The following is a 241,209-nucleotide window of genomic DNA, read 5'->3' as shown; positions in this document are numbered from 1 at the left end:
ACTAACTGACATCTTTGCGATTTACAATTAAAACACAATTTAGATATTTCTAAGTTTTGGAAAAAAGTTGAATATTTCATGATATAGGAAATGTTGATAGTTCTGCTAAGAAATCTAAGCGTTGAGAATCTTTTACAATGGAAAAACGGCAGCGGGCACGTATCCCTGTTTCAGTACCTCAGGGCTCAGGTGAGTTTTTAAATGTATATAGAACGTGTTGATGTTTCTCTGGTTTTTCTTGTCCTTTTAATATTATTTTGACAACCTGAGGTACCTTCGGGGATTAGCAACTAAGATGCGATGACCACTTGATATTTGTCGGCCCGTAAATAATATATACAGTTTTTCAATACAATAATAGAACAAAATACAGTTAGAATTAATTATAACATCATTTTGTATGAAACCGGATTTTTTCTTTTATATTTATAAGCCGGCTCAACATTATACTCATCCACGTTTTTTCACTTAAAAACCAATTATGATTATTTTATATATATATATATATATATATATATATAATCAAGTGTACAGTTGTTTTTACGTTGTTAAAAGTGTTCCCTCGATTTTTTACATCATTTAACATTTATAATAACCAGGGTTTACAGGTTATTTCAACCTTTCAACCTTCTTCTTCCTATTTAGAGATGTATTCAGATCCTGGTATGTATATTTTGCCTCAATAAAATTCATTATTTTTTCTGATAATAATCAATGTTTATTTGACATTGAGAGCAAGTTGAGCGAAAGTTGTCCCGAATTTCAACACTAGAAAATGCAGAAAGAACAGTGCAAAAGTTCAGATATATTTTATTGATATTATTTACCGTTGGGCCGGGGCGCGTAAAGCGGATTTGGCCTTTCCAGTCCCGGATCCGGCCAATAAATCTCACCATATCATTTTAACCGTACTCATAGACACATTGAAACGGATGAAAAGTGCGTTCAGAATTCCAGCCTTGTGAGCTCACTTGGACCCGAATTTCACAACGAGTTGCCACACTTGCAATCAGAGCGGCGACCTTGCGGATCGCGCCCTACGCCCTCTTTTCTTGATTGATTATTCCTGATAGCCACACGACAATCCAAGAGAGCGGTGAACCTTTCGAAACCGTTTAGACGTTTCTGCATGGAGTTGCGTTCACTTTCCTCTCGGTACTTCCGACCTCTCGCCTCTCAGCCGTTTCGAAAAAAAACCGGTAAAATAAAGCCTCCATGACCGCATTTTCATAAAGGAAAATGTTAGCGAGGAACTGAAATGAAAAATAAATGACAATTTGAGCGGGAAAAGTAACATATTCAAAAATTCACATATACGTCCTTTTCTACTCTTACTATTACTACTACTACTAACCAAAAATACCCAGACCAAATGATCATAAACGGTCCCGGTTCAAACCTCACCCTGAATTTGAGCCAAATAAGCAAAATTTCATGGAAAAACATTGGACTCCGTGAGTTGATATGACCTCAGCTTTTACGACCCCCTAAAGAAAATTAAAATCTAGGCATGTAAAAACGCCTAGTTACAAGCATAATGAACTTAAGAATTGAAATCTAAGTCAACGAAACAGAAATGTAACTTCCATCCTGTTATTCTATACAGTACTGCCAGTAAATCCATCGATTTATATACTCGCTTCTTAGTTTCATCGTCATCATCATCATCGATTTATCCTAAATTTACCATAATAACGTCAGAAACTTTGAGTATTTATTTATTTTAAGCATTAAAACTTAATTATCATTGCATTTACAAATAGTAACAACAACTTTTGGCAAAAAGGAGGGAAAATTCAAAAGGTGGGGTTGAGAAGGGAAGCTCAAGTGGTAGGGCAGCGGCGTATCTAGCCGAAGATCTTGGGTTCGAATCCCGCTCGTGATGGATTTTTTTATCTCAACTAACCTTAATTAATTGAAAAATAGTAACAACCTTTATTTATTGTAATATATTGCACTTATTTATTTTATCGAATAATTTACTTTTGCTTTGTAAGATATTCATTTTCATATTTTTTCATAATTATCTGTATTTAATTAGTAATTAATTTAATTTTTAACTTTTGTCCAAACGTTCAAAAATCAGAACAATTTGAGATATAGCCCTACTGGTAGAATGAACCACGATCTAAAATATAAATTATCACTTTTGCACATAATCAAAATAAAAATAAAATCGTTTTTATTTGTAAAATTATTTATTTATAAACAAAGCTTGGCCAATTGTGCAAAAGAGAAAAACCATTCGTTGATAAAATACAAGCGTTTTATTTGTCTAATTCTCACATAATCCATAAATTTTATTGAAATTACATCTGCTTTAAATGACTATAAATTTATTTGACCACCAGAGTTTCAGTTACAATGAGCAGTGAACCAAAAAAAATGTAAGTTTGTTGTAAATTCGAAATAGACATAAATACAAATACTAGACAGAAAATTGTATACTTAAGTTTTAAAATGTTTACTTTTGTTTAGGAGCAAATCTTTCTAAACTGTGCAAAAAAAATTAATTTTTTGGTGCTAAAAGTCAGGATATTTGTTTATCCAAAAAGCTTGAACTTTTTTTTATATCCTTCTGTGTGTTTAAATAGGTTCCAAATGTTAAAAATTAATTAACACCGTTAAATACAGGTAATTTAAAAGTATACGTAAGTAAAAATGCTAGAAATGTAAAAAACTATGAAAGTCAAAAATGCTCTGAGGTTAATTTGTCAAAAAGTTCATACTGATGAAAAATGATTTACATTTTATCGAATTATTATTCGGAGATCCTGAGATGCGGTCTGGTGCGACGTTGGTTTTAGAAAAATATTTTCTTTATCGTGCCAACGTTTCGATCTTTATTGAGATCATCTTCAGGGCTCAAAGTGTTTGTTCCCGTGTAGATGTGTCATTCTTGTAAGTCGTGTTGAGAGCTGAAACGTGAGAGAAAATGAGAATGAAAAATGCAAGGAGTTATGTTAGTTCAAATTTTGTTTAAAATTTTAACAAAAAATAATGATTTTATCGTTAAAGGTGATTTAACATATATAGAATTAGTTCAATATGAGATGAAATAGGTTGAAAATTTTAATTATAAGGGAAAATGTAAGAGAAAATCTGAGAGAAAAATACTAGAAGTTTGGTTTGTTCAAAATTTAGTAAAGTCCGTTAAAAAAATGATTTTACAGTTAAAGGTGGTTTAACTTTTGTAAAATTAGTTCAATATGAGCTGAAATAGAATGAAAAATTTTAAAAATGAAGACAAGGTAAGAGAACTATTCAGGTTAAATTTTTAACCATTCAGAATGAAAAATACTAGGAGGTTCCTTTGCCCAAAACTTAGTAAAGTCCGTTAAAAAAAAATACTGTTAAAGGTGGTTTAACTTTTAAGAAAATCTTAGAGAAAAATGTTAGAAGTTTGTCTAAAACATAGTCAAGTCCGTTAAAAAAAATTATTTTACTGTTAAAGGTGGTTTAAGTTTTATACAGTTAGTTCAATATGAAATTAAATAGGTTGAAAATTTTAATAATATGGGCAATATAAGAAAAGATCTGAGAGAAAAATGCTAGAAGTTTGGTTTGTTCAAAATTGAGCAAAGTCCGTTAAAAAAATGATTTTTTTTACAGATAAAGGTAGTTTAACTTTTATAGAATTAGTTCAATATGAGATGAAATAGATTAAAATTATTATTATTTAAATTATTAAAAAAAGGTATTAACAATTTAAATAATATGGATCATATAAGAAAAAATCAGAATGAAAAATTCTAGAAGGTTCGTTTGACCAAAACTTAGTAAAGTCTGTTTAAAAATAAAAATAAATTATTTTACAATTAATTAAGGCTTTTAGTTGAGATAAATTACCTTAATTAATTGTAATATATTAATTGGTCAAGCGGACCACGAAATTAGTGAATGGAATAAATTATTTTATTGTTAAAGGTGGTTTAACTTTTAAGATAATCTGAGGGGGGAAAATGTTAAAAGTTTATCCAAAATTTAGTCAAGTCCGTTAAAAAAATAATTTTACTGTTAAATGTGGTTTAATTTTTATACAATTAATTCACTATGAGATTAAATAGGTTGAAAATTAAAATGCTAGAAGTTTTGTTTAATCGTGGTTTAACGTTTATAGAATTAGTTCAATAAGAGATGAAATAGGTTGAAAATTTAAATAATATGGATCATATGAGAAAAATCAGAGTGAAAAATGCTAGGAGGTTCGTTTCACTAAAACTTAGTAAAGTCCGTTTTAAAAAAAAATTATTATACTGTTAAAGACGGTTTAAGTTTTATAAAATTACGTCAACATGAGGTGAAATATGGTGAAAATTTTAATAATGTGGACAATATAAGTGAAAATCAGAGCGGAAATGCTAGGAGGCCCTTCAAACATTCAAGTAGTTCATTGTCAAATAAACTGAACAACGGACTTAATCGACGTGTTTCACTCCCAATTCGGATGTTATGTCCTCTGTACTTTATCCCACACTTTAGCTTGGATAGTAGTGTACAGACGTGTTAGATTATCGTTATTAAGTTTTTAGTCACCCCTGCAGCCCAACTTTAATGAGGTAACCAGATCGATGCTACTAAACACGGCTTTATGGTCTACAAAGAAACAATATACGTCTTATTTAGTTCGTTTAAAAGTTTGTTTAAAAAGGTTTTTTCGCTAATTTATCTCATAAAATTAAAGTTTGTTAATTGTACGGAAGCTGGGTGATGAGCTACGGGCGGGAATGAATAGACTTGAGAAAATTGGATGTTTTTTGTTTATCCCAGTTAATCCATCAGATGACATTCTACGAGAAAATGAGAAGCTGAAATCATTTCTGAAAACGGGAAATGAAACGATAAAACATTTTAAAAGACTAATATAAATCTAAAACAGGAAATAGTCAAACCGCATTCCAAGTATTCAATGGATGCATTATTTTAATTGGTGATTCACGAGGATCTTTTTCTTCCATTAAAATTTAAAGGATATTTTAAATTTTTTGTCCTAAAGCGCCGCGACTGGAATGTCTGAAATCCCATTGTCGCAACTGGGTCTATTTGATAGATTCGCTTTTGCCCTGGATCCTATTATTTGTACAAAAAAATCGTTAAGAAAACCATCCTTTTGAAATATACATCCTTGACATTTCCTCTACACTTATTGGAATGTGTGCGAACAATGAAAAAAGGAAGAATAAATTTTTTTAATTATACCAAGCACGCAAATGTGCCGTTCGTGCAATAACGGAGAGAGAAACACTAACTAGTTTTCAAAACGGTTCTCCTCGCGGCATGTTTTTTTTTTCTATTTCAGGATGCAGATTTGTCGGTTGTGGAACTGTACATCTGGATCTTGCAGGTGAAAATTTTATAATACTAATAATATACAGAGTCCGGCCGATTTTCTCTTGAACCAATGCGGCTACAAAAAAAAATACGTACTTAATATTTTTTAGAAATGATGAATGATGGAGTGAGTGCGGTGTTCAATTCTTTTTTAAAAAAAGGATTTAATATATTTTAGTCTAGTTTCAAATTGTTACATTTTTTGGAGAAAAATTATACGGCGTACCTTATGCTCAGTTCAAATTCAAAATTATTCTTTAAATTCACTAATTTCGTGGTCCGCTTGACCAATTAATATATTACAATTAATTAAAGTTTTTAGTTGAGATAAAAATTCGAATCCGGCTAGTGCCATTGACTTTTTTATTTCAACTAAAAACTTTAACTAATTGTAATTCAAAATTATGTTTTTTTCCTATTTCAGGATGCAGATTTGTCGGTTGTGGAACTGTACATCTGGATCTTGAAGTCGAAAATTTTATTAATATTAATAATATACAAGGTCCGGCCGAATTTCTCTTGAACTAATGACTATAAAAAATACGTGTTTAACATTTTTTAGTCTAGTTTCAAATTGTTACATTTCTTTGTAGAAAAATTATACAGGGTTCCTTAGACAGTTCAAATTCAAAATTATGTTGTTGTTGTTTTTCTATTTCAGGATGCAGATTTGTCAGCTATGGAACCGTACATCTGGATCTTGCAGATGAAAATTTTATAATATTAATAATATACAAGGTCCTGCCGTATTTCTCTTGAACCAATGACGCTACAAAAAAAATACGTACTTAACATTTTTTAGCCTAGTTTCAAATTGTTACGTTTTTTTGTAGAAAAATTATACAGGATACCTTAAGCTCAGTTCAAATTCAAAATTATGTTGTTGTTGTTTTTTCTATTTCAGGATGCAGATTTGTCGGTTGTGGAACTGTACATCTGGATCTTGCAGGTGAAAATTTTATAATACTAATTATATACAGAGTCCGGCCGATTTTCTCTTGAACCAATGCGGCTACAAAAAAATACGTACTTAATATTTTTTAGAAATGAAGAATGATGGAGTGAGTGCGGTGTTCAATCCTTTTTTAAAAAAAGGACTTAATATATTTTAGTATAGTTTCAAATTGTTACATTTTTTGGAGAAAAAATATACAGCGTACCTTATGCTCAGTTCAAATTCAAAATTATTCTTTAAATTCACTAATTTCGTGGTCCGCTTGACCAATTAATATATTACAATTAATTAAAGATTTTAGTTGAGATAAAAATTCGAATCCGGCTAGTGCCATTGACTTTTTTATTTCAACTAAAAACTTTAACTAATTGTAATTCAAAATTATGTTTTTTTCCTATTTCAGGATGCAGATTTGTCGGTTGTGGAACTGTACATCTGGATCTTGAAGTCGAAAATTTTATTAATATTAATAATATACAAGGTCCGGCCGAATTTCTCTTGAACTAATGACTATAAAAAATACGTGTTTAACATTTTTTAGTCTAGTTTCAAATTGTTACATTTCTTTGTAGAAAAATTATACAGGGTTCCTTAGACAGTTCAAATTCAAAATTATGTTGTTGTTGTTTTTCTATTTCAGGATGCAGATTTGTCAGCTATGGAACCGTACATCTGGATCTTGCAGATGAAAATTTTATAATATTAATAATATACAAGGTCCTGCCGTATTTCTCTTGAACCAATGACGCTACAAAAAAAATACGTACTTAACATTTTTTAGCCTAGTTTCAAATTGTTACGTTTTTTTGTAGAAAAATTATACAGGATACCTTAAGCTCAGTTCAAATTCAAAATTATGTTGTTGTTGTTTTTTCTATTTCAGGATGCAGATTTGTCGGTTGTGGAACTGTACATCTGGATCTTGCAGGTGAAAATTTTATAATACTAATTATATACAGAGTCCGGCCGATTTTCTCTTGAACCAATGCGGCTACAAAAAAATACGTACTTAATATTTTTTAGAAATGAAGAATGATGGAGTGAGTGCGGTGTTCAATCCTTTTTTAAAAAAAGGATTTAATATATTTTAGTCTAGTTTCAAATTGTTACATTTTTTGGAGAAAAATTATACGGCGTACCTTATGCTCAGTTCAAATTCAAAATTATTCTTTAAATTCACTAATTTCGTGGTCCGCTTGACCAATTAATATATTACAATTAATTAAAGTTTTTAGTTGAGATAAAAATTCGAATCCCGCTCGTGCCATTGACTTTTTTTATCTCAACTAAAAACTTTAATTAATTGTAATTCAAAATTATGTTGTTGTTTTTTCTATTTCAGAGTGCAGATTTGTAAGTTGTGGAACTGTACATCTGGATCTTTGCAGGTGAAAATTTTATAATATTAATAATATACAAGGTCCGGCCGAATTTCTCTTGAACCAATGACTCTATAAAAAATAGGTATTTAATATTTTTTAGTCTAGTTTCAAATCATTACATTTTTTGTAGAAAAATTATACAGGGTACCTTATGCTCAGTTCAAATTCAAAATTATGTTGTTGTTTTTTTCTCTTGAACCAATGACGCTATAAAAAAATAAGTATTTAATATTTTTTAGTCTAGTTTCAAATTGTTACATTTTTTGTCGAAAAATTATACAGGGTACCTTAGGCTCAGTTCAAATTCAAAATTATGTTTTGTTTTTTTGTTGTTGTTTTTTTTTCTATTTCAGGATGCAGATTTGTCGGTTGTGGAACTGTACATCTGGATCTTGCAGGTGAAAATTTTATAATATTAATAATATAGAAGGTCGGGCCGAATTTCTCTTGAACCAATGACGCTATAAAAAAATATGTATTTAATATTTTTTAGTAGATACATTTTTTTAGAAAAATTATATAGGGACGTTAGGCTCAGTTCAAATCCAAAATCATGTTGGTTTTTTGTTTTTTGGGCTTTATTTCTTTAATATCTTGCCATTGTACAAGATGTACCTCACCACTGACAACTAAGCTATAGTTACCGAAAACTTTTTATATTTAAATTACATTTTTTTTATTAATGTAAATATCAATTTGAAAATCAATACGTTTTCTTAAGAATTGTTTGAATGTTGCTGCTAGGAAAGTTTCTGATTTCGTGTTAATCCGAAAAGTAAATGCTTAAAATCATCGGGTACATCGCAAGTGGAACCATTGCGGGATTGTCTGTTTTATTTTGTAAAGGTTATTCCGTGATTTGTTCGGATTCTGTCAAAACGGAAAGCATCCCTTGAACATTTGGGAATAAGGTCTTGGAAAAAGGCCCCTTTTGTGCTGTACCATAAATAGATTGTCACTTTTTGATCCATAGTTTATTGAATAACTTTAACGCATCGAGTTTCGGAAGCTTCAAATCTTGAATGCTGCCGAATTGGATAGCATGCTTGGCCAATTTGTCCACTGTGTCATTACTCTTTATTCAACTATGTCCTCTACCCAACAGAAAACCACGTTTTGTTTTGTCTGCTGAGATAGAAAGTTCTTTTGATGATTTCGCAAAGCAAAAAGTTCAAGTTGTTGCTTTTTGAATATGTATCGCACTTTTGCTGTCTGACATACCTTGGTGACTGTTAACGCTGATATATATTTAAGGGCTTTTACGATGGCAAAAATTTCTGCTGTAAAGATGGATACAGCGTGGAAGCGAAAGACCTCAGAGTGACCATTTTTCGGATCCAGAAGGGCACATCCCGCTTTACTTTCTAGCAGTCAATCATCAGTAAAGATATAGCATTGATTCGGAAAGAGTTCTTCGAGGTAGGAACATTGTGTTTGATATTTGGGATGAAATAAGGAATAATCTTTTAAAAACCTCGTCGTTAAATTATGTTAAATCCCCTTAGCAGTAGACGATACATGTTTCAGATGATATTGGACATAGAGGCGAGGTGGAAGAACAACTCCAAGATATTTCTATTGACTTAAAATTTCAGGTAAACTTTTATATTTATTTTGTAAATTTTTATATTTCAATCACCCTTCACGTTATATAAGTTTTGGACAGTTTTCTTCCTTTTTGAAATACGAGGATTTTCAAATCGATTTTACATTTATAGTCTGTTCAAATGGAATTTTCAATTACGACAGGATAACCATGGATGAATAAAAAGGATAAATCAAATTTATCTAAAAACCATTTGACAATCAACCTTCCTATTAAGAATCTTATGAAGAACCGAAAGAAGACAAACGATCTGAGGTGACGGCATTCTGTTGAATCACCTTATAAATATAAAACGTGCTGATAATTGACATTGTTTTATTGTAAGTCCTTTGCATAACTCATGGACTCTTACACGGAGGAGTTTATGAAAATGTAAACATGTGTTCGTTTTAACCCTGTAATCTATTTTCGTCCTTTTAATAACGGACGTGTGTGACATTTGTTACAACTTTAATTTGAGGACGTGACGCAATTAAATACCGAAAACACGGCTCCATTATTGCTTGAGTCGGACAAGTAGTGGATTGAAGATGAATACATCCTCATCCTCCTATCTGAGTATTAAAGGATGTAACGAGACAGCCGCATGATTGATAAAGCCTGACAGTCAAAAATAACACGGCCGAGTATCACAGTGAAATAAAAGCTATGCCGCTCATAAATCATAACTCCCGGTATGGAACGGATTTAAATTTTCAACTCTGTATGATCGTCAATCAACACGACTTCAATAAATTAATAATGATTAATGCAACGAGCATAGATTAGGGTGACAATTAGCCAAATCCCATTTTGGAAAGTTTTTATGAAAATTTGTATACTCACTGGAAGTCAGTAATTTGCCGGATAATATACAGGGTGTTCCTAAACAGATTTAAATACTTCAGGAGGTAATCCTACACATTAAATTGGACTAAAAACGTCCCTATTGTACAACGTCTGATTCTCAATTGTGTTTGAGATATTTCATTTTACAGGTTACTTCAACCGTTCACAACTTTATTTCATAATGTATTTACTAAAAAATAGTAGAAGTAACTTTTCTGTAATCGCGAATCTATCAGTATTTACAGAACCAATAAAATCTTTGAGGTTAGGCAAGAACTCAGAGTCTTGAGGATTAAAACCGAAAATGGTCTATTGGCTATACACGGCAGTAATAAGACCTAGAATAGCCTATGGATCACGCATCTGGTGGAACAAAGCTCAACAAAAAGTAGCTACCCAAACATTAGGCAGCATACAAAGACTAGCAAACCTATGTATCACAGGGGCAATGAGAACAACTCATACAAATGCATTAGAAACTCTGCTAAACCTACCTCCAATGGAAATATTCGACAAGAAGAGGCTAGGAAAAGCTCACATAGGCTCCAGAAACAATTAAATTGGTAAGGAACTAAAAAATTCGGGCAAACAACCATAATCAACAAAATCAGACACCCATTATTAGAAATGGGGACTAACTACATGACCGCGGAAACAAGGTTCACAACCTATAAAGTCTCATCGGCCTACAAAGGAGAGGAAGAACACAGGAGAGCATCAAATACAATGATATGGTACACAGATGGCTCCAAAACAAACAAAGGAACCGGATCAGGCGTTTTCTGTCCAAGCCCAAAACATGAGCAATCAAACTCATTAGGGAAGTACACTTCGGTCCTTCTAGCAGAAATACAAGCCAACAATGTTTGTGCCCTGGAAAATCTTAAAAAAGGTTACACTGACAAAAAACTCCTCATAAGATCAGATAGCCAAGTAGCCATGAAAGCATTATCATGTAAAAGAATCACATCAAAATTAGTCAGTAAATGCATCCAAAATCTCCAAAACCTGGGGAACACAACAACCTGATGATATTTTGGGTCCCCAGGGCACAGGGGAATTTTGGGTAACGAGAAAGCAGACAGTCTGGCCAGAGGAGGATCTGCAAGACCATACATAGGCCCCGAACCTACTCTTGGGATAACAAAAACAAATATAGAATCCTCCATCGCAGAATGGATCCAACAAAACAAAAGGAGAAGTGGCGGTGCTAGATATAGTAAACTTATGATGAAACAACCCTCACCAAGACTGGCAAAAGCACTGCTGCAATTGGAGAGGGCCTAAGTCAGAGGAGTGGTAGGACTACTAACCGGTCACTGGCATCTGAGAAAACATCTACACGATATGGGTATATACAACGATGATCCCATTTGCAGAGAGGAAACAGCTACTCATATCATCTTCGAATGCGAAGCAACAGCTCAATGGAGATTTAACTTTATGTAGTGAAAAAACTTAGGGAATCATATTGCAGCAGCGACAGTCAATGACCTGATACTTCTAAGGAGAAGGATTGACTCTATTGAACTGAACTAAGGAACTAGGAAAGTACAATAAGCCAGTAGGCTGCAGTGCCTGGGGAGTGCAAACCCCGCTTCCTAGTATCCTTTTTTCACCATACCATACCATAGAGTCAAATTTACAGTAGAGCTGATATTTTATGAGATTCTTGAAACTTTATTGAATAATATATACAACTACATTTTTCTGAAAAAAATAATTCAATAACGACCCTAAACTAGATCAGAAACCAAAGTAATGACATTAGACACAAGATAGAAGCAAAAACGGAACAAGCAAAGCTGTACAAAATGGAGTAAGAAAATAATTAAATTCACTAATTTCGTGGTCCGCTTGACCAATTAAATCATTACAATTAATTAAGGTTTTTAGTTGAGATGAAAAAAAGTTAATGGCACGAGAGGGATTCGAACCCACGACCTTCGGCTAGATACGCCGCTGCTCTACCACCTAAGATATCGTGACCTCGATCCACTCGGACATCGGACCATTGAAAAATGGCAGAAGGAGGGAAAACTCATAAGGTGGGGTTGAGATGGGGAGTTGATGTCCGAGTGGATCGAGGTCACGATAGCTCAGGTGGTAGAGCAGCGGCGTATCTAGCCGAAGGTCGTGGGTTCGAATCCCTCTCGTGCCATTAACTTTTTTTCATCTCAACTAAAAACCTTAATTAATTGTAAAAAAATAATATTAACTCACGTTTAGGAATGAATTTCACCTGTCAGTACAAAGCAAAACATTTATCTATAACCAGATTTGTCTTGATTCACAGTACACACAGCTATGCGTATGCTAAAAACACCATATATTAAAATAGCAAAGATTTCCGAAAAATACCTTCAAAACTATTTTTAAAAAAACCCCATCACTACCATTTTCTTTCTTCAGATGTTCATTTCCATGAAACGGTACTTTCCCATTCATTTCTCTTATGTGAAAAGAAATTTCTTTGTTCTTAAATGAAAAATTAGAACGTGAGACCGTTTGTAGGAGGAAAGTGCAAAATTTATTTTGAACATCCTGTAAACAAAACAAATTTTTCGTAAACCTAGATTAAATCTGAGCTGTCTAATTTCATCCTTTTCTCCCTAGACTGTAGGAAAGAAAAATCATATCTGTGGCGTGTAGAGAGAAGAAAGTGAACAGGACACATAAAGTTGTCTAACACATTTCACAGTTCGTGTACTTCTCTCAGTCAGAAGAACAAAAAGGACTTCACACAGTTCTCAACATAACTTGCCTCCGACCTCAGCATATCCAAGCCGATTCTTTCTTTTAATTAAGAAAAATACGGAAGACCTTATAGTTTTTATCTAAAACTAACACCATAAAAAATTATTTCTGTGGGATGATTTTTTTAATATAAAACACATTTCTTTTAATTAAATAATTGTTTTAATTTTATTTATTTATTTTGTGAGCTAAAAATTTGAAAAATATACCTTTTTGTCATACAAATCGTAAAATTGAGAAGGAAATAAAACAGGCAATCAATTTTCCATAATATGCGCCTAGATAGTTTCCCCCCCCCCAGAAAATGTGCTTTATGTGGCATGTCCTTTCTCAATTGACCGGTCCGATTGAGTGTTGATGGCATGCTATAGTGGTGTTTGTTATCAAAAGAAGATAAAGCAAGGTCGGGCAGTTTTTTATTTTCGAAACCGTTTTTTGAGAAATGTCAATGGGGCGGAGAAATAAGAAGGCCGTCTTCTCGAGACCGCGTCAAAATTCCGCTCTATCAGCTACACTACGCGGTTACGTTTTAGCACTCCTTGAAGTCCGATAGTAAACAATTTAAAAAAATATATTCACCAGAAATTGAATGCCATTTGTCCTTGGAATGGTAAATTCCTGAAATTTTCTCGTTGGGCTGGAATTTGAAAACGGATTTTGTCAACTTTCACTTTCGTTGTGTGACTTAGATTTCAAAAAATTAGGTTATGGCAACGCAATATGTTCTTTTAAAGTGGGGAGACTATAGCTAATTTTTAATTATTTATAATGTTACTGCTTAGTTTAAACAGATCACACCTAAGTATATAAAGAATTATATTTTTACCCCAACTGCAATTTTAGGTCAATTCGAAACCTTTTTCGAAAAAGAAAATTTATGAATAAATCAGGACTTTCACTAAAGATCCTCTTGTAAGAACGGGTTTTGTCATTGAATGCAGATTTTTGACCGAAATACTGACAGAATAAGCGGGTCGAGCTGACAGAAAGCAATAGGAAACAATTCGTCTTTCGAATGTGATCCAGCGTACGGCAAGGGAACATGCTTGGTCCCTTACTGTACACCATTTATACTCCTTACATGCCAATCTGGCGATACTGCAAGAATACATATAAAAAACAGAATCCCATAATAAACTCCGCCAACATCCAGGAACACCTCGAAAGTTCGAAGGTTGATTCAAAAACTAGATGAAACAGTTCTAGGACAATTCCACCCAAATTATGTTTAAAAAAAACAGCCTTGCTCTAGACTAAACTCCAATTACAAATAATTGCCATAGAGAGACTGAAGCGACATAAACTGAACAGAAGACCTCGACAATCACACCAAAATCAGACATAGCTGTGATAAACACATAGTTCGACCTATTTGGACCTACGGAGCACAGCTGTTGGGTACCAAGAAGCCATTCAATATCCAACCCATTGGCTATAGTCCTCAGAAGATTGCGACACATTCCCTACTACGTCTCTAACATCACCGAACACAATAGCCTCAACGAGCCCATTATTTCCAAAAGAACCTCAAATAATATTCTAACAGCTTATGCCCTGGCTTCGAATCCAGAAACTCCAGTGTGGCAAGTACGAGTCGGACGTTCTGACTAAATGGCCGCCGCGCCAGCCAGACAGAATGCAGGATTAGTGGAATAAAGGGTTCTATTAAGCTTAAATTAAGCCATTTTACTTGCACTAAATATACAAATATACAAATTCTTTTTTNATTGCGATAACCTAGCTGATTGTACGTACTCAGATTCTAGTATTAAATTAAGGCATAAACCAATAGGATGCTGGAAAGTGTAGAATTTGTTGATTTATCGTCCAGAATTGAAAACATAAGAGAGTAAGAGTTGAACTTTTTTTTTAAAGGAATTTCATAATTGTTGATGTAAAAAGATTGAATAGCAACTAGATGTTTGAAGATGCAGAATTCAGAAGGAGAAATTCCTAAAACATCTTATAATTAGGTAGGAGAGAAAAAGCCTAGATTCGAACCCAGAACCATTGCTGTAGCAAAAAGGAATCGGATAACATACTCGGCCGCCGAGATACCCTAATTTTACGAGTACTGTGAGCAATCTAATCTGACCTATCTAATAAGACTTTAGTGAAACGTGATGCTAATCATCATAGAAAGCAGTTTCTAGAACTTGTAATTTTTGCAATGTTAGACATTTAGCACACCATCGTATCACTATATGATAAATCAAGCTGGAGATGGTATATTAGTTGAAATTTTGGGTTCTCTTGAGCTTAAATGACAATCGTGTTAAACTTACTTAAAAATATTACAATTAATTAAGGTTTTTAGTTGAGATAAAAAAGTCAATAGCACGAGCGGGATTGAGATGAGGTGAGGTTGAGATGGGAAGTTAGTGTCCGAGTGGATCGAGGTCACGATAGCTCAAGTGGTAGAGCAGCGGCGTATCTAGCCGAAGATCGTGGGTTCGAATCCCGTGCCATTGACTTTTTTTATCTCAACTAAAAACCTTAATTAATTTTAATATATTAATTAGTCAAACGGACCACGAAATTAGTGAATTTACTTAAAAATGTGCCACCGTAGCATTCTTCTGACTTCAAGAGATGTAGCGGGGGAACCGATGACACTGATGTGCAGTGCCGTTTCCATTACTTGGAATCTTTGTAATGTTGAACCTTTGTCGCACCATTATAGATATAATAATTTTGGTAATTTCTTCCTAAAAGTCAGTAAAATTAACTGTTTTTAGTAGGTTACGAAAACCCAAGCAGATGGTATGGTTTTACTGGCTGAGATTCTAATTTTGGGTGAAGTTAATTATATCAAGTTAGGGGTTTGCTTGATTTCATGGTCGAGAATTTCCACAGGTCTGATCCCAAAGCATCTAGAAGAATAAGTTGAAAATTAAATGAGAAGAACTTTTGGAAAGAGATTTGAGAATTGTTGAAGTAAGATGTGCAATAAGCAAGAAGATGCACTGAATACATCACAAGGATTAAAATTATGAAATATCCATTATGTTTAGTGGTTGACCAAATACTTCTTTCATTTAGTTATTTTTTTTAAGTAAGATCTTGGTTGAGATGAAAAAGTTAGTGTCATGAGCGGGATTCGAACCCACGACCTCGTCACGATAGCTCAAGTGGTTAGAGCAGCATCGTATTGAGATGGGTTCGAATTCCGCTCGTGAGCACTAACTTTTTCATCTCAGCCAAGACCTTATATAAAAAGCATTAGGACGGAGCAAAAGAGGAAGAAGTTCGATTTTTCTCCAACAACCAGGTCAGCAGGTTGTTCGGTGAATAATTTGATGAGGTATTCAGCTTTGTCTCATCGAAGGACACTCGTTGAAGTGTTTCATAGTGACATGTCATCTGAAGCCAATATGGTTGGCATTCTGTGAACCATGTCATTCTTCAGTATTTAGATTTTTGCATATGCATTTGTCTGACGGATAAAGCCATTGTGTTCGTGCTCTCCTTTGCCTATAATTCGCTTCCGTATTTTCCCAGATTTGAATAATTTATTAAGATGGCAGAGGAAAAAATATCACATTATTTCATCACAGTTTTATGTCAATACGTCTCGACGGCGTTGACGGAATGGTTGAAAAGCCTTGAAATGTGTTTGTGTGTATAAGTGTCAAACATCTTTCTGAAAGTTATTGAGTCAAATGAACCGTAATAATCTTCCTTGTTGATAGATGATATTTATAGGAAAGTGTAACTTGTCTGGAGTTTAAATTTGCCTTTTTCCTCAGGGTTTGAAGTTTATTGATAAACTATTCATATGAGAAAAGGTCTGAAGCAAGGTTACGCCACATACTTCTTAAGAATAGGGCAGACCAGAAGCTGAGATATTCATAACTATGAAATACACAATAGTATAAAAAAAACTTTTGTTAGTTTTTATGATTGAAATTGCAAATAGGTTTGACCTCTGTTTCCCCGGCTTTCACTACAATTTTCTGTTGAAACAATATCATTTTAAAACATCACGTTTATATTTTTGCGCAATTTTTTTGTTCAATATCAATTTATGTCAAAAAATCGCTGGAACGTTCTAGTTTTGGTGAAGGGATTTTTATTTAAATGGAACGTCGAAATTGAAAAAAATGGAGTTTCTAGATTTGAGAATTTTTCTGTACTTGTTCTCTATTTGGGAAATTTCTTCGATTTGGGTGAAGGACGATGCCCAGGATCCTCCATGTCCAATCGCAAATTTCTGTTCACCACTGGCGAAACTGCCGGTTCTGTTTGACTTTTTTTCAATTTCCAACTCTGTATTATATTAATCCATCCTCAAAATCCCAACCTTGATCCTTGATGAGAAAAGTGAGGGTGCATATATCCTTGTTTCATCGTCGTAACAAGGTCATATTCAAAAATCATTTCCCCCTCACTTAATGACTTGATACATTTTTTGAATTTTGAGAAATTACCATGATTTTTATTACATCTACTGTGTTTCTGATTTAAAACAGAAATATTCAAAGTACATTGGATTTCTATTAAAAGACAAGTTCAAGTGCTTGTTTATTTTTTGTTTTGTGCACATTTCAAACGACTGGAAGAATAATGGGCCAGATAATATTACAAAATGTTATGATAGCCTTAACCTTTTCTTATTATTTGTCAAGTTGGTCTTGTATCTTAAATCAGGGTGGTTACGTTCAAAAAATTCCTCCAATATCTGAAATTTTAAAGAAATGAAAGGTTCCTTTTTTAATCGTGCAAATCCTTTGTTTCGTTTCGATCCCACGGTTTGAAAAATAAAGCCCGCCCTCAATTATAAAATCGAAAAGTTACTTTATCGCTGAAAATAAAATATAAAAGTCAGAACTCAGCTCCACGCCTGATTGGAACGGGAATAAAAATAGATAAAGACGTATCATTAATTTTAAAAGACTTTTTTTGTTTGATCCAAAGGAATCTGAAGCGGTTCGCCTTTGACCCTGCACCAAGGACTTTGTGAATAGCTTCATTTCAAACCCGTACGTCATGTAAAGGTTAGACGCTGGACTTAATTATTAAAAATGAAGAGCTTAAGCCACACTTTTACTTCCTGGGTCGGTTTTTGTTGATATTGCGTTTCAATAAAGCGGAAAAATGGACAAAAAGATGGAAAATTCCCCTTCTGTAAAAATCCGGAGCGTTCAACAAGGAAGAGAAAACTGTCATCCCCTTTTCCACGACCGTTTCTTGCATTGTTGTTTCAAATCGAGTCATGCTGGAAATAAACTGGTCGGCCTCGATCTTGTCAGAGATCCCAGCTTCGCTCCCGGGTATTTAAATTGTTAAAGAAAAAGAAGTATGGGTTGGTGACTTAATGGCCGGTTAATGGGCGGGGTCACGGAGAGTGGTCGATCTGTCTTAATGGCCAGTCCCTGACTCCTGGGTTAAGGACAATCATTTCGGATTAACGGCGCCTCCAGCTGGACTTTCGGGTAATCCGATGGGATAAGTTGCAGGGGAGATGGGCTGGTGACAACGCTTCAACCGTTTTGAACTTTCAAAAGTAACATTCTTCTAATTATGTGTATAATGTGCTGTTTTTATTTATTTATTTTTTTGGATTGCAGTATCGTGACTGCAGACAGTTTCCTTATTGCCTATTTCTTTTACGAGGACGTTGAAAGGCCCTAGTATATATTAAAGTAGTTCCCAAATTACAAATATTCTTTTTTTCAATTTAAACAATTACATTTATACTATACACAGGGTGTTCGGCTACTCGTCTTACAAACTTTGTCAGTAGATTCTACATTCAAAATGGAACCAAAAAGTCTTAATTAACTATGGTCCGAATCTCAGCAGTTTCGGAGTTATCCCACTTTTTCTTATTTTTTTAAATTTCACGACTTTTCTTCAAATAAACAATGAGAACTCCAGAACGAAAAGGTTTTGGACAAATCCATTGATACCATTGAAAAGTACGTTAAATTTCCAATAAGATGTGATCAATACTAAGCCTGTAAACGTTAGTGAAATAAGCGTTTTAGTAGCGAGAACTTTGAAAAAAAAAAATTTCAAAGTTGAAAAACTACTATGGTGATTCTAAACTACTATTCCAAACCTAGAGAACCCAAATTTAAAAAAAGTTCAGAAAACGTACTCCATTTTATATCCTTTATAGTGGATAATTTATTTTTTAATTACTTTTGTCAAAGATGAAGAAATTGATGGAGGAAAGGAAAAAAACCGTGGCTGATGGATAGGTAAGGTGGAAAATTAAAAAAGAACTTAAGGAAATTTTGAATGGATTTATGAAACTTTTTTTAATTTGAGTTCTCTAGGTTTGGAAATAGTAGTTTGGAATGGTTTTTGCCTCTGTCGAGGAGCTGAGAGTTTGGCCCCGTGGGTATTGTCACGTGTTTTAATATTTTTTTTCTTAAAAAGTAGATATTTCAATTAATCAGCTGGCACAGATCATAGACGTGTCTAAAAATTTATTATTCGGAGATCTTGAGATGCGGTCTTGTGTGAAGTAGGTTTTAGAAAAACTGTTTCTTTATCGTGCCAACGTTTCGATCTTTATTGAGATCATCTTCAGGGCCTGGGATTTATAAACATTTTTTAAATTATTTTATTTATTTATTTTTTTACTTAATAAACAATGTTCAAAACTAACCCCCCATCCTAAAAAGGCACAAGTTTTAAGTAACTTGTAATTTTCAGATTTACCCCTTTAATTACAATTTAAGGCCTGCCTTTGAACTAAATTTCAAGATTCTATCTACACGAGAAACCCTCCCTTCTAAAGTGGCACTAATTTTGAGAAAATTGCAATTTTCAGATTCTTACCTTTACTTATAAGACCTAAATTTGTATTAAATAACACATTTCTACTTATAAGGGAAGTGCCTTATAATTTTGGAAGAAACTACCCCCTCCTCCCATAAGCGGCATTAATTTTGGAAAAATTTCAATTTTCACAATCTTACTTTTTTTTTTACAATACAAGACCTATACCTTTGTTCCAAATTTCATGTTTCTACCTATACGGGAAGTTTCTGATCATTTTGATTGTGAGACTACACTCTCCCTCACTAATACAATCGTGACAATCATGCATAACCGCTTCTGTACCTCCCGAAAAAAACAAGACGACGTCCACGATGCTGAAGCGACCAAAAAAAGTATGATATCCCGACAAAAATCTAGCCGTGAAAGAAGGGCCAAGTTCCAGACCCCCTCCAAAAAATTAGCCTATCAATGCAATGATATCTACACTGAGACCAAATCCGTTCATTTTTAGTCCATAACCTACAAGAACTAAAAAAAGATAAAGTTCCAGACTCCCTCCCAAAAAAGCAAAAAAGTCAGCGAATTAAAGTAGTGGTATCTACATTGTAGCCAACCTCACTTCACTACTACTTTTATGAGCAATATCTTTTAGTTTTATTGGTTAACACTTTGCCAATTTCTGAATGAGCAGTGAGTAATAAATAACTCTTTTCTATTTTTTTGAGTCCTCTACATTCCCTTTATATCTTTTGTTGAGCAAACATGGTCCTGATATTTCAGAAACTGGCCAATTGTTAACCAATGAAAATAAATGAACTGTGTTGGTCATAAAAAAGGAGTGAAATGAAAACAAATTGTTTCGCAGTTCGCAGCTTTCTGCTTCTAGTGGATGCGAGGACCAAATTCGTAGTGGTGGTAGAGTGGTAGTTGTAGTAATCAGCGAGAATATACGGATCAATGGGCTGAAAACCATGGTTCTACTCACAGACAGTTTTTCCACTGTAATCCGGATTTCTTCCTATTTGTGGATTTTAGTTTGACGATGAGCATTTAGCGGTTGAAATCAGGATTAGTACGAAAATCTCTTTGCAAAATAAAAAACAGATTATAACTATTTCTATACGGATCAATTTTTAAAGTTGTAAGAAGAAAGGGAAGACCTTTAAATATGTAGTTATCGTCTATTAAAACATTTTATCTAATAAATAGCGTTCTTGACATTTGAAGATATTGGATTTTAGTTTTGAAACGAAAGATGATAAAGAATCTAAAAAGACAAAATTTATAATCGCCCCAAGTAATCTATGTTCTTCAATATGGTTCAGTCACGTCTCGCTGTTTGCCGCTTACGGACAAATTTCACATCGTTCACGTCCGAGATAACAGGACGAATTCAATCAAAGATAAATTAGAGCTGGCACGAGGATAAAAAGATAAAAATAATATATTAGTAAAAAAAACTAAAAATGATTAGAAATATTAGGGGTCCTAAAAAATTGTACCATCTAAAACATAATATCATTCTTAAATTTAAAACGTCCGAGAAGACAGGACGAATTCAATCAAAGATAAATTAGAGCTGGCGCGAGGAAAAAAAGGTAAAAAAATAATATATTAGTAAAAAAACTAAAAATGATTAGAAATATTTAATTAGGGGTCCTAAAAAATTGTACCTTCTAAAACATAATATCATTCTTAAATTTAAAACGTCCTAGAAGACAGGACGAATTCAATCAAAGATAAATTAGAGCTGGCACGAGAATAAAAAGATAAAAAATAATATATTAGTAAAAAAACTAAAAATGATTAGAAATATCTAATTAGGGGTCCTAAAAAATTGTACCTTCTAAAACATAATATCATTCTTAAAATTAAAACGTCCGAGAAGACAGGACGAATTCAATCAAAGATAAATTAGAGCTGGCACGAGGATAAAAAGATAAAAATAATATATTAGTAAAAAAAAACTAAAAATGATTAGAAATATTTAATTAGGTGTCCTAAAAAATTGTACCTTGTAAAACATAATCTGATTGTTAAATTTAAAACATCCGAGATAACAGGACGAATTCAATCAAAGATAAATTAGAGCTGGCGCGAGGGAAAAAAGGTAAAAATAATATATTAGTAAAAAAAAACTAAAAATGATTAGAAATATTTAATTAGGTGTCCTAAAAAATTGTACCTTCTAAAACTTATGTTCTCATTGTTAAATTTAAAGCGTCGGAGATAACAGGACGAATTCAATCAAAGATAAATTAGAGCTGGCGCGAGGAAAAAATGTAAAAAATACTATATTACTAAAAAAAACTAAAAGTGATTAGAAATATCTAATGAGGGATCCTAAAAAATTTTATCTTCTAAAACATAATCTCATTGTTAAATTTAACCCTTTATTAACAATTAAGGATATTGGATTTTTGTTTTTGGTGAGTGATGATAAATAACCAGAAGAGTTTGTGTTGCTTTGAGCTTGGTTCAGTCACGTCTCGCTACGTCGCTTTTGAGGTGATTTTAACTTAACATCCACCATTCTTGTATACGATAACAAAACGAAATAATTTTGTGCATTGAAAAAATTGTAGCAGGTACACCAATATTTAAAAATCTTCAAAATCTTAACTCGTTTTTGTCATAATTATCAAATTTTGATTAAATTGAAAATAAATAAAAATAATATATTTATTTTTAATTTATTTACATTTTATAATATTTACAGTGTTTATTTTAAACGAAAATCAAAGTCAGAGTCTGCCTAGCGCTCACACAAAGTGGCCGAATTGATGTTAAGGTTATAAGCAGGGAGAGGCAAGACAATCATTTTGTAAATGTTTATTTTTTAAAAGCCTTTTACCAATATTCATCACTCGTAATGGCTCTTTTCGGGCCTCAAAAATTGGCCCGCTTTTCTTGGATTATAATAAGCTCAACGATTTTTATTATCGTAAGATCCCGGGCCTCTACAGCCAAAAAATTACGTAGGATTATATCACAGGATCTTTATCTTGTTTTCTTTGTTGCAGCACTATTTCCAATTCCCAACTTCCCAATGAATTTGATGGATTTAAAAAGGAAAAATACATATAAGGTAGTTTAAGGATTTGATTGACAGGGTCATGAATATGTAATTTGACCTTCTGTCCAACCTCGACAGGATGGTCTGTCAGACTTTGCCATCTACAGTGTGTCTTTGTAATTCTTTAATTCAAATCTCTTTTATGAGTTCGTTTGTTAGTGGTTGAATTTTCTTTTTTAGTTTTGAAATAGTTTTCAGTGAGTGACGGCGAGAGTTAGAACGAGTGAACTTTACTATCGCTCACGATGATCTCTATTCTTTGATTTCAGGATCAGACTCGTCCTGCTATGTTCCCTTCCGGATGGATTTCATCTTCAGAATTAAACTTTTAAAAATGATAATAACTTTTAATTATTTTTATCAGCTTATTCTTAATTATATAATTACTCAATTAATTATACACAATTTTTTCGAAATGAAAAATTTGGGTCAGGCGGGATTCGAACCCACGACTTTCGGCTAAATACGCCCCTGCGTGACTTCGATCGTCCATGCTACAAATTTCTCATTTCGACTCCCCGTTTATTCCAATTTTAAGTCACGGTAGCTCAAGTGATAGAGCAGCGGCGTATTTAGCCGAAAGTCGTGGGTTCGAATCCCGCCTGTGACACAAATTTTTCATTTCGAAAAAATTGTTTATAATTAATTGAGTAATTTAAAAATGACTTCATGATTAGGGTTCAAAATGTTTTTAAAAATAAGGAAAGTTTGATATATAAAGTGATTTCATGGTAATTAATATTTGGGAAACATATCTAAACTATATTTTTACCATCTCCTGTGATTTTCAGCCAAAACCCGTTTGTTTTTAATATGCAATAGATCTTGAAAACAATAATTTTATAGGTTTTTTATTTCGACATTACACCTTAAATATTGGCCGGTACTTATTCTCCCACTAAGTAGAGTATGTGGAAACTTAGAAGCGTTTTATAAAATCCTTGTGAAACCGAAGTGGGCTGCGGTTTGCAGATCTTAGGTATTTAATTGGAAATTGGTAAAAGGGCATGAACCGTTGCTTCGATGGGCCCAAAGGTCGAACCCGTCACGATTCTCACAAGTCGCCAACACCTTGATATTTCGTACGTTTGGGGCCAGAATTTTCCCTCCTTGTCTCAAATTTCGTACAGTAAACAATTTTAGAATTGTTCGGGGGAAAAAAGGATCTCGGCTGGTGCTTTAATTAATCTAACTTTGATGAATGATGAAGGCTCTTCCCGTTAATGGTCTGTTTTCATCTTTAACGGGCTATTTCTTCTTCACTTTTGACAACTTAAAAGCAACTTCATGTCTTAATATCGAAGGTGCAAATTGTTACACATAACAAAATTCAAAGATAAAAAAACAGTAATTCGTATAATCTCGGTGTTTATTTAGGAATCTTGGCAATAGTTTTCTTAATCGTTTAATTTGTTTATTTTTCAATATAAACAAAAGATACCATTGACTTTCTAATAAGGTACATTATCTCCCTTGGGTCCAATCTCAAATTTAATCACATTCCCAAAAATCGTTCGAAAATTCATTTATGGACGTGCTTCCATTCTTTCAACACAGCGGTCTTTAAATCGGCGAAGTTCGTAGGTGGAAAATTACAGACTCAACTCCATAGGCTATCTCACATTTGCACATTGCAAGCATCCTTGCAATTGTCCTGAATTAATAAAGAAAAGTTGAATGGCGACATCCTTGAAAATCACCATTCATCACAACACAAGCTGAGACCAAATACACACAATACATGGCAAAAAATTCCACCAAATTGATTTTTTTCATTTTCTCTATTAAAAACATTTTTCCCTTAATTTGTCCAATTGTTTTTACCAATAATATTTGTTTATACTGTGTTTCAAATTGGGAATATAAATTAGAGGTAAACACACTTTATCTTTAATCCAAAACCAAGATAAAGGATTTTTTCAATGTTTACTTTTTAAGGAATTTAAAATGTTTATTCAGTCTAATTTGAATTCTCAAGCAATAACTTGTTAGTTTTAATCTTTGTTTTCTTAATTTCAATTTTTAAATTTAAAAATGCCACTTAGTGCTAAGGATGTTGCGCATGGTATGGAACTTATTGACGAAGGACATTCCATCAGGTATGCGGCTATTGCCATCAATGTCTCCTACGAAACTCTGCGAAAGGCTGTTAGACGTTTTCGAAAAACTGGGTCCTACCATAGAAGGTCCGGTTCAGGAGCCCTAAGGTAACAGAACCGCAGGATGACCTTTTTTTGACTGAGAATTTTGCAAAAACGGCAACTTGTTGTTCAATCGATTCATCAGCTCCAGGAAGTTCGACGTGTCCAAATTTCTGAACGCTTTGCTCGAAGAAGTGTGGACTGATGGTTTTTCGCCCCGTAAGAGGACCAGAATTGACCAGAATACACCGAGTTGTACGGCTCGCATTTGCTCGAGAACAGCCATTAATCTTTGGACGATTGGTCGGCTTTACTTTTTACAGATGAGTATATTTGCTCTACGATCTCCAGATGGGCGAAAGAGTGTGGAGAAGGCGAAATGAAAGGTACGAATCCTATAATTTTTCTCAGAGCTAACCTTTCCAATATAGCTCAGTGATGGTGTGGGCGAGAATTTCAATGGAGAGACGCATAGAGTTGGTTGTTGTTCGTGGAGGGTCTTTGACGTCCACTCGCTATGTGGATGAAATTTTGGAACAACTTGCGTTGCCTATCCTCGATGAAATCAACGACAATCCTATTATAGTCGCACAAACGTACCTTCGACAGGATAACATCAGGGTCTTAACCTGTCCAGCTTGTTCTCCAGACTTGAATCCCATCGAACATTTATGGGTTAACCTCAAAAGACGAATAAGAGTCCGTCGCTTCCTGATGCACTCCACTATCTTGAAAGGACTCTTCGTGAAGAATGGGCTAACCTCCAGCAAAGAGATATTTCCAGACTGGTTAGAAAGTATTCCGAAGCGTCTTCGAGGTGTAATTAAGGCTAGAGGACGAAATACGCGATACTGAAATGTCAATTAAAAATCTAATTAAAACAAATTTTATCTGTCCGTCTTTTTGTTCATTTTCCTTAGCAATTTATTTATTTGTTATTTATTTTTTATTTTTTTACTTTTTTAGACAAAGACTCACTTATTAAACGTTAAAAAATGTGAAACTTTGATTAATATATAAAAATTAATACAAATCAAGTTATATATACATAACAATATAAAAGCAAAAATAAGAAAACAAGGAAAAAATTATTTAAATATTAAACAACATGTAAAGAAATAAAATACCTTAAAAGGAAGTAAAAAGACAGGGAGAAATGACATGATTTATTGCAAATAGAGATCAAACAGGAAGAAAAAAGAGAGGAAAAGATAAACAGAAAAAGATTATAGATAGAAAGAAAAAGAGAACAAAAGTAGCCGAATAAGAAGAAAGAAATAGAGAGATTCAATGAGGCTAACGAGAGATTTTGAGAGACGGTGATAGAAAAGAAATCGAGATATTGAAATGTTAATTAAAAATCTAATTTAAAAAATATCTGTCCGTCTTTTTGTTCATTTTCCTTAGCAATTTTTTTTCTTTTACTTTTTTAGACAAAGACTCAATTATTAAACGTTAAAAAATGTGAAACTTTGATTAATATATAAAAATTAATAAGAAAAAAAGAAAAAAAAGAGGAAAAAATAAACAGAAAAAGATTATAGATAGCAAGAAAAAGAGAACAAGAAGTAGCCGAATAAGAAGAAAGAAATAGAGAGATTCAATGAGGCTAACGAGAGATTTTGAGAGACGGTGATAGAAAAGAAATCGAGATATTGAAATGTTAATTAAAAATCTAAAACAAATTTTATCTGTCCGTCTTTTTTTTTACACAATGTCTCAATTATTAAACGTTAAAAAAACGTGAAACTTTTATTGATATACATTAAAGTTAGCTAGTTAACTTGATTTGAACGAAACCGTTTTGAACATAAACACAATTTCGACTTCAACAATCCAAAAATATTACACATAGAACAACACAAACATGAACTTAACTTTTTAGAACTGGTTTACATCAACAGAGATAAACACAGCATCAATTACAGAACAGACACGTGTAAACTCAGTCGCAGCTACGCCAATATCATTAATCAAATTCAATATTGATAACATACATATATCCTCATCACATCACACAAAACATATAATATAACATATAAAACAATCATCACATTCCACACATCAAACATATCGACATAGTCTAATTCTTCAACAATTTGGCTTTCCTTTCCCTAATTATCCCCGTCTATATAATCCTGAAAGGATAATCAGGCCGAACCATTACCCACATTTTTCCCATTGTCGGGTCCTTTCACCTCAAAGAAGCCGACTCCTCATATAAAAATGTCTTTCTATCCCTACTTCCTTCCTCATCCCTTCAAAATCCAACGTATATAAACATAAAACATCAACATCTCACTGGCACTCTCAGCATAGCACACAATAATGATACATCTACACAGAAAACAAACACCTTCAGTGAGTAGAATATACTTTGATTGAATATAAAAAATTTGTTTTTCTTGCATTGTATAAACTCCCTTTTTTCCATATTCTACATGAATTTGTATCATTTAAACAATGTTTAAAATCACAGGCCCTGAAGATGATCTCAATAAAGATCGAAACGTTCGCACAATAAAGAAAATGTTTTTCTAAAACCTACGTCACACCAGACCGCATCTCACGATCTCCGAATAATCATTGACTAACGGTCACTAACCACACATTATATTTTTTATATAATTTAATAATATTAAGTATTTACTAGTGTAATATTTATTTGTGTTATAATTTCCGCGTTTCGCACGTTCAAATTGAGCGCCATTAAAAAATCAGCTGCTAATTGGAACGTCGCGTTGGCGGAGGTATCAGCGGGTTCACATTGGCAATTCATGTCGAGAGACGGGGTTGTAGAAGTCCTTCAACCTGATGATGAGCTAAAAGGCTCGAAATCCGGATCGTTGCAAAACAACTTTCTGTGAGTAGGAACTATCTTTTTAAAAAAGGATTGATCACCATTTATCATTTCTACACATTATATATTAATATACTCAGTTCCTTCTGACGAAACTCGGGGAATCGATTTTACTCTTCGTTTGGAGCAAAAAATATGCCCAGGAGAAAATTTTCGGAAAGTTCTCTATTTTGAAGATATTCGTCAATTTAGGTTTTTTCAACTTTTCGCTACCTTGCCACATAAAAACGCTTACAACATCCAAAATGTTGAGACTACAACAAATCCAATTACACCATTTGAAAGAACGCTAAATTTTCTGTAAGATACTTTTTTGTAATAATCTGAATGACATAAAATGTTAGCCAATATCAGTTGGAACATGTCAAAATTACAAAATTTAGAATTTTGGTCATGATTGCACGTTCTACTGGGGTTATAAAAAATACCTACAACTTGTCAAATTTCACAAAACTTCATCTAATATGCTTTACATTGATAAATCCAGGTTTTTAAATAATGTTTTAGTAGAGTTGAAAAATAACAATTGAATGTTCGAAAACGTGAGCTAAGGTCAATTTGAAGGGGGGTAGAAATAAATCAATTAGAACTCGCTTTGTAAAATAAAAATGACACATCTGTAATCTCACAAAAACCATACCAGAAAGCTTCATACAATAAAATGCAATGGTTCTTCTCGTAGCAAGCACCTAACAACAAAGGAGGAACTTTTCAGAGGAAATGCTCAAAGTGTTTTCCCTCTTCTCGAATGCATAACTAACTTTCTGAATTTCTAACCCCCCCCCCTTAAAATTTACCTTTGCTCACGTTTTCGAACATTCAATTGTTATATTTCAACTCTACTGGAACGTTATTTAAAACTTTCCGAAAATTTTCTCCTGGGCATTTTTTGCTCCAAACGAAGAGTAGAATTTAGAAGATTCCCTGAGTTTCGTCAGAAGGAACTGGGACCCAGTATAGATATAAAGTAGAGGTTCTGAGAGACGGTGATAGAAAAGGAATCGGCTAAACGATGTGATTTAAATAAAAATGTAATTTTAAAGAAAGAATGAAATAAAAGAAGCAAAATCAATTTCATTAACGTATTCGGTGTTATGTCCTTTTTATTAAATGGCGTTACAACATAAATATTTACATCAAACAGGTCAACGACATTGGGTTTAGGCATTATCAATCGTCAGTCATCCGGTCCAGGTGATGTTCCCTGATATCCGAATTCAAAAAACAAGGTGAAAATGAAACTATTCGAATAACTGCCTTGGTGGCAAATTTATTCAAAGGAGACCCGCGTGAGAGTGCTAATTAGGATCAATTAAATAATATGTAATATATTAAATAATAGATAATTAAGGCGACGTTCGAACTGGCGACGGGGAAATGGGACACAACGAGCCTGCAGAAATGTGCACAGACCAAAAACAACAAAAACCAACTAGGAAGAGATCGCAGAACACCGGCCTTCCTCCTGAGTTTTGTTTGTTTTCTATGTTTTTTTGACTCAAACTGGTGGCCTAAATAAAAACCGTTCACGGACACTTGCTTTACAAATTTGGATCACGATCCGGCCGTTGTTTCGTCAATTAGAAACCCACCGGCCGATTATTAATCGCCGATTAATCGTGTGAAGTCAAGCGTGACAGTCTTCGTTCTTAAGATATTTCGATCGTCACGGAGGCGAATGACTTTTCGAATATAATCAGTGGAGTGAATAACGTCGATATGAGTTGTTTGATATTGAATTGTCATGACTTTTTATCTACACGAGAATATTTAAAATATGCGAAGAGCAGGATCGAGGGTGGTGCAAAATCTCCGACATTCACTCGGCATAAAGCGCCAGTTGCTGAATCGACATGCTATAACATGAATTTGAATGGGTTTTCGTTTCGAAACCGGGACAAAAGCAGTTTTACCATCATCCATAATTCGAGAGACGTGGGCTCCGAGGAAAATTAGGACAATGGGCGACACCTATGAGGGAAAGGTGTTCGGACACAAGTCGAAAATGCCCAACCTTGGATATGTTGCAAAGGAGGCTGAGGGTGGTAGGCCTTCTCGGCTTTTGAAGAATATCCACACGATTCGAACAGTTCGTGACTTATACTTGGACTTTTACTAATGCAATTTCAAACTTAAAAAATTCAACGGCCCCCTGGGCGGTCTCAAGATCTTTAAATGGCATGCAGTAACATTTATGTTCTTTATGTCCTTTCCACCTGTCTGAAGAGTTCAATTAAAACCGAACTGTAGAGATAGCGCTAATTATCTAACATATTTATGAACAATGGAATATAATAACGACAGAACAGTAAGATTGATTTGTCTAGGCCTAATCCTGTATATACATAATCATACAAAATTTAGGCTCCAAGCATTGCTAGGTCACGTCAGCCTCCAACGCATGCAGTTTTTAGCTCAGACTCATTCATTCTTAAATATATTCTTTCTTATTTACATACCATTTAATTATAGGGTGGTGGAGTGCGATTATTCCTGCATCATTGCGTTTCTCACACATTCACTATAAAAAATGCATTCACTTACAATATACACGAACGGAAACACAAAACGAGATATCTACCAATTATTAATTGGCCATCTACAAAATATTGAACCATGTACTCAAATGCTGTAGGTTCAAGGAAAATTCTCATATCGGGTGGCAACCTACTCGCTCTCTACACAGAGCCAAGGAATTGCGGTTTTCAATTAAGTAACTTTTTCGCTGGATTTGGCCAAAAGTAAGTGTTCGCCTGTCAACCGTATATGCCGCCTATCGATCGTGCTCTTATCATATATGCATGCAATACGGTCTAAAATATTATTTATTTATCAATTAATTAATATTTATGAAAGATATTGGTTGAGGTAAAAAGTCACGGTAGCTCAAGTGGTAGAGTAGCGGCGTATCTAGCCGAAGGTCGTGAGTTCGAATCCCACTCGTGATACTGACATTTTTATCTCAACCAATACCTTTCATAAATTCACTAATTTCGTGGTCCGCTTGACCAATTAATACATTACAATTAATTAAGGTTTTTTGTTGAGATGAAAAAAAGTTAATGGCACGAGCGGGAAACATTGAAAAATGGCAAAAAGGAGGGAAAACTCATAAGGTGGGGTTGAGATAGGAAGTTGATGTCCGAGTGGATCAAAGTCACGATAGCTCAAGTGGTAGAGCAGCGGCGTATCTAGCCGAAGATCGTGGGTTCGAATCCCGCTCGTGCTATTAACTTTTTTTCATCTCAACTAAAAACCTTAATTAATTGTAACCTTTCATAAATATTAATTAATTGAAAAATGTTAATTGGTCAATCGGACCACGAACTGTAATGGATTTAATAATTAAACTGAAGTATATCTTCACGAAAGCTCTCCGTGGCCATTTCATTTGTCGCCGAGAATCAAATAGATTACACGACATTTGAAAAATGGCAAAAAGGAGGGAAAATTCGAGAGGTGAGGTTGAGATGGGAAGTTAGTGTCCGAGAGGATCGAAATCAAGATAGCTCAAGTGGTAGAGAGGGTCGTCCTGCTCTGCAGACCTCTGTGTACCCTGTTGGAAGTGTTATTAGCATTTTTCTACGGTATCCGTGCTATCGGGCACTTTTTGTTTTGTTTATTTTAATTTGCCACTAAGGACAATCGACCGGAAACAGGGCCGTGAGAGTGCGGGCTTCTATTTATCGAAGACACGTGAAATTGCGTCTCTTGGGAGGGAGGAGAAAATACGAATCGAAGATATCCACCAGTACGAAGAGGACATCTCGAGCTACTGCAGTTTGAGCGGCGAGGGATCCGAATCGCCGGTGAGCGCGAGAGTCCACCACAACGGAAGTTCCGCGGCCGGGGCGGGGATGGAGCAGGAGAAGAGGATCCGGAGGGAAATCGCCAACTCCAACGAGAGGCGGAGGATGCAGAGCATCAACGCCGGCTTCCAATCCCTGAGGACGCTCCTGCCGCATCACGAAGGAGAGAAGTTAAGTAAGGCTGCAATCTTAAACTGCGGAGTACATATACCAACTAGAACAAGAAAAGACAAGACTTCTGTCGCAGTACTGCCACCTCAAGAAACTACTTAACTAATACGAAGGCGAAGCATCTGCAAATAAAAAGAGAAAAACTGATTCAGATCTTGAAATCGATACCAATGTCGTCTCTGGGGCATCAGAAGATTTGATCGATGTCAGGGTGCTTCTGGACGGAGAGAGGCGACTGCGGATGATCCTCGAAGAAGTGGTAGAGCAGCGGCGTATCTAGCCGAAGGTCGTGGGTTCGAATCCCGCTGGTGACAATGACTTTTTTTTATCTCAACCAATACCTTTCATAAATATTAATTGAAAAATGTTAATTGGTCAATCGGACCACCAACTGTAATGGATTTAATTATTTATTTAGATGATATTGATAATAATGTGAGTTTTTTTCAGTGTCTCAGTTTCAGTCAGTGTTTCCCACATAAGCTTTCACTCTTATAAATACAATCACCAAACTTGTCATACAAAATAATATTACCTTTAATAAAAAAAATTATATATAAAGAAATACCTCAGTGGTCTAACTGAGGGCTGATGAGGTACATGATATTCCAAAATCGAGGCTCTTCTACTACACATTCACGCTTATAGATACAATCACAAACATTTTTATACTAACGAACAAGATTACCTTCGATATAATATATACATACATAGGGTGACTGGCCATAAAAATTTCAGATGTTTCTACTCACCATATGGAACAAAACACTTCCTATAAACTCCTGTCCAAATCTCAACGGTAAAGAAGTAATTTAAGGTTTTTGGGTTTTTTTTCGACTTAGGTCCATTAAATTGGTTATAAATTTCAGACTTACTGACTGTAGAAAAATCTGGTTTGTGCCACCTGAATGAAAGTTAATTTTGCTGTAAGGAAATCTATTTAAATTGCAGAATTGATGAAAAAAATTCTACACGAAAAATTCAGAAAAAATATAAATGTTGGAATTTGGAATTTTTTTAAAATGTTGGATTGGTAAATGTACAAACACCTGGAGGTTTGCAAATTCCCCCAAAAGTTCTCCATTCAATTAGCTTCCAGCTTGGTATATCCATCTTTTTGGATTGCACTTCTGTAAGGCCCAAAAATTTTGCATTCTGTTGAAAAAACTGGTGTCGATGAAGGTGCGGCATGCTCAATTTTTCCAGGAAATCCGCCTGGCTCTTGAGTTTCGTGTCAGTTCTTTATTGTTCAGTTCAATCAGTTTGTTTTATGTTATCAGCCGACAGCTTCCTCAGGTGATTTAAATCATGTCCTTGTTTCCTAATGCACATCTTGCTGATATACATTTCATTTACAGTTACTGCAACCGAATTTTGAGAATACCAAGCTCGTTTTCCACATTGAGACGTTCTAGCAGATTCCAACGGGTTCATCAGAGGCTCATGGAAACTGGTCTTCCCTACTCGAAGAACGAGGGAAGACAATTAATGAATTGATGTAGATGAGAAAATTTTGCATTCTGTCAATCGTGATTCCGAAACCAGTACACCTGCGTTATATATGGGCCTTGGTGTTTCACAATGAAGGAGTTGAGGTACCTTCCGTCGGGCACCCGTACCATTTTACGATGGTGCAAAGTTTGGAACCAAATGACTAACAGAGTGAGTTGGTTTTTTCCTCATCTACGTACGGAAGGTATTTCAAGACCTTGGTATGCTCCCCTTGCAGCAGTAGCATTACCGTTGCAGTAACCGTAAATGAAATGCATATACACTCAACCAGCTCTTTATAATATATATTAAATATTAAGTTTAGCTGCAATAAAAAAAATTGATATGCAGAAATACTTCAATCTTCTACAAAAATTGGAATAGGGGATCTAGAGATTCGCTGCTGTATATAAGTACAATTCTCGTATAGGTAGCATCCCTACTCGCTCTCTAGGGACACCTCAGCCAAGGAATGACCCCCTTCATTTAAGTGGGACACATAACTAATCTAATTGGGGGTCGGTGGGGTCCTCAATATTCCACCGTCAGATCTCTCACACTGCAAATTAACTCTAATAAATAAGTGTGTGGTGGTTAGTGACCGTTAATCGATAATTATTCAGAAATCGTGAGATGCGGTCTGGTGTGATGTAGGTTTCAGAAAAACGTTTTCTTTATCGTGCCAACGTTTCGATCTTTATTGAGATCATCTTCAGGGCCGGGATTTACAAACATTGTTTATATTAAACAAATACATGTAGGATGTGGAAAAAAAAGTGAATTTATACAATGCAAAATATATACTTTCAATCAAAGTATTTCTACTAACTCAAAGTGTTTGTCTTCTGTGTAATTGTGCCATTCTTGTGTCGTGTTGAGAGTGCCATTGAGATATTGCTGTTTTGTGTTAATATTTGTTGGATTTTGAAGGGGTGGAGAAGGATGTCGGGGAAAAAGACGTTGGTAATGGTTCGGCTAGATTATCCTTTCAGGATTGTATAGAAGGGGTATAGGAAGAGGAAAGCTAAATTGTTGAAAAATTAGACTATGTGAAAAATGTTTGATGTATGGAATGTGATGAGATGATATATGTATGTTATCTTTATTAAATTTGATTAATGATATTGGCGTACCTGCGACTAAGTTTACATGTATCTGTTCTGTAATTGATGCTGTGTTTATCTCTGTTGATATAAACCATTTCTAAAAAATTACGTTTATGTTTGTTTTTTTCTGTGTGTAATACTTTTGGATTTTCGAAGTCGAAATTGTGTTGGTGTTCAAAATGGTGGGTAGCGAGTGCTGTAGGATTTTGCTTGGGTTTTTTGCAATTATAGATATGTTGCTTTACTCTCTTGTCCAGATATTGGGATGTAAGACCGATGTAAGTTGCCGGGCAGTTCTTCTATTTTCATTTTACTGTCGAGCGTGATCGGCCGACCAGGGCCAGGTCCCCGCCGCGCGCCCGCACCACTCATTCAGCTCCATCATCTTCTCATCTTCTAAATTTTCATGCTTGAAGATAATCAAAAAGAAACGTTTATCGACTTTAGNACCAGACCGCATCTCACGATTTCTAAATAAAGATCGAAACGTTGGCACGATAAAGAAAATGTTTTTCTGAAACCTACATCACACCAGACCGCATCTCACGATTTCTGAATAATTATCTATTAAATAAATTCAGTCTCTGTAAAAACAGAAAGAAATGAATCTACCAAATATTTTACACAATGAAACCGCCAGATATGGGAAGATACTGATACACACACGTTCACGCTTATAAATACAATCACACAACTGGTTTCTACTCTAGTAATAAGTGAAGCTCATTGAGCCACCTTACTCTTCGTGCCTAACAAATAATAAATTTAGTTTCTTACAGCCTTGTTTTGATAAACAGGTCAGCTGACACTGTAACCTTTTCTTTGAGTTTGTTTATCGTCATTTGGCCAATTATTGCGGGTCTCTCGGCACGTACAACAGAAAAGCATTCTAGAGCGAGATCGACAGTGGCTAAAAACCGCTGATATAGAAATAATTTTTGGGTTCACCAAATATTATCCCATATGATAGTTTACAAAATATTGAAACAAATATAAGCTTTGCACAATTTATTTTAAACTGTAAAATTCAACATGTCATAGTTGGTCAGTTCTTTGGAAAGAGATTATTTGTTGAAAGGATTATCTGGAGATGTTTGCCAGTTTTTTTTAAGCATTTCTCTAAGCTGGGACAACCGAAGAGTCGGATTCTGCGCCTTGAGCAACGGCAGATTCGCCTCGACGTAGGTCAAATAAGCAGATTTCATCCTTCTTTCTGGGTGGAGATCGACGTTAGCCTCTTCACTCCTGAAGGCCCGGATCGCATCGGAAATGGTGTGCGCCTCGACGACGTCGATGTTCAGCCTGTTGAGGTTCTCGACGAGCGGAGGCAGCGTTTCCAGTCTACTGTGATTACGGTCTTTCTTCCCCGGCGGGCTTTCGAGTTGGGCGATTATGCTATCCCTGGTCACTTTGCTGTTGACAGCCTTCGTCTTTATGCAGCCTACCTCCTCTTGGAGAAGGGCGTCGTTTTCCGCCTTTTTATTCGCCTGGTCTTGCTTCTTCTGGGCTTTCTTCTTCCTCTCGGCATCCCTCTGCGACTTCTTCAGCACGGTCTTGTCGTCGTCTTTCCAGTAGGCGTCTTCCACCTCCTGCTGCTTTCTTTCCAACTCCTGCTCCTGCATCAAGGCTTTCCTCGCCTTGGCAGCGACTGCCTTCGTGTTTTGAGATGTAAACTTTTTAGGCATGGCTCACTATTTCGCTCTAAATGTCAGAAGAATGAGGTTATGAAATTGTCCAGACAATATGATTCAAATAGTAAATACATTCTTTTCCAACTCGCATTTTATTATTATTATTATTAGTTAGGAAAGACTATAATTTTCCATTACCACCATTGTTTGTATTTTTAGAGAGTATATAAAATTTTTAAACTTTCATAATCTCACTGGCTTGCTTAAAGGTTCCACATAACAAACGTGCAAAACAATTTTTAATAATTTAGTAAGCACTGGATGTTTAGACATATTTTCTACCAACAAAAACTTATTTATTAAATAAATAAAATTTTATCATTCATACAAATAGGATGTTCCAAACACAAACATTTAATTTTTAAGACGGGCATAATTCATTTCAAGTTGTGAATCTATATAATAAAGTTGTATAATAAAACACCTTTTGAAAAAGAAGTGTGTAAAAATAGTAAAAAGTACGTACATGGTCACAGTGCTTTTATGGACAAAGAGTTGCTGGATTGATCGAACCTTTTGCGGTGATACTCATCAAATATGACGGCTACAGTCTTTATGCAACAATTATATCTGTACATCTGTATATAAAAACGTCCTTCGTCTTTACCCATAAAAGGATAAACTGGAACGAAAAATACTAAGTCGACTATGCTCTACAAGCAGTAGAAATCAATCTCATTAGGAAAGTACACCAGTCTTCATGCTGAAATATAGCCATGGAATATCATAAAAGAGATTACACTAAAAAAAATCGTCATGGGATTAGCCAAAAAACCTAAAAATATTAGCATGTAAAAAGTTCATATGCAAAATAATCAGTGAACGCATTTAAAATCTGACAATATCTTGGATACTAGGGCACAAAGGAATTCTGGGTAATAAAAAGCAGACTCTGGCCAAAGGAGGTCTGCAAGGTTATATATAGGACCTATACTTAGAATAACAAGATCAAGCATCTTCTCTTAGAACTCTAATCCACAAAATACCAATGGCAAAGTGGACGACAGTAAACCAATGATTAGTGAACCCTTGGAAGCCTCTTAGAAAGAAGGGCACAATGGAATTAAAAACAAGCAGACCCTGGCCAGAGAAGGATCCATATATAGGAACGTATATAACAAGATCAACCATTTTCTCTGTTATCCACAAAATACAAATGGAGAAGTGGACGACCCATGATGAACCCTCACCCAAAATGGCTAGCACATTGGTGCAGTTAGTTAGATAGTGATAGGGCTATAAATCGGCCAATGGAATCTGAGAAAGTACTACACAAGGGTATATCCAACGATGAACCCCACTTGTAGGTTATACAATGAGGAAAAAATTTCCTTAATATTCTCGAATGCGAAGTAACCAATTGAAACATAACCTAGTGTACTAAGAAGACACGAGAAAAAGAATTACAACAATGACCTAACTACTTTTTAAATTGAAAGATCGAGCCAAGTGAACTGAACTAGGAACCAGGAAAAGTACAATTGTCCAAAAGGTTGCAGTGCTTGAGGAATACCAAATACAACGTCATGTATAATTTCCAAATTTCTAAACCTCTGCCAAGTTTCAAAATCAAAAAATTCGTTTTTCCCCTTATACTTTCACTTTAAAAAAGTATTTCTCGAAAATCATAAACATTATAAGACTGAAACATCGGTCAGTCGTCAGGATTTGCCTTTCTTTCAAATTCTTTATTGGATCTGGCGATGAAAGAGTAATCCAGGTTTTTACATTTCGAAACAATGTTTATTCCCTGCTTAAACCCTTCACAAAGGAGGTAACTAGACGTTCATATAGACACTCCTCTTTCAAAGCTCGCTCAATCCATAAAAACCTAAAGGTCTAGCCCACATCTACATTTTTGCAAACAACTGTCGCATTCAAAATCTAACTGGGCACTGACCAGTGACTAACTCCAAATTCCAAACTGTAACTGGCTCGTGACCAGCTGACTAGCAGCCACTACCCTCTGGCTGCACCATTTCGCATTTCTTGAGCTTTTCTTTTCAAGTGTCCAGACAAGACACGAAATGTTTTGCTTCGACTTTTACATGTCCTCATTCTCATTGTATTCTTACAAGAAATATTAGTATTCTCCCGACATATTTTATAAAGGCTCGCCCTCAGCGGGCCCAAAATGTCATTCCTTCTGAGTCTCCGTATCCATGCCGCATGTAAGGAATATCTGAATAATAGATTTTGGCCCATCTTCAAGCAGCGGGTACTGCACAGAGGTAAAATCGATGAAGCATCTATTTATGAATTGTGTAAAGTAGAGAAAAAAAGAAAAGAATTTTGATGTTCCAGGACAATACTGGGGGAGAGGCGGTGCTCTGGGTTTTACCCTGAATGGGAAAGCGTATTAATGGCACGGTACACATGGGCACCCTTCAAAGTCATTCACCCCATCATCAGTGCAGAAACAATATTTGAAGAAAAGTCAGGAGAAGCGCTAGCCTTCATGGGGGTGCCGTGCCTGGGGTGAGTAGGTTCTCCCCCTTTCTGGTGGTTCGTAGGACGTTCCCAGGTAAAACTATCGAGTAACTGTCACTCCAAGGTCAAATGGTAAATGGGCGTAAAGGCAAACCAAAGATTCCGTACAATAGACGATTTGACATACACTACAATTATGAGATTTAATAGTCCGGTTAAGCAAGTGGTGCATTGTCTATGACTGCGTCGAAAAATGCAGCGCCCTGTTTGTATTAATTGCTCAATGTATTTATACTATTGTCCAGATGGCAATAGCTCAACATTTTATAATCTCTCTTAGTTTCAGATCAATCCAGCTAAATGCAATCTTCATGTACTTCACGTAGAAGTATTATTCAAATGGATCCCAGGCCACGCTGGAATAACTGAAAATGAGAAGGTATGGCGAGAGAGGCAGCCTTGAATGGTATTCCTTACGGAGGGGTCCCCTTCAGTGACCTCTGCTGTCACTTTAGGCGGCTCATCTGGGGGGCATGGAAGTGTGAATGGGGTGCCTGCACAGGAAACAAGCTCCTCGCAATAAAGAAAGATGTAAAGAAATGGGAATCCTCTTCTAGACCCTCCCGAAAAGAAGAAACCCTCCTAACCCGGCTTCGAATTGGCCACTCCCGACTCACCCATAGATTCATCCTTGAAAGAACTCCTAAACCTATATTTCCACTCTGTAAAACTACCATCACAATATCCCACATCCTTTATACACCTCTGAAAGAACCCTCCATCAGATTCCCAAAGACCTCCAGTCCATACTAAGCAACAACTCAACATCAATAAACAAAATTTTTAACTTCTTAACAACATCCAACTAATTGATAAAATCTAATATCCCATCCCCTCAACTCTTGTTTCCTTTGCTGGTTCCCCATGTTGGCGGCGTGGTGCGGCTGACTTCTGGCGACGCCCGTGCGGGGCCTCGGGTGCTGGTCGGTCTAGGGCTGGATTGAGGGGTGCCTCCCCGGACTCTGAGGTCAAGGAATCTCCAACGAGCTTGGAGGAGGTGTCGATGGTGACTAGACACCGACCCCTCCTCGATAAAGTCCTGCGCGCAATATTAAGACTAAAAGCATCAGTTGCGATAGATCCGAGGGGTTCCGTCTTTCCAGGCCTGGGGCTGCCACTGCGCCGTGGTCTGCGGGGGCCTCGCTCTGAGGGGGCCGGGCTGCGCCGTTGACTTGCAAAGACTCAAGGCTTAATGATCAATAAGGTTGCAGCCTTTAAATTATTTTTAAAAAAATCTGCACGTTTAAAATCATATGGTAGAAATTATAGTAGTTTAAATTACTTTATTTTAGTAATGAATTAAAACCTGTAAAAAGTCTAAGAATGAAGATGTATTTAGTACTTTTTTTATTGGGTAATTTAGTTAGTTTGAATATCAGTCTTAGATTTATCCAAATAACCGAAGATATCGGGATGCGCGTTAGGCTTGAAGATTACCCGTTCTTACTCGGCTTGCAGCGTATCGACGGAGCTCTGGTCTGTGCGGCTGTTCTAATATCTAGCCGGTATTCGATGACAGCTGGTAAATGCGTAGCGAAGCCAGGCGACTTGTTTCTTCCTGCTCCGAGCGGATTTCGTTTGATCGGCGGGATCAGCAGAACCGACAGGCACGGTGTGAGCGAAAATTTCGAAGTCCGCGTCCCCGAAATGTTTTACGTCCATCCCAACTTTTCACAGGGGCTTTTCACCTACGGGATCTACCACAACGACATTATCGTCATCGAAGTTAAAAAGCCTTTTCAAACATCCCTCTTGAAGCCCGTATCACGGTATTTACCCGCTGGCAATCCGAATAGTATGATGTTCGCCGTCGAATTACAAAAAGCTATGAGATACCTGTGCATGGTCGTCGGTTGGCAAAAGGACTCGGTGTTCTCAAAATACGAGTCGATGAAGCTCGTCGGCCACGTGGTAACACTTATTAAAAACACCGACTGTCTCGACTCATTCTGCAAATCTGGAAGCGAATTGTGCAACGAGAATCTGAAGAGTGAAGAAAGCCTGATATGCGGATTGGCTGGTAGCAAAGCGGCTTCGTGCAACATCGACTCAGCTGGGGTGTTGATCTGCGAAGGGTCCTTCACAGGTTTTCTCTCCTGGAAGCCTAAATGCGGCTTCTCACGCACCAAAGTGCCAAATATCTTCAACGCTTTTTGGCCTTCTGTGGACTTCTTTAAAAACTTCACGACCAACATGGCGACCGTTCCGACACCAAGTTCATTCCTTCCATCAGCTGTCGCCTTATTTGCGCTCCGATCATTTTCAAAATTAAAAATCTTGTAAAACATTTTAACGTTTAAAAATTAAAAACGACAAAAGAAAAATCCCAGTTACTCGAAATGTTCCATTTTAAACTGCTGACCATCAACATATTATGGTACACAACACAATCGCCCATTGTTGATAGATGTTTAAACAAAAAATATCTGAATTGACTTTTTTATAGCACATTCGTAAGATCCTATTTGCGAAATAAGACTCATAAAATTAACGATTTTGCAAGAATCAGACCGAAAGGTAGAATAAATAATCCAAACGGTCCCACACGTGTGAAACTTTTTGCCACAGGTGATTATCCAATCTTGCGGCCGATTAGAGAGGATTAGCAATTATTACTAATAATAAGGTTACGCAGTTGTTTATCTCGATCCACAATGAGATCGATGAAACTCCTTTCTATTACGGTCTATAAATCCTATTTCTAATACTATGATAAATGAAAGGAAGAGGCCGAATTGTCTATACTACACTGGCTAGCAAAAAAATTGCCACCCTCGTTTTGCAATGGTTATATATTTTATTCTTTATTGTTCACTGGATATTTGTATAGAAAAATATATAGCTAAATAAAAAACAGAATAAAACAATTTTGCCAAAAATGTTTCTGTGGAAACAAGGAAGAAAATATTAAATTCAGTACGTAGTATTTCCTCTTTTTTTCATTCATCATCGCTTGCATTCGACGTGGTATCGATTTTATGATGTTTTGAATGGAGTTTTGTTTATTTATTATATATTTTCATATTCCTCGAACAGGGCCAGTCTTTCTTGCAAATTCTCGGGCATAACTTGGCGACTTTTTTACACTCTTTGATAATTGGTCCCAAAGGTATTCCACAGGGTTTAAGTCGGGACTGCTTGCAGCCACTCCGAACGTGGAAATGAAGCCAGATGCAAGTAGTCACCAACGACCCTAGATGTCATTCATAAAAATAAAACCGTCGCCAATTGATGGCATATAAGGAACAACTTATTCTGATAACACATTTTTAATCTATCTTTCAGTTATTAGGGAACCCACGATGAAGATCAAGGTTGGGCGACCTTCATTCATTCCGATGACCTTCGGCATTCCATGAGCATTTGCCTGCCCAAACCATAACACCACCACCTCCATAGCCTGAGGAGTGAAAATGTTGCGGGGATGTATCGCTCTCCTTGTCTTTTCCAAAACTTCTCTCGGCCGTCAGAAGACCTCAAACAAAACCTTGACTCATCCGAAAACTAGATTTTAGTTCAATCTTGCTCAGACTAGTTCTTGCGAAACTTAATCGAGCTGTTCCGTGCCTTGAGAAAAGTTCTGGACACGGTGGCAGGCTTTCTCGCACGTAATCCACCTTCTGATGGTCTTCGCCTTACTTTGGGTAAACTATTTCTAACTTTTTGAAGTCGTTGCTTGATCGCAACAGATCGAATTACGAAGTGTATTCGAAACAATCATCTTTCCGAACGATGGCGACGTGATCCATGCCGTCTTGAATAACCTCCAGTACATTGGTAGCGATGGACCTTCGGACCTAGGAATATTAAGCCCCCTAGCCACATACGCTCGACTTCTTCCATCTTCCAACAATGCAATGTTTCTAGCCGAATTTGTACAGCTCAAAACCATCACTCAAACAAATTTGAAAATGATTCACCTTAAAAAAATCAAACCACCAGGACAAGTGGTTGAGGCGACGATGGCGGCAACGGTTTAGGCGTTGACACAGCGCTCATCATTATAAGGTGAAGGTCCCAGGTTCGAATACAGGGCCGCTGGATTTCACTAACATACTTCCAAATGGGCTTTTTTCAAAAACACCGACACCCAAAGGTTCATATAACCTTATAGTTGAAATACCCTTGTTAAAAAAAAATGTTTTATTTAGCCCTAACCTATTAAAGGTGGATACTATTTTCACCTCTTAGTGTATATTTTATCGTCCTATATTACTAGTTTATAATTTATTAATATTGTAAAATCACATGTAATAAAGTTATACAAAACCAATGTGTTTAACACATATTATTTTTCATGTTTAAAACGACCCATCGTGGTTTCGCATTGTGAACCGCATATCCTCATGTCTCAATCACAAAATGTACTGTGTCCTTTCTTGACTTGTCATAAGCGTTTGATCGAGTGTAGCATGAATGAAACCTTTACAAACTAAAGCGCATCCACACACCCTCCGCCTAATCCTTCGGTCCTACCTAACCGGAGGCTACGAAGGATCGTCCTACTCCGACTATTGTCCTCTGGGACCGGTATTACCTCAGGGCGGCGTACTTGCGCTATCCCAACTTCACCATCCACTATTCTTGCACCCTTTGCGGACGACTCAGCTGTTATATCATCTGATCCCGATCCGACGATTGCTTCGGAGGAGCTCCAGGCACATGTTCTGCAAATACCCGAGTGGAGCAAACATTGACGTATGAAGCTTAATGAAAGCAAAAGCACCCTTCGAAGCAAAACCCGTCCTACAATATTCCTCAATAATACTCCCATCCCAACTGGGTCCTACCTTGGGTTCCATCAAGATGCTAAACTCAATGCTCAATGCTAAACTGGAAACAATAGGAAAGGAAACAATGACTAAAACGACAGTCATTAAACAAACGGTACAGACTACTGTCACACATATCACCCTACGAGATCCCTTTTGCCGCTTCTGCGAAATAAAAGAAGAAACGGCAAAGCACTACCTCGCAGAGGGTGATAGGTATGCTAGGTCTAGATTTGAAATCTTTGAAGGAGAGGACATCACCAAATCACTCCCCGAGATAAAATGGTCCAAAATTTTGGGGTTTGTGAACAAGTCCAAGAGGTTTATGCAGGACACGTGAGCCGACGAAGACCCGGATCTTTTAGGGATGTTGTACGAGTCTACCCAGGCATTTAACCCCTCAGGTCTTGGTCGCCCACCCTGCATAATATATATATATAAAACTAAACGGGACAGTGGCCTAACTGTGGGGCACCGCAAAACCTTCCAACATTCAAATAATATAGACTTACCAATCCGAATTCATCAGAACCATTGACAGATCAATGACCTCACAATCCCTTTCGTACAAAACATATTTCTCCAAAACGTTGTCCACTTTCTACAATAAACTCTCCTTTCATCCCAATCCAATAGAAATAAAAAAGGTCAATCCTTATCCAATAGAAACTACCCTTATAATCCCACTAGACGACTGAAGACGAGTTGGGCTCGCGACCTAAGAGGATTAGTCCTTGCGTCTAATTGGGTTACAACAATGGTTCTTCAGTTAAATGATATAAAATGTATGATATCTGCCAATATCTATTTTTATATTACAATACATGTGTGTGATGTTTATAGAGACATCAGGTCATCAAAATTCACACAATACCAGAATAATAATGATGAAATTGTACTGTTGAGAAATCTGTCGAACAGAAGTATATCTGGACAATCTATTTCAAACCGCTGCACTATTCTTTCTGCTTTTTTGGACCCCGCGCTTTCACGATGCCATCATAAACATCACGTTCTTCCTAGAGCAGTATTGTAAATACTCCCTTTCGAATAATTTCACGTGTGAAGGAGGTTGGTTTAAACCTAAAACGTGTCTTTATCGGGCAGACAAGCTCGTAAATATAATATAACTTTCAACAGCTCAACAACTCAGAGCAGTAGGCCTAATTTTGAAAGTCGCCTCGACATGAAAGGAAGGCCCAGGGCCAATATGCATAATAGAGAGAAAGAAGGCCCAAGGATATGGAGGCGTATCATAGAAAAAAAGACCATCGACCCGACGATTTCGCCGATTAAGTCGCAACCACTTATTTTTTAAAGAAAACTGGAAAGTTTGATACAGAGAATAAGGTTTATTTCAAAGTATTTTCTATTTCTTAATAGCTTCCCATAGCAATATCAATTACATGATGTCCTAGTTAGACCTAACAACAAAGTTCATAAGAAAGAGACAAAGTATAAACTAAAAGGTGTCTTTCCAAATTCCTCGTACATAATCTTACGCCCCTACAGAACGGAACAATTCTTGTTTTCAGTATTATGTGTCGGGGCTTAAAAGAAATTTGAGATCCCCTGTAGAAACATAAATATGTCAATCTATATTTAAGGTAGTTTTGCCCTTATGATGACCTTAAAATACGTCACAAGAGTAGTAACTGAATTTGCTTTCTTTTTTCAAGCCATTCCTTGATTCAGGGTTCAGAATGATTGTTACGAGTACAACGAATATTGCCCCATGGGAGCAGGAGTGGCTCAGAGCAGTATGCTCGGACCAAACCTGTTCCTCATCTACATCCTCTACCCTCCGATACACGGCTATTCTCTCCGTATTTTCCGCCACTCTCCTGCTACTTGAACGACGAGATCCGAAACATGAGGGTTAGCGTTAGAGACGACGTACGTTAGGGTAGATGAGTTAACCTTTCAACAACTATCATAACCTTAACCCTAACATTATCAAGCATAGTGCCAATACTTTTCATATCTATTCACAAATCCTGGCTTGCCTAAACAAACTTATATTTGGACCGATCCTGTATCCCATCTACACCAACCCTCCACCTACTTCTCCGACATAGTTGTGCTATCCTCCCCCATATTTTCCGCCACCCTCTTGCCTCTTGAGTAACGAGATCCGCGAGTTTAGGACTAGTGTTAGAGCCGATTTAGGTTAGGTTAAGGTTAGGGTTGGGTTGTGTAAAGTTAGGGTTGGGTTAGTTAACCCTAACCCTTCCAAATGCCAAACCCCGCCATTATGCATTTCAAGATTTCTTCACTCTTCAGATTTTAGTTTACATCTTATTTTCACATTCTGGGCTGCCTAACAAACTTTTTATTTCATACATTCCTCCACAGCATTTTTTTTACCCTAGATATAAAAAGAAACATAATACTTATATATAATATGCATGAAATACATGCACAGAAAAGGGAGAGAAAAATATTATTTAAAAAAAAAATTTTAATTTCTTCAAATATTTCTTCAGCTTCAAAGGCCCATTGTTAAGAATTTTCGGACAAGTGTAATTTTTTCGACCTAGTATACCAAAATTTTATTAAAATTTCCTGGTGGGTTAGAAGAGTTTGGAAGAGTACTTCATATATCAACACTGATCGCAAAACCTCTTTTTGAACGGAAAATGGAAAATCAATTAGACACGGCAAATTTTTATGGTAATAATAATAAAATGCACAATGAAAACAATGACTTTCAGAAATGGGAATATACAATGCAGTATCTTAAGGTTCACCAAAAAAAATGCTTTTAGTGGCAACCCTTTTCCATAGACTCCTTCTGAATGGTCATGAAAAAAGATATCACAAATTAAAGACGATGAAAAGTGTTGTACATATGCTGGAAGTAAAATGTCTGGAGGTTGCTATATTAAAAACCTTGAGATTGGCAAGTAATTAGTAGAACTGACAAATTAACTGAAAATTAGCAATAAGTATCGGTAAATCATGACTTAAAAATGTAATTAAATAAATGATCCTCACTGAATCCCTACGTTAAATTAATTAAGATACATCGTACAACACCGGCTCAATTGACTCAAAGGTCAGCTTAGGAGANGGCAGTTAGAAAGGGTAAAACTCAAAGAAGTGATAGGACTAAAAGAGTTGTAAATATGCTGGGAGTAAAATGTCTGGAGGTTGCTATATTAAAAACCTTGAGATTGGCAAGTAATTAGTAGAACTGACAAATTAACTGAAAATTAGCAATAAGTATCGGTAAATCATGACTTAAAAATATAATTAAATAAATGATCCTCACTGAATCCCTACGTTAAATTAATTAAGATACATCGTACAACACCGGCTCAATTGACTCAAAGGTCAGCTTAGGAGATGAGTCAGCTGAGAAGAAATTTAAATTTCCGCGGAGGTAGAAACAGATAAGCCCGAAACTTGTGTTCGGACGAGCATCTCGGAATCTTAAAATCCCCTATTTCGAAATATGCTAGAACAAAGTCACGTCGGATTTATTAATAAGTGTAAAAAACCTGTCATTTGTTAGAGTTGAGGACGTGAAGCTCGGACTTGACCCGTGACGACCTTTTTTTTCAAGGCGTTTTTCATCTCCTAGACCCGGTTAAGACCCGCCGAGGATGAATATGGCATTCTTGGCTCGTCTTCGACACAATTGTAAACATATGAACACAAATCATTGTGTTTTGAACACAACAATTTGCACATTTTCCAATTTAGTAATTGTTTTGACTTAAAGCCGAAAGCAACCTTGGCCCAACTGCTTCCTGGGTTCTTGTTAGCACAGCCTACACTTAAGCATGACTTCACATACAGTATTGTAAAGTTTATTAGGTCAGCTTTTCTGCTTGGAAATCCAGCATAGATTTGACATCAAAGGCTCTCTCAACTTTGAACATGCCAATCATAGAATAATTTCATTTGCCAAAAGATAAATACTTTGTTCTAACCTTTATTTTTATTTATTTTTTGTTTTTTTTACGAGGGTTCGCAACAGCAGAGGTTATATCAACCCTCGGGGTGCCGGTGTTTTTGAAAAAAAGCCCATTTGTAAGTATGTCGAGTTCGAATGCAGGGCCGCTGGATTCGAACCCGGGACCTTTACCTTACAGTGATAAGCGCCGTGTCAACGCCTATACCGTTGCGGCCACCGACGCCCCCTTTATGATTATTATTTTATAATTAGAATTTTTTGGAATTGTTTTACCCTAAATCATACCATTTTTGCTGTTATGTCATATTTTTCATTTTATGGTGCAATGGTATGTGCTCCGAAAACGTTTACGTATCATTTAATAGCAAGGCTGTGTTCTAAGTCCCCTGTTGTTTTACTTTTTCTTGACAGAGTAGAATTTTGTCCATTTTATTTATATTGTTGATGAAATATTCCAATCGCTGGGACTTACAATCAATCATGAAAAATCAAAGGTTACAGCATTCTGAAAACAGGTTAAATCGGGGTTGAGACCATCTACTTGAGAAGAAAACAATCACTCTTCGAGTTAAATAGCAGATTTGATGATGTTTCATGGAGCTTTTAATGCTTTGAGTGTCAGATTTTGAGGAGAGGCAGATTTTTCAAAAGTAGAGCCAGCGACATTTTTTTTAAATATTTTCCCTACCAAAACAGTCACAAAACTATATCTTTTATCTGGAAACAGGAAGAAGACACGATCCGGGAACGATTCCTTAAAATATTGTTGGAAGAAACTTCGGAAAAGATAATGGAACTAAAATAATAAATTTTAGTAGTTGTAACTTCCTGGTAGAACAAATCATTTTTCCTTTCTACCATTAAATATTTGATGGTTTTATTTGTCAAAAAAAACTTGGAATACCAAAACAGATAACTTAGTCAAGGAGGCCACCCGTGAAACAGCCGGACTCCAGCGACATAAGGATCAATTTGATCCTTGCTCTTACGATCCTTCAACCACGTGTTCACACCTCAGTTTATCTCAAAGCATGGGCAGTCAAACTCTTTAAGGAAGTACAACTCGGTCTTTCAAGTCGAAATACGTGTTATTCTCATAAGATCAAACAGCCAAGCAGCCATAAAAAAACTAGTACATAAAGAAGTCACATCCAAAATCTCTAAAACCTTGCCAAACACAATAATTTGAAAATATCTTGGGTGCCAGGACACTTACGATTAAAAAAATCTTCTCAAAACAGCGGGTAAAACTCAGTGGAGTGACAGGACTATATACTAGTCACTGACATTTGAGAAAACACCTCTGATATTTGAATACAAACCTCCTTGGTTTTTATCTGTAAAAAGATAATATGGAACGAAAAATACTGACTATGCCCTATGAGCAGTACAAACCAATCTCATTAGCAAAATACACCTAGCTCTATCAAGGTGAAATATAACCACAGAATATTTTAATACGGTTACACTGACAAAAAAAAACCCTCATACGATCAGCCAAGAAGTTCTCAAAACTTTAGTATGTAAAAAGGTCATACCCAAAATAATCAGTGAATGCATCCAAAACCTGACAGTCTTGGGTGCCAGAGCACAAAAGAATTCTGGGTAATAATCAAGCCGGCACAGGCCAGAGGAGGGTCTATAAGGCCGTATATCGGCACAGAACCAAGAAGTGGACGACGCAATAAACCCATGAGAACCTTCACCAAAACTGACTAGCTAATTAGAAAAGGGGTTGTAGTGATAGAGCTATAATCGGTCACTGGCATCTGAGAAAACACCAACAATAATGATCCAACTTATAACTTATGCGATGAAGAGAAAGAAACTTCCAGAACAAATTATCCACGAATCAATTGAGACTTAACCTAGAATATTAAGAAGACTCGAGAAAAAAAATTGCACCAATAAAAGTCAATGACCTACTACGTCTTAAATTGAAGGATCGAGTCAATTGAACTGAACTGTGGACTAGGAAAAGTGCATCCAAAAGGCAGGAGGAGGAATCCACAAACGTTTTCAAAACATGCTATCGATGATTACGCCTAGAATATCCTAAAAGGTAAAAAAATCCTCATACGATCAGACAGCCTATCAGTCCTAAAAGTGATCGCACCCAAAATAGTCGGTGAACGCATACACTCTCCAAAACAGATGGACTTCAAGGCCATGCCATAACGTATACTTGTGATAAAAAGGACAAATAGTAAATCCTCCATCTCAGTATGGGCCCACCGAAGAAATAAATAAATATAAGAAGTGGATAAACGCCAAAGGTGCCAGACGTGATAAACCTACGATTAAAGAACCCTGATCAAATCTGGCAATAACATAGCTGCAGTTAGAAAGGGTAAAACTCAAAGAAGTGATAGGACTATATATGCTCAATAGAGACATAACCTAAGATATCAAGATCGAGGAATAAAATTGAAGCAATGACAGACACTGACTACTATTCCATAAAAGAAATATCGAGTCAATTGAACTGTACTTGGTACAATAAGCTGTGCTGGGAAATACCCCGCTAGAACATGCTTTCTCTGAACAAATAATGGTCTAAAGGAATATTTTTATAGGTTAGAAAAGCTATAAATCATGAATTCTAGAGAACGTGAGGGTAATTAGCAAATTTATTCCTGAGCTTTTTTATAATTAACCTCTGTCTGTTTCTTTACAAAATGGCTGAGGATTTCTCATTATTATATATAAAAGGCTTGTTCACGGACGTTGTTAAAAATTATGGCTTCCAAGATAGCAAGAAAGATCCGATAGGTTGTACAGACGTGACTCAACTATTATGCTATGATGTACGTCGTATACGTGACACCTTGGGCTCACGACGTAGTAATTTCCCTTTGTCGAATTTTCCATTCGTGAAAACTTCACGAAGAGACTCGAGTGCGCAACTGATCGTCTTATTCGTTCCACACCAGGAAACTCAGCGCGTGCAACCTCTCGAAACACAAGTAGTTTAAAAAAACTAAGCATTCACGACAGTTCCAAACAGTAATTACGCTATATTCCAATGAGGATTTGAAGAAATTCCCAACCGCATTTTAATTATGCCTCGTGGCTTTCCTCAGTGATTATACAATGGTCAAGCAAGTAGTTATTCGGTAAAGGTTGCGACTGACTTCTCATCTCTGGGTCTGACCCAACTCACGAAATAGTAAATCACCTTGGCACTAGTCACTACTGCGGCACGACTACCAGTTTTGCACGGTTTCACGCCAAATCATGGTACATCTGTGATTCATTCTTCCCAACGGACTGCATAGTTGGGTAATGAGACACTGTTTCAAACCGAAGCAAGTCCTGGTCTGTTTTTGCAATAAAAATGCCAAAAGTTTTAGTTTGATCGTAAAGTTCATTCTTTACTATTTCATCCAATTGGCCTGTTGACGCTCACGAGGCTTCATTTTATTTTGTTGTTTTCGGCTGACCGGGGTTCGCCGCGGGAGGCCCTGTTTCGGTTGCTAAGGGCCCTATTGTTTTTTTTATTTTTGGCAAGCTATAGTTATAATTATAATTATTCGGAAATCGTGAGATGCGGTCTGGTGTGATGTAGGTTTCAGAAAAACATTTTCTTTATCGTGCCAACGTTTCGATCTTTATTGNTTTTCTTTCTTTGAAATTCGCCTTATAACTCATATATCAACTCTAGTTATAATTATTCAGAAATCGTGAGATGCGGTCTGGTGAGATGTAGGTTTCAGAAAAACATTTTCTTTATCGTGCCAACGTTTCGATCTTTATTAAGATCATCTTCAGGGCCTGGGATTTACAAACATTGTTTAAATTTAACAAATACATGTAGGATGTGGAAAAAATTTAAACAATGTTTGTACATCCCAGGCCCTGAAGATGACCTCAATAAAGATCGAAACGTTGGCACGATAAATAAAATGTTTTTCTGAAACCTACATCACACCAGACCGCATCTCACGATTTCCGAATAATCATCGACTAACGGTCACTAATCACCACACGTTATAACTATAATTGAAGATGTAGTACAATGGAGTAGACCACTAAATTGTACCGCATTGTAGATATTTGTGGCATTAATAAATCATTATACTATATCTATAAAAAAGAGGGAAAAAATCTTTTGTATATGGATATATATAATGCTTAAATACAATAAAATGACAAAACTTACTAAACATTATTTTTTTATATATTTTATAATTATTACTATTATTTTACTATGTTTATAAAACTAAGTTTATTTCTAAGACATGAACTTGTAAGGGGGCTTTAAGCCCATTTGTAACTTTAAAATACATAAAATAAAATAAAAATCTATACTTTGTAAAACTCATTAACAGTTAAATTTTCAACTTTGAGGCATTTTATGTGTTTCTATTATTTAATAGTACGTATCACAGTTGTGTGTGCTTCAGTTTCTTGTGTTTTTTATTTGACTATGTATTTTTTGTAGTTTATTTGAACTTTTGGTTTGTGTTTGGGTGACGCACGTGGTCGTTAAACGTCACACTGAATTTATTTCTTATCCCTTGGAATTTTTTCAAAAACCTGGATTGTAATTTTTGAAATAATTAATATTTAATCGTTTTTTGCCAGAAAGCATGTTGATTTCGTGGAAATAAAGAGAAAAAAACTTCTGTTTTGAAAATGGATTAGGTGGTGGATTGTCTTATAACCAGAAGCAGGGAGATTAACCTCCTTTTGGTCAAGTTCCCAGTCGAACAATAACTTCTCGATTTCCTACCTCTTAAGTTATTTTTTCCTGCTGAACCATGGAAGGTGGAAAAGGAGAAACCGCTCAGAAAAAACGCAAACACGCAGGAGACGGTGAAAAACCCAGGAGAAAGAGGAAACTCAACAAAATGCTCGATAAGGAAAAAGAAAGGTTAGTCTCTTGTTTTTCCTTCTGTATACGTTTAATTTCTGTTGTTTTATAATATTCTGGTTTATTCAGATTGGAGAAATTAGTCCTGGGCGATGCATCTTTCATGCTGCGTAACCTGGGTCGGACTGACTGCGACTCCGGTGTGGAAGATGACGGCACAGCTGATTCTGACTTCTCGGATACTCTCGCCTCACCTAGACCTCCTGCATGGCAAGACGAGGATGATTTGCTGCCTCTCACGTAAGGCTGATTTTTTTTTTTTTTTTTTTGTAATATAACATGCAAGCAAAAACAATATTGTAAAATTTCTCTGTGAGATCTGCAGTGATGAACCTGTAATTTCTTCAATATCGATGCCTGATCACGCTATCAGCCAAAATTTGTCACTGTTTGGTCCGTTTATTTGGCTATTGAAATTATGCAGGATGAAACCAAATAAACCTTTCGTATGGGTATTTCACCAGATAAATTCTAATTGCATTTCGGTTAGTCTTTTGCGAGAAAAGTATCTATCGGGAGTTTTTTCTTGGAGTTAGCTCTTGTCAGGCTGGTCTCATACTTGAACTGACATACTGGGCAGTAGACAAGGTTTACGTTTCGGCTTTTTTTCCTTCTTTGTTGATTAATGATGCTTTGTTATTTCTTGCTATTAAGGCTACAGTTCATATGGATGTGAATTCTGATGAGTAAATCCGAAATCTTCAACAAGGTGATTACATTGAGCGCATTCTCTGATAGTACGTTTCTGCCTCCCAGCAAAATGGATGAACTTAATGAGTTTTATTTTCTTGAAAGTCTGTTGATTAAACTATTGTTGATAGGTGGTGGGAAAACAGAGCATGTTAATCTCTTCCACAAGAGACAAGAAGGGAGAGTTTCAAACTTATTGCAAGTCCCTTAAAAAAATGCATATTAATCCATGAATAGCTGTCATAATTGACCGTATTAATTAAAATGAAATTTGAAAAATGGCAAAAAGAGGGAAAATTCGAATGGTTGTAGGTTGAGATGAGTCAAGGGTCGTGGGTTTAAATCTCGTTCGTGACACTAACTTTTTGTCTCAACCAAAAAACTTAGACAAAAAAAATTATTCATTACAATAATTAATATGGTTAATTATGACCACTAACCAAATATGACTTATTGCTAGTGTTGATTTCTTGAGAGACTTTCTCTCACTTTGGCTGAGAAATATCTCTGTTGTGATATTTTTTGTCATTCATGTTCCACAGACACCGATTCTCAAAAACAAGACTAATCAGTTTATCTATATACATGGTGACCAAAACTGTCTAAATTGAACATCAGAACGCCCAAAAAAATCAAACTGGTTTGAACGCTCGAATGGTTCCGACAACATAAACACTCTCATTGGAAAACAAATATTCCAAAACAACCATAGCCTAACTTGCCCGGACTCGCAACTAGTTAACTGTCGTATAAATATTCTTTCTTTAATAGTTTCCCACCAGACAACTTCTGGAATCAACCTCTCTTCCCAGCGGGAGGTCAGTAAGATGTTAGAACCCGAGGAAGCAGGAGCACTTCTCATGCTTGCTCTTCTGAAAAAAGAGAAGCAAAAAAGGAAGAAACCCAGTAAAGAAAAGTGTGGGTTTACCCGTTGTTATCAAATTAGGAAATGGGCGCTTTCTCACAAATACTGTTGTGCTACTTCCCTCCAAGCTTCACTTCTTTTAATTTTGTCACTATACTCTTCACACCTCATGTTCCATATGCATAAGAATTCTTCAATGAATTGCTCCACATTGAAACTTGCCATTGCAACGCTTGACTCAACTAGGCGACTGGTGTGAAGGAGAAATGCGAGCAGTGTCTTTTATGTTGAGTCAACCAGTGGTGACGAGAACATGAGCGGCACTTGTGTCTGCTGGCCACCCGCCTGGGCAGACGAGTTGACTGAAGGGGTTGGGGTGGTTCCATCATTTGCTACTTGGGCTACACTCCTTGACAACTGTCCATTGTTTGTCAAAAATAATCCACACTCAACGACATAAGACGTCGCTGAGACTTAACCTATCACATATGATCGTTTCAAAGCATGTAAGATTCACTGGAAATATTTGTCATTTCAGAATTTATTGACCCGCATATCTACAATTCCCTCCTAAAACAACGTAAATGACCCATGTGAAAAATACTGTTAACTGGATGAAAAGTGAATCCTTTACAATGTTCATATAGGAAAATTATGAGTAAATTTCAGTGACCCACCGTTAACAACTAAAAACTCTGGAATACATCCAAAGAATTTGGTCTCTATACTGCATAAATTCAGCTTGATTAAACTCACAAGGGAGTTGTTTTCCACCAGGATAACACTCCCAGAAACACTTTTAAAGCTTGGTTGGATACGCTACCCCACCCACTGTTTTCACCTGACATTCCTTAGATTTCCACCAGGCTCTTCAAATCTCTATGAACTTGAGGGCTTAAGAAAAAACATCAAAATGTTCTGGGAGGATGAAATTACATTGGTGGGGGCGACAGGTAGTAGAACAAAATGGTTTATATTGTTGATTAAATTTGTATTACAAATACCTGAAAGGTTCATCAATTTGGCCATTAAAAAACATCACAGACCTATTTTATGACTGGATACAATAAACCTTATTTTATTTCTATTGATATCAAGTTGTTATTTCAATGTTTTCTTTAGTGTAGAAGATGTTCTGCGTACTCAAGGAACAAATGACACCCTACTTGGTTACAAACCAAGCGATGATTATCATAAGGTACTCCGTAGAAAGTTTCAGGCTGTGTTTGGAGAGCCTTCTTGGGCAAAATTAGACCACAAGACACCACAGGATCAAGATGAAGACCTGGCGATTCTCAGAGTGAGTTGTTAATGAATTTTTTTTTTTTTTTTTTTTTTTTTTTAATTTAACAAACAATCATTTTTAGACTTGTGGTAATATGCTGGAAAAACCGACTTACCTGATGAAAGGTATCTTAGAAGCGAAGCGGTTGGCTAGTTTAAACTCTGAAACGAGGAATGAAGGGCCAATAATCAAGGCTGTGGAGTTCCATCCAACTTCGAATGTCGCCCTCGTTGCCGGGCTTTCAGGAGTTGCTTCCATATTTCAAGTAAGTCAGATAATGAATTTTATACTAAACTGGTAAAATAAAACTATAAAATTGAAGGTCGATGGACGAGGCAACAGTAAACTGGCTTCTGTGCAATTCGACAAGTTTCCAGTGCGATGCGCACGGTTTTCAACAGATGGCAATCAATTCATTGTCGGCTCTCAGCACCATTCCCATTTTTACTGTTACGATATGTTACAAGGCACAAGCATAAAAATTCCAACACATCATAACATGGGCATGTCAAATATGAAGGTTCGTAAAATAAAAAAAAAATAAAAAATACCTTTGTTAAAACTGTGTTGAAAATGTTTTCCATGTCTTAGATATTTGAGGTATCTCCAGATGGACGATTGATCGCAGTAGCCGGGAGGTTTGGACAAATACACCTGCTTACAGCGGACTCCAAAGAATGGATCAGTACGCTTTCAATGAACGGAAATGTCGAAGCTATCACTTTCAATTCTGACGGTTCTAAACTTTATTCACATGGAGGTTAGTTCTGGTTGTTTTATGTCGCACTCACTCACTATAATATATCTTGGGGTTTTTTTTAGAGCTCGGTGAAATATACATCTGGGATATGGCACGTAGATCATTCCATGGGAAATTTTTTGATGAAGGCTGCCTCAATGGTACAGCTATTGCGCTGTCCCCTTGTGGAAAATACTTAGCGACTGGATCTTCGTCCGGTATAGTCAATCTTTATGAAACCAATTCAATCGGTCAAAATGAGAGTCCTAAAGCGATCAAAGTGGTTGAAAATTTAGTGACTCCTGTATCGACTGTTCGTTTCAATCCAACTTCTCAGATTCTCGGGATTGCATCTGACAAAAAAGGAAATGCGATCAAAATGGTTGGTCGAACTGTTTAAAAAATATATGATGTACATAATAAAAAAATTTATTTTATAGATCCATTTACCATCTGCGACAGCATTTAACAATTTTCCTTCCCTCAATGCCCAACTTGGGAAAATCCAAGCCTTTGCTTTCTCACCTTCTAGTGGTTACCTTTCATGTGCAAATAATAACAGCACTGCTTTCCTATTCAGGTAATCAGTTGTTCAAATCAGTTTTAGTTTATTATTATTAATTTATATCTGTTGATGTTTCAGGTTGAGACATTTTGGCAATTATTGAGATTAGAATTCGTTCCTAAGTAAAATAAAGCAGCCAATCTTTTAAAACCTTAATTATAATATAAAATGTATTATACCAATAAACTTGTATCTTTATGTTTATTATTTTGTATTGTAATTCATTCAAATAAAGAACTACTAAGTTGTAATATTAATGTTTACAGTTTGGGGTTAAAGAATCTCCATATCACTTAGCAAAACCTCTAGTTAACACACCATCAACTTTCCATGAAATCCATGAAAACTCGGTGTACAAGAAATCTCAAAAAAAAAAAAAAATTAAAAATTGCACAGGTTTATATATTCTCAGACAGCTAAATAGCATTGAAGGCTTTAGGCCACCTTCAACTAAAAATTGGTCTGGGAATGCGTAACATCGAACTTCTCAGGTAAGCGTAATCAGGTGACACGGATGCAGATGCCAGGATATAAATGGATTGAAAGCAACGAACAGGCTAAGCTAGAAAAAAAAAAGAAAGAGCAGCCCTCCCCTTTAGACAAAAAAAAAAAATTACAATCCAATTTGGTATGCCATAAAAGGGTTTAGGGCTAATAGAGGTGTCCTTATCGAACTTTCCTTGATAAATGTATTGGTCTCTTTATGTGCCTTGGTACCCAGACAAGATTAATTTTGTTTTGTAGGTGGCTTCTGTGAGAACTCTTTTTACAAAAAGTGAATTGCCATACTCACCCAACCTCAAATCATTGCTGTTAGGGTAACTTTATTGTTTTCCTCAATGTCTGACAGGGCCCAAATGACTGGAATTAACTACCGATGCGGTCACTGCCCTCAGTGCTGGATGTCTGAACGGCTATTTTGTTAATGATACTACTTTTAATCCCCTTGGTGCAGTGTACAATAGTCATTGTCAACACTTGAAAGACAGTGGCATATTGCCCAAAACGTTTAAATTCTAATCCTTGGTTTCTTTCCGTAAATACCAGCTCGAGCCACCATTTGAAGCCAAGGTAAGCATTAACTGGGATATTTTTATCTCAGTCTGCTCTACCAGTTATTTTAATTTGAATTTTTTTGTCAAATCTGAATATAGCGGTGATGGCATCAACAAGTATCTGTTGAGGACAACATAACGTTGGGAGCCATGTTGTAAATAATATTGTGAAGAATGAATTAAAAAAGAAAAAAAACGATCTGCATATTCCTAGCCTTTTTTTCTTTGCAAATGGCACAAGTTTTAAGTAATAAGTTTAGTTTGTCATAAGTTTTAAGTTTTGCACCCTCATTGGTTTGATTCAGGTCCATGTCATCTGAGTTTTTCAACGACATGATTCATCTTTTCTTCTTCTCTCTTCCTTTTCTTTTTTCTTTTCCTTTTTTCTCTTTCTGCTTTTCTTTAGTCATGTAGTTTCATCATTCAAATATAAATAATTAATATTTTAAAGGATATATTATTATCATTATTGTTTTTATCGTTGAGTATAGTATCAGCCTTCATGATAAATACTGAAGTAAAGGGATCAGATATGCAGCTGAAGATTTTTTTTTACCACATTTCCGAACTGATTGTAAAGTTTTTTGTTTTTTTTAATAGTTTTTCAAAGTCCTGAGGAATGCGTCAAATACAGCCAAAAGCTCGACAGCAGAAAAACAAGTTGGTTTTTTTCACCTGCATGGCTTCATCCCTGATTACTTTACGCCAATATTATTGTTTTTAATATTTGATTGTTTTATTATTATTTTACTATATTTATAAAAGTAAATTTATTTCTAATTTATGTTCGTGGAAGGGGTCTTAAATTCCTATTTGTACCTTTAAAATAAAGAATAAAATCAATATTTTGAAAAGTAGAGGACTTAGAACTAGTCTTATTTGGCAAATCTTCTATTCTAAAGTTAATAAATTGTGAATTTCCTATTAAATAATATGAATTTAAATTTCATGGTTTTACATGAAAAATTTCATGCAAATTCAAATTGTTCATGTATTTTTTTCAGTCTTTATGCTATATGAATTTTCTCTATTCTGCAGCCAACTTGTGCCTAAGGAAATGAATGCCAGAACAAAAACTTTGCATGTATTAATGAGAAATGGTATTTTTATGTATTTGTATTTGAGAAGGATTGAATATATCCATTTTGTCTTGATTTATCTTTTTATTGTACGTTTTGACAGTTGACCAAGCCCACGTGGTTAGATAAGAGCCAAAAGTGGGTTGTAAACAAGTTCATCACCTTCTCAACTGTTGATTAGAATGTAAACAAATAAGAAAAAGAAGCCGGCAAACATCACATTTTACTCGTATTTATTTAAATATTAATATTAAATTAATTTAACTTCAAAGAGTAGGGTTGGTGTATATGAACCATGAAGTTCAGGGCAAGGATGATCGAAGCTCTGAGCATGAAAAATCTAGCTGGTGAGAATCGTCCACCTTCGTTTAATTTTTCAATTTAAAATATTTGCAGTTTAGTTATAGCCTCGACAATATCGAAACTGGCGAAAAGATGCGTCCTCAGGATGAACACGGTGCACTTCAGCCTGATGGTCTGCGATGAGAACTCGTCTCCGAAGCAGATCCTATTCTGGTGCATTTTGAAAACGGCTCAGTTTTTCAGCGACTTCATCATCAAAGGGATATCGGATGAAAATGAAATATTCTTGGAGCTTCCTCCTGGTAATTAAAATATATATTTACAAAAGTATGTACATATAATGTAACAATGTTCTATGGAAATTAAATTAGTGCGAGAAATAATCAAAGAAATGGGGCTCGGTGGATAGTGGGGGGATAATTCCATAGGTTGGAGGCACAGATGAGGTAGGAACGACGGAATGCAATAGTTTTACGTTTATGAGAATAGAGGTCAGAAGTGTGGGAGTGAGTTTGATGGGAATGTACTGAGGATCTCAAGGTAAAGAGATCATATAAGTCAGGAAAATAAAAATATCTGATAGAGGAAGAAGCCATGGAAGTATTTCTTTCAGTAGGAAGGGTATAACCACTTGATGTACAGATCAGTCATGTGGGACCTGCTCGGGAAGCCAAAGATAAAATGTGCAGAGCAATTCATTAGATGCTTAAACTTATCTTCGAGATCCCAGTGAATCCCTCGTACCCAACACATCCATAATCAAAGTGTGGGAGAATAAGAGAGGAAACTAGGAGTTTGCACGCACAAAATGGAAGGTTATCACATGCCAGTGCATGATGGAACTGATTGAGCATGGAAAAGCTGCTGGGAGAAATGGTGCTTCCAAGTCATGGTCTGATGTAGGACAATCCCAAGGCTCATGATGGTCGGACAGAAGGAAATAGGGTCTTAAGCTTATCTTCAAATTCCACAGTGAATCCCCTGTACCCAACACATACACTCATACTAAGCAGGAAGTGGTTGGCTTCGCAAGCACTATTGAGCTTGGAAAAGCTGCTGGGAGATATGATGCTTCCAGGTCAAGGTCTGATGTAGGACAATCCCAAGGCTCTTGATGGTGGACAGAAGGAAATAGGGTGACCTTATTGGAAGGTCATGACCTCAAAATGGAAGGTCATCACATTCCAGCACATGATGGAACTGATTGAGCATGGAAAAGCTGCTGGGAGAAATGGTGCTTCCAAGTCAAGGTCTGATGAAGGACAATCCCAAGGCTCTTGATGGTGGGACAGTAGGAAATAGGGTGACTCTTAAGCTTATCTTCAAACTCCCCAATGGATCCCCCATACCCAACATCCATAATCAAAGTGGGGGAAAATAAGGGAGGAAACTAGGTGTTCACTCATACTAAGCAGGAATCGGTTGGCATAATGGAACTGATTGAGCATGGAAAAGCTGCTGGGAGATATGGGGCTTCCAGGTCAAGGTCTCAATTCCAAGGCTCTTGACAGTGGACTTAAGAAAATAGGATGTCTCTTAAGCTTATCTTCTACTAGTATACAAGTATTATTCTTTCAATATCGATGATAGCCTTGGATGGTAGGATTGATAAAAGAGAACTGGAGATCCCAACGCATTAGCCTGGGACAACTACAATCCTGCGAGCTGTTTCACCTCAAAACAAATTCTTTTCTTTATATTGTAAAATTTTAACCAGTCAACAAATTATATGTTATTGTGACCAAGGTGACAAATTCTCATCAAATTTCATTCCAGTTTTTATCCAACGCTAGTCCTGCAATACATATGTTGTGATGTTTCACTCTAGCCATCAGTCCTAATCATGCTAATTCTATCACATACAATTTTTCAATAGCCTATAAATGGCTAAATCTGGGAAATTTATCAAGCATTTTATAATGTAGCACGATAATCTCAATCATATTCATCTGTCTGATTGGTTTTTGTCTGTTTGACACTTTTTGTTGTTTTGTTTTCATCACGATTTTCCTGTATAAGGACAGAATTGATAAAATAACCAGGGCCTTGGTGATCCATACTATCAATCTGTCCTATCTTAAGGCATTATGATTATTATGATTGTGAGCAGAATTATTCTGTCCCTTGTTCACAAACTTTAATGTTTTGTTTCATCCCGCTGCCTTTTTCATGGTGCATAATTTATTTATATCTTAATAGTATTCTATATGTTTTTATGTATTGGATCAATGTAGAAAAACATTCTACTGTTTCTTTCGAGGGTGTACTCATGTTTAGCTAATTTGTCAAGCAGTTTTTTTTTAATTTGAAACTAACAATGATCAGAGATGGCAAATTTTCAATGAATTCCATCGTATAATTTTCTTTTATACTTCCAGTTCTTCTTTACTAAATTCCCCATAAGTATCGCCTTTTCAAAAGGGCCATTTCGAGGCTAATGTTTTGGAGTCACAAAGGATTTGGCCAATTTCTGCCTCAGCATTTCCCATTTTTTAAAAGCAGTTATTAAATTGTCAATGGCCAGAATAGAAGAATGAAGAAAATTGCTGCCTGCAGGGAGAGAGGTAGAATTTTCCTGGTTGAGGTGTTGTGAAACTTCATCTAGTTTTGCATCTGATAAATTCATCCAGTATAGTCAATTCTTTCTCTATTTGTTCAGTTCCGCCTTAAGTACACTTTGGACAGCTTGATTTGCGGTTCTAGTCCAAATGGTGTGAGTGCTGCTTGTGGGTTTTTTTTCCCTAGTCTGTCCATTGTCTTCAATCCCATCATGTCCAAGTTCTCCCAGAGTTGCCTAATATTGTTTTCTTTCACCAGGATAACAAAATTTACTAACAAAAAATCAACTGGAAGGATTAAACTATATTTTTTTAAAGTTAACACTAGATGCTAGATTTGTTCTTATTCATGNGGTTGAAAAGTAAGCCAAAAATGAAAAAGATGTTTTTCTAAACTACCTCATTCTTGACTGCTACTCACGAATCCAACAAGCTGTGAAAAATGTTTTATTGTTAAATAATCATTGAATTGTGAGATTATCTCAGGTCTGCAGGGTGGGGTGATGAACCTGTAGTTTGATCGTTTTGGTCCGTCGTACCTACCAATGTAGTCAGAGGCCAAAACAGCGAGTATAGGCAGGCCTAAATGATCTGAAATGACCAAATTATAATTTCATCACCTCACATAATGCATGGAAAAATCGCAACAATTTCGATCAATCTTATTTATGTTATACATTTATTTTCCAATTTTGAAGATATGCTTGCCACTTCGTTGAGTGCACTGAAGAGCACTAACAGCAACGTCAGATGTGTTAAAATAAGACTGACAGACAAAACAACGCCTTGTATGACGATAGAGATTGAATTAGTAAGTATCCATTATATGAATTACACTTTTAACAAACTAAAAATATCAAAAAATTTACAGACGACAGAGTACGGAATGAAAAGAAGCTACGTGCATGACATTCCTGTCAATTTGATCCCTGTTACATCTTGGTCTGATTATTCAGATCCCCCTGTTAAAGATTACAGTGTAAGTGTTGTATGTATAAATTAATTTGCAACTGGGTAATATTTATGTGTAAATCACATCTAGGTTAGTGTTGAGCTTTGTCAATTTAAAAAAATCAAAATGGTACTTGAGAGGTTCAAGAAGCTCGGGCCGTATGTCAGTATATCTATAACTCCTGATGACCTGCTCTGCACAACGATTTCAGCAAGCACTGTGACTGTCACGACAATTTTTCAAAACTCAAGAGTTTGCTATAAAAAAGGTAACAAATCTTAACTGTTTTGATTTATTTTATTTTTTTTTTTTTAAATCTTTTTTTAGAAAACGAAGGGGAACAGAAAGTAAGAGTGGATGTTAAAAGGCTGTGCCAGTTGCTCTCCTGTGAACAACTTATGCCGAGGCAAACTACATTACACTTTTTCGAAAATAAAATGATTCATTTTGACCTGAACTGTGATAATTTCAACTTGCATTTTTACCTACTAACTGTAGAAGAGTAAATTATTCTATATCTACATCACAAAATGTTTTATAAAACTGTGGAAACAATTTTGGTCTGAAGAACCAAAATTCATTACCGAAATTGTGGTTATTGTGTATACATTTTTGTTATTATTTATTTCTTAGTTAAAATATTTTTACTGTTAATAAATATTTTTGATATTGGCATAGTTTTAATCACTTAAATTATGTATCACAAAATTAAACAACTTGCACCATACAAAATGCTATCATTGAAATCACATCAATGAAAAGTAAAGTAAATCCTGTCATAAAAATGGGACTATTAACAGGCGACCATTGTTGATTATGGCTAAAAGAGACAGAGTCAGAGCAAGAAAAAGAATTCTGTACACCAAAAAAACTAACATTTTCCAGAGAAAATTAAATACGTGAAAAGGAACCTCAGAATGTGCTCTATGCTTTAAGGGTAGTGTAGAAGCAGTGCAGGGGAATTGATACACAGCAACCATGGAGTAGGAAGGCAGAGGAAGAGTGTCATTAACACTTTTTGGTTGCAGTGGAAGAAAGAGAGACTCAGTTGTCATCAGCGATTCACATGAAACGCAAAAAGCAGGTTCATCATGCAGACCTTAAGTAATAAATCGCAATAAAAGGCTAGGTCTCGTTTTCTTCATGCACTAGTCCCTTATTTTTTCCTTAACCCAGCTTAGCTCTATCAGATTGAAAGTTCTCAATACTCATCATCGTATGGTGTTTCAAAAACAGCTATCATTCTTCACACTGTACATGTATGCTAATAAATACCTTCTCTCACATAAACAATGAAAAAATCGGTGCTATACACAAAAAGCATATATTTCCCACACAAAAATAGAAAAGTTAGGAATAGCCGTGCATGTGATATACTTGCTTGCTCTCTATAAGGAGCCAAAGCATGAAACCTTTCTTTTAAGGGGGACCTTTTTTCTCCTATTGGTTTGAACTATACCGTCAGTGGAAGTCATCAGTGATCCCCAGGAAACGAAAAAAGCAGGTTCATCATGCAGACCTTAAGTAGAAATCGCAATAAAAGGCTGTCTCGTTTTCTTCATGCACTAGTCCCTTTTTTTCCTTAACCCTGCTAGCTCCCTAGTCCTCAATCCGTCCAAATCCACCGCCATAATTATCGGGTCCAGGCAACTCCTCAATTCCCTCCCCAGCATCCCACCTCTCATGCTAAATAACCATCCCATGCCCTTCTGCTCTTCAGTTAAAAACCTAGGAGTAGTCTTTGACCAAAACCTTTCCTGACATTCTCACATTTCCCGTCATTCCATTGCCTCCCTCAGCGTTTCATCAGTCCTGGCTTCTCTTACCTTTCTCCACCCGCAAACTCCTTGTATCTTCCCTTATACTTCCCTTCTTCGATTATAGCTGTGTGGCACACAGTGGTCTCTTGGAGGAGGAGAACGCATAATTGAAGCATATTATGAATTGTTGCATAAGATTTGTGTACGACACCCCACAGGGATCCCGGGTGTCGGGGTTGTATTCCCCTCCTTCCGTGCACAGTATTTCCTTGGTTGCTTTCTTCTCCAGTACATCCACACTCGTCGTCCTCCTTACATCATCCAATCCCTCCAATTCAACTCCTCACATCTCACTCGTAAGACCCGTTCATACCCAATTGATCTTATCCTTCCGCAACATACAACCCATACCTTTGAAAGATCCTTTCCAATCCGAGCCCATAAACTATGTAACCCCCTTCCCCTTTCTATTCATCACGTTGCCTCCTTTTCCTCCTTTAAATCCCACCATATAATCACCTCCTCTCCCTCCAAGCAGAGACCTCACATTAACATTTGTTATTTTTGTTTAATATTCTCCTAATTTTCCCTTCTGGCCTGCCTTACTGGTATACATTGTGCCAAGATTTATATCTTTTTTTACTTTTAAATTCATAAAAGGAACTTCCATTGTTTATTTCATGTAAATGATTTGGGTCACATTATGACACCAGTCCCAGAATAAATTTATTTTTCTTCTTGTTTAGAAATCAAATAATAAAACGCTAGGTCTCGTTTTCTTCATGCATCAGTTGCTTATGTGTTTCCTTAACCCTGCTTACCTCTGTCAGATTGAAAGTTATCAATACTGATCATCTTATGGTGTTTCAAAAACAGCCATCATTCCTAACCATTTACATTCATGCTAATAAAGACATTCACATAAACAAGGAAAAACATGTGACTATGGAAAAGTCAGGAACTGTCATGTTGCGTGTCATATATACTTTCTCTCTATAAGGAGCCAAAGCATGAAACCCTTCTACTAAAAGGGACATTTTTTTTTCTTTTGCCTTCTTGTGGATGCACATAAGTCAGAAAGGGATGCAAAGTTGCACATAGACCCATCGAGAAACAGCCATCACACCGAGGACAGCGATTGCATAGCAGGATGCGTATTTACAAAAAACCTAAAAAAGTCCAAATCTCATAGTGCTTGAGGTTAAAAATTGCCCAGGAAGCTGAAGACTCCCTTCCCTAACCCCACAGCGCCTAGTCCCGCCATGTCCCAACATAACAAACAGTTTCAATTAATTAACTTTTTATGTAAGATTTTGGTTGAAATGAAAAAGTTAATGCCATGAGTGGGTTTCGAACCCACGACCTCTGGCTCAATACACTGCTGCTCTAATATTTGAGGTATCATGACAACAGCAGCATATTGAGCCGAAGGTCATGGGTTCGAATCTCGCTCGTGACACTTTTTTATTTCAACCAAAACTTTACATAAAAAATTAATTAATTGAAATAAATAATTTAATCAATCAGACCACTAAATATAATGGATGTAACAAACTTTGTTTAGCTAATAATCGAACGAACAGCTTGGATTTTAATCTTGAAACCAATGTTACAAAAAAATATATTATTTGGAAAGATTATGCACAGTCTAATTAGTAAGCAACATCAGACCAAAATCCTAAAAACCTCGATTCATGATTTTTGCAACAGTCTCATTACAATTTGCAAAAGAAAAATGCAAAAAAGTGTAGTTAAATAATGAAATAGTATTCTAGTTTTCATTTTTACGGAGGTTCACAACAGCAGAGGTCATATCAACCTGATTTGCCAATGTTGTTTGAAAAAGCCCATTTCTAAGCATGTTGGGTTTGAACCTTGTACCTTTATCTTACAGTGATGAGCACCGTGTCAACACCACTGCAGCCACCAACATAACCTTAGTTAGAGTCAAATAAAGAATGTTTTTTGTCACAAATACTTTTAAGAACTTACATTTTATTTAATTAATTATTCGTACAGTAGGAGAATTAACAGAAATGTTACTAGATAGTAGTTGGACAGTTCTTTATAAATTAGAAAAACATTAATTTTACTTTCAAAGATGGCAGCTTAACTTTTAATTTTTTTACGGTGCCTATGGAAAGAAGAAATATACTGATGTTAAGCTTTCAGTAAAGAAAAACTGGGTGATAAAAAAAATTAATGTTGATTGAAATTTTAAAGTTGTAGTGTGTGACAGGAATAATAATTAAATCCATGCAAAAACGCATTTTTTTTTTTTTTAATAAATTATAAGATCAACATATACAAAAAAATGTACCATGCTTTACAACACTAAACTTATTTTATATAAAATAATATAATTTCTATATCACAATAGTGTACAAATTAAAATTGATTGAGTTTCATTTGTATTTATGTACAGCAAATTCGTTTTTTCGCTAGTTGCTTTTATATTGTTTTCAATTCAATAAATAATATTTCTTGTTTAAAACAAAACAAAAAATTGTATGTTGACTTCATTTCATTTTTTTTCTTTTAAAAAAAGTGTAATTAATTTATTTTTAAAGCAAATAGTTAATAATAAAAACTAAGTAATGAATCAAAATATGTTTCAATATCAACTGACAAGCAGAAATCACAATTTGAGTTAACGGTTAATCATCGTGCAGTAGCGACTCCAAGGGATTCGGTCCTCTTCTTTTCTGGCTTGTTGTAGAAACCACCGTTTCTGAAAAAACAGGCACAATTTAAAAAAAATAAGGGTAAAAGGATTTTTAATTAAGCTGAAATTAATAAATTTTGATAGTAAATTCATACTTGAAGTTTCTTCGTGAATACTTAAACAGTTGAACCATTCGGTAATGCTTATCTTCCTGTCATGATTGACATCGCAATATCTCGGTAATTTTTTCCCACAATGTCTTAGTCGATTGTGCTGTGCGATTGTCGACCTAAATGTTTTCCATTCCTTCCTGTCAAGCACCTAAAATGGAAACAACAATCATAAAGGAGAATTTTTTATAGATATAGTGAATCTTTGGATTGTAAATATTTAAGAGAAAACCTAGTAAAGAATTAGTATGTAAAAAAGGTTAATTTTAAAGCTAAAAGATGGTATCTTTACGACCTTATGCTAAAATTTTTTGCATGCCTCTGTCTTGAAGGTCCTGTTGAACCAAGGACTTATTTTTAACCGACTGTCTGATGGATCTACATTTTTGGTAATTCGGTATGCTATTAGTTCCTGTGATCGTCCTTTAATAAACTTTTTTGCTTGCTTCTGTCCTGAAGATTCTGTTAAACCAAGGACTTTTTTTTAACCCATTGTCCGATGGATCTACATTTTTGGTAATTCGGTAGGCTTTTAGTTTCTGAGATGGTCCTTTAATCAACTTTTCTTATGTAAATTTTTGGTAATGTGGTATGTCGTAAAAGGGTTCAGGACGGTTTGTCAGATTTGCCCTCATAATTTGATTCATAATATTGTATCAAATGTAAATTAAAAAATAACTATGTAGTACCATAATTAAAAATTAGAAAATGCATAAAATATCACAATGTGTGGTGATTAGTGACCGTTAATCGATAATTATTAGAAAATGTTTTTCTGAAACCTACATCACACCAGACCGCATCTGATGATTTCTGAATAAATATCACAATGTTAACTAAAAAAATAAAATAAAATAAAATAAATAAATAAAAAGCCAAATTTGACCCTTACTTTGTTTTTATTTATGTCCAATTGGTAAAAATACCACTGAGCGATTGACTCCTTCTCTGCAGTGGATTGATCCTCTTTCAAAATGGCTGTTTTGTCAGCACTGCAAAAAATATTAATACAATAATTCAATTCTAAGTAAAATACAAGCATATTTTAAATTATTATTATTTTATTGTTTAAATCAATCCACAGAAGCCATGATTGTTATGATATATGATTCTCATACTCTCGGACCCTTTGTCCAGGTAGGACATAATGCCTGTCATCCCTGATTAGGTCGAGTAGGACAAGAATTGCTCTACGGCTTTGTTTTATTAAAGTTTCTTAGATGTCGAACCTTTTATCAATTTGTAGGGTTTTAAAATATTTTTGATGACGTTTTTATTGATTTGCGATATTGTTCATGGAATTATCTTTGAAACTACTATCAGGCAAATAAGTGCAACACAATACAAGTAGTTTATGCTGAACTGATTGACATTGATTACTTTACTAGGTCATGGACCAGGTAAAATTATCCCTGAGATTTCCTCTTGGAGTCTGCACAGTGATGACACTGTAGGTTGGTCTCTTCTAGTCATTTCTGCCCGCCTAACACCAGCATTTCAGCATCTCATCTTAAGATCCAGTACTAAATATGACAATTAGTCAAAATGCATCTGATAGGCCGAAATGGTAAGCCGTAACTAAAAGGATAAGCCGACCAAAATAATCAAAATTCATTGATGCGTGTTCATCAACACATAAATTCATCCCTTCTGGTACTCCAAACCCCCACCAACTTTAATTATACAATTAATTAAGGTTTTTAGTTGAGATAAAAAAGTCAATGGCATGAGCAGGATTCGAACCCACGATCTTCGGCTAGATACGCCGCTGCTCTACCACTTTAAATTTAATTATACATAAAAGTTTTTTGTATGACAGAATTACTCAACTTTTATTTAAGCTATAAGAGATTCCTAAGATAAAGGAAATAAATTTTGTGTGGTTCATTGGTCTGTAAGTAGTTCAAATTTTGTTAGAATCATTTTTACTTATCGCCTCTCTGGACATCCTGATGTGATTTGGAAACAGAATTACCAGTCAGAAAATTAATCACAAATTTTAGTGTTTAATTGAAAATTAATTGTTACAACTAGAATTAAGAAAAATTAAAATTCATATTATTGGCTGGCAATGGAAGTTAGTGGAGTATATTATAGAAAATGAAATTTAATTATTTGTTTTTACTTACCTTGTCGTACCCTGTATTACTTTCATGTGCTTGAAAAATGCAAGGAGGTCATTCAAAAAGACTCGTTTTGTATTTTCCGAACAACCTAAATGTCATACATTTCGTTAATAATAAATAATAATTTCTTAATAATATGCAAGGTTTTTACAAGCAATAATGCGGGGGGAAAGTTTTAAAAAAGCTTAGTATTTGTTTTTAAAAAATTTATTGTTGTAGCGTACCCTTCATTGGACGAGGTGGAGGTTGGACTGCATCACATTTTGGGTACGGCTCCCTCGTCGAAGTACCGGGTATAGGTTTACCCGTATCTTCATGAACGCACCAACAGTACCCTAAATTTAATCAAAATTTCCATTATTCAATTATTTTAAAACACAAAACTGAAATTAAGCATAGATATTTTAAAACAATTACCTGTTGACGTGTAGCACTGGATTTTTTTGTATCGTCCGTCATTAGTGCATTCCGGAATGTATAGTTTGGCTAATCCGCCTTGTTGCTCTTCTAAGACTGAATTTCGATCACTCCAACAATCGTTGACTGAAATATTGAAGGACCTTTAAAATGGTGACTTTAGAATTGTGAAATGAGGATAGACTTAGACTTATTTTCAGATGGTTCAATCTAAAATAGTTTACGGATGTTATGAAGTGTACATGTGTAAAAATAATTATAATAATGGCTATTTATCATTATAAATATCTAGATCAGGCATGGTGTCAGGCCTACTTCTGAAGATGGCAAAAAGCCATATCTGACATGCCATGAGAATAAGTAAGCCAGAATGAACACAAGAGACCCAAATACAAGTTCATCGTCCAGCAAACTACAAGGGAAAAGCACAAAAAGCACAAATTTTACCAAGAAATTTGAAGTGAAAAATAGTTAAAACAATAGCTAATTATCATTGTAAATATTTAACAAACCACCACAAACATCAGACCCAATCCTGAAGATGACAACCAAACAACAGGATCATCAACTTGCAAATCACAATGAAAAATTTAGAAATTAAAAAAAAAGACAGCTAATTTTCATTAAGGCGCAGATAGTCAGACCCACTACTGAATGGTAAAAAGTTTCTACATGTCTGACAGACACATGCAGTGAGAATAAGCAGACCAAAACGATCATAAACGACCAAACTACAAGTTTATCACTCTGTGAATTACAAGCATTCATTTAAGCCCCAAAATATTTAAACTTATTAATGAATAAATTCGAGTTTGAAAAATAATCTCTTCAATTCATTTCCTTTCTTTCAATTTTACAGATTTCACTAATTAGTTTTTGACTAATTTAAACATTAAAGAGATATTTATGTGTTTAAGCGTAAATAATTATTTAACCAATTGTCACTGCATAAACTTCAGGTGGAAAGTTCAATACTTACTTTCTGGTTCATCTTTTCTTTCCGACTGTTCTTCAACGCCCAAACCTGAAAAGTTGGCGCTCAGCAAAGATACGCTGTCTTGCACTACTAAACAGAAATATTTTTGTAATGTAACAAAATTAATTTGTTCCTGTTGTTATTGAATATTATTTATTACTGTTGTGTGAAAATTGTTTTTTAAAACAATTGATATTTGATATTAAAAAATGTGTACGCTCACCTCCGAAATCCCTTTCTTTATTTTTCGTCAATTTATTTTTTTTCCTCCTAACTATAAACAGAATTTTAATTATAAAATTTATAATTTAATTTATGATGATAACTAGACTCACCCGTGGGTTTTTGCAGGCAATTTTCCCACTCCTGTAAAGTAAGGATACTGTCTCTGTTCAAATCGCAGTATCTAATAAACGAATGGGCGCACTTTTTGGGCCTAACAACTTTCCTTATAATTTTTTTCAGATCTATGTATTCATCTCTGGTCAATGTCTTGTTCTCGTCTCCGTCCAAAGTGTCAAATTTCCATCGAACAGCCAATTGAACCATTTCATCATGGGTAGCTGTGAGAAAAAAGGTTAAAAAAATGTATAATTGAAGTAATAAGACTTCTTATTACTACATATTAAAATGTATGAACTATGACTGATTACCGTTCATTGGTTCTTCGTTTATTCTTCCATATTCGGTTTTAAATATTCTGATTAAGTTAGTTATAAAATTAGCCCTTTCCAATCGCCCACAGCCTGGAATAAAGACATAAATTATTATAAACATAAAATCAAGTAAGTAAGAGAAAATTTAATTATTAAACAGATAAATTCACCTTTCTTTTGTTTAAGACCTCTTGTAGATCCAATTCTCTGTTTTCCTCTTCGGTTGCATTTGGGTTTGGTGTTTCTGACGGATGTATTGCTTATGGGTTTACCATGTTCCGTAACGCACCAGCAGTAGCCAGTACTTTCGTGGCATTGGACAGGAGCGTATCTTCCATCCGAAAGACATTTAGGCCTAAATGTCAGCCCTTCTTCGTCTGCTCTTGTATCTTCATTGGCCCAACAGGGTTGTTTAGCTAGAAAATCGTCAGTTAAATTTTGAAAATTGATCAACAATAATAAACAAACAATAAACTATTCAATTATAAAAATTGACTAACAAGTACAAGGCCCTTTGTGTGCCACACGAAGACCAGGCTTCCCTGCGCACATGGCTTTTAGAAGATGGCATCTGGTGGTGTATGTTATACCGTTTGAGCCACAAACCAGCCTAGGGGGATTTCGTCCCTCACATGTTGCTATTTTACCCTCGCACGAACCCTAAAAATAAACAAAACAAGCTCAGGTTTAATACCTAATAAGGGAAAAATAATGTAACAATTATTAAAAACTAATCCTTACATACCAAAACAAAAATGATACAGTGTAAAAACATTGAAAAGCTGATTATTAGTGATATATTAAGTTTGGACAAGACAAATAAAGTAATCTTATTAATTAATAAAGTTAATCAACGGGTTGTACATGAGAAGTGTGAACTTTTTCTTTCACTTCGTATATTTCATCTATTTATTAACCTTATTTAATTTTATACTTTAGGCAAATTTTTTCTTATAAAACACGAGAATAATCTGAAATAAAATGGCCGATAGGTCTTCCAAAATTTAATTTCTAATTCAAATCAAATACAACTTAGTTGATAGTTTATAAAATAATTCTTGTCATACAGCAAAGGTGACAAAATAAAACAACAACCTACTAAATTCCCTCTCAGATCACTATTTTATAAGATAAAAAAGGGTAAACTATGGAATATACTCAGACTAGCCCCTGGAATGAATACAACCAAAACGACAATCATAGCTGGACTGTGATGATCAGAAATGATCAGTGTATTCAAATTTTCTACCAGACCTAAAAAAAGACTACACTACAAGTTTTACCTGTTTTATTATTTTTATGGAGCTACATAGCTCAGAACCCAAGGAATTGCCAGCTACAGGCCTGGGGTATAAGTGCTCACCTGCAGCTTATAAACAGCCGTTTCATTCAAGGCTCATGGGATGAGGTGATATACACAATCTCTTGCAAGGACCTGGGATCGACACCCTCTGAGGTCTTGCCAACCAAGGTTCACGATCTGAAGCCGCTCCTGGCAGTGCCAGGTTTAAGACAGAGNTTTGTTTAAATGAAAAAGTTAGTGCCACAAGCGGGATTCGAACCCACGACCTTCGGCTCAATACGCCGCTGCTCTAACACTTGAGCTATCGTTCGATCCGCTCAGACACCAACTCCCCATCTCAACCTACAACCTTTCAAATTTTCCCTCCTTTTTGCCTTGTTTATTATGTTTCATTTTCTTTTTCTTAAATGGTATCAACATATATATTTAAGAACATTACAAAAAAATTTTGAACGTTTCAACCTTGGCCAAAGCCTTAATCTGTACATCTCCATCAGAACAAAGCCCAGCAGACCACACCGAAGTGGCAGCCCCAGACTGGGAAAGAATGGAACCCCGCAGATCTCTTGCAGCTGATGCTTTTAAATTTTTTTTTTTCCTTTCCGAAAGGCAGATCAGGGATGAGGCCAGGAAAACAGAAACAACATTTATTTTCTTGTCGAGTTTTCAGTAGAATATATCGCCTTCATCAGGACTTCGAAAAAAATCGTTATACTATATGAACAGGTACACGTGTGGATAACTGGATACCTTCTCAAAAAAAAAAAAAAATTAAACTGAGAAGGCTGATCAATCACCAAAGAAAATATTGATGCTTTTAAACTTAACATTGTGCGCAGGGCTTTATCGAAGAGGGTCGATGTCTAGTCACGATCAACACTACCTCACAGCTTATTGGAGATTCGTTGGTCAATTCAAGGAGGCATTCCTCAATCTAGCCCAACATAGGCCAGCACCAGTGAGCAACAAGAAAATATACATTTTATATATTAATTAGATATTTGTTGTTACAAACCTGGATCATGGTATAGTCTTGAAATAGCAATTTCAACGGTTGATAAGTTTTCAGCCTATTTTCAGGTCATCATCAGAGCAAAACAATAGGGGCAAACCCTGCTGATCACCTTTTTTAATAGGTCGAAAACCTAGCAGTAAAACCGAAATTGCTTTTTATCAAGTTCATACCATGATCCAGATTATCCTTGAGTAAAAAACTGGTTGATACATCTAATACTTAAAACAAGAAGTTACAAATTTTCTTTAAAGATGTTCAAAGCCATGATTTCAAGAACAAATTTTTTACTGTTAGCATGGCTCTGATGAACTTTAAAAGATGAAATTAAGTCCTTGATTCATGCAAAATTTGGCAGACAAAGTGGAAAAAGTTGACATATTAATTGCTAAGTAGGGTGCCAGGAGGGATTTCAAAAATCGTCATTGAGGGTGTATATCTAAATCTACACTTCACATATAATATTTTCCTGTACAGCTATGTTTTATTATTTATATAAAAATTTTGTAGATGATAAAAAACCCAGGAAAAGGACGAAAGTAGAGGCACCATGACTTCCCTTAGCAAGAAATGTACACTGTATTAAGATTCAGCACCTGGTTAAGCATTTGAATAAAAAAGTGTAGACTTTAATAAAACCTTAATTTAAAGAAAAATTTAAGCCACTTCTTTTCAAGCTTTTTCCTTTCAAGTTAGTTTTGAAACGGAAAAAAGTTTCTTAAGTTTTACCACTTGATTTCTTATATTATTTATTTAACCATCCCTAAAATTAAAATAAAACAATTGAAGAGTGTGTTTTATTTTAAGAATCATTAATCTTGATCTAGAAAATTTAATTCAAAGATTCTCTATTTAATTTATTAGACATTTGCAAGGTTTTGTGTTATTTTCAATCAAAACAAAAATAGAAAGTAGGTTTTGAAATAGAACCGCCTTTATTTATTTTTGTAATAGTATTTTTATGTTTATTAAACAATTTCACAAGGCACAACAGAGAAAAATACCTTCTGGCCCTTTTTTTTTCTCAAGAAGCTCCCAATTTCCTTTAACACAATTTAAAGCAATATTCACCCTTTGACATTTTGTGATTTTTGTATAAAAATGAAATGCGATCGCATCTAGACTATCAGGTTGACCAAATATCTCGCTTTTCAGATAAGAAAAAAGAAAATTTATCTTTGAAGATGTGATCCTGGTTATTACGTAAGTGTTCGAACCGGCTTGTTTCTGCGATGGAAAGATGTGTGTCAATTTTAATTACATCCAGAATGGTAATTATGGTATTTGTAGTAAAATCTGTAATTCTTAAAATCTTTTATCTTATATGATAATTTATAACAAAAATATACAAGGGGCATGTAATTTTTTTTTTTTTTTTTTAATTCCTATCAGAGTTTGGACATTTGATCACACCAGAAAATATAGTGAAATTTTTAAGTTATACTACTACTCATGTAATCCTGCTATGGAAAATTTCAAAACATCTTTCAATGGTTTCTTCGCCATTCAATTAATCTATCTAATTGCACCTGAGCTTCACAAAATTCCAAAAAAAAGAAAAAAGTTCACACAGCAAGAAAATAAAAGCCTAGCTGTCGTGGAATATATATAATAAATCAAATCCATATTTCAAACCCTGATTAATTAAGCATAGGCCTAAATAAAGGATTTGTTATTAGAATGTCATGAAATCAAATTTTTCGAATTATTTCAAAAGAAAAGTTCAAAGACTTTGTCCACTGAAAAAATTCTCTTATCTCATCAAGGGTTACAAATTTTGGTGTTTGTGAGTGCTTTTGTACAATGCTTAAGTTTTAAGTTTTAGTCTTTTACTTTCTTAAGTCATTTTTCCAGCTCTATGTTTAGGATATTTTCTGGAGTGCATTGTTGTTGTTCCAATGCTTTGGGCGAGAGGGGATTCTTTGACTGGTGTATTTCCTGCTACATCATCTCCCGAAACCCACCTCACCATGCTTAGTGCCTTATGTCTGTCCGAATTTGAGTTACTTCTGGACATGGCTTGTTTGTTGATTTTTTTCCGGTTTCTAGAAAAATAAAGGTTTCTCAGTGTCCTAGTTTCATTAAATTTATTAGGAAGAGCACTTATAAAAATAATTTTGCATCTTTTAAACATAAGCCAAGTTGAAGAATATCAAAAGTTAAATAATTCACCCATTATTATTTTTATTCCACTCACAGCAGATGTGCTGGACTACTAAATAAAATTGATTAAGTCTGAATCTTCCAGTAATTTAAGCTGGGCNGAAAGTAGAATGAGAATGCAGAGAGTTCTAAATGAGTTTTCAGCCACAGATTTTCAAATTTGAAAAATTTAAATTTTTAAACCAAAATATCATGTCATCTTTTTACATTATACCACTGTAGTGCAGTGAAATACGGAGTGTTAAATATAGTTAAGAGTTTAGTTGAATATTTAAAAGGGAAACGTCGAGCCAGAGAGATACAAGAATGATGACTGGGCGTCTGGCCAGGATATAGAGAGATAGAGCTCAGTAGGAGATTGACCGAGTTGGAAACAAGACGTCTGGTTAGAGTGGAATCAGTAAAATAATGTGGATGACTTTACTCTCTATACTGGCCCTGGGTGAGTGTCATAACATCACCTCTCCCAGACTAATCCTAATATCCTGGCTTCCACGGATTCTCAAACTATCACCCGTGACTCCGGATGTGTTCATGGTGGTTCTTGAGGTAGGCACCGGTTGTTTAAGGATCGATACCCCGGCCCCTCAACCAACAATGTTGAGTTTATCTTATCTAGGCCTATGGTAATCATAATCCCGGTCTTTTTCCCATTCTGGACGTTCGTAATTTGGTAGTGACCCCTGTTCAATTGTTGAGGCCTAACCCCGGGGTCCCGGTCAGGTCTTTGGCGGGGACTGATCCTCTTCATCTTCTTTACACCAGCGGCTACTCCTTCCGGGCTAATTCCCCAGCGCAGTCTACACTCGAAAGCCTGATGTCCAAAGGCGCCGCAGATGTAACAGTCTCCACCTCCTCTCGACGGTCTCCATCCACACCCTCGGCTGACCGACAACCCCCGGAAATTTTCCTTTCCACTCGGCTTGGCCTCCTCGCCCTCCACAGTTATAGCAGGTTCTGGGAGCTACCCTCGAGACCGCTCAGACCGGGAGCAGATGATCATCTTCATGATCCGTCTTGCGTTTCACTGCCTGTTCTATTACACTGGCTTGCTTTTCAGCTTTGGCCATACTGCTAGGAGGGCAGCGTTGCATCCGGTAATCCAGAGAATCCGCGGAAGCCAGGATCTTAGGATTAGTCTGGGAGATGTGATGTTAAGACACTCACCCAGGACCAGTATAGAGAGTAAAGTCATCCACATTATTTTACTGATTCACACTCTAACCAAAGATGTCTTGTTTCCAACTCGGTCAATCTCCTACTGAGCTCTCTCTCTCCTGGCCCCGCGTATGCCAGACACCCAGTCATCATTCTTGTATATCTCTGGCTTGACACTTCCCTTTTAAATATTTAAATATTGAACTAAACTCTTAACTATATTTAACACTCCGTATTTCACTGCACTACAAACACAATAACTAATTCAACAAAATATCTTCGGAAAATGATAATGAATGTGGTAACAACAAAAACTACAACAAATGCATCCTTGTGAACAAAATGTTCAGCCAATTGTATTTTTTCTAGTTCTCTTTTAATTCTTTACTTGTCAGAAACATTCCTATTTCTTTTGTTAATTGTTGCATTAAATGTGTGAAATTTCCTTAGCAGAATAAATGACAATCGTTCATCCTTAAATTTTTTTTTCATTGCGTTTCGCACTCCTCCCGGGTGTGAAGCTTTCATTAATTTCATTCTTGATAAAACTATAGTCATGCTTAAAAAAATTAAAGCTAGTTGAGTTTAAAAAAAATTAAAATTACATAATTTAATTTTAATCTGTCAGTGGTCAAGACTTTTCCTTTGTGCACACTTTTGCATCTTGATTTAAAATACAATATTTGTTATTATATAACTGGATTAATCACTCTATAATGTTTACTGAAGTTTTTTAATAGAAAGTGTTTACATTCGTCCAGAAAAGCTTCTTACTTCCTGATGAGTCATAGTGATCACATGCATCGAATGAGTTCAGAAGTATGACTAATCAATTCATCCTCTACCGTTTGTCAGATAGACAAAATATGTAGAGGAAAAGGGAAAATGTTTTTCATTGAATCTGCATCCTTTTCTTTTAATGGCTATAATTGTCTCGCTACGTCTTCATCATGAAAAATTGAAACTGTATACATTTCAAGTAGGTTTTGTTGGTGGGAAGAAATTTTCAGCTTAAGAAATAGAGTGAAGGTTTGAAGAAGGAAATAAACCAAAATTTTGACCAAAAAAGCAAATTTCTCCAGGCTTGAACAATGGCATTTTAAACAGGCGAGGAAAAAGTATCGTACAAGGATTAAAATGCACATACACAATGATATAATAATTAGAAAAGATCCGTAAAACAATTAAACGTTCAAAACAAGTCACTCCCAGAGGAAGCTATTTTTAAAATAAAATAAATATTTTAAGTCTTCCAACATTTCTTAAAACTTAAAACAAGCAATGAATTTTAAATTTTTGTTAAATCATGAATTGGCTATTAATGATTAGAGATTATTAATAGGAATGTGTTATTTTACAATAATGTACTTCTTAAGTTTATACTGCTTTGTAGTGCGTTTAATGTTACTTTTTACAAACATCGTTGAGCCTGGAACAACATACTTTACAACACATATGACCATAACTAATTAAGATTTTACTATCGTCTGCAAGCTCTCATTTTACTCAACCATCTTTTTAAACAAAAGAACATGAAATTTTATAAAATTCTACTTCTACCTTTTTTTATTCTTTTTTTTTATTCTTTTTTTTTTTATTTTATTATTTATTTATTACTGAAAAAATGCAAGAACTTTAATAAATTCATTAAATTGGAGATTTGTTTTCAGTTGAGATTTACGTTCAATTGGGAAACGATTTCGTAACCGTCAAACAAGAAAGTAGTTGGATAATCAAATGAAGTAAAAACAAGCGTCTCTAAATAAAATGCCGGCCGCCCTTTTCATAATTCAGTATGGTAAACAATCCGACAAACTTTCTGCCAGGTATAAATGAACCCAAAGGGGGGGGGGGATGTATAGAATGGGTAAAAAAGAGAAGAATTACTTTACTGGTCTCACAAAAGACGGATAATCTAAAATCCAAAAATAAACAAACTGTACCAGGTATCTCTTTTGCTGGAATGTACTGGGGATCGATTGTTCAGTACCCGTTTTTAATGTTGCCCGGGCGAGAAAGAAATGGGTTGGCAGAGGAAGAGAGAAAGAGAAGGAAAGGGGCTGAGGAAGAGGGAGAGGGAGGGAGAGAGAGAGAGAAAATAACGGGGAATAACAGGGAATGAGAGGGAGAGGAATAGAGGGAGAGGAATAGAGGGAGAAAAAGAGAATAACGTGATTAGCAAGGAGATAGGAATAGAGGTATAGAGAGAGGGGGAGAGAGAGAGAGCGAGAAAGAGAGAGGGATAGAGAGAGAGAGAGAGATAGAGAGAGAGAGAGAGAGAGAGAAGAATAGAGAGAGAAAGAGAAAAAAGAGAATAGCAAGAAGGGAAGAAGAGGGAGGTGGTGAGAGAGATTGGATTAGAAAAAGGGAAAGAAAGGGTGAGAAAAATAAAAGTAGGGATTTGCACAAAGAGATAGAAAGATAGACAGACAGACAGATAGATAGATGGAGTGAGAGAGATTGGAATAGAAAAAGAGAAAGAAAGTGATTGACAGAGATGAAGAGAGGGAGGGAGAAAGAGACCGGGTAAGAAAAATAGAAAGTAGAGGTTTGCAGAAAGAGGTAGATAAATAGATAGGTAGGTCGATAGAGGTAGACAGACAGACAGGAAGCTAGACAGATAGAGATAGAAACAGACAGACAGATAGTTAGATATATAGAGATGGAAAGAGAGAGAGAGAGAGAGTGAGAGAGAGAGAGAGAGAGAGAGAGATTGAATAGAAAAAGAGAAAGGAAGTGATTGGCAGAGAAGCAGAGAGAGGGAGGAAGAAAGAGATCGGGTAAGAAAAATAAAAAGTAGGGATTTGCACAAAGAGATAGATAGGTAGATATACAGACTTACAGATAGGTAGGAAGATAGAGATAGACATACAGAAAGCTAGATAGAGATAGATACGACAGATAGATAGATAGATAGAAAGAGAGAGAGTGAGAGAGAGACTGATTAGAAGAAGAGAAAGGAAGTGATTGGCAGAGAAGGAGAGAGAGAGAGAGAGAGAGCGTGAGGGAGAGTGATAGAAAGGGAGAAGGAGATCGGGTCAGAAAAAAAGAAAGTAGAGGTTTGCAGAAAGAGATAGATAAACGGACAGATAGATAGATAGTGTGTGAGTGTGGGAGAGAGTGTGTGTGCGGGGGGGCAAAGAGAAAGATAGACAGACAGACAGATAGAGATAGATGGATAGAGAACGAGAGGGAGGGAGAGAGTGAGAGGGAACTAAATCTAAAAGTCTATAATTTTTTAGACCATAACTTTTGGTGATTTTTCTTGACGTTTATTGGTAGATTTCCTGTAGCTTTTTCCTTGGCCAACACGTCAGCCTTTTTCATACCCTTGCCAGCATGCGGTTTTACTAACTTACGTTTTATATTCCATAACCAAGGACCAGGTTGGTGTGTCACGGATCTGGACCAAAATTTTTTTGGTGATTCTACACTCCAGAATATCGGACACGTACTGCCACTTCTTGTAAATCGGCCCCACGGGGGATGACAGTTTGCATGGTCAGTTGGTGTCTGCCTGGCAAAAATTAAAAGGAGGTGGGAGGATATGTACGAGAATGCTAACGGTTTCATATAATTCCAAGCATTACATAATAAATAAAACATATTGATATAATTTGTTGATTATGATGGGGGAAGTGGTTTTTTTTTGTTCCCTAAGCAATGCAGCTTTTTGCCTTATTGTGTTTTCCTTGTTCTTTAGTTCAGTTCAACTGACTCGACCTTCTGTGATCCTAAGGTAACTAGGTCACTGTCGTTGCTACAATTATTTTTCCTGGGTTTTCTTTATATCCCAGGTGACGTCTTCATTGAGCAGTTGCTTCGCATTAGAAGATGATATGGATGGAAATAAGGGGGGGGGGGCATTGAATATTCCAATGTTATGTAGATGTTTTCTGAGATGCCAGTGACCGAGATATAGTCCTATAACTCTGAGTTTAGCCCTCCTCAACTTTAGCAATGAGTTTGTCAGTCTTGGTGAGGATTGTATTAGCATAATCTTGCATCTATAGTTTATACCTCTCCTACCTACCACCTCCTCATTCCATCTCTCCTTTTGCCCTTTTTCTTTTTCTTTTTTTTAGAGTATTTCAACTAAGAGGTTATATGAACCCTTGGGGTGCCGATGTTTTTGAAAAAAGCCCATTTGTAAGTACATATGTCGGATTCGAATACAGGGCCGCTGGATTCGAACCCGGGACCTTTACCTTACAGTGATGAGCACTGTGTCAACGCCTAAACCGTTGCAGCCACCGACGCCCCTTAAAAGTGTCTTTTTTGGATCCATTCTGTGACGGAGGATTTAATTTGTTTGTAATACGCCTAAGAAAAGAAGTTTAAAAAAAATACGAAAACCAAAATGATCTTGATATCTATACCCGTTTCTTCTGAAACTATGAAAGCTAAGATTAATATTTTTTTAAAATACTTAGTGATTAGACTAGAATACTTATATACTTCTAGAGATTCTTTGTTTAAAAACATCGTTAATGCAAAAAAGATTGAATTTTGTAAGCAAATGTTTGTTGCAAAAGTGCCTTAATGAAAAGAAGCCAATTTGTGAGCGCGTGTAAGAAAGTGTGATGGTTTATTTAACATTAGATTTAATGGACCTCAACGCCTACGTTTAATGTGCTTAAATGATGAATTACAGAGGCTGATCTAAGTGAAAACAATACCAAGAGACCGGAACAGCACAGCTGACAGCACTTAGCAGTCGACCGTTCTGCTTATTTTACAAATGTCAACTAAGGCGTGATGGCTATCGCTTTCAGGGCTATTTTTAAACAAATGCAAAGGAGGTTCGTTTTTCGAATCGCTGGAATTGAAAAGTGCCAAGCTAAATAAAATATAAAACAGGTATTCAATTCGCACTATACATTTATTTTCTCGACGACATAAATAACCGTTAAGATTTTCTTCTTTTTGTTTTTTAATTATCCGTCTAATTAATTCAGCTTTCGCAATTGGTAAATGGAAACTTTTCCCTCTAAAGAGTAACCATTTTATTCAAGCAGCTTTAAGTACGGTGCAATTAGCTCAAATCTCTTTAGATCTGGAAGATTACTTTCGACCCCTTGGCCAGAGTGGATTTTATTGATTAATTCTAATTATCGGGAGTGCTCGGCTTGCAACATAGAAAGCCCAGATGAACGAAGCAAATAAGTACAAAACACATTTTGACATAAAAGACTAAGAATAAATAACCGAAAGGCAAATTATAATTAACTTCAACTTGTTTTTCAATGAAATAGGATAAACGAGCTTTTGGTACTTTTGTAAGTTAAAAAAAGTACACTTTCTTTCTTAAAACCCAGCTGTTTGTTTCCTTCGATTGTTTATGTTGTTACGAATTACTTTTTTAAAGGGTCAGCAAATCGCCAACGCTCAAGAACAGAGGTTCTTTACAGTTCAGCTTTTGAATGAGGGCTCCAATTCAAGATCTTTCCAAACAAATTTATTATTAAATGTCTTTCTTTATAACGTTCTCATTATTTATGTTTATACACTTGTTTAATTGAAAATTGTTGTCAAATTGCAGCTATCTATATTAACTAGGGGATTGAAATCTATCTAACATTGTGAATAAATGTATATTTATACCTTATGGTTTTTCTTTGAGTCGATTTTTCCTTTCAAATGTTATCTACCTTGTTCTCTTTTTATATTTACTTCGTTGTTGTTTTATTATATTAATTCCTTACAAATTTATTTATTGCCAGAGGACCTTGGGAATTGAATTCAGTCCAATGCTGTAAACGAATGCTCTCACATTCACAATCACTCTCTCTCTCCCCTCTCTCTTTCTGTTCCAGCATCTTTCTTTCTCTTAAAATTTCCCTCTACCCTCTCTCCCTTTCAATTTCTATCTTTATTTCGCTTTTAATCTTTCTCTCCCTCTCTTTCAATATCTTTCTTTCTAATCTCTCTCCCTCTTTCTCTNTTCACTTCCAACCTCTTTCTTTCTTCCTCTTAAAATTTCTCTCTCCGAACTCCTCTCACTCTTTAAATTTCTACCTTTCTTTCTCTTTCAATATTTTTCTTTATTTCTCTTACAATCTCTTTCTTTCTCTTCCAATTTCTCTTTCCATCACTTCCTCCATTTCTCTCTCTCTCTCTCTCTCTCTCTCTCTCTCTCTCTCTCTCTCTCTCTCTCTCTCCCTCCCCCTCTCTCTCTCCCATTCTTTCTATCTCACTCTTTTTCTAACAAACTCTCTTTCCTTCTCAGTCAATTCAATTCTATCTCTTCACATTCTTTTAATTGCTTGAGGACTATTATACATTTCCTTTGGAACTGAATACGGTTACGAACGAATATTTTTGTTTTTCTCTTTTTTCTTAATTTACATTGTCCTTTAAATTTTTTCCTGCTCTTTTTCTTCAAATTTATTGCCGGAGGATTATTGTACACTGGGAATTGAATGAAGTCTAACTTTGTGAATGAATTGTTTTTGCTTTCTTCTTCTCTTTTTCTGTTTTACTTTATAGATTTTTTTCGCTTTTCTATCTTTCCATTGAACGTCGTCATACATTTACTTTGGAATTGAATGCACTCAAGGTCAAAGAATTTTTTTTTTACTCTCTTCTCGTTTTGTATAGTACGTTATAGCTTTTCTGCCGATCCTATCAAATTCATCATCGCAACCAGTAACAACGGCCATTTATTTGATGATCGATCTGATAAATGAAAAAAAATCAACATATATTTTCCTTGTATCGTTCTGTACATTGAATCACATTATCGTTACGTTATCAAATCTATTTTATAACAGAAACTGTTAAATTATGCTTAATAAATTCAGTAATCTCGTGGTCCGCTTGACCAATTAATGTATTACAATTAATGAAGGTTTTTTAGATGAGATAAAAAAGTCAATTGCACGAGCGGGATTCGAACCCACGATCTTCGACTAGAAACGCCGCTGCTCTACCACTTGAGCTAACGTGACCTCGATACACTCGGACACTAACTTGAAAAATGGCAAAAAGGAGGTAAAATTCAAAAGGTGGGGTTGAGATGGGAAATTAGTGTCCGAGTGTATCGAGGTCACGATAGCTCAAGTGGTAGAGCAGCGGCGTATCTAGCCGAAGATCGTGGGTTCGAATCCCGCTCGTGCCATTGACTTTTTTATCTCAACTAAAAAACCTTAACTAATTAAATTATACTTTTTCTCAAGTTAAATCAAGCCCAACCTATTGAAGAGTTCTTTCTTATTTTCTTTTTATAATTTTTGCCTACATTGTTCTCTAGATCTGATTTACCATGGAATATTTATAATATCAGCTTTTAAAGCTTATTAAACCAATATTTGTTGAGTTTTCGGTGTCTTTGAATAGCATAGATAAGTGGTTTTTTTTTGGTTTTTTTTTAGACAATTCACATTACCAGGATGAAAATGGTCTGGAGAAAATGGAAGTTTCCATTATTATTATTATTATCATCGTTATTGCCAATTAATTAGGACATTTTTGGCTATAACATTTGGTTCCGCTGGAACTAACTCTATTAACTTTTGTATTAATTGTAAATAAATACAAGTCGAACTTTTTCTCGTTCAGAATTTATTTTTTTGTTTGTATTGGACAATGTCGAATTCTTGCCAAGCAATCCCCTATGAATCACGCCAATGAGTCTTCTTTCATGCATACACAGTCGACTTTGAAGGGCACTATGATCATTATAGAGTCGTGAAAGATGAAAAGAAGAAAAAAATGAGGGGCAGCTTTCAAAGGGTTCTTTTCACATCTTCCAGCCAACCGATCTTAATTTTCTCCAATTAATTGCAAGTCGACATTCCTTCTGAACTGGGCGTATTTCGAGGCTTTAAAAAAAAAACGAACATAGATTCGGCCGTTTATATGAAGTTCGGGAACTTACAATTCCAGATTTTATTTTTTTTTTCTTTAGAAAGGATTTAAATTTTTCCATAGTTTAACAAACAAAACCGTTGAATACGATTTGATCAATGGTTAAATTGTCCGATTCGGGAGTAATTGATCAATTACTTGTTATTAGACGCTTGTTATTAGAACTACGAGCTTAATTCTCCCCTTGGGAGTGGGAAAAAAAAAGCTTCGAAGATCGACACGACGATAACCTTTATTTTACAGATACGATTTGGTCTCTTAGCACTTGTTAACAGGAAACCCCCTTAATTGACTGTTTCCTACTGATGAATTTCCAACAACAATTGGGTGCAAGAGAACAACAATTTCTGAGCTGATGGACCATTTTTTTTTCCTTTCGAAAGCATATTGCCCTTATAAACAGAAAGCATTTAGTCATTCTTTATTCACTAATTATTGAATATCAATGTTAAAATAAAACTTTTAAGCTTAATGCCCATTAAATAAATATTTATAAAACAAAATAGAATAAACAGGGGTCACTTTATTTTAAACGTTAAATATTGAATTCACTATTTTTCGTGGTCCGCTTGACCAATTAATATCTTTCAATTAATTAAGGTTTTTAGTTGAGATAAAAATGTCAATGTCACCAGCGGGATTCGAACCCACGACCTTCGGCTAGATACGCCGCTACTCTACCTCCTGAGCTATCGTGACTTCGATCCACACGGACGAAACTCGTTAAATATTGATAAATCAAGTTTTTTTTTAAGAGGGCCTTTATAATTATTGTCAGGAAGTGTAACTGGAGATTTTGGAGAGCTTTATATCTAGATGTCTTTGTGATATTTAAGTTAATATGTATAGTACTGTTGGAAACAAAATGGACTAAAATGGTTATTCATCTGGTGGTGATGGCAAGGTCTGGATTCGAGTGAGGTTGGAAGTTTTGGTTGAACTTCATTGCGTTCGTCGAAGTTCAAGGCAGTTAAGTCCATAGATGGTACTATACAAGAGTCAAATTGGACGGGAACTAAACACTTCGGGCACACCACAATATTTAATCAAATAAACATTCTTAGAACTACATGAACCCGGAAACACTCCTGAAAGACTCAACGGTCTAAGGAGAAGGAGAATTCAGGAGGAAATCAGACACAATCCAAAATAAATTAAGGAACCGGATCAGGCGGTTGCTGTTCACTCCCAAAATATGAGCAGTCAAAGTCATTAGGGAATTACATTTCGGTCTTTTAAGCTGAAGTACATGCCATCAACGCTTATGCTTTAGAAAATTTTAAAAAAAACACTGAGCCAAAATTCCTTATAAGATCAGACAGCTAGCCCGATTTTTGGGTGATGAAAATGCAGACACAAAGGCCAGAGTAGAATCTGCAGGACCATATATATGCCCTGAACCTATCCTCAAGAAAAAAAAAACGCGGAATCCTCCATCACAGGATCCAAAAGGACAAAAGGAGCAGTCCTGCTAAAAACAATAAGCTTATGCTAAAACAACCCAAGAATCGTAACATCACTGCTATAGTTAGAAAGGGCTAAACTCAGAGTTATAGGACCATATCTTGGTCACTGGCATATGAGAAAACATCTACATATTCAATCGTGACCCTCAATTTCCACCCATATTCTAATGCGAAGCAACTGCTCATTGGAGACGTCACCTGGGATATAAAGAAAACTCAGGAAAAAGAATTGTAGCAACGACCTTAGGAGCACAGAAGGTCGAGTCAGTTGAACTAAACTAAGGAAAAACAAGGCAAAAGGCTGCAGTGCTTAGGGAACAAAAAAACCACTTCCTCCATCATAACCAACAAATTAAATCAATTTTTTTTATTTATTATTTATTATGTAACCCTAGGAACTATATGAAACTTTTTGCTTTCTCGTACTTATCCTCCCATTTCCTTGTGATGTTGTGCTTGGTTTTCGTGATTTTTTGGCATCCTTTGGCTAAGAATTTCTGCATTTCTTATTCATTCCAAGCTTCTGAACAGAATTTAGCCAGTTCGCGAATTAAGACTTTTTCATGTCGTTTTTCTTTCTGTTGATTCTTCTTTTATTAGATGTAGGATGGTATTGTTTTATCTTGTATTTTACGCAACTTATTTGATTAAAATTCTTTATTTAAAAGAGGACTGCATTTCGGGGTACATTTTCTCTGGAAGAGCTTTTCTCTTACTCCAAGTTCCATCTACATCTACATCTTTTCTAAGCTTGAGGAGAACGGAAAGAGCACCTAAATGCATTGCAGTATTTTTTTTTTTTTTTTAATAAAGAAATTGTACGGTTAATTGTAAAAAAGAAAAAAACCGTTATACTGATCACTGGCATGTGAGAAATAATCTACATAACTTTGGTGTATTCAATGATGGTCTCATTTGTAGGTTATACAAAGTGGAGGAAGAAACAGCTGCCCATTATCATCCAATGGAGATATAACCTGGGATACAAAGAAAACCCAGGGAAAGAAAAGAAAATCTAAACATACAAAGAAAACTAACGAAAATCAATGACCTAGGGAGATCAAGCCGATTGCAATGAAGTCAGGAACTAGAAAATAAGCCAGAAGGCTGAAGTGCTTCGGGAACAAAACTCACGACTATTGTTTATTCCATCATCATCAAGAGCAAATTGAATTTGTATTATTTATTGTTCATAAACAATCAACCTTCCAGAGATATATGAACACTCACTGTCAACTTCTCGTACATATCCGCCGACTTCCGTTTGAGTTTGATTTTCGTGCTTTTTTCGCAGCTTTTTGGCTAAGAATTTCTGTATCTCTTATTCACAAGCTCAATTTTTTGAGAGCTTCGGAACAGAATTTAACCGGTCCGCGAATTAAGACTTTTCATGTTTTTCTTGCTGTTGTTGTTGTTCTTCTGTTTCTTATTGTTCTTGATATAGGCGTTATTTATCTTGCATTTTATGCAACTTATTTGATTAAAATTCTTTATTTAAAAGAGGTCTGCATTTCACGGTAGATTTTCTCTCCAAAAGCTTTTCTGTAACTCCAAGTTCTATAAGTTACTTCTAGGTTCTACTTCTAAGTTCTAAATTTCTCTAAGCTTGAGGAGGATGGAAAGAGCACCGAAACGCATTGCAGGCTTTTTTTTAAATAAAGAATTTGAATAAAATATAAGAAAGGTAAATAAAACCACCCTACATCTAGGACTTTTCCAGCTTTTTTGGTATCTTCTGAAACACGTTTAAAATTTTAGTTTCCTCTAAATATCATCTACCGATTTTATAATAGATTTTTATAATCATTACGTAAATGATTTGGAATATTTATGGCAAGAGAGCTTTGAAAAACAAATATAGCGTTAAATAATTGACAATAGACTTAAGGGGACGTCGGTGGCCGCAACGGTTTACGCTCATCACTGAGGTCGAGGTCCTGGGTTCGAATCCAGCGGCCCTGCATTCGAACCCGACGTACTTACAAATGGGCTTTTTTTCAAAAACACCGGCACCCCGAGGATTGATATAACCTCTGCTGTTGCGACCTCTTGTAAAAAAAAAAAAAAAAAGACAAGAAAAAATCCTGCTAAGGAAGAAGAAAGGACACCGTATCATACAGTACAACGTGCGTCCTGGCAAGCAGACACCAACTGACCAAGCGTAGTGTCATCCCCAGAAAAGCATAGAACGTACTTAATCGTCTTATGCCACCCCCATTTGGTGAACTATATAAGTACAAATCAGATTGAAACGGAAAACAAAAACAACAGATTATTGCAGATAAGCACCGACGGAAGTGACAGTGAAATTTGTAAAATTCATCGTAAATATTAATTATTAATAATTAATTAAAAGTTTGAAGAGAGAGAACTTGATTCATGTAAAAAAGGATCTTTGTACCAGAACAAGTCTAGGTGTTTTTACAATGCCAACAAGACCAGAAAGACTAGATTATCCATTAAACGCTGAGCAATTAACAAAATTAATTAATAATTACACAAATTTTGAAAGAAAGGGTACTTTATTTAAGGAAAAAATGAGTCAATGTATCAATATTTAATAATATAGAATGATGTTGTTTTTTTAATTGTCGTGTAGGACCAGAAATGGAAAACTATAACAGCTTCACATCTTTGTCATAATAAAATATATTCTCTCTCTAAACATCTTTCGCAAAGGAAAAATTATAAATACAATTTTAAATATTGCACCGTCGATAGGGAAAATTAAGTGTCTTGTTTTCCATGAGGACGTTCCATCCGAGACGTAGCGGCAGTTCAGTTAGGCGCGGCGGGGGGGAGGTCTTAGGTATCGGCAGACCTTCCGAAGAAAGAAAAGATGGGTGTAGAAGATTGACCATTGACAGGTAGGAAGATTTGTCCATTTTCGTTTTTATAACCGCGAACCCCTGGGGCCGGGTGAAATATTCCACATATTTCCCTGAAAATTTACACTCGCAGACGAGATGGTAACAAAGACTTTTCTTTTCTATTTTTTACACGTCCTTGTCTCTATTAATAGTTTAGCAATGAAATACTAACGGTTGGGTTTGGAATAAGAAAAAGGCGAGTAGTAATCACTATGCAAAACAAAAAAATGCTTTTAGTGTCTTGTGTGTAAATACACAATTTTTTGCATGAGAAAATGGGACTGAATGAGAAGGAAAGAGAGATTATTAGAGAAATAGAGAGTTAGACAGAAAGGCAAAGATATGGATAGATAGGTAGAGATAGAGGGAAAGAGAAAGAGGTAGAGAGAGAGAGAGCTTGGCAAAGAAAAAGAAAGAGAGAAAAAGTAAATGAAAGAGAGAAAGATAGAAAGAATGGCAGTGAATTGAACATTTTATTTATAAAATCATGCAAAATTAGGCCTCATGGACCTTTCTTACATTTAACGAGCATTCATGCATGCAAATAAAGTTTACATAATTCGAAATACAAAATTCGTATAATACAAATATATTTTTTCTACAGTCTACATATATTTGTAAATATTAAATTCGCTAGTTTCGTGGTCCGCTTGACCAATTAATATCATACAATTAAAGGTTTTCAGTTGAGATAAAAAAGTCAATGGGACGAGCGGGATTCGAACCCACGAACTTCGGCTTCATACGCCGCTGTTCTAGCACTTGAGCTATCGTGACCTCGATCCACTCGGACACCAACCTTTCCATCTCAACCACGGCGTATCAAGCCGAAGATCGTGGGTTCGAATCCCGTTCGTGCCATTGACGTTTTTATCTCAACTGAAAACCTTAATTATTTGTAAATATTATTGATGTTGTACAGAGTATGATTTAACATAATCTAATGAGAAAAGCTTTTCCATGTTTCTTCTGAGAGAGAGAGAGAGAGAGAGAGAGAGAGAGAGAAAGAAATAGAATGAGTTTGACTGAGAGGCTGAGATGTAAAAAAGCAAACGAGAGAAAGATGGACAGAAAAAGAGAGAGATAGAATGGGATTGACTGAGAAGGAAAACGAGATTGTTAGAGAAAGATAGAGATAGAAAGAATGGTATAGGCTGAGAGGGTGAGAGAGAAAGGAGAGAAAGAATGGAATTGACAGAGAGGGAAAGAAATATTGTTAGAGAGAGAGGGGGGATGAAGGGGAGGGAGAGTAGGGATGGAAATGAACAGAGAAAGAGAAATAGATAGAGATTGTTACAAAAAGAAAGAGAAGAGGTTTAGGGAGAAAAAAATAAACGGGAGAAAGAAAAAAGATTGGCAGAGAAAGAGAGAGAGAGAGATAGAGAGAGAGAGAATGGTATTGACTGAGAAGGAAAGAGCGATTGTTAGAGAAAGATAGATATAGAAAGAACGGGATTGACTGAGATGGTGAGACAGAGGGAAAGTGAAAACCATAACAATTTTCCGGATAATTAATGTTTTGTATATATTTTTTTATAGTTCTATAAATTCAATTTTTATACTTAAAAATCCTGTGAGACCTCCCGTTCGTCTAGTTCAATTTTAATGGGTGATCTCACTTCTTCAATTTTTCGGACAATTTTTCTTCTTTATTGCTTTATTTATCTTTCCTAATATATTTTCTTATTGCAGAAAGAATATGTATATTAGTAATTAGTTGTACCTAGAAACCTAGTAGATCTAATATTTCCTAGATCTTCTGTTCAATCTTGCTAATGATTTTCTTTTCATTTTTATTTCCTTCTTACCTTTCCTAGCCTTCCTGTTGGGAATTATTAATGTAAACAAAACAGTTCCATTTGTATTTGGAACCTTTTCATCCTGGAAACGAAATATGCCCAGCCTTTATTCCTTTTATAATTTCCTTTTTACCATCTTTTCTATTGCTGGATGAATTATTTATGTTATTAATTTGAAGAAAAAAATTCAATCCTTTTTGCGCTTAGAAACGGAGTGGGAGCTCTTTTTCCAGGAAATTAATTCTATCAACCTTGTGAATAATTTTTTTCTTGTGTTTTAATTTTCTTTCTTGCTATCCTTGCTTGATGAATATTAATATTGCTAATAAGTTTTCCCCTTTTCTTGTCCTTATTCTTTTTTCCAAATCAATAACAGAGCATTGTTTACATTTAGTTGGAAAAGCTTTGAGTTTTCTCTTTCTTCTTGGAATTGTGACAGACCTAGGGAAAAAATTTGTTTATTTTATTATATTCCAATACGTTTCTTGTATGGGTAAATCTTTTATTATTAATAATACAAACAACAGCTGTTTTGATTTTGACATCCTAAATTCCTGTCTCTTAGGGACAACAACAAACTGGATATATGTTAGTATAATAATACTATAAATTTTCAACTTTTGTCGGGCCCTCTTATCCTAATCCCGTAGGCAAACAATGCAACAACATTTCTACCTGGCCGAAAACAAACACAACCCAACAGAAAAAAAAACATGGATAACAAGGTCAAGAATATTACTTCACTACTTTACCGATCCTCCGGAATAATTTCCGTTTAATTCCCATTGCGGGTGGAATGTTTAATTAAGTCGAGATCTTTTGATATTAATAAATTTATATGTTATTACTAGGGCTGTGAAATATATGCATTTGCATATTTTTTCTGGTTAACTAAAACATACAGTTTTAACAAACTGTATATGTTTTGAAGCATTTGGAATCAATTTAAGCTATATTTATTTTCCATATTTGTGCATATATTGCCATCAATGCATATTTTTGCATAAACGGGTTGTAATTGCATATTTTTTTACATATCCGGCACATCGGTATTTGGCACGTCAAATTTTACTGCTTCTGAATAGGCAAAAAATATCCGAAAAAGTGCTACGGGTTCCCAGTCTTCCGTTTCCACATAATGAACGAGTTTGTGCTTGTACAGTTGCTGCTCCTCCGCGAACTTTCGGTCGCCTTTGCTTCTCTTGGAATAGATGTAGAAAGGAATAGTGTTGTACCAATGTAAATGTTCTCTTGCAATAGTTCAATTGGATTCATGGAAATATTACGACCTCAGTTCTCTTCTTTACCTACCAACATACGAACATAGCTGTACCCAGTCTCTCATGTGTTCACGTTACATCGTGAAGCAGTATTCGTGTGTTGTGAATTGACTAGTCCTAAAATGCCGAAAGCCACCGCAAAGACGAATGATTTTTTTTCAAAAGTATGTGCGTGAATTTTCCAGTGAGACTTTTAAGGGCGATGCAGACGTTTTACACAGGTTTATTGGGATAAACCTGTATCATCAGCTACACGTTTTTTGGTAACAGAGCACATGAAAACAGTAAAACACAAGGGAAATAAAAGTTGGAAGTCTTAAGTTTCCACAAACTTTTGTGACACAACTGGTCTGGAAAGTCTGGTCTCGATACCGATTTATGTCGTGCTTTAGTTAGAGCTGACCATTTATAAACTAAGCCACCCAGAATTCAAGGGTATTTTGGAAAAATGCAAATGGAAAACCATTCCCCACGAAAGTACCCTCAGGAAATCTCACCTGGATCTTAAATACAATGAAACACTTCATAAAATCAGAGACGTCATCGAAAATAGACCGATCTGGGTCTCGATGTATGAGACGGAGGATTTTTTAAATTTATTTTTTTTTTAAATGCGCTTTTCTTTTTTAATAATAGCCATTCCTCTTGCCACTGTTTCTCTATTCAATACTTCAAAACTTTGAGGTTTCCTTATTTTTTCTCATGGTAGTTTCGCATATTTTCATTTTTAAATTGCAATTTTTACCAAATATGTTTACATATATATGTGCATATTTGACTGTTTTTATCGCATATAAATCACAGCCCTAGTTATTACTGATCAGCTTGTACATCAATTACCCTGAACACTCTCCAACTTTCACTCTCTCACTTGCTGCCAATCTCACTTCCCTCCAAAACGCTTTCTTTCTTTTTCGTTTAATTTTCTCTAGCAAATCTATCTCTCTCTGCCATTCTTTCTATATCTCTCTTTATTTAACCATCTCCCTTTCCCTCTTAGTCACTCATATTCTCTCTCTCCTCTCTCTCTTTCTCTCTCCTCTCTCTCTTTCTCTAGCAATATTTATTTCTCTGTCTGTAAATTCCATTCTTTCCCTCCTCTCCACTCCTCACCTCCCTCTCTCTCTTTCTATCTCTCTTTTTCACCCTCACCTCTTTCTCACTCTTACTTCAAATATTATAAGTGAGATATATATATATATTCTTTTTACTTACAATTAGTCTTGTTCATCATTTTTTTACAGCAGTCTCTTCATTTATTTTAATTGTAATTTTTTTTTCTTAAATATGTTTTATTTTATTTTAACACATTCCGATTTTAAATAATAATTTTAATTATTACGGTGTAATTTACATTACAGGATAGGTTTTATTGTTACCAGCAGATTGTTTAATTAATCCTTCGACCATGCTTAGCGGTCATAATTGACCAATATTGATTATTTTCAATCGAACAATTAATTGAAAAGATCATTTAGTGGTTTTTTTTCATATTATCACTTTTTTATGTAAATTATAACCCACGTTGGATGTAAGAGAGGTCCGAGAGACCTAATTATGCGTGGCTAAATAAAACGCTATCAATCAATCTCCGGATCATTTGCCTCGCTCTCTAACAATCTCTCTTTCTCTCTCAGTCAATCCCATTCTTCTCTCTTTCTCTCTCTATCTTTTTCTTTCACTACCTCTTTCTCTAATCTCTGCCAAGTACTCACTATTTTTCCCCCCAGCCATTTTCTTTCTCTATTAATCTCCATTTATATTATCTCCCTGCGAATCTCTTCTCTCACTCTCTCTCTCTTCTCTCTCTCTCTCTCCGTCTATCTCTCTCTCTATCTATCTACCTCTATCTTTTTATCTATCTATCTATTTTTTTAAATGGGTTTTGATATATCAATATATCATGATGTAGGTAAATAACTATCTTCTTCTCTGGTTCTCACACAACCTCCTTTTTTTACTCTTCCTATCTCAATCCTCTCTCCTCTCCACTTTCTCTTACCCTCTTTCTTTCTTTTTTCCTCAATAAGTGGTAGAGAGGTTCATGAGACCTAACTTTGCGTGGTGAAAAAAAAACATTATCAATCAATCTTTTTCACTCCTTCATTTCTCTTTCTCTCTCTCTCTCTCTCTCTCTCATTCTCTTTCTCTCAAATGCGTTCTATCTTTCTTAAACTGTGTTTTATATAACAATTTATATATCAGTCTATCATGATCTCAGGTAAATAACTATCTTATTCTCTGGCTGTCACACATCTTTCTTTTCTTACTCTTCCTATCTCAATCCTCTCTCCACTCCACTCTCTCTCACCCTCTCTCTCTCTCTCTTTTTTCCTCATTAAATAGTAGGGAGGTTGAAGAGACCTAACTTTGCGTTGTAAAATAAAACATTGTCAATTAATCAATCAATATCTTTCACTCTTTCCTTTCTCTTTCTCTCTCTCTCTCTCTCTCTCTCTCTCTCTCTCTCTCTCTCTCTCTTTTCACTTCTCACTCTCTCTCGTATGCTTTCTATCTCTTTCACACTGTGTTTTACTATAAAAATTTACAATTTGTTTTCTGGTTCTCTACACATCCACTTTTTCTTAATCTCTCCTTTTACCATTCTTTTCCTCACCACTTCTTCTCTCATTCGCTCTATTCGCTCTCTCTCCATTAATTTACATGCTTTCTATCTCTCTCTTTCGTTAACCTCTTTCTGACTCTTTGTCACACTCTTTCTCTTTTTTTCCATTCTCTTGAATGCTTTCTATCGCTCTCTCTCTCTCTCTCGCTCTCTCACCATTATCTTATATTCACTAATTTCGTGGTCCGCTTGACCAAATTGAAAAATGGCGAAAGGAGGGAAAACTCATAAGGTGCGGTTGAGATGGGGAGTTGATGTCCGAGTGGATTGAGGTCACGATAGCTCAGGTGGTAGAGCAGCGGCGTATCTAGCCGAAGGTCGTGGGTTCGAATCCCTCTCGTGCCATTAGCTTTTTTTCATCTCAACTAAAAACCTTAATTAATTATCTTATATGTTTTATACTTTTTTCTCCATTATCTTATATTCTTTCTATCTCTTTGTTTTTCTCTCTCTCCCTATCTATGTAGCTATCTCTATCTTTCTCTATCTATCTATCTCTCGCATCATCCCTCCTTCCTCATTTCTATTTTCCTAATTATCTATCACTAACTTCTGAGAACTTGACCCTCAGAATTTTCAAAATAAAAGTCAATTTTTCGTTAGCCGTTGTTGTGAAATTTTGTTAATCCCATTTTGTAATCCCATAAATGGTATCCCATATTTGTAGGTCAAAAGAAAGTTAAAGTGCCGTATGGTAATTTTCCGTGTATGGTCGGACGATTCCAGACTATTATTAACTGATCAATTGCTGGATCTGCAATTGTTGGCCGCTGATGCCATCTACGAGATGTACGCATCCGCAAGAACACAACTAATAATCCCAGGAGATAAGGTTTACTGCATTGGACCTTCTCTTGTCCTAATTATCTCGTAACGAGGTTTAACTACAGATCGGATGGTTTTTAAAGCTCTATCATCCTGTAAATTAAATAATATAGACGAAGCACATGGGAAGAGTTTTAATGCTTTATTTAAGTTCTACTCGAAAAGGTAAATCATATTTGTGTTTCCCTTATAACAACGTTATCAGTTATTGTTTAAGTTTGTTCTCGTAAATCATTTCACGAAATGTGACTGAGATAACATCTCTGTATAAATAATTAAAAATCTTCGCACAATATTCGTTAAAATTCATACATACCTGGGCCAAGGGGGACAAAAATAAACTTGCACACCAAGCACAAATCCTCCGGTTTAATTTTCCAGGCAAAGAAAAATTGGTTTTTAAAGGGTGGTTTTTAAACTTTTCCCCGCCTATTAGGCTGATCCTTCGCAGGCAATGACAAAAAGAGGATAATCGAAAAGGGTTTTTCCCCCCAATTTAGAAAGTATTTTTACAAAGTTTCTTATCCTGGAAAACCCGCAGTTTCAATAATTTGAAAATCTTCACATTCGTACCAAGCGTCATGATGACTCACTGTCAATGTCAGATATTGTGTACATTATTGTATAAATTCATTTTCACATCTTACATGTATTTTTATAATTTAAACAATGTTTATAAACCCTAGGCGCTGAAGATGATCTCAATAAAGACCGATACGTTGGCATCACACCAGACCGCACCTCAAGATCTCTAAATAAAGCAATAAATTTTGGTTTCATTTCCAGTATCCAATAATTTTACAAGAGGACAAGATTTTTCTACCATTTTTTAATACAATTTACTAAAACTAATAACAAAGAAATCCCACAATTCTGCGGGGCTAAATAAAACGCTATCAATTAATCAATCCCCCAATCCTCTGCTTTTCTATCTCTTTCAATTCTATTCTCTATCAATCTCCCTTTCTCTCTGTTAATCTTTTTCTTTCACTCCCTCTTTCTCTACTTTCTGCCAATTACGTATTCTTTTTCCCCTGTCCCATTTTCTTTCTCTATCAGTCTCTATTTTTATTTTTCTCCCTGCCTATCTCTCTTCCCTTCTACCTTTTTCTCTGTCTCTGCCCCCCTCTCTCTCTCTATCTCCTTTCTTTCTTTTGCTCTTTTACTGTCTCTCTTTCTCTCGCTCTTTTATTGTCTCTCTTTCTGTCTTTCCCCCTCTTTCTCTCTATCAATCTTTTTCTTTCACTCCCTCTTTCTCTGCTTTCTGCCAATTACCTATTCTTTTCCCCCATCCCATTTTCTTTCTCTATCAGTCTCTATTTTTATTTTTCTCTCTGCCTATCTCTCACCCCTTCTCCCTTTTTCTCTGTCTCTGCCCCCTCTCTTTCTCTCTTTCTTTCTTTGCTCTTTTACTGTCTCTCTTTCTCCTCATCTTTCTCTCAGTCAATCTATTACTTTCACTACCTCTTTCTGTGCTTTCAGCCAATTACTTATTATTTTTTTCCCCATCCCATTTTCTTTCTCTATCAGTCTCTATTTTTATTTTTCTCCCTGCCTATCTCTCTCCCCTTCTCTCTCTTTTTCTCTTTCTCTCTCTCTCTTTCTCTCTGACAATCTCTTTCTTTCTCTTTCTCCCTGTCAAACCCATTCTATCTATCTCTCTTTCCCTGTCCTTATTTCTTTCTTTCTCTCGTTTACTTTTTTTCTATCTAAAGCTTTTCTCTTTCTTTCTGTAACATTCTCTCTTTACATCTCAGCCTCTCAGTCAATCCCTTTCGGGTCGATCTCTAAATAAGGCAATAAATTTTGATTTCATTGCCAGTAATTTTACAAGAGAACAAGATTTTTCTTGCATGGTGTTTTTGTTTTTTAAATAAAATTTACTAAAGCTAATAACAAACAAATCCCATAATCTTCTTTTCTAAAAGATTAAGGAAAACATGAGCTTTTTTGTAATTATTGGTCCTTAAAACTTAAAAATCTGTTGTTAAAACATTGCCACATTCTTACAATCAGATATAACTGTTGTAATAAAGTAATAAAATAATAAAAACAAGCAAGTGGCCAAAGTGTTGAGTTCGCTCGTGACCTCTAGGATCAACGAGCTTTGGCGTACTCGATTTTTTTTGTTAAATCACAGTGTATTCTTAATAGACTTTATCCGGAAGATTCTGTTTATGCAAATTTGCCTTAGGTTGTTTAAGGAGAAGAAAAATTGGGCAATTTTGCAGACCCTTGAAACAGACGCCTGAAGACAAATCGCCATAGTTAACGCTCAAGTAAACTTATTAACTTACAAAATAAAAAGACTTATCTAATATTCTTATTATTAAATGTTTTAACATTAATAAACCGACAAGGATAATTGGTAAAAGAAAATGGCAAATTCGTGCAAAACTAGACATAATTCAAATTCCGTATGAGTTACAATTTAAACTAGGATCTTTTCGTCACTTACCTTTACGAGTGAAGGCAAGAAGAATATGAAGATAATCGTTTGAATCATATTTACCCTAACACCACATGGCCACAAATAAGACTGGCCTCTGGATTCTGGTTTGCATTGTAGAGTCGCGCCTTGCCCCACTACGCAGGCAGGTCTGTCATGTGCCCCGAGTGGGGGCCCGACTCGCCGCTCTTCTTTTTCTCATTCCATCTTCAATTCTTCATTCTTCACTTGTTCTTTACCGACACGTATCCGCCGGCCGTGAATCGACTTCATTGTTCCGATTTTACCCTTTCTGCCGGGGCAGAAAAAATTGTATGAAAAACAAAAACATCTTAAGTCTTCAGGTGGAAGAAATTTCAACAAATAATTAATCAACATGAAAAAAAAAACAATTGAGTATAAGATAAAGTTTATACTTCATTCAATTTAATAACTTTACTGTATTTTTCTGAGTGTTAGTTACTAAATTGGTTATTCTTGCCACAAAAATGCCCAGATCATATTAAATTATTCATTGAAAATATCTGAACATCAACCCATCAGAAGTATGAAAATACGCTGATAACTCATGTTTAACTTAAATGAAGATTCTTACTCCAATGCATATAAAAATATTCAATTTTTCATTATTCATAGTAAGAATCTGACTTAAGAAGAATAACTAATATTATCAAAGAATGAAGTTTCTAATCTTAACTAGAAGATTTTGATCTCAAATATACAGGCACATTATGTGAAGATTCCATTATTTCATTAATCTGGCGGATTCAATAAAAACTGAAGATTCTACATTATTAGTTTTTTTTTTACAACCTTTCAAAATGAACTTCATATTGACCACAATGTACGATTCTTACTCTAGATCTTCGAAATAATGCTGAAATCGAAATAAGTTCTTCGTGTTGAACATAATCGAAGATTTGTCCTTTAAATAAAAAAAAGTTTCTTCATTCAAAATAGTGACTGCAATCATTAAGTTCTTCATGTCGAACTTTATCGAAGATTTATCATTTGAATCAAACAGATAGAAATAAGTCATGCTTTCTTTCTTCAAAGTAGTAATGACCCGGAATAATCGAATCCCATATGTTGAACTAAATTGACGATTCTTATTGCAAAATAGTGACAGCCTTATTAAGTACTTATGTCGAACTCTTATCGAAGTACATTAAAATAAGAAGAAATAAATTGTCCTTTTTTCAAAATGGCAACGACCCTAAATATTTGCGTCCTACATACCGCACTCAATTGAAGATTCTTATTGCAAAAAAGTGACAACTCTCATTAAGTTCTTCATGTCGAACTCTTATGGTAGTATTTTAAAATAGGAAGAAATAAACTGTCCTTTCTTCAAAGTGGTAGTGTTCCTAAATATTTCCGTCCTACATACCACAGTAAATTGAAGATTCTTATTCCAAAATAGTGACAACTCTCATTAAGTTCTTCATATCGAACTCTATAGAAGATCTATCTGTTTGAAACAAACAGATAGAAATAGGTTATGCATCCTTCTTCAAACTTCAAAGTAGTAATGACCCGGAATAATCGAATCCCATTTGTTGAACTAAATTGAAGATTCTTATTGCAAAATAGTGACAGCCTTATCACTATAGCCTAACTTATGTCGANAAGTACATATGTCGAACTCAGTTGAAGATTCTTATTACAAAATAGTGACAGCACTCATTAAGTACTTATGTCGAACTCAATTGAAGATTCTTATTACAAAATAGTGATAGTAATCATTAAGTCCTTATGTTCAACTCATATCGAAGTACTTTAAAATAGGAAGAAGTAAATTGTCGTCCTTTCTTCAAAGTGGTAACGACCCTAACGATTTGCGTCCTACATACCGCACTCAATTGAGACAGAAATCATTAAGTTCTTCATTTTGAACGATATCAAAATCCGTCAAAATAGACATAAATGTTATTTGTTCTTCAAAATAGTAACGACCCTATATATTAATTACTACGTGCGGAATTGAATTAGAGGTTCTTATTCAAAAATAGTGACAGAAATGAGGTTCTTCAGGTTCAACTCTAACAAAGTCCTTTAAAATAGGTAGAGAGAAATAAGTTATCATCTCGTGAAAGTAGTAACCGACCGTACTTAATGTGCCATGTGCTGAAATGAACTGAAGATTCTTATTCCAAAATGGTGACAACTTCTCAATTCTTCATGTTGAACTCTTTCGTAGATTCTTCCTTTAAAATAAACAGATAGAAATGAGTTTTTCACCCTTTCTTCAAATTAGTAACGAACCTGAATAATTGAGTCGAATGTTAAACCCTATCAACAACATGTCTATCAACATTTTACAGATATAATTAAGTTATTCATTTTAATTGGTAGAAAACATGGAACAAAAATTATAGGAAAGAATGAAGTTCTTGAGTAAAGAAGAATAACTAGCTATAGCGAAGAATGAAGTCTGCCTCATAATTAAAATGAAATTCAACAATCTAAAAAAATACCAACATACAATAGCATGAAGATTTCAAATTTTGACTCAATCAATTTTTGAACTCGATAATGGAGGACAAGTCATAATTGATTTGTCCATTTTTATACTAACCCGGCAATCGATACCAAAATATACATAAAAAGCAATTAGTCTTCAGTTCATTATATTAAAATGAAGAAAGGTAGAGATGCTTAGACATAATGAAATTCTTCCCGTTCAAACTCAATTGAAGATTTTGCACTTCAACCCGTCTACTCTGAAAAAAAAAATCAAATTTGTCTAATCCATTGGAATTACAAGAAACTGACCGATGACGAAAAGTGATGACAAACGCTCTTGTAGACATCACCCTGCCATTAAAACAAATAAATTTTTTGATACTTCAACCGAATTGAGTAAATGTAATTATAATTAGAAAACAATGACAATTTGATTTGGAGTTTAATTAATTCGAGATCTATTGAAAATTCCTATTCAAAATTGGTGTGAAGTTGAGATTGATTGGAATATTTGATTAAAAAATTGAACTCAATGAAATTTTTCACTTCCTGTACTTTACCCATGTTAATTTAACTAAACAAACCTCATGTACTTCGAGACCTCGTAGTCGATGTCGTCGGGGTTTTTTTCGTAATCCTGCAATATGAGAAATAGGATGCTGCCCTGATGATGGACTTTAGGCCGAAAGCTTGGCAAGTGGTCACACATCTACTTCTTTCTCTACCTGATCAGAAACCAGATCCCAAACACATTAAAAATTAAATTTTTCATATTGACCTGAAAAGACGATTCTCATTCGAAAATAAAATCACTCAATGAAAGGTTCAGAACACCTTCTAAATTGTTAGCTTAACTCCGAAATAATAAGTTCTTCGTGTGGAACTCAAACACAGATTCGTCCTTTATTATAACAGATTATTCGTTCTTTCTGCAAAATAGAATAATTATTATATGCTGAATTAAAATTTAAATTCTTATTCCAAAATTTTATCAGGAAACCTTAAGTTCTACATGTTGAACTCTATCGAAGATTCGTCCTTTATTATAGACAAATAGAAATAGGTTATTTGTCCTTTCTTCACACTAATGACAACCCTGAATAATTGAGTACTACATGCTGAACTCAATTTAAGAAACTATTCTAAAATAGTGACAGCAATCATTAAATTCATGCTGAACTCATCGAAGATGCGTCTTTTAAAATAGACAATATAAATATAACATACCTACCCACATAAAAAATCTTCAACTGTAACTAAACTAAAGATTCAAGTTGAAACAAATTTTCAATTGTCCAAAATGAAGAGTTATACTTTAAAATAAATAATCTTCGAAATTTAAAATGCTTCATATCGAACTAAACTGAAGATTATTCCTTTTAAGTTAAAAAAACACTGCATATTCAAAATTATGTTCTTCATATTGACCTCAATAGGTGATTTTTATTCCAAAATAAAATTACAGAATCGCTTAAAATAATATAAATGGTGAATGATGGAGTGTGCAGTGTTCAATCCTTTTTTTTACACTTTAAGGGTATGTATGTGAGTAAGAACTATCTTTTTTTAAAAAGGATCGCTTAAAATAGGCAGATAGAAATAAGTTATTCGTCCTTTCTTCAGAGTAGTAATGACACTGAATAATTGAGTCCCAGATCCTCCAAAATAGTGACAACAAACATTAAGTTCATGTTGAATTTTATCGCAGATTCATCCTTTAAAATAAACAGATAGAAATAAATTAATCATCCTGTCTTCAAAGCAACAACCCTAAATAAATGAGTTCACATGCTGAACTCAATTGAAGATGCTCACTCCAAAATGTGACAACAAACATTAATTCAGTTGTACATGAACTCAATTCCTATTCCCAAAAAAGTGACAGAAATCATTAAGTTCTTCATGTTATACCAAGTTGAATACCCTTACTGCAGCCTATTCAAACTGTTCATACTCACCTAAAACATAGACTCCAGGAAGTAATTAAGTTCTTAATGTTATCAGTTGAAGATGCTACCTCCAACAACTGTTCGGAATTAAGTTCTTATATTGCTCGTGAGTTCAATTAGGTGAACTAATTTTTTTTTTCATTTAAGCATATACAATTTAAATTTTATCTTTGAAATATGAAGAATCATCCAGTATTGAGTACTAGAGTGAAATTGCTTACCGACAAACCCTAGATTTTTTCCCCGTGAACCTGCCCGCAAGCCGATGAGTTTGAAGTTGAACAAATCAATGTTTAAACCGAGAATGGCCACACTCTGTCAATTTTTTGGAAATTCTTGGCGAGTAGGTGGATACTGATCAAATCAATTGAGAGAATAATTCAAATTTTGCGATTATGATCATTTTTTGTTTGAATTTTATGTTCATTTTTCAGACAAGGCAATTATAAGAGTGACAGTGTTCATGATTCATGGGTTGAAAGTTGACATGATTAAAGAAATAAACTGAAGTTCGGAATGAATAAAATATATCATTTGTGCGAATTTTTAAAAATGGCTAGGTTAATAATCTAGGCATTCCAATCTTTCTGACCTATGTTTTGCGCCTTCTATATACTGCATATAATTATTGTTTATCAACATGTACAATAGTTTTTGCATAAAATACATTTAATTTATTAATGTGTGTAAACATAATTTGTAAAAAGTTAAAAAATTCTTGATACATGAAGGCTTAGTGTCGAACTAATAGTGTCCATGAGTGTAAAGGAGTCAGAACCATTTTACAATACTTTTTTATCCAAACTATCACCAATTAAATTCCAGGGGATTTGGACCCAGAACTGCCAGCATGATAAATCCAAATCAGACGACCTAACGACTCAGCCAGGTTCTATATTTATTAAAAGAAAAAACTAAAACACATGAAACAGGTAAGGTAAAGCTTTTAACATAAAAATGAAAATTACTGGACAAAAATTGTAAAAAAGATTTGTATTTATTGCAACAGTATTTATACTAAACTTGTTATTTTCCATTATTGTTTAGTATACACTTAAATAATAAAATATATAAATCTTGAAAACAATAATTGTGTTATAAACATAAACAAAAATCCATTTGTTATATTGAGTTTCCCAAGCTGACTGGGATCGAAATCGTGTGAATCTTGCATCGCAAGAAGCAATCTCAGGTGTGAGATAGAAAAAAAATTCCTTATCCCTGAGTGTTTTTTTTTTGTTCTAAAACATCCTACAAAAATACATCAATTTGTATGCAGAAATGAAATACAAAATGGTTATATGCATAATAAATAATAAGTTTCTACATATTGTTTCTTTTTTTTTTTAAGTTGAGATTGTTTTCATGTCAGGATTCTATTTCCATTCGCCATGGAAGAATTGACAGACTTCCATGATCGTAAGGAAAATCTTGTTAGCTAATTCCATTGGAATTACATTTTACAGATCTCTTATTTTTTTACTTTTTTTTTAATCCGAACCTTTATTTAAAAGCATAAACAAAATAATCAAACTGATTTAGTTAATTTAAAACCGATTTTTAACATTTCTTCACTTCAGCCATCAATGTGCCCCCCCCCCAAAAAAAAGCACTACATTTCCTTTATGAGAGGTACGACATAATATTTTCCAGTTGTTACAAAGATAGGTGATTATTATTTTCCCTAAAATTATGAGCTCATACGTAAATATTTATTGTTTAATATATTTTTTTTCTCAAAGCAAAACATTTACACCAATCAAAACTGATGTTTTTTGTTTATTTTACACTGTGATTATTAATAATAAAATACAAAACGTCCCGAGAATTTGTCGATACTCAGGGAATAAAATTAACCAACTTAAAACTCAAATGCATGGCATTTAAAGAAAATTAATTTATAAACATAAATTAACAATTTAATAAGAGGACAAAGTTCTTTTAATTCATTGAACTTAATAATAAACTGAATTGCAACAGCTAAATAAATTATCGAGGGTTTATTTTCTATTAAAATTCATTTTATTCTATATTTTGTGAATCAGACATCAAATTATTAGTAAACAACAAACCAAGCTCTTCTTCGATTCAATTTATTTTTCAACCTTGTCCTTTCCAGTTTTTGTTTCAAAATAATTTAAAAAAAAGAAGCAAAAATAAAAATTAAAAGTTTTTCATTTAATTCAAAAATTTACAGTATTAACATGTTATTTCTGGGAGAAAAAAAGATCTACAACGTACTATTTGCACAATCGATAAACATAACTTACTGTACAATATACATACAATATATGTAAGTAGATATACGTGTGGGCATGTATAATACATATACACACACCCCTTATAACTGGAACAATATATTGTGTAAATATAATATATATACATATTTTATATATATAATTATTGATATAATTAAATATTTAAAAAAAGAAACCCTATACAATTTTATATCTATTAGTGTTTTTGTACATGTGGAGTGTTTGGTCCATTATTGTAAACCATCTTTGGTTGCAATTCTTATTTACATTGTTACTTATTTTATTTTGAAAGGAACAACATTTGATGTCCACTATCACAATATCCAATTGCATTTAATAAGGCAAACGATGGATCTTCCTTATAAAGTTGTTAAAAGTTTAAAAAAAATTCCCTTACTTTTTAATGACCAGTCAATATTATAAAAATGAACTTAGAAAGAATACAAAAACTTAGGATTGAGTTTTGAAGGTCAATTTGTGTAATTGTTATATAAATATGATATTAATTATATCATAATTTATAACAATCCCTGATCATCATTGCTTATCTGCTGCTCTCAAAGACCAGGGTGATAAGGGAGGATCAAGAGCCACTTACAACCTTTAATCTTTAAAAAAAATAATGTTCTTAAGGCAAAAAAAAAAAACAATTTTTTGTAATTTCAAAACTTTTAACAACTTCAATTTAGGCGATTATTGTAATAAAACTGTAGTTTAAGATAGAAGCTACAATGCTCATAACCAAGAGTGCCTGTTTATAGTATCATGCATTATATAACCTGGCGGATAGCCGGCCGGTGGCGGGATAAGCCCTTGGTGAAGTACCATTGGTCTTAAAAGTTCTTCGGGGTGCCTGTGTAACAACTGGGGATACTGGGTGTTCATAAAAGGATGAGGATAGCTGGCGCGACTAGGAGGATGGCCTAGAAAGTATGGGGCGGTTGTATGTGGCGCTGTTTTCGTTGTGCCTCCTTCCGTGGAAGGTGTGAAATAAGGTGACCTAATGTCGTCTAAATAAGACCCATAGCTTTCTTTCAAAGGCGGGCCGAAATTGAAGGCACTGCCCGGGACGCTACTCGTCTTTAAGGATATAGGCTCTGCGGATGAAGGAGCAACATACTGGTGAAAGCCTGAAACTGTTTCAGATTTTTTCTTCCTACTTTTCTTCGATTTGACTGTTTCGGGTTTATTCACGGGTATGTTCCGAGGGGAGTAGACTACTTCTCGTGGGGGTATTTCAGAAGTGACTTTGCCCTGCATAATCTCAGGTATAGACCTGTTGTAACTAGTAAGGTTTGTCGGTATCATATTAGAGTACGCAGAGCCCTTTGCATTGATGAATTCTTGCATCGCGGTATGGCTGTAAACCGATTTACCTTGCATTATCTCAGGATAGTTGTATCTCGAGGTCTGCATCAATTCTGCCATTTGATGATGGTTGTAATTCATTTTTGCCGCAAGAAGCTCAGACTGGTTGCTGTATCCCAGACTGATCTTGCTTAAATCTTGTCCGCTGTTGTAATTTATACCATGCGGTAAATCGGTAATAGCACGATTATACGGCGAGCTGACTTTCGGAGGAATCATTTCATTCAATCGATTCGTGGTGTAAGAAATCGGAGAAGAAGGACTTCTTTTACTTTGGAGAATTTCTCCTGAAGTTACTTTACTATACGATAAACCCGACATTTCTTCAACTCGCGAATCTGTCAGTTTAGATGAACTTACACTAGTCTTACTTAAATTATCACAATTTGAGAAATTGAGAGGTAGTGGAGAACTAGGCGAAGGAGGTTTTAACGGTGATATACTTCTACTAGTGTAATTGAGCACTGGAGGCGATTGGTTATAAGTCTCTGATGTATGTGGTGATTTACTCCTTTCCCTCATCACCCTATTCATCACTTCATCTTTCTTATTCCTTTCTAAATTATGCGGAACATCGTGATTAAGGCTAAAATTAGTTGGCTGAGGATACAACGGATGTGGAGAACGCCCTTGCACTTTAGCATAGTTATCACTGGAGAAATATGGCGATGAAAGATGCCTTTCTTCAGCATACGTATCTAAAAGATGATGTTGTAACGGATGATGAATGCTCATTGTCGGGATGGAATCTGATACTCGGAGAGGCTGTGAAGGCCCGGGAATCCTTCCTGGTGTCGGCGTAAATGTCCTTTCTTGTTCCATGGCTTCCCTCGTAGGAGTAAAAGATCCTCCACTACTCTTGTATACAGGCAACTGTTCAGAAGATTTAGAATTGTCAATTTCACTATACGCTCTCTTTTTAACAGGATAAATCGGTACTGATGACTTCTCTGCATTGCGGAAATTTTCAGTCGTTTTATTCGTGTCGTAATAACTCAAATGGGATGGAATCGATGGAACTCCGCCGTACACATGAGCCGAAGTATGAGGAGCTGAATTGTAAGGTGGATATTCATTTTTAGGAGGAATCTCTTCCCTGCATCTCTGACTCGATTCGCGATATTTATATTCTCTTTGAAGATGATTGACAATATGCTCTTGAGGATTGTTAAGGTCTTGATGATAATGATGGGGGCTTGCGTTTAACACCTCTCGTGGGCTGTTTTCATAATCGTTGGGCGAAATAGGTTGACTTCTGGGACTGTACGGCCTATGGGGGCTCGAATTACGATAATCTCTAGGACTGATATTCGCACTTCTTGGGCTGTGATATGAAGGATGTGGACTAGCACCAGAAAGCTCTTTTGGAGAACAATTCGGCATATCTCGAGGCGATCCACTTTTCTCTGAAGAACCCCTTGGAAAACAAGTATCTTGGTAAAATCCTACTTTTATCGTACCATTGATTGGGGAAGGGTGATATGTTTTACTTATATCTTGCTGTGGAGATAAGTACGGTTCATCTAAACTAGGTCTGGGTGAATGGTCTGCCGGCTCCTGGCTAAATGAAGAACGTTCAGAAACACTACTTCCTGTACTGGCTTTCCTCTGCCTTCTAGCTGGAAGTTCCATATCGAAGCCATGCGATTTCTTATCATCTTCGCCTAAATCATCATCTTTAGATTTCCTTTCATTTAATTTTGATTCTTCTTGTTCAACTTTCTTTTTGTTCACTGGCGCCTTAGGTGCTCCAAAAGCTTTAAACCAAGCACTCAAGTTTGGAGTAGGTTTTTCCTTTTTCTGCTCTTGCGGTTCTGGTTCTGTTTTTTTCTCTTCGAGCACCACTTCACTCTCTGGTTTTGATTCTTCCTCCTCTTTAGACATTTTTTCATCAATGAAGTCTCCATCTTCTTCTATAATTAGCTTATCTTGTGTACAGTCATCATCAGAATCTTTTTTCACAACAGTAGGAGATTCGCCTATTCCTAAACCTAAAACGTCAGTTTCTAATACTTTCCCTAGACTTATCTTAGGAGTGCTATCGTTAAAGATGTTGACTTGAAACTTGGGCTCATTGTTCGAATTATCCTGTAAATTCTCTTTAGAAAGGAGATTCCCCTTGCTTTTTCCTGGCTGCAGTCTGTCAATCGTCCTTTGGATCTCTCTTCTCCTCTTTAGACCCATCTGCTCTTTAAAAAGACGCCTTCTATGCAAATCCTGAAAAAAAAAAGTAACACAAATATAAAAATCAGTTATGTGCAGTACAATAAAAGTGTCGCCCAAAAATATTTTCTATTAAAAAAAAAAAATAATAACTTACATTAGAAAACCTATCCCTTGGCCGAATCGGTCTGTCCATATGTAACCGCCTTCTGTATTCTCCTTCCAAGCTAGCCATTTCTTCAGGAAAGGGTGTATGAAGAGGTGAATTTGAATTTGACGAAAAATCGGAAAATTTAGGTGTCTCATCTAACCATTTGTTAATATCCTACAATAACAAATTATTCAATACAATTTATTTATCATTTGTTTAGTGGTCTAATTGAACAAATTACTAATTTCAATTAATTATTCTTTTTATGTAAGGTCTTAGTTGAAATGAAAAAGTCAGCTCAAATAGTTAAATCAGTGTTGTATTGAGCCAAAGGTCATGGGTTCGAATCCCACTCATGGCGCTAACTTTTTCATCTCAACCAAAACATTACATAAAAAGAATTATTTATTTATTTTCTTAATCACAAGTTTATAATAAACTACCTTGAGTGTTTGTTCAGTAGCTACTTCCAGAGCTTCAAGAGCCTCTAAATTTTTAATAACCCCAGCTCTTTTAACTGGTTTCTTGTTGGCATGTTTATTTTTTAATTTATCTGTAAAACTATCGTCAGATTGTGAGCTATCGCTAACGAGATCACTTTGGCTAGAATACTGTTCGTTATAGTTTATTTTAGGCCTTGTCCGTTCTAAGCTTGTTTCACTTCTTTCTTTGCTTCTATCCTCGACGCTCGTGTCCCTACTGCTGTTTAACCTGCTGCTTATGTCTTTGCTCTCGGAATCTCTAGTTTCGGCTGATTTTTTGTTCTGCTGTTGTTTTTTCATGCCCTTGTCCAGAATCCGTTTGGGCTTTTTCTTTTGCATTATAGGGCTTTGGCTCGTATCCATGCTGTCCTCGTCTAAACTGCTTATGTAATCTGGATATAATTTTTTCTTCCGTTTGACTTTTCTCTTGTTTCTACCTAGCTTCAACGAATCTTTTTCCCTTGGGTCAGAATATTGTAAATCCTGGTCAGATATTGTACCATTGCTAATGCTACTGAGACTTCTACTCCTGTCACTCCTACAAAAAGAAAAGTTACATTAAAATGTCAATTATTCTTTTAAAATTAATGATTAATTTCATATCAATTACTAAAAGGAAATATACCTCATTGGCCCGTTCATTAAGGGGGTTAAAGAACTTCCAAGACTATCGTCATCCATATCTTCTTCTTCTTCTAAATAATTTCGATTAAATGTTGACAGTTCATCATCTGAACTTGCATCTAAGTCTAAATATCTTTCAATTGATGCTTCAAACAGTTGCTGCATGTTGACAGCCATTTCAGTGTATTCTAACAAAAAGAAAAAATTAAATTATCGACTACGTTCATATTTACAATGTAAATAAAAAGACATTTACCGTTAGATGAACCGTTATACTGTCGACAGTTGTCAACTATGAGTTGAAAATCGGCTCTGAACTCTTGTAAAGACCCATATTCTCCATTGTCCAGTTTGTCTTCCATCGTCTGAAGGTCCATCGGCCTTGCGATCACTGCATAATATTTCGGGGCGTATGCTTCATCTACTGGGTCCCGAAAAGGCCAAGAGTCGCTATCAGCTTTCACTCTATCCAGTATTTTATACATGCCCGTCATTAAATCTTCACGAGTTCTTCTAAACCTTTATTTTACAAAAATACAGATATAAGATTTTTTTTAAATCTATTTGTTAACGAAAATTTTATGCATTTCAAGTCAAATAAATTAAGTCATAATTATGATTTCGCCATATGATGAGTGTGTAATTTGGTCATTAGGATTCTCACTGGATTGGTTAAATCATTTAGTTTAAGCAGGGCCAAAATGACCAAACTACAGTCAAAATTCGCTATGCAGTCTGCTACATGATGAGCCTGTAATTTGGCCATTTTGCCTTACTGGTTTATTTAAGATAAGCAAGATCGAAAGATCGGTTATGACCAAACTATTGGGCTGGTGCAAAAATAATGCAGGTTTTGAAAAGGCAGTCAAAACTATTTTTAATTTTTATAAACTAAAGAAAATTTATTCGAAATATTTTCCAACACAATCTATAAATCTTTGCCAACTTGTAATAAGCGCTTTTATTCTGCTAACATAAAAATCTTTATTTCGATTGACAATAAAGTCTTGGAAGGCATTTTCAGCTTATCCGCGTACTCCCAAAATTGTATACCTCAAGAAGGGATGAAAATGTCTAAAAAGGTGGAAGTGGAGGTGTGAAGTTGGGCGAACATAGAGGGTGTGGTAAGGTTTCAAATCCTAAGTCCTTAAGCTTCCACAGGGTTACAACATGGCGTTGTCGTGAAGAAGAGCCAGCCCCTCTCTGTTTAGCAATGCTGGACAGACATTGCAGTTTCTCGTGCATTTTGCCAGTGTTGTGGCAATATTGCTTCAATAGTTTCACCATAATTCAGCAAATTATAGCTTACAACCTCAGTAGTACACCAGCAAACAGTTTTTAAGTGCAGATTTGGTTTCGGGAAGTATTTTGGTGCTTCGTCCTTGTACAAAACTGACCTCCTGTTATCATACAGAATCCATTTCACATCGCACATTACGATTCGATTGAGAATTGGATCATTTTGGTGTCGCAACTGAAGAAACGTGCAAATTTCAAAGCATGAATTTCTATGGCTTTTGGTTAGTTCGGGAGGAATCCAAATGTCGAGCTTATTTTCTTTACCAATTTCTCCAGATGCTGAACAACGCTTGAGTGGTCAACACTAAGCTTTTCCGCAATTTTACATATTGTCTTATATAAATTTTCTTCAGTCAACATTTTAAGCTGGTCGCCCACAACAGAAGGCATACTGTGATGTTCCCTGTCTTCAAGATCAAAATCTACAAGACAAAATCTCTGAAACCATTGCTTCACCATGCATTTCCTAATGCTTCCCTTCCCCCAAACATATTGATGACTTTGCCCAAGTTTAAATTCGTGCAAATAATTTGATGAAAATCTAGTTTGAACATATTTAATTTCATAGGTTATCACTCTTATAAAATTTAATATAAACTAAAATGCTTTGTATAAAAGTTAACAGTTAAAATTATTTATAATAATCCATAAATTAGATTTGAGGATTTAGCTTTGTTTACATTTCAAATACCTGTGGAAATAAAACAAATTTTCAATACTTGCATTAATTTTGCACCAACCCAATACAAAGTCAAAATGGTAAAAGAATAACCACAAGAGACTTTAGTGGGTAATTAGCCAAGGGATAACCTCATTTACTGGATTGGTGACTTAATGATTATATATATTCATCAAATTACATATTGTAATAAATTATAGATTGTAATAAAAAAATATTGGAAAAAAATATTATCAAGTAGAGTGCCAGGATAAAGATTAAGTTGATTGTTGAGGTTTGAGGATCTTGTAGAATGATTTGGATTGTTAGAATGAAAAAGGTGAGATGCTCCAAAGTTTACAGCGGAGAACACACCCAAGCTGACCAACATGACCCGAAGCCACCTGATGCAAGTCCAATGTCCAATTTTCCATAAGATTATATTACCCCCGTGCACATCTGCCTGATGCCACGCAACACTACCCTACTCTAGGCTATGCGAAGCCCATTGCCCAGATTTATGTCGAGTATCATCGAGTACAAAGATAAAAGAACCAGGCAGTCATATTTTTATTTCAAACTATATGTATTATTGTCGTTACATTAATTACAACATACTTATTTTAATATAAACCAAATTAAGCAAGGTCAAAAATTCGTGTTTTTTTTGTTTTTTAAATTAATTTTAATGGTTTGGTAGAAAATTTATCAAAACACTGGAATACCATTTATTGATAGAATGAATTTAAATAACAATTTATTACATGGTTTTGCTCATAAAATTAACCAAAAATTTATTATGTGGTTTTTCACATAAAATTTCACTGACAATTTATTTCACGTCTTTGTTCATAAAATTTATTACATGGTCTTGTTCATAAAATTTAACTAATAATTTATTACATAGTTTTGTTCATAAAATTTTACTAACAATTTATTACATGATTTTGCTCATAAAATTACACCATTTTCATCAAGTAGCATCAGAAGAACCAGACACTCATATTTTTTGTAGTTTATTTAAAACTATATATATGTAATTTTGTCATTATATTAATTACAATATGCAATGTAAACCAAATTAAATGAGATCAAAAATTCATGAGTTTTTACCAAAATTATTTAATTATGATGGTTAAGCAGAAAATTTATCAAAACACCGGAATAACTTTATTTAAAACAGTTAAATTTAACTAACAATTTATAACATGGCTGTGCTCAAAAATGTAACTAACAATTACATGGTCAAAACATGCTCAAAATAATCCATTAAGAACAAAAGAGGGTTTGCAATTGTGATACTAATTTGTGATACTGTATGACTACATTGCGTGCGCTGGACGTCGAATCGATGTGCACACCCTACCAAATTGAGACCAGACGGGTGGCTTTAGGTCATGTCACGTCGCGTTGCATTGGGTGTGTTCCCCCCTTACACCTGGTAATACAGAGCTTTCTTTCATCTTGTAATTTGTAAGTGGTTAGAAACTGTCTTCTGGGTGTACAGTAAGCATTCAGTTCCACATACAACTGTACAACAGATACTGAAGTTGATGGCGTCAGTTGGTCTATGAGCGGATGAACTCTGTTCATTGTGTTGAACTACTAATCACTTTTCGACTTCATGTCGATGTGTTCAATTTGAATTTTTGTTTTTGACCACTTTTTCACTCATGAACACTCTTGGATCAAGGTATGGTCTTGAAGAAAAAAGCAAATTCAGTTTAATTTTTGTCGTAACAACAGATGAATTGTGGGATTAACTCATCGACAAAAGTAATGGGCCAAGGAGGGAAATTGTCGCATAATTTAAATCAATCATTCAAAAATACGCTAATTTGTCCAAATAATACTAAAAATTTGTAACTTCAATTTTTTTTTTTTTTTTTTTAAGTGGGTTGACTTACAGTTGTGATGCTTGAAACTTCTGCTTGGAGGGTTTTATTATAATGGCACCAGTTGCTGACGAGAGGGAATTGTTTGTCTGGCGACCAGCTGGAAGCACGGATGAACTGCCCTCCCTGCATGCGCTATCGTCGTCAGATCTTGATTTTGATCTTCCCAAAGCCCTTTTCTGACGCTCTTCTCGACTGCGGACAAAAATTTTATAGTAGTGATTTATAAAAACAAAAACATAAATAATAATCTAATTAATAGTTTTTATGATCATTATATGGATGTTCATAAGAATGGCCTAAATAAAGTTTAACTGGAAAAATCCAAAAGATGGTAAATTCCACTAAGGTCAATCCACCTTAAAACATTTCCATATAGCCTATAAGCAGATCTGGGATAATGGCCCATTACTGTTTAATTGCTGGATACAACAATATTTTATTGGATATTAGATTACTGGATCAGATCTTCAAGTCTAATCCATGCTCAGAGTTTCCAATAGTCAACTTAAAAATGAAACGTTCTATCCAGCAAATCATTACATCCAAAAATCGTTTTACACAGTTGACTTCGACCTCTTTGCAGGCTTAGAAATGCTGCCAGATCGATAATAATAAAGTCATAAGTATAATGCTGGCCATATAACTATTACAATTATTATAAAAATTTATTATAACTAACAAAATATTGGGCGTGTGCGTGTTCTTTCGTATTTCGACTTTCACCCTTATAAAGACGATAAAGGTGTAGTTGATTCCGAAAGTCAGTATAGATTTTGTGATGCATGACATAGAAGCAAATTTGAGGCATAGCGCCACCACCCACAGTTTATCTCCATCATCATAACCGAACTCACAGCCATCTAAACACTAGTCACAATCCGGCAGTGAGATTTTGTCCCTGCTGAGGACACTCTTACTGCTAGCAAGTTCAGAGATAACATAATAACTAAACATATGAATCAACAGTGGTTCATACGTTTGAGACGAATCAAAGACCAGCCTCATTGTGGAGAGCCTAACAAGCTGATTTAATGATGCATTAGAGGCATTGGAGGATGAGGATTTTGTATTGTTGTGAGGATTGTATGTTTGCAAAAATTGGGAGGACGCTTATCACTTATCAGATAAAACGGCGGAAGGTTAAGTTGCTGAAGGTGAAGAAGTTACAGAAGAGGTTAGAAAAAAAAAACCGAAACAAGAAAAAGAAAGCAAAGAAGGCTAAAGTAACGGCTGAAACATCTGGTTTCCAATCCTTCTTTGACAAAATTTGGAAACCAGATGTTTCAGCCGTTATTTTAGCCTTCTTTGCTTTAGGGGGAAAAGAAAGGAGTATAATGGGGATATGATTTTTATCATTTTGCATAGCAGTATTGGGTTGATGTGAAAAAAATCTGGAAAAACAAAAAAATCCACCAAAAATTTTTTTCTTTCTTTTATCATGACAGTATTTTTTTACTTATAAAGTCACTGTATCCTACACAACTGAACATAATATTGTTCATTTAAAAAAAAAGACATAATACGATCCTAAATACTAAACATACGATCCTCACACTGTGTTAGCGCAAAATTAAGGCAGGTTTTAAAAATTTGTTTTATTTTTGCAGGTGTTTGTTCTGTAAATAAGGCTAAATCCTCCAATTTAATTTATGAATTAAAATAAATACTTTTATCTTTTAGACAAAACATTTTAGTTGATACCAAATTTTATAAGAGTGAGGACCTGCCAAATTAAATATGTCCAAACTAGATTTTCGTCAAATTTATTTGTACAAATTTAAACTTGGGTGAAGTGCGGCCCAAACCGCATCAATACAGTATGGGGTGAGGGAAGCATGATGCAGAGATTTCGATCTTGAATACAGGGAAGGTCACGATAGGCCTTTCTGTCATAGTTGATTGTGTAATTTCCGAACAGCTTATTGTTGACCACTCAACCGTTGTTTGCCATCTGGGTACCGCACAAGCTAACCAAAACCCAAAGAAATTGACGCTTTGAAATTTGCACGTCTCTTCTGTTGCGCCACCAAAATTACCCATCTCTCAGACGAATCATCACGTGTGATGAGAAATTAATTCTGTACGATAATAGGCCATAGATGACGTGCCAAAATACTTCCCGAAACCAAATTCTGGGGTTATTACTATAATTTCCTGAATTATGGTGAACATGTCACAGCAGAGAAATATTGTCACGACACTGACAAACTGCTCAGGAAACTGCAACGTCTTTACCCAGTATTGGTAAACTGTAAGGGGCTGGTTCTTCTTCAAGATAATGCCATGCCACATGTCGTAATGTCAACCCTGTGGAAGCTTAAGTACTTGGGATATGAAGCCTTACTTCACCCTCCATATTCAACCGACATGTCTACAGTCTTCCACTTTTTTAGGCATTTTGATCAATTCTTGAGGGATAAAATTTTTAGAAAACCCGGTGAAGCCAAAAACGGCTTCCAAGTTGTTATTGGGAATCAAATAAAGATTTTTATGTCAGCGTAATAAAAGCACTTAGTACACGTTAGCAGAAATGTATAGACTGTGATGGAAAATATTTTGAATAAATTTTCTTTATTTTATAAATATTAAAAATAGTTTTCACTCCTTTTCAAAACCTGCATTATATTTGCACCAGCAAACCAAGTAGCAGAGCTATCAGAGAAATTTCAGGTATATTGCATAACAATAAAAAGAAGAATCCAATTGGTTAAACTCGATTCATAGGTGATATATGAATTATCCCTCAGGATCAAGGAAGATAACACCGTATAGCTTGTTGCATTTCACACCTGAATAAGAATAAATCGGAAGGGTTTATTTCTATTTGGTCACCTGAGTTGAGAACTGGAATTGCAAGAACGAAACTTGACGTCAAGAGCAGGATTGCACCCTCATTCTATTGTCTGTTTGGTGGAATATTTGAGGAATAATTTATTAGGAACTGTTACCACACAACCAAACCTTTACGGCAGGTATCATGTGCCCGGCTAGAGCATCTTTGTCATTGTTGAAGGCAGTTAGGCTTGCCCCTAGTAAGTCATCCCACCCACCATCACTCCAGGCCTTGCCTCTTCCGATTTTTATTTGTTTTGCTCCCTAAACAACTATTTAAAAATTTAAGGAATTTTTGAAAATTGGACTTACAGATTTCTTTTCCTCTTAGTCACTGGACTTTTACAAAAAGGAGATACAACAAAAAAATTATGTTTTGGATTAAAAATAAAATAAATTTATGTTTTGAAAGTTTGACTTTTTTTCAGAAAACCGAAAAACCTTATGCACACTCAATAATATAGTGCATTAAATTATGTATTTTTTTTATACAACTTACCATTTTTTGACTCTCTGAAGATATTTCTCCCTATTTACAACTTCCCTATCGTAATATCTATCTTTTTTATTTTTTGTGTCTTGCTCTGTTTTTTGGAACTTGAGTTTCTCTAATCGTCTCGACTGTCGTCTAGGCTGATTTTCCAACAGTCGCTTCCTTTGAAGCCTTTCCTTCTCTTCGAAAAGCCTCGGAATCTCTGGCAAAAAATCTTCGGACAGAACGGAATAGAGGATTCGCTCTTCCTTGCAAGTCGAACCGGCCATCGAATCGGCTAGTTTCTGCCAGTCTTCCTCGGTGTAGCACATGACTTTCCACGTTCCCATACCCATCGAACTTCCAACCTCTTCCGTCTCGTCATCGCTAGACGATTCGTCAGCCCGTTTCCTCTTTGACCTTTTATCGTGATCTCTCTTTCTTCGTCGCTTCTAACATAAATAAAAAAAATTATAAGCATACATGAAAATAATTTATATAATGTGAATGTATATCCATAAAAATTAAGTAAATAAATATAGCGGAGAATGTAAAATTACTGTTTTTAAATGAAGCATCATTGTTAGTCTAAAAGCATTGAATTTTTTTTTTAATTATATTGATTCTTCAAATTTCATTTTATAGTTAGTTAAATAAGTTACTTAAGTCTGGACAGTTTTTTAAGTGTTTATCCTTTAAGTAGATTCTGTAAAAGTCAGTTTTGTTGAAGAGATGAAGGCGGTAGATTATTCAGTGTGGTGTCTTCATCTTAAGTATTTTATTTGGAAGTTTTCAAAGCATTCACCTTGTCTTACATGCTTTTTTTATTGGATTATGAGGAAGAGTGTGAGTTTTGATGTTTTATTAGTTATGTTTGGTGTGTTTGTGCCAATAAACAAACAACAGTACAGACAATTAGTTTCTTTAATTTAAAAAAATTGATTGAAATTTTTTTGTTCAATTCACCTTGGGATAATCCTCTTTGTAAAGTCTCGTCCCATAGAAATACCAATAGGCTGATTTATTTTCATCGTGGCCCAACGGATGAACTCTTAAACTATCCGAGTCCAAATTCTGTAAATGCATTAAAGTTAAAAACAAGTGACAGCAACATGAAAAAAATTCTTTAAACATTTAAAAAAAAAACCTTTAAAACGTCTATAACATCATCGGCATCTAGACGAAAGTCGCAAAGTGTATGAAGTATTTCAACCTTGGTTCGCAAAGGGAGAAATTGAAAATCAATGTCTGTATTGAAAGGGTTTTCTCTTCCTTGTTCCTAAAACGAGAATACGATAAAAACATTCATACTGCACTATAGAGTATATATGACTCTATTTGATAATATTATCATCTTACTTTGCACTTTGTCCTGAACAACCTCCGAAGAAACATCTGATAATTGAACGTGGATATTCCATTGTGGCCAAGGCACCCGCTTAAAAGCCTGACGATGAGATCTTGAAGTAATGAACTACCATTTAACTCTGTTCCATCTGTAAGTAGAGCTTCCTCCAGTTCCTAAAAAATTAAAATCCAACATAAAAGATTAATTTAAGTTACTGACAAAATGAAAATTTTCAAATAAATTATAATAATATTTTTGTATCAAACTAACAGAATTAAATGTCCTAAATTAAAAATTAAATGTATTTTGCAATAAGCATTTTGTTTAATTGTCAAAGAAAACGCACTGAAGTATTTATGAAATTATGAAAATCATAATAATAAAATATTGCGTCAACCGATAAATCTATAATGAACACACCCTTTAGTACAAAGTTAATTAATTAATTGCAATAATATGCAAGCAATACATAAATTGCCTTTAAATAATTATTTATGTAAATTGATATTTGATAAGATATTGATTTTCTATCTGTCAATTTACACGAATTATTACTGGAATTCGTATTAATTTAAATTTATTTTGTATAACATATTGAGATTTAGCTTGTAACAGTTACACAATTAATTGAATAATTATAATGCATAAAAAATATTCACAATTAAAAGTCTAAATGGATAGCTATTGCAAGCAATAGGCGTTTAAAAAAATATAAATAAATAATTTATGTAAATGGATTACATGTCTCAAGTTTTAAAAAAAATTAAACAAAACTGACAATCTATTTGTATTAAGTCGCAAAAATGCTAAATTGATTTTTATGTTAACTGTAAAATTTTAACAAATGCCTTTCAAACTTTGATTTAACATATGATTAATTATTCAGAAATCGTGAGATGCGGTCTGGTGTGATGTAGGTTTCAGAAAAACATTTTCTTTATCGTGCCTACGTTTCGATCTTTATTGAGATCATCTTCAGGGTTCAGTGTTTGTCTTCTGTGTAATTGTGCCATTCTTGCGTATCGTGTTGAGAGTGGCACACACTGGACACTCTCAACACGACACGCAAGAATGGCACAATTACACAGAAGACAACCACTTTGAGCCCTGAAGATGATCTCAATAAAGATCGAAACGTTGGCATGATAAAGAAAATGTTTTTCTGAAACCTACATCAACCAGACCGCATCTCACGATTTCTGAATAATTATCGATTAACGGTCACTAATCACCACACACGTATGATTAATATCTTTCGTTACATTGGATTTTGAAGAAAATGACAAAAGTCTCAAGAAGTGCATAACAAACTGAAAGGTGTGACATTTTTTAATTCTGCATTAACATATTATGGAGATCTATTAAGCATGATTTCTTAAAATTATATTATGTAAGGGGCTAGCAACCCTATTATAAAGAAAATAAATCTACACCATTGGCGTGAAAATGGATAAGTTAAAACAAATATTTACCATTGCAATTTTAATGTTTATACTTTTGGTCCAAAATCAATTTTTTTCTAATTTTTAGTTTTAGGGCTGGCAAACTACATTGGTCTACGCCAGCCCTTTCTACCTTAGCTTACTACATTTCTTGCTTATCTTGCTCGCGTTTAATCCAACTAATTTCTTTTTCTGTTTCTCCGGCTCAGTTACAATATTTTACAGTACAACGGAAACCATTGTAATTTTTCCGATCATTTCACAGAATTACTCTACCTTTGCGGGAAAATAGCAACTTTATAAAAGGAGAAAATAAATTTCAATTAAATACATGGATTATAATCATCAGATTTGAGATGTTTTAACTGTTGTTTTTTCAAATTTTGAATTGGCATGATTACCAAAAGTTATATAGTATTATTATTATTTCATAAAATTACATTATTTAAAATAAAATTAATGCCAATTAGTTGCTTAGATTTATAATGGCAAATTGTCATACATGAAACATTTTGACAGATGCTTTTTAAACTTTGAATAAATGTACAATTGCTGATATCAATTGTGTAATTTTTATTATCATTCCATACAATTACACCACCTTTGTGGGCAAATAGCAACTTTATAAAAGAAGAAAATAAATTTCAATTAGATGTATGAATTATGTCATATGTGAGACATTTTAACAGATGTTTTTCAAANCATATGATTACATACACCGTACTCAGTACCTACCTGTACAATTACTCAGATCTATTAAGTGTAATTTTTACTATTTTTCCTTAGGCTTGGATTAAATTTTGAGGGGAGAACAGCAACTAAATTCCCAAGTCAAACTTAAAAACATATAAAACCAACATTTCCATTGGCTAACTATTGCAAACATAAGTCTCAAGATGTGCAAATCTTTTAAATAAAAACAAACAAGAAATAATTTACGCACTATAAAATGGAAATAAATGCTTAATTGAATCATCTATCTCGTTTGTATTTTATTGGCTTTTTTACTCATAACTGACATTTGAACAGATACTTTTCTAACTGTGACGTGACGTACGATCAATGAGATGAATGGTCATGAACAGCATGAATGGAAAACGTGTAAATAATTGAATAATAACGATAAAACTCACCTCGATGTCAAAGTCTAGAAGATTAAACGCTACACGAAAGAGGGAACAAAAGTGAGCAATACTCGGAACTTCCCACCATGATTGTATATCTGCACAGCCAAAAAAACGGACACTGTTAATAATTAAAAATTAACATTTGACAATTCGTCAATGAACAATTTCTACGAAGTTGTAAGGGAGGAAAAAATCAGATGTATGTGAAACATAACCTGTAAATATAGGTTACATAAACATTTTACCGTTTTGATTAACGCGACCACTCAAAGACATGACAGCCAAGAAGAAATGTTTAAAGTTAAAAAGGCATGAGGCTCGGTTAAAAGTGAAACTAAGCCGGAGCGACTGAAAATGAGACGGTTGAGGCCGAACTGGCCCGAGTTACCGCCATTGCTAACAACTTGAAAATAATTTTCAACGGGACGAAACTTCAAATCGCTCCGGCCGGTTGAAAAAGGCCCGTTTTCAACTTGAAATATTGTTTGGACATTTTCTTTACCATCCATCAGCCTAGAGTTCACTGCCCGAATACCGTCATTATTTCCATGTAAACACACAATTGACTCAAGACGATGTTTCTGTTGTTTTGAATCGCCGGAAGTCTAGCACTCATTCTCCGTGAACGGAGAGTTCTGGGAGTCGACTGAAATGTGCCAGCCGCTGGCCGGGCCCAACTCAGTTTCGCTCACATCCAGTCGAATTACTGAGCGCTAGATGTACCACCACAACCACCACTCAACAGCTATCACACGCCAAAAGAGGGAATTTCAATATTTTCCCATCAAAATATGTACAGAAATGTTACATCTTGAAATATTATGTATACATTTTAAGTTATAATATCTTTGGTATTTTTTATTAATAAATATAAGCCTTTAGTTCCAGCAGGTTTAACCAAAAAAAAAAACAAAAAAAAAAAAACACCATTATGGAGTTCCACAGCAAGAACGGTGCCACACTCAACATTTTATATTTCTTTCATTATTTCTTTAACAATAAAATATTTTTCATATAAATAAACTTCTGTAAGTGTATTTATTTATTTCAAAGATAGAAATTGGGCTTTAAACCGCTTGCAAGTACATATAATAGAAATAAATTTAGTTTCATAAATATAAAGAGGGAATTTTAATATTTTCCCATCAATATACATGATAGTATATCCCCAAATACTTTTTCTTTTTCTTCATTCTACAGTCAAGTGTGCAGACATGTTAAATTTTTAATTATTATTTATGTATTATTTGGAGATCGTGCGATATGGTCTGGTGTGATGTAGGTTTAGAAAAACATTTTCTTTATCGCGCCAACGTTTCGATCTTTATTGAGATCATCTTCAGGGCCTGGGATTTGTAAACATTGTTTAAATTATAGAAATACATGTAGGATGTGAAAAAATTATTTTATACAATGATAGAAATTTTAGAATCATTCAAAGTATTTGTACTCATGACTTTTGACTATAGAACCTACTCAGAAAATAAATACTTGATTGAGTTGACTTTGATTGAGTACAAATACTGTGAATGAGTCTAAATTCCTAAATTATAAATTCATTTTTGCACATCCTACATGTATTTGTATAATTTAAAAAATGTTTCTAAGGCCCTGAAGATGATCTCAATAAAGATTGAAAAATTGGTACAATAAAGAAAATGTTTTTCTGAACTTACATCGGTCTCCACTAAGCACTAGTCATTCACTAAACACCACACATTATTAATATATTTAAAGTTAAATTATGTTTCATTGTAATAAAATATATTAATATAAGAAAATATAATATATAATAAAATAAATAATATAANCAGACCGCATCTCACGATTTCTAAATAAATATCGATTAATGGTCACTAATCACCATACATATAATAAAATATTTTTCATACAAATTATTTAACTTCTAAATGTCTATATGTAAAAATGATAAAAATAAATTTAGTTTTATATATTTTTCCCATCAATATACGTATATAAAGTATCCCAAAATTATTTTTCTTTTTCTTCATTCTACAATCAATCTTTTCCTTTTCCTTCATTCTATAGTCAAGTGTGCAGACATGTTAAATCTTGAGTTATTATGTTTTCATTTTAAGTTAAATTATCATTCATTATTTTAATAACAACAAAATATTATATATTTTTCAAATAAATGATTTAACTTCTGTACAAATAGGGCTTTATGTCCCTTACATGTACAAATGTTAAAAATAAATTTAGTTTTATAAACATAAAGAGGGAATTTCAATATTTTCCCAACAATATATGTACGTATACATAGTATATCCTAAAATATCTTTTTTCTCCTCATTCTGCAATCAAGTGTACAAACATGTTAAATCTTTTATTATTATTATTATTTTTATTTTATTTTTACATTTTAATTATCTTTCATTATTTCTATAACAATAAAATCTTTTTCATATAAATTATGTAACTTCTGTATGTGTATTTATTTATTTAAGGTTTATGACCCCTCACAAGAACATTATTAGAAATAAATTAAGTTTTATAAACATAGTAAAATAATAATAACAGCAATAATAATAACAAAACATTACAAAACAATAATGATAATAATATATTATATTAATATATAATACATCTAAATATGTACAAAATACTCTTATTTTTACTTACTTAATCAACATATCTTTTGTAATTGTTTTCTAATATTATTTATATAATACATATTTTAAAATATAAATATAATCTTAAAACGACAATTTAAAAATTTAAAATAACAATGATAAATGTGAATTTTTTAATGTATATTTACATGAAACATTCTTTTAAGCTATTTTCTTCCTTTACAGTTAATGGCAGAATATCAAGTACCCCATGACCCTCAATTAGTTTAATTCAATAATATGTGTAAAGGTTGTGTTGAGAGTGAATGTATTTATTAGCATGAATGTGTGATGGGAGAGGGTGAATTATCAAGTTCACCATTGACCTTCAATTCGGTAGTTGGGTTTATTATTATTAAAATCCCACCTGTCATGGCCAAATTATAGGAGAGCATTCTTCATTCTCCTGCGCGTGTACCTGTTGCCCAACCAATACTTGCTATTTGGCAGCAGATTTTACTGGTACTAGCTTCATATTGTTTAAAAACTTAAATGGCTGCATCTTTTACGTATTCCAACACTGAATTTGCTTGGAAACCAAGGCAGACAGACTAGCTCAGAAGATTGAGAAACCAAGTCTGATAGGAAGACACTAAAGACAGATAGAAAGCAAGTCTGACCAGCAGACACTGAAGATGGTTAGAGAGTAAATCTGATGGGCAGGCACTCTAAATGTTTAGAATCCAAGTCTGAAGGGCAGATACTGAAGACGGTTAGAAACCAAGTCTGACCGGCAGACACTGAAGATGGTTAGAGAGTAAATCTGACGGGCAGGCACTCTAAATGTTTAGAATCCAAGTCTGAAGGGCAGACANTATATCTATCACATTTTCTCTCACAAATTTTAATTTAAACTCATAACAATGAGTTGAAAAAAATTGTATGTTAATTTGCTCTCTAACGCTTAAGAATATATTCTTGTTGTTTTCAGGTGAAATCATGAAACAAAAAAACAACAACATTACATTACTAAAAACCAAATGAGATCATTGCAACAAGTCTTTTTAACTGACAGACTATGTATATTTCACCAAGTCAAGAAGGAAACGGTTTCCTTTTAAACGCTAACATCTGTTTAAACATCTCGAAGTAACGTCAACTTTCTATTTATCTATTTGTAATTCAAATAACTTGTACTGAAATAGAATCAGCATTCGTATTAGCATTTGTTTCATTGGCAACAAATGAATTAGTGCAATTATATGTTGGGTGTCATGGACAACGGGTCAAATTAATTTACAATAAATTTTCAAATAATTATCAATCAAAGCAGTGCTGGGATTTAGAACCCAGAACTGCTAGCATGGCAAATACAAAGTCAGATGCCCTAACTATGGGGCCACCGCAGTCCCCCTCACTCTGGGGAGATCTGAAGCATTCCGTTATACTAGTGTGATGCTAAAGCAAATAAAAATAAACAAAACAAACCCTAAATTTTTTTAAAAACTAAATAAGTGTCAGTGCATAATGTGATTAATACAAAAAATTCAAGATATATTTAAATAAATTAAAAAATATATTTATTAGGAGAACTTCATTGTATTTGATGAAATGTGAGCACACTAAAAATATGGAATTTGTACCAAAGGAACTTTTAAATTGCAATCTTGAAAAGCTATGTTTTTAAATAGTTTTGTTCTCAAGGGTGCAGATTTACCCTTAAATTATTAAAGATTGAACTCCTCATGTAACAATTAATTTATCCCTTTAAAAGGTTGGATTATCTTTGAATTTTCATATTAATATTCAGGATCTTTAGAAATGTTCAATTTTACAAAAGTTTTTATTTATTAATTTTTTATTTTTTGACATCCTATTTTGCCCCAAGGGTTCAGAAATATTTTAACATTTTTGAATATCTTGCAACCCAAAAATGAGATTTTTTTTTAGATTTCCCTGGGCCTTTCCTTTTGACTTTAGGCAAAGTCTAGGGAAGACTTTAAGAACAACAAAATTCCCCTTTTCTGGCAATTGAATGAGTGTAATAGTTAAATGGTTGTAGTCTGTCAGTATGGGGTCTACGGTGGGGAGGTCGATGGCAAAAAAGCATACCATGAAAAATCAGACATTATTGAAATGTGACCAATTTTATATTTACCAGAAGGGAAAATAATATTAAAGGAAAATTTTCAACTGTTAAACATTTCCAAAAATTGTTTAATATTTTGACAACCGTATTATGAATACTGTTATACCCCGTATAATTGGTTGAATTATGCCTTAGAAATTGATTTTAATTATTACATGATTTAGTTTTCATGCTGATTACTTTAACTTACAGAATACAAACTGATTAGACTTTAACCAAAACAGAAGAAGAAAGAGACATAACACGAACAAAATGCATTAACACAATATAACTCACTACACATTATAATTACACTTGTAACTTAGTCATTAAAAAAATGGATTTTTATTTTATATATTTTTTTAAGGATTAGAAAGATACATTTTTATTTATGAAAATTTAAATATGTATGTTACTTCAAATAAGTTTTATTAACTTTTTTCTATTAAATTAATTTGATATATTTTTCCTTTTTACACATTATTTAACTAATATGTGTAAATTATAAAATTCTTTAAAAAATGCATAACTAAATGTTTTTTTATTTTACATATTGTTCTTTTTTACGTGCTTGTTTGTTTTAAAAAAATGAATACATAAACATATATGTCCAAATTTTGTTTTATTTCACTGTTCACTGTAAGTCTGACTGGCCAACACTGAAATTGAAGAGAAACCAAGTATACAAGTAGTTCAGACATATTAAGGTAAGAATTCCTCATTATAAATGAGTCAAGAAACGAGTCACAATCATAAATGTTTTCTTGCTTAATCTTAGTACTCTTGCTTCCCTCAAATGACTTTGCTCTATGACCGAGTGATGAAAATGACTATCACACTGACAAATGATGAAATCTTCTGTACACAATAGTATATCTATTTTTACCGAGATAGGAAAATTATATGTTTAACTTATTTTCAAATATAATTTTAATCTAAACATTACTTTACTTACATAATTAGTTTATTTTAGGAAGAGAAAGGAATTTGTAAAAACCTAGAATAAATATCGTTGACGATTTGGTAATAATTTTTTTAAAGAAAAATACAATTGTAGGAGGAATATTATTTTAAAATTTCAAAATAATTGCGGATGGTAGCCCAGGCTGAATCGATATTTATGTAATAAAGGTTTAGAAATGATTTTCATTATTTATAATATATAGATTGATAAACACAGTTGCCCGAAGGAACTGTTTACATAAGTAAATGAATAATTTTATAAATAAAAATAATTAATATTTCAAGAACATAAATAACGATAGAAGGTAAAATAACCTATCTGCAAAGATTTAAAATTTTTACAATACTGTCAAGTGTCATTTGACCTATTTTTTAAATAACAAAACGTTAAATTTGTATCAAACTGTCAGTTTGTTGACCAAAGATTGAAGTAAAAAAATCAATCGTGTACAGGGTGCTTCATCAATTTACAAGTACATCGCAACAACGCCGAAACCTGGGAAAATATAAAACTTCTTTTAGATTGATCATTTGTCCACAATCATTATCTTATCTTCTACTTTCGTATATATTTCCAGACTTGAAACGTTTCCCCTCTAGTTAGTACTCGTTCACAGAGTTGACACTGAAAAAATGACTGGAGGACAGGAAAATCTTGAAGTTTTATTCAAGTAAGTGACTTAGAAGGATTTTGTCTTTCCTTTTTGAGTGTTTCATTCCTGAAATTTTTGTGTCTTTGGTCTTGAGAAACAATTGTACATCAACCAACAAAGTACAAAATTTCAGTCATTTACATAAAATTTTGTCCTGTTCTTATTACTACGTAAAGGTGTAAAACAATTTTAATAGATCAATCAATAAATAGTTTAGCCTTAACTCTATTTTGTTCAACAATATTGGATTGTTTCTATATCGGTAAGGATTTTGGGGTGTCACCGCCTATTGCATTTGTAAGTTATTACATCATCAAATTCCACTTCATTGCTTATATTAGAAAGGACTTCAGAATATTTAAAACCAAAATAAATATTTTAAAAATTAAATAATTGTAGAGAACTACGACCTCTAAGAGAATGTATCGGGTAAAAAAATGATCATTTATAATTTTTTGATGCTGCCCATCCTGATTTTATAGATCTCCGTAATACGATGATGGCTAGGAATTTTTTTTTTTTTTCACAATAAGCATTTATTATGTCCCATGCGTTTTGGTGTAATATAGACCATTTTCAGTTACTTTTTTTTATATAAAGTGGTTTGATGGTTTTTTACATTTGTATAAGCTCAGAAGTGGATTTTGGGCGACCACGGACTTTTGAGTAATCTACCATCAAATGTACTCCATTGCTTATATTAGAAAAGATTTGAGATATTTAAAACCAAAATACATATTTTAAAAAATTAAATGATTGTAGAAAAATATGCCTGCTAAGAGAATGTATTGGATAATAAAAATTAGCATTTATAATTTTTCAGTGTTCATCCTGATTTTGTGGAACTTCATAATACGATGATGGCTACAAATTTTTTTTTTTTCACAATAAGCATTTATTATGTCGCCCACGTTTTGGTGTAATATAGATAATTTTCAGTTGCTTTTTTTTATATAAATCGGTTTGATGGTTTTTTAAATTAGCATAAGTTCAGAAGTGGATGTCTGGAAGACCACGGACTTTCGAGTAGTCTACCACCAAATGTACTCCATTGCTGAAATTAGAAAGAAAAAACATTTAAACATAAAATATATATTTTAGGAAATTGAATAATTGTAGAAAATTGCCTTCTAAGAGTATGTATCGGGTAAAAAAAATAGCATTTAAAATTTTTGATGGCGTACATCCTGACTTTATGGAACTCCATAATAAGATGATAGGTAGGAAATAAATTGTCTTTAACACAATAGGTTTATTACGTCAGACGCATGTTGGTGTAATATAGACATTTAGTGTAATATTCAGTGATTTTTGTATATAAAATTTGGTTTTTTACATTCTTATAAGTTTAGAAGTGGATGTCTGGACGACTATAGACTTGGCTAGTAGTCTTCTATCAAATGTACTCCATTGTTTATATTAGAAAATACTTACAATATTTAGACCTAAAATATATATTTTAAAAAATAATTGTAGAAAACTATGCCCTCTAAGAGAATGTATCGATAAAAAATTAGCAATTGTAAGTTGAATTTTAAGCAGGCCCAATTCTTCAGAATCCTATGAATATGGTTTTCGGATTTTGTGCTTTAAACAAAGTATCTTCACATCAGTTGTAGTGATCTGGGAAATGAACTACACCAGTTTCTTTGAAAATGGCTAACCTCAATTTTTTTAAATCTATTTATTTTTGTTTGACGCCCAAAAACTGTCTCCAATGTACACTTCACGGTTTTGCTGATGTTGGCAGCTCACAAATAAAATAAAATTCCTCAAGAGAGTTAACTTTCAAAAATGGCAAATTTATGTTAGATGGTACAGGGAAAATTTTATACTGTTGAAAAAAGAAAAAAACAAAAAATTGTTATTAAGTACTTACTCTAGTATTGACAGTTTCGTTGAAAATAATCGTGCATTTAGGAATGTTTATTGACCAACATCTTAAATTCAATGCTGTTCGTAGATTTCTAGCTTTAAAACTGAGCAGGCCATTATATTCGCGAAGAAGTGTAAAATGTAATTTTTTAATGAAATATTGTTTAATGAAATTATTCCTGCTTCCAAACTCATATGACTTATGCATTAATGGTCTTGGGCCACGGTCATTCTAAGCTTGTCTTCAAACAGCAGCAAAACGCCTTGAGCATTTTAGAAAATAATTTTTATAAGTTCGAAAATATTTACACTATCTTGTTTGTACATATTAAAGTGTGAGATGTATAGCTTTAAATTAAGAAACACTCGTAAAACAGCCAAAGTTGTACATAGTTATAAAACGAGAAATTTGATAAATTATCACCCAAGGTTAAGCCTCAAAAGGTGTGCAAACGATTGTAATTATTGGCCCACAAAATTTTATAATAAAATACCTGATAAAATTAAAACTGCCTGAAAAGAGTTTTAAGGATAGAATCAAATCTTACCTATTAACCTCAGAAGTCTACTCTTTTGAAGAATTTTTAACTGGTGATACTTCAAATATATTGATTAAATTATAAGAAAGGGTGTTGTTATAATGACATGTACTTAATTGACAAATGTATTGACAATTTGTATTTTTCAACCACATAATATTTGATACTATTTCTCAGAATTGTAAAAAAAAATGAGGAAACCACATACGCAAAAAAAAGTGGGTTCAAACTCATTCCAACCTGGGTCTTTTTGACTTTTGACAGAGATCTTAAACCGACAACTAAGTCTTAGGAAAGAAGAGTAAAATAATATTTTATGCCTTCACTAATGTTACCATCATATATTTCAAAACAAAATTACAAATTTTCCTACATGGCTCAGTTGTCTCTGAGGTTATTGCACTAATTTGGACAATGAACTACACCCATTTCTATGAAAAACATTTTTTTATTCCTCAGAATAAGACAAATTGTTTGTTAGAAAAGAATTAAGCCTCTTTCGGACAACACGGTTGGTTTGATTGAACTAAGTTGCTTTAAGCTAAAATTTTTCTTGGCTGGTTTCATACCAGACAATTTGTGGAATCAACTTCTCTTCCCAACAAATATCAGTACAATGTTAGCACCCAAGAAAGCAGGAGAATAGGAGAAAACCAGAAAAAGAAAAATGAAGCTTTTAGGCCAACACTCAGTCCCTCCTTGCTCTTTAGCCCTTTTTGGGAGATCTTAAATCAACTCCTAAGAGGATAAAAAATTCTTTAAAAAAATAATTTATTCCTTAATTAATTTTACTTCTAAACATTTAAAACAAAATTGCAGATTTTCCTTCATGGCTAAGGCATCACAGAGATTATTGTACTGATATGAGCAATGAACGNCTCTATGGGAGAGGAGCATCTGATGACAAAGGGCCTGTTCTCTGCTGGCTGAATGCCATCGAAGCGTACAAAGAATGCGGAATTGAACTTCCAGTCAATGTTAAAGTAATTAAATTTTTCATTACAATCCTGCCAGAAATTCAACAGCCCAATATGTTTCATTTAAGTATATTACAATGCTCTTAAATCATCTTGTGTTTTGATTTTAGTTTGTTTTTGAAGGGATGGAAGAATCTGGTAGTGAAGGTTTGGCTGAGCTTCTTGAAGAAAGGAAATATTTTTTCAAAGACGTGGACTATGTGTGTATTAGCGATAACTATTGGCTTGGAACTTCAAAGCCTTGCATTACATATGGTCTCAGAGGAATTTGTTACTTTTTCATAGAGATTGAATGTGCTTATAAAGACCTCCATAGTGGTCTGTATGGCGGGTGCCTGTAAGTTTAATAATGATAACTATTTCAGTAGTCATAACTGACTATTAATTATTTAAATAAATTATACTTTTTAACTAAGGCCAAACATTGAAATCACGATAGCTCAAGTGGTTAGAGCAGCTTGTTGAATCCCAATCATGACTCTAGCTTTTCATCTCAACCGAGACCTTAGATAAAAAGTATAATTAATCTAATTAATATAAACATTCGTTTGTTAAAAAAATAATTTAATAATATACAGAAATGAAGCAACGACGGATTTGATCCATGTGTTGAATTCATTGCTTGATAAAGATGGAAAAATTCAAATTCCTCACTTGCATGATGATGTTCTACCAGTGACTGATGAAGAGAAAAACCTTTATAAAAATATTGAATTTAATATCTTTGATTTTAAAAATGAAATTGGTACAAAAACATTATTGCACAATGAAGATAAGGTTTGTATTTTTTTCTTTACTTGTTTGATTATTAATATTCTTTTTAAATTGTAAAATTAATTTTCTTAGGTGAAAATTCTAATGAGTAGGTGGCGATTTCCTTCACTCAGCATACATGGAATTGAAGGAGCTTTTTGTGAAGAAGGTTCAAAAACTGTGATACCAAAGAAGGTCATAGGTAAATTTTCTATTCGTATCGTACCTGATCAAGATCCGCTCAAAGTTGAAAAATGCGTTATTAAACATTTGAATAATGTTTGGAAAAATAGGGCAAGCTCTAATCGCTTTAAGGTTCGTCCAGATCATCGATGGCTTTTTCCGATTGTATCTCTTTCTGTACAAATTTCAGGCTTATATGATTCACGGCGCTAAGGCCTGGCTTTCGGACGTCGATAGCCCAAATTATACTGCAGCGAGGTCGGCAATAAAGATGGTTTATGGAGTTGAACCTGATTTAACACGCGAAGGGGGATCGATTCCAATTACTCTAAACCTCCAAGTAAAAGATCAATCATTAAAAATATGTATTATAAAATCAAACAAATATATTTAAATTAATTTGTCTCTTTGTAAAGGAAATTACGGGGAAAAGTGTAATTTTAATTCCCATTGGTGCCTGTGATGATGGTGCACATTCTCAAAATGAGAAAATAGATTTGAGAAACTACATTGAAGGGGTGAGTGAAAATAAATAATTGTTTACTATTAGCTGACAATTTTTATTGTTTTTTAAATTGGTTAAAACACGTTTTATGTTTGATTTTTAAAGAGTGAAAGATATGTTTTCAGTTTGCCAAAAATTCTTTTTTAGACATAATAAAATAAACATAAAAAAAACTTTTTGAGTGAAATAAAAAAGTTAAAAAAATCTATAAAACCTTGACTATCAAAGGATCAATTTATATAATAATTATGTATTAGTCTCTTGTCTGAATAATTTGAACAATAATTGAAAATAATTGCTTAATTTGTTTCAAACTGCTTTTTTCCAGACAAAAGTATTAGCAGCGTACTTTCACGAAATTAAACAGTTGCACTCTTCAGTTAAAAGCCATAAAAATTCTACCACTTCGGCTTGATTTCACCTTTGGAACTTGTTAATTATTATTAGCTCAATGAACTAACACATTTCATTCTAAAATGATGTAATAAAATTTATTAATCTATTTTAATTTTATTTATTGAGCAATTAACCTAGACATTGTTAATTATTCAGAAATCATGAGATTCATGTCGTGTCACCAGATCGCATCTCAAGATTTCTGAATAATTAAATTATACTATTTATTTGAAAGATAATTAAATAAATCATTAGAAAGTAAAACACTGTATTTTTCTATGATAAAATTATGAAAAAACTACCTTGTCAGCTTTGTAGTGTTTAAAAATAAAATGATTAATCAAGCACTTCTTCAGTAGTATGCTCTTGTTGAGATAGCAAGAAGATTATTACAGGTAATGTTTGTTTTCTGTTAAAATATCGAAATTACAGAATACGGTTTTTTGCCATGCTTGAAATTAATTGTAAATATATTTTGTAAACTGTTTTTGTATAAAAATTTATTCTACAGAGTACAAATTAATAAAATGGTTTTACATTATTAACACTACTTTTGGGAGTAAGGTCTACATATAGTAACAATAATTATTGAATATTTAACATTTCTCTCTCATCCCCCCCTTTTTCTCTCTATATCTATCACATTTTCTCTCACAAATTTTAATTTAAACTCATAACAATGAGTTGAAAAAAATTGTATGTTAATTTGCTCTCTAACGCTTAAGAATATATTCTTGTTGTTTTCAGGTGAAATCATGAAACAAAAAAACAACAACATTACATTACTAAAAACCAAATGAGATCATTGCAACAAGTCTTTTTAACTGACAGACTATGTATATTTCACCAAGTCAAGAAGGAAACGGTTTCCTTTTAAACGCTAACATCTGTTTAAACATCTCGAAGTAACGTCAACTTTCTATTTATCTATTTGTAATTCAAATAACTTGTACTGAAATAGAATCAGCATTCGTATTAGCATTTGTTTCATTGGCAACAAATGAATTAGTGCAATTATATGTTGGGTGTCATGGACAACGGGTCAAATTAATTTACAATAAATTTTCAAATAATTATCAATCAAAGCAGTGCTGGGATTTAGAACCCAGAACTGCTAGCATGGCAAATACAAAGTCAGATGCCCTAACTATGGGGCCACCGCAGTCCCCCTCACTCTGGGGAGATCTGAAGCATTCCGTCATACTAGTGTGATGCTAAAGCAAATAAAAATAAACAAAACAAACCCTAAATTTTTTTAAAAACTAAATAAGTGTCAGTGCATAATGTGATTAATACAAAAAATTCAAGTTATATTTAAATAAATTAAAAAATATATTTATTAGGAGAACTACATTGTATTTGATGAAATGTGAGCACACTAAAAATATAGAATTTGTACCAAAGGAACTTTTAAATTGCAATCTTGAAAAGCTGTGTTTTTAAATAGCTTTGTTCTCAAGGGTGCAGATTTACCCTTAAATTATTAAAGATTGAACTCCTCATTTAACAATTAATTGATCAGTTTAAAAGGTTGGATTATCTTTGAATTTTCATATTAATATTCAGGATCTTTAGAAATGTTCAATTTTGCAAAAGGTTTTATTTATTAATTTTTTATTTTTTGACATCCAATTTTGCCCCAAGGGTACAGAAATATTTTAAACATTTTTGAATATCTTGCAACCCAAAAATGAGATTTTTTTAGATTTCCCTGGGCCTTTCGTTTTGGCTTTAGGCCCCATTTTCTGGCAATTGAATGAGTGTAATAGTTAAATGGTTGTAGTCTGTCAGTATGGGGTCTATGGCGGGGAGGTCGATGGTAAAAAGCATACCATGAAAAATCGGATATTATTTTGAAACGTGACCAATTTTATATTTACCAGAAGGGAAAATAACATTAAAGGAAAATTTTCAACTGTTAAACATTTCCAAAAATTGTTTAATATTTTGACAACNATGAAACAAAAAAACAACAACATTACATTACTAAAAACCAAATGAGATCATTGCAACAAGTCTTTTTAACTGACAGACTATGTATATTTCACCAAGTCAAGAAGGAAACAATTTCCTTTTAAACGCTAACATCTGTTTAAACATCTCGAAGTAACGTCAACTTTCTATTTATCTATTTGTAATTCAAATAACTTGTACTGAAATAGAATCAGCATTCGTATTAGCATTTGTTTCATTGGCAACAAATGAATTAGTGCAATTATATGTTGGGTGTCATGGACAACGGGTCAAATTAATTTACAATAAATTTTCAAATAATTATCAATCAAAGCAGTGCTGGGATTAGAACCCAGAACTGCTAGCATGGCAAATACAAAGTCAGATGCCCTAACTATGGGGCCACCGCAGTCCCCCTCACTCTGGGGAGATCTGAAGCATTCCGTCATACTAGTGTGATGCTAAAGCAAATAAAAATAAACAAAACAAACCCTAAATTTTTTTAAAAACTAAATAAGTGTCAGTGCATAATGTGATTAATACAAAAAATTCAAGATATATTTAAATAAATTAAAAAATATATTTATTAGGAGAACTACATTGTATTTGATGAAATGTGAGCACACTAAAAATATAGAATTTGTACCAAAGGAACTTTTAAATTGCAATCTTGAAAAGCTGTGTTTTTAAATAGCTTTGTTCTCAAGGGTGCAGATTTACCCTTAAATTATTAAAGATTGAACTCCTCATTTAACAATTAATTGATCAGTTTAAAAGGTTGGATTATCTTTGAATTTTAATATTAATATTCAGGATCTTTAGAAATGTTCAATTTTGCAAAAGGTTTTATTTATTAATTTTTTATTTTTTGACATCCAATTTTGCCCCAAGGGTACAGAAATATTTTAAACATTTTTGAATATCTTGCAACCCAAAAATGAGATTTTTTAGATTTCCCTGGGCCTTTCCTTTTGGCTTTAGGCCCCATTTTCTGGCAATTGAATGAGTGTAATAGTTAAATGGTTGTAGTCTGTCAGTATGGGGTCTATGGCGGGGAGGTCGATGGTAAAAAGCATACCATGAAAAATCGGATATTATTTTGAAACGTGACCAATTTTATATTTACCAGAAGGGAAAATAACATTAAAGGAAAATTTTCAACTGTTAAACATTTCCAAAAATTGTTTAATATTTTGACAACCGTATTATGAATACTGTTATACCCCGTATAATTGGTTGAATTATGCCTTAGAAATTGATTTTAATTATTACATGATTTAGTTTTCATGCTGATTACTTTAACTTACAGAATACAAACTGATTAGACTTTAACCAAAACAGAAGAAGAAAAAGACATAACACGAACAAAATGCATTAACACAATATAACTCACTACACATTATAATTATACTTGTAACTTAGTCATTAAAAAAATGGATTTTTATTTTATAGATTTTTTTTAAGGATTAGAAAGATACTTTTTTATTTATGAAAATTTAAAAATGTATGTTACTTCAAATAAGTTTTATTAACTTTTTTCTATTAAATTAATTTGATATATTTTTCCTTTTTACACATTATTTAACTATATGTGTAAATTATAAAATTCTTTTAAAAAATGCATAACTAAATGTTTTTTTATTTTACATATTGTTCTTTTTTACGTACTTGTTTGTTTTAAAAAAATGAATACATGTATGTACAAATTTTGTTTTATTTCACTTATAAATCCGGTACGTACTTATAAAGCTCAGATATGGGGGTTTCAGTACTATGAGGCTTTTGAAAATTTTCAAAAGTATTTCTTCAAAAACCTGATTAATTTGCCATCTGTCACTCCTAACCGGCTGTTGCCTTTAGAAACTATTATTTTCATGTACTCTACAGCTTCACCTAAAAAGCCCAAAAATTCTAAAATTACCGGATTACCATTTTGCCTAGAATTTATTTTCAAAAAGTCTTGAGTTTCAATCAATGGATTTATTCGACAGGATTTTAATTCTGACTTTTACGAGTCTTTGAACAATACTTCTTGGGAATCCCAGAGTACTGGCCATCCTGACAAAATAAAAAGTCAAAAAAGTTGACAACAGCTCTAATGAAACTGTTAACTGTTGAAATATTTTTGATAAAATTACCAAATTAAAAATTTTTGAGCTTTGTTGGGGAAACTTCATGTCTAACTATTTTGGAATTGAAAACCCTTTCAAGGGGTGAAATGATTTCATCTTGACAGGCAATCCCACCCTCAGCAACTTATTAAATATGCACACCACACTAGGATAATATGGAAGACTTCACTTTTTGCAAATATTCTACCCACAGAATTTTTGTTTACAACGAGCTGGATTTCGGGCATTAAAAGCCCATCATCAAGTTGAAGGAGTTATAAACATCTATCTTGACATGAAATGTATGAGTACATGAATATGTGATTAGAACCATCATTTACAAAAAGTGAATCTACTTATCCCACCTTTATCATTTCTAGTGATAGAGCTTTGTAAGTACATAAGTTTTGCTTTATTTCATCCAACTTTGCCATTTTTAATACTCTGTAAGCTTTAGTTAAATTATTTCATTATAACTACGTCACTTTATTTATTTTAGTTTTCATAAACTATTCAATTTTGCCAATTTATGATTAAAAATATTATGGAGGTCATATTATTATTGTTGATTAATTGTGCGTCTTTCTCCTGCAGACAGCCTTTACCATAACTTAATGCACTTTATGTCCTCCCCCCCCCAAAAATAAATAAATAAATAAAATAAACGTTTGTATACCTCGGGATAGTTTGCCAAAGTTGTAAAATGATATATCAAGAAAAATTTTGAATGATAAACAGAAAAATTGAATGGACATTGCATATTATCTACCATGAGAAATAGCTTGAATTTACAAAGATTGCAATATTTTTGCTTTGCATTCACAAAACCAAGATGTCATATACTAAATAATAAAAAAAAGCTGGTTGAGAAAGTAAAACCTATTGTAAATAAACAGTTTGAGAAAGGGGATACTATTTTTAACTGGCTGATTCATAAACTGATAAATAAAGAATTTGTATTAATAACGGTTTCAACAAATGATAAAAAAATGATTATACTATTAAATAACGATTGAATAAATAGGAAATATGGTCGTTTTCGATCATTTTCGTCTGCTTATCTTCAATGGTCGATGAGCAGATTGAGAGTCTAAGGAAAGTGAAAAAAAAAGCCCTACAACAAAGGAATTATTAGGGATTTAATAAGAAGAACTGGGGGGAGGGCGTCGGTGGCCGCAACGGTTTAGGCGTTGACATAGCACTCATCACTGTAAGATAAAGGTCCCGGGTTCGAATCCAGCGGTCCTGCATTCGAATCCAACATACTTTCAAATGGGCTTTTTTTCAAAAACACCCTGAGGGTTTATACGACCTCTGATGTTGCGAACCCTCATAAAAAAAAATATAAAAAAAAGAAAGAAAGAAATAAGAACTCTAATTTTTTGGGGAGTGAAAAAGCTAAGGTGTTGAAGAGAATGGAGGCTTGAGTAGGCCTTTTTAATAATAGAGCTCACATGGGGTTAAAATTAACGCCAAGATTTTTAACTTTACTACTACTACCTATTTTATTTATTTACTTTTTTTTTTTTCAATTCAGTTTAATATGTTAATATTCAAAGCTCTGGAAACTGGACTTTTATAAAGAGGTAATTATAATGTAAAAAAGTATGAAATTTTCAGATAAAAAAACAAATTTGAGATATGTATAGTTTGACATTTTTGAACTTATCTGTCAACTCATTCTGTTTTTCTTCAGCCTGGAACTTTACCCAAGAAACCTAAGCCCGCCCTTGCTAGTGACTATTGCCCTATAGTTCTTCCATATCTATGTTGAGGATTGAAAAGATTTTATTTAAACAAATATCCTTATTTATTGGCTCCCATGCCCTTACATCCCTTTTTCAATCTGTCTTCCAAAAATTTCATAGCCCTCAAAATTTCAGATATTCGCATTGAGATAATAAGAGTATTATTATTGTTCTACTTGATTTTTCCAATGCATTTGGCTCTGTAAATCATAATTTGCTTATTTGGAAACTGACACATCTTTTTGGTTTTTCTTGAACTGCTACTAATCCCATCTCCTCCTATCTGTCTGACAACTCAGAGAGTTAAAGCTTCTACATCCCCTTCTCTCACAATTTCAGCTGCTGTACCCCAAGGCTTTATTTTTGGACTTTTACTCTTTTCCATGTTTCTAAATGATCTTCCATTAGTTTTTAATTTCTCCCAATTTCTTCTTTGTACTGATGACGCTCAACTTTGCATTCAATGTCCTACAAGCAACATCTATGAACGATTGCCCTGCTCAATCCTGATCTTTATTCTTCTAATTAACTTTTTAAATCCTAATAAATCCCAGTCCTTATTCATTTCTAATAAACCCACCATATCAACGGCTCCCCTATTAAATTTTGTCCTAAAGTTAAAATCTCGGTGTTATTTTAAATTCCAAGCTTTAACAAGAGCAGGTGAGCTGTATTGTTTCAAAGGTCTACTTATGCTTCCATTCTCTTCGATGCCTTAGCTTTTTCAAGTTTCTTTATTAAATCTCTAATAATTCCTTTATTCTCTTACTGTAGTGATATTTTTTCACTTTCTTTAGACTCTCAATCTGCTCATTGCCTTAAAATTATTTATCATTCCTGCATTAGATACTGCCATTATCTTAAACCAAGAGATCATATTTCTTCTTATATTACCATCTTCAGCAACCTCAAAATTCTAAGCACTTATATTTAAAATTAAATCAAATAAATGTCCTCAATCAATTTTTTTTGTCACATTCCTTATCCAAACATATTCATATCAAATCATATCCCAAGCCTAGAAAACATTAGCCTTATCCTTCAAAATTGCAGGAGCAAGACTGTCGAATTTGCTTTCTTGGGAAGTACGTTCTGCTTCCATATTGGTTTGTTTCAGGACCATGGCATCTGAGTTTTGAAAAACGACATAAATCCTCCTTCTTATCCCTGTTCCTTTTATATTTTTTCTCTTTGTGTTTTTATTTTGGTTGGTGGTTTCATCAATCGATTATAAATAATCAATCTTTTGGATTTTGTTTTTATATAAGCTCAAATCTTCACATGCACCTATATATACACATGTACAGAGTTAAGCGTATCATTTCTCGCAGTCCACGAGTGATTTCAGGTTTTGTAATTTGCAATAAATAGCCAGCAGGACTCGCGAAAACACCCGCCTTGGGTGTTTATATCCGGGGGGCAAACATCAGTTTTATCCGTCCTGCCTCCGAGGTTGGACTCTGGATGCTGTCAGTTCCTAGATCTGAATCCGTTCACTCTTAAATTCTTTCTTATTAACATACCATTCACTCAGTTGGGATGCTGGAGTATTCGATGTTCCTCCATCAGCCTTTTATTATATAAATAAAACTAACATAATTGAGAGCCGGTGGGGTTCTACCATCGGCCCTTTCACCCTAATAAATACCTTCACTTTTTAATAGCTTCTAGGTATACAAAACTATTAATTAATAATATTATTGTTTTACATGTTTTACATGTTTTATATTATTGTTGTTATTGTTATATTACTATGTAAGGGGGTTAAAAGCCATATTTTTACCTTTGAAATAAATAAAATTTCAAATTTTACAAGCAAATCGATTTTGTTGTAGGAGACAAATTTGTTCATCGATAGTAGAAAAGAAGGAAACAATCGAAAAGAAGCATATCGATAAAAGTCTGATCAATGATTATGCCCGTCCAATAAAACCAACTATAAAAGACACATGGTTTCTAGTTGTGCGTTCTGCTCTCTAGTTGTTCGTTTCAATTATACTTACTGTTACTCTAATTGCAGACCGTTTATCTTTTTTTTTCTTTTCGTTTCTCAAACAAAAACTGCGGCACCTATGTATTTAATCTGTCTATTTGTATATAAGTCGAAATAAAAAAAGACGTTGGCCAATTGAATAGTTGAAACGTCTCTTCTCTTGATGACATGACCAGTTATCGAAAGATGTTCATTAGTATTTAGCCTGAATCAGACTTGAATAAATGTTCCTTGTTGATTGATTAAAAAAAAATTAAATCCGCACAATCCTACTGACAGGGTCTTTTTATGTAAGTACATAGTTTTATATGACCTGCACATATATAGTATATCATAAATATTTCATTATGATATACACTGCTTTAAAACTTTGTATCAAATCCATTCAAATATTATTTTATGTAGTTTTAAATTTGTTGATTTGAAGCCACCTTCATAAGAATTTTTCCTTATATCAAGCTTAATCATATCTTTTTTTCTTGTTTTCTTTCAGCGGTGTAATTTTAAAACGACAACATGAAGATCGACAAGAAGATGTTGCCGATGAAACTTCACTATTTCCTTTTCAATGCGGGTAAGCTTTCATAGTTCTGTTATGCAATTTTGCATTAATTATCTTTTATAAATTTTCTGTGCCGTTTATTACATTAAATGTTTACAGCTATTATGGCCGTAAACATTTATTCTTGGATCAAAATTATCTGTGTAACTAGCATCTAGCATTGTGGAATAGATAAAACAACACCATTTTCAGTATAGTATGATTAGTAAATACTGGCTTTGTAGTTAACTTTTTAGTATTAAAATTTCTATTTCATCGGTTGATACAAAATGCAAATCAATATTTTCAAGTTTTATTTAGTTCACACGGTATCTAGGTACAATCCTCAAAGTGAAACAGAAACAAATAAACAACAGGTTGTTTTGTTTTTCGGGTATTGTTTAGAAAATAAGACCTGGATTGTTTATTTTAATAAAAATAGTTCATCTACCCCTTTTTCGTCTTTTTTTTTTATTAACTTTCAGTTTGGCTTGGAGCTTTTGATTATTTAAATAAAGAAAAATTAAATTTGTTATTGGAAAAAGTCTGTGCAAGAATTTAAAAATGGTCAAAGGCAAAAAGCGCAATAATTTCTTTTGTCTGCACCTTCTCAGTCAGATAAATCTTCATTTCCCTACTCAAGGTTATTGTCAGCAACACAGTTTTTACACCCAGTTTCATAGGGTTTATTACGGGAAATTTGGTGCAATGACTTACCTTTAAAAGGCCTTTAGTGTAATCAATGACGTGCATAATTTGAATATATTTGGATTTTCATTTAGTGTATTCAAAAATGAAATAACTAAATGATTTTCATAATTATTAATTACTAATTTCATATAATTAGTCTATTGATTACTCAGAAAACTATTTGTATTTCTTAATTTTAAATATTGTAATGACTGTACTGATTAGAAAGTCAGGATCTGTAATGTACTAAAGTAAATAAATAAATAAATGCATAGTTTGTATGGGGATCCGAATTCAGAACTAGGGGACAATCATATTTCTAATATCAATAGATTTAATTTTATTAGTGTAATTTTTAAACTTAGGGAACAATTATTGGGTTTGAATTATAATGTCAACCATCTGAAGAAAGACATTTATGTTCTACGTGTAATAGAAGGGAAATAGAGGACTTGTACCGTTATGTGGCGGTGTGCCCCATCTTATGAGAGTTCTTTCATAAGACACAGATAGTTTGGCAAAAATATGTTATTTATATATGTTATTTATAATTTATAATAATTATTTAAAAATATGTTATTTATTTTATATAAGAAAAGAAGGAATGGTTGAACTCTTAAACCGTTCTGATTGGAATAGTCCATACAACTATCACGTTCCAGCTGGCAGATTTTTAGACTTTTTAGTTTCAACAGTTTAATTATTTATCTCATCACTTGTTATATATAACACATGTGTTAGTTTATTAATGGCTACAAGCCAACTTATAAGGTGGACTTTGTCCATTTATTAGTGTCCCTGAATGAAATTTCAAAACTGTAATTCGCTATATATTTAAATAAACATTTTATTATTGTTCTTATTATTAACTTTCAATTTGACTTAATTATGTTTTTAATAGGTGGTTTCAAATTGCTTTGAAGACCGACTCAGTCGCAACGTTTCCAAGGCCTGTTTTTCACTGTTGATTCACAGTCCTTGGCAATGTTTCGACTGATTCGGTCTTCAAAGAAATTTGAAACCATCAATTAAAAACTTAATTATGTCCATTTAGTCATCTTTAAGATTGTTATGCTCTAATGATGACCTTAAAATAGTTCAAAAGCTTGACAGTTAAACAGTTGAATTGTTTTATTCATCCAGACCGAGATTGAGATAACTACAAGGGGATCTCTGACCAGAAACGATTGGAAAACGGCTGTTACAATGATGCCAGTGCAATGCGATTCCTAAATAATGGCTCAGTTTTGTCGTTGAAGTATCAATTAATACAAAAAAGTATTGTTAAGTTTTATCTAGTTCGCATGATATCTAGGTTGTTTTTGTTTCTGATTGATTGTTTAGAAAACTAGACCTGGATTGTTTATTTTAATAAAACATAACCATTTATTCATGTACTTTTTTTCTGTATTTTATTAACTTTCAACTGGTTTAAGCCATTTATAATAATTAACTTGAAAATGTTTTAAGTGTTAGATGTATCGACCATTTTTACACTCATCAATAATCTGGATCTTGGTATGATCTGGATGAAAAAACATTCAATTGTTACTTGCCAAGCTTTGAACCTTTTTCAAGGTCATCATCAGGGCAAAATAATCTTAAAGATGTCTACAAATTGATTATGATTTTTTCCCAAACCTGATCTCTAATTACCTGTGTTCAATCAAAATAGTCCATAGATTAATGGTATTGTTTTGACAATAAAATTCTTATTTAAAATATAATTCTTTTTTATAAAACCAAAAATTTTCCCCAATTCAGTCATTCTGGTATTTTTGTTAAGGATGTTTTTTAAATTTATCTTATAAATCCTGCATTGCCAGGGATTTTATTAATTTATGCTTTGGGTTGAAAGAAAAAAATCGAAATTTCTTTTTTAGAAGTAAAAGTAATTTTTAAGTAAAGATAAAAACTGCACCTAAAATTGAGGCTCCAAAAAGGATACAAATATTTCAAGAGAATTCTGCTGTTTCAGTATGCTTAAGCCTGGAAAGTAAACTGAAATATTTAAAACAATTTTAGTTTCTGACCTGTCACATTTGTAGTTGCCTAATTTACTTTTGTTTAAGTAACCAAAAATGTTTCAATATGCAAATTTATGCATTATTCTTTAAATATGTAAAACTATGCAGGATAAAATCTCAACTATTTTACCATGGAGGTAATATTCAGATAAATATCTGAAAAAGAGTATGCAATTGCATACAAAACATAGCTCTAGTTACAATTTGAAACTTTCAGCAGTTTTATGGAAGTTGTAACCTAGAAGGATTTTGAAAAATTGTTTATCTTTCCTATAATTTATGGAATATAAGTTATCAACACCATCGATGTGCACCTTAAACTATTGTCTTTCGTATTTAACAATTAATTTTGAACAGTTTATTGTTGTTGTTTTTTTTTAACTATCTTACTTTCTATTGTCAATAAAAACAACTTTCTACCTGTATTTAGGAACCTTTGGAAGGTACAATTTAAAAAAAAGTTTTATTTGCACTTTAAAATGTTTAGAATTGGACATTCACAGTTTCACTAACTTTGCAATGATTAATACTTTCTGCCACTGAAAGAATTTTTTCCTCTTGGTTTCTTCGCCACTATGTTAAAGAAATAACTGTTATTAATCTTCATCTTACACAGATAACAGTAAAATTAATTAATTAAGATAAATGATTACATTGACTTGATTATTATTTTATTGGAAATTAAAGATAATAAAACAATTAAACCTTTGTGCTAGATAAAAGTTTGCTGGACAATACAAGTATTATTTATTTAGTCCAAAAGCAGAATACTTTGTCCAACATATAGAGAGCTTGGTTGCTCGATGTGTCCCACTTAACTGAAGGGTGTCACTTGTCTATATATAGAGCGTGTAGCATTGCCACCCTATGTAATTGTTTCATGAGCACGATAGCATCCCATTTTTTGAAGGAAACAGAACTGTTTTATTTTTCGAATTTCATGGCTTTTTAATGAAAAGTGGTTTGACTTCTCAATTGAACAAATAGTTGGATGTTAAGTCCTCCTGTAAGAGAGAAATTATTTTACTGTGTGGTGGTTAGTGACCGTTAGCGAATGATTATTTGGAGATCGAGAGATGCAGTCTAGGTTTTAGAAAAACATTTTCTTTATCGTCCTAACGTTTCAATCTTTATTGAGATCAAAAATCAATTTTATTTCACTTTAGATATACAGCTATATTCAGCTTGTGTTTCTACGAATATTAAGTTCAAATGTTTTTATTAGTGTGAATATGAATTGTGAGATGGCCGATGGCGGAATATTGTTTGTAAATAAAAAAATGAGAGTGTGTGTGTAATTTTAAAAAATTCAGGCATTGGAGGCTGAGACAACTTACCTGTTGATGCGATCTGGAGCCTTACTTTATCATTGTGACGGATAATACACCGTCTGTTTAATTTAAGTCTGACACCAGGCTGTTTAAATGCTGAACTTGGCAAGAACATGTGTGTATGTATGGCCATATATGTGCAGAGTTGAGCTTGTATAAATAAATAAAATAGTTAAAACATTTTGAAATTAATTTTCTCTCTCTCTTTCTCACACACTCACTCTCATCCTCCAAATATGTTTAAAATAAATAGCAACAATGGTAATATTAAAACATTATCTTTTTAAGGAAACAATTATTCCTCTTCCCCCAAATTATATTCATGTTAAATTTCAAATCAATTGAGAATTGAATTGAGCTGAGTTAATTTTCATTAATTTATACTTATTTATCAGTTATCTCTGTTCTGTTTAATAAAGAATGTGTTTACCTTTCTATAAAAGCTTTAGTTATTCTATTTCTGATTTTCAGAAAGTTTCAAGAAAGGAATTTGAAACCTCATTGATTTGACCTTAAGTAATAGGATTATTTTCTTAGGGTGTTTGTCTTTTTTTCTTTCTTTTTAATCTGCCTTGTCTTTAGATTATTTTCCATTTCTATAGATGGTCAAGTTAAAATCAAATCAAATTTAATTGTATTCTGGTAATAATTATATCAATTTTTATACAAGTGTAAGTTTTTATTTAAAATTGACAAAATGTTTCAATATTCCTGCTGAATCATGAAACAACTTTGATCTTTATTGTTTCACTGTCATTAGCCTTTTATCCTTAACAATTATGTTTATGCTGAATTGTTCTTGCATTTAACAAAAATCTTAAAAGCATAATTATTTTTAGAAACTTGTACAATCTGGGAGATTTATTGTTTGAGCAATTTTAATAAATTAATTCAATTCTTTCCAATTTGAATTAATGTGTTGGTGTTGTCCAAGTGAAAGAAAGAATATATCAACATTCCCTATATCTTGTTAAGAAAAACTTGTTTATTTTTTCTTAGATACAATAGAACTTCGCTTTATATATAGGATGCTACTTTGTATGGTTTTTCAGCTGGATATTCCATTGAAGAGGGTCCATTGTTTGAGTTAGCAGGCATTATGTTGATGCGTTGTTCCATTCATCAACATATTCTATTGTTTTCTCTTTCAACTTTTGAGCTAATCAAAAGATTTCTCCAAATTTTGTTCTTCAGTGATTGTTATAATTATCAAGTGTAAATAAATTCAATCGATTATTTTCAGGACAGGCACCGGTGGTACCTTTTCTCCCAACGTTTGCAAAACAGCTTGGATTCTCGACCGTAACAGTAGGAACAATATACACATTTCTCCCCATCATGGGGATGCTGGCAAAACCGTCGATGGGAGCGTTTGCCGACAAATTCCACTGCCAGAAGGCCCTGTTTATAAGCTTCATCCTAAGCATCATAGTTGCTTTCTTCGTGATACCATGGATTCCGTCCCTTCCTTTTGAGACAAAGTCTGAAATACACTGTGACTCGGAATCGGACTTAAAACTCTGTTCGGACAATCTGGGTGACAAATGTTATTTACCAAGGATCATTAATCAGGGAATGAATGACCATAATATTACCTGTCATGTAAGTACATTCAAACCATGATTAAATTTTTAAATTTTATTTTGCTTTGCACTTTAAAAGTATACGATTATATAAACTCTTGTGGTTTTCGTGAATATGATACTCAAGGTGAACAAGGGTATTTAATTTCACATGGAGTTGTTAAGCTACAAAGTTTTTTCACCAGTTTCAATGTCATTAAAATTGTCTTATATTGTTGCAGAATGAGATTTATTTAATTATATTTAATAACCCTACCAGTTTTTGAATGTAAAACCCTTCTATACGGCAGAAATTATTTTAAATATGTTTTCTCTTTTTTTAAGGTAAACTAATATTGTAAAAAAAATTAATTTGGCTATTGTTTTTCTGAAACATACCAGATTTTAAAAAATGTCATTAAATTATTTGTTCCTACAATTGAGTTTATAAAAGTCTACATATTTATTATTGAGAGCAATAGAAAACAAAAGAACAAAAGATAACACTTTTTGTTAAGAATTTCATATCACTTATTTGCCCAAGGTATTGAATAACAAAACAGAAAAAAAAGTATGTTTTTTCTATGATTGCAATAAACAAATAGATGTTAAATTCCAATTTTTTCAGAAATATATAATTAAATGCACATATATAAAACTATTTGTTTTCAAATGAAAAATTGATCATTTTTGTTAGTTATTGTTTTTTTATCGTATCATAACTTGTTTGTTGATGTACAGTCAGTCCTATATACCAGACTTTGCCCTCTAAAAATAATTCAAATTACAAAATTTTAAACATGCTATCAATGGTCTTTATTGAAAGAGAGATTTATTTACACACCACATAGATAATTATGATTTATTTATTTTGCATTATCAGAATTGTTAATATTTATGATATCATATTTTATTATCATAATTATCAAACATTATTATCAAATTATTTTTAATCGTGGAATTATGGCCATTGTATTCAACACTTTTCAATTCCCTGGAAGTACTACTCGTAATTCAATAGAAAAAAATCTTCTTTTAGTTTAATGTCTTACAATGTTTGTTTTTTTTCTTTCCTTATAAAATTAGCTATTGCTTTTAGTAGAGGTGGTAGTCTGAAGGAACAAGGCTAGGGGTAGTAACCCATTTCCATCCATAGTAAAATTTTACTTTATATATCAAGATTACAGATAGATTGTGTTTAAAAAAGAAAAAAAAATCATTCATGAGATGTTGGGTTCAAGTTTAGGGCCGCTAGATTCGCCTTAAGACATCTATAAAGCCTGAATTTTTTTGCCAAATTGACTCAACCTTCCAACAGGATGGCTGACTGACAAAGATGTCCATTCTGATAAAGTATTCATTACCTCACCTTTTTGTGAGATGAACATTGTTTTAACTTCCTCTATTTATTATAAGTAATGATTCACGTTTGACTACAACAAACCTAGTTTGTTTGAAGAGGGATTTTTTCAGGGCTGGTCTCAATTATATATATTTTTTTTTGCTTCCTTTGCTTAGGGACCACTAAATTTTGCAATGTTATACTTTAGTATTAATTTTTTATTATTGTCTTGTAGATACTGTTTTATAATTGTTGTTATTGGTTTAATTTACAGATGGTGTGTGTAGCTGATGCTCAATTTTTAGAATCCGTTTGTACGACTTGGCACCAACCACAGTATTGTACTACACATAGGGTGCCTTCAAATAAATTTATAGAATATGTAAACAAAAGTCATAATTTAACAGAAAACTATGTTAATACTAAAAATAAAAAAGTGATCACATCAGCACCTCAGACGCTTTTATTTGATGCTGTTATATTTCCAAAACATACTACACAGGTATATTATTTACATTGTTCCTATTTAAATTTGTGTGTTTGTTCTATTTATTTAATCTATTGATTTGTATTTTTGGTTATATAGATAAGAAACTGTGTACATATGAAACTCGGGAAAGTCAAATTCAATGGACCTTACGAAGTTGCATACTGTGATTCTTTTAAAAAAGTGACATGTGAAACGAAATGTGAAAACGATGTTGTGAGTGAGATTTTTCTTAATCCTCAAGTTAGTGACACTGATGCCGTTCAGATGTATCAGTTTTGGATGTTGGTGGCTTGCCTTGTGATCGGGTGGTCGAGTATGGCTGTTGTGGTAAGCATCGGAGATGCTATTTGTTTTGAGATGCTCGGTATGTCGAATAATTTATTCATTTAAGTGTCACGTTTACGATTCTAAACTTTTTTTGTCTAAATTTCAGGCGAATTTCCGTCAAAATATGGAAATCAAAGACTTTGGGGTTCAGTCGGTTGGGGTCTTCTTTCCATTATCGCTGGTCTGATTGTCGATAAGTCAAGTAATGGGCAGGCCATGAAAAATTATTTACCCGCCTTTGTCTTAATGGCCATCCTTCTAGCAATTGACGTTGTAGTCTGCATGAAGTTAAAGGTACATCAAATCAAAAATCACTTTCAGTGAAAAACTGAACAAATTAAGAACGGAATTTTGTTGGCAGTACAAACAAGTTAAAACTTCCTCAAGCATAATTCGAGACGTAGGAAAATTGCTTGCAGAAGTGCGAGTAGTCATCTTTATGATCTGGTGTATTTGTGTGGGCATGTGCACAGCTTTAGTGTGGAATTTTCTTTTTTGGTGTGTAACCAAATAACCTTTTTTTTAATATACATTCAATAATTATAATTTTGTTATTTTAGGCACCTGGAAGATTTAGCCAACTCTTATAGCTGTGAAACCAAAAATTGGATAAAAACATTAGAAGGGCTGGCAATGGGAATCCAGTGTTTAGGTGGAGAATTGCCATTTTTCTTTTTGTCTGGTAATTTTGTTTAAATTACTGTCCAAATAACTTAGCTTTCATGAAATATTGCGTTTTAAACACTGAAAAACCTCTGTGTAAATTTTATTTAAAATTTAGAATACAAACATAAAACAAATAAAACTTTGATACGCAATTCAATCAGACATTTGATCTTTATATAATATAAAAAATATATAATTATTTGTGGAACATTTTACTCATAGATTTACATTTGGCTATCTTTTTGGCAGTAGTATGGTTTTATACTTGTAAACTAAAGATTTACCAAAAAAACAACCATATGCTGGCTATTACACAAATCTTTAGGGGAAAACATTTATTTCAAATAAGGTGACATAAATCACAAGTTATAATTGGACTTACTCAGGTTTGTGCAAGCACAATGGCACAATATATCCAAACTGTAACTACAGGCTTCTGGCATTTCATACAGAACAGCTCTTAACGCCCAAACCTATTAGTTGACATAAACAAGGGGTCAAAACCGCTTTACAATACTTGTGCTCAATTAATCTCATCTCACTCAAAGGCCATCCATGCTGGGCTTCAAACCTTGCAAATACGCGTCAGACTCACTCCTTAACCACTCGGCACCACAGTTCCTGAAATTCAACTACCAGCTGACCATCATGAAGAAAGGTCAAAACTGCTTTGCAATACTTTTGCCTCATTAATCTCATAAATTTCCAAAGGTCATAATGGGATTCTAACCCAGAACCGCTAATATTGCAAATTCAAATCCTCCCTAACCACTCACCATCTGTATTCCCCTCGACCTGTAGGATGATTTCACGTTTAACTGTTTTTAATATTCATCTATATTTATATTAAGAAAATAAAAATGTTCTGCACACAATTCTATTTGGTTTATAATGGTTACAACTAATGACACCCTCCAGGGAGAAAAATTAAATACGTAAATTGACTGACATTATCTTCATTTTGAAGTCTGTCATGATAGTATTAAGTAAAAAGTTAATTTTTTAATAAACACCTAACTATTGTTAGGCAAATTAATGGTACAGTTCTTAATTTTAGTGTATATCTAGTTTGTGATTTATTTTAGGAAGCATTCTCAAAAAGATTGGACACATTCATTCAATGACTTTAGTTTTATTTACATTGGGATGCAGGTTTGTACTGTATTCAACGCTCACCAACCCATGGTGGTGTTTACCAATTGAATTTTTAAATGGCATTTCCTTCGGCCTGATGTATTCCACCATGGCATCTTATGCCAGCATCGTAGCCCCTCCTGGTACGGAGTCAACAACGCAAGGGATAGTCGGAGCAGTTTTCGAAGGAGTGGGTCAGTACATTTATCACGTTTTTGATGTCGGAGTCCGTTAATAAAACGTCAGTTTATTTTTAGGTGTTTCAATGGGAAGTTTTATAGGTGGCCTCCTCTTCAAAACTGTTGGGGGCGCTAGAATGTTTTTAATTTTCGGTGTTGGTGGTCTCTTCCTTGCCCTGGTACATTTTGTATTACAATATTTTATCAATAAGAGGACAACAATTCTTCAGATTCATGAACGAGGTAAGTAATTTACTTTTATAACCTCTGTTTATTTTTATTATATTATTTTAGACCTTTTTTTTTAAATTATAAGTTTAAATTATACTTTTATTTAACAAAAGTTGGAAATTTGTCAAAAAAACAACAACACAGGTTTGTGCACTTGCACATTTACTAGCTTTTTATTACTTAAAATTTCAGCACAATTCACTAAAGATAATTGCTTATCTTTTAGTTTGTGCTGTACCAAACAAAAAGAACTGCTCAAACATTCAAAAATTATTTCACATTGACTTAGAATCACAATTATAAAAATGATGATGAATACGTCTTCTTGATTGTTTATATCTTTGATTTGGAACTAACATTTTACAGTTTATTTTATAACATTACAGAGATGTTAACTGAACTTCTTGTCTGTTAAAACTGCAATGATCATTGTACATGAAATTTTCAAATTTGTTTTGAAATGTGATTTTACAGCTGAGTTTAGAACACAAATATTTTAACATTGTTTTATATTTTTTATTATCAGATAGCAATAAATAATTTTAAAATGTAATAAAGTTGATGAATTTTTCAACTAAGGTGTAGCAAAGGTTTGTGTTTTTAGGTGTTCGCTTTATATGTTTGGTATGTGCATAACTTTTCGGTTTTAAGGAAAAAAGTCAGATTTTCTAAGTATAAATTTATTTACATTTTTAACCCAAAATAAATCCTTTCATTTTTTTTTATAACATATAGCAGATATGAAATATGAATATTTTATAAAAGTTTGATGATTAGATGAAAAGAAATCTGTGAAATGAAATGAGTAAAAATTGGAAGATGCAAGATCTGGAGAGTATGGAGGGGGACAACTTTTACCAGCCTAGTTCGAAGACTTTACATTTTACTCTGAGTGAGGTTGTAAGTGTGTAAGTTTAGAGGTTGCGCTCATCACTGTAAGGTAAAGGTCCTGGGTTCGAATCTAGCGGCCCTCCATTCAAACCCGACATATTACAAATGCGCTAAATGTGTTTTTCCCCCCCAAAAAACACCTACACCTTGAGGGTTGATATGACCTCTGCTGTTGCAAATCCTAGTAATAAAAAGCTATGGTGAAACACATTGTTGCTTCTCTTCAAAAGGGCTGGATATTTTTTCTTCAATACTCCCCTAAGCCCTAGCTTGAAACAGAATACCCCTGCCGTAGGGTTTTGTTGCGTGGTAATAGTTCCCAATAAATTCTTCTTCTAATATAATAAAATACTCCATTACAAGGTAGGAAGTTACGAAAGTGCAATAACATATTTGGACTTTTTCGGGGGATTAAAAACTTAAAGGCATTCTTCTGGACTCTTGGAAGGTAAGGGAATGTTTCTCCCACATTTCAAAAATTACTCTTGGACATGTATTGGTAACCTAGGCCGTTTAGATGTATACAGATAATCTAGAGTTGATCAATCTAGAGTTTTACAATTTAACAAAGCTGTTATTTTTTAACTAAGTAGCAGTACATTCTCCAGTTTTAATGTAAAATTTTTGGCAGATTTTTTTTCATTGTGGAAAAAAATAGAAAGAATCCACTTTTTTACTGCATGCTCTGTTTTTAAATATGAAGCAGAATGTACCATTTCTAACCCCTAACTTCCTAACACCCCAGAAAACCCAGCATTTAAAAAAAAATGGATAATTAAAAAAGAAAAGATGAATCTTTCCAACAAAATTGGCACTTGACAAATAAATTTATTAGAAAACCAACCAAAAAGCAAATACAGAAAAAACAGGAATAGCTCACTGTCGCTTACAAAAAAATAAATAAATAAAAATAAGCCAAAAAACTCCTGCAAAGTTAGTTCCTTAATGTAAGACTGTCCTCATGCTCAAGTACACATAAGTACGCAACACATCTCAAGCTTAAAGAAAATAAAGTTAATCAGATCCTTTGAAATTTTACAAGGACTTTCTGATTTTCTTGCTATATCCCAGCAAGAGCTGTTTTCCAAGTCTTTTCGAATGCTCTTTTTTTTCTTTTTTTTTTAATAGATCTAATTTTACACACTTTTTTTTGCGTCATTAGGATTGACCTCTTTGGTCTTGGACCTTTCTCCTTTATGTCTACCTTTTTGAATGGATAATCCACGCAACATCCCATTCATTACTCCTGAAATACAGTTAGATGAAAAAAAGCCTTTTAAATCCGATCTAACTTTACTGTCAAATTTGGAATTTTGTACACCAGCTCAGTGTGCGACAACTTTTACTTAGCATATCTTATGTTTCGCATATTGGCTTAAAAATATTTTCAAAAAACACAGACTTTTGTTACAGCCTGGTAATTTTATCGTTTATCTACACAACTATTATAAATGTACAAAGATTTAAACTCTTACTTCTATTTTTAGACGTAGAAAATAACAAAAATATTTTGATAAAAAATGTACTTTTTAATGCATCTTTGGATCAAACCAAATCAACATTTTATTTTATGTGAATATTTATACGTCAGGTGAGTGTATACGGGTATTAAAGTTTGAATAAAGTCTACTGGCTATGTCGAAGTTCCTATATACACATACTTACACAAAATATGGTAATAGACAACTTCTTTAAAATAAGAATATGGTAGATTTCAATATATATACTTTTTTAATCTATCAGAACTATCTTTATCGGTTTGATAATAATTATATATATTGTGCGATGGAATGAGATTGATGTGTTTCTAACTACTTAGTTTTGAAATTAATCCTTACTTATTACAGTACTGGTCATTTGATTTTTGGTTTTTTTAAACTCTTACAGTAGTATAAATAAATTATTTGAAATTTTATCATTTAAATTTTGTCGTAAAAAAAATTATGCCATGGTTTGAAAAATTAGTCGGTAAATTGGGCAAGAACATGATGTTGATAATTGCTGTAGATAAGACCCATTGCCGCTGGGTGTAATGACTGATTCAGTAAATCTTTATAGGAAATTCTATGAGGATTGAAAATAATAAATGGTCGAAGTATTGGTTAAGTTTCCTTTTTTTAAAATATATTGTGCATTGAAGCTAAATTTAAATACAAATAATTTTCACTTTTGTTTTAGTTTCATTGAAATTAAAAGATTCATAATAAATTCTCAACAAAATTTAGGTCAATTTAAGAATATCCATTTGTAAATATATTCATTTAAAAAAAATTTCTGTATTTACTGAATCATTTTTGTAGATTTGATTGTATCATACATCAAGAAACGACCATTGCTAACATACATAGTTATAGCAATTGTCTCCAGGATGTTCAACCAATTTTCCAGGGCCTTACATATTAAATTCTTCAAATAAAATGAATTTATGTAAATTTGACCACTTTGTTATTGTTGTTTTTGTTTCTGACATTTTTTTAAATAACTGTTGATTAAATTTAAATGTTTTTTTCGGTGACTTTTGAGGACAGTGACTACACCACTATTATCTGGTGAGTTTAATAAGACTGACATGTCTTAAAAATTGTTTGTGGGACTTATGTACACCTGTATTTGAGGTGATGTATTTTTCTAGCTGATAACACACTTGTTTTAACATTACAAATTGGTTGTTTTCTTTTTCTTTACAAACAATTTTTGCCGATATTTCACTAAAACTTGCATGTTTTATTTTTAAAGTCACTCTAGAGAACTAGAAGTTATCAGCTGCTGGTTAGAAATAATGTACAGTATTTTTTTGTTTTTTCTTATAGGCCTGGAAATATGGTCGATCAATAATTTCATATATTAACAAATCTTAAAAAACTAAATTTTATCTAATTATTAGTCTTCATAATTATAATTTATTTTGTGTATGGAACAGCTGGAAGTTAATGGCAGTTTGAAGGGTAGATGTATATATAAAAGGTTTGTAGAATATAAATATAGCTTTACCCCCAGACTAATATAATTCCTTCTTGCTGTTTGATTCTTCATGCTTGTTTTGATTTCATTCTATTTATTTTAAATATTAATGTATGAATTAGCATGAATTTGCTTCTTAGTCATACCTTTGATGATTTGCTTTTATTTGAATTTTTTACTGGGCTTCAGGTGTAAAATACAATATTAAGATACATTTTAGCTTTGTACTGTCATTGTGTTAAAAAGAGGTGGCTGTACAACATAAATAAAACATTTGTGCATTACAAATTTGACATGAACGACACCTAAAATCGATAGACGGGAATCCATTTATTTGTATTGGTTTTTGTTTTTGTTTTCAACTGTTTATAAAAATAAAGGCTTAAATCTTGACTATTACGTGATATGGCCATCTTCAATATTGTTTGGGTTTTTATTAATTGTCCATGATCATCTTTATCATTATCATTAGCAAAGTCAAAGACCAGTTTAAAAGAAAACATTGCATGAAAATGTAATACAAATGAAATCATTTGGTGCTGGAATGTTTTGTTGTTAAGCTTCGAGCCTTTTACTAATAGAAAGTTTCGCCATAGCTTTTGTGAATATTATTGATTTTATAAATATTTTTCTTAATGTTTTTAGTCATAAAAAAAATGTGCAGTAAAAATTAAAATTGAGTTGTTTCATATATAAGAAATATTGTATGGATCAAATTTTGAAGAGAAAATTAACCTATAGATAATCTTACTAACTGTAAATACTGATTTAGAATGTATATAAGGTCTGTTTTCATACTGGTAATTTCAGAGTGATTTATAGCTTAAATATCAACTAACGTATGTATATAAAAAGAATTTATGTATATATTACATGTACATGTTGTAGGATGTAAATATATGTTAATCGAGCCAGCATTGGCTCTGTTTTCACTCGTGGGTTTGTTGAAGTGCTCAAACGCTTTTTGGCATTGCGCCATATTCCATGAGGAACTCTGATACCCAATAAGTGACCCTATGACAGTACAGCATGACTTCACCGACTTGCAGACCTACAACCATAATCAATTATTCAACTGGTTATGAATTTTATGATGCTTGTAATTAGTATCAACAGATATGAAAACAAAAATAGTTGTTTAAGTGTAAATTATTACAAAAATTTTGCATAATTTTTATCTTATAATTTGAATGTTCGGGTTGAGAATATTTCCTTTGTTTTCTGCCATTTTACAGTTATATTATTTATTTTATTTTTTTATTTACAGTATACTATTTATGCTTTATTTTTTAAAGTAAGATTAGGAGTATGAGTTGACATCTTTGCAACCTGTGCACTGCGACAAGTACTGGTCTATTGTGCATCCCTATTGTTTCTAGAGCTCCTCAATAAGCTTAAGTCTTTTTCAAATCTCCAGCTAAAGTCTGCAGTGTTCAGTTAGCAGTCCAACTATTTTTGTAGTCCTAGACTTAGTAGTTATGCCATTAGTTTCTGCGAAGGTTCTTTGATGAACTTTTTCGCATGCATCTGTCCTGGGCTACCATTGAACGGAGGACTTATTTTTAATCCATTGTTTGATAGATCCATGTTTTTGCAGTTTGGTATGCCACAAAAGGATTCAGGGTGAATAGGTGTCCTCATCGAACTTTCCTTGGCCAATTTATTTGCCCCTTTGTGTGCTCTGATGGGTAATTTTGTTTTTTATCCCTAATGTCTGATTGATCTAATGCAATCGCAAATGACTTTTGACTTTACTATGATAATTCTCCTCAGAGACACCATCTGTCAGAGTATATGGCTATTCTGTTAACAAACCTAGCTTTTTATTCTCCTTGGCACAGTGTTCAATGTCAAAGTCTCTGTTTAAAAGATAGTGGCATATTTTTGAAAGCTTATTTAAATTCTAGTTCTTGGTTTATTTCCAAAACTACCAACAGCTGACCCATACTTTGTTGTTTACCAGATATGTTTGGCCATCCCTTAACTGGGATTCCTTTCTCCCAGTCTACTCAACCAGGTATTTTAATTTTTTTATCAAATCTAAAATCAGGGGTCACGACATCAACAAGCATCCCCAGAACCTGGCCTGCCCGAAACTCCCTCTCAATTAGGCTATTGGAGCCTATGAATTGTGGCTCTGACCTTTCACTGGATAAAGATATGTAGTAGTGGTAGATTCAGAAAGACTTCCAGGGCAGCAGCGGGGTCGTTCTCATTGCCCAGTGATCCCTAAGTATCTTGACCGCTCTTAGCTGTCAAGGGATATGTTTAGGTAAAGTATTTCGTTAATTTTGAAGGCTTTTGCGATGAACTATTGGTTACAGAAATCTTTTATCACCAAATTTTCATTACAGACTATTAAACTTGTTCAAAGTAAGACATGCATAGAAAGAAAAAGTGTCACACAATATTTCATATTGAATTGGGCAACTCAATTTAATTAATTTTTAATGCACTTTACAAAATTGTTTCTAAAATAAAAAAAATATTTGCGATCATGCTACACTACATTAAATTGATTGTCATAAGTGAATTTCGATCTGTTCTCAGATTTCAAGGAAACAAGGTATGCCAGCCCAACAGATGCTATTCATATGCTGGAAGATAACCTACATGACGTCAACCTTCATAATTGACCCCATTTTAGAATTTGTAGATAGAATTAATTAAATTATTTAAATATATAAATAATTATTTTCTTAATAATAATTCAAAGAAAATTGAAAATATTTCAAAAGTAGTATTGGTGTTAGGTGTGGCTAAACACCCTGTAGGAGCCAAAGATTACATAAGTAAGTGAAATAAAATTGAGAAAAAAAATGCCTTAAACAGAATTATATTTTGTAGACTTTCCTCTTGTGATATATAAATAATATACACAATACAGAATATTTAAATTATGTCTATATACATACATAGCTTAGGAAATGTAACACCCAAATTATATAAAGATTAAAAATCAATTTTTAAAAACTCATTTTGACTGTTATTCGTTCAATATTGTTTCTTTGTCTTCAATTAATCAAAATGTAAGAAGTTTTATTAGTTATTACTAGTACAATTAAAATATTGTTTTAAGCTTCTAAGATTCATCTTCACACCCTGACATCTTGAATCCACGAAAAGATTTTATTTTACTTGTTATTGTTTTTGAGTTAGCATTAAGTATTTTAAAGAGTGACTTAATTAGTTTGACTAGTCTGCTACTTGAAATATTAATGAAAATTCCCATTTCATTTTTAGAGTATAAATTTCTGTTAATACTGTTTCTGTATTTATTATTTAGCAAAGTTGGGTGATGAAGGCACCAATTCATTTCATAATAGTATTCGTTATTATATATTATTTATTAAATAAATATTTGTTATATTTTTATTGAAGTGTTTTATTGGCAAAGTTAGTAGTATCTCAAAGCTAGAAGAAACTCATGAAATTTTTTAAAACTTTACTGGAATGAGAAGCATAAAATCCAAGATCATTTTGGTCCTCTTACCCTTACTGTGTTGATCTGCTTGATGCTTTTTGGCTTCTCGCCATCTTCACTAGTGGGTATTGTGTCATCCCACAGATCTCAATAGCGAACCTCAATATATTACAGGTCAAACAAAATTTCTTATTTTCAAACCCAAGAAGAGTTTTTGGTCCTGAAATCTTATTATTTTATTTTTATGGTTAGCCTAGTAACTGTAGTCGATGTTCTTGCAGAAGATACTAAACAGCAGATTTACAAGCATTGAACATAACAAGCAAAAAGATTTTTCAAAGCAAACTAAAAAATGGTTTCTAGAACACAGGACTTAAAGAAAATAAACTTTTTGCAAGAAAGGAGGTACAGGGCTCTTCTGCAGCATTGGAATAATGACAAAAATGCAAAAGAGTCAGCAGGAAGAAACTCGACCGACATCTACAAAAGTTCGGCATCGATGAACATGAAATGTGTAGATTCTGTACATCAGATTACTTCTATAATAAATAAAAGAAACCATGACACATTTACTAGATTTGTGCCCATGTAGATTCCTCTACATCAGAGTGGAGACATTTCAGGGTGTTGTGTATATTGGCACACTGCACCCAAGGCCTAACCAGCTATGGGGTCTATGCTTTTAAGATAGTGATTGTGAATGGATTTAGGAATTGATTATGTTGAGGGCCGAAATGACCTAACTGTTAATAGCTCTTGGAGCCCAACCTCAGAGACTAGACATGACCAATGTCTGACCCGGACTGCCAACACCCGGGGTGGGTGATTCTTGAGACCTGCTGGTAATTTATTATAAATTACCAAAGCTAGAATAGCCAGTGGACTGTAAGACATGATAGGCTCAATTCTATACGCATGTATACACAACAGGAATGAAACCCAGTGATAGAATATCAGACACCCTACACCCATTGTTTCCTATTTTTGAATATTACAGGTTGCACAAAATTATATGTTAACTTTTTTTAGATTTTTAAGTTGAAAAAGGTACTTCAGGATCTCAACATGACTTTTAATTAGAAAAAGAAAGAGAAAGTTCTTCATTTAAAAAAAATCAGTATAACTCATTAAGGATATATATAAACAGAAATAATGATGTTGAATTATGAGAAATAAAGGATATGTTCCACACAGCTTAGAGCAGTTTACATAGAAGATAATTCTCTGCAATCTTTGTGTGCATTAATCACATTAATCCTGTTACCATTCCCCCTTGGAAAGAGTAAATAAGATACTACAAAATTAAGAGACTCCACAATTTTACGTATATCTTACTAAAATTACTATTTCACTAAGAAAAATAAAGCTTGGGGCATAGAGGAGATTTATTGACGTGTAAGTGAAATTGATGCGTTTTAATATAAAAAGTAAAATATTTTTTTTAAAGGATGTATTGTTATTCAATTTGAAGAAAGATTAGCATGTGCCAAGAAAGGAATGAAGAGCAATAGAAAATTGTTATTAATAAAAGCTTATTACTTCTTAACACACGGAGGTAACTTAATTGACTTGAATAAGTTTTTTTTAAAAATAATTTGTTAATTTTTTTATAGGATGTGCACCGATTGCGCCATTCCTGCCGATAATTGGAAGGCAGATGGGTTTTTCGTCTTTATTCACTGGTTTTATATTCGCTGGTGTTCCCATAGCTTCGGTCATTGCAAAATTTCTCATCGGCAATGCAAACCGATTGTACCACTGCCAAAAGATCAGTTTTCTTGCTCTTATTTTAGTCCAAACGGTGTCTTATTTCGGTGTTCAATATGTACCACCTTTACCAACCGTAAGAGACAGTGTCACTGAAGTGAAGTGTTCGAACGAAACGTTTATCAATATCTGTTCTGGAAATATTCTAACCGATAAGTACATTGACAATTTTACAACTACTTACATCAATAGAAATCTATATTGCATGGTAATTTTTTATATATATAAACATATAGAACATTGTATCTTGTATTTTAGTTCCTAATTTAAATCCACTTCTATTAAAAATTTCAAAAATTTTTCTCATGTGAAATTTTGAATCGTTTTATTAAATAGAATTAATACTTCAATATGCTTATTCATATATAGGCTGAAAAAGTATTTGTTCACTAATGTGTTAAAAAGTCCAGCTCAGTTTATTATTCAAAAAATGAAATATTTAATGGCAAAAAATATTCATGTGCTAACTAGTTACGATCAGAATCATGCAAAACAGAGTTTGATCAATGCTGATCATTTGTATCCTTTACCAAAACTGACAGAAGAACAATGGTCATACTCAGTATGTCTAAAATAATTAAAGTAGTCTATAAGATTAAAATTAGAAAAGGAATTTGCCTCTTTACAATTGCACCCACTAATATGTTGCATCTCTAATGTCTAGATCTCTTCATTAAGCTGAAGGCTTACCAGATCCCAAAGCTTTTTCATCCGGGCTTTTCATCTGCCAAGAGTAGGAATCTCAGCCTACTTAAGACTTGCACCAACAGAGGACATGTTTCGCTGTCTCTTCTTCCTGGCAATATCTGCACAGGCTTGTTTCTGCCACTCCGAGCCTATACATACATCTCCGGAGTCTGCAGTAAACAATTAGCAGTCCAACTATTATTCTAACCTTAAGAGGTTGATTTAATAGTTCTGCCATTAATTTCTGTGAAAGTTCTTTAACTTCATTTTCAACTTCAAGGTTCAGGACCAATAGGTGTCCACATCGAACTTTCCTCAGACAATATATTGTCCCCCTTGTTGCCTCTCTTTCCTGAATACAAGGGTAATTTTGTCCCCAATGTCTGTCAGGGACCTAATAAAGTCCTAAATGACTAGACATTACCAATGTACTAATTGCACTCAATGCTGTCTGGCTGTCTGAGTTAATTAAGTAGTAGTGTTTTTGTTCTATTATGATAAAGTTGATGAAACTAATTTATTCTTAAATAAATAAATTTAACAATGCTACATAAAACCATGTTAGCGGTTCCAATCCGAGCATAGCCATGGTTATTTAATTGGTCATGATATGAAAAAGTATAATAAAGTAGTTTGATCCTTTGTCCACTACAATCAAAGTTGACGTTAAGCCCTCCTGTATGACAGGAATTACTTAAGGATAAGAGAAGAAAACAAATTATTCTTATTTTTAGATTACATTACAAAAGAAAGACTTCTTGGTTCAACAGATAATTAAAAATATAACTTTAAATACTGATGAAGACAATTACGATATCAAAGAAGATACAGAAATTCACAATGCAAGTTATGCATTCAAATATAGAAGTTACTGGGAACCTGGTTATTACCCAATTAAAGTTTCGATTGCAGCCAACTCGTTTCATTATGTTTGTATCCAAAATAAACATAAAAATTCATTATTTGTTCAAATAGTTAATAATTTAATTTTTATTGTTGTAGGAAGATAATTGTATAACTATGAAAATAAATTGGTTTGCGACTCATGAATTAAAATGGCTTAATCCAAAGTGTAACATTGAAACAACGTCAGTATGCAATTTTCACTGTGGCGAAATATTTTATGAATTTATACACAAACCACCGGTGATGTCGGACAAAAAAGTATATAATTTCCATCAGTTTTGGCTCTTTTTAACAGTCGTTGTTATCGGAAATTCAGCATTTCAAATTAACAATAGCATAGGCAATTCAATGTGCCTGAATTTTCTCGGTAAGACAAACAAACTAATAAAATTAAGGATATAACAAATTGCTTTTCCTAGGTGAAGATTGGGAACAGTTTGCCAATGTGAGACTCTGGGGTTCTTTAGGTACGGGAGTTATTTCAGTGATTTCAGGCTTTCTGATCGACAAATTAAGTGAAGGGAGTACAGTAAAAGATATGTCGATTGCATTTTATATATCTTTAGGCGTTTATTTAACAGATTTCTTAGTCTGCTTTAAATTAAAGGTGACATAAATATTTTTTAAATTATTTTATTGATATTTTTTTATAGTGTTCTGGCTATTATGGCGATTAAAAATAAAATAGCATGATAACCCTGATCTCTTCTGGTTTTGTCCGATGGTGGTACAATAACAGTTAGACAAAATGCTTGATCCAGGATGATTAAGCATTTCGCCTGAAAGTGGTTCAATTCCAGGTTGAAGAAATACTTGATCCAAGACAATCAAGCATTTTGTCTGAAGATGGTGCAATTTTAGACAGACAAAGCACTTGATCAGGGTGCAATTTCATACAGTCAAAGCACTTGATCAGGGACTATCAAAATTATTTAAATTTACAACTTTTTCTCATTATTCTACGTTTAAAGCATTTGTTTTGACAATTTCAGATGAAAAAGAAAGATTCGCAGACTGCATTGACTACATTGTCTAGTAATATTGATGCAAGGAATGTACCAGCTATAGTTTTTGTTCTTTGGTGTGCTTTAGTCGGTTTTTACACAACAATATCAGACAACTTTTTGTTTTGGTAATTTTTAAGCTAATTAACTATTTGTGAGTTTTTTTTCAATAAATGTAAAAACCGGTAAAAGGTACTTAGAAGACATCGCTGCTGCAAATGAGAGCGATCTATCGTTGATGAAAACAATAGAAGGGCTTATTTTGGTGATCAGGACACATCTAGGCGATTTCCCTGCATTCTTCTGTTTCGGTAAATACGTATAATTGCATCATCCCACGTTTTAAGATTGAAACAATTGATAATCTTGTTTCGTTTGTTTTCTATCTTGTTTCAAGTAAATTTTTGATGATGTGGGCAGAACATGACCAACAATTTACATCCTGTTTTTCATTTTATGTAATTGATATGAAGGATGGCTTTTAAAAAATATCGGCCGAATGCACCTGATGACATTTGTGCTGTTTGCATTTGGAGTTAGTTTTATTTTGTACTCCTATATTACAAACCTATGGTTGAGTTTACCTATTGCCATACTGGATGGACTTAGCTTTGGACTTCACAGTGCAATAATTACGTTATTTGGGAATGCTGCACGACGGACTGGAAGTGATACCAATGTTGAAAACACCCTTTATGGATATTTCAACAGCTTAGGTATTTATTACATTCCATCATAAATAATTGTAATAATATTTAATCTTTTAGGCATTTCTATCGGTGGTGTTATTGGTGGCTACTTAATGCAAACTTACAGCGGTTCATTGGTATTTTGGATATTTGGGTTAAGTGCATTATCTTTTTGTCTGTTATACGCTGTCATACAATTATGCCTAAGAATTTTTTTGAGAGGTGTAAAGAAGGGTGAGAAAACAAACTATTTTATCAACTTATTTATTGTTAATTGTTCCAATTTCAGAAGAAACGCCGAAGCAAAATGATTTAGAAGAAACAGATAAATCATCGATTAACACAGATGAAGAGGATACAAACAATTCTCATACAAAACTATAACTAAAAAATGAAGGAAGGATGAATCGACCTTCGGGATATCACCAGTAAGTTAGAGATCAGGGATGCAGTCATGACCACTTCCCTGATCTCTAATATACTGGTATAACTAAAAAAGAAAGTGTGAAATATTTATATATTTAAAAAAAAAATCAATGACTGAGAAAGAAAATGTATATATGATTCTTACAATTAATTATACTTTATTACAAGATTTCCCATAATTTTTTTTTAAATATTTTTATATTTGTAAGTAACCAATTTTAGCAATGAAGTCTTCCACTGAGCGTAGAATCAATCATTTAAAAAAAAAATAGTCTAGTTTTTTCAACAATATGACTCATACTATATGAACAGACATCCAATTATACGCTAATTGAACTTTTACATATTCATGATCACAGATCACCATAATGAACGCGTTAAAGATGTTTTAAAAAGCATAATTGCTTTACAAAAATTGAGTTGAGTATAGGTCAGTGGCTTCAAAACAGTGATTCTGTACCCTTTAAACTGGAGTCCTTAGCCAATTTTCTCAGGACTAACAGAAAAAAAATTCATAATAATAACAATTTCTAGGTTATTAACATTCACATAAAATAGTTATATTTTTTAATAATCCGATTTTTCAGTTTTATCAAATTAACCCAATAGTCGAGTACGAACGTTTGTTTTGAAATATGTTTCTATTTGGTTCATTACAATTTAATAAAAAACGACTTATTTATCACAATATAAAATCTAAGATATAAATCAAGAGGTTTGTAATAATATGTGTGCATTTCAGAATTTTGGTTTGTTTTTAGTTTTGTAAACCTATACTGAAGAACTTGTCTCAAGATTGATTACAGGTATTTCCCAAGGATTTACTATTTAATGATATATTATTATTGAGTCTTTATTAATTAATTATGTATAAAATAATATACAATTTAAACAAATGTAACTTAAGACAGTATTTTTGGCTTACAAATTTGTTAAAAGGAGTATATAAATAAAATAAATTATATATATTTCTGTGCAGTCGTGAAAACAACCTTATCACTTTGCCAGACAAAAGCATACAATTAAAAACAATAAACAATTGGCCACGTTAAAAATGATGTAACTTAAATTACTTATAGGAAAGAAAATCAGATAAAATGAACATTATTGTTCAGTTCAATTATTTAAGGTTTTAAGTTGAGATAAAATAGTCAATGTCACGAGCGGAATTCGAACCAACGACCTTCGGCTTGATACGCCGCTACTCTTCCACTTGAGCTACTGTGACTTCGATCTCCTCGGGCACTAACTTCCCATCTCAACCCCACCTTTTTGAATTTTTCCTCCTTTTTGCCATTTTGGTAGAGAAGCAGCGTATCAAGCCGAAGGTCGTGGGTTCGAATCCCGCTCGTGACACTGACTTTTTTATCTCAACTTAAAACCTTAAATAATTTAATGATATTAATTGGTCAAGCGGACCACGAAAAATAATGAATTATTGTTCAGTCTTACAATCTTAAAGTGCAAGCCTCTGTAAAGCATCCAATCAATCTTGTCCAATCGTAACCATTTAAAAAAGCAAACGTTTCTTCAGACAACCGATTTTGACCCAATTCTCTATAAAATATGAACTTATCATTTTCTTTAATTTTATTGCAACGTATATTTTTGTAGTGCATAGGTAAAAGCTCTACTATTTCATGAAAGATCGTGAGTAGTTAATTTAAAATGATAGTGTTAAAACTCATATGAACTATTTTAATGATTTGTTTAATATCTGTTACACCATTCTGCATATTTTTTTATTGTTTCCAAAGAAATGACTTTAGTCGATTCTCTGACATGTTTAGAACTTTTACCATACAAACAAGATGGTCCTATAGAATATAAGAATGAATATATTCTAATTGTGTCTTGAGATATAAGATGGCTGAGGCCAATGAGGAAGCCTAAACAATGTTTAAATTTTTTTTTTGTAGGAGAATAAATTTGAAAGTTGCGCCAAGGTGACGTCAGACTGACACAAATCTATTGGTCACTTCTCAGAAGGTTATTGGTTACAAGTGCTTATGTATAGAAAATAAAGAGCGGGTTTAAAAAACGAAAAAGTCTACGGTTTCTTTATCCGATACAATTCTGAAAAGATCCTACATTTTTATATATTACTAATTCATTGTTTTAAATTCCACCCCAAACCTGGGCCCCATGATATACCAATGTCTGGTGTATTGTTCGAAAAAGTGTCATTTTAGAGGGAAACGATATTATTGGTTATTAAAAAAAAAAAAGTGGGCTTCAAATTGCTTTGTTCACTTTCTCTTCTAGAGGATTTTCAAATGAAATTTAGAAGTCAACATAACACTTATGTATGTGTAGGTTTTTACTACCTCTTCTGTGCTCTTTAAAATGCCACTTTTCATTACTCATTTTACAATATTTGGCTAATGCATTTATCTTCAATTGCATTCCCTGGGAGATGAATCAGTAAGCATGATATCATCCGCATAAGCTAGTATTTTAATTTTTATTGAGATCCCAGTTATTATTTTGTTAATAAAAATTCCTCCAGTTCGTTTAAAGAAATTGTAAACAATGGATTCAATAATATATGCTTTACACCAGCATCATGTCAAATTCTTTCCTTAGTCCATCCTTGCATAAGACTCAATGAGAGTACCAGAGAGGAGCGACCTAATAGACTAAACAATTTTCGTTGAGAGGCCTATATTGTATAGTTTAAAAAATAACGAGTTCCTATTAACACAGTCAAAGGAGGCAGAAAAATCTGTAAACAATACATACAATGTGTGTGGTGATTAGTGACCATTAATCGATAATTATTCAGAAATCGTGAGATGCGGTCTGGTGTGACGTGTAAGAATGGCACAATTACACAGAAGACAAACACTTTGAGCCCTGAAGATGATCTCAATGAAGATCAAAACGTTGGCACGATAAAGAAAATGTTTTTCTGAAACCTACATCACACCAGACCGCATCTCACGATTTCTGTATAAATACGTACAACTTATGCGCTTTTTTTTTTTTTTAAACAGTAATGACCTATTAAACCTATAATGACATTAACTATTAAGTAGGTTTTTTTCTTTAGTGACATATTTTCAGAATATCATCGGGAAAAATGCATAATTTATTTACTTAGACTTTTTTTTTACTCCGGTGTGCTGGTGTTCTTCCTTCGAAGAAACTCATGTTTGAAGGGGGTTGGGACTAAATTCAGGGTCAATGAGTGCTGTGTCAATTTCTTTCAATTGCGGCCACCGGTCCCCTTAGGCATCAGTAAAAAAGACCAGAGAGAGGCGACGGTGGGGATCGAACCCACGACCGAGGGATCTACCAGCCGAGAGTTTGACGCCTTAACCACTTGGCTACTGTGGCCCCATACTTAGACTTACTGCCCTTTCTTAAACTCTTGTATCTAGGTAAATTTTGGTACATGTTTATATATATATAATGTTTTACAGTTGTGTAATTCTTGATTTGCTTCCTAGCATAGGTTATGAAAATGTTGACGTTTCTTACATAATGCCGTTGTCTGTTTTCTAGCTTGACTCATGCACCATACTAGGAGTTGATAGGAAAGTTGGATGATAAGAAATTATTTTTAGGCTAGATTTTTTTAAAAATCTAATCTACATTAATAATGTAAAATTCAATATTAGAATTGTTTTTAAAAAAAATATTAATCTTAATTTTTATATACATTTCATCTGATTAGTACATACTTTCGTTTAATGAATTGAAGTAATTTTATCAGTGAAAAATATAAAAAGGCACAAACTCTTTACAAATATTCAACACAAATTGTTTTAAAAGTGACATCAAACATAATCTGTTGGTTAAACCAGATAAAATCTTATGTAAATAAACGTCAATTGCTGAGGTTTAGGCTTACCTAGAAATAAAACTGCGAGAAGAGAAATTTTAATGATATTACGTCTTCCAGTGAGGTAAACGGTTGCATTTTGTTATTCAAATGTATTTAATTATTTGCTTTATTATTTTCTTTTGTTGTTTAATTTTACAAAATATTTCTGTGTGATTCTTGCTTCTTTACAATCATTTTCTTTGCCACTCTTTCTTTTTTTTTTATTCAGTTGTTAACTGATTAAGATCAATTGGTGTCCTCATCACTGATTGCTCAAATAAGAACTGCCAAACATTCCAGTTTTAGAACGGCAATTTTAAAAAGTAAGTAATCTCAAAAGAGGTAAATAATCTTGTCTTAAACTACTTATGTTTTGAATTTAATGTATAGAGTATTAAATGAGTATATTTGTAACAAGCATGGTTTATGCAATTTCATACAAAGGTTAAAAAAAAAAAAAAGTAAAGAGGTATTTCAAAATTTGTTAAATGAAAAATATAACTATTGTTCTAAGCTTTTTGGCTTGGCTGTTTTCTTTTGTTTTGTTTTTTATCAAGACAAAAATTATCTTAATGTCTTGGCATATTTATCCATTTTTCATATACTGCAGATAAATTTTTAAAACTTAAACTTAAGGTTTTAATATTATTTTTTATAGAGAGGGAAAAGACAGATAAAGAACTTAATTCTCCATTCTGAGTAAAAACCTCCAGATTTATTGCAATCCTTCCCTCTGACGCTAAAAATGAAGAAAGCAGCAAAGTCAGTGGGCTGGATAGACAGAGAAGCTCTCACGTATCAAGAGTCAAAGGTAGCTCTCGGAGGATCTGACTCATATAAGAGGGGTCATCCTCACTTTTTTAAAGATAGACCACACGAGGTTGACACATAGATACGTACTTTGGCCAAAGCTGTATGTGTCCAGCATGTAGAGAAAGGTTGCGCGATGTGTCTCACCTAATTGAAGGGTGTACCTCCTTACTTTATGTAAGATCATGTAGGATTGCTATCCGATATGAAAATCAGCAAGTATCTGCGATCATGTTCTGATTTCTGGAGGAAAAAGGGATGATTGTACATAGTAATTATAGTTTTGTCTCCCTAAAGTATGTTGAGAGTGAATGGGTAGAAAGTGCCACTCCAAGTGAATGGATGCAAAAATTTATAGGAAAGAATGTATTTAAGACTGAGTGAGAGTGGGTTTGGTTTTAGGGACTGATTGCATTGGGGGCTGAAATGACCTAGCTGTTGATAGCCCCTGGGGTCCAACCTTGGTGGCTGGATGGATAAGACCGATATCTGACCCCAGACTACCAACAGTCGGGGTGGGTGATTCTCAAGGCCTACCAGCAATTTATTGTAAATTGGATTAAAAAGTACTGAAATCTTTAAAAAATATAAATAATGGAGCCTAAAGAAAATTTGAAAATATTGTATTATATTGCGTTATATTGCTGAATTCATAATCTCATTTATCTTGATGTATTGTAACCCATAATTGCATCCCTCTGTCTCTTTCTCTTCCACTCTCACTTGTACAAAATAATACAGTATGACTTATATGATTTAGTTTAAAATTACTTTTAAGATTGCATTGCATGAAAATTGCTGGAAAATGACTTTTTACAAAAATGCAATTCTTTCGTCTGATTTAAAAAAAAAAAAAAAAAAAAAAAATAGACACTTTATTTTTCATGTTTATGTTTTAATGATTGTTTAATTTGTTGTAGTTAAATTATGAAGCTAAATAAAAAATTACTTCCCATGAAAATGCATTATTTTTTTCTCTACTCGGGTAATATATTATTTAAAATTACACTTTTAATATACAAATTACACTGTAATATTTTTATTTAGGTTTGGCTCCGATATTTCCTTTTTTACCAGTCATGGCTAAAGATTTAGGATTTTCTGCATTCATAGTTGGAACAATTTTCACAATCATACCTATACTATCACTGCCTGCAAAGCCATTGTTGGGAGCTATCGCTGACAAGTTTCAAAGCCAGAAACTTATATTTCTTTTACTGATCATAGTGCAAGGGTTGTTTTTCCTAAGCACAAGCTGGCTTCCGTCCTTGCCAGTCGCCACCTCTAGTATTACTTGTGATAATTCTACAAGACTGGATCTTTGCTCAGGGCGTCTAATGGGAAATGACACTTTGGCATTGGCGATAACAAATTCCTTCAAAGGAAATAGTTGCAAGGTAGAAATTTTAACTCGAGTTGCCATTTTATAATTTACAGCAATATTGTCTCAATTTAGATGACATGTCCTGAAAAAACATTTGATCTTGGTGTGATGTTAGAAAAAGGACAACCTTTTGAGATTCTCCTTGCAAATAATAGCTTCAGCATGGTAAACTTAATTCATTACACTTTATTTTTGTTTAATTAATTCAATAATTCAATTATAGAATAAAGAATGCATTTCTATTGAAGTTGATGCAATAACAGCTAACGGGTCAAATAAATTTACTCCTAAATGTACTTCAAAAACTTCTGGACATTGTAATATTGGCTGTGCGATTCCTTTGCTCAACAACATCATGAAAGAGTCTTCAGTCCCTGATGAAGAAGTCATCTATTATTACCAATTTTGGCTGTTGCTCATTCTTATAGCTACTGCCAAGATAGCTACTGCGGTACTGACAAGTATCGGTGACACTATATGCTTCGGCCTATTGGGTAAATAATTAATATACATGCACTTTCCTACTATGCTCATGATTTATTTTATTTACAGAAGACAAACCGAATAACTTTGGCTTACAGAGGCTATGGGGAGCAGCAGGATGGGGCTCTCTGTCATTTATTTCTGGCTTAACAGTTGATAAATTCAGCAAGGGTAGTGAAAAAAAGGTCTACACTTCAGCGTACTACTTTTTAGTTGCTTTTACAATTTTTAACTTTTTAATCTCAACAAAATTAAAAGTAAGTGTTAAAAATTATTTAACTATATATTTTTTATTAATATATAAACAAATATTATAATTTTGAAAAATAACTTGCCATAGTGTTCTTTAGACAGGATGTTTGTGGACGATTAAGCTGAGAGCAAATCTTCAAACACTTCCAAAACAAATGTCCTACATGCCTTATTTTCTATTTCAGTACAGTACTAAATCAGGCCCTTCATCCAGTGTATTTAAAAATGTCTGCAAAGTGTTGAAGAACCGTCACATTATAGTATTTATGTTTTGGTGCACTTTAAACGGTATATATACAGCTATGATATGGAACTTTTTATTCTGGTAAGGCATTTGTTCCTGTTTTATTATTAAAATACAATTCAATCGACATTTTTCTTTGTCTAGGTTTTTAGAAGAAATAGCTGTCAATAATGGTTACGGAGATATGACTTATATTAAGACGTTAGAAGGACTTACATTAACGTTCCATTGTTATTTTGGCGAAATTCCTTTCTTTTTTATATCAAGTATGTTTTTCTAATCAAATATTTTTTGTAATATAACTCAGAGGAACTGTTTAAATTTATAATTTCAATAAGAAATAATATTTCAGGCAGTTCAGTGATTGTAAATTTTCAATTTAAATTTAATGCATTCTAAACTTTTTGTGTTACATTGAAAAACCTAATTACTTTGATATTGGCATTTCTAATTTTATAGCAATTTTTTTCCTTTCATAAACCCTTGCAGTTACCTGCAAATTCATTATGTAAATAACTCCATAAATTTGTCAGTTGAACCAGTTTCACCTAGTCTGGTGTCCTGCAGGGTTATGTCCTAGGTCCTACTCTTTCTTAAATTAATTTCTGATGTTTATACCCTAAAAAACATAGTTCCACTTTGCCTTTTAGAATAGAACCAGTAAGAATTTATTACATTAAGATTATTATGTAGCTTGATTACATAAATCGTACTGATCATATTTTGGCTTGTTTTGTAGAATGAGTAACTTTGGCATATTCTGAGGCCTGAAAAAAAAAATTAGATTCAGTGCAATAGTAAAAACAGATTTATTAAGTATGGCTATGTAACAAGTATAAAAGACAGGATAGATGATTTCAAATTTGTTTATTGTTATTAGCTAAATTATCTGTTTTACGAATTGTTAAGTGTAAATCTGAATATGTTTGTACATTCTGTTAAATAGTATTATTTTTCTTTTATTGAAAGAATGAAAAGAAATATTATTTGTAGTAGAGTTGGAAGTTCTATTATCATTTGAAAGCATTATAATGCACTTCTGTATGCTATAGTTTTTATTACTAATGATTTTATTATTTTAGGTTGGCTTATTAAAAAATTAGGCCACAACAACTCGATGACACTAGTTTTGGCAGCATTTGCAGTGAGATTTATTGTATATTCTTATTTGACAAACCCTTGGTGGACGCTACCAGTGGAAATGCTCAATGGAATTACATTCGGTATATTTTATGCGACAATGACAACTTATGCGAACATGATCGCTCCACCTGGTGCAGAAGCGACGATGCAAAATTTAGTCGCCGCACTTTACGACGCTCTGGGTAAATTAAATACCAACGTTTAAATATAACAATTTTATATGGTGAAATTTCCAGGAGTTTCGTTAGGCAGTTTTATTGGTGGTTATATGATTCAAACGCTAGGTGGAATAACGACATTTTGGATTTTTGGACTGAGCGCAACTGCTTTTACAATTATTCATTTTTTAGTCCATGTATTCATCCTAAAGACTGGATACCGTTCAGGTGATTTAGTATTGATTAATTAATTTTTGTAAACATATTAATTTTTTTTTAATTGTTCATACAGAGGTAGATGAAAAAAAGGAAAATGATTATCAGATGACACTTGAAACAAACATACATTCTCTAGATCTACAATGAATCATTTTTATAAACAAATAAATAAATATATCACTTTTTACTGAAAAATTAGTTTCATTGGTACTTCACAAACGAATCAATATGGATTTGACATATGGACCACGAGTTTTTAATAAAGTATTTTTATTTCCTATATATTCTTTTTTTAAATAAAAATGCTAGTAACAATAATCTTCAAAATATAACCATCTTGTACCAGCATTGAATTCCACTCCAGTACCATGAGTCTGTAATTTGGTTGTTCCTGATCATTTTGGTCTATTTATCTTGCTGGGTTGGTCCAACAGGGTCCAGACCAAAAGTAATTGATTACAACCAAATTACAGATTCATCACCCAAAAAGTTGACCTAACTACCTACGATGTACAATCAAGATATCAGACCTGCAAAAAATCAAATCCCCAATGAAGCAATTAGACTTAGGTATATTTTTGAGGTGAAATTGACAAACGTCTGTCCATGCTGTAGATACACAGTTGGTTTTTTTTTTTTTTTTAACTTACTTGTAGTTCTAAATGAATTACCTAATTTCTAAATAATTCACTCCTTTGAAATTCCACGCTTGAGTATTTTTTCCCCTTGGGCAAGAAAATTTGGCTAATCCTGAACAGCATTTTTAGAAGTTATATACACTTATGCAATCTGAGCGACCTACTGATGATAGCTGAAACACGCTTCTTCAGTACTCGGGGATCAAATTACAAAATTATGCGAAAAACTTATTCGTCTGCAAGTTTACCCTAGTGGTCTGATCTAACTTTATTTTCAAGGCATTTAAATCCTTCTTGGTATTCGTAAATCAGATCTGAGCAGTTCAGGTTGACCAGCTTCTTCATATGTCACAGCGATGAGGAAAAAATCTGAATTCCAGTTCAATAATTTTTAAGGTTGTCTGATGAAATGTTTAACCCTTATTATTATTATTCAGAAATCGTGAGATGCGGTCTGGTGTGATGTAGGTTTCAGAAAAACATTTTCTTTATCGTGCCAACGTTTCGATCTTTATTGAGATCATCTTCTGGGCTCAAAGTGTTTGTCTTCTGTGTAATTGTGCCATTCTTGCGTGTCGTGTTGAGAGTGCCCACAATGCAACACGACACGCAAGAATGGCACAATTACACAGAAGACAAACACTTTGAGCCCTGAAGATGATCTCAATAAAGATCGAAACATTGGCATGATAAAGAAAATGTTTTTCTGAAACCTACATCACATCAGACCACATCTCACGATTTCTGAATAATTATCGATTAACGGTCACTAATCACCACTCACTTTATTATTATTTAATGATGTTTAGTTGAAGTAATAACAAAAATCATTACTGAAGAGGTAAAGATAAAGAAGTCTTGGATGCTTAAAAAAAATTATAATTCCTATTTTAAAATCATTATGTAATTAAATGGTAAATGAAAAGTAGTAAGTAATGGAAAAAAGAAGTGAAGGTATAAACATTTAACGCCTAGCTCGTCCTCTGCCCCTTCCTCGTCCTCTTCCACCACGACCTCTTCCCCTGCCTCTCGGCGCACCGCCTGTAATGCAAGTTGTTAAGAAAAGAACTAAACAATTACAAACAAACAAAATCAAACCTCCTCTTGCAGCGTCTTTCTTTTTAGATTTCGCCTTCGGAGTATCGTCAATGAGTAAAGTCTCCAATGGGAGAGAATCAGGTAGAATGTAATATCTAATATTATTTCCACGTATGCTCAGCGTATCCAATTGGACAGGATCTCTGTTTTTTATGGTCATTTTCACAGCTTTTAAATGTGTGTTCATAGCGACATCGACACCTTTAAAATAATTAATAAAAATAACTCGATTAACTTATGACCATCTTTATACTCAGTTGAAATAATTACCTGTGATGGTACCATGGACCTGAGTACCATTTTTCAACTCAATCGTCACCGTTTCATGGCTTAGCTTCATTAAAAACCTGGAATAATGATATTTTAATTTAAACAATGTTCATATGAAAATATTGCTGATGCGGGGTGCTTGTGAGTTAATGAACTCTTGGTGTATTGGCACTGTGTCTTATGGAGACAGTTCCTCACTGAAGATGGCACAATGCCGAAACGCATTTGAGTATTTCAACAAACCCGTGAGTGAAGACGGATCCAAGTGACCCAGTGCCAGTTCAACATGATAAAAATATAACTCTAAGAAATGCATAATCTTAAGACTTTTTTAAATAATTGACAAGGCATCATTCTCTAGCATATCATTCAGGGTAAAACACCAACTTTGACTAATAAAAATATTTCATAATTGATCAAGTTTGACAATAATAATATAACTAGTGTATAAATTGTGTTTTAAATTTGTTGCAGAAGTTGTGGTACAGGATACAGTAAAAAAATGAGTGTCTGTAAGCCTAACTAAGTACAGCTCAAACAGATATAATTTAACTACCATCAAGTAAAGAAACATCGGACATACTTAACTAGCTTCATTTTGTCTTGGATAAAAACCTAGTCTCAGCTATAATTAAATTTTTATGCGATTAAACAAAGCCAGGCCGGCACAAACATAAACACGCGAACCGTGATCAGCGTTGATCGATGCCTTCTGTATACAGATAGATATAACTGTAGGTTTGCGCATAGGTGCGGCTCACAAACACACGTTGCCTAACATAATTTTAAATTAAAAGTACATCGAATCTGTAAATATTAGCATAATTAGATTATAAATAATCATCAAATTGAAATTTTGAGAAAATATACTAAGAACGGAATCTTTAGTAACTAACGTAGCATCGTTCCTTAAAGTCCAAGCTCATGAAGGAAAAATATAAACCTACTTTATGGCTAAGTAAAGTAGTCATATTTTTTTTTCTTCTAAATATAACGCTTATAAATATCTAATTATAAAATAAACCACCTCATTTGATTGTACAAAATTTTAGCTATGTATCAAAATTACACCAATACAATTACATGATAGTATAATTCAATATTCCTATATAAAAGAAGCTACTTTGTTTGAATCTGTTGTAGTTTAACAAAATAATGTCCCTAGATCTGGAAGTAATTACAGTTAAGCTAGTTAAATTGCCTGTTATATAATGCTTTGTGTGATGTCCTCCTGGGTCTGTGGGGTGATAAACCTATAGTTTGATAGTTACATTCAGTTTCAGTTCATATCATCCAACAATCGTTCTAGTCTTTGCCAATGTTAAGACTGAGTCGGTCTTCAAGGAAATTTGAGATCGCCTAAAAAATTTAAATATGTCAATCTGTAGAGATATTTAAGGTTGTTTTGCCCTGATGATGATTTTAAATAGGTTGAAAGCTTGGCAGTAGCAACTGAATTTGATTTTTCTTCAAGACCATCTGTGATCTGTGTTCACGTGTGAAAAAGTGGTCGATACTTCTAACATTGAAAATTAGAAAAATAATGCTAGTACTGACATAACTCTTTGCTCTACTCCTGTACGAATAGTACTATGCATTTCTAATAACCTCTAGTACTCATCTCCGACTTTCCACCTTCATGGGTGTACCTCTTAATCAAACAGACGGAAAGAGGGGAAAGAGGAACAGGAGCTGGACTTTTCTCCTAAACCCTACACCTTATTCCTCTACTACCAAACCCATTCCTAATCTCTCAACCTAACCTGTTGTACGATCTGTGCTGATCGATGGATGATATGGGGGTAACTACCAACAATGGAGCCTCAAGGGTACCAGGTGACCACCTTGAGTAATCAACTTTACTGGAAAAAGGACTCATATATTGCGGGCTTTTAGATCCCTCATACTTGTAGGAATCACATGGATAAGCCAAAGGAAAACAAAGGCTAAGGAAAAAGAAGAGTAGAGTCAATTGCACTGAACTTGGGTGGTACAATAAGCCAGAAGGGTGCAGTGCCTGAGGAGAACAAACCCCGCTTCCTAGGGGTCATCATCATCATCCTACCCCTGCTTCATTCTCTAGTATCATTATTTACTTCTTACCATACTTAAATTTCTTAATGTTGCCAAAGGGCCTGGACCAGATCTAATTCCCTCCTCTCTACCTACTACGCTACTGCAGTGATGAACTTTCCTACTCTTTTTATCTTATCTTTAATAAATTTCTCAATTTTGGTACATGCTTCACCAAAGTTAAATCCTCAATTACAAACCTCCTCTTTTTTCTAGGACTTTATTTTAAATTCCTTTGCCGAAAAGTGTCAAGTCAATGCAATATACACTGACTTTTTCAAGGCATTTGACAGTTAATCACTCATGGCATTTTCTATGGCACCTTTTACGTTGGTTCTCTTCCTACCTCACCAATAGAAAACAATATGTTAAATTAAAATCCTATAATTCTTTTCCTTTTCTTGCATCTCTGGAGTCCCCCAGGGATCTCACTTAGGCCCCTTTCTATTATCATATTCATTAATGATATTGCATCTGCTCCTAATGACACACATTTTCTCCTATTCGCAGACCTCAAAATATACCACAGAATTTATTCTGAATCTGACTGTTTATTTACAGCCCAAATTAATTAACCTTGAAAAGTGGTGCAACAACTAATTGTATGACATTCAACATTAAAAAATGCAACATTATTTCTTTTAGCAGTCTTAAATCTACCCCCCCATCTAAATACAATACTTTATTAAGTAGAGTAAAAATAATCAAAAGTATTCACTTTGACCAATTTTTATTTCACCATATTAACCTACTAGCCAGTGGAGCAAACAAATTATTATTCATCTGTCACTACTCCAAGGAATCTCACTTTAACCTAGTTTAAATTATTAGGGCTAATTCCTTACGTGGATAGGATCCAGCAAAATGGATATCTTTTATGATTTCCCATTGAAATGTCTCGACCAGCTCAGAAATTTCTTAAAACTTATCCTCTAGTCACTCACTAGCTTAACTACCTTTCCTTCATATTCAATAATTTATTTATTTATAATTATTAAGATCGTTACTTTTATAAAAATAATTTTATTATTAATTTATCATATCATTATATTTTAATTATATTATATATTTTCAATTTAAATAAAACATTCAACCACTTGGGTCAGAGCAGGGAGGGTTATTCTACTTAAAAATTAGTAAAATTAGTATTTTACTACTCAAAACAAAGTTTAAGGTCGTAGACAACCAACACAAGGTTATATTTATAAAAACTTAAATAATTATACAACAGTATGACTTTGTAGTGACAGTCCTTAAAAATTTAAACTAATCGGTTTAACATTTGCATTTGGACCCACAATCATGATATAAACGACGTAAATGAGAAAGCTGAAAAACATCACTAGAACTGCGACCATAAACGTTTTCCTATTTTCTCCGTAGCACTGTTTAAGTTCTGTTTCTTTTTTCAATATCTCTTCCCTTATTTCGGCCAATTCAGCTTGGAGTTTTTTCCTAAAAACAAAACACATTATTAAATCATATATGTAAGTGGTAAGCTTTTTGTGTTAGCATTACTTGTGCTCACTGGGCTGTTTGTTTTTCAGTGCTGTTTCTAGTTCTTTCACTCTGACCAAATTTGTATCGATCATGTCCTGAGTAGTGGTGATCTAAAATAAAAAATAATCCACAATGTAATTAATGCACAAATAATAATTTTTGGCTATTCTAAAAGATAATTACACAAATGGGTATACTTTTCTCATGAATGGAATAGCGTGTCTGGATGCCATGGTGTTTCAAGAGTGAAGAGTACAATTTCAATATCACTTTGCTTCTCAGTACAAGATGCCATCCACTATAAAAATGAATATATACATTATAATATTCTATAATATATTCAGGGTGCATTATAATTTACAGGCCAAACAAATATATGTTTTATAATAACATTAAAACGGTCAAGTCATTGGTATAAAGATCTACTTTATTTTATGTAATTAAAACTAAAAAAGCATTTCTATAATAACAAGATTCTTCATGGGCTGCTGAAGGCGATGAACATGTTAGTCTGTTTATCCTCTTTGGTTTAGTCTATTATGTGCATTTTGTCATCCTCTATCCATCAAATAGCCAAAACAAGTTTTCTTTTAAGATCTTGGGGATTAATAAATATCACGAGATTTAGGGTGTTGGTCTGCCTGGGATTTTTCAGCATTTAGCTATCTTTAACGTGTCTACAGACATACACCTCACTCAAGACCTTATGAAAAAAAAAAAAACAAGTTAAGAGAAAACACACAGACTATCTACCTATCTTCAGTGTGTCTGAGCCAGTGTGTACCTCACCACTCACGAACTTATGAAAAGATATAACTTTAGAAAAACCATACTTGAAGAAGGCAGCCTATCTATCCTCTATGGATTGGTCTATAAGACTTGTTTTAATATAGTCACCGTGTCTGCAGTCATGCACCTCACCATTCATGAGACACCACACAGTCACACCAAAGATGGCCTGGACGTGATGTCAGACGTTTTAGCATTTTGCCATGTTCAGTGTGTTTGCAGTATGCGCCTATCACAACCTTACAAAAGAGACTTGACCAGTGAAACCACACAGACCCACTGAAGAACGTCTAGGTCTGTCTATTCTCGATGGGTCTGTCAGAGTTATTTCACCATGCACTGTGCAGTGTGAAGGGTAGCCTGGACAGTGAAGAGAAGTGGCATCTTGAAAAGTAGTTTTGTCCTTTCTGATCATTCTGATCCTATTATGCTGTTTTGGTCTATATTGCACTGGACTTCTACACAACAGGCAAAACGCACCAAAATGCTAAATCGCGTCTGACAGACCAACCCAGCAGGGATAGTCAGGTCGAAATGATAGGTAACGTCAACATGTACCTAGCTGGTCATAGACGAATGAACAAAATTTAATTCAAGATATTGCATAATTTTAACGTACTCATTCAAGTCTTTTTGAATATTTGCATGCAGCTTGATCACTTCAACGAGTATGCTGTCATTTGTAAACTTATAAACAATATTAAATTAGAGGATCAAAACATGCAAAAATGCTTTATTTACTAAGTATATACTTACACGTTATAAAACTAACTTAAATAAACTTTAGGTTTTAAAAGTTAAGTAGGGTAATGATAGACTTTTGCCCGGTTGTAACTAAAGAAAAAAAGTAAAAACTAAGAAGCGTTTAACAAGTGTTCAAGTTTATTAATTTTTGATGATAAGAATCGATCTGGTCTAATCATAAAATCTAGTATCATATCTTTTCTTTTCTTTTGACATGGAGACATTTATGCCCAGTCTACGAACTATACCGTTTAAGAGCTTTCTGGTCATTTATTTGTCGGAAAGTAGACAAAACAGACGATTACAAGCTGAATATCAAGACATCACAAGTGTCTACATCGATATCTGGCATCAATCTGTCGTCGTTGGTTGACCGAGTTTTATCCAAGCTAATAGCGAATTAGATAAAACCAACACAGACAATACAAAGGCGTGTAATCTTACAGATAAATATACACCCTCCTAACAGGCTTTTAGCCCTACATATACAAATTTCGCACAGAAATCTCACAGGAGATGGGTCATGACGAAACACTACCTGTCGCTCTTATCACCGGTATTACAGGGCAGGTATTGTCATTGTCTGCTATGTTTATGCATGTGACATTATGCAAGCAACGTATTAATAAAAAGTTGTTCTTGTTTTAGTTATGTATTTAAAGGGTTAGATGATGTGTTTATACTAAGCGTAGTTAGCCTTCCTACCATACTGATACTGGGCAAAATTCTACACGATATTTTTATTTAACTACTGCTGCTTTTGAATTAGCGTTGTACACTTTTAAATTGTATTTAACAAAACTTATGTTGGTAGAAACAGTGATTTAGAAAAGTTGGAGCCAGTTTGGAGTCGCCAGGGTTGATTATTCGCAGGGTTCTTTCAAGCTTTGAGGAAAAAATGAATGACGAAGATAGGAAGTTAAGCAACGTACATCAGGGTGAGAGGTGATATGTATCTCTCGCCAGGCTTTGCAGTAAATGAAATGTTTTGAAATCTGGACAATACTGAAAACATACGATATCGCTTACCACATATTGTAGCACAGATCTATCATATATGCCCTGGGATATCTCCCTCGATAGGTAGACCAGCTCTTTTATGAAAGAAATGCCTTAATAGAACAGTCAAGTTTAAGGGGTGTACTGTCTTCATGTGTGGGAAGAACAGGTTGGATTGTAGCTCTTGTAAGTGTAGGCCCTCTTCTGATGATGACTCATGGGACGAGACCTCTTTCAGACAAGGCAGTCGAGGGCCTAAATCCTGGGTCAAGATGTCCAGGATTCACATGCGATGTGACAATATCACAAAATATTCAGGCATCAGGCTGTATGTAAATAATGGATATGAGTTTGTGAATGCTTGAGAGGAAAATTGGCCTCGAATATTCACTTTTTGTTTATCCTGTCCCCGGTGATAAACCTTCCACTGCAACCTAACTAGATCTATAATTGTAACTTTTCTTGGCTCTTCTTCATGGGAAAAACAATGAATATTACAATCCTTTTAAAAAAAAGATAGTTCCTACTCACAGTAAGAAAATTGTATATTGCAAAAAATGATACAATAGATCTCTTAAATACATGCGTACTATCTAATTATTGTAAATTCAATAATAAATTTTACAAAATGAAAGAGTACCAATGGGGTCTCCATTATCCCCACTTTGTGCCGAAATTTACTTTCTGTGAGTAGGAACTATCTTTTTTAAAAAAGGATTGATCACCGCACTCACTCCATCATTCATCATTTCTATGAATATTACAATTTGGTCATTACTGATCATTTTTGTTTGCTGGTTGCTGCTCATATTCTTGCTGGTTTGGTTTATTATACAAGTTTCAGTATTCTTCTTGCCATCTTCAGTTCTCACTGAATCATTGATAGAAGAGAATATAAGTGGCATCTAGAAAATGTCTTTATGATCATTGTGGTCTGCCTATGCTGTTTTGTTATATTTCAACACAACTGACAAAATCCACCACTGTGAAATGCCGAATTATGTCTGACAGACAAACCCAGCCAGGATAAGCAGATCGGGTAATGACCAAAATCAGGATCTTTACTCCACAGATAGCATGGAAAAATAAAACAACAAAGAATATTATCGCACAATATTTTCTCTAGACCTACATGGTTGATTTTAGGCATCTTTATACAAATTTAGAGCACTCAGTACTGACGGGGGAAAAGCAAGCACCCACATCTGACAAACCCAGCTAGAATAGGTGGACCAGGATGACCAGAGCTTGCAAAAATTAAGTAAAGAAAGTCCTGTCTTGCAGGAGTGCTTTACATCCAGCTTGAATGAAATCATGTAAAACTGAATAATCAAAGTCTGTAATCAAAATTCAAGGCCTTGGATTGATTTTTTAGTTATTTCTTGGTTTTCCGATGGTTTACACTGAAACCTAATCAAATCTGAGCAATTTTTATACCACATTTGAATTGTGAATTCAGAAGACTTATACATCCATATCGTGGAAATACTTCTTTAGGAATTGGAGCATTTTTCTAGGGTGTGAAATTTTCTCTTGATTTCTATGAGGAATCAACTTTTCTTTTTTATTTTATCATGTTTGATTGTCTTGGTCTGCCCATCCTTGCGGTTTTGGTGTGTCAGACGTTTCAACATTTTACCATCTTTAGTGGTGGGTTTTGTCAGTCGTTTTTACATAAAAGTGATAAATTGTGGTGGTGAAATGCTTAGATGTGCATGATGGACCAAAATGATCATTTTTGACAAACCGTCAGGACTCCGTGGATTAGCACACAAGTAAGGTGCTTCTTCTCTTTTCTATTAAGACTATGGATCACAATCACATAGGATATGTTCTGATCTCTGTGCTATTCCATGAAGTCCTAACAGTTTCTGTCTTACAAGGGGATGACTTTGTACCTGCTTTTTGACCCCCTAAAATTTTTCCAAATTTTGAGAAGTTGTTATCAGAATATCTGATTGAAATGGCTAAAATTCAAAAACATTTAACAGGGGGTCACTGATTTGACCAAACATTTTTGGTGATTCTTCATTCCTAATTTTAAGACACATTTATCAGACATACTACTCCTTGTGAATAGGTTGGCTTTGCCTTTTTTATTTTGTCTTTCTATTTGCTTAAATTAACTACGTGAATATGTAATTTTTAGCATTTTTATGTATGTTGCAATTAAGTTATATTAAAAACTGTTGAAGTTTATCAGTAACCAAAAAAATTCTAAAAGCCAAATATTTTTCAAGTAAATTAGGTCACTTATTAAACTGATATGTAAACTTTTGTTTGAATTTAAATATATCAATTTTTTGACCCCCCTAAAATTTTTCCAATCTTTGAGAAGTTATCAGAATATCTGATTGAAATGGCTAAAATTCAAAAACTTTAAAAGGATTTTACTGTCAAACAGACAATTTGAAGGATGAGAAACGTAGCTTTTTAAGGACATGTACCATTAAAATTTACAAAATATTTCTATAAGAAAATTTTAAATTTTTTTTAGAAATTAACCTTGTTTTTAAATGGTATATAGTCCAATTTTAATGTTTGAAACAGTTGTAAAATGCACTTGACAATTTCGTTAAAACTAGTTATCATCTATGAAAATCGGACCACTAGCTTTTGAGAAAAATAATGTTAGAGCTAGAAGGTCTTCAAAATTATCAGCCAAAATATTAATTTACATCAATTTCCACAAAAGTTGGTTCTTAAAAGTTTTATAATGCTAGAATCTCAAATCTGACAATGATTACTGTTGAATATGTTTCAGAATTGCACTAATAATAATAAACTGTCCCCTTGTTAGTTTCACTCTAGTTCTATCTCAATTTTGTTATTTAATAAAATATTTATACTTTTTTTTGGTATCAATCATTATCTATGATTTAATATTGTATGAAACGAGATTATTTTGTTTGTAGGATGGATCTTACTTAGCAGAATTTCTGATGGGGAAAGGATACCTCGTTCATGGAATTATTAGGAGGTCTAGTTCATTTAATACAGGCAGGATTCAACATTTGTATTCAAATCCGACCACGCACAAAGGTGGTCGGATTGAATTACATTACGGCGACTTGACAGATAGCAGTTGTTTAGTCAAAATTATAAACAAAGTGAAACCAAATGAAATATACAATTTGGCAGCACAGAGCCATGTTAAAGTAAGATTGAATTTTGAGCATGCGCTATTCAGTATCGAGTAATCATTTTGCATTGATTTAAAGTCGTGTGTTTCTGTTGTTTTTGAGAAAAGGTATCCTTTGACTTAAGCGAATACACAGCAGAAGTGGACGCTGTCGGAACGCTGAGACTACTTGATGCCATAAGGACATGCGGTCTGGAGAAAAATGTCAAATTTTATCAAGCATCCACGTCGGAAATGTTTGGAAAAGTAATGGAAATCCCGCAAAAAGAGACAACCCCTTTTTACCCTAGATCTCCATATGGTATTTATAGCCAAATGTTTTGCAGATTATTCTCTCAAGATTGATCTTCAGAGAAAAATAAAAGCTTTACCTTACTAGATGCATTAAACCAACATCTTACCATTAAATAAATAATATTAAATGTCAGAGAAAATTAAAATTATATTTTTTAAATTTCAGCTTGCGCTAAGTTGTATGCTTATTGGATGGTGGTTAATTACAGAGAAGCATATGGAATGTTTGCCTGCAATGGTATTTTATTTAACCATGAAAGCCCAAGGAGGGGTGAAAACTTCGTGACGAGGAAAATAACAAGATCAGTAGCTAAAATATATCTAGGGCTGCTGGACTGTATGGAATTGGGAAACTTGGATTCAAAAAGAGACTGGGGCCATGCAAGAGACTATGTAGAGGTATGCAATTTTTATTAGGTGCAAAATAATAAAAATACAATTAAAACTGCATTATAAATTAACTAGTTAATACAGTTTTGATGTGGGTTTGAATAATTCTTTTGGTTATTTTTTAATACTAATAAGTTAAACGAGCAATAAAGGGAAATACTATTCAAGGCAATGTGGATGATGCTTCAACAAAAAGTACCGGATGATTTTGTGATCGCAACAGGGCAAGCATACAGTGTAAAGGATTTTGTCGAAGCCGCTTTCCTCCACATAGGAACGGAAATTATTTGGGAAGGCTCGGGGCTTGACGAAGTCGGAAAAGAGAAACACACGGGGATCGTCAGGGTAAGGGTGAACCCGAAATATTTCAGGCCGACGGAAGTCGTAAGTATTGAATTTATGCTAATGTTTAAAAATTAAATACAAATGGAATGTTGTGTTTTTGAAGGACACATTGCTCGGTGATGCATCAAAGGCAAATAGCGCATTTGGATGGGCTCCGAAAGTTACCTTCAAGGTATGATATTATTTACTTAAATATTTTTGTAGTGATTTATAATCAATATTGTAATTTATTTTAAATTTTTAAAAAAATATTTTCAATTACATTTCACCATTCAATGGTTTATTAAAAGTTCATGAGGAAAATTATGATAAAATGACAAATTCATCAACTGTAATTAAATTAATTTATTAATATATCATTTTTGCTTTAACAGTAACTATTTGCTATTGGTTAGTATGATCCATATTATCTTTCTTCCAAAAATCACTGCTTATTTGCTGGAGAACACCAGAATGTCTTTTTTTATTTCTTCTTTTGTAGCTTACAAAATTTTCAGTAGTCAGATGGTGTGATGTCAGGCGAAAGGTGTATGTGGTAAAAGCTCCCAACTAAAGCTCAGTAATTGCTGTCAAATCTGGAAAGTAACTTTAGGATTGACATGATAGAATGCCACCTTTCTTTTTGTGCTGGCTCTGTGCATTTTTCCTAAATAGCTACTTACAGTCGATTTAATTGGGTTGGAAATGGTACCGGACCCTTCAAATTCCACCATTGCTGAACATAATCTCCTTGAGTGCAAACTGGTTTATGCTGTAGTCAAGTCACAATTCACTTCAAAATGGATTTTTTTTTCCCATTAAAGAATTGTAACAGAAGAAGAAGTCCATAAGGTTTCGTTCACTAAGCTCATGAAGAACCCAATATCATACCGACCGATGACAGGCTTTTTAAGTTTTTCAGGTCGAATACCACAGACTTGAACCTTGATCCTCGATAAAGACAAATTCAACAAGTGAAATCAGTTAAAACCTTGATTAAAAGTGTGCAAATAAACATTAGCTTTTTCATTAATTTTGTTGGATTTTATATAATTAATTTTATTCCCTTCAATTTGGTGATAAACTGTCCAGATTTTATTGGCAGAAAATTGCCTTCTTCTTAATGGCTCAATAATACTAAAATTTTCCAAATATTCCTAATAAATTTTATTAAAATAATGTCAAAAATACCAATTTAAAAGGTGATTGGATTAAACAAATCAAAAATTGATAGACAGGGTGGAAAATGAATTCAATAAACATTTAGAGAAGTTGAAAATGGTATTTGCTACTTTAATTCACCCAACTTTTTTTCTAACCACCCAAACTTGTGACTACAGTTAACCTTTCTTCCACTGTGACCTATGAGATCTAATGTGAAATTGACGTTTCTTTATTTCCATATCTCAGAAAGTGCACAACTATATAAGTACACTTCCACCTGGGATTCCTCCTTGCATATTTGCCTACACGTTAGTGTCATCTTTAAGAAGTGGATGTTTGGGACTAAGACTTTGAAGTTACATAAGACCGATGTCTCTGCTGTTTCATGGCAAATTTGGGCAGTCTCAATTTTTCCCATTTTTTAAAGGTGGTAAATAAATGAACACTGTATTATTTTCCTTAATTTCTGCCTGCTGAGAGAAGGGTACATTTTTGTTTTCCTGGTTGAGATTTTAAGAAACGTATTTGATAGTTTTTCACCTGGTGAGTTCATCTTGTGTTCATTTCTTTTTTTCATTCGCTCAGTTCTATTTTTATCATGCTTTAAGGTGTAACAATTTGCTGTTCTAGTACAAAGGGTGTGAGGGCTCTCCTGTTTTTTTTAAATAATTTGTCAGCCTGCTTTCTTCAATCCCCTTGTTTTATTTTTCTAATTTCTACCAAACATTTATCTAAAGTTTGAAAGATGTATTATTCTCATAAATTATTAATAATTCTATGTATGTTAATAAAAGCTACTCATGTCTTGCTCTTAAATAATTTCAATGTGTAACTTTTGTAATTTTTCTATAGGAATTAGTACGGGATATGATGGAAGCGGATATCAAACTCATGACTGAAAACCCGACTGCGTAGGAGTTCAGTTTTCAAGATTGGACATGACTAATGGCTCTGTTCCTTGCGTAACCTTGAAATATGCAAAAATGCATAAATTTTTGTACAAAAGTGAGTGAGTGTGAAAATATTTATATATGTATTATCGTTTTTGTCGCTTGCAATTTTACTTCGTGTCAGTTATATAATCATACAAGTATGTTTATCTTGAAAAGGATAATAAACTGGAAAGAAACATTATGTACCATATACAAATCAACTGAAAAGACTATCATAGTAAAATGCTCAAAATAGTATTTAAAAAAAAAAATTCATTAAGGTTTATTTTCAGTTTTCCCATAAAATGTATTTAATGCATTACATATGTAAAACATAAGTAATATAAAATATACATTCCAATATGCTGTATTATTCTACTCCACATGAAAACCTTGGCTTGGATATTTTGTGATTTCACAAAAGTGGTAATTAAAAATTTAACATTGAAAAAAGTTTATATCTTTTTTTTGCAAAACACAAAACTAAATTAAAAAGTTAATTGAAATTTGGTCATTACCTATTATTTTTGTCCGCCAATAATTGCTGGGTCAGTCTGCCTGGTGTGTTTGGCATGTTTATGTTCAGTTTAACCCTGAGAGGCCAGCTAAATTCCTTTTTGCCTGCCATTCTTTTACCTAACGGGACACCCCTCCTAGTAATTTCCTATTTAGGGGTGGTGCATAGGAATCCGTAATTCATTCTGTAGTCAACCTTCACTCTGCTAGCCTAGACCCATCCTGGATTGTCGAGCCGACTGCGTCATAAATTAAAAGATAAGTTTTTTCATGATATTTTTGTTGTAATCGTTCATTTTACTTTTCAATTCAGTTTTCCTGACTTTCTAGATATCCTGCTGAAATGGATAAAAAAATGTATGATTTTTCCAACCCTAATGAACATCATGCCGAAATTAGAAAACTCCTCGAGGATGATGCTTCTGATGATCCAGCGCTGGTTCATAGCTATAGATTCTCTGGACGAAGTAGAGCAATGTGACGAGGACTCAGAAACGGAACGAGAAGATGAAGGGACATCTGAGAAGGTGGAAGATGATTTTTTTTCTTGGAAAAGATAAGCAGACAAAGTGGACCAAGAAGAAGACCAAACTTCTTTTCGTCAGGTACAACGTCACAATATCATTACACACCTTCCAGGAGTAAAGGGAGATGCTAGAAATGCAAAAACAATATTGCAATGTTGAGAATGTTTGTTCACTACAGCAATGTTGGAATTGATTGTAAAATATACCAATCAATACATAGATTCAGTCAAATCCAATACATTCCCTCCAAAGGTATTTGCCCTTATTGATGCCAAAATGATATACACCTATAACATGGAAATATACGCAGGAAAACAGCCTGAAGGGCCATTTTTTGTTAGCAACAAGCCAAGTGAAGTGGTGAAACGAATTGCCGAACCCCTTTTTGAGACAGGGCGCAACATAACCACTGATAATTGGTTCACAGACATAGATCTTGTTAATGATTTGAAAAAAAAAAGAGGCTTTCTTATGTTGGCACAATTAAAAAAAATAAAATACAGATACCAGACAATTTTGTCAATATCAGAGGGAGGGCTCAACACAGCAGTGTGTTCGGCTTCAACAACGGTAACACTTTGGTTTCATTCGTTCCAAAAAAAGAGAAAAATGTGATTCTCGTTTCATCACTCCATGAAACTAATACCATTGATCAAAATACCGGAGAGCAGCAAAAGCAGAAGTGATTACGTTTTACAATACTACCAAAGGTGGAGTTGACACTGCTGAGCAAATGTGTGCAATGTTCAGTGTGAGCCGGAACATAAGACGCTGGCCGATGGTCATCTTCTTTGCCTGTCTGAACGTAGCCGGAATAAATTCTCAAGTGATTTCGATTGCGAATAAACTGGAACCGCTAAAAAGGAGAATCTTCCTCAAAACTTTATCTCATCAACTTACGATTGGACAACTAGCCCGACGAAGTCTAAATACAAGTGGAATGCCGACTACAATCCCGCTTGAAATGGTTTTTACCACAAGAAAAACCTGAAAATACGCCCACCTTACCTCCAAAAAGACGCAAATGTGGCATGTGCATGGCTGAAACAGGATTTAGAAGGATGAAAAATTATGAATGTAAAAATTGTCATCAACCGATCTGCCTTAGCCACGTAAATCCACTGTGCCAAGCCTGTTATTCAGCTGCAGATTTCGAAGATTCAGCTTAGGTTTCTGCCCACTACAGCGGCAAAGAATGGTTGCGCCACATCAGACTGTATACTACATTTTTTCCAGTATTTTTTAATATTATGATACTTGGTTTGATTAATTTTTGAAAACTTGTACAAAATTCGCAATTTTGGTTGTTTTAGTTTAAGCTTCATTATATTCAATAAACTCGTTTGTTATCATTCAATTTGGTGTATTTGATTTCCGTAAATCCAAGCAATGGCTACCTTAACGGTGTTTTGGATTAAATTGATTAGAGGGGAAGGAGGAGGGTAAAACAGGTAGGTGGCCTCTCAGGCCGGGTGCGCCTGGTTTTGTTTCATTCAGAGGTGCGCCCGTTGGAGGGTTAACAACACAGTGAAACCTGAAACACGACAGACCAACCCAGTGAGATAGGCAGACCAAAATGATCAGGAATGATCAAATTTCATGTTCATTGCCCCACAGACTGGTCTGTTCTTGACCCTACTAGCTTCAGGGCTGACCCGTGCCTTCTCTGACAATAGACTGACACTCTGGTCTCCATCTCCTGTATATGAACTTTCTGAGGTCCTCCTCGAAGTCACTGACCCACCTCAGCCTAGACCTTCTTCAACCTCACAGGCAACATGGAGGAATGTGGAAGGAGATAGATTGTGAGATGTACTCTTCAGTCTATAGGGTGATGGATCTGAAATTTGTTTCTTACTGATCATCTCGGTTTGCCTATCCTTGCTGTTGTCAGATGCGTTTCAACATTTTGTCAACTTCACTGTGTCTTTTTCTTAAAATAGTTAACTCTATATAAAAACTAATCTTGAAGATACCACACACAAAAGATGGCAAAAGCCAAAACACATCTGACTCCAACTCAATGAGGAGGTTAAGCAGACCAAGGTGATTGGTAATGATCAAATTTCAGGTTCATCATCCCACAGATTGTTCTGTTCTTAGTTCTACGGACCATAAAGACCCTTCCAGCGCTCTATTATTGATTACCGTTCTCTTAACTTTCTGAGGTATTCGATGTCATTGACCTACCCCAGCCTTGATTCAGGCCTTGAATCCTCACCCCTATAACAACATGAAGGTATCTGATAAAGATATTTACTTGTGAGATTTCCTTCTGTGCTCTATGGGGCGACGAATCTGTGATTTTGTCCTAACCAATCATCTCATAATGCCTATTCTCACTTGGTCTATCTGTCAGATGTGTTTCAGAATTTGGCCATCTAAATTGTGCCCCATTTTTAAAATCTCTAACAGTTTAATTTATTTTATGTTTTATTCCTCTGAAAACAATAAAACTTAAGATACCACACACTGAAGATGACAAAATGCTGGAATGCATCTGACAGACCAACTCAGAGAGGATAGGCAGATCAAAATCGGAAAGGTGCAAATCAAAGATATTTAAGCTGGAAAATTTTAATTATAAAACAGATTAAATGGAAATTCATACTTAAATTAATTTGCATGCTGATTACCATGCGGGCAGAACCAAGAGTTAAGGTTAAATTAATTTTATCTATTTACATCAAATCATTTCCCATCATGTATGCTGATTGATTCTGGTGGATTATGATGGAAAATGAGTCTTCTCCAGTTTTTACATTTTACAATTATATTTTTCCTTAAGTAAGCAGGCTAATATTCCGCAGAAGTGGCAGTCTGAAGGAGGAAGGCCAGGTATTCAGTTCAAAACGGAGATCACGGTAGAAACTTGTCGACAATTTCAGAAAATTTTCTCTTTTACAAACTTGCATGTATATCTGCTTAACTAAAACATACACTACACATCAAATTGTATGAATTGTGATAAAAATAATATTAATAAATATATAGGGGTAGATGGTTAACTAATTAAAAAAAGAAGTTGAAAATGCCAATTTTTTCAATTGCAAGGCTCTGTTAAATAACATGGCAGAGAATGGACAATAAATGAGCATGGCTGGTAAGAAGCACTTATGTAACTAAAACACAGCAATTTTACATGTGCTAATGACATAATTATTCTCCATTTTAGTCAAGATTATCTGTTTTTAAATAATTTCTGCATTAAGATCAAGTAGAGATTGTATGTATGATTCAATGCACTACCAGACAAATCCAGCCCTTTGAGAATAAGCAGACCGGATAATCCAGTTAATTAAACATTGTCAAAATTAATTAAATTCGTTCAACGACATGTTTGGATGCGTCTTTCAATTTTTTCCCAATTTTATTCAAATTTATTATGACTGTGAATAATGAAATGCTTTGATTGTTTTATTACACACCTAATTAATTAATGAATGTCGCATAAAAGGAAATGGCAAGATGTAGAGTTGAAGAAAAATAATGATGGTTCAAGATTTAACAAGCTTAATATTTGAATAACTTCATCAATGTACAAAAATCACCCAGGGATAATTAAATTATTAGTTAAGCAATTGATACTTTAACATTAACGCCTCATTTCCCTACTTTTAATTACTAGTTAATTATACAATAATCTTAAATTCAACTAAACTTATTACAAGCCATTCTGAGTATGTTTAAAATCAAAGATGCTAAAGCTTAAGTCAAAGAGTAACTTTATTTCATCACAATTCTATTTCTGTTTATAAATATATTCAAATGGTTAATTATTAATTATTATTAATAAAAGTAATTATTAATCGTAGAAATATGCTGAAAATGATTTTTTTTCTCTTTCATTTATTATTTTATCTATAGAAAAAGCAACCGAACATAAGGAATTCTCCTCCTAACAGCGCACAAAATTCCTGTTTACTCAGTGTAAAAAGTGTATTTGTAAAACAAACAATTGGGGTGGAAGTATGTTTAGGGGAAAGGAAGGAGGATCCGAGCCTAAACAAACATTGGAGCTCCAGACATAAAGGCTGCAGTATAAACAGCAGATATAACGAGTGAAAGGAGCGCATTGATTCTCCTCTTAGTTTTGGAAGAATGTTTCGTTCTGTTTCCTTTTGCCCCAGAGTCAATACATGCTTCGACTTGCTGTGTCTACAGAGGACCCTCCTTTACTCAATATTAACGTTACCAATTTCGTACGGCAATAACCCCGCCGACCGGCAGAATTTTTTTTTTCAACAAAGCAGAAACCACAGTATAATTCGTCTTAGAACAAACTATCAAATCTCTTATCGTGTCCACAAGAATATCAATGGGAACGGGGAAATGGAAATAAGACGATTTGGGCACGCAAGTCATATTTGCTCAAAAAACCGTTCTTAAAAGGAAAAAAATCGCAATATAATCGATCAAACATAAACTAATATAAGTGTAATACCATGAATACCGCATACGAGTTATTTCAAAAACTTCCGAGCAAAACCTATAGCAAGAACCACTCTTTTCGTTCATATTTGATTTTGACTCATAAACACCTGAGGAAACTCAAAACAAAGAATTTGAAAATGCCTTCCNTGAGACACGTACATTCTCGATTCAAAGAGGCGTGAATTCGAACTTGAGCTTGTAAAAGATCATAAACGGATAGTATGATGTCAAGGTATAAGCGGAGCAAGGCGAGTCCATTTGGACGAATATGGTCTTGTTGAAGTACATTATCGCTTTAATAAGGTTTGTCAAACAGCTATCCAAATTGTACTTGTCAAAGGTCATACGTAGTCAGATGGTGCGATCCTAAGGATATGAACAGACTGAGGAATGACAGACACCGACTCCGTTTTCTGTTCAAGCGTGCACTCGTGCAGGAGGATAGGCTTGAAGTTTTTTTTCTAGTTTATCAAGGCAATGTTAATTCAATTCCAAATTGAGCTTAAAAATATTATAAACATATAGTATGACGTCAAGGTTATAAGCAGGGTGGGGTAAGACGCTGTTGAGTTACCAATTCGTCGTTTTCCTGAGCCAATTATGACAATTTTTAGTAGTATAGTCTTGAAGCATTTTATTTTTCCTTATCAGAACATGTGGAATTGTAAATGGGGATTATAAAAATTATACAAGGATAGTCTTACGTCAGGGTAATAAGCAGGTCGAGGCAATACTCCTTGAGCTATCAATTCGTCGTTTTCTTGCTGTGCCAATTATGACAATTTTTGAGAGTATAGTCTTGAAGCATTTTATTTTCCCTTATCAGAACATAGGGAATTGTAAATTGAGATTATAAAAATTATACAGTGATAGTCTTACGTCAGGGTAATAAGCAGGGCGAGGCAATACTCCGTTGAGCTATCAATTGCCTCGTGCCAATTGTGACAATTTTCAGGAGGATAGTTTTATTGAAATACATTATATCTTTATCCCGATTTGCCACAGCAAGATAATTCGTTTTAATCTATCAAGCTGGAAGTGCACAAGTTCTTAATTGGTGAACAAAACCAAATCATCTGGAATCCTATCAGGCATCTGGTTGAAACATTGGTCATAGGTGTCCAAGGATGATAAGATTTTTCAAAAATTTAAAGACTTCATCAAATTTAACCAATTAGACATCATACTGGATCAAAATTAGTATAGACATTCAGTTTATAAAATTTCAGTGCCAAAGAAAAAGCAATTGCCGTGTAGCCTGAAAAATGACAAAATGTAGAAAACAGATATTATTGATTTTGTTTTATAATTGAATTTTTATTAAAAAAAATACGTCATTATAATTAAAGTAGTACATTTAAACTTAGCTTTGGCTGGGTCGTGAAGATTCTATTAGTGTAAAGCGTCATTAAAGCTTTTAATATCTTTATTTATTTTTAATGCGGGCTTTAAACTTATTTTTCCACTTTCGAGGATTTCGGCGGGGACATTTGCCAAAAGAGGGATTTTGACTAACAAGAAAATTAATATTTAAGAAAACACCAAAAATTCACGGATTAAAAAAAAAAATCTTAAAGGATACAAAAGCTCTTAAAGGGCGCAGTTTAAAATACGCCCTGACTAATCATCATTGTATCTTAAAAGTGTACAATGTATAGAATTTCTGACACACACATGGTCACAAAAATAAACAATATAGGTTCAATTATAGATTTTCTTGGCTTTCTGTTGATCGATCAGAAAATAGAAAAAGTTCAAGAAAGAACCTGTTTGCCTTTTTGTAAAAATAAAGACGAAATTACTGCATCTTTTGAGAAATATCGTCCTGATCCTCTTTTTTCTCCTGTTATTTTAGTGAACGTAATAACAGCCTTTAATAATTTGTTTGAATTGTATCAATGGACATTTGCCTAGGAAAATCTTAAAAGAGGTTACATTGACCAAAAATCTCATAAGATCGGTTAGTCAAACATGTATTAAAGCATTAGCATGTAAAAAAATCACATCAAATTTAGCCAGTGAATTCATCCAAATTATCCAAATCCTGGAGAACAACCACCTGATATTTTGGGTACTAGGTTACAAGGGAATTTTAGGTGACGAAAAAGCAGCATATTGGCCACAGGAAGATCTGAAAAATCGCATATAAGCCCTGAACCTTGGGATAATAAAAACAAGCACAGAATCTTCCATCAAAGAATCTAAAAAAGACAAAAGGAAAAGTGGATAAAATCCAGGGGTGGTAGATATGGAAAACGTATATTAAAAACCATACCTAGAATGACAACCTCTACTGTTAGTAGTTAAACTCAGAGATAGCCGGCCGGCCACAGTCATCCGAGAAAATATCTACACAACATGGGCGTTTTCAATTTTTGTAGGTTAGAACTGTATCAATGGAAATTTGCCTAGGAAAATCTTAAAAGAGGTTACACTGACCAAAAATCTCATAAGATCGGTTAGTCAAACATGTATTAAAGCATTAGTATGTAAAAAAATCACATCAAATTTAGATGTAGATGTAATATTCGGGGTGTAATATACTGCACCATTTAAGAGTTATTGTATCCCCCGTTCTCTACCTAAAGCATATCGGTGAGTCCTATCTCATCAAGAAACTTGATTAATAGGTTTCAGAGGTTGAAGCTCTTCTATGGTCACATTGTACATCCCAAAACACTTCCTCCTGCGGAAATATGTAGCACCGCAGTTTGTTAGTAGATGTTTTTAGGTTATGCAAGGAGGAAGAAACATCCATCCATGTCATCTTTGAATGCGAAGCAACCGCTCAATGGAGACATAACCTGGGATACAAACAAAACCCAAGGAAAGGTATTGGAACAAAAACAGTCAATGACCTAGTACTCCTTAAAACAAAGACTATCTAGACAAAACGAACTAGAAAAGTACATGCTAGAAGGCTTCAATGCTTGGGTAACATAAACCTCCACTTCCTACCATCCTTTGATCATCATCATCATGGACATTTATAAAGACAAACTGTGACTAGCTATCCTTCCTATTTTCAATAATAAATCAAAAATTAAATTATATTAATGATTTTAGGATTAAATAAATGAGATATGAACTGAAAAGATTTAACTGGAATGCTAAAACAATGCAATTGTTTTCTTTGTTATAAAAATAATTCGAAATGAAAGTAAACAAGTATGTTGGATTACCTGGGTACCTGATTTTAAAGAAAGTCGATATAACTAAAATATTTTGTGCATTTAGTCATTAAATCGTTTATTCTATGAAAAGCAAACATTACTTTTGTTATTTCCTTTTGTTCCCAATCGACAACCGAGCCATTGTGGCATTATCTATCGTCATATGTGAAGATTCCTTCTATTATAAGTGGGAAGTTTATGGCCCGACAAACAGCTGAGGTCATCGCCGGCCCACTCCTGTTTTCCATCTTTTTCTTTTCTTTCGCGCATATTTTGTTTTAAACTGCAGCCATTTGAGCGTCTCGATCTGGTTACTGACTGTCTGATTTCAGATATATACTACGTTGATATTCTAAAATGCTAGTCTCTCGTTTGTACCTCAGGTTGTCAAATACATAATAAAAACAAAACATACAATACATAATATATACATCAACACAAACATAGATGTCTGGTCACATTCATTCCCCCGGAGTACTCGATATTCCTCGGGGCGGGGTTATAAGCAACCCCTTCCTTTCACGCTAATAAATTACATTCATCCGATAAATTAACACAACACAACACTCGTTAGAAACATAGAGGTCTGGTCACTTTCACTCCCCCGGAGTACTCGATATTCCTCGGGGCGGGGTTGAACCCTCTCCACTCTCGCTAATAACTTACTTTTACTCCTTCTAAAACAAAATTATTTATCAATATGATTTATAATATATATAATGTTATATTTATAATTTATTATTATCTGTAATATTTGATACATGGTGAAATATAATAAAATTGATAGTTGGAAAATCTTAGGTTTGGATTGGGTAGTGCTAAGTGCTTAATCCATGGGACTGTCCCAAATATCGCCATCATGTTTCAAAAAAGAGATTGTTATTTTATATTTGTGCCGTCAAATATTATCCAAACGTTAAAATGTAAAACGAAGTGGTCGATAATAACGACAAACGCAACTGTTAAACTTTTTTTTATACTGCGCCCTTTAAGAGGTTTTGTATCCTTTAAGATTTTTTTTAATCCGTGAATTTTTGGTGTTTTCTTAAATATTAATTTTCTTGTGTACATTTTGTTAGTCAAAATCCCCCTTTTGGCAAATGTCCCCGTCGAAATCGTCGGAAGCGAAAAGATAAGTTTAAAGTACACATTAAACATAAAGAAAGATATTAGAAGCTTTAATGACGCTTTGTACTAATAGAATCTTCACAACCCAGCCAAACCTAAGTTTAAATGTACTACTTTAATTATAACGATGTATTTTTTAAAATAAAAATTCAATTATAAAAAAAAATCAATAATGTAACGATGAGCTAGATTATCGACCTGCTGGAAACATGAAGTCTTTTCGGAGGATCTACGGAAGAGGTCAAGCACAGAGAAAACTTCCTTTTGGTTTTCGCCGAGCTTTCGACAATTTATACTGTCATCTTTAGGGCCTGTTTTGATGTAGATAGATGTAGATATAATGTTTCAGGGTATGGTATACTGCGCCCTTTAAGAGCTATTGTATCCCCCGTGCTCTGCCTAAAGCACATCGGTGAGTCCTATTTCATCAAGAAACTTGATTAATAGGCCCGGTTTCAGTGGTTTTAGTTCTTCTATGGTCACATTGTACATCCCAAAACACTTCCTCCTGCGGGCTAATGTAGCTCCGGAGTTTGTTAGTAAGTGTGTTGGTGTCTCTTCTGCTTCCTTACAGAATCTACATGTGCCATCTTGGATTATTCCAATTTTCTTTAGATGTCCATTTAATCTACAGTGTCCTGTCAGGAATCCTGTTAGGATTCGCAGTCTGTTCCTGCTTCCTTTGACACATTCTGTGATTTCTTTCTTGCCAAAGTCGGTTAGAAGATTCTTGGATTGTCTATGTCCAATAATTGAATTCCAAAGTTCGCTCATTTTCTTTTTGTCCTTCTGTCTGAGATATTCGTTAATAGTGTGGATTCCTATGCTACAGAAGGGTTCGGGTCCTATCAGCGGTGTGTTTCCTTGCAAGGGTGTCCGCTTTCGCGTTGCCTTCTACTCCCATGTGTCCTGGGAGCAGAGGCTGACTTTATTCTGCATACCTAATATGTTTAGTTTGGTTTTGCAGTTCAGCACCATTCTTGAACTAATGGTATTTGAGCTTAGTGCTTTGATGGCTGCTTGGCTTTTATCGATTTTACTAGTTTTTAGACTTTTATGAGGTAACCTTTCCCGACCACGTTTTTAATTTTTATTGTATTTTTAGCTGTAATTTTTAATTATTAATTTATTCAATTTAAATAATGTTTAGATGCTGAGTCCCAAAAAACATAATGTACTTCTGTGCCCAAAACACCATGTCGTTTATTTTCCCATTAAGGTTTAAGTAAGATATTTCAATTTTTGTGCAATTTGTTTTTTTTTCATGTTTTAATTGTTTTTTTATATGATAATAAAACAGGCCCTGAAGAAGACAGTATAAAACTGTCGAAAGCTCGGCGAAAACCGAAAGGAAGTTTTCTCTGTGTTTGACTTCTTCCGTAGATCCTCCGAAAAGACTTCAAAATCAATAATATCTGTTTTTTACATTTTGTCTTTTTTCAGGCTACACGTCACGAAATTTAAAAAAATGTAAAATTTAGCATGTAGAAAAATTTATAAATAGTGTAATAGATTTTGATTTACCTCCTATTTTAAATATGTACCTAAATAATATTTGACAAAATTAATCATTAATTTAAAATTAGGATAATATTTAACTATTTTGTACTTCATATTTGAGCCTCATTAAAAACCAGCTTCTCACAAAACATCACGGTGGTATCAACGGGTTCACTGTTATAATTTATGCCGAGACGTGTTTATAACTCTTTTCAAACTGATGATGAGCGTTTAAAGCTTGAAATCCGGATCTTCGTAAATGTTGCGAATTTATCAAACCAATCTAGTTCCCTCCCTTTGTTGAAACTGTGTAACACTGTTGTATTTAAATTTAAATTGTGTTTTCTTTCCTTAAAATGAATTCAGACAATTTGTTCTATTTACAATAGACAAGTGTTCTTTAATTCTCGTTTTAATTTCTCTGCGGCTTTGTCCTATATATTTAATATCTCAATCAGGTTTGTAAAAACCGGCTTTTTGACAAGTTGTCTACATTGTCTTTAGGTTTCGTGAGGAAGTTTTTAAGTGAACAAGCGTCTCTAAAAGCTACTCTAAAACATTTTTTAAGAATTTTACTAACTTTTTCCGATAGTTCACCAATTTATGGCAAGCAACCTAACCATTCATTTTTGCTGAGGTGGCTGACCCGTTGTTGCTCCTTTTGAAATTAATTTTTAAAATTATTTTTACTAGCAACTTATCGATAAAGATTTCTTGATATCAATTTTTGGTAATTCTTTTTTTATAGTTATCAGGTGTTGATTGTTGTGGTCTATGAGCCAAATGAAATGCTTTTGGTCCATGGGTGAGAAGTATCTGCTGGTATCATGGTGTCTTTCCTTGTGGGTTTTCTATATAAGTCTATTTTAATTAAGTTATTTACTATGAACAATTTTAAGTAAAAAAAAAATCTTTATTTATTTCCAATGTAAAATTGATATTAGGGTATAAAGAATTAATTAACTGGAGGAATTCTTGTTATTCTTTTTGTATTCCTGACCCTATGCATAAAATATCGTCTAAATAGGCTTTCCGAAAAAGGACACAGCAATACAATTAATTTAAAATTTTTTTTTTAACGAAGGTTTGCAACAGCAGAGGTCATATCAACCCTTAGAGTGCCGGTGTTTTTTTAAAAAACAAAAAAAAACACATTTGTAAGTATGTCGGGTTCGAATGCAGGGCCGCTGGATTCGAACCCGGGACCTTTACCTTACATTGATGAGCGCCGTGTCAAAGACTAAACCTTGCGGCAACCGATGCCCCTTTATTTGTTATTTGATTTGAAAATAATTGTTTCAAAGTTATCCATCTTTCGGCGTGGATAATGGAGACCTCATCGGTAATCCAAACATTTCATACAATTTATTATTGAATTTACAATAATTAGAAAGTAGACATATATTTAAGGGATGTACTATATCATTTTTTACAAATTCTTTAATAAAATTCTCCATAAGTTGTTGTTTTATTAGTTTTGTGCATTCTTTAGCAGGAATATTTGTAAATAAATTAGTAACACCAAATTACACTAAAATACAGTTGTTAGGTATATTTATTTTCTTTAACTTTTTATCAATTCTAAAGAATTGTCAATACCGAATGTAGGTTTGAAATTGGTATGGGTTTTAATTATTTTATCTATTGTTAACGGGAGTTTGTGGCACGGAGAATTATAAAAACCAACTGGATCAAGTTATGGTCCTGAAGAAGAAACAAATTCAGTTGTTTCTGCCAAGCACTCGACCAATTTTAAGGTCATCATCAGGGCACAACAGTCTTAAATATGTCTACAGATTTAAGTTTTTTACATGCGATTTCAAATTTCCTTGACAGTATTGAGTACTGTTGCACTCTTTGGCAATTTTGGGACTGAGTCGGTCTTCAAGGAAATTCGCCTATAAAAACTTAAATATGTCAATCTGTAGACATTAAGATTGTTTTGCCCCGATGACCTTAAAATAGGTCGTCGAGTGCTTGGCAGTATCAACTGAACTTGCTTTCTTCCTCAAGACCTTATCTTGATCCAGAGGGTTCTTGAGTGAAAAAGTGGTCGATATTTCTAATACTGAGAATTATAAAATTACTGGTCTTGGTTTGTTTTCCTTGTGAAGTTTGACCATTCCACATTGAGGGTTTGGGGTTCACTGGTAATAGTTTTTTATCCGCATATTGGTTATATGATTATAGTAAGTTTTGTTATAGCTGTTTGAACTCTAGTTTTTAATTTTAAGGTGATTTGTTTTTTATTTCTGGTTCTTCCTGAGGAACTTGGTGTAACTATATTATTTCCTTTTATCGGCTTTTAAAATAACGTTGATGTTACTTATTAAATCCATTATATTTAGTGGTCTGATTGACCAAATTACTTCTTTCAATTAATTATTCTTTGTATGTAAGGTCTTCGTTGAAATGAAAAAGCCAGTGCCACGAGCTGGATTCGAACCCACGACCTTCGGCTCAATACGCCGCTGCTCTAACCACTTGAGTCAACCACTAGTCACGATAGCTCAAGTGGTTAGAGCAGAGCAGTATTGAGCCGAAGGTCGTGGGTTCGAATCCCGCTCGTGAGACTAGCTTTTTCATTTCAACCAAGAAGTTACATACAAAGAATTTGTTGTTCCTTTTTAACTTTTTATCAATAGAACTTATTGTACGTGGGATATTTAATTTTTCGACTTTTAGATTTATCATGGTTTAATTACTTCAGCACTTTTACATTTTATATTTTACTACAATCAACGGATGAACCAGGGATTTCATTTTATCTAATTCTGTTTTTGCAACAAATTTTAAGCTTTTATTCAATTAATTATTTTCTTTTTTATTTAGGATGTTTGTTAAGTTTATGCCCCTTGGGTAAAATTTAATGGAGTTGTTTGGTCTTTATGAGAATTTTTAAATGTAGTATGCTTCATGTTTTTAATTTTTTTGTTGGTATTTTGTTCTTTATTAATCATAAATTTAACTTTTGATTATAGTCGAATTTATACCAATCTATTTGAGACAATAGTGAGGCAAGCCTAATATAGCGTCTCCTAAATTCTCAAACGTCCCTATGGCTAAAAATGTACAACAATTATTTAACAGAAATTGTTTGACGTTTTCCTGCTCACTCAGTAAACAGTGGAATAAAACGTTGACGAGTAAATATTCAGAAAGTATCCCTTTTGTTGTATCAACAGATGTTTATTTTTCACTTGTTTTACTTAGGGAGCGAAAGCCAACCCCAAACCCTCTGCCTTACGTGCCCGGTTATGTCTTCTGGTTGAAGTTTGTTGTAAGAGGAGGGATGAAAGCCCACAGGTTTTCCTCTTTTTTTTTTCCTTCCAAACCTCAGAAGAGTACTAAACTATGTTGATAACACTAACCCAAACATTCCAGGTTAGCTTTTATGTTTTACTGCCTTGCCTCGGTTTTATAACCGAGCCAACGAAAACCATCCTTCCCGTTTATAGTGTTTATTATATTGATTTAAAACGGTGAATATTTATATTTACTCCACTGCTGGGTTTTTCTTTTAACTTTCAACACTTTTTTTTTGTTTTTGTTACTGTGCCCGATTCATAAATAATCGATGAACCAACTTTAAACAAGCAGTTTACGCTGTTAGCTTTGCACGATTCGAAACTTCGTTAACTCGACCCAGGGTCCGTTTAGTTTGCATTATAAACACTGCAAGTTTATAAAGTTACAAAAGAAAAGTGCAGCACAAACGAAGTTGATATATGATGACATATAATTCAATCACATAGCCCCACACAAATCTTATTTATATACAGGGTGTTTATTTATAAACTACTCCATTTTATTTATTTTGTTTGGAAATAATTAAAACTTGATTTTGAAAATTTGTTGATAAATGAAACAAGTCTGTCTCGAGGTATCCTCGACGTTGTGTCATATGATTAACAAGTTGACATGCTCAATAGTTAATACAGAGTTCTCTTTGTTTTCTTAAACGATAATAAAATAATGCGACAACGCGATTATCCTCAAAATTTGTCCATCGCGTTTGACACGGGCAAAGAAGAAATTTAAAGAGCTTTAGTATCACCCTGCTTATAACCTTGACGTCGCGCCATCTGACTATGATCTGTTAAAATCTTGATACGGTGTTCAATTCTCATTATAAACTGAAATAAAGCATAAGATTATCGCCCTGTACACTGTTCGCGTTTGGCGTCATAGCCAAATAAGCAGAAATTTAATGAGTTAGCTACTTGCCCCATCCTGCTTATAACCTAGACGTCTCATCATTTCAGTCAGTTCTTTATCGTTTTCAACCAATGAATTAATACATCGCTCCACCTCAACTCTTTCTTGCTTTTTTTTAAGGATGATATTTAAAAAACAAATTGACATGATAGCGCTTGAAACTTAAGAAATAGCAATAAAAAAAGTTTCAATTGTTTGAAAAAAGGTTTCATTTGCTTGAAAAAACTTTCAATTGTTTGAAAAAAGAATTCATTTGCTTGAATATGGTTTCAATTGTTTGAAAAAAGGTTTCTTTTACTTGAAAAAAGTTTCAATTGTTTGAAAAAGGTTTCATTTGCTTGAAAAATGGTTTCATTTAATTGAAAAAAGTTTCATTTGCTTGGAAAATGGTTTAATTTGCTTGGGAAAAGGTTTAATTTAGTTGAAAAAAAGTTTCATTGACTTGGAAAAAGGTTTCATTTTATTGAAAAAAGTTTGAATTATTTGAAAAAAGGTTTCATTTGCTTGGAAAAAGGTTCGATTATTTGAAAAAAGGTTTCATTTGCTTGAAAAATAGTTTCATTTAGTTGAAAAAAAGTTATAATTGTTTGAAAAAGATTTCATTTGATTGAAAAAGTTTCGATTGTTTGAAAAAAGGTTTCATTTGCTTGAAAAATGGTTTCATTTAGTTGAAAAAAGTTTCAATTTTTGGAAAAAAGGTTTCATTTGCTTGAAAAAAGTTTCAAGTGTTTGAAAAAAGGTTTCATTTGCTTGGGAAAAGGTTTCATTGGCTTGGGAAAAGGCCTCATTGACTTGGGAAAAGATTTTATTTGCTTGAAAAAAGTTTCAATTGTTTAAAAAAGGGTTTTATTTGCTTTAAAAATAGTTTCAATTGTTTGAAAAAAGTTTTATTTGACTGGAAGATGCCAGAGATAACACCTAGCAACGGATGATCTGGATCATTGGTGTTAAACACGCGTTCAGTTTCGAGAAAATTATGGGTGGCTTCATAAAGATAAATAAATTCTACCCTATTTTCCAAAGATCTAGACCACCTCGTCATATTAAATTTTTTCAACGGAAACACAATTAAAACTTAAAAAAATCAAATTAGCAGTTCTCTTTTGCTGGGGACGAACTGAACCAAAATAAATTATCTCTTAATTCCTTAAAATTAACTCAGAGAAATCTTTCAATATTTTCTCACAAACCAAAGAACAGAATCGCACAATTGCCGAAATTGGGATAATTTTAATTCGCATACCCACGCTTTGTAAGGGTGGTGCCCATTTTGAAAATTTAATTTACTAAGATTAACTTACTAAAGTTACTAGGAGGTAATTGAATTAGTAATTAGTAATTAACTTAAAGTTACTAGGAGTTAAATGAATGACGATTGAGATAAATAAAATTTGAACTTTTTATTTACAAATAATTTTTTTTACAAACCTTAATAACTCATAAACGACGAATTCTTCAAGAATAGTGCCCTAAGTAAAATCTTCTTTAGAAAAGTCGTAGAATTTATGTCCATATTCAAAATGATATCTTCCCATTTGAAATAAAAAATTTACTGAGTTCTCGGGACGTACCGTACGTTTTAAAACAATTTCAACTCAGTTTGTGTTTTCAGTTTGAGTTTCAAAAAAAATGTGTAGATAGTTAAAGAGTGGATTTTTCTGAAGAGCAGTGGTAGAAGAAAACAAGTAACATTCGACTGCGATCAATTATGAGTTTATTAATAGTAACGTTCCAACACTTGACTTAAAACTTTTAAAAGGAATTGTTTGTGCCTTTCTTTGAAAAAAATGTTTGCCTTAAACTATAAACACACTAAAGCGCTGTTTATTATCTATTTCTTTACATTCTCCAGTTGGAATGAGCTTTCCGTATCTATTTGGATAAGGTATTTTGTAAGTTTGCTTTGCCACGCCGGAGGGAAAGGAAACAAAGGTGTAACTGGAATGTGACTCTAAAACTAAAAGTACCTCAACTTTAAGTTTAAAAAGCTTTGAATATCTTTTAATGCTAAGGCTCAAAATCTGAGAGATCAATCAAATTCGCTTGTTCGATTTAAAAGTAGGCTGATTCAGCACAAATGTACAGTTTTTTAATTTTTTTCTATACAAATAAAATACTGGATATTAAGGAAGATATTAAATTTAACAATAAATTGTTTTTAGTTTAAATGTCAATCTTCTCATTTATTGCTAAGACGAGGTAAAACAATTAATAATATCCATTTTATTAAACCATGCTTTATTTTTTGTAGTTCTTAAAAGAATATTTTTTTGTCCGTTGTTTGATGCCAATAAAGCTTAATTATCAAGTAATCAAGTCCGCATTAATTTTTGTAAAAATTGTTTTGCTTCAACGCAGTAAAGTTTCAATCCATTCTTACTGTTGGCAGGACGGAACGAAATAAAGTGTATTTTCGCTTCTTAATGCTGTTTTATTTTTGGAAAAAGTGGAACTAGAAGAAAATCCAACGAATTCGGTAAAGATCAGCAAAGATTTTTTAGCGAGGGTTCAACAGGTCTTTCATGTTCAAGACACGATAATTTAATGACCGAATGCTTTTCAGTTGGGCAGTACTTTTAGAAAAAGAATATGAGTCTTTAAACTGGACGCAGCCAAGTTTATGGAATCTTTCGATAAGATTTGAAACGATAAAAGAAATTTCAGAAGCAGGAGGAAATCCACAATGGACATTTGAGGAACACTATCAATGATCACGGCGTAGATTGTCCAAAGGAATATAAGAAACCCTGAAATACTTAGAAACAATAGAATGCACGTAGTCAACAGGAGAAAACGTTTTGGAACAACTGTTGCAACAAAGCCAAGCAATACAATTCTAACTGTAAGTACAGAACAAGAGATAACACCACATGGTTTTTACTTTCCTTATTCCAGACCAAATATGAGGGAGAGAGTGATATGCACGTAAGATAGAAAAGATTTAGTTTCAAATTTCCGTTAAGTGAGAATGCCCCTGCTTTTAAAGTACAGGTTGATAGTCATAGCCTGATTTTGGTTCATCGCATAAAGCCAATAGTGAAGAAAGGTCGAACATTTCGAAAACACCGTGCAATAGTGATCGTGGTCCTTTGTCTTGTTGGGATGAAAGTGAAGATGCCACTGCTAAGACCTGGTTTAGGAATTCCACGATGCTTTAGTCTGGAAATCATCTTCGAACAGCTAGAACTTCTGAGAAGTCTCTATGGTTGTACACAGCGGTTGCTAGACCCATGACAACCTATGAATAGTTAGTTTGGTGGACGAAGAAGGTCTCCAGAATCTCCAGACCTATCGTGCCATGGGAATGACCCCCCCCCCACTGCTGTCCTAGAAATCCTTCTAAATCTACTACCACAATATATCTTCATCATGGGTAATGCTAAAGCCAAAATTCAGCTGGATAAGGAAGCTGACCTAAAATTCATGTTTGAAAAACAAATTCACATAAAATTACCCGATAGGGCAAATTGAAAGAAGAATCCAGTTAATTCCGTTTATATTCAAGGTCCAAGGCCGAATATGGGGGTTGGTATTTTGAAAATAAACTAATTGGGCAATATATTACTGTATTTCCGGTAAGGAGGGTAGCTACAGAACCGGGGAGAACAAAAGGCCTCAAACGCTTTGAAGTGAATATAAGACCTTCACAGAAACCACCTACCAAGGACTAAACTAGGACTGCTGGTTAGACTCAGCAATTTCCGGAGGCATATGCAAATCGGAGAAGCAGAAACAACCCTGTGCAGATATTGCCAGGAAGAAGAAGAAGAAACAGCGCACATGTCTTCTGTAGATGAGAAGATATATTGAAGATTCATTCTGCTGGGTGAGGAAAAACGAAGGTCTAAATAAAATACTTTGGTATTTGTAAATAAGCTTTAAGTTTAACGAAGAGCTCCAGATAATTATGAAGATTGCACGTTAGACCAATATTGGTCGTGGTGCGCAAGGTCGTAAAAAGACTCGTAATAACCTATAACCTACCATTTACTTATTCAGAAATCGTGAGATGCCGTCTGGTGTGATGTAGGTTTCAGAAAAACATTTTCTTTATCGTGCCAACGTTTCGATCTTTATTGAGATCATCTTCAGGGCTCAAAGTGTTTGTCTTCTGTGTAATTGTGCCATTCTTGCGTGTCGTGTTGAGAGTGTCATTTACTCACAATCAGGTTGGAGTGTGTAAACTATTGGTGCAGTTTAGACAATATTGTTTTATCAGTGAATTTCGCTAGGGATGGACAAGTGGACAAAGTTCACAAACCATAGTGAAGTTATGTCAGAAAAATTTAGGAAACTAAAACAGCCTTCTTCTTTATGCCATGATAACTAAGGACATTTATGTGAGAATTATAAGTGATTAACATTGTTTACTTAGAAATCTAACTTTTCTCTAATCCCGTATATAGCCATAGTTTAACTGAGACTGCCAAGGTCAATGATGTCAACAAATGGTACCCGAAAATATTTAAAAATTCAGAAAGGAAAGTGTTGAAAGTAAACTGGAGAAAAACACCGTGGTTCTTACAGGTGAACGAGAAGTTTCCAAACCACTCGCTATGGTTCTTAAAAGCTGCAAACCATCATTCAACAGTTTCGAGTTGGAGGGTGCAAAACAACTGAAACACTAAGAACTATACCCAGTTTGTATCAAACCGCCTCAAAAATTAGTTACAAACTGAAAATTTAAATTTCTACTTTATCCTTGCTTCTTCGGATTAATTACTTTCGGTAGATTACTTTTTTATGAGGTGTTGCATTGTGACTTAAAATCAAGTCTAGTTGTCAGGTTTTTGCAATGGGCTGCATCATTTCATTAATATTTCGATGAAATGTACAGGTATGATTATCGGAAAAATACCAAAAGAAACTTACTTTTATTATACCCGGGTAAACCACGTAATTATCGAACCATAAAACCTATCCAAAAATAATTTAATATTTCACGACAAATCGTGTCAATGCAATCAGTTTTAGATTATCGCGTTGTTAATTATACTTAATGGATTGTCATGTTGTGTTTGGGATCGATAATAATAATTATTCCAGGTTTTTTTTTTTGTGGGAAGAACAAAATTAAAATAATACATGGAATTGATTATACACTACTGAAATGTCTAAAAGAATTGCGGTATAGTATAAACACGGATTACAAATTTTTCTTTCCTTTAGGAACTTAGCAACTTTTATACAAAAAAATTTAAAATCTTTTAACTTAAGATAAACCTCGTTTTTTTATAATTCATAAATATATGAAATATGGAGCGATAATTAAAGATTTGTAATCCGTTTTGTGTCTACACAGTGCTTATTTTTCTTCATTTCTCTTGCCTGTTCTGTTCTCACGGTTTTTCACCTTAAGTATTCTACTATTAACAATAAAGACTATTGAAAAATAAAGGGTAAAATTATTCAAACTAGATAAATAAACTCTCTGGAAGGGAGAAGATGTGACAATGGAAGTTGGTGGAGTTTGGGCATTTCATACGTCGCCTGTCATGCCGTTTCTCGTCTTACTGGCCCACTTTTGTTTTAACTGAACAAGTATTTGTATTATGTATTATGATAAAATGTAGAAATTCTGAGGGTTGTAAAACTGCGCCGTATATTAGGTATTGTATCATCTGTTTTGTAATTATAATACTAAGATTTGTTTGAAATTGTGTATTATTTTTGTTTTGTTTTTCTCGGTTGCATCGTCCTTATTTCTGCCATGGTTAATTTCCTCCTGCCGAGAAGTGTATATCCGCAGTTCATCCACTTTTTACACATGTTCCTTGAGTCTACGTTGTTCAGTCTTTATCAAATTTTGTCAAATTTTAAATTGTATACAGTTTGAAGATGAGTTTTACACCCCAACTTCACCATGGGTTCTGACGAGTGGATAATCTATAAGTTGTACTTGTGCAGATCTTAAAAACCGATCGGAAGATTTATAGTAGTTCACTAGTTTTCGGGGTCGGCTTGACCAATTAATATCTTTCAATTAATTAAGGTTTTTAGTTGAGATAGAAAGTCAGTGTGACGAGCGGGATTCGAACCCACGATCTTCCGCTAAATACGCCGCTGCTCTATCACTTGAGCTATCGTGACCTCTATCCACTCGGACACTAACTTCCAATCTGAACCTCAACTTTTGAATTTTTCTTTCTTTTTGCCATTTTTCAAATGTCGTGTCTCTCTATTTGATCTATTTGATGATTTTTGCGGTGACAAATGAAATGGCCACGGAGAGCTTTAGTGAAGGTTCTTCATTTTTGCTTATTAAATTCACTAGTTTTCGTGTTTCGCTTGACCAATTAATATTTTTCAATTAATTAAGGTTTTTAGTTGAGATAAAGTGGATAGAGGTCACGATAGCTTAAGTGATAGAGCAGCGGCGTATCTAGCCGAAGATCGTGGGTTCGAATCCCGCTCGTCACATTGACTTTTTTATCTCAACTAAAAACCTTAATTAATTGAAATTTATAGTAGTCTGGAAAAACATATACGCTTTATCACGTCTTATCACGATTTCTTCTCACAGTCAAGCTTCATGCTTCTTTAACATACTCTGGACAACCTCTGGTAGATACTTTCCAGCAGAAAGTAAAAATTCATGGGTAATATCAATTTTTCTGTACTTATGATATACCGGTTAGTTCATCTATTAATTTTATGTTGTCTCGGTTTCAACATTAGACATCCTCAGTTGTGTAGTATATGTCGTAACATTTGCACAATGCAGTCCGATTAGAAATCGTTTCTTGTATTTCTTCGTATAATTCTTCTTGTTCTTCTATGTCCTTTCATCAATGCCCACAAACCCATCTCATACTGACGGACTAAAAAGAAGAGATCGTTTCAGTCGAACCGGGTAGTAGAGGGTTTTCGGGAGTTTCATCTTCACTTAAAATGGCGCAAAAGTCGATACAATTTACGGTAGTATAAAAACCCAAGAGTGGAGAACGCGTAAATGACCCAGGATTCAACATTAACCGAGTCACAATCTAACACGCAATCATATGTGTGTTCTGATATTTCTTTCTTTGTCTTGTAAAAGTACCTTCCAGGGTTATTCTTAGATTTGTAGATCGTCCTAGACTGCCTACCCTTACACCTTTAGTCAGACGAGCATCGCCGTTTTGTCTTACTCAGTGGTTGGAGTGTAATTCTGTCATTTGTATCCTTTCATAAGCCATAAACGCCCGGAAACCAAAAAGTAGTCGGACCAGGATGGCCGGCAACGACCATACAAGTTCATCATCCCGCAGACTTAAAAACCGAGGGTTAGGATTTTAGGTTTCTACTGCTTTTCTTTAATTTAAGAAAGGAAAATCTTGAAAGGACATTCATAGATTTTTAGTTTGGGTCATCCTGGCCTGATTATCTTCGCTGGTTTAATAAGACACTTGGTTTTCATCATTGGGTGCTTGGTCTATGTTAATTCTATCAGGTGTGTCCTTTCATTATTTCACATAACACCAGATCAGACCTCACCGACCAAAGCAAAACATGATTACCGGAAACGACCAAGCTAAATGTTACACTACGGACCTCGACAAGAAGAATTAGGATTTTATATTTCTTATTGCTATTTCATATGCGATCTTTCTTTACCTTGAGAGAATTTTTGCAAGAAGATTCTTAGATTTGTAGTTAGTCTGGATCTTATTTTTCTCCCTATCCTCAGTGGTTTAATCCGATGTGTTTAGGCATTTCGACTAGGCATTGGTCTGTGTGGTTTTTGTCATTTCTGTCCTTTCATAATGCATCAAAGCCCACAAACTATGAAGTCCTCACTGACAGAACAAATTCATGCAGACCAGGATAGGAAATGATCAAATTACAGAGTCATTCCATCATAACATTCAACTATTCCAGTGGTAGGGTGTCAAATTTGACAAACTCATTAGTGGCAAACCAGGATGACCGAAAACGACCAACCTACGGGTTCATAGCAACACAGATTTCACAAGAATTTTTAGACTTTTCACCATATTTAGAAGTTGTCTGTTTGTTCTGTCATTTGTATTGTTTCATGAACCATGAACTTCCAGAGACCTAACGCGCGGACTTTACTGACTAATCAAGAAAGGTAAGCAGACCAAGATGCAAAACAACGACCAAAGTTCATCAACCTGCAGTCTTAAAAAACAGAATTTAAGGTTTCTTATTTGTGAGACGGTTCACTTCCTCTTTAAGGATGATTGTCATTTAATTATATACACAATTGAAAAAAATGTGTATTCGTAGCGTTTTATAAATAAAAATTGTGTATAGAATCACCCGTGCGAAATTGATTGTTGTTTTTTCCTTTTTGATCTGTTTAGGTTTAATACACGAAAAACAGAATGTTCCCCGGGTTTTATCGTGACCGACAGGCCGTTAGAAAAGGAAAGCATTTTTATAATGTTAGAAAATTGTTAATGCCATATTTTCGGATTGAAGTAAAAGCAGGATTTGTTTTATTACGAGAGAGCACGAATTGTTTAAGCGAGCCGGACGCTCTTTTAACCGTAGAATGCCAAACAGGACTCGACATTGTTTGTGAGTTAGGCGCGACTGATAATGACAAAATAAACAAGCGGCCATGAGATCAATAAACATTCACCAAAGACAAACACGTCGACAATAATAGACGGCTGCAATTGATAAATAGGAGGAACGGCGGAGGAAGTACATGACAACTGGGATTGTCTCGGTTCGATTTTGTTTAAAAACAGTTTATCGTATAGTTAATTGTATTTTTCTATATATATATTATATAAAGAATCTATGGGTGTTTCGAGGCAGAAATTGGATGGGCTTTAGCGGAGTTGAGAGAGTGGAAAAAGTTTTCGGGTTTTAGTTTAGTCAGTGGGGTGGCGCGTCTTATCGGTGGGCCACGTCAGAACAAACAGGCAAACAATCAACACGGAAAGCAATCAAAACATGTGTTTCTCTCCGGTCGGTGTGTTTGCATAAGGACTGTGGGGCCCAAACAACTCATATTTAAATAAATAAACTTGGCGTCCCTCCCCCACTCCCAAAGTACACATCCATTTCAGTTTGTTTGTTTAGCTCTCTCGTTCGCTTTCCCTCTCCTTCTCGCACCCTCTCCCTCGTTCCCTCACTTCTCTCTTTCTCGCTCTCTCACTCTTTAGGGCGACGCGCCTCTGTTCTCTATTCTCAGTCCTCATCCCGACCTTCTACGAGTCGCATCGTCTTTCAAAGATTCAAATATGTTATAAAATGGACATGTTGGGAAGAAGCACAGTCGAAGATCTTAAGGAAAGGGAGAGCCTGCCCTTCGCGCATCTTCCTTACAGCCCTTACCCGGCCTACCTACAAGCCAGGCTTATACCTTACCTGCAACAGATCTACCTGGAAGCCGCACAGGTATTATAATCAACACTTCTCTTCCGTTTCTTAGGGGGTGGGAGTCACCCTTTCCCACCCCCTTTCCACTAATTAACTCCAGATCGTACAATTAAATTTCTGTTCATAAAACATAATGTGAAACCAATCTTGAACAATTCTCAAACTGTTCATCTAGGAGAGCATATATTTCAAACGAAAGTTTTTTATTGGTTAAGGACAGTACCATGAATTATTATTATTATAAAAGCGTTAAAAATACACAAAGCTTTAAATTTTTTTTTTAAATAATAATACATCATGGTATTATTCTTATCCAATAAAATCCTTTTTTTTAATATATATACTTTTCTGGATGGTCAGTTTGAGAATTGTGCAGGATAGGTCGCACTTTAAGTTTTATTTTTGTTAAGAAGAAGTGTGGCCTATCCTGCACAATTCTAAAAAAAAAAGGTTTTTATGGGTTAAGGGCAGTAGCAAGACGTATTGTTATAAAAAAACTTTTAACGCTTCGTGTATTTTTCTCGCTTTTAAACCCTGTTAATTGTTCAATATTGGTTTAAAATATACGAAACGTTAAAAAGCATTTTTTTTAATAATCATTGGTACTGTCCTAAACCAATAAAAACAATTTTTTTAATTTATGCTTTCCTGGATGATCCGTTTGAGAATTGTGCAGCATAGGTCACACATTAAGTTTTATTTTTGTGAAGAAGTGTGACCTATCCTGCACAATTCTCAAACTGACCATCCAGAAAAGTATATATATTTAAAAAAAAAAAGATTTTATTGGATAAGAATAGTACCATGATGTATTATAATTTTTAAAATTTTTTTAACGCTTTTATAATAATAATAATTCATGGGACTGTCCTTAACAATAAAAAACTTTCTTCTCTCAAAACGATTATCCAGGAAAGTATATATTTAAAAAATTGTTTTTATGGGGTAAGGGCAGTAGCAAGAAGTATTATTATAAAAAAATCACGCTTATGAACCCTCTTATTGCTGAATATTGGTTTAAAATAACATTCAAAATCAATTTTGTTAATAATAATAATAATAATAATAATAATAATAATCACTCTTCTTCTTCTTCACAAAAGTAAAACTCAGTGTGACCTATGCTGCACAATTCTCAAACTGACCATCTAGTAAAGTATATATTTAAAAAATGGATTTTATGAGTTAACGACAGTACCATGATGTATCATTATTTAAAAAAAATTGTAACGCTTCGTGTATTTTTAACACTTTTAACCCTATTAGTTGCTGGAGATTGGTTTAAAATATACGAAACGTTAAAAAGCAATTTTTTTAATAATTATAATTCATGGTACCGTCCTTAACCAACAAAAACCATTTTTTTTAAATATATACTTTCCTGGATAATTGGCTGCACAATTCTCAAATTGGCAATCCAGTAAAGTAATATATTTAAAAAAATGGATTTTATGCGTTAAGGACAATACCATGATTCATTATTACTAAAAAATATTTATATTTTTAACGTTTCGTTTATTTTAAACCACTCTTCAACAACTAAGAGAGTTGAAAGCGTTACAAAACCCGAAATGTTAAAAATAATGTTTTGTTTTAATAAAAAAATAATGGTATCCTAAACCCATAAAAATGATTAGGAGGATATCACATTATTAAAGAAACTGAACAATAGAGTAAAATTAATTACAAAAAACGAATTAACGCGAGTGTAGATGACCCAGTGCCGGTCCAAAAAGTCTTGCATATTCAAGAATTTTTATTAATAAACAGTTATAAAATGTATTGAAAATGCCATCGGCGTATTTGTACCAATGATCCGTTCGCCTCTTTCTCAAATGTTATATGACCTCGTTTTCTTCCTTTTCTTTTTGTGGTCCCTTCTTGAAGAAATTCGTTGGCTCTTTATCTTCACCGGCTATAAATATAGCCGTTTATCCAAACAATGATTTTTATTTTTTATCATTAACTAAACACAAAACGACGATAGAGCGGCTTATTCAAATTCCATACACTTATTTTCCGTCCAAGACATCAATGCGAGTTTTAAAATCTTTATGTGTTATGTTTTATATATATAATACATCGGGAGAGAGAGAGAGAGAGAGAGAGAGAGAGAGAGAGAGAGAGAGAGAGAGAGAGAATGTGTGTGTGGGGGAAAATTTAATTCTCTTCTTTGAAAAATTACCGAACTGCACAAATACCCGACCTTTTTATGCATTTTGATGAACAATGTAAAAACTTATATACATTAGCTTTTTCATATGAATTCCTCCCCCCCTTAAAAAATTAATTAAATTAATTTGGACACCATATCACCGTCAAGACCAATTGCTACATCTGTTATATAAATAATACACTTGGCGCCTTGTTGAATATATGTACTTGTAAATAATCATTAACATTACATAATTGTTTAGTCAAAAAACAAGTTAATCAATTTGTTATTCAATGCAACTTAACCTATGGACTGTTAACAAAAAGTAAATAATTTTTACGTTCAGCTTTTCCTAATGTTTTACATTTGAACATGGTTTTTTACATTACCCACTTTGAATATTTTTCATTTTTTGTGCTACTCTAACAAATTTGCAACCTCATAAGTATTATTAGGTTCAATTTTAATGACTAGTAATATTTTAAAAAGGCAAAGCATAAACTAGATATGATGTGAACGCATTTAAATTTAACCACGTTACTAAAAATAATTATTTTCCATCTCTTATTTTGCACCCTATTTTTTTTCTTCCTGATCTGACAAAAACCGATCAAAATTAATCCAAAATTTCCTTTGCAACGTGCAGAAAGGGGTGGGAAAATGACATTACTTAATGATGAACAGGTCTCTTGCGATGTCCTTACGAACACATGGGTGTACGCTTGTTTGACAGTATAACAAAACTAATGCATTTTTTCTTATTGTCTCTGAAGGATATCTAAGCATTTCTAGCATAGATAACACACGCAAACACGCAGAACATGTAGTTGTTAATACCAATGAAAGTAAGTGAAAGTATAAAAAATAACTATTAAATGAACAATAACACAAGGAACTTATAATTTTGTATATGATGTATGTAATACAATTAAAAAAGAAGATACACCCAGTTAAATAAAAATAAATAAATATAATGTTATTTCGCATAATCACTGGTATTTCGATATATAAATTTAAAAAACCCGCAAATTTAGGTCGACCTCTCTTNTAAATAGATTTTGGCTAAGTACGGTTAAAGTTAAATAAGTAAGAATAATACAAGTTATATAAACAAAATTAGATAAAGATTTTTGGTAAGAAAGAAAGAGAGAAAGAGAGAGAAGAAGAAGAAGAAGAGATGAAAACTGAGAAAATCATAGCAACTGTGAAAGAAGAGGGAGGGTGCATAGAATATAAATTTATTTTATAGACACTTAAATAGAGAGATAAGTAGAGGTAGAGAGAACTAGCGTGAGAGTGAAAATGAGAGAGAGAGAGAGAGAGAGAGAGAGAGAGAGAGAGAGAGAGAGAGACATAAACTATGTAAATTATAGAAACAGTGAGAAGAGATAGAGATCATAGTATAAATTATAGACATATTATCTATAGAAAGGAGGGAAAGAGAGAAATATAGGTAAATGGATAAAAACACGCTCGCGGTATGAATTACTGTCAGTGATAGACACATAGATAGATAAAAAGATAGGTAGAGATAGCGAGGAAGAAAGAGTTTTTCTAGGTAGAGAGAGAGAGAGAGAGAGAGAGAGAGAGAGAGAAAAAAACAGAGAGACAGAAACTGATAGTCCTACAAACATTGAGAAAAGGGTGAGTGCATAGAATACGAATTAGATAAACACTTGTTAGATAGATAGAGATATAGGTAGTGATGAAGAGATGGGGAGTAATAGTAAGAGTGAGTGAGAGAAAATGAAAGGGAAATGCGAGAGAAAGGTGCGTAGATTACATGGATACATTATTAGTTAGGCAAAGCGGATATTAAGACGTGATGACACGACGAGTAAGTGTATGTCATAGCGGGAGGGAATCTGTTCGAAACACACACACACACAAAAGAAAAAAGTTTCACCATTATTACATTACAACATAACAAACACAGGTATATCAATAAAGTGGGATGGGATTTTGTTAGTATTGATAGTTTTACGGATTTTAAGCTAGAGGACAAAGATCGACATGTGCAGTTTAATAACTTACAGCTGCTAGCTACTAGAATCCCCACTTGTTCTGTTGGCCGTGTCTGTATGAAAACAGTAAAGGATTTTCTTTTCTTTTTTATTAAGCTTTGTAACAGTATCGTTTCTTTATTTTCATTGCAACTGATATGAACGGTATATTTTTTCCTCTCACGTACCAAAATTAACTGTCCCTAAAAAATATCTTCAATATCTCGGAACGTTAATTTGTACTGGCCTGTCCTCCCGATAAGAAACTTGTTTTAAATAAATCAATCTTCATAAACAAAATATGACTTAAAAAAAAGAAAAGAAAAGATGTCTTTATATAGAGGAGAGGAATATTGTATAAGATTATTTCTAAAAATATTTTCCAGATAGGGAGTCATAGAATATTTTTAATTTATACACCAGATTGAAGGGGGAGGGAAATAAAAACAAAAACAATATCCTACTAATATGAGATATCGCCATTGGTTATCATCGTATCGTTGTATGGCTTGTTTATTGTTTAATAACAAAAACACAAGAAAATAAGATAATTGGGTTATAGGTCGGATTATTAAGTAAACTGTCGAAAGGTCGATAAACTATAAACTAAAATCATAAAGATTTGTTCGACGTAAAAAAACCTGCATTATTAATATTTAAGCAAAAATTCACAATGAAAACCTAGGTGAATATTTCAATAAGAACGAAAATATTCGGATTTGTTTATCCATTAATATTAAGGTGAGGGAGGGAAAGACTGATATAAGTGTAGATCCAAGCGGGGAGTATCAGTTAGACAGAGAAAGAAATTCAGAGAGAGGAGGTGATAAAGAGAAAGAGGAAATGAGAGATGAAGCGAAAAGGGCGACAGATTGAAAGACATACATGAATAAATGAATTAGCCTACTAGCTAGATAAATAAATAGAAAACGAGTTAATAGGTAGAGAGATAAAGAGAAATAGAAAGAAGTAGAGTGAGAGAGAAAGAAAGAGAGAGTGCGAGAGTTGGAAAAGTACGACGATAAAAATACACTTAGAATATGACATGGAGAATGGAGATTTGATAGAGACATATCTTCATAAAGTAAAAATAGAGGTAGATAGATAGAGAGAAAAGAATCTAACTAAGAAAGTAATAGAAAACATTGGAGGGGGATTGTGAATAGACTATGATTTAGAGACTGGTATAGCAACATTCATAGTTCAAGAGATCGATAGAGAAATACACAGTTAAATAGATAAAGAGCGAGAGAAAGAGAGAAGAGAGAGAAGAAGCGAGATACCGAGAGAAAGAAAGGTAGATTAATTTACAACAATATGCACTGAGGATGAATTAGAGACGCTGACAGACTCATAAATAGTTAGAGAAATAGGTAGAAAGCGAGGAGGAGTAAGAGAGTGAGAGAGGAGGGTTTAGAGAAAGTGAAGGAAACTGAGAATGAGCCAGAGATTCGTACAGATAAAGAGAGGTAGAATGAGAGTGTGTGTGTGTGTGTGTGTGTGTGTGTGTGGTGTGTGTGTGTGAGAATGAGAGAGAGAGAGAGAGTGAGAGAGAGAATTCACCTGAGGGGTGAATACAAGTTTGGGAGTTGTTCCTACAAGTTCAATTTCATAGATTTACAAAAAAAATTTTCTTTATGTAAATAAACGCACGATACTATTCTGAGGATGGTGTTATAAGCTCAGAAAGCATGTCAAGTGCTCGAATTTCTTTTTACATCAAACCCTAACCAGAAACCTGATTAATCAAGGGGGTAGGGTACATAGGGTACATAAATAAGATAGGTAGATCGATATGAAGAAATATTTTGACAAAAATCCCAGTTAAAACTGCATATCTCCCCTTAAAAAAATACTAATTTTTAAACTAAAACATCATCAAAGTAGAATAATGCATAAAGTTCAAATGAACATTTTGCACATTAACTACCTATTTATATCTCTTTCTTTTTTCGCGCTAACTTTTCGCACTTCTTTATCTCTCTCTTGCTCCCTCTCACTCTCCTTCTGTATTTCACTATCTATCTAACTCATACTATATCAATTTATTTATCTATCTATCCACCTTATTATTTCGCACTCTCTTCCTCCTCACTCTCGACTTCTGAGTTTCTGCCTCGCTCTCTCGGTAGAGAAATAGATCGATGGAGATGAACGTAGGAAGAATGAATGTACGAAAATAGAGAAAGAGGGAGAGTGAGAGTGAGAGGGAGATGCCATTACTCACGAGCACATAGCACACAGACACAATCTCTCTCTTTCTATCTCTATTCTCACTCTCTACCACACTACTTCTCCCTCTATCTATTTATCCATATCTTTAACTAATGTTTTATACACTCTCTTCTTCTTTTTTCCCATCACTTTCTCAGATTTTTCCCTTTTCCCTCTCTCTCTCTCCCTCCCTCTCATTATCCTTCTGTATGTCACTACCCATCTAACTCATATTCTAATGATGTATTTATTTATCTACCCACCGTATTATTTCGTACCCTCTTCCTCCTCACAATTCTCTCGCCTTATCAGTTTCTGTCTGTCCGTCTGTCCGTCTGTCTGTCTGTCTGTCTGTCTATCTGTCTGTCTGTCTATCTGTCTGTCTGTCTATCTTTCTGTCTGTCTGTCTCTCTCTCTCTCTCTCTCTCTCTCTCTCTCTCTCTCTCTCTCTCTCTCTCTCTCTCTCTCTCTCTCCCTCCCCCTCCCTCCCTCTATATATCTCTATCATCCATCTATCCTTTTTTCTATATCTCCCCTTTAAAAAAATACAAATGAATTAAAAATTGAAAGTTAATTTTCCTAAAATTAATCTAGCTTAACTTAGTAGTAGACTAATAAAAAGGTTGGTTGCATTTCCATTGTTAAAATCAGATCTTTTTGTCAGAATGGAGGCTGTACAGCTGTACATGTGCAAAAGACAATTGTAAACTAACAACACTTGGATTCAGGAAAATAAAAATCTTATAGATAAATTCGGTTCGCCTCTCGTGTGCTGAACATGCACTCGAAACATTCAATTTGAAACCCTCTTATCAATAATTATATTTTTTTTTACCGAGGGTATTTCAACTACGAGTTTATATGAACCGTTTATCGGGTTCGAATGCAGGGCAGCTGGATTCGAACCCGCGATCTTTACCTTACAGCAATGAACGCCGTGTCAAGGCCTAAACAGTAGCGGCCACCCCCCCTCCCCAACTATATTTTTTTAACTATTAGTATTTTTTTATAAAAGTGTATTTAGAAAAGATATCAAAATATTACATTTTTTTACAAAGCGATACTTGTAATGGCATGAAATAGTCGTCTGCCAAACTATTATTATTATTATTACTATTATATAATACTAGGTAAAATTTAATTTTAAAAACATAAAACTTGTTTCCTATGATTCTGTAAACATAAGTCTCATGTCTGCCTGGAAAAGGATTTGCCTTTTTGTAAGCCTGCCGTACCGAATCTTCAATCATAAAAGATAAATCATTCATTGCCTTTTTTGAGTCTTGAACCAGTCGCCCATGTGGCTGTCATTCTCCCCAAATGTCTCCCAGGTCTTTATACAATACTCTTCATTCGTAAAAACAAATACGACAGATTATTTTATGTTTTGCTGTATTTCTTTTTAATATACATGCATGTTAATGGACAATAGATGTGATATTTGTGATGTCTTCTTGAATCGGACGCCTTGTTTGGTCTAGGAAAAATCGTCACATCGGGCTAGCAAACATTTTATTTTTTACAATATAAAAAGTACTATTTTTAAAATTACGTTTAAACAAAAATTATCTCGACGTTTTTAAATGAATGCTCATGTTTTCTTACATAACGAAGTTATTTTGTCAATAAAGATAAAATGCTTATCTCGTGTTTATTTATAAATCGTACTTTTTTCTTCACTCCGTTTCTAAAGTACATTTAAAAAATACAGAAAAATGAGAAATCTCTCTAAATAAAAAGAACTTTTAGAAGTAGCAAAGCCCTGTTTTCTTCATAGCGTAGGAGTGTAATATGAATCTAGAACATAAAGCCGACTTAATAAAAATAAATCGCAATGAAATGCAATTATTTTTCAGTTTTATGGAGAGAATAGATTACAAGGGAGGATCGTCGAGCTTAAAATAAAAGACATCGGTTCATGATCTTTGGATCCGCTTGTGTCACATCAATTATCAATAATGATCGATCTTCTTCGGTTCATTAGCACCCAGGCCACCCAGCGAAATTTCACATTCAAACACGGCCAGATGTTCGTGTTTTGACTTTGAGGAGAGTAGTGGATGTTAATTTCGATTTAACCGAGGAAACCGAATGTTGATGTTGTCCGGTTTATTTTTAGTGTTTGCGATAATGTTTGGTGTTCCTGTGAACCGGTCGTGGGCGGCCGAGGGGATTTGAAATCTCGTCACAAACTATTGGTCTGATCTCCCAACGCTCATTATTATTAGTCAGGCTTTTTATCTTTTTATTTATTTATTTTCATCTTTGTCCAATCAGGAGATAAAAAATAATTGCCACAGTACAAAACTACATTAGAAATTTACAATTATTCTACGATATATTGGGTTGTCCGGAAAATAATGCAGGATTTTAAGTTTTCATTAAAAAAAATCTATATAAAATATTCTGTTTACGTTTACAGGATTACTCATTTGTATGAATGTCAACACTTATTAATCCTCTTCCAAATGATATTGTTTGTTTACCTCTGTAGCATTCCGCTACTTGGAAATAATTCAGTCATCCTTATAATGTCAAAGCGAGAATTTCGTACGATTTTCTTTTACGAGTTTAAACTCGGCCGAAGCGGAGCCCAAACGGCTAGAAACATTAACCAAGTCTGGGGCGAGGGTTGTGTTAATGAGTGCACTGTGCAAAGGTGGTTTAAAAAATTTCGGGAGGGAGATTTCAGCCTTGAAGATGAAGAAGGTCGTGGAAGGCCTTCCTCTCTTAATGATGATGTTCTGCGATCAGTGGTGGAAGAAAACCCCAAAACAACTGTTCGAGAACTTGCAGAGCAACTCAAAGTCAGTAAAACGACCGTCGCTGACCACCTCAAGGCGATGGGAAAGTGAAAAAACTCGAAAATTGGGTTCCACACTCATTAAACGATCGCCAAAAAATCAGCGCTTTGATGTTTGTGCATCACTTCTTTGTCGAAACAAAAATGACCCATTTCTGGCCAGAATTGTTACATGTGACGAAAAGTGGATTCTCTACGATAACACTAGACGTTCTGGACAGTGGCTCGACAAAGGAGAAGCTCCAAAGCCCCCAACTCATCAAAAAAAGGTAATGGTTACGGTATGGTGGGCTTCATTTGGTTTAATACACTACAGCTTCTTAAATCCTGGCGAAACCATCAATGCTGAATCATACTGTAACCAAATTAATACCATGCATCAGAAATTGGCAGTAATGAAGCCCTCTTTGGTCAATCGGAAAGGGCCCATTTTGTTGCATGACAACGCTCGACCACATGTGTCACGTGTAACGTCACAAAAATTATTGGAGCTTGGCTATGAAACTTTGCCTCACCCACCCTACTCTCCGGACCTCTCGCCTACTGACTACCATTTTTTTAGACACCTGGACCACTACTTACAACACATAATATTCAAAAATCAAACGGAACTGGAAAATGCATTTATTGACTTTATCAATTCTAAAAATTCTGAATTCTACTCAGACGGAATTAATAAGTTACCAACACGTTGGGAGAAATGTATTGAGAGTATGGGAAATTATTTTGATTAAAGAACATTGCTTTAAAGTAACTAGTTTCTTTTTTTTTGTTTAATACCAAAATCCTGCATTATTTTCCGGACAACCCAATAGTTGTTTTTCAATTAAATTACACTTGCTGTTTATACTCAAATACCAGGGATACGTGATACTTTTATTTATTAAGTGTTACAGCGTAGAACATGTGTCCTTTTTTCCTGCTACTGCTGCTAATTTAAATACATATTATCTCTTGGTAATTTAACTTAAATATCAAGATTACAAAAAATTATAATACAGTGGAGTGCAGCAAATATAACATAAAAATAAGTGGAATATATTAACTTAAGCATAATGATACTACACGTATACAGTAATGAAAATACAGTGTAGCATATTACTATAGCTTTAATACTTTTTTTGAATAATAATCAATAACTAATGTAAATATATTATCAATGTAACAACAAAATTTAAAAAACAACCACGAAAAAATCATTTAAAAAAGCAACTTAATAGATGAATAAATAATAGATGTAAGAAATACACGAATGTATAAGTACTCAAATTCATCATTGAAGCTTTAAAGTAATACTCGTGATAACAACAATTAAATTCAATATTAACAGGTTATGTGTGGTGATTAGTGACCGTTAATCGATATTTATTTAGAAATCGTGAGATGGGTCTGGTGTGATGTAGGTACAAACAATGTTTGTAAATCCCAGGCCCTGAAGATGATCTCAATAAAGATCGAAACGTTGGCACGATAAAGAAAATGTTTTTCTGAAACCTACATTACACCAGACCGCATCTCACGATTTCTAAATAAATAAATTAACAGGTTATTTCCAGTGTAGAGATGAGGGTACATAATAATGAAAGAGAGTGCTAAAAGAACAATTACATATTGGAGAGAGAGAGAGAGAGAGAGAGAGAGAGAGAGAGAGAGAGAGAGAAGGGAAAGAAACTCAGAAAATGATGGAAACCGCGAAAAAAGAGAAGAATAAAAAAGAAAAGGCAGGGATAGATCGATTAGATAGAAACAGAGATAGAGAGAGATCAAAAGTGAATAAAAAGTGAATAAGAAACGGAAATATAGGAAGTGTGTATTAAACAAGAGTTAAAATCATGGATAAATAGAGAGATAGAGAGAGAGAGTGTGTGTGTGAATCGAGTTAGGAAGAGGGAGAGAAAGAGAGAGTGAGGGGGGAAAGAAACTGAGAAAGTGATGGAAACCGTGAGAAAAGAGGACGAGTGAGTTAAAGGAGTTAAGACATGGATAAACAGATAGAACGAGAAGTAGTGTGAGTAAAAGTAGAGAGTGAGAATCGAGATAGATAGAAAGAGGGAGAGAGACTGAGTCTGTGTGCGCGTGAGTAGTGGTATCATTCGCTTTCTCTCACTCCTATTCTCTATTTTTTGTCCATTCACTCTTTCTATCTAAATCTCTATCCATCTCGGCTTCTATATCTACTTACATTGCTCACTGTACCTACTTGCGAATGAGTGGTATCTAGCTATGTAATCATACCACACAGACATACTATTTATATTTTTACATACATACTATATTTTTCTTTAAATTTGCATTTCTCCTTCACCTATCTTTCTCACTAACCTCCTCTATTCCCCTTGCTTGTACTCTTTTCATTCACTTTTGATCTTTCTCTATTTCTTTATTATGTCTATCTAATCTAGCTATCCATGTCTTTTCTTTTTACTCTTCACTTTTCTCACTGTTTCTATCACTTACGCAGTTTCTGTCCCTTCTCTCACTCGCTCTCTCTCTCTCTCTCTCTTTCACTCTCTCTCATTCTTTCTCTCTCTCTCACTCTTTCATTCTCCCTCTCTCTCTTTCACTCTCTCTCTCTCTATCTATCTATCTCTCTCTTTCACTCTCTCTCTCACTCTTTCATTCTCCCTCTCTCTCTTTCACTCTCTCTCACTCTCTCTCTTTCTCTTTCTCTTTCTCTTTCCCTTTCCCTCTCTCTCTCCCTCCCACTCTATCTATCTCTATCATCCATCCCCCTCCCCCGTCAACTTTTCGTTGAAGTTTTTCTCGTTAAATTTTCTCCTTAAGTGTAAAAGAAGTCATTCGCGAGATTTTTAAATAAAACAATATTCATTAATTAATTCTCCTTCATTCAGTCACTCTGAAATCACTACCCTTTCGCCCTTTCTTCCGTCAGTTTATCTCTCTCACTCTATATTTCTCTCTTATCCTCTCTCATTCACTCACTCTCACTCTCTCTCTCTCTCTCTTCCTTTCTTTCTTTCTTTCTTTCTCTTCACGTTAAATAGTAGAAAAGTCCAAGAGGCCTAATTTTTCATAATTAAATAAAGCAAATAAAGCGATCAATCAAGTAATCGCTTTCTATCCCTCTTTCCACTATGTGAGTTTCTGTTTTTTCTATTTTCTAACTTTCTCTATCTATCGATTTCTCTATATGCATACAAACACACAAAACATGAGCAAAATCTTCCCAAACATTTCTTGTTTATTGACCCACGTTCCTTGAAATACGGCAGAATGGAAGCAAGAAAATGTGAAATTCGGGCGTTAAATTTTCTGAGTTTGGTAAACATTTAAAACGAATAAAAACGTAACGCCAGCTATTTATGATTTATGTTATAAATCCTTACCACTATCATATTTATATACTTTCTTATGGTTTATTTTTCATAGTACCACATTTATCACTAGTTAAAAATCATCTTTGGGTCCGTCTGTCTTAATTTTTTACAATAATTCAACGAGAATGAAATTCTGAATGCAGAATCTTTTAACCGTTTCTTTTATTAGATCTGTATAATCGTAAAACGGTTTGTTTGTTGAGTGAACCGACCGGAAGTGAATAATTTCTTTCAAAACAGCAGTGATGGGCATCAAAACAACTGTCTTAAAGCAGGGCGAAAAAATAACAGAAACAATGACAGCCATAGACTAAGTCCAACAACACATAACTTTTGATAGAATAAAACACTAAATAACTCTGTTAATGTGGCCTAAGCTAAGATTAAAACTGTGTGAGAAAATTGGACAAACTGCCAAAATTCTGTATTTGAAATTGATACTTTCATCCATAAGCCTGTGAAAAAATAAAGCACCAATTCTGAACTTTATCATCTCCCTTGAAAGAACTCCCAAAATAATACTATAATTATGTAACATTTATTTATAGAAAATGTATACGTTCAAGGCAATAGATTAATTTGTTGAATTTTGTTTTGTTCTTTTTACAGAAGCAGACTGAACGAGACACAAGCCATTTTATATATCCGAGGTTTGAAAAACCTCCATACTCGTATATCGCCCTCATAGCGATGGCTATATCATCATCACCCGAAAAAAGACTGACACTGAGTGGAATTTATCAGTACATAATTGAAAGATTCCCTTACTACAGGGAAAATAGGCAAGGATGGCAAAATTCAATTAGGCACAACCTTTCGCTAAATGACTGTTTTATTAAAGTGCCAAGGGAAAGAGGGGAGGGTGGAGGAAAAGGAAGCTACTGGATGTTAGACCCGATCGCAGCTGCCAATATGTTTGAAAGGGGGAACTACAGAAGGAGGAAAACTAGGAAATCTAGAGAAATGCCCCATGTAAGCTTTCAAGAATGAAACGATGTACAAATTTTTATCTTAATTTTAAGACAATCCTAAAAACTATAAATGGAATAGCAAACAATCAATATTTTAATGGACAATATGAGAATGAATCGATGATCTATATAAAAGAAATTTAACTTTTCGAATATAAACCATTTTAACTCCTTCACACAGAATGTTAATATAAAATGTCTTAATTGAGTTGAGGGTCCCTCTAAAATGTACAACTGTACTAAAATCATTAGTGATTTTCAAGAAACCATATCAAATTTTTTTTTTTTTTAAATGCCAAAATTTGTATACCAATTGATTTTATACAAAAATTCATTTGTAACTTGTGATAAAGAAGGCATTGCAATTAATTATTATTATTATTTTCAATAATAATAAAACTACAAGATTATAGACAAGAATGAGATAAAGAGGATTAAAATCACTCATTGCCATGCGGTGGTATCGCCACTATCAAGCCTGTACAAACTAGATTAAAATTAGAGTTTATGTGATTTCCTAATTCATTATGGCTCAAGAAATAAGTTTATATAATAATCTAATTTCTACAGCCTAATGATGAGGACACAATGATTGATAATTTTGCATAAAAAGTTTGTAACTTTTTGTTAGAAGTAGTAGGAAACATGTTCTTACAAAGAGTTTGGGCTTGTATAATTCAATAAAACCAATAAATATTATTTTGTTCATTATAATACACGGCATGTATCTATGTAGTAACGAAACCTATAAACCATGGTCAGATTTTTTGTGATGATTTCTATCTTTGATCAAAAAACAAGCCTTCTAGTTTTTACACCTGGCAATGTATGAAATGTTTTCCCCTTGACGTGTTGCCTGCAGAGCACTCACACTGTTAGTACTTTTGGAATTAACATGCCAAGCGAGCCACTTACTCAAGTGAAACGACTTATTTCTATATTTAAAGACTTCCCCCTATTTAAGGGCCAGGAAACATTTTGGCGGTAGTCTGAAGGAGTGAGGTCAGGATGGACAGAGAAGCTCAAATCTATGCACTCTGGAAATATTTGACTTTTTATGTCAAAAAGTGTGTCCAGTTTGTTGACAGTTTATATTTAATCAAAATTATTATTAAATAGTGAATTTATAAATAAATCTGAACAAAACAAATGATTAATTAATTAAAAAAAAATAACACTGTGGACATCTAAATCAAATAAATAATTAATTGTGATTTTTCATGGGGTCTGCTGGGTAATGAACTGTAATTGTCATTATTAACCATTTTGAGGTCACGATGGATGGAGAAGCTCAATTCCCGATATTTAATCAATTTTATTAAACAGAGAAATTATAAATAAATCTGAATAAAATGAATTATTAAAATAAAATAACAAACATTTAAATAAAATTAATAAAAATTATTTAATTGAAAGATCTGTGGATGGGTGGATACATTATGGCATTTCACCATCTTCAGTGCTAGGTCTGGGTGATTTTGATCGTCAACGACCAAAATACCAATTTTCAGTTCAATTTTTTCATCTTTTGGCACACATTTTTTCTACATACAGGAGACCCTAGTTATCAAAGAGCTTATATAAATCACACAAAAAAAGACTTGGTATCACGCGAAACAATATTTTTAGAAAATTGGACTTAACTCTTATTTAAGCCATAACATTCTTTGTTTGTTGATTTAAAGTAAAATTTACCAATTAGTTTAAAAAATACCAATAAAACATTACTTAGGTAGACTGATGGTAAGCCTGTCAGACTTTTGGCACATAGACCATGCAGTTGAGGGTTCGATTCCACCCTTCAACCCTGGAATTTTCTTCCATGCTCTTTTGAATAGAGATATTGGGATATGAACATTAATACTTTCCAGGGGAATTGGTGGACGCAACGGTTTTAGTGTTGACACGGGGCTCAAGGTTACGGTAAAGATCCTGGGTTCAAATGCAGGGACGCTGGTTTCAAAACTATAATACCTACAAATGGAATTTTTTCCAAAACACCGGCACCCCGAGGAAAAATTACTTTCCAAGTTATGATTCCTTTCTCCAGTTGGTTATTGTAAAATCATACATAGAAAAATATAATCTATCTTAAAAAATCGTCAAAAAAGGTTGAAAATTCGGTCATGGCTTAATGGAATTGAGATACAATTAAGAAATTTTGATCTGCCCTGTACTAAAAACAATACACTATATTTTTGGTGATAAAAACAATATCAATGGATTTGAATTAGATATAATAAACTACTGCATATTAAATAGTGGTAATTTAATGTTATTAATAGATAATGGGAATTATGTTAAAAATGAAAATATAGTGGATAAAAGACTAGAAAAGTTAAAAAAATAAGTTAAAGTATGTAAACATTTGTTTCATTTTAAGCGTTTGGTTTTAGATTGGCTTTGACAAGAGCTTGGGTCTGCACAAGGTTGATCAACGCCACCAGTTAAACAGGGCGAGTGTCATCACGACGGCGACAAAGCCAAATATTATAACAATAGAAATTAGCACGGACCCGGACAACACAGTCACGCTGTCATCAAAGCAGGATTTGAAAACGACTGAAGTCAAACCGTCTCTTTTCACAATAGAAAATCTAATAAAACAAGAGACGCAAACACAAAGTGACAATTGAAAAAGAGAAAATAATTGAGAAACTTAGTCAATGTTTATGATTTTTTTTGTTATAAGATTAGTTTGTACATATTTTTTTTAATTTTTCATGTTTTAAGTTTTTTTGTAAATAAAGAAATGAGGAAAACATACTGTACATATGTATTTACATAGTCAATCTATCCGATGAGACAATTTAAATATAAATATTTATAAAATCCTACCTCATTTATTTCATTTTTAACTTCTTTTTTTTAATCTTAACTCCAGAAATTCAACCAAAATATATGATGTATGCTATTAATTAAACATATTTCTAAGTGTTTGTTGTTATCATTTGGGATCATTTTAATTATATCCTTTAAAATATGTGTACAGTTTAAGTCATTGTCATCTGAACGTTTTTGTAAGGCGTGTTGGTCAATACTGTAATATTTTGTTGAGTACTGTGAAATGATGATGGTATTTTATAAATTGTGTTCTGGTACAAACCAGCGAGTATAGACTGTCCATTTGTAACACTTTCTCACCCGTTGAAAACGTCAAAATGTAACATTTGACGAGCATACGGTTAATTATAGGCAGGCTAAGATCAGTCTTGTAACAAGTAAATTTGTAACAGGGAATACAGTCGAACTTCCCTAAATGGACACTTCTAATAATTAATAATAATAATAATTTGGGGGGTTTAAGGGCTGCCAAACAGCTGAGGTCATCACTGGTCCTTCCTGCATAATTTTCTTCTTCTGATTTTGTTTTTAAACACTACTAAGCTGGAAGCTGAGCAATGCGCCAAACCCAGAGACTATTAAATCACGGCATGCTGCTACAGCAAACTGTCAATAGGCATGATCCTGCCATAGCCGTGGCAGAGTACATCAGACACACCCAGCATCAGTAGTATTCGATATCATGGTTGTACCCACTTTATTCTGCTTATAACTTAATTTTAGTACCCTGAGATCACACAATCACCCTAGAGTATTTAATATTTATGCATTACTCTTGTATGACTTATGCATAGTCTTGTAATTATGGTTTTTTTTTACCAATCTGTGGACCATCATTCTGAACATGCCTGTTATTTTTCCCAGGCTCGGCGGTTTTTCCATTCTCCTTTTACTGTATTTGAAACTACTAGTTTTAATACAGGTTGAGAAGTGTCAAGGGTTTCAGGGTGCTTCTTTGCCCCCGTCTGCTTGTTTTTTATTTTGGCACCCACACCAACACGACCTTCTACATATCTGCATTGACCTCTTTAATTGTTCTTTTATTTTATTTATTAGAGCGTCTGCAAAGGCTCTTCTCCTGAGCTTCTGGACCACATTGAGTCAGTGCATAATAAAATTGTGGTTTTTATTTTTAATCATGCTTAGTGAGATGGATATGACGTTTAGTTCCGCCATGTTCACGCACATAGTGGGCGGGAGGTAGACATTTATAATAACCAAACATTCTAATAAACAGACATTAACAATTTTTCAGAGATGTCTGCGAAAAATTAAATTATTTGCCAGAAAAAAAGTCAATGTGATAAGTCAAGAGAAAAATAAAATTAAGAGTATGTGCACAATTCATTTTTTTACTTTATTATAAGCAGATAAAACCACATTCCTGAGTGGTGACCATTTATGGGAATTTCAACTGTAACCGTAAAAGATGATAAATCCAGTAAAAACAACAAATGTACAATAAACACCATGTATTGCCAATATAAACGAAATAATTATTTAAAAATCAAAATTGTAATCAAAATACGATTGATCGAAGCTCTGTAATCGGACGTAACCGTCTTCTCCTCCACTGGCGTAGCTCCGGCCATCAGGATGGAATGCTAAACTGTTGATTGGACCGAAATGTCCTTTGACGCGCCCAAACTCTTCCTCGAAAACTACATGGAAAAACCTGGCATCAAATTTACCGATCCTTGTCGACGTTGTCGTAACAAGAGAGGCTTCTTGACCACCACCAAGAACCACCTGTCAACAACAAATTTGTATAAATATCAGGGAAGATTTATTTATTTATTTTTTATTTATTTAATAAAATCAAATTACGTGTTCGTATAAAGGAGACAGTGAAGCGCTATTCACAGGCCTCTCTGTGTGGTAGGTTTTCAAATGAGTTAATTCCTCCGTATCAAATAATTTAGCTGTATGGTCACTTGACGCTGTTACAAACATCATTCCATCCCTGTACATCTGCATATCATTAATTGGGCCATTGTGACCATCAATTTGGTTAGTCAATTTTTCCATCTACAAAAACAAACCTCGATTATTAAATTTATTTGCATCTGAAACATTTAAAATCTAAAAGTATATCAATTTTAAAATGTTCACTGTCGGGATATAACTTAGAATGACATATGCTAAGTATAAAAAATTGTAATTGACAACTAGTTCTTTAACAATCTTATCTTTATGTTAATGAAACAATTTTGAGAATTGACAATACCTTTTTTATAGTTATATAAGACACTTACAGACTAACGACAATGCTGAGACCCTTTACGTTGTATAAACTTATACAATTTGCAAATAAAATTATTATTGTTGAGGTAATTGGCGACCGAAACACAATAAACTTTATTGCCGGTAATCATTTCTTACAAATTATGGTTCAAGTTGGAATTCAACAAAAACAAATATAAAAATAGAATTGCTTAATCAATGATAAATTAATAAAAATAAACTAAGAGCAAGTTCACTAAAAGAGAAACTTCAAGGTGATAATGTCCTTTGTCACTCGGTTGGTCATGACACCTTTATTTTACAAGAAGATAAAAATAAAATAAATTTGTTTAAGAGGGTCAGCCAATTCTTAGTTTCTTTTTTTTAATCCCTCTTTTCTTTCTTTGATATCTCGTGAACTAACAGAATTTATTTTAGAAGCTGTTCAGTGTTAAAAAAGTCCTTCAAAAAATGCACTTCATAAAAATTGCTTGATGTTTCTTTTTCACAAGAACGGTTTAACTTTAATCATCTTAATTTTTCAGGGCCTGAATTTTATACAAATAAAAATTTTATAAAAATAATTTTACAAAAAAGCACTCAACAAACCTTTAATATTTTGCCCTTGTTAATTAATGAACAGAAGCCAAGACAAAGGAACAGTAAGGTTCAAAATATCACTTTCATTTGAATTTTGACGTTTTGAGTGCGATTTTTGCGACATATTGTCTTGATGGTGCCAAGCGCTACTGTCGATGTTGAGATACTTCTGTCGGATAGCAGGGATTCTATTATATTGGGATTTATGCCATTCTGATCTGTGTAGACCTTTTAATTTTTAAATCGAGCACTTACTGAGTTCAAATTTGCCAATCTTTACATCAAATGAAAAATCTACTTTAATTTTTTTTTTAAATTAACATTCTTGGCCAAAATGTTTAAACAATTTTTATGAGCACTTCTGGTGCTCGAAATTGCAAATCTTTTGCACAAAACGAGGCCAAAAATCTAGTTTAATTTGAAAATAAAATTTTGAATAAAACCCATTACATTTCGTGGTCCGATTGACCAATTAACTTTTTTCAATTAATTAATATTTGTGGAAAGTATTGGTTGAGATAAAAAATTCAGTGTCATGAGCGGGATTCGAACCCACCATCTTTGGCTAAATATGCCGCTGCTCTACCACTTGAGCTATTGTGACTTCGATCCGCTCAGACACTAACTTCCCATATCAACCCCACCTTTTTGAATTTTGAAAAATGGCAAAAAGGAGGGAAAATTCGAGAAGTGAGGTTGAGATGGGAAGTTAGTGTCCGAGTGGATCGAAGTCATGATGGCTCAAGGGGTAGAGCAGCGGCATATTTAGCCAAAGATCGTTGGTTCGAATCCTGCTCGTGATACTGATTTTTTTATCTCAACAAAGACCTTTCATAAATATTAATTATGAATAAAAATAAAAACTTGGTCAAACATGTTTTGAGCAATTCCAGTGTCCATAAATGCATATATTTTTACACTGAACAAAGCAAAAATTCATCGTTTAATTTTTTTAAATATTAATAGAAATTAATTTGGTAAAAATTGATAGAAATTAATTTGGTAAAAATTAATAGAAATTAATTTGATAAAAATTAATAGAAATTAATTTGGTAAAAATTAATAGAAATTAATTTGGTAAAAATTAATAGAAATTAATTTGGTAAAAATTAATAGAAATTAATTTGGTAAAAATTAATAGAAATAATTTGGTAAAAATTAATAAAAATTAATTTGGTAAAAATTTATAAAATTTTTCTTAGCACTTTCCGAATTAAAATTGCAAATCCTTCATCCTAGCTATGCAAAAAAATCTAGTTTAACAATAATAATTTTAAAAGGTTAGGCTAAGTTTGAATGCTGCAGCAGTTGTGGAGCCTTTTCACCACATGCACAGGGGTGTAAATACAAGTAGAAATCAAGTAAAAAAAAAAAAAATGTGGTAAAAACGCGAAGAAAAAACTTTTAACACTAAAACTGGTTGATCCGCCCAGCAGATGCACAGTGCTTTTTCTGTAGATAATATGCCCAATCATATCCAACAAGGCCTGAGAGCCATACCAAAATAAATAAATTAATTAATTAATTTCATAAAAATTTCTATTATCCCCCAGGACACATATGATAAAATAAACGTAGTCCTACCAAAGGTAGCAAAATGTAATAATTACTCTTACAAGTAAATCATATAGGCATATGAGTTGGCAAAGTTATGTAGCATTTTTTGTGAATAGGTGAAGACTGTCCTATTAATAAATAAGTCCACTTTATATATTGTGCATATTATCTATGTTATACTTAATATCCACTCTCGCATTTGACAAACATCTATAAAAATAGCAAATAGCAATAATATTCGCATAGTCATCTCACCCTGATATCCCACTGTGTTATTTTCCCATTCTCATGGCCTGTTACGATTTTTTCATTCAAAGATCCCCATTGAAGTGCGGTTACTTTGGAATCAGGTACAGGTATGGAAAGTATTGGTTCTGCACCTTAGAATGCACAAAAAAATTAATAAAAAGAAAACTTAATGAAAATTTACTGATATAGCAACAAACCTTGTGAATCGGCTGTCCTTACGTCAATTAATACAATTTCACATATCTGTTTCCTTTGGGTATCAGTAGAAAATGCGACCAAATTACCGCAATAGCTAAAAACGCATGTCCTCACGGTAGACTTTGCTTCAACATTTGTCATTTCCTTACCTGAAAGAATAATTTTTTATTATTTTTTATTGTAAATCCATATCACTAAAATACATTTTTTTAACTTTTACTAACCATTCGAACAGTCCCATATTTTTAACATATTGTCACCAGCTCCGGTAACAAGTTTATCTGTGTCCCAATCCACATCTAAGCACCACACTGCACCAGAATGTCCTTGAAACGTACCAAGACGCTCTCCGTTGAGAGAGTACCAGACATTCGGGGCTGTATCCTTGGCAGCGGAGAAAAGAAGATCTCCCTCTCTGTTGTATTTGATTTGTGTGATTGGACGTTCGTGTCCATGAAGCATAAGTGGTTTCTACAACAAATTGACATTATTATTAATAACATCTATAAATAAAATTATTTCAATACATCATGACATCATAACTAAAACTTCATTCCACAGAAATCACCCAAACTCATTACTGAACATGGCCGTTCTATTATAAATAGTACTTGACTATTTTTTTTTCTGTTTCTTTTTTGTATGCATTAAAATGCAATGTATTTATTAGCATGAATGTAAAATGTGAAAGGGCTGATATGGGAAAACTGTGTGCCCCATCAACTTTCAATTAGATTAGTTATATAGTTTGCATAGTTGGTCAGTGAAAGGGTATAAGAAGAACAAAATTACCAGTATTGACCAAATTAAAGGTTCATCAATGCATACCACAGGAAGAAATTTCACACAGTGTAAAGAAGGAATATCCAGTACTTCACCACCATTCTTTTCAAACTGATACACTCATAGGAAAAGAGATATTTAAGAATGTGCACAACACTGAACATAGCGAAAAGCCGAACTTTGTCAGACTGACAAAAATCACTGAGGAAGGCAGACCAAGATGAATCATAACTATCAAATTAAAGGTTTATCACACCACAGACCAGGAAGAAATCTTGAAGACAGAGTGACAAGCCAATAAACATTTTTTTTTTAAATACAAAAAGTGTCAATGGTTCGTCCTTCTAGAATTAACTCGTAATGAATTATGCCCTCATAAATGCAAAATACAGAGACTATTGTCTTTTTGTTGAAGTGCCCTTGTTTGGTGACTGGTGGAGCAGGCTGATTGAAGTCTAGCCATTTTTTTGTTGTGGGGTTTCTCCAATATATCCACTTTTCACCACAATTATTCTTTTATTCTTTTGATGAACCGAAGGTCATTTGTATTTTTCAAAAGATGTTGACAAATTTCTACTCAGCGTCATACCTGCTCAATGGTCAACTTGTGAAGAACCACACATAATGAGCGATTCACTTTCCCCAAGGTGTGCAGTCCTAAAACCATTTATGGTGGACTGGGAAACTCAATGCTATCTTGCCAATTCCCGAGTACTTTTTGTTGGGTCTGCCTCAACTGAGTTCCACAGAGCTTCCTCGTTGTGTGACGATTTTCATCTAGAACCCTATTTCCTCTCGGCTTTAAATTTCTGGAACCAACTGCATACAGTCCGTTCAGAGATAGCATCCTCTTCTTCAAGTTGTCGCACCAAACGGAAGGTAGAAAACTTACATATCAATAATAATATTTGCATAATATACAAAAATTTCAAATTTTAAGTGTTGTTTAACCAAACTAAGACAAAACTGAAGGTAGCAAGATGAGTTTTTTACACATTAATTTAGTATAGACTATGGATTAAATGTGTGTCAAATCTGATTGCATTTGAAAAACCAATAAAGCCTGCAGGGGATTACAAATTCCAATAAAATGAGATCTGTCAATTTTTATTACTCGCCCTATTACATATACTTTATTACCCTTGTAATTACAACTCTCTGATGCAGGTTGCCTAACACCTTCTCTAAAATTCAAAATTTAAAGGTGCACATGCAGGATTCTCTGAATGACGAGCAAAGGTTCGCCGAATCCCGACTAATGGGTATGGATGTCGATTATTTGCTGATCAACAATAGTGCTCGCCTTGCTCAGTTAATCGTTGCTTTTCTAGTCAAAAGTGCATGAATATTCGTGAAGTAGCCGAACTCAAAGCATCCACACATTCGGGAATCAACTGTACTGTATGTAAATCAACTGTAATCACCAATCAATAGTTATTATTTAATTATATTTATCGCTATTTATTTCTTAATAATAAACAATTCCTAACTAGTATAGATGTATTAATGAAAGAACAACATAGCACTGTTTCTGTAGGTTTATAATAGATTAGCCCAACAAAGCAGTCTTGAAGTTCCTCAAGCAAGCTGAACCAATAATTTAGATTCTCTTCCAAATAACAAAAACCAGAAAAAGTTTTTCGATGCGTGGAATTGGATCGAAATGATGATGAGACAACAGCACTCTACAACTGAGTTTGTAGCCACTACTTGAAACAGTAACCGCAGCTTCACTGTTGTCCTTCATGACTGATAGTAAGTTGACAACTCGCACCGCACTTAGCGAATATTCACTGTTTCCGCACGAACTGGGTGTTGTAGATGCATGTGTACGTAGGCATGCTATTTGGCGATGCTGAGACAAGCATCTCGAGACTTGGCAAATATTCAGCGGCAATCGGCATTCGGAAAAATGTCTGGAGCCATCTACAGATTTATCCAGATTTACAATCAAGCTAAATTGATCACAAAAGCCTCTATTAGGTTGTTATTTCTTCGAAAGTTTTCGACTTTATCAGCTAGGATTACTGTATCTACATTAATGCTACTAATAACTTAAATCTATCATAGCAGATTTATTCTAAACGAACTAAACGTTAATTTAGCATAAATCACGATGTGAGGACATAAAAGTAGATTTGCCTGTTCGACTAAGCATATTGTAATCCACCATACAGTATATTTACAACTAAAACGCTTGCATTATAAGAGTGTTTATGTATTTACATGTGTTAAATATAGGATAAATAAAACGGATAAATATTTTTACCATGTTTACGATTTCGATTACGACTTCGTTACCATCCGCCGAAATGTACAGTAAAGAAACTACTTAAACACGTTATGCCACTCCTGTGAAATAGGTTAACATTGAGGTAACGTTGGAAGGGTTTCGTTTGGTTAACAGTTTTTTCAAATTTTCCCTTTTATATTGACTTATTTTTTTAAATATATTTTTTCGCACATTAATTAGCAATATAAATTAAACGTATTCTTTTCAACAAAAGGCTATATTTTTCGTAGAGAAATAGTTTCATTCTATAGTTAGAAATAACATAGCAGCAGAATTGCTAAATCTACCCAAACACCAGGTGCCTGACCATGTATACCTACAACACCATATTAAAATATAAAAAATAATATAAAATATATAAGATAAAATACCATGAAAAGTTAGATTATAAATTACTACTATTAATCATAACTATTACTATTATACTAATTAGCATTTGTCTGCAGGGTCATGCATTATATCTAATCCTTTGCTCCTATCCCACAGGACGATTCTTCTGTTCAGCAAGCGTCAGACCACTCCTTTGACACTCATTTTCATTATTTTTCATACAATATATGTTTAAGTCTTTTATTTTATTTTTTTATGGGCCAAAAACCCAATTCTTAAAAAAGTATATAAAAGTAAGGAGAAAAACAACAACATATACAATACAGTGCTTATACTAGCTCAACATTACTAAAAACTAAAACACTATACTATACATCAATGAAAAAGACAATAAAATCCTTATAAATAAAACAACAAAGATATAATTAAACACCCTGCCTATATAATTATAATGACTAGGAATAATACAAATATTATAACAAAGCATTATAACTATATACATAGTACATTTTTAGGTTTGTTTAGCTAAATAAAATTATTACGGTTTTAATGAGTAAACAGAAGTATTAAAAAAATGAACAGTATAGCTATGTTGTTCCATTCTATCATCATGCAATGCATCGAGGAGTGTAGTGAAAAATCTGTTCCTTTATATACAATAAAAAATATTTTCTTATTTATGAGGTGGCAAGGTGGTACATAAAATTGGAGTTTACCAAAGATTTCTGGGGATTCTATACATTTATTAATTAATTTGAAAATAAAAATAATGTCAAAATACTTTCTTCTGCAGCTAAGTTCGGAAATCTTGAAGTAAGACTGAATGGGACTCCATGATAGGATTTATCATTGTGACAAATTTAATTTCAAATATAATGTACGAAGGAATTTATTTATTTTATTTTTTTTAGAAGTTTTATTTCATCATTTTATATCTATATAGTGTACTAGTTCGGATTCAAGATGATTGAGGCTTATTCAAAAATAGTTCGAACAAGTGAATTATATAGATGGATGTAGCAAGAAAGATATTTGAACTGAAAGGTTCTTTGGATTATGAAGCTAAGCGTTTTAAAGGAGCGATTTTTGACTTCTTGTAAATGTAGCTTAAACGTAATTTATCTATCAAACATGATGCCAAGATCTCTAATAAAAGTTACTCTGGTTAACAAGCTGTGATTAATGATATAAGAGTGGAAAATAGATTTTTTGTAAAAAAGAAAGATAGTAAACATTTAGAATTATTTAAGAATAGTTGGTTAGTTTGACACCAATTGTAAAAATTATTGAGAGCGTTTTTTAAATTAAAGCTATCAAAGGCAGAATAAATTGTTGTATATATTGTTATCATTAATGAATAGGAGAAAGAGAAAAGGACCAAGATGGGATCCTTGTGGCACACCAGATAAAACAGAAAAGGGAAAAGATCTAAAAGAACTGATATCAACTATAAATAACTATGCAGCCAGAGCTGTAGATTTCCAGATATTCCATCAGCTTCTAGCTTTATGTTTGTATTGACAGTAGTTCAAGTCATCCCTATAAATCAATTTTTGATGTGTACAATTTATAAATTATAATTTACAATTGCTGTATAGATGTGAGTATACTGGTGTCCAATGTGGAATGTATGCTTTATTAAATAATAATAAGTATCCAATAAGTACAATCACACTCCTTTTTAACTAAAATTATGGAGAATCATATCTACTTTGGTAGCATAGAAGTAGAATTCATCAGCTTGAGCCAAATTGGCAATAGTTTCTAACCTAATTAAACTAGCAATATTTATAAAAGTATGAGTACTTTTTAAAGAATATTACTACTGTTTTGAAAAATTCTGTGCAAAATAAATTTCATAAGTTGGATTTTTATTTATCTAAGTATGCAGTATTTACATTTCTTTATAAAGAAATATATATTTTATGTAAATAGAAGTTGAAAATTATCCTTACTGAAAGAAAGAATGGGCACACTGCTTTCATTCAATCTGATTTTTCTTCCTCTTCATTTTCATATTTATAAAAATATTTATTCCTACATTTTATGAGTAGTAAAAGGAAGATTTTGTTTTATTTTTATTAATATTTAGTTTATTGATTTTTTGGAGGGATAATTGCTAAAATAAGGGAAAGGACAGCCTGCTACCCATCTCCCACCCTGTTACACTTACATCTACAGCAATCCCACAACTGTTATAGTGCAACCAAACGTTCTCCGGTTTGGAAATAGTTTTGACTATGACCCATGAGATAGTTCTGCGTACCTTTGACTTCTAATTCCAGCAACGTTCGATCGAAATTTGTACGTAGTTCGAGATATAAATAGAGTAAAGAAGTAGCTAGTCTTTGTGTTGATTCATTGACTTTTTCCATGAGAAAGATGGATTTGGCTGGTCGAGATATGCATCCAAAAATGATGGACAACCTCTACACCGCTTTGAGCTCTATCAAAGTTTTAAGATGCACAGTTGGTCAGATATTCAGTGCTTTGGCGAATGGAGTGAGGGCTGATCATTTTTCAGGGGAGGAAAACAAAGAGGCCAAATTTGTAGCAGAGATTGATGATTTGCTCAACGCCATCAGCCAGCAATTAAGGTACAAATTTAACTCATTTTACTACAAAACAGTCGAAAACTAATAATAATAAAATATTAGGGAAGTAGATCAAGCCGTGGCAAATCTCCAGCAGCCGACAGGTCCGTTCACCTTAGGAAACACTTCTTTTCTGAGTCAAGAATGCACTTTAGAAAGGCAAGGGTTGTATGGGCGGCTCGTACTTAGCTATAAGTGGACCGATAAGGTAATTCGATTTGCGTAAACAATCGTATTTTTTTTTCACTCATTCTTTTCATTGTAGATTCACGAATACAGTGCTCAAGCAGCGACGCTTCTGAGTCAAAACTCGCTGAAAAGGACCTATTATTCTGGAAGCACGAAGCGAAGAAGGCCTCTGAGCTCGCACAATGTACCACCACAGTAAGTTTTATATTTGTTATAGATATAGGCTATATTGGCCGCAAGGCTTGGCTATATTTTAATGCAATTAATTAAGGTTTTTTTGTTTGTTTTTTAAGTTGAGATAAAAAATTCAGTGTCACGAGCGGGATTTGAACACACTACCTTCGGCTTGATACACCGCTACTCTACCACTTGAGCTATTGTGAAGTCACAATAGCTCAAGTGGTAGAGTAGTGGCGTAACAAGCCGAAGTTCGTGGGTTCGAATCCCGCTCTTGACACTAACTTTTTTATCTCAGCTTAAAAAAACCCTTAATTAATTGAATGATATTAATTGGTCAAGTGGACCACAAAAAATAGTGAATTTAATGGACTATGTTTTAATGTTGAGGCTTCAACATGACAACAGTATNAATAATTCAATGATCTGCGCGATGCCCTCCATATATATTCAATTTACCATACACATTTTTTTGAAATGAAAAATTTGTGCCACAGGCAGGATTCAAACCCACATTCTTCAAATAAATAATTCAATGACCTGCCACTTAAGTTACCGTGACTAAATTTAGCTAATTGGAATAAATGGGGAATCGAAACGAGAATTTTGTGCTGGTCATGGTAGCTCAAATGGTAGAGCAGAGTAACCTGTGGACAAAATTAATACACAACACAAAAATAGAGATATATAAACTTATGGCAAGGATCATCAATTATTTGTAGAAAACAGCCGGTGTGCACACTGTCAAATCTGATTCTACGAAAAGCACTCATACAGAAAAGTGTCGATTGCCCCTTAAACAAGTCAGAAAAAAGTGAAAAGGACATGTAGAGATGTTCCACATAAGCTTACAGCAAGCTAAACTTAAATTATATTCCATTAGATTTCGTGGTCTGATTGGCCAAATAACATCTTTCAACTAATTAATCTTTATATAAATTATTGGTTGAGATAAAAAAAGTCAGCGCCACGAGTGGGATTCGAACCCACAACCATTGGCTAAATATGCTGTTGCTCTACCACTTGAGCAGCGGATAGCCAAAGGTTGTGAGTTCAAATCCCGCTCGTGGCACTGACTTTTTTATCTCAACTAATACCTTACATTAAAATGTAATTTTGATTTATGAAAAGAATGAATTTATTGTTGGCCTTATACTAAAATATTGGAACAAGGGATAAATATCCACAATTATTTTGATTCTATAATGGCATTTCCAAGCTCTATTCGGACAAATGTTGTAAGCATGGTGTTTTATCCTCCTTGTATGAATAAGATGGAAGTTATGCTTTATATTCGTCAAGTTCATCAGTTAAACGTTTATATGAAAAAATAAATAAGTAAATACTACCCTTATTTTATATTTCAATGCTGACCTCGTTCCCATTTGATTATAGTACCAATATTTTATTACCATGATAAGCCACCTATACTATCTAAATTCAATTTTACATCATAATATTTAATATCATAATGTTATTGTTACAGAAATGTTGACTCTTTGCTTTCGGCAATCGACAGGCAATATTCAGACATGAATTTTTCAATTTCAAGGCCTTTTGCTTCTAACGCTGTCGTCCAGGTAATGTTTGAATATATATATTCAATAGTGGCCATTATTGTAATTGTGGTTGGCTTTTATTTTAGATTCAATTGGGAAGAGTTCTGCAGGCAGCGGTTGCTTTCAAAGGGCTTATGATAGAGTGGGTCGTCGTAAAAGCAACTGGCGAAACGATCGACTTGTGGACCGAATCGAGGCATAAAGTGTTCAGAAAGATAACGGAAAACTGTCACGCTGCCATGTTACATTTCTCGTCACCCACCCTACCCGAAATTGCCGTTAGATCTTTTATGGTGAGCATTTAATTAAATGCACTCAAAGGCTACTCGTATTTTGTTGTTTATCTCAAACTATACATTTTTTTTTTGTATTAATTACAGTATACTTATTTTAATGTAAACCAAATTAAACAAGATCAAAAATTCATGAGTTTAATGAAAATTATTTAATTATGATGGTGACATTATGACTTTTTTTGCAGACTTGGTTCCACAGCCACATAACTCTTTTTAGCGATACTTGCAAAAGATGTGGAAATCATTTACACTGCGCATTACCGCCGACTTGGAGGGATTTCAGATCTCTGGAGCCATTCCATGAAGAGTGTAAATCATAAGTAAGAAACGTAACACAAAACCGTTTGTAAATATTAACTTTTTTAATATTTGCTACATAATATTTGTATTTTTGTACATAATATAAAATGAAGTAATTTGCAAAAACATTTATTAAAGTGATTTTAATTGTTATCTTAAATTATCTTCCTTTCTCGTAAAGACTGCAAGTCACAATAGTTTATTCCCAAAAATTGTGAAATTTGTATTATGGTTAGTATTTATATGACCTTTATATATCAAAACAAGACCATTCAATAGAACTGTTCTTGTTAAAATTTACTTTACTAAAAATAAAAGTTTATTTATTTTTAATTTAATTTATTGAAAGTTGGTGTTTCTTGTTTTAACATTTTTTCTTCTTTTCTACACAATCTTCTTTCTTAAAAATTAAAAAAATAATAAAATCTGATAACTTATAAAAATAAGTTTGTTAAAACCAAAATTTTTATTTAAAAAATAAGCAATTTATTATTTGTTTTATCTTTAAAAGTTTTCCATTCCTATTTTAAATTCCGATGTGACTAATACGATATCTTTATGATTTTTTTTTAAAAGCCATGAATGATTGTACATTCTATTACAATCCTTTATGATTTTATAACTTTTTTGTATTTTTAGTCATATTTGCTTCACTATAAAGATATAAATCTCCGTAATAAATATGATAGTCGGTTAAGAATTGATTAGTAGACATAAATTATGTTAAAATCCCACAGTGATAGTAGTTAATTGTATTAACTTGTATTGTTTGAAGGAGCATAATTTTTTTTCAAAACACCGGTACCCCTGAGGGTTTATATAACTCCGCAGTTCAAATACCCTCATTAAAAAAAATATATAAAAAAATTAAAAATAAATAAATAACAAAAAAATAATTTTTAATTAATTAAGGTTTTTAGTTGAGATAAAGATTGAAAGATATATTGGTCAAGCGGACCACAAAAACTAGTAAAAAT

General features: G+C 33.6%; 16 protein-coding genes, 2 long non-coding RNA genes and 1 pseudogene across 30 annotated transcripts; 13 read left to right on the top strand and 6 right to left on the bottom strand.

Moving 5' to 3' along the window:
• Positions 1–8,877: 8,877 nt before the first annotated feature.
• LOC112127211 lies at positions 8,878–25,082 on the top strand. Its single transcript, XR_002910462.1, has 3 exons — positions 8,878–9,087; positions 9,196–9,263; positions 24,716–25,082. It is a non-coding gene; the product is annotated as an uncharacterized LOC112127211 (long non-coding RNA).
• A 4,549-nt stretch (positions 25,083–29,631) lies between these two features.
• On the top strand, positions 29,632–31,770 carry LOC106665530. Its single transcript, XM_024227785.1, has 2 exons — positions 29,632–29,760; positions 31,247–31,770. The coding sequence occupies exons 1-2, from the start codon at positions 29,632–29,634 to the stop codon at positions 31,751–31,753; spliced, it is 636 nt and encodes a 211-aa protein (XP_024083553.1). The 3' UTR covers positions 31,754–31,770.
• Positions 31,771–35,241: 3,471 nt separating this feature from the next.
• LOC106664773 lies at positions 35,242–36,769 on the bottom strand (annotated as a pseudogene).
• Positions 36,770–39,842: 3,073 nt separating this feature from the next.
• Positions 39,843–41,626, top strand: LOC112127213 (snake venom serine protease HS112-like). The gene is made up of 2 exons (XM_024227784.1): positions 39,843–40,644; positions 41,550–41,626. Exons 1-2 carry the CDS (start codon positions 39,843–39,845, stop codon positions 41,624–41,626), a joined length of 879 nt encoding a protein of 292 aa, XP_024083552.1.
• Positions 41,627–51,794: 10,168 nt separating this feature from the next.
• On the top strand, positions 51,795–56,406 carry LOC106665558 (U3 small nucleolar RNA-associated protein 18 homolog). Its single transcript, XM_014392052.2, has 9 exons — positions 51,795–51,999; positions 52,069–52,239; positions 54,677–54,854; positions 54,922–55,104; positions 55,162–55,359; positions 55,431–55,599; positions 55,662–55,960; positions 56,019–56,158; positions 56,222–56,406. Exons 1-9 carry the CDS (start codon positions 51,887–51,889, stop codon positions 56,244–56,246), a joined length of 1,476 nt encoding a protein of 491 aa, XP_014247538.1. The 5' UTR covers positions 51,795–51,886; the 3' UTR covers positions 56,247–56,406.
• Positions 56,407–58,408: 2,002 nt separating this feature from the next.
• On the top strand, positions 58,409–62,720 carry LOC106663420 (checkpoint protein HUS1). Of its 2 annotated transcripts, none has more exons than XM_024227758.1 (6): positions 58,409–58,624; positions 58,674–58,882; positions 61,837–61,949; positions 62,010–62,117; positions 62,181–62,358; positions 62,418–62,720. In XM_024227758.1, the coding sequence occupies exons 1-6, from the start codon at positions 58,566–58,568 to the stop codon at positions 62,594–62,596; spliced, it is 846 nt and encodes a 281-aa protein (XP_024083526.1). In that variant the 5' UTR covers positions 58,409–58,565; the 3' UTR covers positions 62,597–62,720. The 2 variants fall into 2 exon arrangements, with proteins under 2 accessions (XP_024083526.1, XP_024083527.1); XM_024227759.1 differs by having other exon boundaries at positions 58,411–58,624; positions 58,679–58,882; positions 62,418–62,718.
• A 3,657-nt stretch (positions 62,721–66,377) lies between these two features.
• LOC106663522 (SPARC-related modular calcium-binding protein 2) lies at positions 66,378–97,791 on the bottom strand. Of its 2 annotated transcripts, none has more exons than XM_014388407.2 (13): positions 97,690–97,791; positions 71,361–71,520; positions 71,031–71,276; positions 70,858–70,950; positions 70,540–70,767; positions 70,428–70,478; positions 70,208–70,294; positions 69,229–69,354; positions 69,036–69,146; positions 68,815–68,899; positions 67,578–67,677; positions 66,671–66,836; positions 66,378–66,581 (listed from the first exon to the last, which is right to left on the bottom strand). In XM_014388407.2, exons 1-13 carry the CDS (start codon positions 97,735–97,737, stop codon positions 66,508–66,510), a joined length of 1,575 nt encoding a protein of 524 aa, XP_014243893.1. In that variant the 5' UTR covers positions 97,738–97,791; the 3' UTR covers positions 66,378–66,507. The 2 variants fall into 2 exon arrangements, with proteins under 2 accessions (XP_014243893.1, XP_014243894.1); XM_014388408.2 differs by having other exon boundaries at positions 70,208–70,291.
• Positions 97,792–104,252: 6,461 nt separating this feature from the next.
• Positions 104,253–120,963, bottom strand: LOC106663462. 3 transcript variants are annotated; one of them, XM_014388315.2, is made up of 12 exons: positions 120,720–120,963; positions 120,224–120,312; positions 117,660–117,821; positions 117,448–117,579; positions 117,267–117,374; positions 116,328–116,752; positions 113,006–113,188; positions 109,398–109,660; positions 109,143–109,329; positions 108,479–109,055; positions 108,042–108,209; positions 104,253–107,938 (listed from the first exon to the last, which is right to left on the bottom strand). In XM_014388315.2, the coding sequence occupies exons 1-12, from the start codon at positions 120,724–120,726 to the stop codon at positions 105,089–105,091; spliced, it is 5,151 nt and encodes a 1,716-aa protein (XP_014243801.1). In that variant the 5' UTR covers positions 120,727–120,963; the 3' UTR covers positions 104,253–105,088. The 3 variants fall into 3 exon arrangements, with proteins under 3 accessions (XP_014243801.1, XP_014243800.1, XP_024083525.1); XM_014388314.2 differs by lacking the exon at positions 120,720–120,963 and adding an exon at positions 120,463–120,713; XM_024227757.1 differs by lacking the exon at positions 120,224–120,312.
• Positions 120,964–129,811: 8,848 nt separating this feature from the next.
• Positions 129,812–131,869, top strand: LOC106663411 (cytosolic non-specific dipeptidase). The gene is made up of 7 exons (XM_024227760.1): positions 129,812–129,931; positions 130,036–130,262; positions 130,504–130,702; positions 130,772–130,993; positions 131,052–131,201; positions 131,278–131,379; positions 131,695–131,869. Exons 1-7 carry the CDS (start codon positions 129,812–129,814, stop codon positions 131,779–131,781), a joined length of 1,107 nt encoding a protein of 368 aa, XP_024083528.1. The 3' UTR covers positions 131,782–131,869.
• A 7,633-nt stretch (positions 131,870–139,502) lies between these two features.
• LOC106663471 (major facilitator superfamily domain-containing protein 6) lies at positions 139,503–157,273 on the top strand. 5 transcript variants are annotated; one of them, XM_024227754.1, is made up of 13 exons: positions 139,504–139,857; positions 140,061–140,141; positions 145,400–145,758; positions 147,335–147,562; positions 147,647–147,914; positions 147,984–148,171; positions 148,239–148,375; positions 148,438–148,559; positions 149,629–149,871; positions 149,935–150,099; positions 153,507–153,527; positions 153,899–153,942; positions 156,490–157,273. In XM_024227754.1, exons 2-12 carry the CDS (start codon positions 140,084–140,086, stop codon positions 153,907–153,909), a joined length of 1,800 nt encoding a protein of 599 aa, XP_024083522.1. In that variant the 5' UTR covers positions 139,504–139,857; positions 140,061–140,083; the 3' UTR covers positions 153,910–153,942; positions 156,490–157,273. The 5 variants fall into 5 exon arrangements, with proteins under 5 accessions (XP_014243815.1, XP_024083522.1, XP_014243817.1 ...); XM_014388329.2 differs by lacking the exon at positions 153,899–153,942 and having other exon boundaries at positions 139,503–139,857; XM_014388331.2 differs by lacking the exon at positions 153,507–153,527.
• Positions 150,154–151,957, top strand: LOC112127210. The gene is made up of 2 exons (XR_002910461.1): positions 150,154–150,711; positions 150,865–151,957. It is a non-coding gene; the product is annotated as an uncharacterized LOC112127210 (long non-coding RNA).
• Positions 157,274–158,491: 1,218 nt separating the features above from the next.
• On the top strand, positions 158,492–163,996 carry LOC106663526 (major facilitator superfamily domain-containing protein 6-B-like). 3 transcript variants are annotated; one of them, XM_024227756.1, is made up of 11 exons: positions 158,492–158,758; positions 158,811–158,918; positions 158,977–159,338; positions 160,552–160,746; positions 160,820–161,090; positions 161,143–161,330; positions 161,716–161,855; positions 161,920–162,038; positions 162,201–162,443; positions 162,495–162,570; positions 162,706–162,820. In XM_024227756.1, the coding sequence occupies exons 2-11, from the start codon at positions 158,861–158,863 to the stop codon at positions 162,725–162,727; spliced, it is 1,674 nt and encodes a 557-aa protein (XP_024083524.1). In that variant the 5' UTR covers positions 158,492–158,758; positions 158,811–158,860; the 3' UTR covers positions 162,728–162,820. The 3 variants fall into 3 exon arrangements, with proteins under 3 accessions (XP_024083524.1, XP_014243901.1, XP_014243900.1); XM_014388415.2 differs by having other exon boundaries at positions 158,497–158,758; positions 162,495–162,650; positions 162,706–163,996; XM_014388414.2 differs by having other exon boundaries at positions 158,497–158,758; positions 158,835–158,918; positions 162,495–162,650; positions 162,706–163,648.
• Positions 163,997–166,534: 2,538 nt separating this feature from the next.
• LOC106663541 (major facilitator superfamily domain-containing protein 6-like) lies at positions 166,535–171,644 on the top strand. Its single transcript, XM_014388437.2, has 12 exons — positions 166,535–166,753; positions 166,901–166,994; positions 168,402–168,466; positions 168,529–168,878; positions 168,938–169,030; positions 169,089–169,359; positions 169,418–169,605; positions 169,786–169,925; positions 169,989–170,110; positions 170,927–171,169; positions 171,224–171,373; positions 171,438–171,644. Exons 3-12 carry the CDS (start codon positions 168,409–168,411, stop codon positions 171,509–171,511), a joined length of 1,689 nt encoding a protein of 562 aa, XP_014243923.1. The 5' UTR covers positions 166,535–166,753; positions 166,901–166,994; positions 168,402–168,408; the 3' UTR covers positions 171,512–171,644.
• A 1,221-nt stretch (positions 171,645–172,865) lies between these two features.
• On the bottom strand, positions 172,866–174,167 carry LOC106663414 (probable small nuclear ribonucleoprotein Sm D1). The gene is made up of 4 exons (XM_014388234.2): positions 173,954–174,167; positions 173,371–173,447; positions 173,101–173,301; positions 172,866–173,043 (listed from the first exon to the last, which is right to left on the bottom strand). The coding sequence occupies exons 1-4, from the start codon at positions 173,965–173,967 to the stop codon at positions 172,967–172,969; spliced, it is 369 nt and encodes a 122-aa protein (XP_014243720.1). The 5' UTR covers positions 173,968–174,167; the 3' UTR covers positions 172,866–172,966.
• Positions 174,168–176,605: 2,438 nt separating this feature from the next.
• LOC106663508 lies at positions 176,606–178,792 on the bottom strand. 2 transcript variants are annotated; one of them, XM_014388386.2, is made up of 4 exons: positions 178,489–178,606; positions 177,141–177,241; positions 176,962–177,053; positions 176,606–176,898 (listed from the first exon to the last, which is right to left on the bottom strand). In XM_014388386.2, exons 2-4 carry the CDS (start codon positions 177,174–177,176, stop codon positions 176,697–176,699), a joined length of 330 nt encoding a protein of 109 aa, XP_014243872.1. In that variant the 5' UTR covers positions 177,177–177,241; positions 178,489–178,606; the 3' UTR covers positions 176,606–176,696. The 2 variants fall into 2 exon arrangements, 1 of the variants encoding a protein (XP_014243872.1); XR_001340039.2 differs by having other exon boundaries at positions 176,847–176,898; positions 177,127–177,241; positions 178,489–178,792.
• A 72-nt stretch (positions 178,793–178,864) lies between these two features.
• LOC106663507 (GDP-mannose 4,6 dehydratase) lies at positions 178,865–186,039 on the top strand. Of its 2 annotated transcripts, none has more exons than XM_014388383.2 (7): positions 178,865–179,046; positions 182,391–182,633; positions 182,726–182,918; positions 183,078–183,310; positions 183,470–183,685; positions 183,750–183,818; positions 185,642–186,039. In XM_014388383.2, exons 1-7 carry the CDS (start codon positions 178,993–178,995, stop codon positions 185,702–185,704), a joined length of 1,071 nt encoding a protein of 356 aa, XP_014243869.1. In that variant the 5' UTR covers positions 178,865–178,992; the 3' UTR covers positions 185,705–186,039. The 2 variants fall into 2 exon arrangements, with proteins under 2 accessions (XP_014243869.1, XP_014243870.1); XM_014388384.2 differs by lacking the exon at positions 178,865–179,046 and adding an exon at positions 179,064–179,414.
• Positions 186,040–210,205: 24,166 nt separating this feature from the next.
• Positions 210,206–226,898, top strand: LOC106663533 (forkhead box protein C2-A-like). The gene is made up of 3 exons (XM_014388427.2): positions 210,206–210,574; positions 223,679–224,041; positions 226,437–226,898. The coding sequence occupies exons 1-3, from the start codon at positions 210,428–210,430 to the stop codon at positions 226,674–226,676; spliced, it is 750 nt and encodes a 249-aa protein (XP_014243913.1). The 5' UTR covers positions 210,206–210,427; the 3' UTR covers positions 226,677–226,898.
• A 1,443-nt stretch (positions 226,899–228,341) lies between these two features.
• LOC106663474 (eukaryotic translation initiation factor 3 subunit I) lies at positions 228,342–234,874 on the bottom strand. The gene is made up of 6 exons (XM_014388333.2): positions 234,764–234,874; positions 231,936–232,182; positions 231,711–231,860; positions 231,520–231,644; positions 228,712–228,912; positions 228,342–228,633 (listed from the first exon to the last, which is right to left on the bottom strand). The coding sequence occupies exons 1-6, from the start codon at positions 234,764–234,766 to the stop codon at positions 228,385–228,387; spliced, it is 975 nt and encodes a 324-aa protein (XP_014243819.1). The 5' UTR covers positions 234,767–234,874; the 3' UTR covers positions 228,342–228,384.
• A 2,416-nt stretch (positions 234,875–237,290) lies between these two features.
• LOC106663475 (mediator of RNA polymerase II transcription subunit 27) lies at positions 237,291–240,340 on the top strand. The gene is made up of 7 exons (XM_014388334.2): positions 237,291–237,421; positions 237,500–237,714; positions 237,775–237,919; positions 237,977–238,095; positions 239,564–239,657; positions 239,723–239,929; positions 240,118–240,340. Exons 2-7 carry the CDS (start codon positions 237,500–237,502, stop codon positions 240,250–240,252), a joined length of 915 nt encoding a protein of 304 aa, XP_014243820.1. The 5' UTR covers positions 237,291–237,421; the 3' UTR covers positions 240,253–240,340.
• Positions 240,341–241,209: the final 869 nt, after the last annotated feature.

The sequence above is a fragment of the Cimex lectularius genome, unplaced genomic scaffold (assembly GCF_000648675.2).
Source record: "Cimex lectularius strain Harlan isolate CLEC.00 unplaced genomic scaffold, Clec_2.1 scaffold114, whole genome shotgun sequence".
Taxonomy (NCBI): Eukaryota; Metazoa; Arthropoda; class Insecta; order Hemiptera; family Cimicidae; genus Cimex; species Cimex lectularius.
The sequence above is the reverse complement of the archived record's forward strand: the minus strand, read 5'-3'. Positions and strand labels throughout refer to the sequence as shown.

What these genes read in the sequence shown, in the direction of transcription:
- LOC106665558 (XM_014392052.2), top strand. Translation starts at nt 51,887, where the DNA reads ATGGAAGGTGGAAAAGGAGAAACCGCTCAGAAAAAACGCAAACACGCA. An exon ending in GATGATTTGCTGCCTCTCAC is followed by an intron (nt 52,240 to 54,676) that starts GTAAGGCTGATT and finishes TGTTTTCTTTAG; the next exon opens with TGTAGAAGATGTTCTGCGTA. An exon ending in GAGTTGCTTCCATATTTCAA is followed by an intron (nt 55,105 to 55,161) that starts GTAAGTCAGATA and finishes ATAAAATTGAAG; the next exon opens with GTCGATGGACGAGGCAACAG.
- LOC106663522 (XM_014388407.2), bottom strand. Translation starts at nt 97,737, where the DNA reads ATGATTCAAACGATTATCTTCATATTCTTCTTGCCTTCACTCGTAAAG. An exon ending in AGGTCTTAAACAAAAGAAAG is followed by an intron (nt 70,951 to 71,030) that starts GTGAATTTATCT and finishes TCTTTATTCCAG; the next exon opens with GCTGTGGGCGATTGGAAAGG. An exon ending in AAACGAAGAACCAATGAACG is followed by an intron (nt 70,768 to 70,857) that starts GTAATCAGTCAT and finishes TTTTTCTCACAG; the next exon opens with CTACCCATGATGAAATGGTT.
- LOC106663526 (XM_014388415.2), top strand. Translation starts at nt 158,861, where the DNA reads ATGAAGAGCAATAGAAAATTGTTATTAATAAAAGCTTATTACTTCTTA. An exon ending in CAGCCAACTCGTTTCATTAT is followed by an intron (nt 160,747 to 160,819) that starts GTTTGTATCCAA and finishes TTATTGTTGTAG; the next exon opens with GAAGATAATTGTATAACTAT. An exon ending in TCAGACAACTTTTTGTTTTG is followed by an intron (nt 161,856 to 161,919) that starts GTAATTTTTAAG and finishes AACCGGTAAAAG; the next exon opens with GTACTTAGAAGACATCGCTG.
- LOC106663475 (XM_014388334.2), top strand. Translation starts at nt 237,500, where the DNA reads ATGGATTTGGCTGGTCGAGATATGCATCCAAAAATGATGGACAACCTC. An exon ending in TCGCACAATGTACCACCACA is followed by an intron (nt 238,096 to 239,563) that starts GTAAGTTTTATA and finishes TTATTGTTACAG; the next exon opens with AAATGTTGACTCTTTGCTTT. An exon ending in CTTCTAACGCTGTCGTCCAG is followed by an intron (nt 239,658 to 239,722) that starts GTAATGTTTGAA and finishes CTTTTATTTTAG; the next exon opens with ATTCAATTGGGAAGAGTTCT.
- LOC106663474 (XM_014388333.2), bottom strand. An exon ending in AAGGACAGCCGATTCACAAG is followed by an intron (nt 231,645 to 231,710) that starts GTTTGTTGCTAT and finishes GTGCATTCTAAG; the next exon opens with GTGCAGAACCAATACTTTCC. An exon ending in TGTCTCCTTTATACGAACAC is followed by an intron (nt 228,634 to 228,711) that starts GTAATTTGATTT and finishes TGTTGTTGACAG; the next exon opens with GTGGTTCTTGGTGGTGGTCA.
- LOC106663462 (XM_014388314.2), bottom strand. Translation starts at nt 120,493, where the DNA reads ATGTCTTTGAGTGGTCGCGTTAATCAAAACG. An exon ending in TGGTCGCGTTAATCAAAACG is followed by an intron (nt 120,313 to 120,462) that starts GTAAAATGTTTA and finishes TTGGCTGTGCAG; the next exon opens with ATATACAATCATGGTGGGAA. An exon ending in GTATAACGGTTCATCTAACG is followed by an intron (nt 109,330 to 109,397) that starts GTAAATGTCTTT and finishes TCTTTTTGTTAG; the next exon opens with AATACACTGAAATGGCTGTC.
- LOC106663541 (XM_014388437.2), top strand. Translation starts at nt 168,409, where the DNA reads ATGAAGCTAAATAAAAAATTACTTCCCATGAAAATGCATTATTTTTTT. An exon ending in CAAATAATAGCTTCAGCATG is followed by an intron (nt 169,031 to 169,088) that starts GTAAACTTAATT and finishes ATTCAATTATAG; the next exon opens with AATAAAGAATGCATTTCTAT. An exon ending in CGCACTTTACGACGCTCTGG is followed by an intron (nt 171,170 to 171,223) that starts GTAAATTAAATA and finishes TGAAATTTCCAG; the next exon opens with GAGTTTCGTTAGGCAGTTTT.
- LOC106663471 (XM_014388329.2), top strand. Translation starts at nt 140,084, where the DNA reads ATGAAGATCGACAAGAAGATGTTGCCGATGAAACTTCACTATTTCCTT. An exon ending in TATTTGTTTTGAGATGCTCG is followed by an intron (nt 147,915 to 147,983) that starts GTATGTCGAATA and finishes TCTAAATTTCAG; the next exon opens with GCGAATTTCCGTCAAAATAT. An exon ending in AGCAGTTTTCGAAGGAGTGG is followed by an intron (nt 149,872 to 149,934) that starts GTCAGTACATTT and finishes GTTTATTTTTAG; the next exon opens with GTGTTTCAATGGGAAGTTTT.
- LOC106665530 (XM_024227785.1), top strand. Translation starts at nt 29,632, where the DNA reads ATGGGCGACACCTATGAGGGAAAGGTGTTCGGACACAAGTCGAAAATG. An exon ending in ATATCCACACGATTCGAACA is followed by an intron (nt 29,761 to 31,246) that starts GTTCGTGACTTA and finishes AAGTGTTATTAG; the next exon opens with CATTTTTCTACGGTATCCGT.
- LOC112127213 (XM_024227784.1), top strand. Translation starts at nt 39,843, where the DNA reads ATGCGCGTTAGGCTTGAAGATTACCCGTTCTTACTCGGCTTGCAGCGT. An exon ending in GGCGACCGTTCCGACACCAA is followed by an intron (nt 40,645 to 41,549) that starts GTTCATTCCTTC and finishes GGTATTCCACAG; the next exon opens with GGTTTAAGTCGGGACTGCTT.
- LOC106663507 (XM_014388383.2), top strand. Translation starts at nt 178,993, where the DNA reads ATGGGTCATGACGAAACACTACCTGTCGCTCTTATCACCGGTATTACA. An exon ending in TCACCGGTATTACAGGGCAG is followed by an intron (nt 179,047 to 182,390) that starts GTATTGTCATTG and finishes TTTTGTTTGTAG; the next exon opens with GATGGATCTTACTTAGCAGA. An exon ending in CAGCACAGAGCCATGTTAAA is followed by an intron (nt 182,634 to 182,725) that starts GTAAGATTGAAT and finishes TTTTGAGAAAAG; the next exon opens with GTATCCTTTGACTTAAGCGA.
- LOC106663414 (XM_014388234.2), bottom strand. An exon ending in GGTCCATGGTACCATCACAG is followed by an intron (nt 173,302 to 173,370) that starts GTAATTATTTCA and finishes ATTATTTTAAAG; the next exon opens with GTGTCGATGTCGCTATGAAC. An exon ending in GAAAGACGCTGCAAGAGGAG is followed by an intron (nt 173,044 to 173,100) that starts GTTTGATTTTGT and finishes CTTGCATTACAG; the next exon opens with GCGGTGCGCCGAGAGGCAGG.
- LOC106663420 (XM_024227758.1), top strand. Translation starts at nt 58,566, where the DNA reads ATGAACCATGAAGTTCAGGGCAAGGATGATCGAAGCTCTGAGCATGAA. An exon ending in GAGCATGAAAAATCTAGCTG is followed by an intron (nt 58,625 to 58,673) that starts GTGAGAATCGTC and finishes AAATATTTGCAG; the next exon opens with TTTAGTTATAGCCTCGACAA. An exon ending in ATTCTTGGAGCTTCCTCCTG is followed by an intron (nt 58,883 to 61,836) that starts GTAATTAAAATA and finishes CCAATTTTGAAG; the next exon opens with ATATGCTTGCCACTTCGTTG.
- LOC106663508 (XM_014388386.2), bottom strand. Translation starts at nt 177,176, where the DNA reads ATGGCATCCAGACACGCTATTCCATTCATGAGAAAA. An exon ending in CTATTCCATTCATGAGAAAA is followed by an intron (nt 177,054 to 177,140) that starts GTATACCCATTT and finishes TTTTTATTTTAG; the next exon opens with ATCACCACTACTCAGGACAT. An exon ending in AAACAGCCCAGTGAGCACAA is followed by an intron (nt 176,899 to 176,961) that starts GTAATGCTAACA and finishes TTTTGTTTTTAG; the next exon opens with GAAAAAACTCCAAGCTGAAT.
- LOC106663533 (XM_014388427.2), top strand. Translation starts at nt 210,428, where the DNA reads ATGGACATGTTGGGAAGAAGCACAGTCGAAGATCTTAAGGAAAGGGAG. An exon ending in TCTACCTGGAAGCCGCACAG is followed by an intron (nt 210,575 to 223,678) that starts GTATTATAATCA and finishes TTCTTTTTACAG; the next exon opens with AAGCAGACTGAACGAGACAC. An exon ending in AATCTAGAGAAATGCCCCAT is followed by an intron (nt 224,042 to 226,436) that starts GTAAGCTTTCAA and finishes GTTTGGTTTTAG; the next exon opens with ATTGGCTTTGACAAGAGCTT.